The sequence below is a fragment of the Drosophila biarmipes genome, chromosome 3R (assembly GCF_025231255.1).
Source record: "Drosophila biarmipes strain raj3 chromosome 3R, RU_DBia_V1.1, whole genome shotgun sequence".
NCBI lineage: Eukaryota > Metazoa > Arthropoda > Insecta > Diptera > Drosophilidae > Drosophila > Drosophila biarmipes.
The window spans coordinates 832,962-1,121,319 of NC_066616.1; the positions used below are offsets into that span (position 1 = coordinate 832,962).

A 288,358-nucleotide genomic window follows, 5' to 3' on the forward strand; every position below is an offset into this window, starting at 1 on the left:
TTTCAATCAAACCAAACTGCTTGTTAACAATGTTGATTTAAGAATTTCAATATTGAAAAAACAGCGTTTTATTTAATGGAAACTAATACTGAATCAAATTTTAAGATACTTGAAGCACAACTTTTCATGAACCACATAACAGTTAACCCAAGCATTTTATTGGGTCATCATCATGTTTTACAAACAAAAAATGCTCTGTACCCTGTGAGGAGTTGAATAACTCCCCACAAATCCCAGCAGCAGATGCCTGGTCGCTGACCAGGTACGCGGCGAATTCGCGTAGTGGCGGCGCGGCGAAGAGCGAGGACGTAGAACGAGAGAGTTTGGAGATCGAGGACGGAGAACGAGAGAGTTTGGAGATCGAGGACGGAGAACGGGAAAGTTTGGAGAGGAAGAGAGTTTGGAGACAAGAGTTTGGAGAGCGAGAGAGTTTGGAGAGGAAGAGAGGTTGGAGACAAGAGTTTGGAGAGCGAGAGAATTTGGAGAGCAAGACCAAGAGAGTTTGGAGACCAACAATGGAGACGGAGAGAGCGGAGACTTGGCGGGCGGAGCGAGAGTGCCATGTGCAAAAAGGAGTAGCGGGACGCCGCCGGACTTTGGACTTTGAAAAGAAGGTGCCACATCTCAGCAGCGGTGCGGCACACAAACATGTCGCATGCGTCTCCGGGATCAGCGGGACGGCGGCATCAGGCTGGACGGCGGCGGGAGGCAGTGCGTCAAGGACAAGAAGGTCAAACAGAAACCATGGACTTTGGACCCGGTGTGGAGAGTTTTGGCGGGCCGTGTGCAAAAGGGAAATAACGGGTCCCAGAGGCCCTATATAAGCCCGCAGGGCGCTGGCAGCGAGATCAGTCAGTCAAGATCAGTCATCCAGTATCAGTCATTCGGTCGAGAGCATTGAGATCAGTGATCCAGTGGAGAGCATTCAGTCGAGATCAGTCAGTCAAGAGCGAGCAGTCAGTCGAGAGCAAGGAGTCGTCGGAAGCAGCGCCGTGGGAGCCTACGAGGAGCAAGATCGTCACGTCGAGACGTTCGGGATTGCAATTACTAGGAATCTCCGAACTGAGACACAGGTGGCTGAGGTCTAAGGAGGCGCCACACGGCTAAGTTCTGTTCTGTCCTGCCGACGAAGTCCTGGCGGTACGCCTGGAGGGTCTTCTAGACTGAGATTTGAAATCGAGAGTAGCAAGCCAGAAGGGAGAGAAGTCCCGGAGCGGCGTAACAGAACCCCTAGAGTAGCGAGCGAGAAGGGAGAAAAGTCCCGGAGCGGCGCAACGGAACCCCTAGAGTAGCGGGCCAGAAGGGAGAGAAGTCCCGGAACGGCGCAACAGGACCCTGAGAGTCACGAGCCAGAAGGGAGAGAAATCCCGGATCGGCGTATACCCTTGAACCACGCACAGAAATCAAGACCTACAGCCACCTGTCAGGAGTAGTTCGCAGGATATCGCCACCAGCAAGCAGGACGCCACCGCAACGGCCACGCAAGGAGGATCGAGCCCGCAGGAACGGCACGGACAGTACGCGGAAGGGTGAGGCTAGGGTGGAACGTTCGTTTACACGAGGCACAGAAGCGAAGTGAAAAGCGAGGCAGCTTCCTGGCGTTCTGCCTTGACTGTCCCCACGATCTGAGCGGAAGCCCGTGGGACCATCCGGGACAGAGCAAGGGACAGGCGGTCGGGTATCGAGAGGAGTGATCCTGGAGAGCTCGTCAGTCTGTTCACCCTAGTCTGAGAACGGTGACGCTTCCCTACGCCCGTACGGCTGACCCCATAGCGAGTCTGAATCGTGGCCGAGCAGTCACCGAGCCAGCTACGGCAGGAGCGATAAGCGGTCAAGGATCTTCGAGGAGCGACAAGACAACCAGCCACGTCAGGAGCAATCAGCGGTCAAGGATCATCGAGGAGCGACAAGACGATCCACACCGTCGGAGACAGCGAGACGAGCAAGTTATAAAGCCGACTGCAGTCATACCCGCAATAAACCAACTCCGAACCCGAGAATTCTGTGCTTTTTCACTGAACTACTGGGCGGTCACGTTTATATAAATTTGGTGGGACGAACACACACAATCTACTGAGCTAGCCGCACAAATACCGTAGCGAGCAGAAACCAAAGAAATCAGTTCGTTACATCTGGCGCCCAAAACGTGATTGTCCCAGCGGTGAAAGCAAAATAAACAGAATGGGAAAGAAGTGGATTTACCGCCTTAAGAAGGAGGACTTCGCCCATGTCGCACAAAGGCTTAATGTCGTCCTGGACGGCAGATTAGAGGACATGAGGAGGACATCGTCGGAGTATTACGAAACAGAGAACGATCCACAACTTGCCGACATCTGGGCTGAGCTGGAAGCCATGTATTACGACAGAACCGGCCCGAGTATCACGCTAACTAACGCTGAAGGGGATAACCTAGTAGCAAGCCTGAGCGTCGACAACATGCAAAGGGAGGCCCACAGGAGAGAGTCAAGCCAGGACAGGAAGACAACGGTGCTGACCTCTAGACACAGCCAGGAGGATTATGCAAGGGTCGCTAAACAAGTCCGCGAGTGGTCATTCAGGTTCGACGGGGCGGAGAAACCGTTCGAGTTCCTGGAACAAGTCGAATGGTCCGCCAACACCTACGGTTTAGACCTAGACATGATCCCCCGAGCAATGCCGGAGTTGCTGAAAGGAAGGCCGTTGAAGTGGTTTATCGCCAACTTAAATAAACAATGGAAAACCTGGGCCGAGTTCATTGAGAACTTCCATCTCTACTTTCTGCCAAGAGATATCTTTACAAGGCTGTCGGATCAGGTCAGGCAACGAAAGCAGGGTTTCAGTGAGTCATTTAAAGACTACATGATCGACATGCGGACGATGTATAGGCCACTAAACTATTCTGCGAAAGACACCTTAAAGATCATAAAGGAAAACTGCACCCCAAGCCTAAGGATCTTCTTAAGGGCGTACAAAGTGCCGGACCTGGACACGTTGATGCTATTAGCCGACGAATACGAAGAACTGGAAGGGGAGCGGGAAGCGTTCCCCCAAGAAAACAAGTTCTCAAAGGCAAAGTCGTCACCACCAACACAGGTCACGTGCAGAAGTTGCGAGGAGACAGATAGCCAGGAGACACGGAGAGATGACCAATTTTCACCGCCGCAACGAGTCCCACGACAGCAGGCAACAGGAGCACCACGAGGAGGCCAATGGACGCCACCACAGCAGCAACAGATACAACCAGCGAACACGGTGTGGAGACCGCCAAACACAACACAGAGGCCGCGGGGCACGACACACATTGCAGATCCCCATGAGGCCTGCCGAAGGTGCGGCGGCCACGGACACTGAGCACGAGGATGTCGACTCCAACGCCTGCTGTTCTGCTGGGTGTGCGGGAGAGTAGGTGTCAGGAGCGTCGAGTGCTGCCAGCAGGCGGGAAATGCCCAGCGCCCTCAGCCGCAGAGAGGCGAGCGGGGGTCGCAAGATGCTACCTCTCCAAACTAACGGGCAAGCTAATCGAGGAGGAGTAGCAGTTGTCCGCAGCGGTGACGATTGGGGGAGGCACGTACATGGCCACGATCGACACCGGGGCAACAGCGAGCTTTATAAGCAAGGAACTGGCGGACAACCTGGCTGCCCTCGGGAGGATTACGAGGACACGGCGGCAAGTTAGGTTGGCAGACGGAAGGTGCGGCGGAATCGATGAACAGCTGGAGGTGGAGATCGCATTCGGGAACAAGCGACTAACCATGAACCTGTTGATACTACCAGGGGTAGTGGATTCATTGGTGTTAGGATGGGACTTTCTTACCCAAGTCGGAACCGAGATTAGGTGCGCTGGACCGAGGTGAGAATACCGGCCCGGAAACGACACAATGGGTGGTTTGAGTAGAGGCTATCGGTAGCAGTCGTACAGCAGGAAGCAGAGTATGACGACACAGCGAAGTTCCTGGAGGCAGAGCTAGCCAGTTTTAAAACCATGACAGGAACGTCGAACATGGCAGAGCATCAAATAACGATGAAGGACGACAAGCCAATAAAACAGCGATACTACCCGAAGAATCCGAAAGTTCAAGGGGAGATCAATGCGAAGGTGGACGAGCTACTCCAAATGGGATGCATAGAGCACTCAACCAGCCCATACAGTTCTCCCATCGTGATGGTTAGGAAGAAGATGGGCAAGTGGAGACTGTGCGTCGACTTCAGGCAGATCAACGCCAAATCGATAGAGGATGCCTACCCGATGCCTCGAATAAATTATATCCTCGACCAGCTGAGAGAGGCACGGTACATAAGCAGCTTGGACCTGAAGGAGCGCTACTGGCAAATCCCGCTGAAAGAAAGCAGCAGGCAGTACACTGCATTAACAGTGCCGGGAAAGGGCTTATTCCAGTGGAGAGTAATGCCGTTTGGACTCCATTCGGCATCTGCGACCTTCGTGCGGGTGTTGGACCGGGTCCGGGACCAATCCCGAGACCAATCCCGAGATGTCGCCGCACGCATTTGCGTACCAGGACGATTTCATAATGATCGGACGCACACTAGAAGAGCACAAGGCAAGGTTGAAAGAGGTATTCCGGCGGCTGAAAGATGCTAATCTGAGATTGAACCCGGAAAAATGCCAGTTTTTCAAGAAGGAGCCGCTGCATTTGGGTCATAGAGTGACTAGCGACGGGATAGGCACGGATCCTGAAAACGAAGCGGCCATCGCAGAATTAGAGCCGCCGTCAACAGTAAGAGAGCTCCGACAGTACCTGGGAGTAGCTTCATGGTATCGGCGATTTGTACCTGACTTCGCCAAAATAGTCAAACCACTCAACGATCTGCTGCGCAAGGGCAACAAGTGGATGTGGACACAGGAACATCAGTCGGCATTCGAAGAGGTAAAGGCAAGGCTGGTGGCAGACCCTGTACTGGCGTGCCCGGATTTTGAAAAACCATTTGTGCTGCAGACGGACAATACAGTAATTACGGTATTGGGGCCATTTTGACCCAGGAAACCGAACGTTGCGAAAAGGTGATCTCTTACTCAAGCCGAACGCTTAACGGGGCTGAGAAAAACTACTCCACGACCGAGAAGGAGTGTTTGGCAATAGTCTGGGCGATCCGGAGACTGAAGCCGTATTTGGAACCACATGGCGCTGAAGTGCCTCAACAGCATCGAGAGCCCTTCAGGAAGGATCGCCAGATGGGCCCTGGAGTTGCAGCAGTATGACTTCGAAATAGCGTACAGGAAGGGACAACTCAATGTGGTGGCAGACGCATTATCAAGGCAGCCACTACCAGTAACACTGCGAGGGATCAAGGAGACATCGGCGACGGAAGCCTCCGCAGCATGCAGCTGGATTCAGGACATGCGCGGAAAGATTAGGACCCAGCCACAAAAGTACCCGGACTACGTAATGGAGGGAGACACCTTGTACAGGAACATTCCACACAGAGCAGGCAGTGAGGATGTCGCGACGTGGAAGATGTGCGTCCCGAAAGCTCTGCGAGAAGCGGTGCTGAAAGAGACTCACCGGCAGCTGGCCATGTAGGAAGCAGAAGGACAATAACTGGCCAGGCATGCACCGAGACGCTCGAGCCCACGTAAGAGGATCCCAGACATGAATTAGATTCAAGCCAAATCAGATGCAGGCAGCTGGGAAAATGCTAACGCAGGTGCCAGAGGAACCGTGGGCTATAGTGTGCGCAGACTTCGTCGGACCCCTGCCGCGTTCAAAACACGGCAACCAAATGCTGCTGGTGCTGATAGACAGGTTCTCCAAGTGGACTGAATTGGTGCCGCTGCGGAGCGCGACAGCCGAGTCCCTAAAGAAAGCGTTCAGGGAGCGCATCATCGCAAGGTTTGGGGTCCCTAAGGTAGTCATAACGGACAACGGAGTACAGTTTAACAGCAAAATCTTCAAGAGTTTTCTGGCCGAGATGGGAGCCAAGCAACAGTTCACGGCTCCTTATACCCCGCAAGAGAACCCGACAGAAAGAGCAAACAGGACCGTGAAGACGATGATAGCGCAGTTCACAGGGCAGGACCAGAGAAACTGGGACGAGAAATGGCCTGAGATCATGCTGGCCGTAAATACGAGTGTTTCGGAATCCACAGGATACACGCCAGCGTTTATTACTCAATTCAGAGAACCGAGACTGCCGAGCGCCCTATACGACAGAGAGACCTTGGGAACAGGACGACCCACTGAGATCCCAGGGGAGAAGGCAAACAAACTCGGGGAAATCTTCGAGATTGTAAGGCGGAATCTGGAGAGAGCCTCCCAGGATCAGGCTAGGCATTACAACCTGAGGAGGAGACAATGGACAACAGCGGTGGGAGATGTCGTGTGGGCCAAGGAACATCATTTGTCGAAGGCGGCCGAGGGGTTCGCAGCAAAGTTGGTCCCAAGATACGACGGACCTTACCAGGTCACGGTTTTTGCGTCACCAGTAATCTGCAAAATACGGCACGTGAACACAAAAAAAGAGAGGACCTTCCACGTGAGCGAGCTGAAACAACAACAAACACAGAACACCAGCGAGCAGCTACAAGCAGATACGGTAGACAAAAGGCAACAGTAAAGTTTTAAAGAGTCTCGACACGAGGAAAGGGGTCCAAGGATAGCTCCAAGGATACCCGAAGGACACGAGGGAAGGGGTCCAAGGATAGCTCCAAGGATACCCGGAGGACACAGGAAAGGGGTCCAAGGATAGCTCCAAGGACGAGAGGAGTAGGTCTACAAGGATCTGATTAGGACTGGCAGCAGCAGTCGGCACAGCTGAGAGAGCTGTACCGAAAGAGGCCAAGCATCACGGAGAAGGGCATCATGCCCAGACGAGGAGACGGGATCGCGGGCCGGATCGGGGTCCAAACCAGGAAGCACAGCTGCTGGAGTCTGAAAGGGCACTCGTGGTCAACAAAGGCAACCTGCCAAAAGAAAGGAAGCTGATGAGCACATACAAGGAGTCGGGTGTGTGATCACGTCCAGGCTGGACGGCGGCGGGAGGCAGTGCGTCAAGGACAAGAGGGTCAAACAGAAACCATGGACTTTGGACCCGGTGTGGAGAGTTTTGGCGGGCCGTGTGCAAAAGGGAAATAACGGGTCCCTATATAAACCCGCAGGGCGCTGGCAGCGAGATCAGTCAGTCAAGATCAGTCATCCAGTATCAGTCATTCGGTCGAGAGCATTGAGATCAGTGATCCAGTGGAGAGCATTCAGTCGAGATCAGTCAGTCAAGAGCGAGCAGTCAGTCGAGAGCAAGGAGTCGTCGGAAGCAGCGCCGTGGGAGCCTACGAGGAGCAAGATCGTCACGTCGAGACGTTCGGGATTGGAATTACTAGGAATCTCCGAACTGAGACACAGGTGGCTGAGGTCTAAGGAGGCGCCACACGGCTAAGTTCTGTTCTGTCCTGCCGACGAAGTCCTGGCGGTACGCCTGGAGGGTCTTCTAGACTGAGATTTGAAATCGAGAGTAGCAAGCCAGAAGGGAGAGAAGTCCCGGAGCGGCGTAACAGAACCCCTAGAGTAGCGAGCGAGAAGGGAGAAAAGTCCCGGAGCGGCGCAACGGAACCCCTAGAGTAGCGGGCCAGAAGGGAGAGAAGTCCCGGAACGGCGCAACAGGACCCTGAGAGTCACGAGCCAGAAGGGAGAGAAATCCCGGATCGGCGTATACCCTTGAACCACGCACAGAAATCAAGACCTACAGCCACCTGTCAGGAGTAGTTCGCAGGATATCGCCACCAGCAAGCAGGACGCCACCGCAACGGCCACGCAAGGAGGATCGAGCCCGCAGGAACGGCACGGACAGTACGCGGAAGGGTGAGGCTAGGGTGGAACGTTCGTTTACACGAGGCACAGAAGCGAAGTGAAAAGCGAGGCAGCTTCCTGGCGTTCTGCCTTGACTGTCCCCACGATCTGAGCGGAAGCCCGTGGGACCATCCGGGACAGAGCAAGGGACAGGCGGTCGGGTATCGAGAGGAGTGATCCTGGAGAGCTCGTCAGTCTGTTCACCCTAGTCTGAGAACGGTGACGCTTCCCTACGCCCGTACGGCTGACCCCATAGCGAGTCTGAATCGTGGCCGAGCAGTCACCGAGCCAGCTACGGCAGGAGCGATCAGCGGTCAAGGATCTTCGAGGAGCGACAAGACAACCAGCCACGTCAGGAGCAATCAGCGGTCAAGGATCATCGAGGAGCGACAAGACGATCCACACCGTCGGAGACAGCGAGACGAGCAAGTTATAAAGCCGACTGCAGTCATACCCGCAATAAACCAACTCCGAACCCGAGAATTCTGTGCTTTTTCACTGAACTACTGGGCGGTCACGTTTATATAAATTTGGTGGGACGAACACACACAATCTACTGAGCTAGTCGCACAAATACCGTAGCGAGCAGAAACCAAAGAAATCAGTTCGTTACAACCCATTCAGCAAGGTTGAAGTCAAATCATTTACAATATATATTTATTGGCTCATCATCATGTTTTACAAACAAAAAATGCTCTGTACCCATTCAGCAAGGTTGAAGTCAAATCATTTACAATATATCCGGGCAACAATACACTGTCGATAGACAACGCAGTTATTGGTCAAATACCAAATTTTCTGGCCTTTTGTATGGTTAAGAACCGCTCATACTCAGGAAACCGAGGCTTAGACCCATTTCAATTTGAACATTTTAAAATTCAACGCTTTAACGTATTGGTTAACGGAGTTCAAGTTCCTTCCTAGGCTCCGGAGTTCGATTACTCGAACGCTAAAAAGGTTCAGAGCTCAAGAGATTATAATATGCTTTTTAGATCATGTGGAATTAAACATTACGATCGTGGACTACAAATTACCAAGGAAATGTTTGACTCAAACAATTTTATATTAGCCTTTGACTTAACTGCTGATCAATCAAATTCAACTATATGTTCAAATTTAATCTCTCAAGGTACTATATGAATCGAAGGAAGATTTTCGGAACCACTTGCTGAAGTAGTTACTTGCTTGGTATACTGTGAATACGATTCAATGATTGATATTGATAAGCATAGAAATATTCGTACGCTCTTTTAAAATGAATACTTTGCAAATTGAACATTTTCTCTCTAAGCATTTAAAGACAAAATCTATTTTTAAAGGAGTTTTTCCTTCTGATAGGTTACCAAAAACTATTTTAAAGTATCCCGCACTAATAATTGCGAATACCGACACTTCATATCAACCTGGAAGTCATCGGATTGCATTTTATTTTGATAGTCGTAGGTCAGCAAAATTTTTAGATTCATATGGTCGATATCCCCAGAAAAAAGAATTTTTAAAATCTAACGCTTATAAATTTTGTTTTAATAAGCAACAACTGCAGGGATACTTTTCTAACACTTGCGGACTATATTGTATGCTGTTCGGTCTTTTTAAAAGTAAAAAGAAAACACTAAATTCTTTTTTAATAAAATTCAAGAAAAACGTCTATTCATTTAATGATAAATTAATAATAAAAATGTTTAAGAACCATTTTAAAAAATAAAAAACATATATATATATTTAAGTAAAATTAATTCGTTTTATTTATGGTTTTGGAGCAATACGTTTGTTTAACTTATAATATTTAATCATTAGACTAAGGGCTTCCTCTTTCAGTGCAGGCAGCATATGACACTGACATGTGTCTGGTCCAGATGAGGCATCATCGTCGCTCTAGGGACAAAGTTTATAATGGAATCCGAACTTCAAGTGGATCAACTCTTTTTCCTCTAAATCCTCCAAAGTAGCTTTTAGGAACACCATCCTTTGTAGGTGTTGCTCGAAAAGCATGCCTTCAAATTGCATCAAGAATAGTTATATCTGTTGAGCGTACATTTTTAAGAAAAACAATTTCTTTTTGAGACTGATTTAAGACTGTTGTTGGATTTAAAAGCCAATCACAGGCTTCACGTCATTTAAGGTCTCTAAGAAGTCCTATAAAATTCAACAAAATTAGGTCATAAAGTATTTACTTTTAATTTATAAGCGTACCATTTTTGATCAGAGTAAGATTGGATACGTCGTGCACTAGTACCTAACTGTTGTATTTTAATTCTTTAACCAGAAATTACATGGTCTTTTATACTTGCCAAAAACTATACACTTCTATCAATTCATGTGAAGTAAATGAGATAACAATATGTCTTCATTATATGCACCAAAATACTTATTGAAACTATGTAATACTTGAGAATAAAGTCAGAAATACATATCAGTATGTCTATCTCTTTTTATATTTATATAAATCTTTCAATAGCGTTAAAATAAAGTTAGTATATATAACGTAACAATTGTCCCTCAAATGCTATATAAGATACATTTTTTATAAAAAAGTCAGTTTATTTTTAAAAACATCGAAATGATGAAGTACCATTGCGAGTTGTGTTCAGAAACAAAATCCTTTACTACTCGCAGCAGTCGAAAAGCGCGTACATTAAAAATACACATCTTCGCCTATCAGAAATCTAACTCCTAAAGTACGGAAAATTTGGTTGCGATATGACTTTAATATGCATCGTCTATTGGTTCACAACGTAGAGCTAAAAAGTATTTGTAAGGCAAAGAAAAATTGTTCAATTAATAAAAAACAATTATAAGCCCTCAATTTTAAAATAGTTTTTACTTTATTTTTCTTTATGCATGGTGTATTTATAATTAAAAAGTTAAGAATCTAGGTCAAATAAAACATCTAGTAATGCGTCGTCATCTCCATCATCCAGCAAAGTTAAATAATGGTTAGTCGGTGGCGGTTGAGGTCCCATAAGTTCTTCAAAGATGTGGTCGTCGTTAGGAAAAATCTCATCTTCTGGCCTGGATAGGTCGTCGTCCAATTGAAATTCCTGTGCACACTTAAATACATCTTCACCTTCTTCGTGTGTGATAAGGGATTCCAAGAAAGCCTGTGTAGTAGTCCCCAATGGAAACTGGCTCCACTCAAGAGACTTCAATCCTGGGTCCCCTTTTTGGGTCGATAATGCAGCCGGTTGAAATACGCTTTGTAGAAGGCGATCAACCGAATCTTCTGCTTCGAAAACCTGCACAAGTTCCAGATCCGAGTTTTCGATTATTTCAAGATCAGAATCTGGCGTGGGTGGTAATTCCAGGTTGTCAATCTCAACCTCGTTTTCCGAATCGATAAATTCTACGGTTAGATCCATAGGTATGCAGTACTGAGGCATTTGAAGAACTGATCCTGAGCAATTTGAGTGGTGTCATTTTTATAGTCCAGAATGTTCACTTAACAGGTTGACATCTACAGGGAGTGCATACAGGCATGTTGTACTCCTAGAACCAATCCGATTGGTTCTCGAACATAAGGAGCAGCCCAATACCCCAGCAGAATGGTTATTAGAAGGAAAACGAACACAAGTATTGATAACAAGTTACCGGGGGTGAACGTGGTGTAGGAGGGGTCTGGATGTAGGTAAATATCGAAGGTGTGCAACTTCGACATAGGTTAAGTAAAGGCAATCTCTGTGTAAGCAAGATATGAATAAATGGTCAGTTAAAGTCGGGCCAGCATTGGCATAAGATGTCGCGATGCAACCATTCGAATGAGCCTTAGCTAAGAGTAGCTATTAAAAGCGGTTGCGGAGGTTTTTTAGGCGGTTTTAAATGTATTTTGTATGAGTGGTTTGTTCCCAATAAGAAATTTAAAACATAAACCTTAAAGTGATCCCACTAGCTAATTTTTCTATACAAACCCGTCTAACTTTATCGTAGACACAAACAATTTCGATATCCTCAGCCCTGAAAAGTGATCCTATAAGTCTTATACAACTTGAACATTAAAGTGATTCTTCAGCTCAGTTTTCCTAGACACACTCCTCAAAAGGAATCGTATAACATATAAAAAAAACTAGAGTATAAGACCGCAGCGGTGGTCATCGCAGCGGCAGTCTCGGCAGCGTCCAAACCTCCGCTGCGAAAACCGCCGCTCCCGTATATTCCCACTACTCGACCGAAAAGGCAATTAAAAACAACTCATACAAAATACATTTAAAACCGCCTAAAAAACCTCCGCAACCGCTTTTAATAGCTACTTATACTACCTGCAATAGAAAGATGACTTTTGGGAAAGTTTCAGCCCGATAGCTTTAAAACTGAGAGACTAGTTTGCGTAGAAACGGACGGACAGACGGACAAACAGACGGACATGGCTAGATCGATTCGTCTTTTAACGCTGATCAAGAATATATATATGGGGTCGGAAACGTCTCCTTCACTGCGTTGCAAACTTCTGACTTAAATCATTATACCCTCTTTAAGAGTATAAAAAGGAAGTAAAGAAAGAAAAAAAATCGAAACGCAATATAAATTGGTACAATAGGCGACACCAAGAATAATTGCATAAATGTATACCTAAATTATCCAGATTGGTTTCCAAAAATTTTTGAAGTAAATTCGAAGTATTTTTAAAGTTACGAAAGAAATAGTGCAAGAAGTTGTTTTATTATCACTGAAGCTAGCAACAATCCCTAAAAATTAAACATGGTGTTACTAACAGTGTTTATATTACGGAAACGTCTTTTTCACTGCGATGCAATCTTCTGCCTAAAATCATAATATCCTTTTCAAGGGTAGAAAAATCTTACTTTCTACAAAAACTTAGCCTTCGAAAGTAAGCTTGGCGACATGTCACCAATGACAATTAAGACAGCAGAAAACCAGAATAATATGGATATTCGGGTAAGGTAACAGCTGCCATTTTCCATTTATTAATCTCATTTCCTCCGTTTTATTTTTTTATTTTATATTCTAGTGTTAGGCCTCAAATCACTTATCAGGACCAATTTTTTTAATTTTATATCGAGGCTTCAATTCGAAAGAGACTGAAAGCTTAATTATAAAATTTAAGCTAACGAACTTTGGGAAGAAGCCTTTTTTATCTCCTACACCCTTAATTTTTGTTTATTTTAAACTCTCGTATCCTATATCCGCGTATCAATGCAATTTCATTGAAAAGTAGAATACAATATAGTACTTGATTGGAAAACGAACTAGACCGTACAAGCGACGCTACTCAACCACAGACAGTATTTGGTGGTGTTGGACTTATATATATGTCGACGCGATTAAGTTTTAAAGAGTAAAGTTCCATACTGACTTCGAACCTCGACAAGGTCCGTTGCAAGTAAAACGTGATAATCTTTAAGGCGTAGGTTAACTAAGCGAGACAATAAGTAATGGTTTCACTAGATGATACTGGCGAAGTCAAGGTATATCGATGTAAAAGTTTATAAAGAAGTTTTTTTTAACAATTCCACAAAATAGCTGCGCTCTTTCGAATTTTAATTAATTTTTTAATTAATTTTTTTTAATTTTTTAATTAGCAAAGCAACTAAAAATTTTTATAAAATGGTGATCCGACTTGCAGAAGTGACCTTTAACGTCTGGTTCTTCTAATGCCGTCATGTTCCATCAGTCGTGTTCCCCTAGGTGCCTTCGTTGTTGCCCTTGCCTGTCGTTGATTTTACAGCCGCTATGTGTTTTTCTTTAAAGGCTATACTTACGCTTTTTATGAACTTTCAAAATTTTGCAATCGATCAGCTGGTTAGGATTAAGAAATTCAGGCCACAATATTTACACCCCTTACTCTTAGTGTAAAAGGGTATACTAGATTCGTCATATAGTATGTAACAGGTAAAAAGAAGCGTTTACAACCCCATAAAGTATATATATTCTTGATCAGCATCACAAGCCGAGTCGATCTAGCCATGTTTGTCTGTCCACCTGTCCGTCCGTCCATATGAACGCTAAGATCTCGGAAACTATAAGAGCTAGAACAGTCAGACTTGGCATGTTTCATGGGCTTCCTTCGCAAAGCAAGTTTGCTTCAGCGGGGCGTTACGCCACTCTATCGCTCAAATCAGAAGCGCCTACAGTTTTTATGATAGAAAAAGAGTTTAACTGAAATGTATTTGTCTCATCACAATTTATCGATTGACCCAAAAAAAATTTTCACGCCCTCAAACCGCCCAAAACTGTGGTGGCCACAGTTGTCATGGTAAATATTTTTTTTGATAAAATGTATTTCTCCAATGTATTTGTCCCTATCAATTGACCTAAAAATTATGCTACACACCACAAACGGATATAACAAACGGACATAACATATACCGAAATAGCCGGTAGGTGGCTCTTTGCAATATTTCCTTGCTGCTTGTTTTTTTTTTTACTTTTGTCCAAAAAAAAGACTTCTGTTTCCGGACTTAGTTAAGTAAATTATGAAACACTACAAAGACGTGGAGGCCTAACCTTGTCTTATACAAACGCAGGGCACGATTGAAAAGAAAATTGGTATCTGAGATTGCGAATGTATTACGTGGCCTTGATCTTTAATGAAATGAATACAACACCTGAATACACCACGGAATTAAGAACATAAATTTAAAATGACTCACTTGAGAGAAACATCTGGGTAAACAGGCCACTGCGGTCCATTTGGGTTTGCAGGCTTCTAAAACTTCAATTTATAAAGAAAACTAATGATCATATTATTATGGAGAAAAATAGACTTTCAAGTAAATAATCTGAAAAAGTTTTCTTATAACCAGGCCTGACAACCTGGTAACTGGTACTAAGTCAACTCAACTGCTTTCCAATCTGTGGTGTCACTCCAACATAAATTCAGGAAACGAAAGATTTTTCTTTACCCACGCAGAAAGAATATTCAAAAAAGATTTGGAAGGATATGGGTCTTTAAATAAGCATGCCAAAGCAGAACGGCAGTGACAACAGAACTGATGGTAATATAGCCAGAAGAGCTTTTGCGAAAAGCAAGCCACTGCCATTCATTACCCGCTCTGACGAAACCCTTTTAAATCATTTTCACATTAAATTATTAGCAATTTCCTCTAACCATAACCTAAACTCAACCAAATTTCAGACTTTTTGCGAGCAAACGTTTAGTATATGAAGAAATAATAGTGGTACCCAATGTCACCTACTATTTAAAAAGTATTGGTCCACGGCTTTGAAATTAATAATTCGATTTTGGTATCACTAGAAAGCTTAGGCGAAAATGCTTCAGAAACAAGAAATAAAAGCTACCCAAGGAAAAATAGTCGAAACAAACTATGGATGACATTTTTAACAGGGCGCCAGATTTCTTGGATCCACTACTATCAAGTGCAAATTTAAAAGAAAGAGAAAGAAAAACACATACAAAACAAATCTCTTTCTAAAGAAGTGTCAAATCTTCTGGAGTTACCATAGACCAAAAAAAAAAAAACACATTTGAAAAAGAATCGGACGTGCAATCTGAATCTGATTCGAATGAGGACCTAAACGAAGAAGAAGATGATATTTAAAGCAAAAAACAATATTTTAATTATTGTGTATTTTGTATATTTAAGATATTTAAGTTCTTCCTAAAATAAATGTAACTAAATAGTTTAATTTCAGAGACATACTATAGAACTATTAATTTGCTTGTATGGAAGGGCGTGGTTGCACAGACTTAAAATATTATTGCACAGGGATAGGGCTTTTTGATTAGCAAAGCGGTTGTCTTGAGAACTCGTTGCCAGTTCACGAATGCCGGCAGAAGTAGCGGAAGTAACGGAGGTCACCAAAAGCAGAAGTTGCTGAGAAACATCATTGTTAAGAGCATCATTACAAGACAGCTACACTTTATAACTCAGGAGCGAGGGTAAACGAATTCTAAATTGTTACTGGTAACATTTACTATAAGGTGACATTTACTATAAACGATGAACGCACAAATCTAGCAAGCAAGCATAGAAAATAATATTATAATAAAATATTCAATAAAGATTGAGGACACACAGAAAAAACAATGTCCGCAAGGGTGGTCCGTTCCATTCGAATTCCTGGAAGACTTAGAGTGGTCCGCAAACACTAATGGATATCGATAAACTAAGGTCGCAATTAAAGCGCAAGTCATGTGTTCGTGGTGTGATGATAATGACAGCCAAATGAATTTGGACGCAATCCAACCCTGCCCAATAAACCCGCTTTGGAGAACACCGATCTCAAGGTTCCCCAACAGGGGTCCAAAGCCCAAACCCACATAACCGAGGCGCAGGAAGGTTTCCAAAAGCAGAGGCTTGGGGTGAGAAAGAATGCTCCCAAAGAGCGGTAAATGGCCAGCGATCCCAGCTGCAGAAAGAAGAGCGGTGGTCGGGATGTTTTACTCTTTAAACTAATGGGCAAAATAATGAAGAAGGCTCTGCAGTTTTCCGTAGCAGCTGATCATTTGAAATGGACGGAAAGTTAGAAAGGCATTATAAAAAAAATCGGAGTATCTGTTAGGAATAGACACAAGTAGATAGAAAACGTGGATTTTGGGACAATTTATATATTGATTGCAAGACAATTTCAGAAATCTCACAAATGTGTCTTTATAATTTCCGTAATGTTTTGTATTCAATATGAGAATATTCTTGCACAACTTATAAAGAATGTTTATATAGGTTTTCGTATTCTTCTTTTACCTCAAGATCTGCTTACTCTATCTTCAACAAATGAAGATCATTGATTTTTTCCCAAAGTCGAAATAATTTTTTCCAAACTGTCCCCTATTGGCTACCTGAATATAACTGTGTATAAAAACTGATCTTTTTTCCCACCTGCAAGCAAAGTATGTGTAACCTTTTCAAAACAACGTTCTTCTTTGTTGTATAATTTTGTGTCTCCTTTATCGATTAGATAGTGTCCTATTGTCGTATCAATCGAAACACTATCTTTTAACATTTTCTTACCGGTAAACGTCCACAATAAGAGGGACCTTCAATTTAATTTCAGTTGGGGTCAAAATGGGTGTTATTCTCGATTATAGTAACTAGATTGAAATCTTGTATACATTTTATATAGGTTGGGTACTTATTGATACTAAAATTGACATTCAAGTGAACTTTCAATTTTAATCAATTATTTTTAATAAGTTCTCCATATAGTGTACATTTAGTAATTGTGAATCCTGGTTTTTGCAGGTCGCCTTCAATTTCACATTCCAGCTGTTTTGGCTCCCCTTTGGGACTAACATATAAATCGCAACTCCGGAAAGCGATTGATAGGAATTTTTTAGGTGATACTATTATTCCAAATTTCCTTATTCAAACACATTGTCAAGAATTTTAGTACACATCAACACTAGTCTTTGATTGCACCCTGTCTCTCGGAAGACACTTCTAACTGACTTCTAGAAGATGAAAACTATCGTCCGCGATATCGCATTCGGATCGCGGAAATCACTCCCGTCGGGAAGAAATGTGTGTGGGTCAATCAATAGGTGTTGATAAGACAAATACGTTTAAGCAAAGAAAATGTTTCTAGCATGATAATTGTGGCCACCACAGTTTTGGGCGGTTAGCTGGCGATAGAATGGGCATGACACATTTTTTTGGGTCAATCGATAGGTACTAATGTGATCCTGATCAAGAATATATATACTTTATGGGGTCGGAAACGCTTCCTTCTACCTATTACATACTTTTTGACGAATCTAATAAGCCCCCAAGTACATGTCCACTAGACGACGTTCTATGTGAAGTATTGACTTCGATTGTGATTTTCAACGCGTGTGAGTCTTACACGCTGTTACACGTTGTATTTAACTATTAACTTGATTCTAAGCCATCAACTTGATTATAGGATAGTTACTGTGTTCCTCAGATGTCTTACCCGTTCCATTCCAGAATCATTGTCTATAAAATGAGATAAAATCACTTCTTTCCGCCATTGATCCATAAACATGTGAACATTAATGGCGGACGTAGAAGAGACCTACCCCTTAGCCGCACTTTTGAAAAATCGACCTGCTATCATTACCTGACCGTCATAAAAGTGATAGTAACGACACAAGAAGCAAGAAACTGATAAAAGAGACATGCGATGACCCAAGACGTAAGACACTGATAAAAGAGACATGCGTCGAGCGCAAGATCCTCCAGCGGATGTTTAGTCTTTTCTCGACTATGCTGTCTAGCTAGGATACATTTTACATTTGTCTCAAGCTTGGCTCGCCGTTTGTTTATTTGGTGCAAGTGTGGAAATGCTTGTATGATAAGAACTTGTGAGAACTCGGTAGCAAGCTTTGGCAAAATAGATTGTTTACAAAACTAATCAAAGGTACAGATAATTCTCCTTCCTAAGATCAATCGCCCCGGGAAGAAATTCTATTATTGAGTTCGGCAAATGTTATTTCAATATTATTTTGAGTCTCGTTTTCTTTAATGGTTTCAGTTGCAGTTTCACATTCTTGAATTTATATGTTTCTGTTTTGGTGCGGTATTTTTGTGTTTGCTGTTTTATGTTGTTTATGATTATGCGTGACTTATAAAATTTTAAAAGTGTAAATAATAATACTAACAATATAAATTCGAAAGATATTTTTGTATTTCCGATTTTTTTTCCATTCAATAAATTTTTAAAACAGGAGCTCTGGTTAGATAATTTATAATAATTGTTGAATATTTCTTTTTTTGAAATTAGTTAATTTAAAAAGTATTCCGCTACATAACGCTCTCTTTTCGTCTATTAAAAGTTTTCCATTATATTGGGCAATTGCCCTTGATGTACGCCAGCTGGCGGCCCTAAATTTATTTCTGACAGAGGAGCAGTTGGCCAAATTCGACGAAAGTGAGTTGCAGGTGAGGTTGGATTTATCGAGCGCATGTACTCTGACTTCGATAGCTCTCGACTTAGCCTCGAGCGGCTTGTGATTGAGGAGCTGGAGTCAGATGCGCGCTTAACCTATCGGAAGACACTTCTAACTGACTTCTAGAAGATGAAAACTATCGTCCGCGATATCGCATTCGGATCGCGGAAATCACTCCCGTCGGGAAGAAATGTGTGTGGGTCAATCAATAGGTGTTGATAAGACAAATACGTTTAAGCAAAGAAAATGTTTCTAGCATGATAATTGTGGCCACCACAGTTTTGGGCGGTTAGCTGGCGATAGAATGGGCATGACACATTTTTTTGGGTCAATCGATAGGTACTAATGTGATCCTGATCAAGAATATATATACTTTATGGGGTCGGAAACGCTTCCTTCTACCTATTACATACTTTTTGACGAATCTAATAAGCCCCCAAGTACATGTCCACTAGACGACGTTCTATGTGAAGTATTGACTTCGATTGTGATTTTCAACGCGTGTGAGTCTTACACGTGGTTACACGTTGTATTTAACTATTAACTTGATTCTAAGCCATCAACTTGATTATAGGATAGTTACTGTGTTCCTCAGATGTCTTACCCGTTCCATTTTAGAATCATTGTCTATAAAATGAGATAAAATCACTTCTTTCCGCCATTGATCCATAAACATGTGAACATTAATGGCGGACGTAGAAGAGACCTACCTCTAGCCGCACTTTTGAAAAATCGACCTGCTATCATTACCTGACCGTCATAAAAGTGATAGTAACGGCACAAGAAGCAAGAAACTGATAAAAGAGACATGCGATGACCCAAGACGTAAGACACTGATAAAAGAGACATGCGTCGAGCGCAAGATCCTCCAGCGAATATTTAGTCTTTTCTCGACTATGCTGTCTAGCTAGGGTACATTTTACATTTGTCTCAAGCTTGGCTCGCCGTTTGTTTATTTGGTGCAGGTGTGGAAATGCTTGTATGATAAGAACTTGTGAGAACTCGGTAGCAAGCTTTGGCAAAATAGATTGTTTACAAAACTAATCAAAGGTACAGATAATTCTCCTTCCTAAGATCAATCGCCACGGGAAGAAATTCTATTATTGAGTTCGGCAAATGTTATTTCAATATTATTTTGAGCCTCGTTTTCTTTAATGGTTTCAGTTGCAGTTTCACATTCTTGAATTTATATGTTTCTGTTTTGGTGCGGTATTTTTGTGTTTGCTGTTTTATGTTGTTTATGATTATGCGTGACTTATAAAATTTTAAAAGTGTAAATAATAATACTAACAATATAAATTCGAAAGATATTTTTGTACTTCCGATTTTTTTTCCATTCAATAAATTTTTAAAATAGGAGCTCTGGTTAGATAATTTATAATAATTGTTGAATATTTCTTTTTTTGAAATTAGTTAATTTGAAAAGTATTCCTCTACATAACGCTCTCTTTTCGTCTATTAAAAGTTTTCCATTATATTGGGCAATTGCCCTTGATGTACGCCAGCTGGCGGCCCTAAATTTATTTCTGACAGAGGAGCAGTTGGCCAAATTCGACGAAAGTGAGTTGCTCTGTCAGTTAGAAGTGTCTTCCGATAGGTTAAGCGCGCATATGACTCCAGCTCCTCAATCACAAGCCGCTCGAGGCTAAGTCCAGAGCTATCGAAGTCAGAGTACGTGCGCTCGATAAATCCAACCTCACCTGCAACTCACTTTCGTCGAATTTGGCCAACTGCTCCTCTGTCAGAAATAAATTTAGAGCCGCCAGCTGGCGTACATCAAGGGCAATTGCCCAATATAATGGAAAACCTTTAATAGACGAAAAGAGAGCGTTATGTAGCGGAATACTTTTTAAATTAACCAATTTCAAAAAAGAAATATTCAACAATTATTATAAATTATCTAACCAGAGCTCCTGTTTTAAAAATTTATTGAATGGAAAAAAGAAATCGGAAATTCCAAAATATCGTTCGAATTTATATTTAAAATTATATAAGTCACGCATAATCATAAGCAACATAAAACAGCAAATACAAAAATACCGCACCAAAACAGAATCGAAATTCCATCAAAGAAAACGAGACTCAAAATAATATTGAAATAACATTTGCCGAACTCAATAATAGAATCTCTTCCCAGGGCGATTGATCTTAGGAAGGAGAATTATCTGTTCCTTTGATTAGTTTTGTATACAATTTATTTTGCCAAAGCTTGCTACCGACAATGATTCTGGAGTGGAACGGGTAAAACATCTAAGGAACATAGTAACTATCCCATAATCAAGTTGAAGGTTTATAATCAAGTTAATAGTTAAATACAACGTGTAACCACGTGTAAGACTCACACGCGTTGAAAATCGCAGTCAAAGTCTTTACTTCACATCAAACGTCGTCAAGTAAACAAGTACTTTGATTATTTTTAATAATAGACTAGAAAATCTGGTAACAGTTAGTTACCAACTAAACAGTACAGAAACAGTACGGCAACAGTATAAAAACAGTTTATGTACAGTACAGGCCTTTACAGCTCATTACAATACCAACTCTAAGCCATCAAGGTAACAACATGTAGCAACCGTACCAAATCCAAAAAGCTCAATCACCATCATGAACCAGAAAGACGAGATAAATATTACAATCAAAGAGTTCAATAAATGTAATAAAAAGACGATTATATCTAAGACAAGGATGCCTGAAAATGTAGGATTCCCAATCCCCAAGGCGAAGCGCAAAACAACAAAGAATGGAGAATTTTTAAAGTAAAAATCTATTTAACTCTGGATGGAGCATTTGAGACAATCTTGAAATCTTGGGGGTAAATAAAAGTTTTAATAAATTGAAAGCAACTGTTTAATTAATTGTAATCAATTGAAGGTTCCCGTTATTGTGGACGTTTAACGTTAAGAAAATGTTGAATGAAATTGTTTTAATTGATACGATAATAGGACACAATCAAATCGGAATATTATACAACGAAGGAGAAGGTTGGTTAGAAAAGGATACACATACTTGGCTTGCAGGTGGGAAAAGAAAGATCAGTTTTTACACACAGAGTCATATCCAGGTAGCCAATAGGGGCAGTTTGGAAACAATTATTTACTTTAGGAAAAATTAAGGATTTTCATTTGTTGAAGTTCAAGTATGCAGATCTTGAGGTTAAAAAAAAATAACTTACTTACAACTTCCAAGTGTCTAAACTTGCTGACGAAGTAAACGAATATGGCTATGTAGCACTTCGTTTGAGGCCTGTTTCTGACCTCGAATAAAAGGGGCCATAAAAGTCCGCTCCATAGATGACGAATGGGCGATTCGGCTGCACTCGGTCCTCCGGAAGCGGCGCCTTGATGTGTTCGACTAGCTTGGTCTTTAATCTAAAACATTGAATGCACTTGTTGATGACAGCAGAAACCGTTTTTCGCCCTCCAATGGGCCAGAATCTTTGTCGTAAAGCGGCTAACAAGCTCTGTGCTCCTGCATGAAGGAACTTGCGATGAAAATGATCAATGATAGCTGAGGTTATATGATGAGACTTGGGAAGAATCATAGGGTGCTTGGCATCGAAATTCAGCTGCGAGTTATGAAGGAGTCCGCGACGCGCATTAGATCTCCTGCATCTATAAATGGGTTTAAGGATAGAAGTTTACTCCTCGACGACAGCTTTATCTTCAAGGTTAGTGCCTTTAATGAGTAGATGAGTACCACCTTTGATTTCCTCGACTGTAAGCTCTCTTTTATGCAGTACTCGATCCTTGCTGGCCCTTTGAAGGAACCGATATATATATCCCAAGACTCTTTGCATTCTCCCAAACGAATTTCCAAACTTGCAACTGTGTGAGATGTCCATTTCCTGCGACAGCACCAATGCGCTGCGTCGACGCTCAGGAAGTTCCTTGACAGGGGACGCGTCATCGGGCCATGTAGAAGAATCAGTGATTAAGAACTGCAGTCATTCACTTCAAAGTTTTGATCATACCTTGGTTCTCTGATCGAACATAAAAGCAAGCTTCGTAAAATGCCATGCTTGCATCGCAAAATCCATGTATTTCGCACGATGAGCAAGCAAGCAACTGTGGCGATCTGCGACATGTGCTCTAACCAAGCGGAATGTAAAGATTGCGTCAGGGATTCATCCCAGTCGAGTTTATCCTTCTATAAGACCTGCATGAAAATTTTAAGCTTGGTTATGATTGGGCCTATTTTTCCAAGGGAATCGTAAAACCTAGCGACAGGCGACAGAATGCTGCGCTTAGTTTCGGATTTTTCTGTCCATTCGTTTGAGAAACTGAAAAGCAAGCTATCCGATAGAGTGTCCCAAGATAAACCTAACGCTATTGTAACGTCGGTTCTCCCGATCCGAGTCATTCACTCCTTCTAGCGCCGCAGGTTCGTTGGAACACCATTTGCGAATTGGAAAATGTCCTCTTTCCAAGAGCGCGTTAATTTGTTAACGAATTTCAACGACCTCCTCAATGGTATCTCCTCCTGCGATTAGATTATCCACGTAGAAGTTTGTGCGTATGATTTTAGCTGCTACTGGAAATTCCGCTTCTTTATCGTAGGATAGCTGCTGCATTGCACGAATTGTCAGAAAAGCAACAAGCTTCGTGCCATAGGTTACGGTGTCAAGCGAGTAAACTTGAACCTCGTCTTCTGGCCGATTGCGCCATAAAATACATTGCAGGAACTGATGGGGATGCGTAACCCGAACGCAACCCTTCTTCCCACCTCTCCTGGGTCTGAATGTCCAGTTTTGAAACGATGAGATGGATTAAGAGGCCGTCATAGATTTCCTTCGTAGAGGCCATACTAGCCAGGGCTCGCGAATGAGAATTTGCCTTGTCGCTTAACTGCCGCAGACTACTTGCGGATCCCTTTTCCACCCCTGGTAGCTTGAATAAAGACCGGACATGTTCCTGAAAGTGCAATAATTTATTATCAAATCTCGACGTTAACAATTCCAAGGCCCTGTCGTAATTATTTTCCGTGGGCTCCAGCGAGCGAATTGCGTCCAAACATGCACGAAGGTGCTGGAATTTTTCCACCTTTGTTAGATCTTCGTTCTTTTCCCCTACCGTGTTGAACATGGCGTAGAAATCCGCCCAATCGATGTATGCTCCGCCAAATCGCGGAAGTTGAAATTCCGGTAGCCTGGTGGGCCTCGAATTGCACTTCAAGGCGGCTGTGTGTCCACCGAGGAACTGAGTTGGATTTGCCAACAACTTTCTGTTCTCACTATTAAGATGGCGGCAGATTCTTCCTTTGGTCTCACGCGGTAAAGGTTAAGCGCGCATCTGACTCCAGCTCCTCAATCACAAGCCGCTCGAGGCTAAGTCGAGAGCTATCGAAGTCAGAGTACATGCGCTCGATAAATCCAACTTCACCTGCAACTCACTTTCGTCGAATTTGGCCAACTGCTCCTCTGTCAGAAATAAATTTAGGGCCGCCAGCTGGCGTACATCAAGGGCAATTGCCCAATATAATGGAAAACTTTTAATAGACGAAAAGAGAGCGGTATGTAGCGGAATACTTTTTAAATTAACCAATTTCAAAAAAAAAAATATTCAACAATTATTATAAATTATCTAACCAGAGCTCCTGTTTTAAAAATTTATTGAATGGAAAAAAGAAATCGGAAATACCAAAATATCGTTCGAATTTATATTCAAAATTATATAAGTCACGCATAATCATAAGCAACATAAAACAACAAATACAAAAATACCGCACCAAAACAGAAACAAAATTCCATTAAAGAAAACGAGACTCAAAATAATATTGAAATAACATTTGCCGAACTCAATAATAGAATCTCTTCCCGGGGCGATTGATCTTAGGAAGGAGAATTATCTGTTCCTTTGATTAGTTTTGTATACAATTTATTTTGCCAAAGCTTGCTACCGACAATGATTCTGGAATGGAACGGGTAAAACATCTAATGAACATAGAACTATCCCATAATCAAGTTGAAGGTTTATAATCAAGTTAATAGTTAAATACAACGTGTAACCACGTGTAAGACTCACACGCGTTGAAAATCGCAGTCAAAGTCTTTACTTCACATCAAACGTCGTCAAGTAAACAAGTACTTTGATTATTTTTAATAATAGACTAGAAAATCTGGTAACAGTTGGTTACCAACTAAACAGTACAGAAACAGTACGGCAACAGTATAAAAACAGTTTATGTACAGTACAGGCCTTTACAGCTCATTACAATACCAACTCTAATCCATCAAGGTAACAACGTTTAGCAACCGTACCAAATCCAAAAAGCTCAATCACCATCATGAACCAGAAAGACGAGATAAATATTACAATCAAAGAGTTCAATAAATGTAATAAAAAGACGATTATATCTAAGACAAGGATGCCTGAAAATGTAGGATTCCCAATCCCCAAGGCGAAGCGCAAAACAACAAAGAATGGAGAATTTTTAAAGTAAAAATCTATTTAACTCTGGATGGAGCATTTGAGACAATCTTGAAATCTTGGGGGTAAATAAAAGTTTTAATAAATTGAAAGCAACTGTTTAATTAATTGTAATCAATTGAAGGTCCCCGTTATTGTGGACGTTTAACGTTAAGAAAATGTTGAATGAAATTGTTTTAATTGATACGATAATAGGACACAATCAAATCGGAATATTATACAACGAAGGAGAAGGTTGGTTAGAAAAGGATACACATACTTGGCTTGCAGGTGGGAAAAGAAAGATCAGTTTTTACACACAGAGTCATATTCAGGTAGCCAATAGGGGCAGTTTGGAAACAATTATTTACTTTAGGAAAAATTAAGGATTTTCATTTGTTGAAGTTCAAGTATGCAGATCTTGAGGTTAAAGAAAAATAACTTACTTACAACTTCCAAGTGTCTAAGCTTGCTGACGAAGTAAACGAATATGGCTATGTAGCACTTCGTTTGAGGCCTGTTTCTGACCTCGAATAAAAGGGGCCATAAAAGTCCGCTCCATAGATGACGAATGGGCGATTCGGCTGCACTCGGTCCTCCGGAAGCGGCGCCTTGATGTGTTCGACTAGCTTGGGCTTTAATCTAAAACATTGAATGCACTTGTTGATGACAGCAGAAACCGTTTTTCGCCCTCCAATGGGCCAGAATCTTTGTCGTAAAGCGGCTAACAAGCTCTGTGCTCCTGCATGAAGGAACTTGCGATGAAAATGATCAATGATAGCTGAGGTTATATGATGAGACTTGGGAAGAATCATAGGGTGCTTGGCATCGAAATTCAGCTGCGAGTTATGAAGGAGTCCGCGACGCGCATTAGATCTCCTGCATCTATAAATGGGTTTAAGGATAGAAGTTTACTCCTCGACGACAGCTTTATCTTCAAGGTTAGTGCCTTTAATGAGTAGATGAGTATCACCTTTGATTTCCTCGACTGTAAGCTCTCTTTTATGCAGTACTCCATCCTTGCTGGCCCTTTGAAGGAACCGATATATATATCCGAAGACTCTTTGCATTCTCCCAAACGAATTTCCAAATTTGCAACTGTGTGAGATGTCCATTTCCTGCTACAGCACCAATGCGCTGCGTCGACGCTCAGGAAGTTCCTTGACAGGGGGCGCGTCATCGGGCCATGTAGAAGAATCAGTGATTAAGAACTGCGGTCATTCACTCCAAAGTTTTGATCTTACCTTGGTTCTCTGATCGAACATAAAAGCAAGCTCCGTAAAAAGCCATGCTTGCATCGCAAAATCCATGTATTTCGCACGATGAGCAAGCAAGCAACTGTGGCGATCTGCGACATATGCTCTAACCAAGCGGAATGTAAAGATTGCGGCAGGGTTCATCCCAGTCGAGTTTATCCTTCTATAAGACCTGCATGAAAATTTTAAGCTTGGTTATGATTGGGGCTATTTTTCCAAAGGGATCGTAAAACCAACCTAGCGATAAACGACAGAATGCTGCGCTTAGTTGCGGATTTTCCACCCCTGATGGCTTGAATAAGGACCGGACATGTTCCTGAAATTGCAATAATTTATTATCAAATCTCGACGTTAACAATTTCGAAGCCCTGTCGTAATTATTTTCCGTGGGCTCCAGCGAGCGAATTGCGTCCAAACATGAACGAAGATGCTGGAATTTTTCCACCTTTGTTAGATCTTCGTTCTTTTCCCCTACCGTGTTGAACATGGCGTAGAAATCCGTCCAATCGATGTATGCTCCGCCAAATCGCGGAAGTTGAAATTCCGGTAGCCTGGTGGGCCTCGAATTGCACTTCAAGGCGGCTGTGTGTCCACCGAGGAACTGAGTTGAATTTGCCAACAATTTTCTGTTCTCCTATTGAGATGGCGGCAGATTCTTCCTTTGGTCTCACGCGGTAAAGGTTAAGCGCGCATCTGACTCCAGCTCCTCAATCACAAGCCGCTCGAGGCTAAGTCGAGAGCTATCGAAGTCAGAGTACATGCGCTCGATAAATCCAACTTCACCTGCAACTCACTTTCGTCGAATTTGGCCAACTGCTCCTCTGTCAGAAATAAATTTAGGGCCGCCAGCTGGCGTACATCAAGGGCAATTGCCCAATATAATGGAAAACTTTTAATAGACGAAAAGAGAGCGGTATGTAGCGGAATACTTTTTAAATTAACCAATTTCAAAAAAAAAATATTCAACAATTATTATAAATTATCTAACCAGAGCTCCTGTTTTAAAAATTTATTGAATGGAAAAAAGAAATCGGAAATTCCAAAATATCGTTCGAATTTATATTCAAAATTATATAAGTCACGCATAATCATAAACAACATAAAACAACAAATACAAAAATACCGCACCAAAACAAAAACGAAACGAACGAGACTCAAAATAATATTGAAATAACATTTGCCGAACTCAATAATAGAATCTCTTCCCAGGGCGATTGATCTTAGGAAGGAGAATTATCTGTACCTTTGATTAGTTTTGTATACAATTTATTTTGCCAAAGCTTGCTACCGACAATGATTCTGGAGTGGAACGGGTAAAACATCTAAGGAACATAGTAACTATCCCATAATCAAGTTGAAGGTTTATAATCAAGTTAATAGTTAAATACAACGTGTAACCACGTGTAAGACTCACACGCGTTGAAAATCGCAGTCAAAGTCTTTACTTCACATCAAACGTCGTCAAGTAAACAAGTACTTTGATTATTTTTAATAATAGACTAGAAAATCTGGTAACAGTTAGTTACCAACTAAACAGTACGGCAACAGTATAAAAACAGTTTATGTACAGTACAGGCCTTTACAGCTCATTACAATACCAACTCTAAGCCATCAAGGTAACAACGTGTAGCAACCGTACCAAATCCAAAAAGCTCAATCACCATCATGAACCAGAAAGACGAGATAAATATTACAATCAAAGAGTTCAATAAATGTAATAAAAAGACGATTATATCTAAGACAAGGATGCCTGAAAATGTAGGATTCCCAATCCCCAAGGCGAAGCGCAAAACAACAAAGAATGGAGAATTTTTAAGGTAAAAATCTATTTAACTCTGGATGGAGCATTTGAGACAATCTTGACATCTTGGGGGTAAATAAAAGTTTTAATAAATTGAATGCAACTGTTTAATTAATTGTAATCAATTGAAGGTCCCCGTTATTGTGGACGTTTAACGTTAAGAAATTGTTGAATGAAATTGTTTTAATTGATACGATAATAGGACACAATCAAATCGGAATATTATACAACGAAGGAGAAGGTTGGTTAGAAAAGGATACACATACTTGGCTTGCAGGTGGGAAAAGAAAGATCAGTTTTTACACACAGAGTCATATTCAGGTAGCCAATAGGGGCAGTTTGGAAACAATTATTTACTTTAGGAAAAATTAAGGATTTTCATTTGTTGAAGTTCAAGTATGCAGATCTTGAGGTTAAAGAAAAATAACTTACTTACAACTTCCAAGTGTCTAAGCTTGCTGACGAAGTAAACGAATATGGCTATGTAGCACTTCGTTTGAGGCCTGTTTCTGACCTCGAATAAAAGGGGCCATAAAAGTCCGCTCCATAGATGACGAATGGGCGATTCGGCTGCACTCGGTCCTCCGGAAGCGGCGCCTTGATGTGTTCGACTAGCTTGGGCTTTAATCTAAAACATTGAATGCACTTGTTGATGACAGCAGAAACCGTTTTTCGCCCTCCAATGAGCCAGAATCTTTGTCGTAAAGCGGCTAACAAGCTCTGTGCTCCTGCATGAAGGAACTTGCGATGAAAATGATCAATGATAGCTGAGGTTATATGATGAGACTTGGGAAGAATCATAGGGTGCTTGGCATCGAAATTCAGCTGCGAGTTATGAAGGAGTCCGCGACGCGCATTAGATCTCCTGCATCTATAAATGGGTTTAAGGATAGAAGTTTACTCCTCGACGACAGCTTTATCTTCAAGGTTAGTGCCTTTAATGAGTAGATGAGTATCACCTTTGATTTCCTCGACTGTAAGCTCTCTTTTATGCAGTACTCCATCCTTGCTGGCCCTTTGAAGGAACCGATATATATATCCGAAGACTCTTTGCATTCTCCCAAACGAATTTCCAAACTTGCAACTGTGTGAGATGTCCATTTCCTGCTACAGCACCAATGCGCTGCGTCGACGCTCAGGAAGTTCCTTGACAGGGGGCGCGTCATCGGGCCATGTAGAAGAATCAATGATTAAGAACTGCGGTCATTCACTCCAAAGTTTTGATCTTACCTTGGTTCTCTGATCGAACATAAAAGCAAGCTCCGTAAAAAGCCATGCTTGCATCGCAAAATCCATGTATTTCGAACGATGAGCAAGCAAGCAACTGTGGCGATCTGCGACATATGCTCTAACCAAGCGGAATGTAAAGATTGCGGCAGGGTTCATCCCAGTCGAGTTTATCCTTCTATAAGACCTGCATGAAAATTTTAATCTTGGTTATGATTGGTGCTATTTTTCCAAAGGGATCGTAAAACCAACCTAGCGATAAACGACAGAATGCTGCGCTTAGTTGCGGATTTTCCACCCCTGATGGTTTGAATAAAGACCGGACATGTTCCTGAAATTGCAATAATTTATTATCAAATCTCGACGTTAACAATTTCAAAGCCCTGTCGTAATTATTTTCCGTGGGCTCCAGCGAGCGAATTGCGTCCAAACATGCACGAAGATGCTGGAATTTTTCCACCTTTGTTAGATCTTCGTTCTTTTCCCCTACCGTGTTGAACATGGCGTAGAAATCCGTCCAATCGATGTATGCTCCGCCAAATCGCGGAAGTTGAAATTCCGGTAGCCTGGTGGGCCTCGAATTGCACTTCAAGGCGGCTGTGTGTCCACCGAGGAACTGAGTTGAATTTGCCAACAATTTTCTGTTCTCACTATTGAGATGGCGGCAGATTCTTCCTTTGGTCTCACGCGGTAAAGGTTAAGCGCGCATCTGACTCCAGCTCCTCAATCACAAGCCGCTCGAGGCTAAGTCGAGAGCTATCGAAGTCAGAGTACTTGCGCTCGATAAATCCAACCTCACCTGCAACTCACTTTCGTCGAATTTGGCCAACTGCTCCTCTGTCAGAAATAAATTTAGGGCCGCCAGCTGGCGTACATCAAGGGCAATTGCCCAATATAATGGAAAACTTTTAATAGACGAAAAGAGAGCGGTATGTAGCGGAATACTTTTTAAATTAACCAATTTCAAAAAAAAAATATTCAACAATTATTATAAATTATCTAACCAGAGCTCCTGTTTTAAAAATTTATTGAATGGAAAAAAGAAATCGGAAATTCCAAAATATCGTTCGAATTTATATTCAAAATTATATAAGTCACGCATAATCATAAACAACATAAAACAACAAATACAAAAATACCGCACCAAAACAAAAACGAAATTCCATCAAAGAAAACGAGACTCAAAATAATATTGAAATAACATTTGCCGAACTCAATAATAGAATCTCTTCCCAGGGCGATTGATCTTAGGAAGGAGAATTATCTGTACCTTTGATTAGTTTTGTATACAATTTATTTTGCCAAAGCTTGCTACCGACAATGATTCTGGAGTGGAACGGGTAAAACATCTAAGGAACATAGTAACTATCCCATAATCAAGTTGAAGGTTTATAATCAAGTTAATAGTTAAATACAACGTGTAACCACGTGTAAGACTCACACGCGTTGAAAATCGCAGTCAAAGTCTTTACTTCACATCAAACGTCGTCAAGTAAACAAGTACTTTGATTATTTTTAATAATAGACTAGAAAATCTGGTAACAGTTAGTTACCAACTAAACAGTACAGAAACAGTACGGCAACTGTATAAAAACAGTTTATGTACAGTACAGGCCTTTACAGCTCATTACAATACCAACTCTAAGCCATCAAGGTAACAACGTGTAGCAACCGTACCAAATCCAAAAAGCTCAATCACCATCATGAACCAGAAAGACGAGATAAATATTACAATCAAAGAGTTCAATAAATGTAATAAAAAGACGATTATATCTAAGACAAGGATGCCTGAAAATGTAGGATTCCCAATCCCCAAGGCGAAGCGCAAAACAACAAAGAATGGAGAATTTTTAAGGTAAAAATCTATTTAACTCTGGATGGAGCATTTGAGACAATCTTGAAATCTTGGGGGTAAATAAAAGTTTTAATAAATTGAATGCAACTGTTTAATTAATTGTAATCAATTGAAGGTCCCCGTTATTGTGGACGTTTAACGTTAAGAAATTGTTGAATGAAATTGTTTTAATTGATACGATAATAGGACACAATCAAATCGGAATATTATACAACGAAGGAGAAGGTTGGTTAGAAAAGGAAACACATACTTGGCTTGCAGGTGGGAAAAGAAAGATCAGTTTTTACACACAGAGTCATATTCAGGTAGCCAATAGGGGCAGTTTGGAAACAATTATTTACTTTAGGAAAAATTAAGGATTTTCATTTGTTGAAGTTCAAGTATGCAGATCTTGAGGTTAAAGAAAAATAACTTACTTACAACTTCCAAGTGTCTAAGCTTGCTGACGAAGTAAACGAATATGGCTATGTAGCACTTCGTTTGAGGCCTGTTTCTGACCTCGAATAAAAGGGGCCATAAAAGTCCGCTCCATAGATGACGAATGGGCGATTCGGCTGCACTCGGTCCTCCGGAAGCGGCGCCTTGATGTGTTCGACTAGCTTGGTCTTTAATCTAAAACATTGAATGCACTTGTTGATGACAGCAGAAACCGTTTTTCGCCCTCCAATGGGCCAGAATCTTTGTCGTAAAGCGGCTAACAAGCTCTGTGCTCCTGCATGAAGGAACTTGCGATGAAAATGATCAATGATAGCTGAGGTTATATGATGAGACTTGGGAAGAATCATAGGGTGCTTGGCATCGAAATTCAGCTGCGAGTTATGAAGGAGTCCGCGACGCGCATTAGATCTCCTGCATCTATAAATGGGTTTAAGGATAGAAGTTTACTCCTCGACGACAGCTTTATCTTCAAGGTTAGTGCCTTTAATGAGTAGATGAGTATCACCTTTGATTTCCTCGACTGTAAGCTCTCTTTTATGCAGTACTCCATCCTTGCTGGCCCTTTGAAGGAACCGATATATATATCCGAAGACTCTTTGCATTCTCCCAAACGAATTTCCAAATTTGCAACTGTGTGAGATGTCCATTTCCTGCTACAGCACCAATGCGCTGCGTCGACGCTCAGGAAGTTCCTTGACAGGGGGCGCGTCATCAGGCCATGTAGAAGAATCAGTGATTAAGAACTGCGGTCATTCACTCCAAAGTTTTGATCTTACCTTGGTTCTCTGATCGAACATAAAAGCAAGCTCCGTAAAAAGCCATGCTTGCATCGCAAAATCCATGTATTTCGAACGATGAGCAAGCAAGCAACTGTGTAGATCTGCGACATATGCTCTAACCAAGCGGAATGTAAAGATTGCGGCAGGGTTCATCCCAGTCGAGTTTATCCTTCTATAAGACCTGCATGAAAATTTTAAGCTTGGTTATGATTGGGGCTATTTTTCCAAAGGGATCGTAAAACCAACCTAGCGATAAACGACAGAATGCTGCGCTTAGTTGCGGATTTTCCACCCCTGATGGCTTGAATAAAGACCGGACATGTTCCTGAAATTGCAATAATTTATTATCAAATCTCGACGTTAACAATTTCAAAGCCCTGTCGTAATTATTTTCCGTGGGCTCCAGCGAGCGAATTGCGTCCAAACATGTACGAAGATGCTGGAATTTTTCCACCTTTGTTAGATCTTCGTTCTTTTCCCCTACCGTGTTGAACATGGCGTAGAAATCCGTCCAATCGATGTATGCTCCGCCAAATCGCGGAAGTTGAAATTCCGGTAGCCTGGTGGGCCTCGAATTGCACTTCAAGGCGGCTGTGTGTCCACCGAGGAACTGAGTTGAATTTGCCAACAATTTTCTGTTCTCACTATTGAGATGGCGGCAGATTCTTCCTTTGGTCTCACGCGGTAAAGGTTAAGCGCGCATCTGACTCCAGCTCCTCAATCACAAGCCGCTCGAGGCTAAGTCGAGAGCTATCGAAGTCAGAGTACTTGCGCTCGATAAATCCAACCTCACCTGCAACTCACTTTCGTCGAATTTGGCCAACTGCTCCTCTGTCAGAAATAAATTTAGGGCCGCCAGCTGGCGTACATCAAGGGCAATTGCCCAATATAATGGAAAACTTTTAATAGACGAAAAGAGAGCGGTATGTAGCGGAATACTTTTTAAATTAACCAATTTCAAAAAAAAAATATTCAACAATTATTATAAATTATCTAACCAGAGCTCCTGTTTTAAAAATTTATTGAATGGAAAAAAGAAATCGGAAATTCCAAAATATCGTTCGAATTTATATTCAAAATTATATAAGTCACGCATAATCATAAGCAACATAAAACAACAAATACAAAAATACCGCACCAAAACAGAAACAAAATTCCATTAAAGAAAACGAGACTCAAAATAATATTGAAATAACATTTGCCGAACTCAATAATAGAAACTCTTCCCGGGGCGATTGATCTTAGGAAGGAGAATTATCTGTTCCTTTGATTAGTTTTGTATACAATTTATTTTGCCAAAGCTTGCTACCGAGAATGATTCTGGAATGGAACGGGTAAAACATCTAATGAACATAGAACTATCCCATAATCAAGTTGAAGGTTTATAATCAAGTTAATAGTTAAATACAACGTGTAACCACGTGTAAGACTCACACGCGTTGAAAATCGCAGTCAAAGTCTTTACTTCACATCAAACGTCGTCAAGTAAACAAGTACTTTGATTATTTTTAATAATAGACTAGAAAATCTGGTAACAGTTAGTTACCAACTAAACAGTACAGAAACAGTACGGCAACAGTATAAAAACAGTTTATGTACAGTACAGGCCTTTACAGCTCATTACAATACCAACTCTAATCCATCAAGGTAACAACGTTTAGCAACCGTACCAAATCCAAAAAGCTCAATCACCATCATGAACCAGAAAGACGAGATAAATATTACAATCAAAGAGTTCAATAAATGTAATAAAAAGACGATTATATCTAAGACATGGATGCCTGAAAATGTAGGATTCCCAATCCCCAAGGCGAAGCGCAAAACAACAAAGAATGGAGAATTTTTAAGGTAAAAATCTATTTAACTCTGGATGGAGCATTTGAGACAATCTTGAAATCTTGGGGGTAAATAAAAGTTTTAATAAATTGAATGCAACTGTTTAATTAATTGTAATCAATAAAAACGTCCACAATAACGGACGTTTAACGTTAAAAAAAAGTTGAAAGAAATTGTTTTGATTAATACGATAATAGGACACCATCAAATCGGTAAAGGAGACACAATATTATACCACTTGGCTTTCATGTGGGAAAAGAAAGATCAGTTTTTACACACAGAGTCATACTCAGGTAGCCAATAGGGGGCAGTTTGGAAACAATTATTTCGACTTTGGGAAAAAATCAATGATTTTCATTTGCTGAAGTTCAAGTATACAAATCATGAGGTAAACAAAGAATAGAAACACCTATATAAAAAATCTATATAAGTTGTGTTAGAATATTCTGAATACGTAATACGATATTGTTGAGTTAGACATACAACAGAGATTCACTTAAAATAAGTAACACTCTGAGCGAATTAGATGGAATTCTGTTCAGTGCATATTTTGTATGTCTTCAGTTTATTCAATTAAAAGTTTTTCAATATTGTATCGAACACACTTGATGAGCGTAGTCCACCCTAACACTTCTGTCTACGTTTTGACCGGTTTGCTCAGGGAGATGGGTGTTTGATTGTGCTAAGATAGACAAAAAGTGTCACAGAACCAAAAGTAGTAGACAGAGAGACGATAACGATAAGAATTTCAACCCAACGGTTAAGATACGGACGAGAAAGTGTACCGACCTGTGAAGTCACATCAGACTCCAACCTTAAACAACCGGTGCACTCAAAAGATGACAACTTAATTCATAATAACCTCATATTTAATTCAGCAAAAACGATAAATAGGTTCATGGTTCTTAATACTAATAATCCTGACACTAGGTCTTAAGACTAAACGTTATTTACGGGTAGACTTGGCACTGAAGTGGGAATCCTTTAGGCCGATCGGCGTACCGTTGACGTGGATTGCAGTGCCGCTTGCGGGTTGGCGCTCTGCTGATGCGGGTTATGGCGTCATGATGGCGCGGGTTCTGGGCGTCGCGCTGATCCAGACTTGGCACCGATACAAAATGAATCCACTGAAAGCGGCACCAGCTCCTTGCTGTGCGCAGAGGGAGGGTTCGCAAAACTGTCGCAATTCTTGGAAATCGGTTGGATGGTTTTCTGTTTCTGGGGAATTCCTGTCAGATAATGACAATACTTCGGGGAAATTATCTTACCACCAAGATTGTGACTGATTTTGGATAGAATAAGCACAGACTAGCAAGATTACCACACGCGGGATGCAATCTGATGAAAACCTTTTTTTCCAGGAACAAACGAACCGATCTCGCTAGAAGCTTGAGTCAAAGAGGAGGAAATGATGGCGTCTAGAGTGGACGTATGCATAAAATCCCTAAATGTGGTATTTTCGGGTATTTTGTGTAAGAATCGGATCCTTGCTAATAGTAAGGTTGCATTTTGGGGCGAATGACTTAGCTAAAATATCTTAGCTAATAGTTAGGCAAAAATATACTGACTCTCACAATACAATGGAGATAATATGAAAACATCCTTGAAATCGTATAGACACATACATATGTGTTGAGTAATGATGGAGACACCGAGAGAGTCGATACTTGCGTATGCCATCGAATTTCGGACTACAAAAATTAACCACTTAATATTATGAAAATATATTGTGATTGAGGTGATTTCAACCCCTTAATGGTCAGGTCATGATAGCAAGTCGTCCTCCATTATTGGTCACATGTTTATGAATCAATGGCAGAAAAAAGTGATTCTTTCTCATTTTATAGATATTGGTTCTGAAACGGAACGGGTACTAAGGAAAATAGTAACTATCCCATAATCACGTCTAACCCATCAAGTTAATAGTTAAATACAACGTGTAGCCAAAACAGGCGGAATGTGAAATATTCGGCGATCCACATGAACCGCGATTCACAATAATAACATTTACTCTATATGGATAACTTATCACAAATAATTGATTAAAATTGTACGTTCACTTGAATGTCGGTCTTAGTAACAAAAAGTATGCCCGACCTTTATAAAATGTATACAAGTTTTCAATCTAGTTACTATAAACGAGAATAACACCCATTTTGACCCCAACTGAAATAAAATTTAAGGTCCCTGTTATTGTGGACGTTTAACGTTAAGAAAATGTTGAAAGAACGTGTTTTACCAGCACCATCAAATCGGTAAACGAGACACAATATTACACAACAAAAGAGAAGGTTGGTTAGAAAAGGATACACATAATGGCTTTCAGGTGGGAAAAGAAAGATCAGTTTTTATACACAGAGTCATACTCAGGTAGCCAATAGGGGGCAGTTTGGAAACAATTATTTCGACTTTGGGAAAAAATCAATGATTTTAATTTGCTGAAGTTCAAGTATACAGATCTTGAGGTAAACAAAAAATATAAACACCTATATAAAATATATATAAATCTATATAAGTTGTGTTATAATACTTGGAATGCGTAATATGATATTGTTTCTTTAGACATATATCACGGATTTACTTAAAGTAAATAACACTCTAAACGAATTTGATGGAATTCTGTTCATTGCATACTTGGACGTATTCAGTTTATTCAATTAAATTTCTTTGAACGTAATGGAGATAATATGAAAACATAAAGGAAATCATATAGACACATATGTGCCGTGTAATGGTCTCTGGCTCTGGCTAATACCTTGAGGATTCTTTTGTGGAAAGGGGACAATCTTTGCCAATTTACCAGTAAAACGTTCCATGAATGGAACTTCAAACCTAATCATCGTGAAAGCCGACAAAGGTATAAAGAAAATTTACCACCGCAAAGTTCAAAGGGGAGATGGGTTTCATCAAGCATTCGAATAACCCTTATAGCTCGCTTATGGTGATAGTAAAAAACCCGGCAAGTCGAGATGTGTGAAGATTTCACGTAGATCAACGCAAAATTCGCGAAGGACACGACTAACATCATGCTGGATCAACTACGATTAGCCAGGTTTATCAACAACTTGGACTTAAAGGAAAAGTACTGGAAAATTCCTGTGGAAGTGTAACAGTAACAGTGCCAGAAAAGGGGCCGTTCCAATGGAGGGTAATGCCATTCGGATTACAGTCAACATCCGCGCCATTTAAACATGCCTTGGACCAAGTAACTGGACCGGAAATGTCACCACATACGTTCTCAAATTAAGACGATATATTGTTTACGTTAAATTGTCCGAAAAGTATTTCGTTTAAGGAGGAAGTACAGAAAGTTCAAGCAGAAGTTTAAGTAGCCAATGGATTGGTATAGACCACAACAAAGGTGCAACCGCAACCCAGCACGAACAGTTAACAGTTGGCGAGCTTAGGCAGTACCTAGGAGTGGCATAATAGTACCAACGTTTCGTACCGGTCTTCACAAGCCATCGTCAAGCAACTCTATGACCTACTCCTCAACGACGTAAAATAGGTGGGTACGCAAAAACCCCAATAGGCGCTCGAGGACGTAAATGCAAAACTGGTGTCTGACCCAATATTAGCGTGTCCAGTTTTCGGAAAGATATTCATTCTACAAACAGTCTAACGCAGAATATGGAAAACGGCGAATAAGATGATTTCCCGCTGCAGGTAACTATACGACAACGAAAGAGTGCTTGCCCATTGTCTGGTGGCTACTATCGGGGATCGACATTTTATCTTTCTGCCAAAATAGGAGCTTAGTTGCAAAGACCAGAATTCTGTTCATCAAACATAAGTCAACGACGCCCAAGGTAGACTCAACGGATCTTAGGATATAGGCAAGCATTTTAAAGTCAAGGCCAGAGTCTTTGGAACTTGCACCAACAACTAGAACACCATCGAGTGAAGGACACTAAGAATCATACCGTAAAGCCTAAACACAGTTAAAATTCAACTGAAGTGACCAAACAATGAGAGGAGTTCGTGTAGGAGCCTAAGCAAAATAGCGGCGACCAAAACCAAAGCGCAGGTCACAGAGAAAGGTGCGGCTTCTAAACAAAACTCAAGGGAAAGGAAACCTTCAACACCAAGGGTATATGGCCAGAAGGGAAGCGAGGCCCGAGGTCGGAGTATAGACAAATGCCTATCAGCCGGCCTACCCGAATTTTGCGGCGACGTGCTAAGAATGATGTCAAGGAAAAATGGATGTGGCGGTTGAGAAAAGGCAGGCGCTCGTTGGTCTTAGCGAAGTTGCCTGGGTACGGCGAACGCTTGTAGGGTGCTGCGAAAGGGTCCCGCTGTAAAGAAAGCACTTTCCTTGCGATGGCAGAAGCAAAGCCTGGTGATAGAGCCCGTCGCCGCCGATGCGTATTGCTCCAGCAGAGGATGCATAAGGGTAAGAGTGGCGGCATCTAGGGTTCGGGTGTCTGCTAAGCATGAAATTTAAAAGAAAAAAATCGCCAAAAAGTAAAACACAAAACACTTTCACTGGGACAGGCAATCGTCATTAACGCGCACGAACAAAGAAAAAAACAAGACTACAAGAGTGAGATGTATTTTTGATGAAATCAACTTTAAAGAGCGCGGGTCAGATTTGAAGCAAGCAATGGGCAATTTATCGCGGCAGCGCACATTCCTGTCAGGCTTTCTTTCAGGACATCCCTTTGTATCTCCGCTACCCAGTTGGCGACCAGTCTTGGGGCAGAAAAGAGAAAAGCACTCAGGAACACGGAAAAAAAGGTGGAAATACAAGAGAAAACTTACCGTCGAAAAGTTTTGAGCGAAGGAAAAGCTAAGGATTGAATGTACCAGAAGGCCTATATAAGCGGAAACATCGCTGGAAGCTGGATCGCTCATAGAGAGTCAGAACGCGAGTAAAAAACGACAAACAAGTTATAGTTAAGGATATACAGAAAGTCACCAAGAAGCAAGATCGCTTCGTCAAGACTTTTCGGATAGAAAAGTCATCGAATTGAAACACAGATAGATGAGGTCCCAAAAGCTCCTAGTGTCCGGTTATCTAGAAAAAATTAGGCGATCCATCTGTTAGGCTCGGGAAAAGAAAACGCATGCAAAATTGGCGAGGACGCTAGGATCCACACAAGCGCCAGCTACTGGTGTGCTATGTGCTATATGTCGTTTGAAGGGTATAATACTATTTCCATCTTTCAAACATGATTTATCTTAATACCAACGTTTAAAAACTATAGGAAAAAGTTTTTCTATATCGACCTTTTTAAGGTTTTTTTATTGCTTGTTCAATTTTTAAGAAATATTGCCAGCTTTAGTGATTTAAAAAAAAATTATTTCATTATTTCTCCAATCGTTTCTTTGACAGCTATATGTTACAGTCGTCCGATATTTATTAATTTTAATTCGACATTCCAAAAAAAAAACAACGAAGGAAGGATCGGAAAATGTGACAGCTAAATGATGTAGTCGTTTGATTTTGATAAAATAAAAATCGAAATTCAGAATAACTTATGAAATTTTATTTTCAAGCTAAGAAGGTTATATATTTTGAAAAAAAATTTTAAATACAATTTTTAAAAATTTTTTGTCCGTTTATTCCAATGGGAGCTATAAGATATAGTTGCCCGATCCGGCTGGTTTCGATTTATATACTACCTGCAATAGAAAGAAGACTTTTAGGAAAGTTTCAGCCCCATAGATTTAAAACTGACAGACAAGTTGCGTAGAAACGGAAGGACATGGCTAGATCGACTCGTCTAGTGATGCTGATCAAGGATATGTATACTTTATGGTGTCGGAAACGTTTTCTTCACTGCTTTGCAAGCCTCTGACTACAATCATTATACTTTCTGCAAGGATATAAAAATGCGACAATGTTTACATGTTAAGGGTACAGTGCATGTGAAGATATTACAAAGTCGTATTTGGGTCGTGTGATCTTGGTAAGCCTCTTTTCTCTCCAACATAACGCGCCACAAGCTCATCTGTCGCATAATCGTAATACGATTGTGCTGAGTTTCGGTCCTATTCCCCCCTTTTCGACCATCTTGAGCCAAGTCCATCGATGCGATTATGGCTCTCTGAAGTTATGTCAATGTTCCGACGGCACAGCCTCTTTTAAAACGTCATGTGGTGAATTCATTTTCAATATGTAAGTAATGCTTTTGCATAAATAAAAATATTCTTTGTATAACTAAATGATTATCTATATAAAGTTTTAATCCTTAAATCCTTGAATTTAGCTAGGATCAATGTTCATTAAACATAGTAACATTACCCAATAATGCGTTTATCAAAGCGATAGAGATTGTATCTTGCTTAAATATACAAGTGGTATAGTCAGTCTCGGAATCGGTGGGACCAGGGAGTTCGTGGGCTGGCTCGCGTTCAAATAATAAGTTTTCCTTTGGTGGCTTATGTTTATTTACATTGAGTTTAAATTTATATTGTGATTGTATGGTCGTCAGCTGGTGTTACGGGTATCGATGTCGTGTTGAGAGCTGCGGCTTCGCGAACTCGTTTTGTATGGCCCATGGTTGGTATTACTTTTCTCTTGGTGGCGCCCGGCACGCTTTTAGGGGTGCGCGCGATCCTCTACTTGGCACCCCTAGGCCTTTGTCTGGGATTTGGTATTGCTGCCTTAATTGCCGAAGTCCATTGCGAGAGCAGTCTGGCCTGTGTTGGTAAACATCTGCCCGTTAAGCAGGGCGTTTTTAACAGCCCCAGCAAAAATTCTTTGCTTTTATGACCTATAAAGTTATTTCAACGGTGTTGGAAACTTATCCGGTGTTGTTTTACGCTTGTCGCTCATTTTAATAAAGGGTTTTCTATGTTAGATACCCGCTATTCTCCCGTTTGATCAGGATCACTAGCCGATGCGATCTAGACATGTCCGTCTGTCCGTCTGTCCGCATGTACGCTGATATTTGGAAACTATAAGAGCTAGAACAGTCAGACTTGGCATGCAGATTCCTGGGCTTCCTACGCAGCGCCACACCCACTCTTACGCCCATAATCTGCGAAAATCTGCAGCGCCTACAGGGTACCCAATCGCGCTTGTGGAGGTTATAAGCCCTGAATTGAACTTGACCGGCTTAATCCATGTGGTGGTGTGATAACTTATTATTCCCATATTTAGCGAAGGTAAAATTTATCTTTAATTTTTAATCCAGCACATTTTTCTAAATAAAATGAATTCGGTAATGTGTTGTAATTACTGTTTTTAAGGTGTTCTTTTCATTCCCTATTTTTTGACGAACGACACATTGCAGAAAAAGTCTCGCTACCGCACACTGTCTGAACACTTAACTTATTTTGTGCTTATTTGACAGTCCTGTAAATTTTAGATGTGATTCCTCAAATAACGTATGATATATTTTGGTAAAAAGTCTCGTTTGAAAATTATTATTGAAAATAAATGGCCACATTTACGAGTTCAGAACACTGCTTAAGCATTAAACTTTTTTTGGGCGTATCCAAACTCCATTTGGAAAAAACTTATAAATCTTACATGATGTAACAGCTTAATATTAGAAATTTTAGTTCTACTCATTTCGAAAAAATGTATAGTTTGGCGTGAAAACTTTTTTATCTACACCCTTAACTTTCGAATTACTTATGATTCAGGCCTGAGGTCTAGCCGTTTTAAAGGTATTTCGAAATACTACTATGCTATTCAAAAATTATTTGTCTAAATACCACCGCTTAAAAAAGTTGGCAAAATTTTATTCTGCGCCGATTTTTTAACATTTTCATTTTTTTCAAAAGCGGTATTACGGTACCGGGCAATTCTTTAAAGGTTATACCCATTGACATTTCTTTACGTTTTACATGAAACCTATTGTTGTACAAAGTAAAGTTGTCAAACTAGCTGTATCTCTCTTACCAGTAAATAATAATAAAGGGCGAAACTCATCTAAAGCGCTTCGAGCCACCGTAGCTGCTGAAAAAAATCCAAAGAAATTCCACGAAGGAAAAATCAATGAATTTTTAAATAAGCTGTAAAATTGTAACTGTAAATGTAATTGTATTCTTATTTTTTAATTGACTTACAAGAAATTGTCTTGCGCACTGTAACTCACACAAACGGACAAAAGCGCCGTTCGCTGTATTGCTTTGCTTGTACACCTCCATCTCGCTGGATTGTCTGATAGTTAAGGCAGACGACTTTACCTCTTTTCTTTATTTTTTCTTTATTTCATTATAGTTAAGATCCAAAGCAAGTAAAATAGGAGAATATCGTAGAAGTAAACTATACTTGCATGAAGGAAGTTCAGACTCTGATAATAAAGATCTAGATACACACCCCGTAATTAAACTTACTACAGAACTAATTGTTTTACTCACATTCAGATTAAATAGACTCTCAAGAAACTACCGGTTTGTACATAAGGTGCTTTCCGCTGAAAAAAAGACATTACAGGAAATAAGTACAGTGAATCGTTTTGGATTATCAAATACGGCAGCAATGTTTAAATTTTTAAACCAGTCTTTAAGAAAGTAAGTATATATACAAATAAGTTATTAAAACATTAAAATTACAATGAAAACAATAATAAGCAATCCAACAAGAGAATCTGGAATAAATTTAGCAGTACAAGATGATGAATTTACCAGTCTTGATCATAATGACTTCGTACAAATGTTGATTGCTTTATGGTATGCACTTATAGCTAATACAGAGGCAATATGCTATCTAGCAGTATTTCTGAATCAAGCAGCTAATTCCTCTATGATTTCATTGCCAATGCCCTTTTTAGTTCTCTGCTGGGGTGCTTTGACATTGCCAAGACCAACTAAAACTTTTTGGGTTTCTTTAATTACATATTCTTTGGGAATGATATTTGTAAAGTCCATTATGCACCAGAGAATATTACTTGATGAACAGTTCGTAAATAGATCAAATACATTGAGCTTTGAACTAATAATGAAGCATGGTAAAGCTGCTTATGATCTTTTCCTGCTCGTCGTATTATTTTGGCACAGGTATATGCTAAAAAAGCAAGGCATTTGGACAATTCAACGAACTAACTCAGAACTGCTATTACTGGAGAAAAATCGCAAGTGTTTGAATACATAGTTATTTAAAGTACAATTATTATATTTTAAACATTTCAGCGAGCAACTTACGACGCAGTGAGAGAAAAGATCGACCAGAGGATATACGTGAACTTCTTAGGTATGCAATTCCAATAAGGTAGAATTGAATTAGTTAGTGTAAAATGTATATAAAAATATATTACTATCGCGATATGTAAGCATTAGAATTAATAATGTAAAACCAATATATCATTACTATAAAAAAAATTATTTTGTGAAAGTAGAGCATATACCGAAATTTCCATACTCAACAAGGAAGAGCGCTATAGTCGAGTGCCTCGACTATCAGATACCCGTTACTCAGCTTAAGGGTGCAAATGAGAAATGGAGATAAAAATCGATATTTCAAGGCACCATCTACCGGCTATTTTAGTAGATGATATGTGGGCGGCAGACAGATTTTAGCGTTTAAGCCGTTTGTGGGCGTTAGAGTGGGCGTGGCCCATTTTTTTTTTGGGTCAATCGATATGTATTGATGAGACAAACACAATTCAGTTAAAATTTTGATCCTATCATAATGATTGTAGGCACTACAGATTTTTTTTGATTGTAGACGTTATAGTTTCTGAGATCTCAGCGTTCATACGGACCGTGATCCTAATCAAGAATATATGCATATACTTTATGGGGTCGGAAACGCTTCCTTCTACCTGTTACATACTTTCCGACGAATCTAGTATACCCTTTTACTCTACGAGTAAAGGGTATAATTATTGAGAATTAATTTATGTGAGATCACTTTAATACATATTTGGAAGGAGAAATCAAATCACATTTATTTGGTAAAATACCAATTTTTGTTAACAAATAAGGTTTATTTTACATACGAGGCTGTTACGAACGCCCTCCATAGAAAAGATTCACATAAAGAAATATCGGCGAATCTAGAGTCGGATAGAGGGGTGCTTTTAACTAGCCAGACTCAGGATAATAAAGTCAAAAAAATTTCAATTCGGCAACTTACTGGTGTCGCGTGTCCAGAACAACGGTCACAATCGACCTACTGGTAATCATACCCCGGTAGATGGCAAAGTGCAACAGCCGGCGGCTTACCCCAAAAGTCAAAGTCAAAGACGATGTGGCATTAATTGAGCTTCAAAGGCAAATTATTCATGGAAAACCCTCTACCTAGAATGTCTAGTTCAGATTAAAGCAATATCGCATAAATTACAAACAAATCTTTAGATCATCGGCAAAAAGGAGGAAATTAGAAACATCGATACAAGCATAATTGTAATTTATAAAAATAAAAAATGACCAAAAGAGCTACTCTGATATACTCCAGATGTCGCATAAGCATGGGCAATGCATCACTTTGCATGATTTTCTTAAGAGTGCCCGTTCTGTGATGGCTATTCAAAGAGCGCAGACGAAATTTTATCAAAAGGAAAAGGTGTACAGATATTTTCGATAAAGAGGGCAAACGGAGAATGCAGAATGATGAAAAGAGGCGCCAAACCACAGCGCAGTTCGGAAAAGTAACTATTGTAAATTGCGAGCATAAGCCACCCAAAAAAAAACAGCAGATTCTGTTTTTCTCAAGTCGAAACCGAGATTTATGAGACCAGGACCAGAAAATAAATGGTTAACGGAAAAGAAATCCGACCGGTCATAGCAGCACAGTGGACAGGAGGAGGAGCCGATAAAATGATAAATCATATATCACAGCCCTTGACGATCCACTAGGAACAAGTAGGTGGTAAAACACAGGCTGATCGTGTAATGATCAAGCGACAGCTTAGCTTGCGGGCAGAGGACCCGTAACTGTAAGTAATAAGGGGGACTTTTAAAAATGACAAAATTGTTCTGCTGAATTTAAAGCAGCCAAATTTTATAAACGTTAGTTTTACAGTTTTGAAGTTTTCTAGTTTGGCTAACAGCTACAATTACCTAAAATTCACCCTTAACACCAGAACTACTACCACCGTTTAAAAATTATGGGCAACATTTTGTTTTGTTGCGATGTTTTAAAGCTTTTTTTATTGTTAAATACGGCTCTAATTAAAAGCTGTATAGTTCTTGAGATTCTCAAACTTTTGACGCACGACACATTGCTGACAAAAGTTTCTTTTAAAAGTTATTAATAAAAAATTAATGTCCCCATTTACGAGTTCAGAACACTGCCTGAGCATTAAACCAAACTATCTTTGAAACATTATTGTTGAGAAATATTCATACATTCATCGTCAACTATTAAAGCAACAAGTTTACGTTGTTTATTCAAAAGGTGTTTTTAAATACTTTGTACGCTTTCCTAATATTATTTGACTTAATAAAACCATATAAACATTTTGATTAAAAGTGTTTTTGTTCCGATTTTTTAAACTTTTCTTGTATTTCTCAAAAGCTTGAATTACGATTTCCGGATGAACTTTAAAATGTATACCCATTGACTTTCCTTGACGATTTACATTGTTGTATAAAGTCACGTTGTCAAATTTGTATTCAACGAAAATGGTCACATGTACTAATTCAGAATGTATAACCTGAGCGTAAAACCTTTTTTTGTGGATCCATTCATTTAAGGGTCTTAAAAATATTTAAATTGTTATAAATAGTTCCACATAAAAACCTTAAATTTTATGATTTTTGTGAAAGTAGGAGTTAATAATTGATTCCAATTCCTCTTAACGAGGTAAAAATTTTCGGCAATTAAAAGTTCTGATATAAGCTTTTGTGACTAAAATGAATTATATTATCTACTAAATAAATACATTTTCTTTATTTTTATACGTAAGTTTTTCTTCATTTGGAAAAACTAACTAATTTGGCATAAAAACAGCTTTAAATAGCAACTATTGATATACGAGTAACCATAACTTGCAAATTACTAAAGCGACTTAATATTTGTCTTAATACCATCGTTTGATTTTTTCCGATTTTTTTTTCCTTTTTTCTTAAAAGCGGCAATTACAATTTCGAGCTCAACTTTAAAGTATATACCCATTGACATTGACAGAAAACACCGCCACTATAATTGTTTCATATTAATTCACCACCCATTTTTCGATCTTTCCTATGACAGCTAAGATAAAGTATACCGAATTTAATAAAATGAAATTCGAAATTCAGAAATAATAAAAAAATGTTCTTTCAAAGCGTATGAGGTTTTATATTAGAAAACACCAAATATAATTTTTTCATTTTATTTTCCCATTAATTTTTCGATCTTTCCTATGGCAGCGATATGATACAGTCGTCCGATTTTGATATAATTAATTTCTAATTCTAACTAATTAAAAAATGTTATTTCCAAGCGCAGGAGGTTATATCTTAAAAAGCACCAAAGATATAATTTTTATACCCTTGCAGAGGGTATAATGATTTCAGTCAAAAGTTTGCAACGCAAAGAAGGAGACGTATCCGACCCCATAAAAAATATATATAAAGTATATATTCTTGATCAGCGTCACAAGACGAGTCGATCTAGCCATGTCCGTCTATCCGTCCGTCTGTCCGTCCGTTTCTACACAAACTAGTCTCTCAGTTTTAAAGCTGAAACTTTCCCAAAAGTCTCCTTTCTATTGCAGGTAGTATATAAGTCAGAACCAGCTGGATTTGCCAAGAAACGGACGGACAGACGGGCATTTCTAGATAGACTCGTCAAGTGATGCTGATCAGGAATATATTAACTGTATGGAGTCGGATACGTCTCCTTCACTGCGTTGCAAATGGACTGACTGAAATCATTATTCCCTCTGCAGGGGCTTAAAAATAAATAGTCATATTTTCTAGTTCAAATCACTACCTGAGCATTAAACTGAGCATAACTTTTATAAAAACTGGCTACTTTGGCGTGAAAATAGCTATAAATAGCTAAAATGCATACATCCTTGTCTTACCAACTACTAAAGCTACAGGCTTCTTTCTGATTGCTTAAAGACGGCTCTAACGATTTCATACTAAATTTTAAGCTGTACAGTCCTTGGCATACCTCAACTTTCGACGCACGACATAGTGCTGTAAAAAGTCCCTATGAAAAATATTATTAACGAAAAGAAATGAACTTGTTTTGTGCATATGTAAACTCTATTTGACGGTCCTAGAAATATGGTATGATGTATGAAATACTACTTACGTATTTTAAACATTATTTATATTATGGAAACGCGGATTCCGTGAAAATATGCTTATAATGACCCTAGTACCCCTTGCCACCCACTCATTTGCATATGCGGGTTTTAAGACAATTAACATAATCCATAAATTAATTGATTTTAATTGATTTCGAGGTCATAAAAAAGTCACTATCATGTCCATAAAGAGTATATTTGTTTGCCCCCATTGCCTAACATCCCTATGTGACAATATTGATCCTGTTTCCTCCTCCTCATTATGAGCAAATAATAGGCAAGTGTGAAAGGTGTAAGATAAAAAGAACGCACACCTAAAGTGTCCGACGGTTTTTATGACGTAGCCTATTGCCTTATTATCACGGGATTTGCATTGCGTTTGAGAAAAGTCGCACATTCAAAGAATCCAAAGGTTGTAATCTCAGAGAAACATGACCAACCATATTTGGGAATAATGTTTTCTATGATTGCAGGACTAGTTTCTAAATCAAAAGAAACCCAATAAAAAAATTTCACAAATTATTGATTCTCAGATATGGGAAATATTTTCAAACCCAATTTTCTTGTTTTTGCCCCAGAACGCCTTGCCACTAAAACGAGATTCAAATTATCATATGGGTACGACTCAGAATTCAATTCAACTTTCAAGTTTGATAAGTTATTTGTGATAAGTTCTCCAATTAGTGTAAATCCAATTATTGCGAATCGAGGTTTTTCTCGAATCGCCGACAATTTCACAATCCATTTGTTTTGTCTGCCAAGCCCCAATTTGGGGTTAACATATAAATACCTTCATTTTCAGGCATCCTTGTCTTCAAAATCAGCGCCTTTTTATTAAATTTATTGAACTCTTTGCTTACTGTTTCTGTTACCTTGATGGTAGTTACTAACTGTATACATATGGACGTTGATGTACTTCGAACAGTACAAACAAGACACCAAGCACGTGCTTGTTACGCGCGGAGCGCTTTTATCAATTTGGGCAAAAAATGCGAGTGCAGACAAAAATTTGATTTACATCGTGGCAAATTTAGAGGATAATAATTTCGTGTAAGTCTAAAAGGAAAATTGAATGTTAGGCGGTTTAAAAGAATCAGATGTCTCCTCTTATAAGATTTTGTATAAAAAAAATACCAAGCATTGTTCTACGATTTACAAGTGTAGGTAAATTAAGCAATTGTAATCTACTCTGGTAGGAAGGTAGCCTTGAGTTTTGATCCCAGTTCAAACTACGCAGGGCAAATAAAAGACTTTTTTTGTACCTACCCAATACGGTCGATGTGCACTTAACAGATTTATGATATAGTCGTCCGATTTTGATAAAATGTAATCCGAAATGGGCTCGGAATTTCTTCCTTCTGCCTGTTACATACTTTCCGAGGGATCTAAACCCCTTTTTCTCTACGAGTAACGGGTATAATGACCATATTTACCAGTTCAGAACACACACATTGAACTTTTTTTGTGTGTATTCAAACTCTCTTTGACGAACGTGGAAATTTGAGATGATAGAAACAGCTTAATATAAGAAAGCTTAGTATAACTTCTTTTGGGAAAACTTTCTAGTTTGTCGGGAAAACAGCGATAAATAAAATAAATTCTTAAACCCCTAACTATTAAAGCTTTAGGCATGTGCTATATGGCATTAAAAAAGTTTTTCGTAATACTATTTAATTCCTTTAAAAATAATTTTTCTATATATCACCGTTTTTTATGGGTAAAAGCTTTTTTATTCCCACTTTTAAAAACTTTTTTTTCTGATTTCTTTAAAATGGCTTTAACAATTTGAAATTAATTTTAAGCTGTATAGTTCTTGAGATTCCTCAACCTTTGAAGCACGACACATTGCTGTAAAATGTCCTGTTTACCAGTTCAGAACACTGCTTGAAAATTTAACTTTTTTTGTGCGTATCCAAACTCTCTTTGACGAACCTGGAAATTTAAGATGATGTAAACCGCTTTATATAAGAAACATTAGTTCTGGACAGTTAACAGTTAAAAAAAAGCTTAAATTCATACACCCCTAACTACCGAACTACTAAAGCTTCAGTCATGTGCTGCATGTCGTTAGGGAGGTATTTTTTTAGACCATTTTTATACCCTTGCAGAGGGTATAATGATTTCAGTAAAAAGTTTGCAACGCAGTGAAGGACACGTTTCCGACCCCATAAAGTAAATATATAAAGTATATATTCTTGATCAGCGTCACAAGACGAGTCGATCTAGCCATGTCCGTCTGTCCGTCCGTTTCTACGCAAACTAGTCTCTCAGTTTTAAAGCTATCGGGCTGAAACTTTTTCAAAAGTCTTCTTTTTATTGCAGGTAGTATATAAGTCGGAACCAGCCGAATAGGACAACTATATCTTATAGCTCCCATTGGAACAATCGGAGAAAAAATTTGAAAAAAAATTATATCTTTGGTGTTTTTTAACATATAACCTTATAAGCTTGAATTTTTAATTAGTTCTGAATTTTGATTTAAATTTTATTAAAATAGGACGACTATATCATATAGCCATCGGATTATTGGTGGGAAATAATGTGAAACAAATTATAGCTTTGGGGCTTTTTGAATATAATATAATAATTGGGAATATAAATTTTTATATTTTTAAGAAATTCGAATTCAATTTAATAAAATCCGCTTTCGCATCTTTTTTACGGAGTGGAAAATCTGATTATGAAAAAGACAAATTAAAGAGTTTATAAATCGGTTTACAAATGGTTGACGCCAAAACTTAAGCACACATTCAGGAAGTCTATCAGGACCGGGAGAACAATTTGGCGTTGTTGTTGATAAATCTCTTAAGAGAGCTTTTGGTGATTACAGGGGAAAAAATACAATTGCCCTATTTAAGGGATTAGGGTAGTTAGAATTTGACCAAGCTGTCGAACTATAAGTAGTTTGGAAAAACTCAGCAAATAAATCATCAAAAAACAGAATTCGTCGATGCCTCTATTGAGTTTAGACGTACCGATGAAGGCAATGCCAATGACTTACGCTTGTCTTTAACAAAGTTGAAAAACTGTTTCGAATTGTTTGAAAATTCAAATTTACATCGATTTAGATACATAGAATAGTAATGACTGTTGAGAGCATTAAAATCCGTTCGAGCCACCACATATTTCGAAAAATCTGCTGGTCTACCCGATACTTTTTATAAGTGCTAGATTTAAGGTTTTTAAGTCTTTGAAGCGCATTGGTAAACCAAGGATGCCTGCTTAGGTTTGAAGGAAACATATCAGGAACGCACTAATTTAAAAAGTATTTAACACTATATAGAATAATTCAGTGGCACTTTCAATATCTGTACAATTGTACAAGTCTCTCCAATTATAATTAGAAATCATATCGTTAAGTTTATTATAGTCACATTTACGAAAACATCTCATTTTAATTGGAGAAACTCAGTTCCATAGTTGGATGATATCGGTCTTGAGGTACAACAAGAGCGTCAATTCTACATAATGTGATTTCAGACGGGTCTGAAACAAACACAAGGTCTAATTGTCTACTTAAGGAATTTTTAAAGCTTACTTGCTGTAACGATAATTCTAAAAGTTCATCCGCAAAATCATGGTCGGATAAAACCATAGCGAGTCAGTAGGAGGAGAAATATCAGTTAGATTAAAGTCACCTAAAACAATCATAAGGTCTCTGTTAGAAGAAAGGGATAGAATATATTTTATTGCAGACAGATGATGCTCATAAATTACTAGATCAGAGCCAGGTGGAATATAAGAACATGTAAATAAAAAACAGGTTAAGATTGCAAGAATACTTTCACACTGAGAAATTCTACTTCATTCGGGATATGTATGCAAATTTTTTCAGATATTAGGCTAGAGGTAACAGCAATCAGCACACCGCCCCCCTCCGTGAGTGGCGATCGGTCCTATACGTATTAAAGTTATTACCCAGAACTTCAGAGTCGGATATCTCTGGTTTCAGCCAAGTTTCCGCAAAAGCTACGAAGATATTGTACGAAGTAAATGCAGAAGAGTCAGCATCAAGCTTGGGTAGCTTCATATTTAGTCCTCTAACATTTTTATACGCCAAGTTTAAACTTTTTAGTTTTTTGGCACAGTGGAGGGCCTGTTATTTGTTCTCGGTTTATTTGGCACAAAATCTTTAATTACTAAACCATCATTAAGCCAAAAGCTTTCAGAAAGTAAAACATTAAAAACATCAGGCGGAGCAAATATTTTAACTGAAAATATCCCACGACCATATGAAAATCGAAATTGTTCAACTGCAATATCTTCGGATGGGAATTTTTCACGTACAAATTCCAAAACATCCTCAGATGCGATATTTGGGGTCAATCTAATAACAAATAATTGCTTCCTTTGTGGAACAACAGAAGATTTCTTAGACCTCCCAGCAGCAGTTTGAACCTCACTAGGCTGAGATCCAGGAACGGTGCCTATAGGTATGGTCTCAGCTTTTATTCTGGAAACATGGACTTCATTCGAGCTAGCTTTATCCATACGCACAGTTGGTTCGTTTACCCCTATGTCAACAGGAATTGCTGCTACCAAGTTCGAATTTGGGTTGGATTCCATAGTCGTATTAACGGCGTTTAAGCTGGCTTATTTGTGTTTAGGCGACTCGGTTAATCATTTTTATTATTAAACTGGGCACAGACGGTATTGAACCCTTCATTGAGTTGCTTAAAAGCTCCTGAGATATGCAATAGGCTGTCTCGAGCCTGCTTCATAAAGCCGCTTATCTCAACCGCTATTTCCTTGAAGGACCCACATGACCACATTAGACCAGAGTTAAGATCAATAAAATCTTTAACTCTGCCAGTAAATTCTGCACATTTGACGTGCATCATCGAATCGCAGAGCCAGCAAAAAATGAAGGGGACTTTCGTTGAAGACGCAAGTATACAGTTTTTCTTAGAACAGACAAGGGCCATTATAAGAAAACAAAAAGAAAAATGAAATTAAAGAAAATATCAAAAATACATCAAAGTAAAGTTCAAATTCAAAAATCACAAAACACAAAAAAATAAACGTAAGAGAGCACGAGAGAAAAAATATTCTATCGACTGAGCGTGGCTTTTGCGACACTAACAACTTTCAGTACGAACAAATACAATGTTAATCAAGCCAGATAGAGAGAGAAAGAGAAAGAGAGAGAGAGTTACAGAAATAGCACCGAAAAAGTCTACCAGAAATTCAGCAGCTTCATAGAGAGAAGGTTACAGTTATTAAATAGAGTGAGGGAGATTGAGAGGGAATAAAAGAGTTCAAGCAAGTTTTACACTAACAAAGCTAAAATTTTAAACAAATCTAATAGAAATGTTTAAATAACTATAAACACATACCAGTTTACTGGGTGATCTATTTAAAATTTTTAACACTATTGTTAGGCTAAGCTAAGGGTAAGTGGAAATTTGTCTGCCGCCGACATTACCATATATTGAAATAACGGGTAGGTGGCGCTATATAATATAGCTTTGCTGCTTATATATCTCAGTTTTTTTTTGCTTTTTTAAGCTGAGTAACGGGTATCTGAGAGTCGAGGCAATCGACTATAGCATTTTCAAAGACCAATTTTGTAGGATTATTAAGTATTCTTATACCCTTGCAGAGGGTATAATAATTTCAAACAGAAGTTTGCATACCCTTGCAGAAGGTATAATGATTTCAGTCAGAAGTTTGCAACGCAGTGAAGGAAACGTTTCCGACCCTATTAAGTATATATATTCTTTATCAGCGTCACTGGACGAGTCGATCTAGCCATGTCCCTCTGTCCGTAAGTTTCTAAGCAAACTAGTCTCTAAGTTTTAAAACTATCGGGCTGAAACATTACCGAAAGTCTTCTTTCTATTGCAGGTAGTATATATATCGGAACCAGCCAGATCGGACAGATATTTTTTATAGCTCCCATAAGAACTACCGGGGAAAAAATTAAAAAAAAATTATACTTTTGGTTTTTTAACATACGAGTATAACCTCCGCCTATTGGAAATAACATTTTTTAATTAAATTCATCAAAATCGGGCGACTGTATCATATAGCTGCCATAGAAACGATATGAAAGTAATTATAGCTTTGGAGCTTTTTGACATATTATCTTCCAATATTGGGAATATAATTTTTTATAGTCTTACGAATTTCGATATAGATGTCAAATAATGGTCTTAAAAAAGAATTAAATAAATACAAAATTTGATTATTTCTTAAAACTGCCAGGGTATACAACTTCGGCTTGCCGAATTTAACTACCTTTCTTGTTTTTTATAATATTCATATATTCATATATATTCAAGAAATATACCGGTCCTTCGTTTCGCATGCAGATTTTTTCTTGATTCCCGTAAACAGTTGTAAAATATTTCTCACAATTTTTTATGGTAAATCATATGGTGCATTTTTTTTTTTAATTGATTTGATCTATCCCACATTACCATTAGAACATGTTTCGAAAACATCATAGGCCTAATATGGGAACTTATTTAAATGTAATTTCTGATTCAAGTTTATGATAGACGTGTTGGGGCCTGGTGAAATCTGTTTCTAGTTGCTTACTATTTTCATTTTTCTAGTTTTCTACTTCTGTTCCGTAGTTTTATTCCACTGATAAACACTTTCGATTAATGCTATCAGGTTTTAAAATAACAAGAAAAATTCCTTCACTAATTCAAATTGTTTGTAAAACATTTCTTTCTCAAATGTTTATCTCATACAGGTGCTTTTTTAACTTTGGTAAAGTACACAGAGAGAAAAGTGTAACTTTTTCTTTAAAATATTATGATATTTTTAAAATATTTTTATTGTGCTTAAATAAAGTTGAAGTGGCGGTATTTACATTGATTATCTCAACAACTAAACTATTAGTCCAGTCAGTTAAATTGTGCTTTGCCTACCATTTCATTTTTATATTGAAAGCATTTATATCAGAATGTTCTTACAAGCTTTTTTAATAATGCATATTCTATATTCAAACAAAATATACTTGAAATTGCTCTGGCCAAGCCTAACAAAAAAAGTATTTTTGGCGAGTGTCTCCCTAAAACCTCTTCACTTTATTACATCCACGGACTTAGCGCTGGCGAAAGATAAATCGCTTCTCCGATCTTTCCTCTGAACTCCTGCTCCTGGCCACCCAAGCGCTGTGTAACTAAGAACTACAAAGCCTTACGTCTCAAGACTTAAGTCGCGCGCAAACGAACCTCAGGAGATTTAAAAAAGTAAAATGTAAATGGCGCTAACCCCTCTGGAGAGCCCAGATAGGAGGGACAATGCCCCACAATGAGGTTTACATTTCACCCTGTTACTCTCTTTCATTTTTTTCTATGCCCCTTCCTAGTTCTATCATTTACTCCTAGATGGCGCGCCTTTACCAAAACTCTTGTTCCTGCGGATACAAGCGTTACACCTGGTACAAGGTGGTATACCAGTCCTTCATCCTCTGTTGGGTCGGCATCCATGCTTCGTAATTAAGCATGTTTTGGTTCTGGTGCTCCACCGGCGCGAGGAGCCTATCCATGTTCACTGGAGGGTCCGCAAGAACGCTCTGGAGCTGCATCGCAATGATTTTCAGCGCATCCTTCCAATACATATGTTGTTTGCGTGCCCCTTCCTTGTTCGGACAAGGCTCTCCTCGCTCAGGCGAGCGGGCATTTCGCAGATGTCGCTGCTAAAGTTGTGAGCGCTCATCGATCGTTTGTGGTGTCTTTTGGTGTTGTGACTCGGTTATAAAGCATTAAATATGTCTTTAAATTAGGTTAGTGCTGACAAGAAGTTTATGGCTAACCCCTTGCATAAGTTTTTGAGTCAGTTATTCTATTTACATTTTCTATGACTTTTTATTTTCGGTCCAATGTAATTTTTCAAGATTTTGTTACGTACGCCTCCACATAGAAAGGTTCACATATAGAAACAAAGACGCGTCTAACACCTCAAACAAACATTTTTTGATCTTTTGGCTAACCTGTGTCCTGTAGCCTGTCATTAAACGGACACCCCAAAGTTAAACATATTTACATAATATACATCATTTATCACACCACAACCACCTGTTGACTGAACACTGGTTAGATTAAGGGATCTCGCCTACAACCCTATTTGTATCAATAAAAGGGACACGCATAATACCCCCTTAACTTGCGAACTACTAAAGCGAAAGGTTTTACTATATGTCATTCGAAAAGCACTCAAACATGGTTTGGCTATGTACCAATTTCATATTAAATTTTATGCTGTAAATTTATTGAAATACCTCAACGTTAGACGGACGTTACTGTATTCTTAAAATAAATGGCCACATTTACGAGTTTAGAGTTTTTAATAAAAACTCTCTAGTTCGGAGTAAAAACATTTGTAAATAGCTAAAATTCATACACCTTTAACTTGCAAACTACTAAAGCTGCAGCATTATGCTATGTGCAGTTAAAAAGTATTTTGAAATATGGTTTACGCCAATCAAACAATTTTATTCTAAATTACACCCTTTAAAAATGATGGGCCCTCCATACAGGAAAATTTTAACGAAGAATCCTAAGTCGGATAGACTAACTCAATAATACACAGGCTAATATCGTCAAAGAATTTTGCAATTCGGCAACTTACTGGTGTCGCAGGGCCAGAAATACGGCCACGATTAACTTTCTGGTACCTTCCGACCGTTGAATCCAAAGATATCCGATCCAAACTGGCAGCTAATTATAAGCTCAACTAGGGTATAAAAGTCCTTAGACGATGTCTTCCATCTTGCTGACGGAAGCCGGCGGCTTCGGAGAAAGGCCAGGGGCATTCGTCCTCTGCCTACAGAATCAGCCACCAGAATCCAGCAGCTCTTGAGAAGGTCACTAATAGCTCGAAAGATTTTCATGTGGCGGACCATCGACGCCATTATAATTAAAGATGGACAATATTCGAAATACTGGGATGCTTGTGGACGCAGTAGTCGAAATCTTCATGCTTCTGAAAATTGTTCAGCTGTAGGAGCCATTCGATCAGAGACTTAGTGACTAGTAGCATACTTCGAAAAAATAATGATGCAATGTAAATGTGTCCATCGAATCAATCTAAGCTGATTGGGGGCGTACCTTTTGAACTGGTCTCGGGGTGACCCCAATCTGTCCGGCGGTGAACATAATGGCCCCGCCTAGTGGAAAAGAGCTCGTCAAAAGGGCGGATATTACATTTTCGTAACAAAAGTTGATATCAGAACTTTGGTTTGTTAAAGTTAAGTTAAGTTCACAAGTTAATGGTGTACACAACTGTTGTACTACATATAGCACTTTTCTCGCCAAACTAGCTAAGTTTTCCAAAAGTAGTAAGAGTTTCTTCTATTAAGCTGTTTACCATTAACTCAAATTTCCAAATCTGTCAAACAAAGAGAGTGGATACGCACAAAAAAGGTATAACTCTGAGGCACTTTTCAAAACTGACAAACGGACATTAGATCATTTTACAGAAATGGGTGGAACTTGAAAAGTTGATGAGTCTCAAGAACTATACAGCTTAAAATTTAATTTTAAACCTTATAAACCGTTAAAGAAATCAGAAAAAAAAACGTTTTTAAAAATCGAAATAAAAAACTTTTACCCATAATTTTGAAGCGGTGATATTTATACGAAATACTTTTCTAACGACACATGGCACATGCCTAAAGCTTTAGTAATTCGGAAGTGAAGGATGTATGACTTTGAGCTTATTATCGTTGTATTCCCGCCAAACTACCTAGTTTCTTTTTCTTGTAAAAATAGCCGTTTTAAAGTTATTAGTCAACAAAAATGGCCACACTAGCAGTACAGAGCAGAATATTCTGCCTGAATCCAAACTCCATTCGAAGGTCTTGGAAATTTATAATGATGTTAAAAAGCTCAATATAAGAAAATTTTTGGAAAAACTGTCTAGTTTGGCGAGAAAAGAGCTATAAATAGCTATGTTTTGCACACCAGTATTTACTGAACTACTAAAGCTAAATATTTTTAGAAAGATACTTTAAAATGTGTACAGTGTACACCTTTGATTTGTTAAAATATGAAAAAAAAATGTAAAAACTTCAATCTAAAAAATATAGATAGTGTACTTATTTAATAGATCATATATTACACTTTCGTCACATATTGATATCATAACTTTTGATTTTAATGGTGTTAAGAGCTGTTTTTTATCTGATATACATTATACACCACCTTTTATGATTACGATTAACACCTGACTTGTTGACTGAAGACAGGTTAGATTAACAGATCTCGCCTACAACGTTATTTGAATCAACAAAACGGACCCGCAAAATAAAACAATTAAGATCAATTAAAATTCATACCCTTTTAACTTGCAAACTACTAAAGCCAAATGTCTTACTGTGTGTCGTTATTGTAAACACCACAGCCCCAAAAAGGGAGCCCCAAGACCGCTAACGTAAACATCGATTTCCGGTAGAATTTCAATTCAAATGTAATTGACCATTTTGACAATCATCATCTTATTTTTCGACTTTTTCAGATTTTTGAGATAAATCTCCGAGGTTTGATTATGGATTATTGAACGAAAGTCAGGCAGTCCGTTTTTGAATCCGAATTGATCGGTCTACAACTTGAATATCGCGAGCAGTAAAAGTTAATTTCGGTACTAATAACAATTGTGTAAACTAGTGAATAAGAATTAACAATAAAAAATATATATTTTTTTTTTAAATTCACTAAGCAATAATTTAATTTGCACGTCAAATGTGCAGGATTTACTGGCAGAGTTAAAGATTTTATTGATCTTAACTCTGGTCTTATGTGGTCATGTGGGTCCTGCAAGGAAATGGTGTTTGAGATGAAGGGCTTTATGAAGCAGTCTCGAGACAATGGGGGGTTCAATATCATCTGTGCCCAGCTTAATAATACAAATTTATTAACCGAGTCGCACAAACGCAAAAAAGCCAGCTTAAACGCTGTTAACACGATTTCGAAATTCACCCCAACTCCGAACTTTCTAGCAGCAGTTTCGGTAGACACAGGGTTAAACGAACCAACTGTGCGCCTATGGATACAGCTAGCTCACGTGATGTCCATGTTTCCGGAATAAAAGCTTCTGTGGCTAAGTCAAAGAAATCGGTGCCGACCGTACCTATAGGTAAGTAGGCACCGTTCCTGGCCCAAAATACCGCATCTGAGGAATTTTTTCGAATTTGTACATGAAAAATTCCCATACGAAGATATTGCAGATGAACAATTTCAATATTCATACGCTCGTAGGATATCGTCTTTTAAATTATTTGCTCCGTCTTATGCATTTAATGTTTTACTTTGCTTTTGGCTTAATGATGATTTAATAGAGAATTTGTTTCCAATAAACCGAGAACAAATAAAAGGGTTCCACTCTTCCAAAAAACTAAAAAGTTTAAAGTCAAAATGTTAGGGGACTAAACATAAAGTGAACCGAGCTTTATGCTGACTCCTGTGCATTTACTGAAGATATTTTGGCTTTTACGGAATTTAAAACATATATTCCACCTGGCTCTGATCTAGTAATTTATCTTGTGTTTTTTTCAGATCCGTCTGAAGTCCTTATAGGTTTACTAAACAGGCCTAATTGGTTAAAAAAAATTAAATCAAGCATTTATAGAAAGTATAAAAAATGGGGTAGGCCAGCAGGTTTTTCGAAATATGAGGTTTTAATATTCCCTACGGTCATTAATATTCTACGTATCTAAACCGACGTAAATTTGAATTTTCAAATGATCCGAAATAGTTTTACAACTTTGTTAATGCCATGCGTAAGTCATCGGCATTGCCTTCATCGGTACGTCTAAACTCAATGGAGCCTTTGACGGATGCTGAAATTGCTGATTTATTATCTGAGTTTTTCCAAACTACTTATAGTTCGACAGCTTGGTCAAATTATAACTACCCTAATCCCTTAGATAGGGCAATTGTATTTTTTCCCCTGTAATCACCGAAATCTCTCTCGTAAGAGATTTAGCAACAACAACGCCAACTTGTTCTCCAGGTCAGGATGGACTTCCTAGATGTGTGCTTAAGTTTTGTGCGTCAACCATTTGTTAACCGATTCTAAAATTTATTAATTTGTCATTTCATCATCAGTTTTTCGTAGTATATCTTTTATTATTCCTCTTCATTAAAAAGGGTGCAAAGGCGGATGCCCAAAATTATAGATATTTCTAAATTGTCGGCAATTCCTAAAGCATTTGAGTGTATTATCACTTCTCATTTGTCTTCCATGTTCCTCGCTTATATCACCGTGTCAGCATGGTTTTGTTAAGCGAAGATCGACCACCACCAACCTTCTTGAATTGTCATCTATTGTAATAAATGGGTTTAAGAAAAAAATGCAGACTGACATTGTATATACAGATTTTAGTAAGGCCTTTGACTCCGTTAACAACTCACTTCTTTTATTTAAATTAGATCAGCTTGGGTTTCCTGGTAATCTATTATCTTGGATTTCATGTTACTTGAATGGTAGGACTCAGAGGTTAAATACAAGAATGCTGTTTCAAAATTAATTTCTAGGTGACATCTGGAGGGCCTCAGGGTAGTCATTTGTTTACTTTGTTTATTAACGATCTTCATGTTTTCATGGATGGTGTGAGTACAATCTTTTAAATTTGAACTGCCTTAAATTCAATATTATGACTTTTTATGGGGTACTCCTACTATTGTAAGTTACTTTCTTAAAAACTACGCTATTCGACGGTAGACATTCAGTTAACGAGTATGGTGTTCTTCTGGCCCCTTACATAAATTTGACTGCCACGTGTTAGTCTTACAAGAACATTGAATATTAGGCGGCTTAAAAGTTCTGAAAAAGTTTATAAGTTCTACGATTTACATGTGTAGGTAAATTAAGCAATTGAAATCTACTCTGGTAGGAAAGTGGCCTTACGCTTTGATCCCAGTTCAAATTACGCAAGGGAAAAAAAAAGGGCAAGGGAGGTCAAAAATAATTTTGTCGTATTAATTTTTTGTCTGTCCTCTACTTGTACCTTCCTCGCGATCTCGTAATTGGTAACCTGAATCACTCGGGGAGCCGATTACACTGATTCACTAACTTTGTTACCTACCGACCGCATTTTCTATCTTACGTATTTCTTTGTTTTTCCTTTTGTCCGATTGGTACCAGAGTATAGAGAGCCTCCGGAAACCGCTGTGTCGGTTTGGCATTTTTATTTTTTTTATTTTTTAATATTTTTTCCTATGGTTGCCACCTCGGATGCACCATCCGCATCGATTGGACCGGAATGTCATCCTCCTCGGTCTCGTACATTGGGTCCGAGTCCGCCGTACTGGCCTTTGTTGCCTCCGGGTTCTGGAATACTCGACGGAGCAGTGTGCGACCCTCTACCCCATCAACGCCAGCTCACTCATGGTGAGTCCCAGGGTGCGAACTCACGCGGTAATGTCTGGGTGTCTGGGTTTCCTGGTCCTCTGCGAACTCTAATTTTTTGTCTGCCGATGCCTCTGAATCTCCTTCGCTGAACCCTTCCGCGAAAGCTCTCGGTATCGTCGGAACTATCCGACAACTCGATGACTTCTCCCATCTGAAAGCGGAGACACCAGACCCTTATTGTTCAAGCTCCCTAGCTATCGGTGCAGTGAAACCTCAAATTAGAATACTTAGATAATAACATTGTGTGTGTAAGTACAATTCAACTTAGAAATAACCGTGTTAACCTCTACCCTGCTTTACCTCTCGTGTCGCCTCCCATGGCGGTCCCGTCGTTAGTTGAAGGTTAGATCTGACAATATTGAGTCTGAGCTAGCGTCCTTGCGTCAGGGAGGTGGGTCTGTATCCCGTAGAGTTCGATACGCTTGCGCTGATGGCGAGCGCTATTTCCGGTAATAGCTCTTCTCAGGAACTTTGGTCTCCCTCGGTGAGTTGGGCTATCATCGTCTTGACAGTCCTTGATTTGCCCTCTCGGTAGCGTTCTCCTGTGGACAGTATGGAGCAGTATGTTGGACCTCTACCCCTATTGTGTGGAAGTACTCTTTCAAGACGCAACAGGTAAATTGAGAACCATTGTAGCAGACGAACTTTCGAGAGATGCCGACTCAACCCAGTATCCGTTCCAGGAATGCCTTCTGAACTTGGGCGGCGGTAGCTTTCCGTAACGGGACAAAGTCTGCCCAAAAAACGTCAAACAGTTTGCTTGTTAAGCGGGCTATCATTTTGCCGTCCGCTTTCGTCAGGACGGGTTTAAACTTCTGGCACGACTTGCAGCGCTGGACGTGACGCTTCGCGTCAAATACGACGAATCTCAGCGTCGTGGCATTCTTGGAGGACTCGGACTCTATTTGAACTAGGCATGCATAGTTTCAACGGGAAGTAGTCCTCGTCATCAGCTCTGTGTCCCAAATTCCGGTATATTTTTTCATTTTTTACGTCCCACTTCGCTAGCGTCAGTTTGCAACACAAACGTCTTGTCGAAGTCGGTACGCCCAAACACGGGGGCGGTGGTTAACCTTCATTCACCTCTTCCAGCGCGTTCTGTTGCTCGGGACCCCTTGCCCACTTCCGGCCTTTCCTCAACAGGGCAGTCATTGGTTGTACCACGAAGTTAGGGAAGTTAGGGACGAACCGACTACACCAAGATACCATGCCTAGCCACTTTCGGAGCTCCTTGAGGCAGGTAGGGGACTTAAGGTTGGTAATGGCCGTCACTTTCTCCGGGTCGGTCTGAAGTCCTTCGGCGCTATTCACATGGCCTAGATAAACTAACCGCCGTCTGAAGAACGCGCACTTCTTTGGGTTTGGCGCAGGTTTGCCAAATGTTGTTCTTCTGTGGCGCCTATAACGATGATATCGTCCAAATAGGCGAAGGCGAACAGCTCCACGTCCGCACCAATAACGCTATCCAAGGCGCGCTGGAAGGTTCCGCTGGCCGAGTGAAGTCCAAAGGGCATAACCTTCCACTGGTATACGCCTCTGCCCGGAGCAGTGAAGGCCGTGAATTGACGGCTATCCTTGGCCAGTGGTATTTGCCAATAACCGTGCCTTGTATTTGGCGCGATTCTTCGGGATAATGATTTTTATCTTATATGGTCTTTAGACCACTTCGGTGTTGCTTTAGTTAGCTTCAATGTCCCTGATAGGGCGCCACTTGTAAGGATGATCTCTGGCCAGGATATACCTCTCAGTTGGATCCAGAGGTCCGATGTATGGGGCTCGTGAGGCTAAGAATCCTACGGGCTGGACCTTAATTGTTCTTGGGTTTCACTGTGCCGATTACACTGATTCACTAACCTTATTTCCTACCGACCGCGTTTCCTTTCCCACGTGCTTAAATTTTTTTTGTCCGTGTTCCCTGACCCTTGGCCTCCAGGTACCAGAGCAGAGAGAGCCTCCGGAAATCGCAGTGGTGCCCTCTTATCCTTTTTAATTTGATTTGCCCTCTCGGTAGCGTTCTCCTGTGGACAGTATGGAGCAGTATGTTGGACCTCTACCCCTATTGTGTGGAAGTACTCTTTCAAGACGCAACAGGTAAATTGAGAACCATTGTAGCAGACGAACTTTCGAGAGATGCCGACTCAACCCAGTATCCGTTCCAGGAATGCCTTCTGAACTTGGGCGGCGGTAGCTTTCCGTAACGGGACAAAGTCTGCCCAAAAAACGTCAAACAGTTTGCTTGTTAAGCGGGCTATCATTTTGCCGTCCGCTTTCGTCAGGACGGGTTTAAACTTCTGGCACGACTTGCAGCGCTGGACGTGACGCTTCGCGTCAAATACGACGAATCTCAGCGTCGTGGCATTCTTGGAGGACTCGGACTCTATTTGAACTAGGCATGCATAGTTTCAACGGGAAGTAGTCCTCGTCATCAGCTCTGTGTCCCAAATTCCGGTATATTTTTTCATTTTTTACGTCCCACTTCGCTAGCGTCAGTTTGCAACACAAACGTCTTGTCGAAGTCGGTACGCCCAAACACGGGGGCGGTGGTTAACCTTCATTCACCTCTTCCAGCGCGTTCTGTTGCTCGGGACCCCTTGCCCACTTCCGGCCTTTCCTCAACAGGGCAGTCATTGGTTGTACCACGAAGTTAGGGAAGTTAGGGACGAACCGACTACACCAAGATACCATGCCTAGCCACTTTCGGAGCTCCTTGAGGCAGGTAGGGGACTTAAGGTTGGTAATGGCCGTCACTTTCTCCGGGTCGGTCTGAAGTCCTTCGGCGCTATTCACATGGCCTAGATAAACTAACCGCCGTCTGAAGAACGCGCACTTCTTTGGGTTTGGCGCAGGTTTGCCAAATGTTGTTCTTCTGTGGCGCCTATAACGATGATATCGTCCAAATAGGCGAAGGCGAACAGCTCCACGTCCGCACCAATAACGCTATCCAAGGCGCGCTGGAAGGTTCCGCTGGCCGAGTGAAGTCCAAAGGGCATAACCTTCCACTGGTATACGCCTCTGCCCGGAGAGTGAAGGCCGTGAATTGACGGCTATCCTTGGCCAGTGGTATTTGCCAATAACCGTGCCTTGTATTTGGCGCGATTCTTCGGGATAATGATTTTTATCTTATATGGTCTTTAGACCACTTCGGTGTTGCTTTAGTTAGCTTCAATGTCCCTGATAGGGCGCCACTTGTAAGGATGATCTCTGGCCAGGATATACCTCTCAGTTGGATCCAGAGGTCCGATGTATGGGGCTCGTGAGGCTAAGAATCCTACGGGCTGGACCTTAATTGTTCTTGGGTTTCACTGTGCCGATTACACTGATTCACTAACCTTATTTCCTACCGACTGCGTTTCCTTTCCCACGTGTTAAAATTTTTTTTTTCCGTGTTCCCTGACCCTTCGCCTCCAGGTACCAGAGCAGAGAGAGCCTCCGGAAATCGCAGTGGTGCCCTCTTATCCTTTTTACCTTTTCGTTCATTTAAATATCCCTTACGTACTTATGATAATAAGGCCATTCTTAATAACTACTGCTCATATATATATTGTGGCGGTCTAGCCGTCAGGCACGATCGTCACTTACTTTGTTTTGAATTGTATCTTCTTTTATCATCTGCGTTAAACAATCAAATATGTTCATTTAATTTTAAGTGTATTCTCTCTATATCTGAGATTCCTCTTTTTTATAGGGAGTCGTATAATGTATATTTATATTGTTGTCTAGCAGAAGCTGTTGTATACAGTATAATTTAAATTCATTGTCCGTTATAATCAGTTTGGGCTTACCTAAGTTTTGTATCCTAGTTTTTAATGCTTTAAAAAAAGATATCAACGATTTAACTTTAAGATAATGTGCAGTAGAATATTTTGTCAATTTATCGATAGTCATCAGATACATGATGTTTCGCATGGGAAACCAAGTATCCATGTGGAATATTTCATTGCGTTGGAAAGGATTAACGGCTATGTTTAGCTTGTATTTTTTGGGTTTCGATCGTACGTGGCTAAGTGGCATATTCTACAGTTATTGACTAATTTTGAATTTCTTTCTGAAGGTTACAATAATAATAAATCTTTTTTGTTGGTACCCCTATTGTTGTTTATAAATGTTCCTCTTTGATTATTTTTAGTATTTCCTTTTTCCCGGTAATATCTTTAGGAAGTGCAAATTATCTTATTAGATTTATATTAGCGTTGTAGGCAAACAATTTTTTGTAGCATTCCTGGAATTTTGAGTACGGGCTTATGTCTTCACAGAATATATATATTAAGTCCATCCGCTAACGCGTTTTCTCTTCCTTTAATAAATTCAATTTTGAAATTATATTCGTTTTATAGATTTTTCTACTTTTGTAGCTTTAAGTCGAATTATTGAGCCATACTAGAGGGCGGTGGTCAGTTTTAACTATAAATCTTCTTTCATACAAATAATAATGAAAATTTGTAATTCCCCAGAAAATAGTTAATAATTCTTTTTCTATCGTGCAAGAGTTAAACTCGTGGGTTTTTAAGTGCGACTAGCATAGCGTATACATTTTTTTTTCTGCGTGGGAGCCGCTTCCATACTGCTTCCATAAATTCTGAATCTTTTGTATTTACTTAAAAAAATTTTTTCAAGTATTTTTCAGAATAGTTTTTATGTATCTTCTTAAATAGCTCTTAATTCCCAAAAAACTTTAAATTCGTTTTTGTGTCGTTGGTAGTCTTGTTTTGTCGATCGCGTCGACTTTCTTTGAGCTTGGTTTTAGCCCGTCTTCATTAAGAAGGTATCCTAAAAACTCTATTTCACATTTGGCAAACTCACATTTGTCAATTTGAAGTTTTTTTTTTCATATTTTTTTAGCTGTTTAATATGTTCTCCAATTGATTTTGAAAAAAAATATGAACTTCGAACATGTATAGCAGAAATGGTCGAAGCAACTGGTTCATAAGTTTTAGGAATGCTGCCGGTGCATTTCGAAGACCAAAAGGTCGCAAAAACTCTTGATGTCCGTTGGAGGTAGAAAAAGCTGTCTTCGGAATATCGCGTTCGTTCTTTTCTATGTGGTAGAACCCTTATGCCAGATCGAGCGAAGAATAGATTTTGCATACGCCTATTTTGTGAAATATTTCATCAATGTTAGGGATAGGAAATCACTAATGATCGCTCTAATCAACGACCACCCGCCATTTCTGTTGATTAGAAAAATTTAATTTTGTTGACTGTTATATTCTTGCATTTCGTTTATTTGTTTATTTACCTCGTCCTTATGTGCTTCGGGGTACCTATAAGCTTTTGAATAGATAGTATCTTGTTTTTATACCTTTGATTTTACTCAGAAGTTTGCAACGTAGTGAAGAAGACGTTTTAAACCCCATGATGTATACATATTCTTGATAGGCGTTACTAGACAAGTCGATCTAGCCATGTTCGTCTGTCCGTCTCGCCGTTTGTCCGTCCGCAAACTAGTCTCTCAATTTTAAAGCTATCGGGCTGAAACTTTCCTAATAGTCTTCTTTCTATTACATGTAGAATATAAGTTGGAACCAGCCGGATCGAGCAACTATATCTTATAGCTCTATCTATATCGCGGAAAAAATTAAAAAAAATAAATATCTTCCGCGTTTTTTAACATATACCTTTCTAAGCTTGGATATAACATTTTTAAATTAGTTCTGAATTTCGAATTAAATTTAATCAAAATCGTACGACTACATCATATAGCTGTCATAGGAACAATCGGAAAATTAGTGGTAAATAATATTGAAAAAATTATATCTATTATATATATTACAACATTGAAATAAGTGGTATCAGTAAGAATGTTTAAGATATATCGGATTAATAATCTCTCCTACCAATGTCAGACGAACAAAATAAAGACAGTTCAGATATCATTTTAACAAAACCCTTTTGTATACCCTTGCAGAGGGTATAATGATTTAATGAATGAAGGAGTCGTTTCCGACCCCATAAAGTATATATATTCCTGATCAGCGTCATTGGACGAGTCGATCTAGCCATGTCCGTCTGTCCGTCAGTTTCTACGCAAACTAGTCTGCCAGCTCTAAAGCTATCGGGCTGAAACTTTCCCAAAAATCTTTTATCTGTTGCAGATAATGTTTGTTTTTTAACACATAATCTCCTACGCTCGGAAATAACAACATAATTGCACATGGTGTTACTAAAGTTGATTATTTCTTATAACTGCAAGGGTATAAAAACTTCGGCTTGATTTTATAGGGTAATCTTGATGGTCCTTTAATTGAAAATTTGTATTAATCTGGCCTACATCCATGGGAGCTGACGAAGTATCGTTGTTAGGGTTATATCGTTTATCTTTTTTTCCTTAAAATGCTTTATCAAAAGCATTTTTAATTGGTTCCAGGATATAATGTTTCCGTATCTATACAAACCAGTTCTTACTACCCCAATGCAATTGTTTTTTATGTAATTAAGTAAAAGGTTTTTTAATTGTTCATCAAAACTTTCAAGAGGTTGGAATAAATTAATTTTGTTTATGAAATCTGAAAGCTGATTTTTATCTTATACATCGAAACCTTTAATTTTAATTTTTTATACAGACGTAACTATATCGGTATTCATTTTTATGTGACTTTTGTATGTAGGTTAGCTATGAGTAAAGTTATTGGCTTACATTAGAATAGTGAGGGCTGCGGATAGTGTGAAGAGAGTAAAGAACGGTGCTTGCTTTTACTTTGTATGTTATTGTCCAACGGAGCAGTCTCTGAAGGTAGTAAAGCTCCAACGCAGCAGTCTTCGAGAATAGTACAGGTCCAACAAAAATATAATGAAGAACGATGATTGATTTTATTTTGTATATGTTGTCTAAGGCAGCAGCCTCTGTAGAGTAAGATTAACGACGGCGGTTATGATGATTGCCATAGCTTGGGCTCATAAGGCTGGCTTTTTTGATTCAGCTTAAGCTGCTACTTACGGACTTCTATGGTCCTATTAAAGATTATGTTTTTGAAATTTAATTCCGATCTTTTTCGATCTTCGTATCTGTTAGGACTTGGGGCTATTTCGGCCGGGTCCGAAGACGATTGTAAAAACGTTCATGTTTAGATGGCTAATTGAGTTTTACGTTTTTAGACAAAGAGAAGGTTGCTAGACTCTCGGTATGATGAAATTTAATTGGAGACCTTTTCTGTTCTTCATAAAAAAAATTTAAAACCAAATCAAAGGTTTTATAATATTTAGAGGCGTGTTCAAAATTGGAAGAAAAATTAAGAAAGTGATCAAAAATGGTTTTGATCGGACACACGGTTTATACTTTATAATTTTTTTGTGTATTTTCATAAAAAATAAGATTTTAACATTTTTGCCAAATCTAAAAATGGATTTTCGTTAACTAAATTTAAAAAAAAAAAGCCGCGATAACAGCGATAGCAGTTTAAAAGCTATGAGAAATTTGAAATCATTTAATTTGCTTCTTAAACATTTTACTGAGCTGTTTGGAGCCATTGGGAGTCGCACTTAGGCTCAAATGCGGAACAAAAATCATGCTGCTTCAACTCCTAAGTTAACGGCTGTAGACGTGTCTTCTTATTTATTGCTCCATCAAAATATATTTCTTTTGACTAATAAAAAAATACTATATTAATATTGATACATCTTTTTAAGGGAGGAGGCAGGTGCCGAACCAAGTTCAGGAGTTCGTAATAGTACAGGAAAATTTAGAAGAGACTTGGATGATATGCTCCGCCCAGGCTTGGAAAATAAATATGTGTATCAAAACATTGAATCGGAATATTATCGCAGAACAATGCAGCGCTTAGCGTATGTACTCCAATTATTTATATTGTACAGTTTTTTATTATCTTTCTAGGCATAACGGTGGAATATTGTCCGGGTTCTACAAATTTTTTCTAACTTTGAGGCACAAGGCACGGTTATCTACTGATGTTTATACATTATTATTTCTATGCGATTTTATAAACTTTTTCGTTTTACTCTTTGGATTTCCCAAATTTGTGGTAAGTGATTTATTTATGAAAGTACCATTGTATAAGGAAATAATACTGTTTTGGTTCTCTTATCGTGCCGAAATAGCATTTAAAATCTCATAAGGATCGGTGCAGTAGTTTTTAAATTATGATGGGCACCGACTTTGAAATCGTAAGTGGTGGGAAAAACTCTATTAAGTTTTTAACACACAAAAATCCAGTGTAAAATGGAAATGCTGCAAATATAAAAATATTCATCACTTCGACAGTTTTATTTTAATTCACTTTAGATATTATGCATTCAATTAACAAAAATTTGTTATACTTAACACACCTTTGATTGGAGTGCGAGAGTTTTGAGCGTTTAAAGGCATTAATGAGGAATACTCCTAACTTTTCAAGAAGAAAAACCTCAAAATCACAGAGACACACCAAATAGTAAAGTTTAAGCTCTTACAGTTTTTGAGATCTAAGCAATTTAGCAAAAGTCCCTGGCCCACACCAGCGGGACATTCCCAACTGTTTTTACTTGTCAAATTTACATTTCGTGCCTCACTCAACGTTCTTATTCGGTCTACAAGTTCTGTTTCCGAAAAGACCAATCAATACGAGCCAAAATAAAACTATTGAGTACCAAACCCATTCAAGGGGATAGCTGCTTCTAACCTAGAGTTGATGACAGTTCTGACAATTCTGAGCCTCTCTCAACAAAAATGGCCACACTTTCCAGTTCAGAACATCTAAGACTGCTTGAGCATTGATCTATTCTGCTTACCCAAAACTCTAATAGAAGGCGCTGGAAATTTTGGATGACGTAAGAAGTTAGAAAACGAGGATTCTGGGACAATTTGCATATTCTTCTTTGCATACGCGGATTCTGGGACAATTGCCATAATTCATAAGTTAACCAATTTTAATGGGTTTCGAGTTGGTAAAAATGTCACAATCATATCCATAAAGAGTATACTTGAGTGCCCCCTTCGGCACCACATCCCCATGTGACAATTTTGATCATGTATCCTCCTCATGTTGAGCAATTAATTGGAATTTGAGAAAAGTTGCACAGCCAAAGTATCCAAAGGTTGTTATCTCAAAGAAACATGAGCGATCATGTTTGGGATTAATGTTTTCTATAATTGACAGACAAGTTTGGAAATCAAAATAATCCCAATAAAATAAATCTCACACGTAAATGATTCTCAGATGTAGAAAAATTTTCAAACCCATATTTTTGTTTCTCCCATTCTAAAAAGGGGTATTAAATCTGTCAGAAGTTTATTTTGTAGCATAATAATAAATTTATTCATATATTTTGGTATTCGAACATAATTTGTTGTTATTTTTTTTTTCATTCTTTTTTATCACATTATAATTTATTTTCATAAAACTGAGTGCCTCATTTTTGTAATCCGAAATTCGATGGCATACACAAGTATTGACTCCCTCGGTAGTTGCATCATTGCTGCACACACAGGTGTCTATATAATTCCCATGTGTATATGTTTTCCTATTATCTCCAATGTATGTGCGACCTTTTCTAATCATCCTTCTCGTCTTTTCTATAATTTTGTGTCTCCCTTATCTCCTTGATCGATTGATGCAACGCAGTGAAGGAGACGTTTCCGACCCCATAAAGTATATATATTCTTGATCAGCGTCACAAAACGAGTCGATCTAGCCATGTCCGTCTGTCTTTCCGTCTGTCCGTCCGTTTCTACGCAAACTAGTCTCTCATTTTTAAAGCTATCGGGCTGAAACTTTCCCAAAAGTCTTCTTTCCATTGCAGGTGGAATATAAGTCGGAACCAGCCGGTTCTACAACTATATCTTATAGCTACCATAGGAACTATCGGGAAACAAATTTAAAAAAAATGATATCTTTGGTGTTTCTTAACATATAACTTTCTAAGCTAGGAAATTACATTTTTAAATTAGTTCAGAATTTCGAATTAAATTTTATCAAAATCGGACTATATCATACAGCTGCCATATGAACAATAGGAAAATTAGTGGTACAATAATATACAAAATTTATATCTTCGGTGTTTTTTAACATATAACCTTCAGAGCTTAGAAATAACATTTTTTAATTAGTTCTGATTTTCGAATTAAATTTTATCAAAATCGGACGACTATATCGTATAGCTGTTACAGGAACAAACGGGAAATTAGTGGGAAAATAATATGAAAAAATTATTTCTTATAACGTCAAGGGTATACAAGCTTCGGCTTACCGAAGTGAACTTCCTTTCTTGTTTTTATTTCATTTCAAAACCGAATGACTGCACAAAGAGAACATCTCAAGGGAGTGCCATTTTGCTGCATTGTGTTTTTAAATTTATTCGGAACTGAGAAAGCTGCATTGAAACACGAGACGCTATGCAGTAGGAAGGTCTCAAAAATGCCGCACTCTCAGAATAATACTCTGGAATTTACACAAGTTCAGCATAACCTTCAAGTTCCATTCATTGTCTACGCGGATTTTGAATGCATTATGGAACCAAATAACCTTGAAGTGACACCCAAATTATTTAATATTAATGAACATATTCCAATATCATACGCTTATTATATTAAGTGTACTTTTGATTTTAGACTAGATAAAATTTGTTTTACAAACAGTTATATTTTCAGGAACCAATTTTGTTAGATTTTCTCTTAATGAATTTACATTAATTTTTTAATATAAAATCCAACAAAAACATGTAATATTTCTTATTAGAATGACTTTAGATGACCAACAGAGATTTGATAATTCGTTGAATTGTTCTATTTGCCAGAAAGTTTTAGGGACTGATAAGTTAGTTTCACAGGTAGCTTTAGGGGTGCAGTCAGCTGCGTAATGTAAATCGGATTAAAAAGTAAACAAATTTATACCAGTATTTTTTGCATAATTTTTTGAAATACGACTGTCATTTATTTATTCAAGAATTTGGAGGGACTCGCGGTGCAATTTCCGTAATACCAATTAATAATAAGGAAAACTATATTTTTGTTTCGAAAAAAATAACACACTTTGGTGAAAGTAGTTTTGAAATTCGTTTTCTCGATACGTGCAGGTTCATGCCCTCACGTTTGGATACCCTAGCATCTAATTTTTTGACGATCAAATGAATACTGTGAAGTCATTTTTCAGTAATGATTAAGAATTTCAACTAATGCGTAAGAAGGGTATATTTACCTATGAATATTTGCATTCCGTTAATAGACTCGAAGCAACTTCTTTTCCAACAAGGGAAGCGTTCTATAGTAATTTAACGGAAAGGGAATGCTCTCAGGAAGATTATGATCATGCTCTTAAAGTTTGGTCACATTAATCATGAACAACTCTTAAATATTATTTAGAATTATATTTGAAAACTGATGTATTCCTTTTAACAGGTATTTTTGAAAATATTCGAAAAATTTGTATGCAAATTTATTCACTTGACCCAGCGCAGTATTTTACGACACCAGGTCTTTCTTGAGAGGCAATGTTGAAAACCAAAAATATTCAACTTGAATTGCTGACAGGTATAGATATGTATAAATTTATTCTAAAAAGCATTCGAGGTGGTTTAGTTCAATAGTTACAAAAAGCAAATAATAAATAATTGGCAGATTATGATTTCTCGGAGGAGTCTTAATGTTTAATGTATGTGGATGCGAATAGCTTGTATGATTGGTTTACCATATAGGTGCAGGTTCATGCCCTCACGTTTGGATACCCTAGCATCTAATTTTTTGACGATCAAATGAATACTGTGAAGTCATTTTTCAGTAATGATTAAGAATTTCAACTAATGCGTAAGAAGGGTATATTTACCTATGAATATTTGCATTCCGTTAATAGACTCGAAGCAACTTCTTTTCCAACAAGGGAAGCGTTCTATAGTAATTTAACGGAAAGGGAATGCTCTCAGGAAGATTATGATCATGCTCTTAAAGTTTGGTCACATTAATCATGAACAACTCTTAAATATTATTTAGAATTATATTTGAAAACTGATGTATTCCTTTTAACAGGTATTTTTGAAAATATTCGAAAAATTTGTATGCAAATTTATTCACTTGACCCAGCGCAGTATTTTACGACACCAGGTCTTTCTTGAGAGGCAATGTTGAAAACCAAAAATATTCAACTTGAATTGCTGACAGGTATAGATATGTATAAATTTATTCTAAAAAGCATTCGAGGTGGTTTAGTTCAATAGTTACAAAAAGCAAATAATAAATAATTGGCAGATTATGATTTCTCGGAGGAGTCTTAATGTTTAATGTATGTGGATGCGAATAGCTTGTATGATTGGTTTACCATATAGGTGCAGGTTCATGCCCTCACGTTTGGATACCCTAGCATCTAATTTTTTGACGATCAAATGAATACTGTGAAGTCATTTTTCAGTAATGATTAAGAATTTCAACTAATGCGTAAGAAGGGTATATTTACCTATGAATATTTGCATTCCGTTAATAGACTCGAAGCAACTTCTTTTCCAACAAGGGAAGCGTTCTATAGTAATTTAACGGAAAGGGAATGCTCTCAGGAAGATTATGATCATGCTCTTAAAGTTTGGTCACATTAATCATGAACAACTCTTAAATATTATTTAGAATTATATTTGAAAACTGATGTATTCCTTTTAACAGGTATTTTTGAAAATATTCGAAAAATTTGTATGCAAATTTATTCACTTGACCCAGCGCAGTATTTTACGACACCAGGTCTTTCTTGAGAGGCAATGTTGAAAACCAAAAATATTCAACTTGAATTGCTGACAGGTATAGATATGTATAAATTTATTCTAAAAAGCATTCGAGGTGGTTTAGTTCAATAGTTACAAAAAGCAAATAATAAATAATTGGCAGATTATGATTTCTCGGAGGAGTCTTAATGTTTAATGTATGTGGATGCGAATAGCTTGTATGATTGGTTTACCATATAGAGACTTTAAGTGGATGGCTACAACAGACATAGAAAGTTTTGATTTTCATTGGAAGTGGACTTAATATATCCGTACTGTTTTTCATTTTGTCCGTCAAATTGTCTGGCCTCAAAACAGGATAAGGTAACAAAAATTAATTGCTGACCTAGATATAAGAAAAATTATGTAATACATTATCGAAATTTGCAACAATGTATACGGAAGCCTTGGTTGAAGAATTATATTGATCTAAATACTTTACATAGGCAAAATGCAAAATTTAAACTTCAAAAAGATTTTTTTATGTTACTGAACAACGGCAAAAACAATGGAAAGCCTCGACCGCAGAGTCGATACTAAGATTTTTAGTACATGGGTAGCTCCGGATAGCAACAAGGCTGAACGAAAAGTACATTGTGCAAAAATTTTAATTTCAAAATAAAATTTTGGTAGTGCAACTAGAATTAATGATAATTTCTATGCAATTCAAATGAAAAGATTGTCCATTATATTTTAATTAGCCTATGTATTTAGGATTTTGAGTATAGGACTTATCGAAATGGAAAATGTACAATTTTCATTACCAATATATGAAGCCAAAGTTTCAGGAAATGTTACTCTTGAATTATATGGATACGGATTTATTTATCTATACGATAAAAACAGTGATTTTTTTCTAAACTTAATAGAAGGCGCTGGAAATTATGGATGACGTAAGTAGTTAGAAAACGAGGATTCTAGGACAATTTGCATATTCTTCTTTGCATACGCGGGTTCTGGGACAATTACCATAATTCATAAGTTTACCGATTTTTATGGGTTTCGAGTTGGTAAAAATGTCACAATCATATCCATAAAGAGTATACTTGAGTGCCCCCTTTGCACAACATCCCCATGTGACAATATTGATCATGTATCCTCCTGATGTTGAGCAATTAATTGGTATTTGAGAAAAGTTGCACAACCAAAGTGTCCAAACGTTGTTATCTCAAAGAAACATGAGCGATCATGTTTGGGATTAATGTTTTCTATAATTGCCAGACAAGTTTGGAAATAAAAAGAACACCAATAAAATAAATCTCACAAGTAAATGATTCTCAGATGTAGAAAATATTTTCAAACCCATATTTTTGTTTCCGTCCGAGAGCGTTTTATTTATAAATTGTCAAAGATTCTCTCCCATTCTAAAAAGGGGTATTAAATTTGTCAGAAGTTTATTTTGTAGCATAATAATAAATTTATTCATATATTTTGGTATTCGAACATAATTTGTTGTTATTTTTATTTTTCATTTTTGTAATTTGAAATTCGATGGCATACACAAGTATTGACTCCCTCGGTAGTTGCATCATTGCTGCACACACAGGTGTCTATATAATTCCCATGTATATATGTTTTCCTATTATCTCCATATCATTCAAAGAGTATTGATTGTATAAACTGAAGACGTACATAGTGCATTAAATAGAATTCCGTCGAATTCGTTCAGAAAGTTATTTATTTTAAGTGAAAGCATGATGTCTCTAACTCAACAATCTTATCTTGCCCTTTAAAATAATCTTACACAACTTATAAAAAAAAATGGAAAAAGTTTTTCTTCTTTTTCTTTTTAATCAAGCTGTGCCTAATGAAAATCTTCGATTTTTCCCTAAGTCGAAATGATTTTTTCCAAACTGTCCCCTATTGGCAACCTGAGTATGACGGTGTGAGTAAAAAACTGATCTTGCTTTCTCTACACTCAAACAATGTATGTGCGACCTTTTCTAATCATCCTTCTCGTCTTTTCTATAATTTTGTGTCTCCTTTATCTCCTTGATCGATTGATGCTGTCCTATTGGTAAAACTTGTATCAAATTTTTTTCAAAACGTATCATCTCTTCCAACTAATGAATAATCTATGTGCCCCCCTAGAATTACCTATATTATCTTCAAATTTACAAAATCTTAAATATGCTCCTCTTATGTTCAATATTTTCGTACACTTTAAATACTATAAATGATTGAGGACAATAGTTAGTCTTCCAAAAATAGTATTCAAGTAGGTGAGTCTGCTGCATCAAGCGCAAATCAAGGAAAAATAAAGAAGTGATCGTGAAAAAATAATTTTAAAAAAATCAAAATCAAATTAATAGCCAACATCAGTCTTGACAATCCTGAAAGTGTGCTGTGCAAAAAAATAATAATAAAATAAAAAATGGGCAAACCGTGTCCGCTCGGAGAAAATGAATTTACTCATTTTTAACACTTTTAAGCAATTAAATAATTTATTATACCCTTGCAGAGGGTATAGTGATTTCAGTCAGAAGTTTGCAACGCAGTGAAGGAGACGTTTCCGACCCCATAAAAACGTCACAAAACGAGTCGATCTAGCCATGTACGTCTGTCCGTCTGTCCGTCCGTTTCTACGCAAACTAGTCTGTCAGTTTTAAAGCTATCGGGCTTAAACTTTCCCAAAAGTCTTCTTTCCATTGCAGGTGGTATATAAGTCGGAACCAGCCGGTTCGACAGCTATATCTTATAGCTCCCATAGGAACTATCGGGAAACAAATTTAAAAAAATGATGTCTTTGATGTTTCTTAACATATAACTTTCTAAGCTAGGAAATTACATTTTTAAATTAGTTCAGAATTTCGAATTAAGTTTTCTCAAAATCGGACGACTATGTCATATAGCTGCCATATGAACAATAGGAAAATTAGTGGTAAAATAATATACAAAATTTATATATTCGGTGTTTTTTAACATATAACCTTCAGAGCTTAGAAATAACATTTTTTAATTAGTTCTGATTTTCAAATTAAATTTTATTAAAATCGGACGACTATATCGTATAGCTGTTACAGGAACAAACGGGAAATTAGTGGGAAAATAATATGAAAAAATTATTTCTTATAACGTCAAGGGTATACAAGCTTCGGCTTACCGAAGTGAACTTCCTTTCTTGTTTTTATTTCATTTCAAAACCGAATGACTGCACAAAGAGAACATCTCAAGGGAGTGCCATTTTGCTGCATTGTGTTTTTAAATTTATTCGGAACTGAGAAAGCTGCATTGAAACACGAGACGCTATGCAGTAGGAAGGTCTCAAAAATGCCGCACTCTCAGAATAATACTCTGGAATTTACACAAGTTCAGCATAACCTTCAAGTTCCATTCATTGTCTACGCGGATTTTGAATGCATTATGGAACCAAATAACCTTGAAGTGACACCCAAATTATTTAATATTAATGAACATATTCCAATATCATACGCTTATTATATTAAGTGTACTTTTGATTTTAGACTAGATAAAATTTGTTTTACAAACAGTTATATTTTCAGGAACCAATTTTGTTAGATTTTCTCTTAATGAATTTACATTAATTTTTTAATATAAAATCCAACAAAAACATGTAATATTTCTTATTAGAATGACTTTAGATGACCAACAGAGATTTGATAATTCGTTGAATTGTTCTATTTGCCAGAAAGTTTTAGGGACTGATAAGTTAGTTTCACAGGTAGCTTTAGGGGTGCAGTCAGCTGCGTAATGTAAATCGGATTAAAAAGTAAACAAATTTATACCAGTATTTTTTGCATAATTTTTTGAAATACGACTGTCATTTATTTATTCAAGAATTTGGAAGGACTCGCGGTGCAATTTCCGTAATACCAATTAATAATAAGGAAAACTATATTTTTGTTTCGAAAAAAATAACACACTTTGGTGAAAGTAGTTTTGAAATTCGTTTTCTCGATACGTGCAGGTTCATGCCCTCACGTTTGGATACCCTAGCATCTAATTTTTTGACGATCAAATGAATACTGTGAAGTCATTTTTCAGTAATGATTAAGAATTTCAACTAATGCGTAAGAAGGGTATATTTACCTATGAATATTTGCATTCCGTTAATAGACTCGAAGCAACTTCTTTTCCAACAAGGGAAGCGTTCTATAGTAATTTAACGGAAAGGGAATGCTCTCAGGAAGATTATGATCATGCTCTTAAAGTTTGGTCACATTAATCATGAACAACTCTTAAATATTATTTAGAATTATATTTGAAAACTGATGTATTCCTTTTAACAGGTATTTTTGAAAATATTCGAAAAATTTGTATGCAAATTTATTCACTTGACCCAGCGCAGTATTTTACGACACCAGGTCTTTCTTGAGAGGCAATGTTGAAAACCAAAAATATTCAACTTGAATTGCTGACAGGTATAGATATGTATAAATTTATTCTAAAAAGCATTCGAGGTGGTTTAGTTCAATAGTTACAAAAAGCAAATAATAAATAATTGGCAGATTATGATTTCTCGGAGGAGTCTTAATGTTTAATGTATGTGGATGCGAATAGCTTGTATGATTGGTTTACCATATAGAGACTTTAAGTGGATGGCTACAACAGACATAGAAAGTTTTGATTTTCATTGGAAGTGGACTTAATATATCCGTACTGTTTTTCATTTTGTCCGTCAAATTGTCTGGCCTCAAAACAGGATAAGGTAACAAAAATTAATTGCTGACCTAGATATAAGAAAAATTATGTAATACATTATCGAAATTTGCAACAATGTATACGGAAGCCTTGGTTGAAGAATTATATTGATCTAAATACTTTACATAGGCAAAATGCAAAATTTAAACTTCAAAAAGATTTTTTTATGTTACTGAACAACGGCAAAAACAATGGAAAGCCTCGACCGCAGAGTCGATACTAAGATTTTTAGTACATGGGTAGCTCCGGATAGCAACAAGGCTGAACGAAAAGTACATTGTGCAAAAATTTTAATTTCAAAATAAAATTTTGGTAGTGCAACTAGAATTAATGATAATTTCTATGCAATTCAAATGAAAAGATTGTCCATTATATTTTAATTAGCCTATGTATTTAGGATTTTGAGTATAGGACTTATCGAAATGGAAAATGTACAATTTTCATTACCAATATATGAAGCCAAAGTTTCAGGAAATGTTACTCTTGAATTATATGGATACGGATTTATTTATCTATACGATAAAAACAGTGATTTTTTTCTAAACTTAATAGAAGGCGCTGGAAATTATGGATGACGTAAGTAGTTAGAAAACGAGGATTCTAGGACAATTTGCATATTCTTCTTTGCATACGCGGGTTCTGGGACAATTACCATAATTCATAAGTTTACCGATTTTTATGGGTTTCGAGTTGGTAAAAATGTCACAATCATATCCATAAAGAGTATACTTGAGTGCCCCCTTTGCACAACATCCCCATGTGACAATATTGATCATGTATCCTCCTGATGTTGAGCAATTAATTGGTATTTGAGAAAAGTTGCACAACCAAAGTGTCCAAACGTTGTTATCTCAAAGAAACATGAGCGATCATGTTTGGGATTAATGTTTTCTATAATTGCCAGACAAGTTTGGAAATAAAAAGAACACCAATAAAATAAATCTCACAAGTAAATGATTCTCAGATGTAGAAAATATTTTCAAACCCATATTTTTGTTTCCGTCCGAGAGCGTTTTATTTATAAATTGTCAAAGATTCTCTCCCATTCTAAAAAGGGGTATTAAATTTGTCAGAAGTTTATTTTGTAGCATAATAATAAATTTATTCATATATTTTGGTATTCGAACATAATTTGTTGTTATTTTTATTTTTCATTTTTGTAATTTGAAATTCGATGGCATACACAAGTATTGACTCCCTCGGTAGTTGCATCATTGCTGCACACACAGGTGTCTATATAATTCCCATGTATATATGTTTTCCTATTATCTCCATATCATTCAAAGAGTATTGATTGTATAAACTGAAGACGTACATAGTGCATTAAATAGAATTCCGTCGAATTCGTTCAGAAAGTTATTTATTTTAAGTGAAAGCATGATGTCTCTAACTCAACAATCTTATCTTGCCCTTTAAAATAATCTTACACAACTTATAAAAAAAAATGGAAAAAGTTTTTCTTCTTTTTCTTTTTAATCAAGCTGTGCCTAATGAAAATCTTCGATTTTTCCCTAAGTCGAAATGATTTTTTCCAAACTGTCCCCTATTGGCAACCTGAGTATGACGGTGTGAGTAAAAAACTGATCTTGCTTTCTCTACACTCAAACAATGTATGTGCGACCTTTTCTAATCATCCTTCTCGTCTTTTCTATAATTTTGTGTCTCCTTTATCTCCTTGATCGATTGATGCTGTCCTATTGGTAAAACTTGTATCAAATTTTTTTCAAAACGTATCATCTCTTCCAACTAATGAATAATCTATGTGCCCCCCTAGAATTACCTATATTATCTTCAAATTTACAAAATCTTAAATATGCTCCTCTTATGTTCAATATTTTCGTACACTTTAAATACTATAAATGATTGAGGACAATAGTTAGTCTTCCAAAAATAGTATTCAAGTAGGTGAGTCTGCTGCATCAAGCGCAAATCAAGGAAAAATAAAGAAGTGATCGTGAAAAAATAATTTTAAAAAAATCAAAATCAAATTAATAGCCAACATCAGTCTTGACAATCCTGAAAGTGTGCTGTGCAAAAAAATAATAATAAAATAAAAAATGGGCAAACCGTGTCCGCTCGGAGAAAATGAATTTACTCATTTTTAACACTTTTAAGCAATTAAATAATTTATTATACCCTTGCAGAGGGTATAGTGATTTCAGTCAGAAGTTTGCAACGCAGTGAAGGAGACGTTTCCGACCCCATAAAAACGTCACAAAACGAGTCGATCTAGCCATGTACGTCTGTCCGTCTGTCCGTCCGTTTCTACGCAAACTAGTCTGTCAGTTTTAAAGCTATCGGGCTTAAACTTTCCCAAAAGTCTTCTTTCCATTGCAGGTGGTATATAAGTCGGAACCAGCCGGTTCGACAGCTATATCTTATAGCTCCCATAGGAACTATCGGGAAACAAATTTAAAAAAATGATGTCTTTGATGTTTCTTAACATATAACTTTCTAAGCTAGGAAATTACATTTTTAAATTAGTTCAGAATTTCGAATTAAGTTTTCTCAAAATCGGACGACTATGTCATATAGCTGCCATATGAACAATAGGAAAATTAGTGGTAAAATAATATACAAAATTTATATATTCGGTGTTTTTTAACATATAACCTTCAGAGCTTAGAAATAACATTTTTTAATTAGTTCTGATTTTCAAATTAAATTTTATTAAAATCGGACGACTATATCGTATAGCTGTTACAGGAACAAACGGGAAATTAGTGGGAAAATAATATGAAAAAATTATTTCTTATAACGTCAAGGGTATACAAGCTTCGGCTTACCGAAGTGAACTTCCTTTCTTGTTTTTATTTCATTTCAAAACCGAATGACTGCACAAAGAGAACATCTCAAGGGAGTGCCATTTTGCTGCATTGTGTTTTTAAATTTATTCGGAACTGAGAAAGCTGCATTGAAACACGAGACGCTATGCAGTAGGAAGGTCTCAAAAATGCCGCACTCTCAGAATAATACTCTGGAATTTACACAAGTTCAGCATAACCTTCAAGTTCCATTCATTGTCTACGCGGATTTTGAATGCATTATGGAACCAAATAACCTTGAAGTGACACCCAAATTATTTAATATTAATGAACATATTCCAATATCATACGCTTATTATATTAAGTGTACTTTTGATTTTAGACTAGATAAAATTTGTTTTACAAACAGTTATATTTTCAGGAACCAATTTTGTTAGATTTTCTCTTAATGAATTTACATTAATTTTTTAATATAAAATCCAACAAAAACATGTAATATTTCTTATTAGAATGACTTTAGATGACCAACAGAGATTTGATAATTCGTTGAATTGTTCTATTTGCCAGAAAGTTTTAGGGACTGATAAGTTAGTTTCACAGGTAGCTTTAGGGGTGCAGTCAGCTGCGTAATGTAAATCGGATTAAAAAGTAAACAAATTTATACCAGTATTTTTTGCATAATTTTTTGAAATACGACTGTCATTTATTTATTCAAGAATTTGGAAGGACTCGCGGTGCAATTTCCGTAATACCAATTAATAATAAGGAAAACTATATTTTTGTTTCGAAAAAAATAACACACTTTGGTGAAAGTAGTTTTGAAATTCGTTTTCTCGATACGTGCAGGTTCATGCCCTCACGTTTGGATACCCTAGCATCTAATTTTTTGACGATCAAATGAATACTGTGAAGTCATTTTTCAGTAATGATTAAGAATTTCAACTAATGCGTAAGAAGGGTATATTTACCTATGAATATTTGCATTCCGTTAATAGACTCGAAGCAACTTCTTTTCCAACAAGGGAAGCGTTCTATAGTAATTTAACGGAAAGGGAATGCTCTCAGGAAGATTATGATCATGCTCTTAAAGTTTGGTCACATTAATCATGAACAACTCTTAAATATTATTTAGAATTATATTTGAAAACTGATGTATTCCTTTTAACAGGTATTTTTGAAAATATTCGAAAAATTTGTATGCAAATTTATTCACTTGACCCAGCGCAGTATTTTACGACACCAGGTCTTTCTTGAGAGGCAATGTTGAAAACCAAAAATATTCAACTTGAATTGCTGACAGGTATAGATATGTATAAATTTATTCTAAAAAGCATTCGAGGTGGTTTAGTTCAATAGTTACAAAAAGCAAATAATAAATAATTGGCAGATTATGATTTCTCGGAGGAGTCTTAATGTTTAATGTATGTGGATGCGAATAGCTTGTATGATTGGTTTACCATATAGAGACTTTAAGTGGATGGCTACAACAGACATAGAAAGTTTTGATTTTCATTGGAAGTGGACTTAATATATCCGTACTGTTTTTCATTTTGTCCGTCAAATTGTCTGGCCTCAAAACAGGATAAGGTAACAAAAATTAATTGCTGACCTAGATATAAGAAAAATTATGTAATACATTATCGAAATTTGCAACAATGTATACGGAAGCCTTGGTTGAAGAATTATATTGATCTAAATACTTTACATAGGCAAAATGCAAAATTTAAACTTCAAAAAGATTTTTTTATGTTACTGAACAACGGCAAAAACAATGGAAAGCCTCGACCGCAGAGTCGATACTAAGATTTTTAGTACATGGGTAGCTCCGGATAGCAACAAGGCTGAACGAAAAGTACATTGTGCAAAAATTTTAATTTCAAAATAAAATTTTGGTAGTGCAACTAGAATTAATGATAATTTCTATGCAATTCAAATGAAAAGATTGTCCATTATATTTTAATTAGCCTATGTATTTAGGATTTTGAGTATAGGACTTATCGAAATGGAAAATGTACAATTTTCATTACCAATATATGAAGCCAAAGTTTCAGGAAATGTTACTCTTGAATTATATGGATACGGCATTATTTATCTATACCATAAAAACTGTGATTTTTTTAATGATATTCGTAATGACCTTGAAGCTAAATTTGATACAACGGACTATTCGGACGAAAAAATTAATCTCTATAACTTCAAAAGAGTTAATAAAAAAAGTAAATTACAATAAATACAAAAATTACAGAATAAATCAAGTTGAATCTTCACATAAATCAAAGGGAGTGAGTTCACGAAATCTTACAATTGAACACTGTAAAAACGTTTTATTAATTGGCACTCCACTTTATGACAATATAAGAAGATCGAAAGTTTACAAAATAATTACAGTAAAAGTTAATAAAAAAGTTATTTGTAGCACAGATAAAACACGAAAACGTAATTTTAGCCAAACACAATTTTTTAAGCTAAGTAATAAAGAGATCATGGTACGATATCAAGCAAGCAACAGACACCAACTGAAAAATATATTTTAGAAAATATTGAATGGTCTGAAACTAATTCATTTTGCTTAGGTGAGATGATACATAACAATTATGTAAATTATTTTATAAAACAGTTTAATTGGAGATGTTTTATTATGACTGAGACTTTGTAAAATACAAAAAAAAATATTTTGAGTTTGTGAAGAGTATAATTATTATTTCAAATTTTATTTAAGTAAACATTGTACAAAAATATTATTATTAAGCTAAGTATTCGATAAGTTACTATAAATCATTTGTTATACTGCAAAAAAACCCCAGCCACTTAACTAAAACTTTATTTCCCTTTCCCTTTACTTTTTCAACTATTATGTGTGCAGGAATCGTGTTTTTTTGAGTTCTGCTATATAGAATCTGCCCTGAACCGGGCTACCATCCAAATCTTCTAGTAGGTATGTTTTAGGGTGCTGTGACGATTAGCACCCGATCGTCAAAGTTGAGCAGAAGTTTACTCTGCGGGTCTTTCACACACTTTGTAATAAAAACTCGGAAACATGTTGAACTTCACCAGTTGTATTCATTTGTATACTTTCAATCTTTGACTTAATGCTAATTTTGATTTACAAATTATGAAATATGAAAGCTCGGTTATAAACGCGACCAGCTTCTCCTTATGTCTTCCTCGGTGTGTCGTGCTGCTAACATTAGCATCAGAAATCTAACATTCGCTGTTAAAACTGCTGTTGTCCACTGCTTCTTAGAGTCGCCAGAAAAACAGCTGTCCAGCTTCTCCTAATCGACAGAAACACCCGTTCATGCCGCCCCCAATACTGGACCCAGTATTCAAAGCCTTAGACCATGCTTAAACTCTGAAAAGGTTGAAGTGTGTTATGGAGTGAATGCGGGTATATTCAAAGGTGCATGGGTTGTGTACTTGGACTATGTGGAGAATTGAAATGCCACTGAATGTTTCGGCGAGTAAGTTCAGGAACTACTGTCTCTTCAATTCCTTTATAGAATTCATTGGTCCACAGCTTTGAAGACTTGTCAGATGAGATAAAGTTGGTTCCACAGTCGCTGTATAGATGTTGTTGCAGCGCCCACAGAAAATGCTGTGCCGACATTCCCGTGACTGCTTCCAAATGAATCGCTTTGCTCGCTAAACAAATGAAAACTGCAATGTATTCTTTATAGCAAGTTTGACCTCTGAATCTGGATGACTTTATCTCAATCGCACCAGTGTAATCAACTCAATTTGCTTCGAACGCCCGTGTGGGCGGATTGACACGGTGCGCTGGTAAATCTCCCATCAGTTGGCTTGATGGTGACGGCCGGTGTTTGAAACAGGTTGCGCACTGTCGCAGAATCCTTTTTACTGCCTGTTTACCGTTGACCATCCAGAAAACTTGATGAATTGTAGTTAGTTGCACACCGCGTTCCCTATAACCAAAATCGTCAGGTGGTTGGCCTTTGGAAGGATTATTGGTGTGCGTTGAGATATGGAGAGCTGCAAAGCATTTTTAAGTCTGCCTTTAACTCTCATGAGCCCCTCATCGTCGAGAAACGGTGATAGCTGGCTGAGTTTGTTGTGTTTGGATAGAAATTTATTGGATCGTAGTCTTGATAGTTCTTCCGAATAGACTTCTTGTTGAACCATCCGCACCAGTGCGAACAAAGCCTGTTGAAATTCAGATACCTGAATAGGACCGGTGAGTCTATCCGCTTTTTTGTGACGAGTATTATAAATGAGTCGTTTGACGTAGGCTGTAACGAATAAGAGTTTATTATAGGAGGAATATGATTCGATAAATGGTTGCACTTCTATACAAATGTGGGCTCCGATGTGCTTTAAGGATTGCTCTCCTGAAATAAGTTCTGATTTTGGGGACTGAACTGGATTGACTGGCCAATGCTCCTATGAAAGCTGCAGCCAATGTGGTCCGTTCCACCAAAGCGTGTGGTGTTTCAGCTGGGAAGGGGTGAGTCCGCGTGTAGTAAGTTAACCTGCACGGAACCATCCGTACAACTAGCTCGAAGATAAGCGCATGCTGTATACGCCATGGATGATCCATCACAAAACATGTGTAGTTGCAACGTCGAGACATGCCTTAAATCGAAGCCTAACCACCAAGGGATGTGGATCTCTTCAATGTCGGGGAGCTCTTGAATGAGCTGTCGCCACCGCTCGGCGAGTTGATCTGGCAATGGGTCGTCCCAATCTAATGATGCGGGGGGCTCATCCTTGCGCTCGATACGAAAACTCCAAACTTCCTTCAACAGGATTTTCGCATCGATGATCACTGGTGCCAGGTATCCTAACGGATCGAATAAGCGTGCTACTGTGGAAAGTATAGAACGTTTGGTGAATATAGGATTGAGAGAAAACTTAAGATTAAAACCAAAACCATCTTTGTTTGGATGCCAATACAACCCTAAAGTTTTAATGGAGTCCTTGTTGTCTATCTCAAAAATGCTTCTGTTAGAGAGATCTGTATTTGGGATGCTTTCTAAGATATCTGGATGGTTGGATGCCCACTTCTTGAGCTCCATGCCTGCTGATTGCAGAGCTGCGATGACATCATTGCGAATTTTTAGAGCTCCGTCGATGGTCTCGTGTCCGGTTTGAACATCGTCCACATAGATTTCCTTTTTAAGGACATGCTCGGCTAGAGGATAGCGTTCGCGCTTGTCGGACGCAATCTGATGTATGACTCGAATCGCCGTGAAGGGTGCCGAGGCAGTGCCAAACGTTACTGTAGTCAAAAAATATTCCTTGATGAGTCCCTTTTCATCGCGCCAGAAAATTCGCTGATACTGGGCATCTTCTTCATGCATATCTATGCAGCGATACATTTTCGTTATATCGGCCACGAAGACATACCGATGGAAACGCCAGTTGAGTATAACTCCTCCAAGATCGTTTTGTAGGGCGGGACAGGGCATAAAATATCATTCAAAGACCACCTGTTAGACGTTTTGCACGAAGCGTCGTATACACGCGCATCTTTGTAGTTAAACTGTCGTCTTTGATCACAGCATGATGTGGAACGCTGCACGCAGAGATTGAGAGTTGCCTTTGAGCTTTGATCCTAGTCTGTTCTTCCTCACCACCTTTTACCTCTTTGATCTGCTTGAGATCAAAGTACTCTTGAATAGTGCTGACATACTGTTGACTGAAATCTGGCCGATGATAAAGTTTCCTTTCCAGGGAGTGAAAACGGTTTAATGCGATTTGCCTTGATCGTCCGATCACCTGTGTGGGGTCAAACAACGTTTTTAAAGGCAAATGAGTTTGTTGAAAATGGTCTTCACACCATCTTTTCTCTGCGTTGAGTTGTCTTGTTGTGGAGACCTGCTCCAATTCGAAAAACCTCTGTACCATGTTGTTTAGGATTGCCAAATTACAACGGATGGAGATTGACGTCTGGGCTGCTTCAGCTGGTCCAAAAACTATCCAGCCCAGCTGTGTGTTTTGTGCAATTGGTTCTGCCACCGTCCCCTTGCGTATGTCCGGAAGCATTAATTGCGGGATAATGTCGACACCGATAAGTAGGTCAATGCGACCCGACTTGATGAAATTAGGATCTGCAAAGGATAACCCTTGGAGATGTTTACAGGACTTAATGTTTACATTTTGTTTTGGTAAATGACCTGTTAGTGACCGAAGGATGAAGGCTGAGGATACGTAGGCGTTAAAATCCGATCCTGAACATGAGATTATGGTGAAGTCGGTGCTGTGCTTGCACTGATTATGCGACGTATTACCAATTCCCGTGATCTCAGCTCGAACAGGATGCCGTTTGAGTCTAAGCGCTTGAACGAAGTTTTCCGTGATGAGGGTGCCTTCCGAGCCATGGTCGATGAGAGCTCGAACTAAAGCTGACTGTCCAGTGGAGTCATTTACGATCCGAACCAGTGCAGTAGCAGAAGGGGCGTTGAGTTCAGATCGGAGGCAACTGCGCTGAAGAGTTGCGTTGATGGTGCATTTTGTACCGCGTCTGCGCTCCGACCAGAGTCTGAAGTATGCTGTCGGGATACTCCAGGAGTCAATGAAGGACTTTGTTGGGCATTCGGGAAATGTAACAAAGTGTGGTGCCGTTAACCACATTGCGAGCAGTTTCGGTTGCTGCTGCATTGACTGAGAGAATGGGAAGCACTAAGGCAATTGATGCATGCTTTCGAGCGGTCGACAATAACCTTTCGCGCGAAACAATCCTTGGCAAGGAATCCGGGCACCGTCTTAGAACGTGATTCTGTTGGCAGGTGCTCACCTGATGGATCCAGACTCAAGAGTACTGTGGAAGCTGTGTCCCCTAACAATGGAGTTTCCCGATGGTCTGGTTGTCTGGCGATGGTTGGTCGATTGTATAGATGATCTAACTGGAACGGCTGGTTTCCTACTCTCAATTAGGTCGATGCTGACCAACCGATTGTGCAGAAACACCTCCAGCTTTGTGAAGGTGGGGATTTCCACGTTGTTGCCCAGGGAATGTTCCCATGCCTGTGTTGTGCTGATAGGCAGCTTTGTGAGTAACTGATGTACCATTCAATTTTAATGATTTTTTTAATTTCGGCACACCAACGTATTATCCAATTTGTTGTGACGATTCGCACCCGATCGTCAAAGTTGAGCAGAAGTCTACTCTGGGGGTCTTTCACACACTTTGTAATAAAAAATCGGAAATATGTTGAACTTCACCTGATGGATCCAGACTCAAGAGTACTGTGGAAGCTGTGTCCCCTAACAGTGGAGTTTCCCGATGGTCTGGTTGTCTGGCGATGGTTGGTCGATTGTATAGATGATCTAACTGGAGCGGCTGGTTTCCTACTCTCAATTAGGTCGATGCTGACCAATCGATTGTGCAGAAACACCTCCAGCTTTGTGAAGGTGGGGATTTCCACGTTGTTGCCCAGGGAATGTTCCCAGGCCTGTGTTGTGCTGATAGGCAGCTTTGTGAGTAAGTGATGTACCAACCAATGATCACAGGAATCAATGGCAATGTGTAGTCGTCGGAATTCACTTATACATACATTTGCCAAGTTTAACAAATTCCTAAGGTCCACCGCGATCTCCTTGGACAGTACCTCGATTCCGTACAGTGCATTCATATTGTACATGAACTGCAGTCGAGGGTTGTTGTATCGTTTTACCACAAGGTTCCATGCCACTGCATAGTTGGTTTCTGTTAATGCCATATGGTTTATATCCTGGTCTCGTCCGTGCGGTAGTGCTTTAGTGCTATTAGCTGCGTAAAGCTGTCATAAAAAGATGGCCAATCTGCAAAATTTCCTGAAAAGTGGGGTACGGGCAATTTGGGCAGCTGAATCGTGGAAACAGGACTGGGCACAAGGGTGTTGTTTATGGTTTGATCACCTGATACCTGTATTGGAACCGGAAACTTGGTTTCGTATTCATCGACGATAGAACAATAAATGTGGCTGTATGCTTGCTCAAAATTGTCTTCAACAGCATCCACAAAATATGGATGCGATCGTGGACATTGCTGTAAAATGAGTGATTGATGATTTGCGTAAAATTGTTTCAAAAGCTCGTTGAGCTTGTTGAGGCGAAACTCATAGTAGGATTTAGTTTCCTTATTAGCATTTTTAATTAGTTGGGTCAACCTGGAAGATAAGTCCATCTGCATTGCGCACATGTCTGCAAAAGGCTCGACCACAGCCAAAGGTGCCGAGCTCTGTTGTGCCTAATCACTACCATTACTTTCATTTTTACCCATTTTAATGTTTTCCTATTGCACTGCCTTTTTCAGTCGTTCCGCTCGTGTTGCGATCAAGCTTTGAAGGGGACGGCAAACTTCACGAGACTAGTGTGTCGCATGAGATGGCAATAGGCATGGGTTGAATCCGCTATTCTCCTCGACTTCTTGATTCCTCCGTTATTCGAGGCTCCGTTATGGGATGTACGTGGCAAAGGTTGCGTAACTTTGCTGGTTTAAATTAATAGTAGTGCAAATCTACAAGTAAGCACAAAGATTGAAGTATGTTTACAAATATTGGAAGCTGATGAAGTTATGAGTGTATGTTCCCCTCATGGGCCACCAAAATGTTGTGACGATTCGCACCCGATCGTCAAAGTTGAGCAGAAGTCTACTCTGGGGGTCTTTCACACACTCTCACTAACACACTAAAAACTCGGAAATATGTTGAACTTCACCAGTTGTATTCATTTGTATACTTTCAATCTTTGACTTAATGCTAATTTTGATTTAATTATGACATATAAAATTAAATTATGACATATAAAAGCTCGGTTATAAACGCGACCAGCTTCTCCTTATGTCTTCCTCGATGTGTCGTGCTGCTAACATTAGCATCAGAAATCTAACATTCGCTGTTAAAACTGCTGTTGTCCACTGCTTCTTAGAGTCGCCAGAAAACAGCTGTCCAGCTTCTCCTAATCGACAGAAACACCCGTTCATAGGGTATGTATTGTTCACCTTTATTATTTTAAAGATTTTAGTTGTATAGTTTGGAATATACCCTTTCTCAAAATCATGTTTATATTTACTAATACGAACGTGGTACCCTTACGGAATTTACATGAAACAAATATTTTCAGGTGATTATTGGACGTTTGTAATATTTGTTTTTCATTGGAAAAATTTCACATTACTTGGACTCATTTTATTTAAATTATGCGCTCAATTTTGTATTTTTTTAATTGCTTATACATATCTATCCACTTATATTTTCCATTGAAACTAAATTCACGCCACATTAGTTCTTTAAGAGTTATTTTGAAACCTTAACCTATAAATGCCTTTTGAATAAAAAATGCCTACTGAAGGTTGAATAATTATTTATTCTATAACTTAACATTAATATTTTAAATACCGAATTAAAGAATTTAGTACTATCATCCCTTGTAGGTTTTTTCATGACCTGATTTAAAAATTCTTTCCATGGCTTGATAAACATCATTAGCACTTTTTGACTTAATGCCTCACTCCAACAAAATTTCCAAAATGTGTCTATAACAGTCAACAAGTATCTGTACCCATCATTTGAAGGCTCCCATTTTAACTAAATCTACTTGCCACAGAAACCCCTTGTTATAACTCGCCTTTCTTAAAATATTAAAAAAGATCATACTTTTCTTTTATGTTAAAAAGAGACACCTTATAACTCAATTGTATTTTTTTCGGTATGATATCGGTTTTGTTACATATTAAAATATGTAATCCCCAATGCTTTTAATTTTTTCTACAATTTTTGCAAAAATTTGGTCAGCGCTGTCCGCGCTTAACCTTAACCTCGTCACCACGCTCTCACTGACCGCACGGATGGGAGTGCGTATGCGCACATTCGGCTTGATCTTGAAAACCACCTAGAACTTGATCGCCTCGTCGACTTTCGATTGAATTATCGCCGTACAGATCCTCTTCTCTTCCACGTTTGTCGTCGGCATGGACACATCGATTAAGCTCGTCGGTGTGCACGGATCGATGAGTGCGGCGGTGTCGAATGTCTTCTCCCTGGTCTCTACGGCCACCAGTGCAATGGCTTTGGAGGATAGCCGCTAGCGACGGAGCTGTTGCTGGATGAATTTCGTAGCAGACCCGGCTCGGTAGGATTGAATACCTGAGAGCCACGTAGACGGGGAACCATTTTTCTGGTCCTGGATAATGGTTATGGACTATGGTCTATGGGACATGCAGCTCCTTACAAAGTCGCTTTGGACGGCTCTCCTCGAAGAAGAACCGCCTTGGTCACTGGACGTTTAACAATGCCGCGTGCCGTACGGATGTCGACTACGCGGACCTTACTATCGGTTCCCGGAGGGCAAATAGCCATCCTTAATGACGAACATGACGAACGATGACGAATTTTCAGTGGGAACTAGCCAATTGTTGCGCTTGTGAAGCTCTCTGACGTACTCATCTTCCAACGAATGCGGAATTGTTGATAGAGAGACTTAAAGTGCTGCCACCGGTTGGACTTGCATATAATAAAAATAAAAACAAGGAAGGAAGTTAACTTCGGCAAGCCGAATGGACTTAGATTCGCCACATACCTCAGGTTCCACTATGGACAGAAGAGGTCCTTGGACATGAAAGTGCTCTGGTGTCACCGCTAAAAGATCAGTTGGATCCTCGGACATAGAAGATAGCGGTCTGTAATTCAGACAGGCTTCTATTTTCCCCCATAAGGTATATATATTCTTGATCAGCGTCACTAGACGAGTCGATCTAGCCATCTCCGTCTGTCCGTTAGTTTCTACGCAAACTAGTCTGTCAGTTTTGAAGCTATCGGGCTGAAATTTTCCCAAAAATCTTTTTTCTATTGCAGGTAGTATAAAAGTCGGAACCAGTCGGATCGGACAACTATATCCTATAGCTCCCATAGGAACTTTCGGGGAAAAAATTTTAAAACAATTATATCTTCGGTGTTTTTTAACATATAACCTTTTAAACTAGGTAATAACATTTTTTAATTAGTTCTGAATTTCAACTATCATATATCATATAGCTGTCATACAAACACTCGGGAAATTAGTGAGAAAATAATTTGAAAAAATTATTTACTAAAGTTGATTATTTCTTATAACTGCAAGGGTATACAAACTTTATACAAGTTAACTTCCTTTCTTGTTTTTATTTTAATTATATGCAACCAAATGTGAACCACTTGGTTGTGATTTCTCTAGGCTTACTAAGCCGCACTTCCGACTTCTTGTTGTTTCTGGGAGTAGGTCTCATAAATACACCTCCAAAAAGAGCGATATATGTCTTAGCAAAACGTATAATGCCGATATTTAATAGTGGTCTATTGGTTACCAGAGAACTTAGTTTATTCGTTTCTTAACTCCTTTTCCCTTAATAAAGGGCTTAGGGAAAGATACCATAACACTTTCTATAGGGTTTTAGGGATAATCCTTCTCCTACAGCAACACCTTCAATTTTCCTGCTGTGACGTTTCTTCTCCTTCATATGTTCTTTAGCCTTTTTTTCATTATTAATTGTCTTTGCAATTCCTGCATTAAGTCAATACATTGGTAGAAAACCTAAATTTTTTGGTACATTAATTACACGAGGTATTGTTACATTTTTCTTAGAACCCATTGATTAATAAATTTATTTACGTGAAAATTTAATCGCACTCATAATTTCTAATGGTTTTTGTTTTTTTAATGTCTTAGTAGCAGCATTAATAACACTCCAAAAGTTTGTTTTCTTTATGTTGTTCTTTCTTATCGTTTTCATCCCCATCTTTTCCGTTTTATTGAATCCCATAACACATTTTTTTGTGGCTTTCATTTTTTTTGTAACAAAGTATGCTGCTGCTTTTTCACCAAGAGTGCTATCTGGTGCCTTGACACGCGACCAGGCTTTGTGAATCAAAATGGAGTCGGCTCTATGTCGTTCACTCAATGCCTTGTTTTGAGAATATGCAATATCGTGCCCCTTGCAGGCTTTAACTAATGGGTTTATTCCTTGATCACCGCGTTCCAAACGTTTCTGAAACTTTATACCCGGCCCACAAAATTTGTATCCCGGAATATGGGCTTCAAACGGTGTTGTATTGATTAACCTATCGACAAGACCACCACCGTGTTTACAATCAAAAATACGACTGAAGCGATTATAAAAACGTTTCCCTATTTTATTCATGTTTAATCATCAAAGATTTCTCATTGAATGAGGTGGATTACATTGAAAGATGCGTTTAATAAGCCAAAAACCATTGAGGTAAAACTAAGATTGTGGTCAGCCTAATAGATAGAATTAAACTCGAAAATGTTTATATATTTTCAAACGTATGTATCAACCTAAACATGAGTAGATGGAGAAATTATTCAAACCGATAAAAGGAATGGGATATCATACATTTTTTTGCAACCAAATGTGAACCACTTGGTTGTGATTTCTCTAGGCTTACTAAGCCGCACTTCCGACTTCTTGTTGTTTCTGGGAGTAGGTCTCATAAATACACCTCCAAAAAGAGCGATATATGTCTTAGCAAAACGTATAATGCCGATATTTAATAGTGGTCTATTGGTTACCAGAGAACTTAGTTTATTCGTTTCTTAACTCCTTTTCCCTTAATAAAGGGCTTAGGGAAAGATACCATAACACTTTCTATAGGGTTTTAGGGATAATCCTTCTCCTACAGCAACACCTTCAATTTTCCTGCTGTGACGTTTCTTCTCCTTCATATGTTCTTTAGCCGTTTTTACATTATTAATTGTTTTTGCAATTCCTGCATTACGTTAATACATTGCTAGAAACCGTCAATTTTGTGGTACATTAATTACACGAGGTATTGTAACATTTTTCTTAGAACCCATTGATGAATAAATTGATTTACGTGAAACTTTAAATGCACTCATAATTTCTAATGGTTTTTGTTTTTTTTTTAATGTCTTAGTAGCAGCATTAATAACACTACAAAAGCTTGTTTTCTTTATGTTGTTCTTTCTTATCGTTTTCGTCCCCATCTTTTCCGTTTTATTGAATCCCATAACACATTTTTGTGTGCCTTTCATTTCATTTGTAACAAAGTATGCTGCTGCTTTTTCACCAAGAGTGCTATCTGGTGCCTTGACACGCGACCAGGCTTTGTGAATCAAAACGGAGTCGGCTCTATGTCGTTCACTCAATGCCTTGTTTTGAGAATATGCAATATCGTGCCCCTTGCAGGCTTTAACTAATGGGTTTATTCCTTGATCACCGCGTTCCAAACGTTTCTGAAACTTTATACCCGGCCCACAAAATTTGTATCCCGGAATATGTGCTTCAAACGGTGTTGTATTGATTAACCTATCGACAAGACCACCACCGTGTTTACAATCAAAAATACGACTGAAGCGATTATAAAAACGTTTCCCTATTTTATTCATGTTTAATCATCAAAGATTTCTCATTGAATGAGGTGGATTACATTGAAAGATGCGTTTAATAAGCCAAAAACCATTGTGGTAAAACTAAGATTGTGGTGAGCTTAATAGATAGACTTAAATTCGATAATGTTTATATATTTTCAAAAGTATATATCAACCTAAACATGAGTAGATGGAGAAATTATTCAAACCGATAAAAGGAATGGGATATCATACATTTTGCCATAGTGACAGTGTATTAGATCCCAGTGAAGCCAAAAACAATTCCATAAAAATATCGATTCTTTTTATTTATGTCAAACATATAGTAATATACCGAATCATTTGTTTCGTGACAATTCCAACTTTATTATAATGTTTAAACAAGATAATGCGGCATATAATCGTGATCATATGAAGACTGATGTTTATATCAACCTAAATATGAGTACTTGGAGAAATTAATCAAAGCGATAAAAGGAGTATGCTATCATATTCTCACACAATGACGGTGTACTGGACCCCAGTGAAGCCAAAAACAATTTCATTATGTTATTCGATAATGTAGCTTGTGAAAAACAAGACAACATAAAATTTTATATTTGTATTGGTTGACATTAAAATAATGACTCTTTTTATTTATGTCAAACAAATAGTCATATACCGAAAGATCTGATTCGTGACAATGACAACTTTATTATAATGTTTAAGCAAGATGATTTAAATATGCGGCATATATATCGGGATCTTATTAACACTGATATGAATTATGAAACATTTGTAAAAATGTTTAAAAGTATTGTGTAGAGACGCGCGGGTTCCTTTTAATTAACAAGAATGATGAAATGGATAACGGAAGGTACAGAAAAGGATTTGATCAATTTATTATGATTTAAGGGGTGATATCAATGAAAGCTGGTTGAGATACACACAATAACATAGCTTATCAATAGATTTCAATAAGTCTACATTATCTTAAGATTAAATAGTTCCATTATAAATACAAACTTTTTTCCACCTAGCGAATTGAATGGCAATATGAAAACGCTCTTGACTTTAATATGTATAATTCGATTCCAAATATTGACGAAATAAACAACAGTGATTATTTATAATAAAAGACGTAGCCTAAGTCTTCAGCCAAGCATAACTAATTGTAAAGGTATAGAAAGAAAACCATTCGTAAAAAGAAGCTCACTTACTTTTAAAATAAATTATTTTAAAAGTCGTTAGGATCGAGGTTTCGAGTATAATATAAAAAGTGGAAAGGAAAACAGTGAACGTGAAGGTGTACTCAAATGAGAGAATTTGAAGAAACAGTTTCATTCTTATTCTTCGTATAATCAAACATATAAACCAATCTATGAAATTCGAATTTCTATCAAAAGTCAAGACTTGTACGTACTTTTTCACGAAAGTTACCTTAATTTTTAAGGAGTTGATAGAACAGATTCACCGAATGGACGTACAACTGATAATGTTGGCTTACATTTTGGATAAAATTAAGTACGAAATAAATGGATGTGAAATTAATAGAACACGATTTGTAGGTATGGCGAACACCCTAAAAAATGTTATTTCTCTGGATAATCTTTAAGGTCAAAATGTATTATATTCTGAATGGAGCCGCGGAGATGTAATTGCTACGAGACCCCACTTAGACTTTAAAAAAATTATTGGGATTTGCTGAGGATTAAAAAAAGTTTTGTTAAATTGCAAACACGAACTAGTGTTGATGCTGACTAGGAATCTTGGCGAATAGCCATCCTTAATGACGAACATGTCGCTGACTCGCAAATTTTCGGTGGGAACTAGAAGTTCTCCGACGTACTCATCTTCCAACGAATGCGGAATTGTTGATGCAGAGACCTTAAGTGCTGCCACCAGTTATGAATGGACTTAGATTCGCCACAAAGTGCTCTGGTGTCACCGCTAAAAGATCAGTTGGATCCTGGGACAAAAAAGATAGCGGTCTGTAATTCAGACAAGCTTAGATTTTCGATAGAATAATGGACAACTCTCCTAAGGTGTACTTCCGTATAGCAATGGACTCGTAGATTTACAAAGCTATCGAAATAATGTATGACATTTTTATTTTTATTATATGCAATCCAATGTGTAAAACTTGATTGTTATTTATCTTGGTTAACTAAACCGCGCTCCACACTTTTTGTTGTTTCTGGGAGCTATCGAAATAATGCATGTTATTATACCCTTGCAGAAGGTATAATGATTTCAGTCAGACGTTTGCAACGCAGTGAAGGAGACATGTTCAACCCCATAAGGTATATATATTCTTGATCAGCGTCACTAGACGAGTCGATCTAGCCATGTCCGTCTGTCCGTCTGTCTGTCCGTCAGTTTCTACACAAACTAGTCTGTCAGCTTTGAAGCTATCGGGCTGAAATTTTCCCAAAAATCTTTTTTCTATTGCAGGTAGTATAAAAGTCGGAAACAGCCGGATCGGACAACTATATCCTATAGCTCCCATAGGAGTAATTTGCAAAAATTAAGATGTCTGTCTATAACATCCAACAAGTATCTGTACCCATCATTTGAAGGCTCCCATTTTAACTAAATCTACTTGCCACAGAAACCCCTTGTTATAACTCGCCTTTCTTAAAATATTAAAAAAGATCATACTTTTCTTTTATGTTAAAAAGAGACACCTTATAACTCAATTGTATTTTTTTCGGTATGATATCGGTTTTGTTACATATTAAAATATGTAATCCCCAATGCTTTTAATTTTTTCTACAATTTTTGCAAAAATTTGGTCAGCGCTGTCCGCGCTTAACCTTAACCTCGTCACCACGCTCTCACTGACCGCACGGATGGGAGTGCGTATGCGCACATTCGGCTTGATCTTGAAAACCACCTAGAACTTGATCGCCTCGTCGACTTTCGATTGAATTATCGCCGTACAGATCCTCTTCTCTTCCACGTTTGTCGTCGGCATGGACGCATCGATTTAGCTCGTCGGTGTGCACGGATCGATGAGTGCGGCGGTGTCGAATGTCTTCTCCCTGGTCTCTACGGCCACCAGTGCAATCGCTTTGGAGGATAGCCGCTAGCGACGGAGCTGTTGTCTCCTATGCTGAGGGGCAAGCGTTTTGCGAATTTGAGGATCTTGCCGACGCGAACGCTGCGGAGAAGCAGGCTGTGGCTGGGAGCTGGACTTCTTCCTGGGAGCGCGCTCTTTCATGTGGAACAGCGTGCGGTGGTTCCGGTCGCACGTTCTGCAGCTACCAGTGGAGCGCTCGTGTGCGAGACAGTTTGCGCAGTACTTGTTGATCAGGACTGCCCAAAGCCGTTTCTCTGCGCTCACCTTTAAAAATCTCTGACACTTTCGAAGAGGATGAATTTCGTAGCAGACTCGGCTCGGTAGGATTGAATACCTGAAAGCCACGTAGACGGGGAACCATTTTTCTGGTCCTGGATAATGGTTATGGACTATGGTCTATGGACTATGGTCTATGGCAGCTCCTTACAAAGTGGCTTTGGACGGCTCTCCTCGAAGAAGAACCACCTTGGTCACTGGACGTTTAACAATGCCGCGTGCCGTACGGATGTCGACTACGCGGACCTTGCTATCGGGTCCCGGAGGTCAAATAGCCATCCTTAATGACGAACATGACGAACAATGACGAACTTTCATTGGGAACTAGCCAATTGTTGCGCTTGTGAAGCTCTCTGACGTACTCATCTTCCAACGAATGCGGAATTGTTGATAGAGAGACTTAAAGTGCTGCCACCGGTTGGACTTGCATATAATAAAAATAAAAACAAGGAAGGAAGTTAACTTCGGCAAGCCGAATGGACTTAGATTCGCCACATACCTCAGGTTCCACTATGGACAGAAGAGGTCCTTGGACATGAAAGTGCTCTGGTGTCACCGCTAAAAGATCAGTTGGATCCTCGGACATAGAAGATAGCGGTCTGTAATTCAGACAGGCTTCTATTTTCCCCCATAAGGTATATATATTCTTGATCAGCGTCACTAGACGAGTCGATCTAGCCATCTCCGTCTGTCCGTTAGTTTCTACGCAAACTAGTCTGTCAGTTTTGAAGCTATCGGGCTGAAATTTTCCCAAAAATCTTTTTTCTATTGCAGGTAGTATAAAAGTCGGAACCAGCCGGATCGGACAACTATATCCTATAGCTCCCATAGGAACTTTCGGGGAAAAAATTTTAAAACAATTATATCTTCGGTGTTTTTTAACATATAACCTTTTAAGCTAGGAAATAACATTTTTTAATTAGTTCTGAATTTCAACTATATCATATAGCTGTCATACAAACACTCGGGAAATTAGTGGGAAAACAATTTGAAAAAATTATTTACTAAATTTGATTATTTCTTATAACTGCAAGGGTATACAAACTTTATACAAGTTAACTTCCTTTCTTGTTTTTATTTTAATTATATGCAACCAAATGTGAACCACTTGGTTGTGATTTCTCTAGGCTTACTAAGCCGCACTTCCGACTTCTTGTTGTTTCTGGGAGTAGGTCTCATAAATACACCTCCAAAAAGAGCGATATATGTCTTAGCAAAACGTATAATGCCGATATTTAATAGTGGTCTATTGGTTACCAGAGAACTTAGTTTATTCGTTTCTTAACTCCTTTTCCCTTAATAAAGGGCTTAGGGAAAGATACCATAACACTTTCTATAGGGTTTTAGGGATAATCCTTCTCCTACAGCAACACCTTCAATTTTCCTGCTGTGACGTTTCTTCTCCTTCATATGTTCTTTAGCCGTTTTTTCATTATTAATTGTCTTTGCAATTCCTGCATTAAGTCAATACATTGGTAGAAAACCTCAATTTTTTGGTACATTAATTACACGAGGTGTTGTAACATTTTTCTTAGAACCCATTGATGAATAAATTGATTTACGTGAAACTTTAATTGCACTCATAATTTCTAATGGTTTTTGTTTTTTTTAATGTCTTAGTAGCAGCATTAATAACACTACAAAAGCTTGTTTTCTTTATGTTGTTCTTTCTTATCGTTTTCGTCCCCATCTTTTCCGTTTTATTGAATCCCATAACACATTTTTGTGTGCCTTTCATTTCATTTGTAACAAAGTATGCTGCTGCTTTTTCACCAAGAGTGCTATCTGGTGCCTTGACACGCGACCAGGCTTTGTGAATCAAAACGGAGTCGGCTCTATGTCGTTCACTCAATGCCTTGTTTTGAGAATATGCAATATCGTGCCCCTTGCAGGCTTTAACTAATGGGTTTATTCCTTGATCACCGCGTTCCAAACGTTTCTGAAACTTTATACCCGGCCCACAAAATTTGTATCCCGGAATATGTGCTTCAAACGGTGTTGTATTGATTAACCTATCGACAAGACCACCACCGTGTTTACAATCAAAAATACGACTGAAGCGATTATAAAAACGTTTCCCTATTTTATTCATGTTTAATCATCAAAGATTTCTCATTGAATGAGGTGGATTACATTGAAAGATGCGTTTAATAAGCCAAAAACCATTGTGGTAAAACTAAGATTGTGGTGAGCTTAATAGATAGACTTAAATTCGATAATGTTTATATATTTTCAAAAGTATATATCAACCTAAACATGAGTAGATGGAGAAATTATTCAAACCGATAAAAGGAATGGGATATCATACATTTTGCCATAGTGACAGTGTATTAGATCCCAGTGAAGCCAAAAACAATTCCATAAAAATATCGATTCTTTTTATTTATGTCAAACATATAGTAATATACCGAATCATTTGTTTCGTGACAATTCCAACTTTATTATAATGTTTAAACAAGATAATGCGGCATATAATCGTGATCATATGAAGACTGATGTTTATATCAACCTAAATATGAGTACTTGGAGAAATTAATCAAAGCGATAAAAGGAGTATGCTATCATATTCTCACACAATGACGGTGTACTGGACCCCAGTGAAGCCAAAAACAATTTCATTATGTTATTCGATGATGTAGCTTGTGAAAAACAAGACAACATAAAATTTTATATTTGTATTGGTTGACATTAAAATAATGACTCTTTTTATTTATGTCAAACAAATAGTCATATACCGAAACATCTGATTCGTGACAATGACAACTTTATTATAATGTTTAAGCAAGATGATTTAAATATGCGGCATATATATCGGGATCTTATTAACACTGATATGAATTATGAAACATTTGTAAAAATGTTTAAAAGTATTGTGTAGAGACGCGCGGGTTCCTTTTAATTAACAAGAATGATGAAATGGATAACGGAAGGTACAGAAAAGGATTTGATCAATTTATTATGATTTAAGGGGTGATATCAATGAAAGCTGGTTGAGATACACACAATAACATAGCTTATCAATAGATTTCAATAAGTCTACATTATCTTAAGATTAAATAGTTCCATTATAAATACAAACTTTTTTCCACCTAGCGAATTGAATGGCAATATGAAAACGCTCTTGACTTTAATATGTATAATTCGATTCCAAATATTGACGAAATAAACAACAGTGATTATTTATAATAAAAGACGTAGCCTAAGTCTTCAGCCAAGCATAACTAATTGTAAAGGTATAGAAAGAAAACCATTCGTAAAAAGAAGCTCACTTACTTTTAAAATAAATTATTTTGAAAGTCGTTAGGATCGAGGTTTCGAGTATAATATAAAAAGTGGAAAGGAAAACAGTGAACGAATTTTTAAATGTTCGATAAAAGGTGTACTCAAATGAGAGAATTTGAAGAAACAGTTTCATTCTTATTCTTCGTATAATCAAACATATAAACCAATCTATGAAATTCGAATTTCTATCAAAAGTCAAGACTTGTACGTACTTTTTCACGAAAGTTACCTTAATTTTTAAGGAGTTGATAGAACAGATTCACCGAATGGACGTACAACTGATAATGTTGGCTTACATTTTGGATAAAATTAAGTACGAAATAAATGGATGTGAAATTAATAGAACACGATTTGTAGGTATGGCGAACACCCTAAAAAATGTTATTTCTCTGGATAATCTTTAAGGTCAAAATGTATTATATTCTGAATGGAGCCGCGGAGATGTAATTGCTACGAGACCCCACTTAGACTTTAAAAAAATTATTGGGATTTGCTGAGGATTAAAAAAAGTTTTGTTAAATTGCAAACACGAACTAGTGTTGATGCTGACTAGGAATCTTGGCGAATAGCCATCCTTAATGACGAACATGTCGCTGACTCGCAAATTTTCGGTGGGAACTAGAAGTTCTCCGACGTACTCATCTTCCAACGAATGCGGAATTGTTGATAGAGAGACTTAAAGTGCTGCCACCGGTTGGACTTTTCTACACAAACTTTGAAGCTATCGGGCTGAAATTTTCCCAAAAATCTTTTTTCTATTGCAGGTAGTATAAAAGTCGGAACCAGCCGGATCGGACAACTATATCCTATAGCTCCCATAGGAGTAATTTGCAAAAATTAAGATGTCTGTCTATAACATCCAACAAGTATCTGTACCCATCATTTGAAGGCTCCCATTTTAACTAAATCTACTTGCCACAGAAACCCCTTGTTATAACTCGCCTTTCTTAAAATATTAAAAAAGATCATACTTTTCTTTTATGTTAAAAAGAGACACCTTATAACTCAATTGTATTTTTTTCGGTATGATATCGGTTTTGTTACATATTAAAATATGTAATCCCCAATGCTTTTAATTTTTTCTACAATTTTTGCAAAAATTTGGTCAGCGCTGTCCGCGCTTAACCTTAACCTCGTCACCACGCTCTCACTGACCGCACGGATGGGAGTGCGTATGCGCACATTCGGCTTGATCTTGAAAACCACCTAGAACTTGATCGCCTCGTCGACTTTCGATTGAATTATCGCCGTACAGATCCTCTTCTCTTCCACGTTTGTCGTCGGCATGGACGCATCGATTTAGCTCGTCGGTGTGCACGGATCGATGAGTGCGGCGGTGTCGAATGTCTTCTCCCTGGTCTCTACGGCCACCAGTGCAATCGCTTTGGAGGATAGCCGCTAGCGACGGAGCTGTTGTCTCCTATGCTGAGGGGCAAGCGTTTTGCGAATTTGAGGATCTTGCCGACGCGAACGCTGCGGAGAAGCAGGCTGTGGCTGGGAGCTGGACTTCTTCCTGGGAGCGCGCTCTTTCATGTGGAACAGCGTGCGGTGGTTCCGGTCGCACGTTCTGCAGCTACCAGTGGAGCGCTCGTGTGCGAGACAGTTTGCGCAGTACTTGTTGATCAGGACTGCCCAAAGCCGTTTCTCTGCGCTCACCTTTAAAAATCTCTGACACTTTCGAAGAGGATGAATTTCGTAGCAGACTCGGCTCGGTAGGATTGAATACCTGAAAGCCACGTAGACGGGGAACCATTTTTCTGGTCCTGGATAATGGTTATGGACTATGGTCTATGGACTATGGTCTATGGCAGCTCCTTACAAAGTGGCTTTGGACGGCTCTCCTCGAAGAAGAACCACCTTGGTCACTGGACGTTTAACAATGCCGCGTGCCGTACGGATGTCGACTACGCGGACCTTGCTATCGGGTCCCGGAGGTCAAATAGCCATCCTTAATGACGAACATGACGAACAATGACGAACTTTCATTGGGAACTAGCCAATTGTTGCGCTTGTGAAGCTCTCTGACGTACTCATCTTCCAACGAATGCGGAATTGTTGATAGAGAGACTTAAAGTGCTGCCACCGGTTGGACTTGCATATAATAAAAATAAAAACAAGGAAGGAAGTTAACTTCGGCAAGCCGAATGGACTTAGATTCGCCACATACCTCAGGTTCCACTATGGACAGAAGAGGTCCTTGGACATGAAAGTGCTCTGGTGTCACCGCTAAAAGATCAGTTGGATCCTCGGACATAGAAGATAGTGGTCTGTAATTCAGACAGGCTTCTATTTTCCCCCATAAGGTATATATATTCTTGATCAGCGTCACTAGACGAGTCGATCTAGCCATCTCCGTCTGTCCGTTAGTTTCTACGCAAACTAGTCTGTCAGTTTTGAAGCTATCGGGCTGAAATTTTCCCAAAAATCTTTTTTCTATTGCAGGTAGTATAAAAGTCGGAACCAGCCGGATCGGACAACTATATCCTATAGCTCCCATAGGAACTTTCGGGGAAAAAATTTTAAAACAATTATATCTTCGGTGTTTTTTAACATATAACCTTTTAAGCTAGGAAATAACATTTTTTAATTAGTTCTGAATTTCAACTATATCATATAGCTGTCATACAAACACTCGGGAAATTAGTGGGAAAACAATTTGAAAAAATTATTTACTAAATTTGATTATTTCTTATAACTGCAAGGGTATACAAACTTTATACAAGTTAACTTCCTTTCTTGTTTTTATTTTAATTATATGCAACCAAATGTGAACCACTTGGTTGTGATTTCTCTAGGCTTACTAAGCCGCACTTCCGACTTCTTGTTGTTTCTGGGAGTAGGTCTCATAAATACACCTCCAAAAAGAGCGATATATGTCTTAGCAAAACGTATAATGCCGATATTTAATAGTGGTCTATTGGTTACCAGAGAACTTAGTTTATTCGTTTCTTAATTCCTTTTCCCTTAATAAAAGGGCTTAGGGAAAGATACCATAACACTTTCTATAGGGTTTTAGGGATAATCCTTCTCCTACAGCAACACCTTCAATTTTCCTGCTGTGACGTTTCTTCTCCTTCATATGTTCTTTAGCCGTTTTTTCATTATTAATTGTCTTTGCAATTCCTGCATTAAGTCAATACATTGGTAGAAAACCTCAATTTTTTGGTACATTAATTACACGAGGTGTTGTAACATTTTTCTTAGAACCCATTGATGAATAAATTGATTTACGTGAAACTTTAATTGCACTCATAATTTCTAATGGTTTTTGTTTTTTTTAATGTCTTAGTAGCAGCATTAATAACACTACAAAAGCTTGTTTTCTTTATGTTGTTCTTTCTTATCGTTTTCGTCCCCATCTTTTCCGTTTTATTGAATCCCATAACACATTTTTGTGTGCCTTTCATTTCATTTGTAACAAAGTATGCTGCTGCTTTTTCACCAAGAGTGCTATCTGGTGCCTTGACACGCGACCAGGCTTTGTGAATCAAAACGGAGTCGGCTCTATGTCGTTCACTCAATGCCTTGTTTTGAGAATATGCAATATCGTGCCCCTTGCAGGCTTTAACTAATGGGTTTATTCCTTGATCACCGCGTTCCAAACGTTTCTGAAACTTTATACCCGGCCCACAAAATTTGTATCCCGGAATATGTGCTTCAAACGGTGTTGTATTGATTAACCTATCGACAAGACCACCACCGTGTTTACAATCAAAAATACGACTGAAGCGATTATAAAAACGTTTCCCTATTTTATTCATGTTTAATCATCAAAGATTTCTCATTGAATGAGGTGGATTACATTGAAAGATGCGTTTAATAAGCCAAAAACCATTGTGGTAAAACTAAGATTGTGGTGAGCTTAATAGATAGACTTAAATTCGATAATGTTTATATATTTTCAAAAGTATATATCAACCTAAACATGAGTAGATGGAGAAATTATTCAAACCGATAAAAGGAATGGGATATCATACATTTTGCCATAGTGACAGTGTATTAGATCCCAGTGAAGCCAAAAACAATTCCATAAAAATATCGATTCTTTTTATTTATGTCAAACATATAGTAATATACCGAATCATTTGTTTCGTGACAATTCCAACTTTATTATAGTGTTTAAACAAGATAATACGGCATATAATCGTTATCATATGAAGACTGATGTTTATATCAACCTAAATATGAGTACTTGGAGAAATTAATCAACACGATAAAAGGAGTATGCTATCATATTCTCACACAATGACGGTGTACTGGACCCCAGTGAAGCCAAAAACAATTTCATTATGTTATTCGATGATGTAGTTTGTGAAAAACAAGACAACATAAAATTTTATATTTGTATTGGTTGACATTAAAATAATGACTCTTTTTATTTATGTCAAACAAATAGTCATATACCGAAACATCTGATTCGTGACAATGACAACTTTATTATAATGTTTAAGCAAGATGATTTAAATATGCGGCATATATATCGGGATCTTATTAACACTGATATGAATTATGAAACATTTGTAAAAATGTTTAAAAGTATTGTGTAGAGACGCGCGGGTTCCTTTTAATTAACAAGAATGATGAAATGGATAACGGAAGGTACAGAAAAGGATTTGATCAATTTATTATGATTTAAGGGGTGATATCAATGAAAGCTGGTTGAGATACACACAATAACATAGCTTATCAATAGATTTCAATAAGTCTACATTATCTTAAGATTAAATAGTTCCATTATAAATACAAACTTTTTTCCACCTAGCGAATTGAATGGCAATATGAAAACGCTCTTGACTTTAATATGTATAATTCGATTCCAAATATTGACGAAATAAACAACAGTGATTATTTATAATAAAAGACGTAGCCTAAGTCTTCAGCCAAGCATAACTAATTGTAAAGGTATAGAAAGAAAACCATTCGTAAAAAGAAGCTCACTTACTTTTAAAATAAATTATTTTGAAAGTCGTTAGGATCGAGGTTTCGAGTATAATATAAAAAGTGGAAAGGAAAACAGTGAACGAATTTTTAAATGTTCGATAAAAGGTGTACTCAAATGAGAGAATTTGAAGAAACAGTTTCATTCTTATTCTTCGTATAATCAAACATATAAACCAATCTATGAAATTCGAATTTCTATCAAAAGTCAAGACTTGTACGTACTTTTTCACGAAAGTTACCTTAATTTTTAAGGAGTTGATAGAACAGATTCACCGAATGGACGTACAACTGATAATGTTGGCTTACATTTTGGATAAAATTAAGTACGAAATAAATGGATGTGAAATTAATAGAACACGATTTGTAGGTATGGCGAACACCCTAAAAAATGTTATTTCTCTGGATAATCTTTAAGGTCAAAATGTATTATATTCTGAATGGAGCCGCGGAGATGTAATTGCTACGAGACCCCACTTAGACTTTAAAAAAATTATTGGGATTTGCTGAGGAATAAAAAAAGTTTTGTTAAATTGCAAACACGAACTAGTGTTGATGCTGACTAGGAATCTTGGCGAATAGCCATCCTTAATGACGAACATGTCGCTGACTCGCAAATTTTCGGTGGGAACTAGAAGTTCTCCGACGTACTCATCTTCCAACGAATGCGGAATTGTTGATGCAGAGACCTTAAGTGCTGCCACCAGTTATGAATGGACTTAGATTCGCCACAAAGTGCTCTGGTGTCACCGCTAAAAGATCAGTTGGATCCTGGGACAAAAAAGATAGCGGTCTGTAATTCAGACAAGCTTAGATTTTCGATAGAATAATAGACAACTCTCCTAAGGTGTACTTCCGTATAGCAATGGACTCGTAGATTTACAAAGCTATCGAAATAATGTATGACATTTTTATTTTTATTATATGCAATCCAATGTGTAAAACTTGATTGTTATTTATCTTGGTTAACTAAACCGCGCTCCACACTTTTTGTTGTTTCTGGGAGCTATCGAAATAATGCATGTTATTATACCCTTGCAGAAGGTATAATGATTTCAGTCAGACGTTTGCAACGCAGTGAAGGAGACATGTTCAACCCCATAAGGTATATATATTCTTGATCAGCGTCACTAGACGAGTCGATCTAGCCATGTCCGTCTGTCCGTCTGTCTGTCCGTCAGTTTCTACACAAACTAGTCTGTCAGCTTTGAAGCTATCGGGCTGAAATTTTCCCAAAAATCTTTTTTCTATTGCAGGTAGTATAAAAGTCGGAACCAGCCGGATCGGACAACTATATCCTATAGCTCCCATAGGAGTAATTTGCAAAAATTAAGATGTCTGTCTATAACATCCAACAAGTATCTGTACCCATCATTTGAAGGCTCCCATTTTAACTAAATCTACTTGCCACAGAAACCCCTTGTTATAACTCGCCTTTCTTAAAATATTAAAAAAGATCATACTTTTCTTTTATGTTAAAAAGAGACACCTTATAACTCAATTGTATTTTTTTCGGTATGATATCGGTTTTGTTACATATTAAAATATGTAATCCCCAATGCTTTTAATTTTTTCTACAATTTTTGCAAAAATTTGGTCAGCGCTGTCCGCGCTTAACCTTAACCTCGTCACCACGCTCTCACTGACCGCACGGATGGGAGTGCGTATGCGCACATTCGGCTTGATCTTGAAAACCACCTAGAACTTGATCGCCTCGTCGACTTTCGATTGAATTATCGCCGTACAGATCCTCTTCTCTTCCACGTTTGTCGTCGGCATGGACGCATCGATTTAGCTCGTCGGTGTGCACGGATCGATGAGTGCGGCGGTGTCGAATGTCTTCTCCCTGGTCTCTACGGCCACCAGTGCAATCGCTTTGGAGGATAGCCGCTAGCGACGGAGCTGTTGTCTCCTATGCTGAGGGGCAAGCGTTTTGCGAATTTGAGGATCTTGGCGACGCGAACGCTGCGGAGAAGCAGGCTGTGGCTGGGAGCTGGACTTCTTCCTGGGAGCGCGCTCTTTCATGTGGAACAGCGTGCGGTGGTTCCGGTCGCACGTTCTGCGGCTACCAGTGGAGCGCTCGTGTGCGAGACAGTTTGCGCAGTACTTGTTGATCAGGACTGCCCAAAGCCGTTTCTCTGCGCTCACCTTTAAAAATCTCTGACACTTTCGAAGAGGATGAATTTCGTAGCAGACTCGGCTCGGTAGGATTGAATACCTGAAAGCCACGTAGACGGGGAACCATTTTTCTGGTCCTGGATAATGGTTATGGACTATGGTCTATGGACTATGGTCTATGGCAGCTCCTTACAAAGTGGCTTTGGACGGCTCTCCTCGAAGAAGAACCACCTTGGTCACTGGACGTTTAACAATGCCGCGTGCCGTACGGATGTCGACTACGCGGACCTTGCTATCGGGTCCCGGAGGTCAAATAGCCATCCTTAATGACGAACATGACGAACAATGACGAACTTTCATTGGGAACTAGCCAATTGTTGCGCTTGTGAAGCTCTCTGACGTACTCATCTTCCAACGAATGCGGAATTGTTGATAGAGAGACTTAAAGTGCTGCCACCGGTTGGACTTGCATATAATAAAAATAAAAACAAGGAAGGAAGTTAACTTCGGCAAGCCGAATGGACTTAGATTCGCCACATACCTCAGGTTCCACTATGGACAGAAGAGGTCCTTGGACATGAAAGTGCTCTGGTGTCACCGCTAAAAGATCAGTTGGATCCTCGGACATAGAAGATAGCGGTCTGTAATTCAGACAGGCTTCTATTTTCCCCCATAAGGTATATATATTCTTGATCAGCGTCACTAGACGAGTCGATCTAGCCATCTCCGTCTGTCCGTTAGTTTCTACGCAAACTAGTCTGTCAGTTTTGAAGCTATCGGGCTGAAATTTTCCCAAAAATCTTTTTTCTATTGCAGGTAGTATAAAAGTCGGAACCAGCCGGATCGGACAACTATATCCTATAGCTCCCATAGGAACTTTCGGGGAAAAAATTTTAAAACAATTATATCTTCGGTGTTTTTTAACATATAACCTTTTAAGCTAGGAAATAACATTTTTTAATTAGTTCTGAATTTCAACTATATCATATAGCTGTCATACAAACACTCGGGAAATTAGTGGGAAAACAATTTGAAAAAATTATTTACTAAATTTGATTATTTCTTATAACTGCAAGGGTATACAAACTTTATACAAGTTAACTTCCTTTCTTGTTTTTATTTTAATTATATGCAACCAAATGTGAACCACTTGGTTGTGATTTCTCTAGGCTTACTAAGCCGCACTTCCGACTTCTTGTTGTTTCTGGGAGTAGGTCTCATAAATACACCTCCAAAAAGAGCGATATATGTCTTAGCAAAACGTATAATGCCGATATTTAATAGTGGTCTATTGGTTACCAGAGAACTTAGTTTATTCGTTTCTTAATTCCTTTTCCCTTAATAAAGGGCTTAGGGAAAGATACCATAACACTTTCTATAGGGTTTTAGGGATAATCCTTCTCCTACAGCAACACCTTCAATTTTCCTGCTGTGACGTTTCTTCTCCTTCATATGTTCTTTAGCCGTTTTTTCATTATTAATTGTTTTTGGAATTCCTGCATTACGTTAATACATTGCTAGAAACCGTCAATTTTGTGGTACATTAATTACACGAGGTATTGTAACATTTTTCTTAGAACCCATTGATGAATAAATTGATTTACGTGAAACTTTAAATGCACTCATAATTTCTAATGGTTTTTGTTTTTTTAATTTCTTAGTAGCAGCATTAATAACACTCCAAAAGTTTGTTTTCTTTATGTTGTTCTTTCTTATCGTTTTCATCCCCATCTTTTCCGTTTTATTGAATCCCATAACACATTTTTTTGTGGCTTTCATTTTTTTTGTAACAAAGTATGCTGCTGCTTTTTCACCAAGAGTGCTATCTGGTGCCTTGACACGCGACCAGGCTTTGTGAATCAAAATGGAGTCGGCTCTATGTCGTTCACTCAATGCCTTGTTTTGAGAATATGCAATATCGTGCCCCTTGCAGGCTTTAACTAATGGGTTTATTCCTTGATCACCGCGTTCCAAACGTTTCTGAAACTTTATACCCGGCCCACAAAATTTGTATCCCGGAATATGGGCTTCAAACGGTGTTGTATTGATTAACCTAACGACAAGACCACCACCGTGTTTACAATCAAAAATACGACTGAAGCGATTATAAAAACGTTTCCTGTTTTATTCATGTTTAATCATCAAAGATTTCTCATTGAATGAGGTGGATTACATTGAAAGATGCGTTTAATAAGCCAAAAACCATTGTGGTAAAACTAAGATTGTGGTAAGCTTAATAGATAGACTTAAACTCGAAAATGTTTATATATTTTCAAAAGTATATATCAACCTAAATATGAGTACATGGAGGAATTATTCAAACCGATAAAAGGAATGGGATATCATACATTTTTTTGCAACCAAATGTGTACCATTTGGTTGTGATTCCTCTAGGCTTACTAAGCCGCACTTCCGACTTCTTGTTGTTTCTGGGAGTAGGTAGGGAGTAGGTCTCATAAATACACCTCCAAAATGAGCGATATATGTCTTAGCAAAACGTAGAATGCCGATATTTAATAGCGGTCTATTGGTTAGCAGAGAAATTAGTTTATTCGTTTCTTAACTCCTTTTCCCTTAATAACACTTTCTATAGGGTTTTAGGGATAATCCTTCTACAGCAACACCTTCAATTTTCCTGCTGTGACGTTTCTTCTCCTTCATATGTTCTTTAGCCGTTTTTTCATTATTAATTGTCTTTGCAATTCCTGCATTAAGTCAATACATTGGTAGAAAACCTCAATTTTTTGGTACATTAATTACACGAGGTGTTGTAACATTTTTCTTAGAACCCATTGATGAATAAATTGATTTACGTGAAACTTTAATTGCACTCATAATTTCTAATGGTTTTTGTTTTTTTTAATGTCTTAGTAGCAGCATTAATAACACTACAAAAGCTTGTTTTCTTTATGTTGTTCTTTCTTATCGTTTTCGTCCCCATCTTTTCCGTTTTATTGAATCCCATAACACATTTTTTTGTGGCTTTCATTTTATTTGTAACAAAATATGCTGCTGCTTTTTCACCAAGAGTGCTATCTGGTGCCTTGACACACGACCAGGCTTTGTGAATCAAAACGGAATCGGTTCTATGTCGTTCACACAATGCCTTAATTTGAGAATATGCAATATCGTGCCCCTTGCATGCTTTAACCAATGGGTTCATTCCTTGATCACCGCTTCCAATTCCAAATGTTTCTGAAACTTTATACCCGGTCCACAAAATTTGTATCCCGGAATATGGGCTTCAAACGGTGTTGTATTGATTAACCTATCGACAAGACCACCACCGTGTTTACAATCAAAAATACGACTGAAGCGATTATAAAAACGTTTCCCTATTTTATTCATGTTTAATCATCAAAGATTTCTCATTGAATGAGGTGGATTACATTGAAAGATGCGTTTAATAAGCCAAAAACCATTGTGGTAAAACTAAGATTGTGGTGAGCTTAATAGATAGACTTAAATTCGAAAATGTTTATATATTTTCAAAAGTATATATCAACCTAAACATGAGTAGATGGAGAAATTATTCAAACCGATAAAAGGAATGGGATATCATACATTTTGCCATAGTGACAGTGTATTAGATCCCAGTGAAGCCAAAAACAATTCCATAAAAATATCGATTCTTTTTATTTATGTCAAACATATAGTAATATACCGAATCATTTGTTTCGTGACAATTCCAACTTTATTATAGTGTTTAAACAAGATAATACGGCATATAATCGTTATCATATGAAGACTGATGTTTATATCAACCTAAATATGAGTACTTGGAGAAATTAATCAACACGATAAAAGGAGTATGCTATCATATTCTCACACAATGACGGTGTACTGGACCCCAGTGAAGCCAAAAACAATTTCATTATGTTATTCGATGATGTAGTTTGTGAAAAACAAGACAACATAAAATTTTATATTTGTATTGGTTGACATTAAAATAATGACTCTTTTTATTTATGTCAAACAAATAGTCATATACCGAAACATCTGATTCGTGACAATGACAACTTTATTATAATGTTTAAGCAAGATGATTTAAATATGCGGCATATATATCGGGATCTTATTAACACTGATATGAATTATGAAACATTTGTAAAAATGTTTAAAAGTATTGTGTAGAGACGCGCGGGTTCCTTTTAATTAACAAGAATGATGAAATGGATAACGGAAGGTACAGAAAAGGATTTGATCAATTTATTATGATTTAAGGGGTGATATCAATGAAAGCTGGTTGAGATACACACAATAACATAGCTTATCAATAGATTTCAATAAGTCTACATTATCTTAAGATTAAATAGTTCCATTATAAATACAAACTTTTTTCCACCTACCGAATTGAATGGCAATATGAAAACGCTCTTGACTTTAATATGTATAATTCGATTCCAAATATTGACGAAATAAACAACAGTGATTATTTATAATAAAAGACGTAGCCTAAGTCTTCAGCCAAGCATAACTAATTGTAAAGGTATAGAAAGAAAACCATTCGTAAAAAGAAGCTCACTTACTTTTAAAATAAATTATTTTGAAAGTCGTTAGGATTGATGTTTCGAGTATAATATAAAAAGTGGAAAGGAAAACAATGAACGAATTTTTAAATGTTCGATAAAAGGTGTACTCAAATGAGAGAATTTGAAGAAACAGTTTCATTCTTATTCTTCGTATAATCAAACATATAAGCCAATCTATGAAATTCGAATTTCTATCCAAAGTCAAGACTTGTACGTACTTTTTCACGAAAGTTACCTTAATTTTTAAGGAGTTGATAGAACAGATTCACCGAATGGACGTACAACTGATAATGTTGGCTTACATTTTGGATGAAATTAAGTACTAAATAAATGGATGTGAAATTAATAGAACACGATTTGTAGGTATGGCGAACACCCTAAAAAATGTTATTTCTCTGGATAATCTTTAAGGTCAAAATGTATAATATTCTGAATGGAGCCGCGGAGATGTAATTGCTACAAGACCCCACTTAAACTTTTTTGTACCATTAAAAAAATTATTGGGATTTGCTGAGGATTAAAAAAAGTTTTGTTAAATTGCAAACACGAACTAGTGTTGATGCTGACTAAGAATCTTGGCCATTTGTTTGAGAGATTGACGAATATAACCAGGAAATCCCCCATGTAACTCCAAGTAATTTTGCAAAAATTAAGATGTACGAAATTTTTAAAATTGGTGTTAACCCAGCAATCGCATTCCGGAGTTGGGATTCATATGTTAACCCCCAACTGTCATGGTAGCCAACACAGCTGGAATGTGAAATTGTCGGCTTACCGCGAAAAACCACGATTTGCCAAAATTGGATTTATATTAAATGAAGAATTCATCATAAATAATTTATCAAACTTGAAAGTTCACTTGAATTTTGGCTCATATCCATATGATAATCTGAATGTCGATTTTAGTAAGAATCAGTGAGCCCACCTTTATGAAATGCATGCAAAATTTCAATCTAGTTACTAAACTCGAGACTCACAACCATTTTTGACCCCAAATGAATTTAAATTGAAGGCCCTCATTGTTGTGGTGTGATCTTCCATATCAAAACGAATCACTGAAAACTGTTCCTGTTGATGTGAGAAATTCAATGAACTCAGGACACCAAGTCATGAAAATACCCAAGCTTATTGTCTTCTTATACATGCTCCATTAGTTGAATATAACCCATTAAACGGACTACTACAACGAGTTGTTTAAAGTTAAGAAAATGAAGAAAGAAACTGTTTCGATTGAGGTTTAAGGTTTCTTTGATAATAATAATAATTTTATTCTAAGGGAAATTGAAATTGTACTCGAAAAAGATCCAAGCTTGAATAACAGTTTTTTTAATAAGACCACCATATGATTTTACTTTGCTAAATACAAAATCTAGAAAGACTGCCAATTGGTTAACCAATAAACATCACAACATTTTTTGGAACGATGATACATCACGATATACATCATTTTAAATTTGAGGCTAGATGTGAAGAGATAATTTGTCAGCACTTTCACTCCCTTCTACAAACAAAAACTATGTTTATGAATCAGGGTGGACAAATTATGGTGAACACTTTACATTTTTGTTATCCTGATTTAACATCGGCAACGTACGCATGCCTCTTCTATGCAAATCGCCGGAGCGGAGCCAGAAAATTAATTTTAATTTAATTTAACAAATATATTATTTTGCTACAAAATAAACTTCTGACTTTTTATTTCGAGTTAAAATTACGGGTTGTACCCATTTGACAACGTGTCAGAGATAGGTAGTCAGTGATAGTCAGTAATCTTCCCACGTGTCTCTTTCATTGCGTGCAGGTAAAAGACAAGGAAACATGTTCGGGTCTCTGGCTCCTGCTGATATCTTTATGACCCCTTTAAGAAAATTAGAGAATCTTTGATAATGTATCAGTAAAACGTTCTGAGGCGCAAAATATGGTTTAGAAAATATTTCCCACATCTGAAAATCACAAACTTGTGAGGTTTATTTTATTGGGGCTCCTTTGATTTCCAAACTTTTCTTGCAATCATAAAAACATTATTCCCAAACATGATCGGTTATGTTTCTCTGAGATAACAACCTTTGTGCAACCTTTTTCAAGTGCATAGCAATACCTGAGTTCCTGGGACCTTCGGATACTTTGGGCGTGCGCCTTTCTCACGTGACTATTAATTGCTCATAATGAGGAAGAGGATACATGATCAATAATGTCACACTTGGGGGCGAAGGGGGCAATCAGGTATACTCTTTATGGAAAAGATCGTGACATTTTTATCACCTCGAAACCCATTAAATTCGGTTAATTTATGGATTATAGTAATTAAAAAATGTTATTCCCAAGCTTACAAGGTTATAAGTTAAAAAACACGCAATTTTACCACCAATTTTCCGATCGTTCCTATCACAGCTACATGAGATAGTCGGCCGATTTTAATAAAATTTAATTCAAAATTCAGAACCAATGAAAAATTGTTATTTCTAAGCTTAAAAGGTTATATGTCAAAAAGCACCAAAGCTATAAAGTGTTTCATATTAATTACCCACCAATTTTCCGATCGTTCCTATCGCAGCTACATGAGATAGTCTTCCGATTTTAATCAAATTCCAACTAATTTCCGATCGTTTTATGGCAGGTATATGATATAGTCGTCCGATTTTGATAAAACGTAGTTCGAAATTCAAAACCAATTAAAAAGTGTTATTTCCAAGCGTAGGAGGTTATATGTTTAAAAAAAAACGATATAATTGTTTTATCGTCTTCTTTATTGCGCTGGAAACTTCTGACTGAATTCATTATACCCTTTGCAAGGGTATTACAATTATGGGTAAAACCTTTTTTATTTAGATTTTTAAAAGCTTTTTTCTGATTCTTTTTAAAACGGACTAAACGATCTAAAAATAAATTTACAGCCGTATAGTTCTTGAAATTCTTCAAATTTTGAAGCACGACACAATGCTGTAAAAAGACCTGTTTACCAGTTCAGAATGTTTGAACATTTAACTTTTTTGTGCGTATCCAAACTCTCTTTGACGGACCTGGAAATTTCACATGATAGTAAGAAGCTTTATATAAGAAACATTAGTTCTGCCTCTTTTGGAAAAACTAGCTAGTTTGACGGGAAAACAGCGATAAAGAGCTCAAATAAATACACCCCTAACTTCCGATCTACTAAAACTTCAGTCATGTGCTGCATGTCGTTAAGATGGTATTTTTTTTTAGACCATTTTTTTGACAGAGCAGTCCGATTTTTATTAAATTGAATTCGAAATTCTTAAAATATAAAACATTATATTCTCAAGCTTACAAGTTTGTAAGTTAACAAGAAAGGAAGTTAACTTCGGAAGTTAACAACTTGCAGTAATAAAAAAAAATCCATAATTTTATTAAATTGAATTCGAAATTCTTAAAAATAAAAAAATTATATTCCCAATATTATAAGATAATATGTCAAAAATCCCCAAAGCTATAATTTGTTTCATATTATTTCCCACAGATTATCCGATCGTTCCTATGACATCTATATGATAAATTCCTTCGATTTTGATCAATTTTAAAACGAAATTCAGAACTAACTTAAAAATGTTATTTCCAAGCTCAGAAGGCTATATGTTAAGAAGCACCAAAGATACAATTTTTTCAAAATGTTCGACTAATTTTCCGATTGTTCCTTTGGCAGCTATATGATATAGTCGTCAGATTTTGATAAAATTTAAATCGAAATTGAGAACTAATTTAAAAATGTTATATCGCAGCTAAGAAAGGTATATGTGAAAAAGCACCAAAGATATAATTTTTTTTAATTTTTTCCCCGATAGTTTCTATGGGAGCTATAAGATATAGTTGTCCGATCCGGCTGGTTCCGACTTATAAACTACCTGCAATAGAAAGAAGACTTTTGGGAAATTTAAAGGATTTTATAGAATTGTTTGATTGTCCTTGTTCACGGAATTTACGCTGATCAGGATAAACTAGTCGTATAGTATTATCCTTCTTTTGATCAGTACCGGTGACTTTTAAAGGATTTTTGGAGATCCTACCGACTGCGCCAATTAAATTTTTGCACCATAAGCTTAAGTTTAAAAAAATTTAAATTTCTAATTCTAAAACTGGTTACAATTTTTATATTTGAAGAACACCGACTTGCTTTTGACAAATCTCAAACTGAACTCGCTCTCTAACTCCTACTTCCTTTACGATCATACCTCGGTTTGAGCTTTAGAGGTTTTTGTGAGTGGGTTTTGTTGCTATTGAGTGACTCTCTAACTTGGACTTTAGACTCCAGACTTGGGTCACGGAAATCTGAGTATCCAGAATTGTGTGCACGTGTAGATAGTCTGAACAGCGGCTCGTTCTAATTGTTTAATCTACAAGGTGAGGTTTTTGTTTCATGGTAATTTTCCTATGGCTTGCTTATAGCTTGGTAACTTTCCATGAGCTTGTTTACTATTAAATTTGGATTCTTAGAGGCTGTCTAGAAGATGACTGTGTGGGTGTGTGGACATGTGCATTGGAGTGAGTGGATATGTCATATATATATATATATATATATACATTTTTTTATTTTTATTTTTTATTTTATTTTATATGTTTTTTTAGTTATTTTTTTTATTTATTAATTTTAAATTAAGCTTGTAATAATAATTAAGCTTTTCCATTAAATCCATTGTCTTTATTCAAGGTTTGGTGCCTGGTGACATTGGCACCATCGTCATCCGATACCCGCTCACCCACTTCCTCCATCCGTCAAATTTTACAGAAAATATTTTCCAGGGTCTACTGATGTTCCTCAAAAATTTGGTCTTCAAATTCTTCGAGGAATTCGGAAATTTGGTTGCAAACCTTGTTGTTTTTCGTAGACATTTTGATTGATTTCCTTACAACTTTAATTATACATTATATACCAATAGTCAAACCTCAAAGTTACATTAAAGTAGAATCTCGTTTAAATGAAATAGTCCACTCAAGTTTTTTGAAGTGTTTGTAGTTGTCGTTTGGAAAGCAGTAAAGTGTTTTGATCAACGTCTATATCTCAATTTGTGAAATGTATTGAAAATGCAATTGGCACCGTATTGATCTGCATTCACTTATCGTATACCAAAATAGCGATAGTAAAGTGTTCGTTTAATGTAACTTCTCTAACGATTGTCTTCATCTTTATCTGCCCATCGCTATCTGCAACGAATGTGTAAAACTTTATCTCTGTATAAATTATCTTAAATAAAACTATTATGCACTACTGAAGCTACATTTCAACAGGTTATGGGCCCAGCACGCTTCCAGAAAATATTTGGAAATAGTTGCTTGTGTAGCTTCGTGAAATAGTTAAAGATAAATAGATAAAGATTATAGCAAATTGCTATTATACGCATAGAGCCTTGTCGAAGATAATTTCGACACCTGGAAAGTACAAATGCAGGCCTTGTTAGTCAAGAACGACTCGTGGAAATATATGAACGGGACGCATTTAAACGAAGGCTAGGTGCATAGCACTTACCATTCTACAAGCCCAGTCCGTAAAACCGCACTGTTGAAATCCCTGATCCTACTAAAAGTAAATGCAGGCGTAGACATGAGAAGCCACATAGATATGTTTTCCGATTTAGTAGACAAAATAAATGAAGTTGATCTCATGAATATTGACGATTTGTTAACCATTTGCTATTGTACAGTACCCTGAGGAATATGAACAGTTTCGAATCGCGATTGAAGCGCAGGAAAACCTAATTTCAACTGCGGCACTTAAAATAAAGTTATTAGACGAATACGAGGCGAGAAGAAGAAATCAAAGCTAGTCGACGGCCGGAGCATTGTTGGCACCCAAGAAGTATAATAACAGCAAACAGAAATAATTAAGAACTAATCAAAAGTTTAAGTTTAAATGTTACAGCTGCGAAAAAGACGGTCACCGTGCAACTGAGTGCAGGTCGAAGCCAATAAAGAACCAGAATGATAGCATGTACATCAACGCAGTTTATCATACAAGCAGTGATTGCAGTAACTGGTGTCAAGACTCTGTCTGGACTCTCAACTTCTTACATGTGCTCACAACAAAATATGTTCGTGAACCTTGAGCCTGCAGAAAGCCCGAAGCTCAAACTGGCAAAGGATGAGGCTATAGACATAAAAGGATATGGATCCGTGCAGTTCTCGCCAAACAACAAGTTCACCGCCAGTCTGAAGAACACGCTCTATGTGCCGGATTTAAGGACCAAATCTTATCAGTCTCAAAAATATGTCATCATGGCCTCAATATTGTTTTTAAGAAGGAGAAAGCTGAAATAATTAGAGCTACAGGAGGAGAAATAGTGTTCACCGCTCATCGCAAATTGGATTTATACCAGATAGAAAAAAAACATGAATGCAGCCAGATCGCTGCAGGTAAGCAAAACAGCATCAAGGAAAGGCAGAAAAGTTTCGGCCATCCTAATGAGAGAACTAATAAGAAAAGGTAAAGTACAAGGAGCCAAAGTAAGCCTCAAGGAGACTCTTTCAATATGCGAAGTATGTTTCAAGGGGAAGTAGTCCCAAAAGCCGTTCCCAGTATCATATTCAAGGGAAAGAGACGTACTAGAACTAATCCAAAGCGACGTATGCGGTCCATTGCTTGTAAATAGCCACGGCGGCAGCCTCTATTTTTTGACATTCATCGATGATTTCTCAAAATGGTGCGAGCTCTACACTATAAAAAGCAAGTCTGAAGTGTTCCTGAAATTCAAGGAATTCAAAAACTATGTTGAACGGACAGATAACTGTACAGAATACAATAATAATGAGTTATCTTGCAGCCCAGGGAATAAAGCACGAGTATTCCGTAGAATATACTCCTCAACAAAATGTTACAGCCGAACGTAAGAACCACACCCTTGTTGAAATGCGTCGCTGCCTGATGTTGCAGGCCGCTCTTCCTGCGAGCTACTGGGCTGAAGCAGTAAACACACAAGCTACATAAGAAACATATGTCTTTCAAAAAGCCTATGTGGAGAAACTCCATTTAAGCAGTGGAACAAACGTATCGCAATTGTAAGGCTATGCAAAAATTCGGTCAAATTGCATAATCATTGGACAAACTATCGAAAAGTAAGTTCAGCCCAAAATTCAAGAAATGCATATTCGTTGGATACAGCACCGACGCCAAAGCTTATAGGCTGTACGATGTGAAAAACCAAACGTTAATTAGAAGCCGAGACGTCGTTTTCACAAATCTATTTGGGCACGAGTAAAAGTTCGAAGAGTTTATTGAACACCAGATCGATGTCAGCATTGAGCCGGTAGCAGATAAACAATCGGAAAATGACCTTGACAAACGCATCCAACCAGAAGATCCTGAGTCAGAGAACAATGAGCCAGACGATAGACAGCCAGTAAAACGTGGTCGTGAAAGGCCAAGGAAGCTGGTAACGGGTAAACCAGAAAGACCCAGATTAACTTACAATCAAATACTTGCAGACCTGATCGACACACCCAATCAGTAGTTTGAGTCAGACTCAGAAGATGTGCTCCACGAAGCCACTTCACTTGCAACGAACCCAAAGGAACTGACTGTGAGCGCAGCACTTAAATTTAAAAATGCCATCGAATGGAAGGAGGCGTTAATAAACGAGTATAGGTAATTGAAAATGAACAATACCTGGGAAGTTGTTGACCGGGAGAAGAAACACAGGGTTATCGAAACGAAATGGGTACTTCGAACAAAATACTTACCCGAAGGAAGGGTTGCTAAAGAATTTACTTAACGTGAAGCCATTGACTATGATAAGACCTTCTCCCCAGTGTCCAGAATGAGCTCGATTCATATTGTAATATCTCTAGCTCAGACTGCATCTTCAATAATTCGACTTCAATAACATCTATTTTAATGGAGATATTGAGGAAGAACTTTACATCAGCGTCCCACTTGAGTTCCAAGAAATCTTGACAGCTAAAAAAAAAGAGCTCTATATGGCCTAAAGCAGAGTGGACGACAGTGGTACAAAAAGGTAGATAGTACACTCAAAAAACTGATCCTTAAGCCACTCGCCGCCAACAAATGTGTACCTGAAAAATGAACAAAACGGAATCCTGATCGTATCGCTTTATGTAGACGACCTCATAATTGCGACCAATAACACCCAAACGCTCTTACAATTGAAGCGCGAATTGTCCAACAAGTTCCAGGTGAAAGATTTGCGTAAGCTATCGTATTGCTTGAGCATCGAGCTAAAACAATACAAAGACAAAACAGAGTTTACCATAAGTCTGCAAAAATATGTCGATTTTCTCAAACGTTTCAATATGGGAAGAATTTTAAGTCCGTGAATACATCAATCAACAAGAATGAGAAATTGTCAACTGAAATGTGTCAAAAAACCAAAAACGAGTAAGAAGATGTTTCCAACGTGCCGTATCAGAGTTTATTAGGAGCCCCTGTGTGGTTGGCAGTATCAACGCGCCCTGATATTGAATTTGCAGTGAGTGCACTAAGTCAATACAATACTAACTTTGAAAAACATAGATTGCTGCGAAGAGGGTATTACGTTACTTAAAAGGCATTCAGAACTGTTGCCCTGTTTACAAACGAAGTGGTAAAGACCTTGTAGGCTTTGCCGATGCTGACTGGGCCGCCAACATTGATGATCGCAGATCTTTTTCAAGTTTTGCTTTTAAGTTCGAATGTGCAGCAATATTCTGGGAATGCCGAAAGCAACGGACGGTTGCATTATCAATTACAGAAGCAGAGTATATGGCTCTGTCTGACTCCTCAAAGACTCCTCAACTTAAAAGCTTTCTACAAGAAGTTTTGGGCAAACTGAAGACAACCATCATTTAAAATTACAATCAAGAAGCTGGCCAACTTCCACGCAACCCCGTGTTCCACAAACGCTTTTTGATTGATTTTTTTGATTCTTTTTTTTAAGGTCTTTTTTTTACATCTACAAGTTAGAGTAGTCCTATTTTTATTAAAATGATTTTGAAATACTTTAAAATATAAAAAATTATATTCCCCATATTATAAGATAATATGTAAAACGCTATAATTGTTTTCATATTATTTTCCCACCAACTTTCCGATCGTTCCTATAACAGCTATATGATATAGTCGTCCGACTTTGATAACATTTAATTTGTAATTCAGAACTAATTAAAAAATGTTATTTCCAAGCCTAGAAGGTTATATGTTTAAAAACACCATAGATATAATTTTTTCATATTTTCCGGCTAATTTTCCGATCGCTACTATGGCCGCTTTATGGTATAAACTCTGATCAAATTTAATTCGAAAATCATAACTAAATAAAAAATGTTATTTCCAAGCTTAGAAGGTTATATGTTAAAAACACTAAAGATTTAATTTTTATACTTTTGCAGAAGGTATAATAATTTCAGTCAGAAGTTTGCAACTCAGTGAAGGAGACGTTTCCGACCCCATAAGGTATATAGTGACATATTTACATATTCAGTTATGTAAAAAAAAAAATGAGAATATGCAGCGTAGGCGATCCCACGCTGAATCAATGTAAACAATAAAGCGGCGACGCCGCTTTTCAATAATATAAACAATTCTTGCAATCAATAAGTGTCGCACCCTGAGTGGCTCTCTTACTGTCAAATTATTCTATACAATCAATATCCTAAACAGGCGACTTCGCTCCGAAACTTATGTACAATCCATATCCCAATCGCTCCCAAACTTTTGTAAACAAAGGGCAGCACAAGAAATTAGTTGTAAGCTGAGTTCATTTGAATAAAGACGTGAAACTAAATATTCGTTAATTTATTCTTCTTAGCGTTGTTCTTGGTCAACTGACTGGACATTAGTTCGACTCATTAAATTAATAAACAATTTTACTGGCGCAGTCGGTAGGATACAAAAAGTATCCGTAAAAAAGAACCTCGAGTGAAAAAAGAATTCAATTTTATAATTCAGTTCTCGATTTACAATTACGCGACCCTTAAACTTGGATTATAATTCCAATTCGGTTGTCCAACAAAAAGTGAAAGTAAAAAAATAAAAAACTCAATAAGTCCAAAGGCAACTAACAGTTAAAAAGAGAAATAAGTATAACATATAAAAATTAAAGAAAAATTAAGTCTAACAAACATAAAACTTAAATAACCACCAGTTATCGGCGCTAAACGACAACAACCTTGCTAAAGCTCTTCGGCAACTTAAAGACATCATGCCATTTAAGAGTGATCCAGAAACCCTGTACATCTTCATCAGTAGAGTGGATTATGTAATTTCACTCTACTAAACTAATGATGTGCGACAACAGAGGATTCTACTTGGAGCTATGGAAAGAAACTTAGACGGACACGAAACACGATCATTGGGCCTTCCGAACATCGAAGATTGGACGACCCTTAGATCGAGACTAATTGCAGAATTTAAGCCTCAGACACCGAAAAATACTAATTAGAAAATTACCAAAACAATTATTTACTATTTTGGCTCATCATGATATTGCAGACTTAAGATCATTAATTACTATTGCACAAAATGGGGGAATATATGAAGAACATATTAAATTTGAATTGAATAAAAATATAGAAAACCGTAATAAAATCGCAAGCCCTACTCAGAACTCGAAATCAAACAAATTAAATAAAAATACCACAATCCCATATCAACCAATTAACCCACAATGTTCCCAACCATTCCAACCTAATTATAATCAATACAAGCAATCATTTAGACCCACATATACACAACAGATTCCTTACGACCAAGTTATGTGGCACGTAACAAATCATTTCGGTCCCAACCATACAAACACACAACAAATAACTAATAAAAATCCTTTCCCACAACATTCCAATAAAATTCAAACACCTCAAACAGCACATTTTAAAGGAAATACATACCCTCAACAGCAACAACCCTCCACATCTAAAACCACTAACTTCTCGGTTACCAAACGACTAAGACCACCGGACAGAGAGCAAACTAAAATGTCTATTGACGAATTGAGATTTCAAGACGTGCACGATTACGAAGAATTACAACCCAATTATTATAAACAACATTATTACAATCAATACCATGGGTTGATTAATGAAGGGCAACAACAGGTGCAATCCATCCAAAATACAAATGATCAAAATCAAAATAGCTCAAAGCCAAACGAAAATTTTGGGTTAACAGCCCCGGACAACACCAGTACATATAAGTAGCATACAAAGGTTGCACATACAAATGCCTTATAGACACAGGATCCACAATAAATATGATCAATTAAAATATATTTCATCTTCCTATACAAAATACTAGATGGGAAGTTTTAACATCAAAAGGTCCTTTTACGTTTAACAACTTGATTATGTTACCCAGCAATAGTATTTTTGAAACAAATGAACCATTTTATGAACACAGTTTTTCTTATAATTAAGATATACTGATTGGCAGAAAATTGTTGAAAAATGCACAATCAATTATAAATTATAAAACTAGCACAGTTACCCCTTTTTGATAGAACATACAAATTAATTACTTCTAAATCAGATAAAAACCAAAATTTTATATTCAAAAGGCACCAGAAACAAATAAAAATTCAGCTCAGGAATAAAAAAAAAATAGATTTTGAATTATTTGGATTAGATCACCTAAATTAGAAGGAAACTACAAAGTTGAAAGGTTTATTAAATAAATTAAAAAATCTTCAATATGAAGATGGAGACATTTACAAACACCATTAAACACGTACTAAATACAACACATAATTCCCCAATTTATTCAAAACAGTACCCACTTGCTCAAGCACACGAAATTGAAGTCGAAAACCAAGTTCAAGAAATGCTTAATCAGGGATTAATTAGAGAAAGTAATTCACCCTACAACAGTCCTACCTGGGTAGTACCAAAAAAACTGATGCTTTTTGTTAAAATTAAATATAGAGTAGTAATTAATTATAGGAAACTCAATGAAATAACCATCCCCGACAGAAATCCAATACCGAATATGGACGAAATCCTCGGTAAACTAAGAAAATGCGAATATTTTACTACTATTAATATAGCAAAGGGATTTAATCAAATAGAAATGCACCCAGAATCTATATCTAAAACTGCATTCTCTTCCAAAAGCGGTCTTAGAAATTCACCCGCTACTTTTCAAAGGTGCATGAATAATATCCTTCGACCGTTGCCTAACAAACACTGTTTAGTGTATTTAGATGATATTATAATTTTTTTCACATCTGTTACCGAACATTTAAATTCATTACAACTAGTTTTTTCTTAACTTTCAGAAGCTAATTTAAAATTGCAGTTAGACAATTATGAATTCTTAAAAAAGAAGCTATCTTTCTTGGTCACATCATAACCCCTAATGGCATAAAGTCAAACCTCTTAAAGTTAAATCCATAGTTTCATATCCAATTCCAACAAAAGTATAAGAGATCCGAGCATTCCTTGGATTAACCGGCTATTTTCGTAAATTTGTCCTAAACTACGCAGACCTAGCCAAACCCATGATCAGATGTTAAAAAAAGGAGCAAAGATAGATACACGAAATCTCGACTACATAGAAGCATTTAAAAAACGTAAAGCTTTAATTATAAGAGATCCAATTCTTCACTTACCCGATTTCGAAAAAAAATTCACTTTAACCACAGATGCCAGTAATTTAGCCCTTGGCCATCCTATATCTTTATTGGCAGAACATTCATTGAACACGAATTAAATTACAGTGATATCAAAAAGGAGTTACTCGCCATAGTTTGGGCCACTAAAACTTTTCGACATTATTTACTAGGACGACATTTTTTCATTACTAGTGACCATCAACCTCTTAGATGGCTGCATACATTAAAAGAACCGAATACCAAGTTAGAGAGATGGAGAGCTACATTACACCAATACCAATTTAAAATCGACTATATTAAAGAGAAGGAAAATTCAGTTGCTGATGCTTTATCAAGAAATAAAATTGAAGAAAATCATCATAGCGAAGTTACTCAACATAGTGCAGACGAAGACAATAGCAATCTTATTCATTTAATAGAAAAACCAAAAATTTATTTCAAGAAACAAATAATTTTCATTAAATCTAATAAAAATAAAGTAGAGAATTCAACAATATTTGGTAACTCCATCACCACAATTCAATATAATGAAATGGCATTCGAAAAGGACAAGCAGATTTTACTTGATTATTTTATTCATATAAACATTACTATTTATATTGAGAGCGATGTAGATTTTGAACTTATTCAAAGTGCAATTATTAACACCACCTACACTAAAGTAGACCTTTACTTTTTGAAGAAAGTTTGTTCCTTTCAATCACATGAAAAACTCTTACATCCTGGTATACAGAAAATGACAAAATTATTTAAAGAAAATCACTTCTTTCCCAATAGCCAATTATTAATTCAGAACATAATAAATAAATGCAACATATGCAATCTGGCTAAAACAGAACACAGAAACACAAAAATGACTTTAAAAAAAAATGCTTTTTAAAATCACACCCAACCCCTGAACAATTTTGTAATAGATATTTATTCATCTGAGGGAAAACATTATATCAGTTGCATTGACATTTATTCTAAATTTGCTACACTTGAACAAATTAAAACGAAGGACTGGATAGAATGCAGGAACGCGCTAATGCGTATTTTTAATCAGTTAGGTAAACCCAAATTACTAAAGGCAGACAGAGACGGAGCTTTCTCCAGCTTGACTCTTAAGCGATGGCTTGAAGCAGAAGGAATTGAATTACTACTCAATACGGTAAAAAACGGCGTAGCAGACATCGAAAGACTTCATAAAACAATAAATGAAAAAATCCGAATAATCAATTCATCCGATGATGAAGAAGTAAAGTGAAGCAAGATAGGAACAATCCTTTACACATGCAACCATAAAATTAAACATGACACTACTGGACAAACACCTGCTCAAATATTCTTATACGATGGGCATCCAATATTAGACACTCAAAATATTGCTGAAATATTAAAGAAAGGAAAATAGATAAACTAAATGAAGATCGACAGGAATTTAACATTGACACTAGATACAGAAAAGGAACAATTTAAAAGGGTAAACTAGAAAATCCATTTTAAACAAATAAAAATATAGAAAAACTAGACGAAGACCATTAAATAATTACTAATCGAAATAGAGAAACCAAATACTACAAAAACACAATTTAAAAAACTAAAGATAACTAATGCCGTTAAACCACCACAGGAACCTTCTGCACAATGATGTTGTTTCTATGATTCACCACGGGCCACACTCAAAAAATTCAAATTACCAACCCAGAATCCGACCTTGGCTAATTACTCTTCTCAAGCATTTCAATTCAAAAACCGGTAGTGTATGAACATCACTGTCTAAGAATTAATTTAACGGAAATCAATATCATCACAAATTCTTTTGGTAACAAAATCACAGACTCGCCCAGAATGAAATACTTGTACAATAAATTACTAAAAGAATTCAATGATATAACTATTCATCATCAAAATAGGCAGAAACGTGGACTATTTGATATAGTAGGTTCATCCTTTAAATTTCTTTTTGGCACAACTGATGAAAATGATAGAATAAAAATTAACAAAAAAAATAGATCTAACTGCAGTAACTAACGAAAATAACCGCACGCTTGTTTATGAGCTCATGCAATTTACATTGAAAACATAGAAATGGGCATGCAACTTTCCCGTCTTGGACTTTTTAACCCAAAATTGCTCAATTACGATAAACTAAAAAGCATTGACAGTCAAAATATACTTTTAATTAAAACATCAACTTGGATTGACCATAAAAATAACGAATTACTACGTATTTCACATATCCCATATAACAACATTAAAATAATTCCCTATCCCGACCGTAATGGGTATCAGACCAACAATAATATTTTGAAGATGAGAATAAAATTAATAATCAAGACAATAAAGAAGTTAATAATGAATGTATTAAAAATATATTTAAGCGCAAGAACCCAACCTGTAATTTTAAACCAACTCTCTCAAAAGAAATAATTCTATACGTTGAGCCAAATATTATACTACATAGAATCTAACTCAAACTACAATCGCAAAAAATTGTCAAGAATTAAATAGCGATATAAAAATAAATGGAAACAAAATTTTTAGAATAAAAAAATGTAGAGTTAAAATTGAAAATGTTATTTTAAGCGAAAATTCGTCAAGTCCAGAATTTTTCTTAACACTGTCTGTACGAACGTCTGTCTGTGTGTCCGTCCGTTTCTACGAAAACTAGTCTCTCAGTTTTTAAGTTATCGGGATGAAACTTTCCTAAAAGTCTTCTTTATTTGCAGGTAGTATATAAGTGGGAACCAGCCGGATCGGACAACTATGTCTTATAGCTCCCATTGGAACTAACGGGGAAAAAATTTAAAAAATATATATCTTAGGTGCTTTTTAACATACTCGTATAAACTTATAAGCTTGGAAAGCATTCATTAGCAATAGACTATATCAAAAAATTGGTTTCAAAAATATGAAACAAAATATAGCTTCGGTGTGTTTTCTAAGCTTGGAAATAATATTTTTTTATTTCAATCAATATAAACCGCTTATCTTAACACCACGCAAGCTTATTTTGAAAAAGCAATATTTAATGTCCAAAATAACAGTGACATAAGCACTTTCATGCGAAAAAACGATGCATTGAGCATTAACACTTTGGGAAACGACGAAGAAAGTGATAGTATAATTTGTCCTCTTTATCAAAGTGAAGTTGAAAAGCCGACGCACATAAATATAACCTCCCTGGAAGAACACGGATTCGGTCTCTACATATGGATAAAAAATATTTCAAGGTATGTTTTTACTCCTTATAGACCTACATTGTTTGTTTTATTATTTTTTTATTTGATAGACTAATGACTTCACAAAAAAGTCAATATAATGGACGGCTATGGTTTTGTTATACCTGTCTAAATTTCAAGCTCCTTGTGCAAGTCGCGCAGCTCGGCACAAGGAGCTTTGCAGTGGAAAGGTTGCCACTCTCCCAAACTCTTATAAATTGACATTGAGGTATACGCAGTGTATGCAGGTTTCAAGTGCATACTTAGTACCAATATTATACGCTTACTGTATAAAGTGTGCATATGATTCTAGGTTAGATAAATTGTTTAAACAGGGGTAATGCAGGTATAAATTGGTACAGTGCACCCCTGTATCTACTTTTATTAAAAATTTAATTCAGAATTGAACTCGTCTATTTTTATCATAGTTTTCTTTCAAAATTTTCTTAAGTGTAAATTCTTTGACAAACAAGTGAAAAAAAACATTTAAAATGAATGCGGAAACAGTTTTGAGCTTAGGTTTCTAGACACATATAAATTTATGTCTTCTAGTCTAGATGACCTATCATGATTTACATAGCGATTTAAATCAGTAAGATCGCATTCTCAAGATTATTGTAATCCTGCTGTTAAAGTTTTGACACAATTTTCATGTAAATCTCTAAAGTATTATCTGGAGATTTATTAAAAACAAGTATGTGTTATTACTTACTAGCGCTTTTGAAAATGTCCGTTTAATTTGCATACAATTTATTCTCTTGACTCAGCTTATTTTTATACAACACTGTCTCTCTGTCTGTCCGTCTGTCTACGCAAACTAGTCTCAGTTTTGAAGCTATCAGGCTGAAACTATCCCAAAAGTCTTCCTTTTATTGCAGGTGGTATGTAGTTTTCTAGCGTATAACCTTCTAAGCTTGGAAAAAACATTATTTAATTAGTTCTTTTTTAAATTTTATCAAAATCGGACGACTATATCATATAGCTGTCATAGTAACGATCGGAAAATTAATTGTAAAATAATATGAAAAAAATTATAACTTTGGTGCTTTTTGACATATATCCTTCTCAGCTGGAAATAACTTTTTTTTAGTTAGTTCTGAATTTCGAATTAAATTTTATCAAAATCGGACAACTATATCATATAGCTGTCATAAGAACAATCAAGAAATTAGTGGGAAATTAATATGAAAAAATTATTTACTTAAGTTGATTATTTCTTATGTCTGCAAAGTTATACAAACTTCGGCTTGCCGAAGTTAACTTCCTTTCTTGTTTTTAATGTATTTAGATGAAAAAAATGTGTATGGTTGGCCAATTTTTCAACCTTTACCATATCAAGGGTTTGAGTGAATGACTCCCATAAACATAACAAATTTAAAGGTAGAAAATATTCCAAACGATGGTGGACTACCCATACAGTATCCATGATTAAAATAACGATTTACCGTTTTGTTCAACCACTATGTTAGCAACTTATATAATTCATTATAAAAATGTAAATGTAAATGTAAATGTAAAAAAGCTAAAAATTCATTTAAAAATTTTTTTTTTTAATTATTAAATAATGCAGTCTTCGTCAAAACCCTCGAAAATATCAGAAAACGGGTGGATAAGATAGTTTGTGGGTGGGGGACCTCCACAGAATAGTAATATTAATAAAAGTGGTCATACAAAATTATGTGCACGAGCATTAATTTCCAAATTTAATTTTCAAAGTGCCACAAAACTACAGAATGATCTTTATACAATTCAAATGAAAAGAATGTCATAAGTTTACGATTAACCCATGTATCTTGGGTTTACAGTATTACATTTATCAAAGTGGAACATGTATAATTTTCATTATCAGTATATGAAACCAATATTTCAAAATAATATAAGAATAAATACCATGGATACAGATTCCTTCACCTATACAATTAAAACTGACGACTTTTATAGAGATATTCGGGATGACATATAATTCAAATTTGATACATCTGGAAATTCCGAAGAAAAAGCTAAATTCTATGAATATACCCGTTAGTCGTAGAGTAAAAGGGTATACTAGATTCGTCAGAAAGTATGTAACAGGTTGCCAGAAAAACTATGCGTACAATCATGTTCGCTCACTTTGGCTTCAAAAAATAAGGGTTTATAATATACACAAAAAAATAATTATTTTATAAAAAGTAGTAAATTTTGCTTTTATTATTATTATCGTTTTTGCATTGATAACTGTAAACTAAAGCTTAGTTACTCTCTTCTTATTACTTTTTCTAAATTTGACTTTTGCTAACATGTGCATTTTGTGGTAGGAAAGAGTGCAAAGGAAATTGATCTAGATTTGAAGAAACTCATTGTAAATCTTCGCGATGGGGGAAAAACTCTTCGGAAAATCGGGGCTATCAGAACACACTTCTCTGTACAAAAAATTCTAGAAAATGCGCAAATATCAAGTTCCTGTGGGTCCAGGCCCCGATCCGGTAGGCCACCAAAGCTCACTACCCGGGAGAAGAGGAGCATTTTGAAAGCAATTAAGGTCAATCCAAGGACAACTGCCACTCAAATTACAAAGGACATTGAGGAGTTCAACAAGGATCTTCATGAGGAAAGCAGGCTATAATAGCCATACTGCCCGGAAGAAACCATTAATATCCGCTGTCAATAAAACCAAGCGAATGGAATTTACGAAACAATTTTAAAATAAGCCCACTGTGTTCTGGAAAAAGGTTATTTTCAGTGATGAAATCAAATTTTGTATCTTTGGAATAAAAGGACGTAAGCTGATATAATAAAAAAGGGTACAGCCCTAGATATCCAAAACCTCGTCCCAACCGTGAAACATGGTGGTAGTAGTGTACTAATTTGAGGATGTATGGGGGCTAGAGGAGTCGGTAACCTTGAATTCATTGAATCCACAATGGATCACAAGAAGTATATCGACATTTTAAAACAAAATTTATTCCAAAGCGCTGCAAAATTAGGGCTAGTGATTTTTGGTTTCAACAGGACAATGACCTAAACCTTTGTGCCCACAATACCGAGCTGTGGTTGCTATACAATGTGAAAAATCCACCTATTGGAGCGCAGAATTCTCCAACACACAATAACATTCAAGGATATGCTCAAAAGGGTCATGCAGGAATAATGGAAAAAAAAGCAGACGATATGTCGAAATAGGTCCACTCAATGCCAAATCGGTTTTCTGAAAAAATTAATCGAAAAGGATATCCAACTTCGTACTAATATATAAAAAAAAACGTGTTGTTTCTAAATTTTATGTTTTGTACGCATACTTTTTCTGAATGAAATTTGGACTATTTTTTAATTTAATTTTTTTAAATACAATCTAAAGTTAAAGAGCTAGGAACTAAGAAGTTGCATACCATAAAAGCTAATAAAATATAACACTTCTTATAAAAAAAGTGAATTTTCTGTGTATATTATTAACACTTTTTTTGAATGCAAAGTGTTTAGTTAGTTTAGTTTTTCTGGCAAGTGTATTTTTAATCATGGTCACTAGTCGAGTCGATCTAGCAATGTCCGTCTGTCTGTCCGTCCGTATGAACGCTGAGACCACGGAAACTACAAGAACTAGAACAGGCATGCGGATTCCTGGGCTTCCTACCCAGCGCAAGTGTGTTTCTGCACGCCCACTCTAACGCCCACAAACCGCCAAAAACTGTGGTAGCCACAGTTGTGATGCAAGAAATTTTTTTTTGCTAATTTTTATTTTTTTAATTTTTATTATTTACCACTAATTTTCCAATTGTTCCTATAAAGTCGTCCGATTTTGATAAAATTTATTTCGAAATTCAGAACTTATTTAAAAATGTTATATCGAAGCTTAAAAAAGTATATGTTAAAAAACACCAAAGATATAATTTTTTTTTAATTTTTTCCTCGATTGTTCCTATGGGAGCTATAGGATATAGTTGAGCGATTCGGCTGGTTCCTACTTATATACTACCTGCAATAGAAAGAAGACTTTGTCCAAACTTGTCGACAGACATTTTTTTCTAAGGTAATTTAACTTTTGTGCACCTTATTTATTTAGCCTCTCGCAGTTCTTCATTATAGACATGATATCGTGAGGCTATTAAAAGCTACAATCTTTCAACCAATTTATTGACATCATTCCAATAAATATAATTGGGTTTTGCTCGGTAAAGGGACATGTATCCAAAGCCCGTTTTATTTTATTTTTTTTTATTTTGATGGAATTGGAGTGGATAATGCCTCTAGTTCCTTTGATTCGCTTATTCGGATTAAAATCTATTCTATGTGCACTTGTCTCAATAATGGTTTCCTTATGTTTATTATCCAGAACTTATTTTCTCGATAGACTGTTATTATTAAAATCGGAGTCTGTATGACTCAGACTGCTACTTCTATTTCTAGGGGTGTTTCAAGCAGTGTTTCTAGCGGTGTTTCCGACTCTGAAACCAATTCATTATGTGTTTGGAAAAATATTTATCATTTGAGATATTAGTATCATCATAATTATACATTTTTTTTTCTTTTTTTTTTTTTTTGCATATGATTATCATCATAATCATAATCATGACCATCATCATTCCTAAATTGTTGTATCCTAACCTTTTTTTGGCTTCATTTTTTAATAATTCGCTATTTTGTTTTAGAACCGATGATTTATCTTTGTCTTTATTTATAAGTTTTTGTTTTTCATTTTTGATAACTAGCTCTGGGATCTATTATTGTTTTAACTTTTACATCTCGTAATCATTTTTGATATTATGTGTTTCCGAGCATAACATTTTTTGATCAATACATTTTTCGTTTTAGTTAGCTGACTTATATTGACTCATTTTGTTTACTCTTAAAACTTTTACCACCGTCAGCACAAAAGATGTATTACCGGTTTATGAACTTTAATTTACATGGATACATTTCATATACAAATTTCAGATGTAAGATATATATATTATTTATTTGTTTATATTTCTGACTGAAAAATAATAATTTTGTTGATGTTGACATTCCTTCTTAAAATAAAAGATTTTTTGTGAGTTATATTGAATATAATAAATGTTTGGGTACAAATGTTACAAATTAATATAAGTGATCTGCGCATTGATAATTGGGTAGCTGACGTGTATACCCATTTTCTTTTTTGATAGCAAGGGCTTTAATGCTCGCGTGTTGAAGTGCTTTTAAATCTTCCCACGAGCTGCCGTGAGATGGTTCTGGACGACGTCAATAGGATTAAAGTTAAACACTAAATCAATTGGGCTGAATCCTAATGTAAGAGTTAATTTAAGAGTTTACACTCCACTGAAGATTGTTTAAAGTCAGATCCCAATCCTTCGGTTTGTCATTCATGGCACGTATTGTTGAGAATAGTTTGGTTTGCTCGCTCGACTTGTGCATTTGCGCGAGGTGTTCGCACAGTGTTTTTAATGTGTTGAATATGGTTGTGCTTGCAGTACACTTCAAATTGTTTTGAGGTAAACGCTGTTCCACGATCGGATATTATTATCGTTGGCAGACCGAAGCTAGAAACTTTATTTAAAATGTTCAGCACTGGCAGGGTTTTTGTGTTTTTAGCTGCCTTCACAATCAGTTATTTACTGAAGGGATCGGATATGGCTAGTATCTGGGTATTTCCGCGTTTGCTTCGAACAAAAGGTCCCAATTGATCAATGTGTAGCCTTCGAAATGGTACAGGATCGGTGTCATAATAATGCATGCAACCTTCGGGCTTGCCTCCTTTGGATTTGTAGAAGCAGCATTGAATGCATGTTGAGATATATTCTTTCACGTATTTCCGCATTCTTGGGAACCAAAATTTTTGTTGAATTCGTCCGATTGTTTTGTCAAGACCGAAATGTCCAAAATCATCATGACACATCTTAACAATGCGCCACCTCACGTTCTTTGGTACAACGAAAGCTATTTCTTTTTCGACCTTGTAATATAGACGGTGATTTTTGATTACGTTATCAGCTTGAAGTTGCTTTAGCTGATTTCCGGTACGATGTCCTTTCAATACAGCAAATAATTGAACAAGGGACTCATCCTGAAGCTGCATAGTTAACAACCAGTAATCGACGTCTGTAATTATGGTGCGCACTACTTCTTGTAAGGATTTTCCAGTAGGCCAATTGGGAGCGCGGCTCATGGCATCCACATGGTCCATTTTACTACCACAAAATTCGCAGTCGTAGTCTAGTATTTTAATCTACCAACGTGCGACTTGCGGGATTAATTCCTTATTGAGTTTTATCTTAGCGATGGCGGAACAATCAGTAACGAGTCGGAAGGGTTTTCCTAGAATATACAACCTTAACCTTTGTAGTGTTTCTACGACGGCCAACGTTTCGAGTTCATAGCTATGGTACTACTTTCCGCGTCAGTACAGTGCCTACTAAAATAGCGGACAGATCGCCAATTTGTTTTGTCTTCAGATTGCAATAGGACATATGCTAGTCCGATCGCACAAGCATCTGTGTGTACCTCATGATGTGTTGCAAATCATACAGAACCAGAACAGGAACACAGCACAATTTGTCGATTAGCTCGTTAAAAGCCCGTTGCTGGTTATTTCCCCAATCAAAATTGTTTTGGTCTGATTTACGCAACAATCGTGTAAGGGGTCTTCTTATTAAGAAGTAGTTTTCAAAAAACTTTCGAAAAAATCCTGTTAGACCCAAAAATTGTCTGACATCCTTTACGTTATCGGGGACTTTGAAGTTTGTGATAGAGCTCACTTTGTTTTCTCCAGGAGTGATACCATCTTTGTTGACAATATGGCCCAAGGAAGTTATTTCTGATTGAAAAAACTTACATTTGTCATAGCGAAGTGTTAAGCCGCTCTCTTTAAGAATTCGAAAGAATTTTTCGAGTCTTTGGATATCCTCATCAAAAGTTTTGCTGGGAACTATGACGTCATCTAAATATGTGAATACTTCACATGGCTTCATGCTTTTAACTACTTTGTTCATGACCACTTGAAAAACTACTGGGGCATTGACGAGACCGAACGGCGTCCTTTTATATTCGTAGTGGCCGTCTGAAGTTACAAATGCTATGAATTGTTTGGATGACTCGCAAGCCTCGACTTGATGATATCCCATACGCAAGTCCAACTGAGAAAAATAGGTATTCCCGGCTAATTGGGCAAATCGTTCCTCCATATTTGGCATTGGAAACGGTATTTTGATTATACTGTTGAGACTTCGGTAGTCGACGCAAAGACGATGCTCACCATTCTGTTTTTTTTAACGACGACAGATGCATAAAGAGAGTCCGAAGGACAAATGATATCACTATCGAGTAACTCGGAGATAATATTACCGACGACAGGTCTAAGTGCAAAAAAGCGTACGGTAGGGCTTAGTGTAGCACAAAACGTTTGATGTTAAAGTTATTTCCATTTTGGTTAGAGATCATTTGCCGAGCTCGTTAGCTTTCTTTCGTTTATGAGTTCATTCTCAGTAAAGGAACGCTTTTAGCTCGTTTGAATTTTTTGAATGTCCTGATTGCCGTTACCTCTAGCCTAACATCTGAAAGAATTCTTATTCATATACCCAATGAAATTAAATTTCTAAGTGTAAAAGTTTCTTTGCAATCTTTATCTGTTTTTGTTACATGTTGTATTCCACCTGGCTCTGACCTAGTAATTTATGAGCACCATATGTCTGCAATAAAATCTGTTTTATCCCTTCTTTCTAAAAGGGACCTTTTGATTGTTTTAGGTGACTTTAATCTACCTGATATTTCTTGGTCTCCTCCTACTACTCATTTGTCGCTATGCCGTTATCCGCCCATGATTTTGTGGATGGCCTTTTAGAATAATCGTTACAGCAAGTAAGCTTTATAAAAAATTCCTTAAGAAGACAATTAGATCTTGTGTTTGCTTCAGACCCGTCTGAAATCACAGAATGTAGAATTGACGCTCTTGTTGTACCTGAAAACCGATATCATCCAATTATTAAACTGGCAATTTGCCTCCCCTGCTCTGATACCCTCTCTCCTTTAGATTCTCCAACTAAAATGAGATGTTTTCGTAAATGTGACTATATTTAACTTAACGATATGATTTCTCATTATAATTGGACAGACTTGTACAATTGTACAGACATTGAAAGTGCCACTGAACTATTCTATACAGTCTTAAATACGTTTTTTAATGAATGCGTACCTGATGGGTTTCTTTCAAACCTAAACAAGCCTCAATGCGCTTCAAAGACTTAACTTTAAATCTAATACTTATAAAAAGTATAAAAAATCGGGTAGACCAACAGATTTTTCAAAGTATGGTGGCTCGAACACATTTTAATGTTCTCAACAGTCATTGCTATTCTATGTATCTAAATCGATGTAAATTTGAATTTTCAATCGATCCGAAACAGTTTTACAACTTTGTTATTGCCAAGCGTAAGTCATCGGCATTGCTTTCATCGGTACGTCTAAACTCAATGGAGGCATCGACGGATTCTGAAATTGCTGATTTATTTGCTGAGTTTTTCCAAACTACTTATAGTTTGACAGCTTGGTCAAATTCTAACTAACCCTAATCCCTTAAATAGAACAAATTGTATTTTTTCCCCTGTAATCACTGAAAGCTCTCTCGTAAGAGATTTACTGGTCCAGATGGACTTCCTGGATGTGTGCTTAAGTTTTGTGCTTCAACCATTTGTAAACCGATTCTTAATCTTTTTAATTTGTCTATTTCTCTTTTATTATTCCACTCCATAAAAAAGGTGCGAAAGCGGATGCCCAAATTATAGAGGTATTTCTAAATTGTCGGCAATTCCTAAAGCATTTGAACGTATTATCACTTCTCATTTGAAAAATTTATGTTCGTCGCTTATATCACCGTGTCAGCATGGTTTTGTTAAGCGAAGATCGACCACCACCAACCTTCTTGAATTGTCATCTATTGTAATAAATGGGTTTAAGAAAAAAATGCAGACTGACATTGTATATACAGATTTTAGTAAGGCCTTTGACTCCGTTAACCACTCACTTCTTTCATTTAAATTAGATCAGCTTGGGTTTCCTGGTAATCTATTATCTTGGATTTCATGTTACTTGAATGGTAGGACTCAGAGGGTTATATTCAAGAATGCTGTTTTAAAATTGATCTACGTGACATCTGGAGTGCCTCAGGGTAGTCATTTGGGCCCTTTGCTGTTTACTTTGTTTATTAACGATCTTCCCTCAATCATAACACATTCCCTTGTACTAATGTATGCTGATGATGTTAAGCTTTGTTTATCATATAATGATATAGCGTCGGGATTTAACTTACAGTCAGATATTAATTGCTTTCATGGATGGTGTGAGTACAACCTTTTAAATTTGAACTGCCTAAAATATGACTTTTTATAGGCGTACTCCTACGCTTATCAGTTCCTTTCTTAAAAATACCCCACTTGACCGTATATATTCAGTTAACGATTTAGGTGTTCTTCTTGACCCTAAACTTAAATTTGACTGCCACATTATGTCCACTGCTAACAAAGCCATGAGTTTTCTTGGGTTTATAAAGCGTTTGTCAAAAGAATTTTATGACCCTTATACGACCAAATTATTATTTACCTCCCTTGTCCGTCCTATTTTGGAATATGGTTCGTCGCTTTGGAGTCCACAATATCAAGTGCACATTGACCGTATTGAGTCGGTAAGAAAAAAAATTTCTCTTATTTGCCCTGCGTAGTTTGAACTGGGATCAAAACGTACGTCTTCCTTCCTACGAGAGTAGATTACAATTGCTTAATTTACCTACACTTGTAAATCGTAGAACAATGATTGGTACTATTTTTATACAAAATCTCATAAGAGGTGATATTGATTCTGCAGATCTTTTACACCGCCTAACATTCAACGTTCCTGTTAGACTAACATGAAATTATTATCGTCTAAATTGGCCGCGACTTACATCAAATTTTTGTCTGCACGAGCCCTTCCGCCCTTTCTATGTAATAACTATAATAAACTTTATCATTTGATTTGCATTTCAACATCTATCCCGGTATTAAAAACTAATATTTTAACTCATTTGCTTAATTCTTAGTTGTTTCTTTTATTTACATTTGTGTCCCGTTTCTATTTGTTTTATGTATGTTTCTTCCTCGCGAACTCGCATTTTTTACCCAAATTGATAAAAAGGGCCCCGCGCGTAACAAGCACGTGCTTGGTGTCGTTGGGCCACTTTTTTGGACTGTTCGAAGTAATTAAAGGATATCCTTACCTAAAGTACATTTTCGGTTATGAATTTATATTCTACGACCAAAACTTCAACTTCGTAATCAGAATCGTCAATCACAATTTTCACGAAAAGTTTCTGTGTGCAAAGGAATTTCCAACCACCAAATCCGTTCAGACTAACAGCACATCGTTGTAGAACACCTACGTTTTCGGCAAATGATTTACGAATTAGCGTTCGCGTACTGCTTGGATCTACGAATGCGACGGCTTGATTGCCGTTTACCGATATCAATTTGGAGATTTCAGAATCAGAATCATGGTCAATTTAATTAATTTGTGGACCTGTTTTTGTGTTATTGGGGCATCTGGCAGAATCGTGTGAATAATGTCCAATTTCTGACAATTGTAGCAGTTAACCGAAACTTCGACTTTATCGTTAAAAGGACGTTTTGTAATCAAGGATGAATTCGGCTTGTGAAGGCTGACGTTAAGATCCCGTTTGTTTAACATTTGACTGGCAGAATGCTTTATGATATTATGCGCTGAGTATGCAAGATTGTCGTGTAGAAGTTCGTTACACGAGATATAACTGTTGGATACCTTTCTCTTTAAATCGTAGTCGTCAATCCCGTTGATAATGTGTGTGCAAATTGCAGAATCTGGTAGCTCACCCTTTTTAACTAAGGCAAGCATCTTGTAGAAATAATCTTACGGTGACTCGGTGGAATCTCTATGCGTTTTTGACATCTTAAGGTGAACGTCTGCCGGATTACCAAAATATGGAAAGTCATTTAAAAATCTTGTAGTTAACTGGGGCCACGTTTGAAATATTTGATCCGTAGAGTCTACCCAATAACGAGCAGCACCCAGCATCTTTTGTTGGACTGCAAATATTACCTTACAATCATCCCAACGATGAGCGTTACGAAGGGTGTTAACACGCTTTACAAATTGATGGGAGTTCAAGGATTTACCAGACGATGGTTTGAATTCCGGAAGCAGCGCGACAATATCACTGATGTTTCCATAGAAGGGATTAGCCAGCACGAGCATACCGATACTCGTTGTACTCGGTTGGTGTATTGGAAAAGTACTGTATTGATTAACATAGTTTCCCGAAGTTACAAAATTTCCAAAGTTTGACTAAGTGATGTTTACGTTTGGCTGTGATGTAGTACAGTCTGTAAATTTCTGTGACGTAGAAAAGTGCATGGTGTTTGGCTGAGTCGGGTGGATAACATTTCGCTGTGACGTAGCAAAGTGCATGTTGTGTAGTTAAGTCAGGTAGATATCGTTCTGCTGAGTTGAGTTGGGTAGTTATCGTTCTGCTGTGATTGAGACGTTGCCATGTTTACGTTTGGGACATTCGTTAATTTTTGCACATGCATCTCGCTGGATCGTATGTCGATTTATTGTTGTTGCCGTTTTTCATCATGCCTCTGACTCGTTGTATAGCTATCGTTGGCTGGCTGAACTTCGTTTACTGTTGCCGATTTTTCGATTGTTGATGATATTACGGAGGGGTGAAAAGATATCTCCTGAAGCTCTCGGACCGTTTTCTCTAGTTCCACAACCTTCTTTTGAAGTGTTTGGTTTTCTGCATTTATGTATTCATGGACAATTAATCATTACCAGTCTTCGCGGTTTCCCAATGTCAAGAGTCCCGCTTCTCTGCACTTATGTTGTAGGGATTTCTTAGTCAAATAGTTCTTTCCTGGCATAGTATATAAATTTCGCTTTACGTTGTGTCCATTAAATTTGGCTCGGTTTCACTTATTGCGCACTATCCCACTTCTGAGAATATCACATATATCCCAAAACTTAGGCGTTGTATAGAGGAATGTGTGAGTTGCTGTTGGTTTGTCAGGAATAAGGCAAATAAATAGCGCGACTTACGGTGACTAATTACACTAACTGGTGTTATTAGTAATAGTATTTTAATGACAAACAAATGGATTACAAAATATGAATAGATATATCGGCTTATGAAATTTGTACGTTGCGATGTTTCGTTCTCGCGGAGCTGACGTTGCTCGTGTCGATCGCCAACTGGCTTCGAACTTGCCACACAGTTGCTGTTAATGCTTCCCCATCGGAACTAGATCGTGACAAACGTCAAAACAGTAAGAAGCGAAAAAACTAATTCCTCTGCTAGCCAATAGACCACTATCAAATATCGACATTATACGTTTTGCTAAGAAATATATACCTCTTTTTAGAGGTGTATTTATGTGAGATTTACTCCCAGAAACACCAAAATGTAGGGAGTGTGGTATAGTAAAACTAGGTAAATCACAATCAAATGGTACACATTGGGTATTTAGTATTTAATTTATTTATTTACATTTGATGGTTAAAAATCAATGTATAGTTACGTAATTACAAATACACTGTATGGTATAAAAAGTGGACCCACCGCATTGAAATTCACAGACTAAGTCTTAACTTCACATTGAACGTCATTTAGTGAACAAGAACTTTGATCATTCTTAACAATAGACTAGAACGGGTGGTAAAAGTAAGTTACAAACTAAAGAGTACAGAAACAGTACAGAAAAAGTACAGAAACAGAAAAGACCTCTACATAACAATACCAAGTCTAAACCATCAGATAAACCCTGTTATCAAAGAGTTCAATTAATTTAATAAAAAGATGCTGCTATTGAAAACAAGGATGCCTGAAAATGTAAGATTCCCGATGCCGAAAAGGTACACATATAACATTTTCATTATAAGTTGTGTCAAATTATTTTAAATTACAAGACGAGATTGTTGAGTTAGAAAGATATCATACATTCACTTTATAATAATTTTCTGAACGAATTCGACAGATTTCTATGTACGTCTTTAGTTTATACAATTAAAACTCTTTCAATGTAATGGGGATAATATGAAAACATTTATTAATGGAAAACATTTATTAATAGACACATATGCGTGGTGCAATGATGCAGCCATCTCGGGAGTCGATGATTGTGTATGCCATCGATTTTCAGATTACAAAAACGAAGCCCTCAATATTATGAAAATATATTAAAATCTGCAAAAAAATAAAACAAAAAGCATAACAAATCATGTGCGCAATATTAAAATAATTAACTTGTAAGATTTATTTTATTGTGGTAATTTTGATTTCTAAACTTGACTTGCAATCAAAGAAAACATTGTTTCCAAACATGATCGGTTATGTTTCTCTGAGATAACAACAAATGAGATAACAACAAATAACAAATGTATAAAAGTTTTCAATCTAGTTCCTATAATCGAGAATCACAACCATTTTTGACCTCAAGTGAATTTAAATTTAAGGCCCCCATTATTGTGTTTAATCTGTCATATAAAACAAATCAGTGAAAACTGATCCTATTTTTTCTAAAGGAAATTGGAATTCTTTCGAAAAAGATCTTAGCTTAAATAATAGTTTTTTAATGACCACCATATGATTTTACTGTGCTAAATACAAAATATAGACTGCAGTTTGGTTGACCAATGAGCATCACAAATTTTTTGGAACGATGGAGAAAATAGTTTTCTACAAACTCAAAAGTTACGAATGGAAAACTGATTATTCGTCAGCTTATCAATATTGAGAAACCGGAGTTTGTGCTCTTAGCAATACATACAACTTTTGGACATATTTTATATTTAGCACCAAAACAAGAAAATAATTTTATATACATCAACTTAAAGTTGAGGCTAGATGTGAAGTCAGTGATCTTCTCAATGAGCGTGGCCCTCTGACTTGTGCTTATGTCTGTTTTATTGCGGTCAGGTAATAGGCAAGGGGCCATGTTCGGGTCTCAGGCTCTGGCTTAAATTATTATGACCGTTATGTGGAAAGGAAAGAATGTTTGACAATTTACCAGTAAAACGTTCTGGGGCGGAAATGAAAATATGGATTAGAAAATATTTCCCTTATATGAGGCTCATTAACTTGTGAGATTTATTTTGTTGAAGTTCTTTTAATTTCCAAACTTGTCTTGCAATTATAGAAAACGCTTTTCCCAAACTAGACCGGGCATGTTTCTCTGAGATAACAAACTTTGGATACTTTAGGTGTGCGACCTATCTCAAGTGCATAGCAATACCTGGGATAATGAAGCAAAAGGGTACGTGATAACGACCTAACGATACTTTGGGTGTGCGACCATTTTCACGAGCACCTTTCTCACGTGACTATTAATTGCTCATAATGGGGATGTGGGGGCGATGGGGACAATCAAGTATACTCTTTATGGACATGATATCGAAACCCGTTAAAATCAGACAATTTATCGTTTATGTTAATTGTACCGGAAGCTGCATAAGAAAATAAGTGGTGGCGGGGGACGGGGGCCATTAATATTCTAATTGTTCCAGAATGCGCGTTTTCTAAATACTGCCCATCTCACTTGATGTTGGAATTGGTTGATTCACGATGTTGTTGCAGTTGTTGGTTTCATGTCGTTTCTCAAGTCTCCTGTAAAGGTTTATTAATTTGCTTAAAGTTGATGTTCGTCTTCCAAGTAGGTGGTACAAGTGAGAAGCAAGCTGATCGACTGTTCAAGATAATAAGATTTCCGAGCCTTGCGCCTCCTCTTCCGGACACCCATTCCAAACTTTTTCTTTGCTTTCATAATCTTAGTTACAAAATATGCTGCTGCTCGCTCCTTAAAAAAACTATCCTTCGCCTTTACTCGCCCCCAAACCTTATTAATTAATAAAGAATCTGCGTTTTGGTGTGCGGCTAGCTCAGTAGGTTGTGTGTGTTCGTCCCACCAAATATAAATAAACGTAATCGTCCAGTAGTTTAGTGTGAAAGCACAGAATTCACGGGTTCGTAGTGGATTTATTGCGGGTATAACTACAGACGGCTTGGGAATTTGCTTATCCTTGGTGTCTCCGACTGTTCTTGTTGTCTCGATGTCCTCTCGCCTTGTTGACGCAGTGTTCCAGTTTTGTAGTTTTCTGAAGAGCTTGTTCGCTGCTTGTCCCTGACGCGTTGACTTGGCGACTGCTTGACAGACACTGTGAGGAGTTGAATAACTCCCCACAAATCCCAGCAGCAGATGGCCGGCCGCTCACCAGGTACGCGGCGAATTCGCGTAATGGCGGCGCGGCGGAGATCGAGGACGGAGAACGAGAGAGTTCGGAGATCGAGGACGGAGAACGAGAGAGTTTGGAGATCGAGGACGGAGAACGAGAGAGTTTGGAGATCGAGGACGGAGAACGTGAGAGTTTGGAGATCGAGGACGGAGAACGTGAGAGTTTGGAGAGGAAGAGAGTTTGGAGAGAAAAATAGTTTGGAGAGAAAGAGAGTTTGGAGACAAGGGAGTTTGGAGAGCGAGAGAGTTTGGAGAGCAAAAGGGTTCGGAGACCAAGAGAGTTTGGAGACCAACAATGGAGACGGAGAGAGCGGAGACTTGGCGGGCGGAGCGAGAGTGCCGTGTGCAAAAAGGAGTAACGGGACGCCGCCGGACTTTGGACTTTGGAAAGAGGGTGCCACATCTCAGCAGCGGTGCGGCACACAAACATGTCGCATGCGTCCCCAGGATCAGCGGGACGGCAGCATCAGGCTGGACGGCGGCGGGAAGCAGTGCGTCAAGGACAAGAGGGTCAAAAAGGGACCATGGACTTTGGACCCGATGTGGAGAGTTTTGGCGGGCCGTGTGCAAAAGGGAAATAACGGTTCCCAGAGGCCCTATATAAACCCGCAGGGCGCTGGCAGCGGGATCAATCGATCGGGATCGGTCGTTGAGATCAATCATTCGGGATCAGTCGTTGAGATCAGTCGGTCAAGAGCATTCATTGAGAAGAGTCAGTCAAGTGAAGAGCATTCAGTCGAGAGCAGTCAGTCGAGATCAGTCAGTCAAGATCAGTCAGTCAAGATCAATCGTTCGGGATCAGTCGTTGAGATCAGTCGGTCAAGAGCAGTAATTGAGAAGAGTCAGTCAAGTGAAGAGCATTCAGTCGAGAGCAGTCAGTCGAGATCAGTCAGTCAAGAGCGAGCAGTCAGTCGAGAGCAAGGAGTCGTCGGAAGCAGCGCCGTGGGAGCCTACGAGGAGCAAGATCGTCACGTCGAGACGTTCGGGATTGGGATTACTAGGAATCTCCGAACTGAGACACAGGTGGCTGAGGTCTAAGGAGGCGCCACACGGCCAAGTTCTGTTCTGTCCTGCCGACGAAGTCCTGGCGGTACGCCTGGAGGGTCTACTAGACTGAGATTTGAAATCGAGAGTGGCAAGCCAGAAGGGAGAGAAGTCCCGGAGCGGCGTAACAGAACCCTTAGAGTAGCGAGCCAGAAGGGAGAGAAGTCCCGGAGCGGCGCAACGGAACCCCTAGAGTAGCGGGCCAGAAGGGAGAGAAGTCCCGGAGCGGCGCAACAGAACCCCTAGAGTAGCGAGCCAGAAGGGAGAGAAGTCCCGGAGCGGCGCAACAGAACCCTAAGAGTCACGGGCCAGAAGGGAGAAAAGTGCCGGATCGGCGTATGCCCTCGAACACAGCACAGAAGTCAAGACCTACAGCCACCTGTCAGGAGTAGTTCGCAGGACATCGCCACCAGCAAGCAGGACACCACACCGCAACGGCCACGCAAGGAGGATCGAGCCCGAAGAAACGGCACGGACAGTACGCGGAAGGGTGAGGCTAGGGTGGAACGTTCGTTTACACGAGGTACGGAAGCGAAGTGAAAAGCGAGGCAGCTTCCTGGCGTTCTGCCTTGACTGTCCGCACGATCTGAGCGGAAGCCCGTGGGACCATCCGGGACAGAGCAAGGGACAGGCGGTCGGGTATCGAGAGGAGTGATCCTGGAGAGCTCGTCAGTCTGTTCACCCTAGTCTGAGAACGGTGACCCTTCCCTAAGCCCGCACGGCTGACCCCATAGCGAGTCTGAACCGTGGCCGAGCAGTCACCGAGCCAGCGACGTCAGGAGCAATCAGCGGTCGAGGATCTTCGAGGAGCGACAAGACAACCAGCCACGTCAGGAGCAATCAGCGGTCAAGGATCTTCGAGGAACGACGAGACGACCTACACCGTCGGAGACAGCGAGACGAGCAAGTTATAAAGCCGACTGCAGTTATTCCCGCAATAAACCCACTCCGAACCCGAGAATTCTGTGCCTTTTCACTGAACTACTGGGCGGTCACGTTTATATAAATTTGGTGGGACGAACACACATAATCTACTGAGCTAGCCGCACAAATACCGTAGCGAGCAGAAACCAAAGAAATCAGTTCGTTACATCTGGCGCCCAAAACGTGATTGTCCCAGCGGTGAAAGCAAAATAAACAGAATGGGAATGGATTTACCGCCTTAAGAAGGAGGACTTCGCCCATGTCGCACAAAGGCTTAATGTCGTCCTGGACGGCAGATTAGAGGACATGAGGATGACGTTGTCGGAGTATTACTCCGAAACAGAGAATGACCCACAACTTGCCGACATCTGGGCTGAGCTGGAAGCCATGTATTACGACAGAACCGGCCCGAGTATCACGCTAACTAACGCTGAAGGGGATAACCTAGTAGCAAGCCTGAGCGTCGACAACATGCAAAGGGAGGCCCACAGGAGAGAGTCAAGCCAGGGCAGGAAGACAACGGTGCTGACCTCTAGACACAGCCAGGAGGATTATGCAAGGGTCGCAAAACAAGTCCGCGAGTGGTCATTCAGGTTCGACGGGGCGGAGAAACCGTTCGAGTTCCTGGAACAAGTCGAATGGTCCGCCAACACCTACGGTTTAGACCTAGACATGATCCCCCGAGCAATGCCGGAGTTGCTGAAAGGAAGGGCGTTGAAGTGGTTTATCGCCAACAATAAACAATGCAAAACCTGGGCCGAGTTCATTGAGAGCTTCCATCTCTACTTTCTGCCGAGAGATTTCTTTACCAAGCCTAAGGATCTTATTAAGGGCGTACAAAGTGCCGGACCTGGACACGTTGATGCTATTAGCCGATGAATACGAAGAACTGGAAAAGGAGCGGGAAGCGTTCGCCCAAGAAAACAAGTTCTCAAAGGCAAAGTCGTCACCACCAACGCAGGTCACGTGCAGAAGATGCGAGGAGACAGATACTCAGGAGACACGGAGAAATGACCAATTTTCACCGCCGCAACGAATCCCACGACAGCAGGCAACAGGAGCACCACGAGGAGGCCAATGGACGCCACCACAGCAGCAACAGATACAACCAGCGAACACGGTGCGGAGACCGCCAAACACAACACATGGGCCGCGGGGCAAGACACACATTGCAGATCCCCATGAGGCCTGCCGAAGGTGCGGCGGCCACGGACACTGGGCACGAGGATGTCGACTCCAACGCCTGCTGTTCTGCTGGGTGTGCGGGAGAATAGGTGTCAGGAGCGTCGAGTGCTGCCAGCAGGTGGGAAATGCCCAGCGACCTCAGCCGCAGAGAGGCGAGCGGGGGTCGCAAGATGCTACCTCTCCAAACTAACGGGCAAGCTAATCGAGGAGGAGCAGCAGTTGTCCGCAGCGGTGACGATTGGGGGAGGCACGTACATGGCCACGATCGACACCGGGGCAACAGCGAGCTTTATAAGCAAGGAACTAGCGGACAACCTGGCTGCCCTCGGGAGGATTACGAGGACACGGCGGTAAGTTAGGTTGGCAGACGGAAGGTGCGGCGGAATCGATGAACAGCTGGAGGTGGAGATCGCATTCGGGAACAAGCGACTAACCATGAACCTGTTGATACTACCAGGGGTAGTGGATTCATTGGTGTTAGGATGGGACTTTCTAACCCAAGTCGGAACCGAGATAAGGTGCGCTGGACACGAGGTGAGAATACCGGCCAGGAACCGACACAATGGGTGGTTTGAGGAGAGGCTATCGGTAGCAGTCGTACAGCAGGAAGCAGAGTATGACGACACAGCGAAGTTCCTGGAGGCAGAGCTAGCCAGTTTTAAAACCATGACAGGAACGTCGAACATGGCAGAGCATCAAATAACGATGAAGGACGACAAGCCAATAAAACAGCGATACTACCCGAAGAATCCGAAAGTTCAAGGGGAGATCAATGCGAAGGTGGACGAACTACTCCAAATGGGATGCATAGAGCACTCAACCAGCCCATACAGTTCTCCCATCGTGATGGTTAGGAAGAAGACGGGCAAGTGGAGACTGTGCGTCGACTTCAGGCAGATCAACGCCAAATCAATAAAGGATGCCTACCCGATGCCTCGAATAAATTATATCCTCGACCAGCTGAGAGAGGCACGGTACATAAGCAGCTTGGACCTGAAGGATGGCTACTGGCAAATCCCGCTGAAAGAAAGCAGCAGGCAGTACACCGCATTTACAGTGCCGGGAAAGGGCTTATTCCAGTGGAGAGTAATGCCGTTCGGACTTCATTCGGCATCTGCGACCTTCCAGCGGGTGTTGGATCGGGTAATTGGTCCCGAGATGTCGCCGCACGCATTTGCGTACCAGGACGATATCATAGTGATCGGACGCACACTAGAAGAGCACAAGGCAAACTTGAAAGAGGTATTCCGGCGACTGAAAGAGGCTAATCTGAGGTTAAACCCGGAAAAATGCCAGTTTTTCAAGAAGGAGCTGCTGTATTTGGGTCATAGAGTGACTAGCGACGGGATAGGCACGGATCCGGAAAATGTAGCAGCCATTGCCGAATTAGAGCCGCCGTCAACAGTAAGAGAGCTCCGACAGTACCTGGGAGTAGCTTCATGGTATCGGCGATTTGTACCTGACTTCGCAAAAATAGTCAAACCACTCAACGATCTGCTGCGCAAGGGCAACAGGTGGGTGTGGACACAGGAACATCAGTCGGCATTCGAAGAGGTAAAGGCAAGGCTGGTGGCAGACCCTGTACTGGCGTGCCCGGATTTTGAAAAACCGTTTGTCCTGCAGACGGACGCAAGTGATTACGGTATTGGGGCCATTTTGACCCAGGAAACCGAACGTGGCGAAAAGGTGATCTCTTACTCAAGCCGAACGCTTAACGGGGCTGAGAAAAACTACTCCACGACCGAGAAAGAGTGTTTGGCAATAGTCTGGGCGATCCGGAAACTGAAGCCGTATTTGGAAGGGTACCACTTCAAGGTGGTAACCGACCACATGGCGCTGAAGTGGCTCAACAGCATCGAGAGCCCTTCAGGAAGGATCGCCAGATGGGCCCTGGAGTTGCAGCAGTATGACTTCGAAATAGCGTACAGGAAGGGACAACTCAATGTGGTGGCAGATGCATTATCAAGGCAGCCACTACCAGTAACACTGCGAGGGATCAAGGAGACATCGGCGACGGAAGCCTCCGCAGCATGCAGCTGGATTCGGGACATGCGCGAGAAGATAAGGACGCAGCCACAAAAGTACCCGGACTACGTAATGGAAGGAGACACTTTGTACAGAAACATTCCACACAGAGCAGGCAGTGAGGATGTCGCGACGTGGAAGATGTGCCCGAAAGCTCTGCGAGAAGCGGTGCTGAAAGAGAACCACGACTCACCGGCAGCTGGCCATGTAGGAAGCAGAAGGACAATAGCACGTCTGGCAGCCCGGTACTACTGGCCAGGCATGCACCGAGACGCTCGAGCCCACGTAAGAGGATGCGAGACATGTATCAGATTCAAGCCAAATCAGATGCAGGCAGCTGGGAAAATGCTAACGCAGGTGCCAGAGGAACCGTGGGCTACAGTGTGCGCAGAATTCGTCGGACCCCTGCCGCATTCAAAACACGGCAACCAAATGCTGCTGGTGCTGATAGACAGGTTCTCCAAGTGGACTGAATTGGTGCCGCTGCGGAGCGCGACAGCCGAGTCCCTAAAGAAAGCGTTCAGGGAGCGCATCATCGCAAGGTTTGGGGTCCCTAAGGTAGTCATAACGGACAACGGAGTGCAGTTTAACAGCAAAATCTTCAAGAGTTTCCTGGCCGAGATGGGAGCCAAGCAACAGTTCACGGCCCCATATACCCCGCAAGAGAACCCGACAGAAAGAGCAAACAGGACCGTGAAAACGATGATAGCGCAGTTCACAGGGCAGGATCAGAGAAACTGGGACGAGAAATGGCCCGAGATCATGCTGGCAGTAAATACGAGTGTTTCGGAATCCACAGGATACACGCCAGCGTTTGTTACTCAAGGCAGAGAACCGAGACTGCCAAGCGCCCTATACGACAGAGAGACCTTGGGAACAGGACGACCCACTGAGACCCCTGGGGAGAAGGCAAACAAACTCGTGGAAATCTTCGAGGTTGTAAGGCGGAATCTGGAGAGAGCCTCCCAGGATCAGGCTAGGCATTACAACCTGAGGAGGAGACATTGGACACCAGCGGTGGGAGACGTCGTGTGGGCCAAGGAACATCATTTGTCGAAGGCGGCCGAGGGGTTCGCGGCAAAGTTGGCCCCAAGATACGACGGACCTTACCAGGTCACGGATTTTGCGTCGCCAGTAATCTGCAAAATACGGCACGTGAACACAAAGAAGGAGAGGACCATCCACGTGAGCGAGCTGAAACAACAACAAACACAGAACACCATCGAGCAGCTACAAACAGATACGCTAGACAAAAGGCAAGGATAACTCCAAGGATACCCAGGGACACGAGAAAAAGGGTCCAAGGAGAGCTCCAAGGATACCCAAAGGACACGAGGAAAGGGGTCCAAGGATACCTCCAAGGATACCCGAAGGACACGAGGAAAGGGGTCCAAGGATACCTCCAAGGATACCCGAAGGACACGAGGAAAGGGGTCCAAGGATACCTGAAGGACACGAGGAAGAGGGTCCAAGGATACCTCCAAGGATACCCGAAGGACACAAGGAAAGGGGTCCAAGGATAGCTCCAAGGATACCCGGAGGACACAAGGAAAGGGGTCCAAGGATAGCTCCAAGGATACCCAAAGGACGCGAGGAAAGGGGTCCAAGGATAGCTCCAAGGATACCCAAAGGACGCGAGGAAAGGGGTCCAAGGATAGCTCCAAGGATACCCAAAGGACGCGAGGAAAGGGGTCCAAGGATAGCTCCAAGGATACCCAAAGGACGCGAGGAAAGGGGTCCAAGGATAGCTCCAAGGATACCCAAAGGACGCGAGGAAAGGGGTCCAAGGATAGCTCCAAGGACGCGAGGAGAAGGTCTACAAGGATCTGGTTAGGACTGGCAGCAGCAGTCTGCCGAAGGAAGGGGGAAGTCGGCACAGCTGAGAGAGCTGTACCGAAAGTGGCCAAGCATCACAGAGAAGGGCATCATGCCCAGACGAGGAGACGGGATCGCGGGCCGGATCGGGGTCCAAACCAGGAAGCACAGCTGCTGGAGTCTGAAAGGGCACTCGTGGTCAACAAAGGCAACCTGCCAAAAGAAAGGAAGCTGATGAGCACATACAAGGAGTCGGGTGGGTGATCAGAATACTTACGTAGCGGCAAGGACAAGTGGAAACGCCGGGCTGAGGGGTAGAAAAAAACTAAACTTCTGCCGACCGGTGCACGGGCATAAACAATTTGCAGAATCACCATTCAACATTGAAGGGGGCGCCTCGATAGGCGGTCGATTGGCACTGGACGATAGTGCGATCGATGGGCACAAGAAAATGGAAATATCGGTGATGATGAACATCGCGGCTCGCAAGTGGCAACGCCGCACCTGCGATATCGATATCGTGAGCAGGCCCTCTGGGTATCGATAGCTGATTAATATCGGTGCCCAGTGGGAACAGATGGAGGATCGGCGCGGGAGATTCGAAATTGCTATACGGAGGACGACCGGCGCTGTGGAAAGGAAATAAGATGGAAAGCGTCGAGGGAACGTCGAGGGAGCAACGAGGGAGCACCGAAGGAACCGGAACGAGATGCGCCCTGACTCAATGGCTAGGATATACAAGGGAACGCCGGAGAGTGGGAACGCTGAGTTTTCTTAACCTTTCCCGAAGTAAGGGGGGAATGTGAGGAGTTGAATAACTCCCCACAAATCCCAGCAGCAGATGGCCGGCCGCTCACCAGGTACGCGGCGAATTCACGTAGTGGCGGCGCGGCGGAGATCGAGGACGGAGAACGAGAGAGTTTGGAGATCGAGGACGGAGAACGAGAGAGTGTGGAGATCGAGGACGGAGAACGAGAGAGTTTGGAGATCGAGGACGGAGAACGTGAGAGTTTGGAGATCGAGGACGGAGAACGTGAGAGTTTGGAGAGGAAGAGAGTTTGGAGAGAAAAAGAGTTTGGAGAGAAAGAGAGTTTGGAGACAAGGGAGTTTGGAGAGCGAGAGAGTTAGGAGAGCAAAAGGGTTCGGAGACCAAGAGAGTTTGGAGACCAACAATGGAGACGGAGAGAGCGGAGACTTGGCGGGCGGAGCGAGAGTGCCGTGTGCAAAAAGGAGTAACGGGACGCCGCCGGACTTTGGACTTTGGAAAGAGGGTGCCACATCTCAGCAGCGGTGCGGCACACAAACATGTCGCATGCGTCCCCAGGATCAGCGGGACGGCAGCATCAGGCTGGACGGCGGCGGGAAGCAGTGCGTCAAGGACAAGAGGGTCAAAAAGGGACCATGGACTTTGGACCCGATGTGGAGAGTTTTGGCGGGCCGTGTGCAAAAGGGAAATAACGGTTCCCAGAGGCCCTATATAAACCCGCAGGGCGCTGGCAGTGGGATCAATCGATCGGGATCGGTCGTTGAGATCAATCATTCGGGATCAGTCGTTGAGATCAGTCGGTCAAGAGCATTCATTGAGAAGAGTCAGTCAAGTGAAGAGCATTCAGTCGAGAGCAGTCAGTCGAGATCAGTCAGTCAAGATCAGTCAGTCAAGATCAATCGTTCGGGATCAGTCGTTGAGATCAGTCGGTCAAGAGCAGTAATTGAGAAGAGTCAGTCAAGTGAAGAGCATTCAGTCGAGAGCAGTCAGTCGAGATCAGTCAGTCAAGAGCGAGCAGTCAGTCGAGAGCAAGGAGTCGTCGGAAGCAGCGCCGTGGGAGCCTACGAGGAGCAAGATCGTCACGTCGAGACGTTCGGGATTGGGATTACTAGGAATCTCCGAACTGAGACACAGGTGGCTGAGGTCTGAGGAGGCGCCACACGGCCAAGTTCTGTTCTGTCCTGCCGACGAAGTCCTGGCGGTACGCCTGGAGGGTCTACTAGACTGAGATTTGAAATCGAGAGTGGCAAGCCAGAAGGGAGAGAAGTCCCGGAGCGGCGTAACAGAACCCTTAGAGTAGCGAGCCAGAAGGGAGAGAAGTCCCGGAGCGGCGCAACGGAACCCCTAGAGTAGCGGGCCAGAAGGGAGAGAAGTCCCGGAGCGGCGCAACAGAACCCCTAGAGTAGCGAGCCAGAAGGGAGAGAAGTCCCGGAGCGGCGCAACAGAACCCTAAGAGTCACGGGCCAGAAGGGAGAAAAGTGCCGGATCGGCGTATGCCCTCGAACACAGCACAGAAGTCAAGACCTACAGCCACCTGTCAGGAGTAGTTCGCAGGACATCGCCACCAGCAAGCAGGACACCACACCGCAACGGCCACGCAAGGAGGATCGAGCCCGAAGAAACGGCACGGACAGTACGCGGAAGGGTGAGGCTAGGGTGGAACGTTCGTTTACACGAGGTACGGAAGCGAAGTGAAAAGCGAGGCAGCTTCCTGGCGTTCTGCCTTGACTGTCCGCACGATCTGAGCGGAAGCCCGTGGGACCATCCGGGACAGAGCAAGGGACAGGCGGTCGGGTATCGAGAGGAGTGATCCTGGAGAGCTCGTCAGTCTGTTCACCCTAGTCTGAGAACGGTGACCCTTCCCTAAGCCCGCACGGCTGACCCCATAGCGAGTCTGAACCGTGGCCGAGCAGTCACCGAGCCAGCGACGTCAGGAGCAATCAGCGGTCGAGGATCTTCGAGGAGCGACAAGACAACCAGCCACGTCAGGAGCAATCAGCGGTCAAGGATCTTCGAGGAACGACGAGACGACCTACACCGTCGGAGACAGCGAGACGAGCAAGTTATAAAGCCGACTGCAGTTATTCCCGCAATAAACCCACTCCGAACCCGAGAATTCTGTGCCTTTTCACTGAACTACTGGGCGGTCACGTTTATATAAATTTGGTGGGACGAACACACATAATCTACTGAGCTAGCCGCACAAATACCGTAGCGAGCAGAAACCAAAGAAATCAGTTCGTTACATCTGGCGCCCAAAACGTGATTGTCCCAGCGGTGAAAGCAAAATAAACAGAATGGGAATGGATTTACCGCCTTAAGAAGGAGGACTTCGCCCATGTCGCACAAAGGCTTAATGTCGTCCTGGACGGCAGATTAGAGGACATGAGGATGACGTTGTCGGAGTATTACTCCGAAACAGAGAATGACCCACAACTTGCCGACATCTGGGCTGAGCTGGAAGCCATGTATTACGACAGAACCGGCCCGAGTATCACGCTAACTAACGCTGAAGGGGATAACCTAGTAGCAAGCCTGAGCGTCGACAACATGCAAAGGGAGGCCCACAGGAGAGAGTCAAGCCAGGGCAGGAAGACAACGGTGCTGACCTCTAGACACAGCCAGGAGGATTATGCAAGGGTCGCAAAACAAGTCCGCGAGTGGTCATTCAGGTTCGACGGGGCGGAGAAACCGTTCGAGTTCCTGGAACAAGTCGAATGGTCCGCCAACACCTACGGTTTAGACCTAGACATGATCCCCCGAGCAATGCCGGAGTTGCTGAAAGGAAGGGCGTTGAAGTGGTTTATCGCCAACAATAAACAATGCAAAACCTGGGCCGAGTTCATTGAGAGCTTCCATCTCTACTTTCTGCCGAGAGATTTCTTTACCAAGCCTAAGGATCTTATTAAGGGCGTACAAAGTGCCGGACCTGGACACGTTGATGCTATTAGCCGATGAATACGAAGAACTGGAAAAGGAGCGGGAAGCGTTCGCCCAAGAAAACAAGTTCTCAAAGGCAAAGTCGTCACCACCAACGCAGGTCACGTGCAGAAGATGCGAGGAGACAGATACTCAGGAGACACGGAGAAATGACCAATTTTCACCGCCGCAACGAATCCCACGACAGCAGGCAACAGGAGCACCACGAGGAGGCCAATGGACGCCACCACAGCAGCAACAGATACAACCAGCGAACACGGTGCGGAGACCGCCAAACACAACACATGGGCCGCGGGGCAAGACACACATTGCAGATCCCCATGAGGCCTGCCGAAGGTGCGGCGGCCACGGACACTGGGCACGAGGATGTCGACTCCAACGCCTGCTGTTCTGCTGGGTGTGCGGGAGAATAGGTGTCAGGAGCGTCGAGTGCTGCCAGCAGGCGGGAAATGCCCAGCGACCTCAGCCGCAGAGAGGCGAGCGGGGGTCGCAAGATGCTACCTCTCCAAACTAACGGGCAAGCTAATCGAGGAGGAGCAGCAGTTGTCCGCAGCGGTGACGATTGGGGGAGGCACGTACATGGCCACGATCGACACCGGGGCAACAGCGAGCTTTATAAGCAAGGAACTAGCGGACAACCTGGCTGCCCTCGGGAGGATTACGAGGACACGGCGGTAAGTTAGGTTGGCAGACGGAAGGTGCGGCGGAATCGATGAACAGCTGGAGGTGGAGATCGCATTCGGGAACAAGCGACTAACCATGAACCTGTTGATACTACCAGGGGTAGTGGATTCATTGGTGTTAGGATGGGACTTTCTAACCCAAGTCGGAACCGAGATAAGGTGCGCTGGACACGAGGTGAGAATACCGGCCAGGAACCGACACAATGGGTGGTTTGAGGAGAGGCTATCGGTAGCAGTCGTACAGCAGGAAGCAGAGTATGACGACACAGCGAAGTTCCTGGAGGCAGAGCTAGCCAGTTTTAAAACCATGACAGGAACGTCGAACATGGCAGAGCATCAAATAACGATGAAGGACGACAAGCCAATAAAACAGCGATACTACCCGAAGAATCCGAAAGTTCAAGGGGAGATCAATGCGAAGGTGGACGAACTACTCCAAATGGGATGCATAGAGCACTCAACCAGCCCATACAGTTCTCCCATCGTGATGGTTAGGAAGAAGACGGGCAAGTGGAGACTGTGCGTCGACTTCAGGCAGATCAACGCCAAATCAATAAAGGATGCCTACCCGATGCCTCGAATAAATTATATCCTCGACCAGCTGAGAGAGGCACGGTACATAAGCAGCTTGGACCTGAAGGATGGCTACTGGCAAATCCCGCTGAAAGAAAGCAGCAGGCAGTACACCGCATTTACAGTGCCGGGAAAGGGCTTATTCCAGTGGAGAGTAATGCCGTTCGGACTTCATTCGGCATCTGCGACCTTCCAGCGGGTGTTGGATCGGGTAATTGGTCCCGAGATGTCGCCGCACGCATTTGCGTACCAGGACGATATCATAGTGATCGGACGCACACTAGAAGAGCACAAGGCAAACTTGAAAGAGGTATTCCGGCGACTGAAAGAGGCTAATCTGAGGTTAAACCCGGAAAAATGCCAGTTTTTCAAGAAGGAGCTGCTGTATTTGGGTCATAGAGTGACTAGCGACGGGATAGGCACGGATCCGGAAAATGTAGCAGCCATTGCCGAATTAGAGCCGCCGTCAACAGTAAGAGAGCTCCGACAGTACCTGGGAGTAGCTTCATGGTATCGGCGATTTGTACCTGACTTCGCAAAAATAGTCAAACCACTCAACGATCTGCTGCGCAAGGGCAACAGGTGGGTGTGGACACAGGAACATCAGTCGGCATTCGAAGAGGTAAAGGCAAGGCTGGTGGCAGACCCTGTACTGGCGTGCCCGGATTTTGAAAAACCGTTTGTCCTGCAGACGGACGCAAGTGATTACGGTATTGGGGCCATTTTGACCCAGGAAACCGAACGTGGCGAAAAGGTGATCTCTTACTCAAGCCGAACGCTTAACGGGGCTGAGAAAAACTACTCCACGACCGAGAAAGAGTGTTTGGCAATAGTCTGGGCGATCCGGAAACTGAAGCCGTATTTGGAAGGGTACCACTTCAAGGTGGTAACCGACCACATGGCGCTGAAGTGGCTCAACAGCATCGAGAGCCCTTCAGGAAGGATCGCCAGATGGGCCCTGGAGTTGCAGCAGTATGACTTCGAAATAGCGTACAGGAAGGGACAACTCAATGTGGTGGCAGATGCATTATCAAGGCAGCCACTACCAGTAACACTGCGAGGGATCAAGGAGACATCGGCGACGGAAGCCTCCGCAGCATGCAGCTGGATTCGGGACATGCGCGAGAAGATAAGGACGCAGCCACAAAAGTACCCGGACTACGTAATGGAAGGAGACACTTTGTACAGAAACATTCCACACAGAGCAGGCAGTGAGGATGTCGCGACGTGGAAGATGTGCCCGAAAGCTCTGCGAGAAGCGGTGCTGAAAGAGAACCACGACTCACCGGCAGCTGGCCATGTAGGAAGCAGAAGGACAATAGCACGTCTGGCAGCCCGGTACTACTGGCCAGGCATGCACCGAGACGCTCGAGCCCACGTAAGAGGATGCGAGACATGTATCAGATTCAAGCCAAATCAGATGCAGGCAGCTGGGAAAATGCTAACGCAGGTGCCAGAGGAACCGTGGGCTACAGTGTGCGCAGAATTCGTCGGACCCCTGCCGCGTTCAAAACACGGCAACCAAATGCTGCTGGTGCTGATAGACAGGTTCTCCAAGTGGACTGAATTGGTGCCGCTGCGGAGCGCGACAGCCGAGTCCCTAAAGAAAGCGTTCAGGGAGCGCATCATCGCAAGGTTTGGGGTCCCTAAGGTAGTCATAACGGACAACGGAGTGCAGTTTAACAGCAAAATCTTCAAGAGTTTCCTGGCCGAGATGGGAGCCAAGCAACAGTTCACGGCCCCATATACCCCGCAAGAGAACCCGACAGAAAGAGCAAACAGGACCGTGAAAACGATGATAGCGCAGTTCACAGGGCAGGATCAGAGAAACTGGGACGAGAAATGGCCCGAGATCATGCTGGCAGTAAATACGAGTGTTTCGGAATCCACAGGATACACGCCAGCGTTTGTTACTCAAGGCAGAGAACCGAGACTGCCAAGCGCCCTATACGACAGAGAGACCTTGGGAACAGGACGACCCACTGAGACCCCTGGGGAGAAGGCAAACAAACTCGTGGAAATCTTCGAGGTTGTAAGGCGGAATCTGGAGAGAGCCTCCCAGGATCAGGCTAGGCATTACAACCTGAGGAGGAGACATTGGACACCAGCGGTGGGAGACGTCGTGTGGGCCAAGGAACATCATTTGTCGAAGGCGGCCGAGGGGTTCGCGGCAAAGTTGGCCCCAAGATACGACGGACCTTACCAGGTCACGGATTTTGCGTCGCCAGTAATCTGCAAAATACGGCACGTGAACACAAAGAAGGAGAGGACCATCCACGTGAGCGAGCTGAAACAACAACAAACACAGAACACCATCGAGCAGCTACAAACAGATACGCTAGACAAAAGGCAAGGATAACTCCAAGGATACCCAGGGACACGAGAAAAAGGGTCCAAGGAGAGCTCCAAGGATACCCAAAGGACACGAGGAAAGGGGTCCAAGGATACCCGAAGGACACGAGGAAAGGGGTCCAAGGATACCTCCAAGGATACCCGAAGGACACGAGGAAAGGGGTCCAAGGATACCTGAAGGACACGAGGAAGAGGGTCCAAGGATACCTCCAAGGATACCCGAAGGACACAAGGAAAGGGGTCCAAGGATAGCTCCAAGGATACCCGGAGGACACAAGGAAAGGGGTCCAAGGATAGCTCCAAGGATACCCAAAGGACGCGAGGAAAGGGGTCCAAGGATAGCTCCAAGGATACCCAAAGGACGCGAGGAAAGGGGTCCAAGGATAGCTCCAAGGATACCCAAAGGACGCGAGGAAAGGGGTCCAAGGATAGCTCCAAGGATACCCAAAGGACGCGAGGAAAGGGGTCCAAGGATAGCTCCAAGGATACCCAAAGGACGCGAGGAAAGGGGTCCAAGGATAGCTCCAAGGACGCGAGGAGAAGGTCTACAAGGATCTGGTTAGGACTGGCAGCAGCAGTCTGCCGAAGGAAGGGGGAAGTCGGCACAGCTGAGAGAGCTGTACCGAAAGTGGCCAAGCATCACAGAGAAGGGCATCATGCCCAGACGAGGAGACGGGATCGCGGGCCGGATCGGGGTCCAAACCAGGAAGCACAGCTGCTGGAGTCTGAAAGGGCACTCGTGGTCAACAAAGGCAACCTGCCAAAAGAAAGGAAGCTGATGAGCACATACAAGGAGTCGGGTGGGTGATCAGAATACTTACGTAGCGGCAAGGACAAGTGGAAACGCCGGGCTGAGGGGTAGAAAAAAACTAAACTTCTGCCGACCGGTGCACGGGCATAAACAATTTGCAGAATCACCATTCAACATTGAAGGGGGCGCCTCGATAGGCGGTCGATTGGCACTGGACGATAGTGCGATCGATGGGCACAAGAAAATGGAAATATCGGTGATGATGAACATCGCGGCTCGCAAGTGGCAACGCCGCACCTGCGATATCGATATCGTGAGCAGGCCCTCTGGGTATCGATAGCTGATTAATATCGGTGCCCAGTGGGAACAGATGGAGGATCGGCGCGGGAGATTCGAAATTGCTATACGGAGGACGACCGGCGCTGTGGAAAGGAAATAAGATGGAAAGCGTCGAGGGAACGTCGAGGGAGCAACGAGGGAGCACCGAAGGAACCGGAACGAGATGCGCCCTGACTCAATGGCTAGGATATACAAGGGAACGCCGGAGAGTGGGAACGCTGAGTTTTCTTAACCTTTCCCGAAGTAAGGGGGGAATGTGAGGAGTTGAATAACTCCCCACAAATCCCAGCAGCAGATGGCCGGCCGCTCACCAGGTACGCGGCGAATTCACGTAGTGGCGGCGCGGCGGAGATCGAGGACGGAGAACGAGAGAGTTTGGAGATCGAGGACGGAGAACGAGAGAGTGTGGAGATCGAGGACGGAGAACGAGAGAGTTTGGAGATCGAGGACGGAGAACGTGAGAGTTTGGAGATCGAGGACGGAGAACGTGAGAGTTTGGAGAGGAAGAGAGTTTGGAGAGAAAAAGAGTTTGGAGAGAAAGAGAGTTTGGAGACAAGGGAGTTTGGAGAGCGAGAGAGTTAGGAGAGCAAAAGGGTTCGGAGACCAAGAGAGTTTGGAGACCAACAATGGAGACGGAGAGAGCGGAGACTTGGCGGGCGGAGCGAGAGTGCCGTGTGCAAAAAGGAGTAACGGGACGCCGCCGGACTTTGGACTTTGGAAAGAGGGTGCCACATCTCAGCAGCGGTGCGGCACACAAACATGTCGCATGCGTCCCCAGGATCAGCGGGACGGCAGCATCAGGCTGGACGGCGGCGGGAAGCAGTGCGTCAAGGACAAGAGGGTCAAAAAGGGACCATGGACTTTGGACCCGATGTGGAGAGTTTTGGCGGGCCGTGTGCAAAAGGGAAATAACGGTTCCCAGAGGCCCTATATAAACCCGCAGGGCGCTGGCAGTGGGATCAATCGATCGGGATCGGTCGTTGAGATCAATCATTCGGGATCAGTCGTTGAGATCAGTCGGTCAAGAGCATTCATTGAGAAGAGTCAGTCAAGTGAAGAGCATTCAGTCGAGAGCAGTCAGTCGAGATCAGTCAGTCAAGATCAGTCAGTCAAGATCAATCGTTCGGGATCAGTCGTTGAGATCAGTCGGTCAAGAGCAGTCATTGAGAAGAGTCAGTCAATTGAAGAGCATTCAGTCGAGAGCAGTCAGTCGAGATCAGTCAGTCAAGAGCGAGCAGTCAGTCGAGAGCAAGGAGTCGTCGGAAGCAGCGCCGTGGGAGCCTACGAGGAGCAAGATCGTCACGTCGAGACGTTCGGGATTGGGATTACTAGGAATCTCCGAACTGAGACACAGGTGGCTGAGGTCTGAGGAGGCGCCACACGGCCAAGTTCTGTTCTGTCCTGCCGACGAAGTCCTGGCGGTACGCCTGGAGGGTCTACTAGACTGAGATTTGAAATCGAGAGTGGCAAGCCAGAAGGGAGAGAAGTCCCGGAGCGGCGTAACAGAACCCTTAGAGTAGCGAGCCAGAAGGGAGAGAAGTCCCGGAGCGGCGCAACGGAACCCCTAGAGTAGCGGGCCAGAAGGGAGAGAAGTCCCGGAGCGGCGCAACAGAACCCCTAGAGTAGCGAGCCAGAAGGGAGAGAAGTCCCGGAGCGGCGCAACAGAACCCTAAGAGTCACGGGCCAGAAGGGAGAAAAGTCCCGGATCGGCGTATGCCCTCGAACACAGCACAGAAGTCAAGACCTACAGCCACCTGTCAGGAGTAGTTCGCAGGACATCGCCACCAGCAAGCAGGACACCACACCGCAACGGCCACGCAAGGAGGATCGAGCCCGAAGAAACGGCACGGACAGTACGCGGAAGGGTGAGGCTAGGGTGGAACGTTCGTTTACACGAGGTACGGAAGCGAAGTGAAAAGCGAGGCAGCTTCCTGGCGTTCTGCCTTGACTGTCCGCACGATCTGAGCGGAAGCCCGTGGGACCATCCGGGACAGAGCAAGGGACAGGCGGTCGGGTATCGAGAGGAGTGATCCTGGAGAGCTCGTCAGTCTGTTCACCCTAGTCTGAGAACGGTGACGCTTCCCTAAGCCCGCACGGCTGACCCCATAGCGAGTCTGAACCGTGGCCGAGCAGTCACCGAGCCAGCGACGTCAGGAGCAATCAGCGGTCGAGGATCTTCGAGGAGCGACAAGACAACCAGCCACGTCAGGAGCAATCAGCGGTCAAGGATCTTCGAGGAACGACGAGACGACCTACACCGTCGGAGACAGCGAGACGAGCAAGTTATAAAGCCGACTGCAGTTATTCCCGCAATAAACCCACTCCGAACCCGAGAATTCTGTGCCTTTTCACTGAACTACTGGGCGGTCACGTTTATATAAATTTGGTGGGACGAACACACACAATCTACTGAGCTAGCCGCACAAATACCGTAGCGAGCAGAAACCAAAGAAATCAGTTCGTTACAACACGTTATGGGGTCAGCCGTGCGGAATAAGGGAAGCGTCATCGTTCTCAGACTAGGATGAACGGACTAACGTGCTTTCCAGGATCACTCCTCTTGACACACGACCGCCTATCCCTTGCTCTGTTCCGGATAGTCCGACTGGGGTTTCCGCTCAGATCTTGCGAACAGTCAAGGCGAAACGCTGCTTCGCTTCTATGCCTTGTGTAAACGGACGTTCCACCCTAGCCTCACCCTTTCGCTTACTGTCCATGCCGATCCTACGGGCTCGATCCTCCTTGCGTGGTCGTAGCGTTGTAATGTCCTGCTTGTTGATGGCGGTGTCCTGCGAACTGCTCCTGACTAGTTGGCTGTGCGTAGCGTGATTTCTGGCCGAAACACGCCAAAGTAGTGCTTTGTGCGAAGTACACTGGGTTTAGACACGATTGCACGTCGCCGGCCTTCACTGCTGAAATTCCGATCCTCCACGAGTAACGCCAGGACTTCGTTGGCAGGAATAAGCAGATCGCCTTGACTTAGCCGTGTGAAGCACCCTGGACCTCAGCTACCTGTGTCTCAGTTCGAAGATTCCTTGTAATCCCAATCTCGAACGTCTCGACGTAGCGATTTTGCTCCTCGTAGGCTCCCACGGCGCTGCTTTCGACGACTCGACTTGTTGTGGCTCCCTTGTAGTTTACTTGCTTGGTTGTCTGTTCACTTGACATCGATCGACTACTTGTCTCGACTCTTCGACTCGACTCCTCGTGATCGACTGATCCTGCTGTCAGCGCCCTGCGGGCTTATATAGGGCCTCTAGGAACCGTTTTTTTTCCACGGCCCGTCGAAACTCTGTACACAGGGTCCAAAGTTCCCACTGACGTCCTACCTGATGTTGCCGTCCCACTGGTTCCCGTGATGCATATGGCATGCTTGTGTCCCGCTCCGCTGCCGAGATGTGGCACCTTCTCTCTTGGTCAAAAGTTCACAGCAGAGTATAAAGTCCGGCGCCCTCCCGTTACTTCCTTTTGCACACGGCACTTTCGCTCTGACCGCTAAGTCTCCGCCCTCTCTTTCTTCATCCTTGATCTCCAAACTCTCATGTTCTTCAACCGCTCTTCGCCGCGCCGACACTACGCGAATTCGCCGCGTACCTGGTGAACGGCCGGCCATCTGCTGCTGGGATTTGTGTGGAGTTATTCAACTCCTGACAGGTGATTGCTTAGATCCTTTTTTGTGAATAGTGTTATGTACGCCCACCGTATTAAAGATTTAACGACGAATCTTAAGTCAGAGGGAGGGGTGCATTTGACTAAACACACTTAGGCTAATAATGTCAAAAGAAATTGCAATTCAACAAATTACTGGTGTCGCGTGGCCAGAACAACGGCCACGATCGACCAACTGGTAAGCATATCCCGGTAGCTGGCAAAGTGCAACAGCCGGCCGCAAATAGCCGCATATAATACAGCCAAAACACAAGTAAAAATCAAAATCATTGGAAGCATTCAAAAAAGCATTAAAATACATTTAAATCAAGTGAATCAGTAGTGATAATCCTGATACACAATTAGCGAAGACGAGTCTCACCATCAGCGTTACGGACGACGCGTGCCTCAGGCATATATATATTTTTTTGTTTGAGTGAATTGACATTCTTAAGTGCAGCAATCTTTTCGTGCACGTATATTTACATATTTACATACATAGCGTCGAGATCTCATCGCACAGGATTTAAAAGGGGGTAAGTTTGTCGGAACCGTGTTCCTATCTTAAAGCATACATATATAAATATTCGTGCAGTCCAAACATATGCTTTAGCCAACTTTATATTGCTTATCCACAGAATATGCCGACATGCATTTATTAATCAATAAACTTATAATGTGGAAACGAATTTGAAACCATAATGAACTAGAATTTTAACATGGCGGGGTGTGCTGATGTAAGAAGAGGATTAGGTCAAGAACAATGACATAACTTTCGACGGACAACCTTGACAATAGCGTGGCCCGCTACGATCCATTGGCACACGAATGTGTAAAGGGGAGGGAACATGGCCGAAACACAGCCTGATCGTACGAACTTTACGCTCTAATATTATTTTTTCCAGGCACTTCAAATATTTATTCTTCTTATGTTGGAGAAAGGCTTAACAAGATCTCTCGACTCGAATACAACGTAGCTTATGCCGGCAAAAAGGGTGCCTGAATATCGGACGCCTCTCCCTTGGCCCAAGTCCTTTTCAGGACTCAGGCACTAATATGCCCACGTAACAATAGGCAATATCGTAAACCTTACACGCTTCGTCCAACTGATTAATTCCGTGATCTCCACGCTCTAATCGCTCTACAAGCTTTTCACTGGGCCCACAATAGTTATGTCCATTAATATGGAACTCAATCGGAAGAGAATCAATTAACTTACGTAGTTAAGACCACGTTTTCACGTTTACGATGCAAATAATGACTGATGTGATTATAAAAAACGTTTCCCCATTATTTATTGTTTTTAAACATTGAAGACTTATTACTGAATAAACATATTTATATTAGGATAGATTAATAAGCAATGTTAATCAACCACCAGTCACAGTGATTTGTGGCTAAACACAATTAGAGCCCTTGGGGTTGGTCCGTCCAACTGCGGGAAAAATAATGTTATGATTAGTATAATTGAGAGTCCAAATGGGTTGAGATTTAAAATTATATACTACTTTTTAAAGAGCCTATACCAATATGATTATTGGAACAGCTTATAAAACCGATTAAGAATATGGGGTATTATACCATCATAAAGTTTAGGACGATGGAAAAAACAACTTTAAGCAAAGACTTTATACAAGGGATTTGAAAAGAAACATTTTTAAGAAACCTTTTTCAGATCACCGCACATAAGAGATGTAGAAGAATTGGGCTGCCCACCATTGAGTACCGTAAATGTAAACGTATTTCCCTTTTGCTCAATACATATTAAAAGCGGCATTTGTGCTCTGATATCTCATTGATATAAGGGAAATGTTTATGGATAAAGGAGAAAACGATCCTAACAAAACACTAAATGGCGATCATTTTATGTTTTGTAATAATAAATTTGGAAAAGATGCGTGTCCATGATTTGTTCTATAAAAATTATATATATTTTATAAGAAAAGCCTGTCACAAAATTCCAAATAAACATGACCTAAATTTCAAATTTGTATATTATTTTTGTAATGAAAAACGAGTCTGGATCAATTTGATATGCGCGTGGTTATTTTTCTCAATTTTTTCTTTTTTTGAATATTTCTTGTCACCGAAAATGAGAAGATATAGCAAATTTTATTGTAATTTAAAATTTTTGTTTTATATTTAAATTATTGGAACAGCTTATAAAACCGATTAAGAATATGGGGTATTATACATTCTCTCAGAACGAAACTGTTTTAGCACTCGCCGAAGCTAAAAAGAATTACGTCATGATTTTCGATGATGTGGTTTATGAGAAACAGGATAATATTCGGACCTATTTCTGTATGCGACATTTACAAAAATTTGTCAAAAATGTTGGGAGGATAATTTGGATTTTTATTTATAAGCAAGGATGATAGTGTTGACAAGGGACGATACAGAAAATGATTTGTTCAATTTTTTATTCAATAATTTTTATATAAGTCAATCGGAGAATATGAGTCTGCCCTAATTGAATTTAATAAATACAATGTTGATGTTAATAACAATCTCTTTCAGATTGTTTATAAAGTTATTAATATTTCTAGCGGTCATAGGAGCCGATATTTCTTCATTTATTTACAACAAGTTAAAATCTTAAAATCTGGAAAATACAGTGAAAATATTAACAATAATAAAACACTTCAAGTGAAAATAGTTAGCAGTAAAGAAAATGTATAATTTGATAAGGAGAGGTCCATAGGTCAATTGTTTGGTTTCAAGCAAAGAGTTTTAAATACAAGCCAATAACACTTATCCGATAATTCTGTCAATATTTTAAAAATTATTTCGATTCATTTTAAATAAAAAATTGTTAGTGGCTCTTACGTTGATAATAAACATATCACGTATTACATGAGTTTGCAATTTCCGTTCCATCCAGCTATAAAATGACTGTGACACCACACAATCTCATCTATTTACCTATTAACTGCAGAGAAATAAGTACTATCTCAGTACTTATCGTTGATCAGAACGGAGATTTATTGAATTTGGGTTGTGAAAATTCGTCGATTCGCATACATATTCGCACAATAGAATGATAATTTACAATAAAAGCATCGGTATACTTCATTAACCGCGCACTTCATTAACCATTGTAAATCCTAAGGAAAATGATTCAGCCGAAAAGGTCTTACATTAAAAAACAATTGTTTCCAAAATCACTGGGCTTCAAAATTCAAAACTAGTAATAATAATAAGAAGCATCTCAAAATGAATAAATTTTTAAATGTTCGTAAGAAACCGTTCTCAGATGAAAAAATTTCGAAAAAATAAAAAAACACATATTCCTCATATAATTAAACATTTAAACCAAACGATGAAATACGTATATATATTCAAAATAAAGACTAGTAAGTACTCCCTGACGACAGTTATCTTAATTTTCGTGGAATTGATAAAAGTGTAACAGCCGATGGTACGGCAGTTCAACCCCTTTTATGGAAGCTGCTAGTTGCATGCGCGCCTACCGTCTGTTCCTTTATTGCGGCCAGGGGCACATATTTGACTACGAATTATGGTGAATTCTATGCATTTTGAAAACCTGGAGTATAATTGGGAAATGTGCAAAAGCTTGTTTACAATACAACTACTTGTGAGTAGCGGTCTCGATTTCTATACCTGTTATCATGTTAATGAGCGGGCGAGGAAACGGACCTTTTCTGGTCTCTTGCTGATATTTTTATGACCCTTTTGAGGAAAGGAGAGAATCTTTGACAATTTACCAGTAAAACGTTCTGGGGCAAGATAACAAATATTGGGGTTGAAAATATCTGAGAATCATAAACTTGTGAGATTTATTTTAATGGGCTTCTTTTGATTTTTAAACTAGTCTTACAATCTTAGAAAACATGAGTGAACATGTTTCTCTGTGCACCGCAAGATCCTTTGAATATTAATTACTCATAATAAGGATAAGGGACACATGCTTAAAAATGTCCCATTGGGGGTGTGGAGAAGTTTGCGACCTTTCTCACGTACACAACAACACCTGTTGAATATTAATTTCTCATAGTGACGGAAAAGATCACGAGATCAATAGTGGTAAATGGTGATGTCGGGGTGGGGGGCCATAAGGTATACTCGTAGTGAGCATGATCGTGACATTTTCATGAGCTAGAAACCCATTAAAATCAGTTATTTATGGATTATGGTAAATGTCCCAGAACCCGCATATGCTAATGATAGGGGGCGGGGTTGGGACGGGTGCCATTAATATGCAAATTGTCCCAGAATCCGCGTTTCCTATCTACTAATAGTTATGGACCTTAAAAAAGAGCAAACATTTCATTAACATTGGAGAATGAACCAAAAATTAAGGATAAAATAACTTTTTCTAGTGGAATGAGTTGTGATCTGATTCCTGGTCTGTGCTGTCTAATTTTTTTTAGTAAACTTAAAAACTATGATGATTAAGATCTTATTAGAAACAAATATACATACAGTAGGCTTTAATCCTAATAACAGAATCAAAGGTACACGAGCATACAAATATAGCCATATTATTAAGAAGTTGATAGACAATAATTTCAAGCCTACTACGTCTACACTTCGCACAAAAGCAGGTTTTGGTTACATGACCGTTTAGATGTCAAATCCAAACGATGTATACTTGAATATTGTTAATTGTTGTTAAGATTGGTAATTTTTGGTGACATCAAAAGCAGCGGGCAACACCAGTCACAATATTAAAGGAGTTGCGTGAGGAAAGGACTATATTTTAATGCTTTGAATACTTGTTGATTGTTATAGACACCTTTTCGAAATTTGGTTGGGGTGAAGCATTTAAGTTAAAAAGTGCTAATGATGTTCCTCAAGCTATGGAAAGAATATTTAAATCATGTCATGGAACACCAAAAAACCCTCAAACAGATGATAGTACTGAATTCCCTAATTCAAAATTTAAAGTATTAATGAAAGGTTATAGGATAAATTATTATTTAACCTTCAGTTCTCTGGTTGAACGTTTCAATAGAACTCTTAAAGAATTAATGTGGCGTGAATTTAGTTTCAATGGAAAAAATAAATACAAATAATAATAGAGTGCATAGAACAATTAACGTGAGTCGAAGTAATGCCGATTCTTCGAATGAAAATCAAATTTTACAAACGTCCAATAAACTTTTAGTTAAGTGACAGGGATTTTAAAGACTAGCTTGATAAATAACGAAGACATTTGATAGTATAACAAATGATTTATTGAATTACTTTTTTTTATTTGTTTAGCTTATCTTATATTTAGTTTATATTGTTTACATAATTGCTATGTACCCTCTCACCCATGCAAAATGACACAAAATTATAACAAAGGAGAAGGTTGATTAGAAGAGGGCGCACATATTTTGCTTGCAAGTGGGAAAGGAATGATTCGTTTTTTATGCACGCCGTTATAATGAGGTAGCCAATAGACGACAGTTTGGAAAAAATCATTTCGACCTTGGGAAAATCAAAATTCCATTTGAAGTTTGACTATGCACATCTTGAAGTTAAAGGAACCCTAATAAAATTTCTTTAAAGGTTTTGTGTAAGAATATTTTAAAGGGTAAGACGAGATTGTTGAGTTGATCAAAATAATAATATAAGCATATCTATTCATAAAAATCATATAGACACCTGTGTGTGAAGCAATTATGCAGGTATCGAGAGAGTCGAAACTTGTGTATCCATCGAATTTCGGATTACACAAATAAAGGACTCAATATTATCAATTCATGTTTCTTATGTCCAAATCTGTTTTTTTTTTTTTGGGATTGCCAGACTTTGCACGAAATATACTCCTGTTCACTGCTTTCATTGGATGGCGAAGGTAACGAAACCAATGCTGGAGTTGCAAGTTCTTCAACTTGTGTGTGTCTTTAATCTCGGTCGCTTTCTATAAAGTGAATTGCAGCGCAAAATGCTGATTTTAGAAGATCAACGGATATAAATTTTAGCCGTCCATCTATGTTTATGATGTAAAGCTTCTCATCTATATACCAACTATTTGGTAAGGTCCAGTCTATGGCTGTTGTGGTATAAGTGGTTTAAAGTAGGTTTTGACTTCAAAACGTGTGTACTAGTGCTGATATCCTTGAAGATGAAAATATATGACATATTGTCATAGACAAGAGAAGTAGATTTAACTGACCTATTATGTTAATGACAATGTTGTTTTCGGATCGAAGAGTTGTGAGTTGCGTCAAAAAACATTCCAGCAGCTTGAGCTAAAAGTCAAACGCATGTCCTACAGTACCGTGGATAAGAGATCCAATGGGTTTCCTCCGTATGTTACGCCTCATAGGGTTTGGACGCATTTTCTAAGAATATGCAACTATCTCCAACTGGGACAAGCTGTTTCAGAGCTCCAAAAATGATTATTTATTGCTCCCAAAATATACATTCTTACTTCTAAAAATTTAACAAAGTCTTTAATATAAATATCCAAGCATTTTTGATTCTTCCATTAATATCGCGTATATAATAATAATGTTGACTTGAAATGCAAATGTTTCATTTATTAAGAAGAAGAAAACATAGTGAAAGCAAAAGCGCCACCTACCCGCTCCTTCAATATATGGTAATGTGGGCAGCAGACAGATTTAAGCGTTTTGGCCGTTTATGGGTTAGAGACAAAAACATTTCTTTTAGATTTTTGCCACAGTTTTGTGCGGCTTATGTTTGTAAGAGTAGTCGTTGCACCTTGCTAAAACAAACAAGCGCTGCGTAGGAAGCCCAGTATGCACGCTAAATCTTTAGCTCTCAAAATTTCTGAGAAACAAAAGAAATGAAGTCAATCAAATACCAAAAGATGGATTTAAAAATATTTAAAAAACTCAACTTTTTGGCATTTTTTGCATATTTTTATATATTTATATTGAAATTTATTTCCATATTCCTATAAATTTGTTCTTTTATTAACCGAATGTTATATGTATAACAAGAAAGGAATTAAACTTCGGCTTGATTGTATACCCTTGTAGTTATAAAAAATAATCAACGTTAGTAACACAATGTAAAATTTTTAATGATTGTTGTGATACATATGTTCAGTGATATTAAAAAAAAAATATTTCATTATTTCGAAGGTGATTATATTCATATCAGTAAAGACAAATGTTGGTCTGAAAAAGGATGTAGAGATTCAGTCTCATTTAACAGGGTAACGGGGTAATGGGGTAGCAATTATGTGTGCTATAGTAAGCGCTCAGAAAACTCCAATTTCGTTTAACTATCCACATTTCCTATGTTTAAATCTGTTTTATTTGGGTTGCTAGACTTGTTGCAAAATCTACTCTCCTTCAGTGTTTTCCTCGGATGGCGAAGGTAATGAAACCAACGCTTGGGTTGCAAGTTCTTCAACTTGTGGGTGTCTTTAATCTCTCTCTCAACGGATACAATTTTCTGCCGTCCATGTATGTTTATTTGGTGAGGTCCAGTCTATGGCTTGGAGCTGAAAATATGTGGCATCGTGTCATAGGCAGCAGAAGTAGTTTTAACTGATAGTTTTAACTGATAGTTTTGACTGATAGTTTTAACTGATAGTTTTAACTGATAGTTTTAAATAATAGGTTAATGAGAATGTATTTTGTAATCGGATAGAAAATTTTTTTGGGAGCTTTGTCAAAAAGCTTTTTTGCAGCTTAATCTGGTAGGTATGCCTTAAAAGTCGAACGCCAGTCCTACAGTACCGTGGGAGATTAGTCAAAACTATATGAGAGTTACGCATCAGAGCCTCCCTGTTCTCCCCGGTTCATTTCATTGTGAGTGATAAGGTCTTGCTAAAATCTTTTCATATTCAATTTGGCAGGATTAGCAATCGGTGATTTATGATAAGTGGTCAGCCTAATAAACAAATCCAGTGGGTGTGAACGCTTTTCGTAGTCATGTTTGATAGAGGTATAGATAGAGGCCATCTTTTAAATCAGTCGATAATCGTAAGGCAGTGACGCGGGTTGCAGACTTTTGGAAGCGCCCTCAAATCGATGTGGATGTTCTTGAAGAATTTTGTCGGTCGTGTCCATTCGCAATATCACAGAAATATTATAACTCAGGAATTTCGTCAGCTTATTGTGCGTCAGAAACCGCTTGGGAACTACAATTTGTCGGCATGCTAATCTGTATCTGCGACTCCATTGCTTTTCTAGATTTTAAAATGTGTCTGTAGAAGATTGGCGATGAAGTCCGTCTGCTGAAGTTAACGCTGTAATGCTTTGCTGCCTCCTACACCAACGCACAACGTTATCCGCCTGTAAAAGAGATTAAAAGAGATAAGAACACAAGTCGGTGGTTTGGTACACTTGCAAACCTCACAATCACTTATGTAGGCCGGAATAGTGTCGCCTTATCCGCTTGATAATTTTATGTACCCCTCCATATAAGGCCGAGGAACTAAATATTTCCAAACAAGACTCACATGGTTACCTATTGTTAAATTTCCATTGATTTCCTTCCTTTCTTGTCCCTCTCTCTTGCAATCTCGCTTGAAACTCCGCGCTGTGAAACAGTCAATATGAAATTTTCGTCTCAATCGTCGATTCTTGAATTATGTTAACGAAGAGGAATATACCTCATGGGTAATGGATTTGAATTACATGTTCAAATCCACACTGAGGCTAAATTCAACATAATTTGTTTAGCTGTATTTTTGAATATTCCCTTTAATAATTCATAAGCTAAATTTCTTTTATTTACTTAAGTTTTTTTTTAAAGTTAAATAAAAACATGAAAACATGAATTCACTTTCAATCAAAGCGTAATGTGTATCGAGCCAATTTTTATACCCTTGCAGAGGGTGTAATGATTTCAGTCAGAAGTTTGCAATGCAGTGAAGCAGACGTTTCCGACCCCATGAAGTATATATATTCTTGATCAGCGTCACAAGGCGAGTCGATCTAGCTATGTCCATCTGTCTGTCCGTCCGTTTCTACGCAAACTAGTCTCTCAGATTTAAAGCTATCGGGCTGAAACTTTCCCAAAAGTCTTCTTTCTATTGCAGGTAGTATATAAGTCGGAACCAGCCGGATCGGACAACTATATCCTATGGCTCCCATAGGAGTAATTTGCAAAATTAAGATGTCTGTCTATAACAGTCAACAAGTATCTGTACCCATCATTTGGAGGCTCCCATTTTAACTAAATATACTTGCCACAGATACCCCTTGTAATAACTCGCCTTCCTTAAAATAATCTAAAAGATCATACTTTTCTATTATGTCAAAAAGAGACACCTTATAACTCAATTGTATTTTTTTCGGTATGATATCGGTTTTGTTACATATTAAAATATGTTTGTGTTGGTACGGTGCATTGTTTCACAACGTAATAACATTTATGAAAAATTGCCTTCTCAAACACATTATTGTTCCTAATTATTTATTTTTACTTTATGACAATGCCCTTCTAATTAATAATTCAACCCGTATTCTTTTTTTCAGTTCCGTTACAAAAATAGCACAAGTGAACTGGAAACATATATTCAGGGAAACAAAGTTTCACAACCTAATAACATTTATGAAAAATTGCCTTCTATAACACATTATTATTCCTATTTATTTATTTTTACTTTATGACAATGCCTTTATGATTAATAATTCAACCCGTATTTTTTTTTTCAGTTCCGTTACAAATATAGCACAAGTGTACTCGAAACTTATATTCAAGGAAATAAAGTTCCCTTCGGTTTTCTTCTTATGTTGATTGTACAGTTTATTACAATTGTAACAGAACGGGCCATTTACCTTCGAAAAGCACTTATATATAAAATAGTGTTTCACTTCGTCAGTTGTGTCGGAATTCATATTTGGATGTTCTTCTTCGTACCGTATGTGACCGGGCATAGTTTTGGTGAAACGGCTCCTGTCTTATTTTATTTAATAAAATGCCTTCATATGTTATTATCCGCTTACCAAATAAGATGTGGCTACCCAAAAAGAATATTAGGAAATGTATTCACAAAAGGATATTCATTAGTTAATTATATCGCTTTTAAAATGTAAACTCCTTAATTATACTAGATTATAAAAAAATGCTCCGCAGCAGTTATGGATTTATAATTCCAAATTGTATCCTTGGATTTCAATTTTTAGAAAATTTTACAATTTACAAATTTTTTTTTGGAGAACAAAAATAACTCTACTTTACATATATAAAATTACATTACAACGGGAAAGGAAATTCACGTAACTTTATATATATATATATATATATATATATATATTTATACCCTTGCAGAGGGTATAATGATTTCAGTCAGAAGTTTGCAATGCAGTGAAGGAGACGTTTCCGACCCCATGAGGTATATATATTCTTGATCAGCGTCACAAGACGAGTCGATCTAGCCATGTCCGTCCGTCCGTCCGTCCGTTTCTACGCAAGCTAGTCTCTCAGTTTTAAAGCTATCAGCTGAAACTTTCCCAAAAGTCTTATTTCTGTTGCAGATAGTATATAAGTCGGAACCAGCCGGATCGGAAAAATATATCTTATAGCTCCCATAGGAACTATCGGGGAAAAAATTAAAAAAAAAATTATATCTTTCGGGTTTTTTAACATATACCTTTCGAAGCTCGGATATAACATTTTTAAATTAATTCCGAATTTCGAATTAAATTTTATCAAAATCGGACGACTATATCACATAGCTGCCATAGGAACGATCGGAAAATTAGTCGGAAAACATGAAATAAAAATTTGATCTTTTGTGTTTTTTAACATATAACCTTGTAAGCTTAAAAATAACCTTTTTTAATTAGTTCTGAGTTTCGCATTAAATTTTATTAAAATCGGTCGACTATATCATAAAGCTGTCATAGGAACGATCGGATAATTGGTGGGAAATAATGTGAATTAAATTATAGCTTTGGGAATTTTTGACATATTATCTTATAATATATATAAGAACTTCGAATTCAATTTAATAAAACTATTGATTATTTTTTATAACTGCAAGGGTATACAAACTTCGGCTTGCCGAAGTTAACTTCCTTTCTTGTTTTTTTGTTGTATTTCTTTTATGTTATATTTATATGTTTTTTCCACTTTAAAAATTTTCCCTCTTGTGCACATGTTAATATTTTTGAGCGGCATTTATTACCATTTTGGTCTTTAGGAGCTCCAGCGGAGTAGGCCATCCTTAACCGGAATCGAAACTTGTGCACAGCGGGGCACAAGCCTTTATACTGCGCTTGGGGGTGCTTCCGGAATCGTCGGATCAGCTCCCAAAATGGGCTTAGGATTCCAGGATGCGATCACAGATCCACGTGGGGGAATTGCTCCCGAAGACGTCGCATCGGCATCAACTTTTTACTTAGAATTCCCGGAATGCCGGGCTGATCCATGTGATCAGTTTCAACTTTGGGCTTAAAATTTTCGGGATGCCGGGCAGATCTGTTCGCTCCACGATACGAGGCCTCGTGCCATGCCTTAAGGGAGATCATAGCGTTTCCTGTTTTCTTCGTTTTTCCCATACAACCGGGATAGACCGGAATAGTATCGCCTTATCCGCTTGATGATTTTGTGTACGCCTACATGTGAGGCCAATGAACTGTCATAAGCTATTGAAAATACTTGGGACACTAGTCGTGCATTTGTTCTCCAGTTAAGTGTTCCGCTTTACGATATAATTAACCCCTTTCCACATTTGGTTAGGTTGGGTAGGTGTGGTTTAAGATTAGATTATTAATCCCCCCCAGTGTGGCCCAACTGGGCACCTTGTGGGACCACTTAATCTTTGTGCAGATCCTTTTCCCTAGCTCATAGGTTATTGGTTTTCACGAAACAATTTGTGATTCTAAGGAAATTTAGGAGCTTGGGAATGCTTACGCCCTGAATGACCACAAGGTTCGGAAGTGTGTAGCTCCCTAGCGTTTAAAGCCCTTGAGGTTATGCGCTGGGCAGAAGCATAGGAGATGTTGAATGCTCTCCTCATCGTCTATCTGTTTGCAACTGCGGTAGTAGTTGAGATTACTGAGTCCTAGCCTGTTCGCTTGAGTCCCTAGAGGACAGTGGACCGTGAGGAGAGTGAAGATGTCTTAATGGGATATGGCTTCCTGGATTGCCGTAACTTCTGCTTGGAAAACACTACAGCGGTCTGGTAGGCGGAATAAGACTTTAATGTCTAGTTCGGCGGAGAAAACTCCCCCGCCGAAGTTGACTATGGGTGGAACGTAGTCTGTAATATGTGGTATGCTTATCTGATTTGTTTGGATACTCGAATGACTGTAGTTCGGAGCGCCCCACTAATGCAGAGCTCTGCACTTCTTTGGATCTTGTGAAGGATCCTAAGCTTACACTTCTTTTCTAAAGAAGACCACACAACGATGCTTTTGTATAGAAGAATGGGCCTGACTATTGCCAGTGAACTCTTACGGGGAAAAACCCCACTTTCTTCATATATTACTATATTCGCTGCCCTCTTAGAGAGGATGGATATGGATGTCTCCATCAGATTACAGAGAGTTCGAGGAAATTTACCCTGCAGTAGGATCCGTCATCCGTGTAGGCCCGATTCCTCTAGAAGCAGAAGTAGTTTTTGACCACTATAACCCGTAGAAGAGAGAGGTGAGAGTAAATACCCTTGCGGGGTTCCTCTGCTGATATTCCCGGTCGAGTGAATATATCTCATAGTGTAGTACAATATTCCGCTGGTAAGGATGCTCACTTGGAGCGCAAGTAATAGCCGTTGGGGGTTTAGGTGACGTTATTTATGTCAATTAGCCTTTCCAAGGTCTTCAATAAGAAGGAAGCGAGCCTTATCGAGCGGAAGTCCTTAGGGCCGGTGTAAAAATTACTGTTACGTCAAGCCAACTTTCTAAAATGTGTTTAAGTGCTAAGCAGCCGTCAGCCAAGGGAGGGATGTCTTTAGTTACCGTTGTAATTGGGCCGGAAAAAATCCGTCCGGGTCGGGCTTAAAAGAGTTAATAGCCCACTTGATGCGGTCAGGGAGATGTTAACTATGCTTTGGTCATCAACCTTCTTCTTTATGCAGAAGTCCTTCACTGCTTTGGTCTTTTAAGGAATATGAGTGTCACACATGAGTTCAACAGTTTCCTGACAGTTTTTCGTCCAGCTGTTGGCATTGGTTTTTAGGTAGCAAATGGCAGCATGAGATTTTGCTAAAATTTGTCTGAGTCTGGATACCTACGCAGAAGATTTTATGCTTCTACAGTAGTAAGCCCATGCTCTTTGCTTTGATATTCCTATTGCCTTTTGTATAGACTAAGATTCGTGTGGTATAAGTTCCAGGAAGATACGTTGTTGTTGTGTTTAGCTCTATTGAAGTAAGTTCTGCACTCGCTTTTAAGATTGGCCAGGGATGTGTTCCACCAGGGCGGTTTGTGCTTTAGTTCGGTTCTGCTTAGGCAAGCCCTTTTTATGGCCTTACCGCAGATGTCGATAAAAGTATAAACTAGATTTTCTAGTTCTTGAACGTTGAGTACGTGCCTCTGTGAAGCATGTTAGTTTCTCTTAAGAAGATTTTTTAGTATCCCCAGTTGGTCTTTCTATAATCTAAATTAATGTTCTCGGCTGGAGGACAGTCTACAGTTATTGTAAATTCTATGAACCGGTGATCTGAGAATAAGTGTTTGGCACCTACCTTTCACGCTTCAAGCTGGTTGAGCAGAGGATCAGATATAAGTATATAAGTGATAAACGTTGCAGATAAATAGATTAAATTGAAGCAGATAGTCATAGATTACCTCACCCCTTTCGTTAGTGTTTGTATATCCCGATTGCGTGTGATGTGAGTTAGCGTCCCCTGCCAAGATTACATCCTTATATGTGTGTGCATGTATAAGGTGTTGGGTTATAGTGTTCGGTAATGGCCCAACATAATCGTGAGCCAGATAGAATAATGCTATGGTGTGATGAGTATAGGTGGAGAAATATTGATGCCAACATCGATGTTTACCGGGACATCATCGATTCTTTTCCATCTTTTTCCGCATATTTGCGTGAGTCTGAAAAAGTTTTCAGTAAAGTAATAATAAATAATAATAATAAGTAATAAAAGTGGCACGCGGCTGTAATCGACCGTTGTCGTTAAGCGCTAATGAACAATAAATACGTTTAGTTTTTAATTACAAAGTAAGAATATTACAATATACTATCAAAGCGGGCCATGTATATAATAAACAATTTTATTTCAATTTGTTTTTTATTCGTCTTTATTTAAAAAGTTAATAGAAAAATGGAATAAAATAAAGTTGTAATACACTATACAAAAACAAGACAAAGACACGCATATACCCGTTAAGCAGCTTTAGGGAGCAAAAGGGAAATGGAAATATATAAGCAGCAAAGCGATATTTTAGGGCGATATTATGGGGTCGGAAAGGCTTCCTTTTACCTGTTACATACTTTCTGACGAATCTGCAATACGCTTTTACTCTTCGGGTAACATGTATAACTAGTTATTATTTTATTTAAATCATCGATGAAACATCGATATTTTTCGCTAAGAAACATCGATGAAGGCCCCGGGGTAGACCCTGAACACCTTGGTTATGGCAGCCTTGTAAGGCGGTGCCGATATTTCGTTCGCACAGGCGATAAACCTCACATTGCCCTGGTACCACCCCGCATCTGTGCAATCGGGGTGGCGAACGTGGGTTTTCATCCAACTGTTCCAATGCTACTGTCGCAAAGGCCCGTCTACCCAGACCCCTCTGGTTTCTAGGGATCCTACCTCCTTCATCGCATTGGTTGATGACACCAATGATCACTTCCCACATTACCACTTCAGCAAAGGAGGTCCACCACGTGCGGCGGTTGGTTGTCTTGGCCTTCTTACTCGCTGGGTGTGCTGCCTTGATGGAGCTCTCTTGCTTTTGCTATTACTGGTGGTCATAGCGATGTCGAAGTCTGCGATTACCGCCTTATCCCAGGTATATATCCTTGGTTTTTCTGGTTATCCTCTTTGTGTTCACGGACATCGATGTTTTCGATGTTCTTTGGGAAAAACATCGATGTTTCATAGACGAATAAAATAAAACAATAACCAGTTATTTTTACCTGATACTCGTAGAGAAAAGGGTATACTAGATTCGTCAGAAAGTATGTAACAGGTAAAAGGATATATCGCCCACAATGGCCAAAACGCTTAATTCTGCCGCCCACATAACATGGTCCGAAGAAAATAATTCTTTTTAAGGATGTTGTACTATCCCAACTATTCTGTCCTTACATTGCTACCCACACTATTTGTACGTGCTGACTCTCGAACTAGCTCCAGGCTCTCTTGAATTTTTGTTCTAGAGCCAGAGAGAGCATTCTAGGGCCAGTCGCTCTACACACACAGCGACAAAAAACCAATGTATGTGCACACTTATTCTCATGCATTAATATGCGAAAACTACGATTCTTGGGTGCTTTTCCACGCAACTCCTGCCTTAAGAACATTATTTTCTGATTGAACAAGTTTAATGTTTTAAATTTACTTTAATTCATATCCAGTTAACCAAGATTATTAATTACTTTTATTATAATATAAAGTCATTATTCGATATCTTTGGAATGGTTGAAGATATCTTCATGATGTCTTCACTAATCAACCAAGAATTAATTGTAACTATTTTTTAAAATAATTTTATACTTTTTTTTGACTTTTTTACAGGCTTTAGAGTTTAAAACCATTTAAAATTGAAGTCTGCTTCATTATAAGGAAGATCGAAACAAAGAGGAGCCCGGACAAAGGTTTTTCGCAATATCGATTTTACGGAGCGCATACAGCGGTTTTCCATACAAAAACCGAAAAATCTTTGTAATGAATCAGATTTCATTTTTAAATGATTTTAAACTTTATAGCTGGTTAAAAACTCTAACATAAAATAAAAAATTAAAAAATAACTAAATATATTTTTTAGAAAAATAAATAAAAAAATGTAAAACAAAAATTTAAAAGCCATATTAATTCTTAGTTGATTAGTGAAGACATAATTAAGATATCTTTAACCATTCCAAAGATATGGAATAATGACTGAGTGAAACTTATTGAAAAAGTTCCAAAAGTACCATATTCTGACCTCTAAAACTCCGTTAGAACTTAAAATTTTGCTAAACCGTTCAAATGAAGATTTTGTTTTGTGGTTGTGAACTGGAAAAGCAAAAAAGTTTGATGAAAATCGGACCTTCTAAAAAGGGGTGGCACGCTTTGTAGATTTTTACTCATATATTTTATTTCATGTTTTCCGACTAATTTTCCGATCATTCCTATGGCAGCTATATGATATAGTCGTCCGATTTTGATAAAATTTAATTCGAAATTATACCCTCTGCAAGGGTATAAAACAAGCAATTCCATCGAAATAGTCCCGAAGTGGCAGCCTCTACTGCAGAATTTGTGCAAAAAATTAATGATTGTGATGATTAATGATTGCCTTAATAGAGACAAAACCCCAAAGAAACGCGCAATTCAAGTAAACAATATTGTTCGGAATAAACTGAAGGTAAGGCAGGAATACCTAAGGAACGTTAAACACCTGGGAAATAATATATACGGCCTTGAAAGCTTGCTTCAAAATACAAAAGGACGAGTCCGAAGATACATGACGAGTCAAAGATATATTTAAAACCAAAGATACCATTTTTTCATTTATGACCTGTCGAGTAAACCAGGACGAGTCAAAGATATATTTAAAAACCAAAGATACCACTTTTTCATTTTTACCAGTCGAGTAAAGCAGGACCCCTAGAAAATATATTTCCTGCTGTAGAGACCTTTCCGTTAATGAGTTTAATGTAATAATTGCCAAACCAATATCTTTACACATTTTTAAATTTTCTCAAACTCGAATTGTTAATCAGATCATGATGTTAAGTTGCCAGTAGAGTTTGATTCAATTATATATCAGCCGTACATTGAAAAATAAATACAGAACAAAGAATATACTGTACCATTTTCGAAAATTGTACAAGACAATGAGAGGTACTTTGATCAAAATATGGATACTTTTTGTGCAACGACGTACACATTGCATTAACCTCGAGTAGATATTTTGTTGGTTACATTGCAAAAAGAGCCCGTTTCAATAAATGTAGATCGTTCCTTTTAAAAGAGACCGATCATTTGACAGCTCCATCAAAGCTTTTTATACATGAAAAAACTACTTCAGCGAATCGGACCTTGGAAAATTAAAAGCACCATCTTATATTATGGTTTGATATAAATAATGAATGTTATGTGCATAAAATGTAACTTTAAACAAAAGTATTAAGGTACTTTTTAAGCATTGCAAATGGACTATTATAGCTGATAGGCAAAAGAAGCAAGCAAAGCTTAGTACATAATCTCATAAGTGAAATGCGACGCCTGAAAACAACTACATACTCGTATGTATATAAATAATACAAAATAAAATATGAGAAATTAAGGTAGTGGGAATAAATAAAAAAAGCGACAGATAGAAATCTAGCTTTTTTGGGGAACTGGAAATGTTTTAATGTATTAAGGTTATATGAAAATATGACACCATTAGAATTGTAATGGCCTCCCCGTTGTGTTCCTTGGGTACCGTTTGTATATGTGCATACTATATGTAAACTTTATTACAAAGTATAAAAATATGATCATATGATTGTCATATATACATACATGTCAATGGTAATAAATATTGTTAGGAAAACTTGTTTAAAATAATGGTAACAGATACCAATTAGTTAAGAAAAGTGTACTGCGTAAAACAAAGATATCTTGTAAGTTGTTTATCTTGTAAGTTGTTTTTATAATTAAGCACACAATATAAATAGTATTATGTTTATTTAAAATAGTTAATATTAATATTAATAATATTTATTCTTTTTCCGCCTGCAAGTAAATCTGTTTCTTAGCTCAGAAATGATTTGGCACTGAAATTCGTCTTCTCGAAAAAGTACGCATACATAGGCACTTGCTTATTTCCCTTCCATTTCGAAGTCAGGTCGCCGGGACATGTTCGAGCGCAAAAAGCTTTTTTTTTTGTTCTGCCTAAAACTGTATGCTGCTGTCGACGTCATCAGGGAATTCAGAGCAGTGTAGAAGACTTCCGACGAAAGCAGTTCGGCAAAAAAAAGAAGCAGATCTTTGGATATTACCCTCTCTTTCTGTGTCTTATAATCTGCCTCCCCACGGCTCTCAGAGAGCAACCTTCGGCCAGTCAGAATGAAACCAAAAGAAGAAGAATACCTGGTGCATTCTGTTTAAGTTATGAAAAGAGAAACGGCGGATGTTTAAATTGTGCGCTGCGACTCATTTTGAAGTTGAAGTATTTTGCATCCACATTTAAGAAACGTCTCGTTTTCAAATTTTTTTTATAAATTTTATAATACAATACAATTTTAATAAAATACACTGAAAAGTAAATTAATATGTATGTATTTTAAATTCAATATTTGGAAAGGTGAAAACTCCATGGAAAAATAGCGAATTTCCGATGGGATTTCCCTGGTACGTGTCCCTTGCAGGTGAAAATCCATGGAAAAATCGCTAATTTTCGATGGGATTTCCCTGGTACGTGTCCCTTGCAGGTGAAAATCCATGGTAACGTCTCGTTTTCAGATTTTTTTTATAAATTTTATAATACAATACAATTTTAATAAAATACAGTGAAAAGTAAATTAATATGTATGTATTTTAAATTCAATAATTGGAAAGTTGAAAACTCCATGGAAAAATCGCCAATTTCCGATGGGATTTCCCTGGTACGTGTCCCTTGCAGGTGAAAATCCATGGGAAAATCGCGAATTTTCGATGTGATTTCCCTGTGACGTGTCCCTTGCAGGGGACAGGCCCTACAACAAATGAGTATAAGGAACAAACGGACATCCCATACAATTCTCCTGTGGTGCGTCCGGGAGATTTCCCGCGAGGACATATCCCCTCGGAATCTCGGGGGGATTCCCATGTGAAACCTTTATTTTGAAACTGAATTTTTGTTGTGTTTACTCACACAAGCAAGTGCATTATATTTTTAAACTCCAAGTTCTCATCGTTACGCGAGTGAAAAGAGCGTAAATTTCGGCACCACACAAAAATATAGCTGCATATTGCAAAACCATTGTATGGCCATTACGTATCTTAGTGGTGTTTTCGTTATTTTACTATCCTTACTGTACTATCACTTACTTTGCTATATATTTTTACATCTTATTTACATGTTTGTTTTTGTTTAAATAGAGAAGCTTAACGACAACGGCCGATAATAGCCGATTTTCCTGCCTTACTGAAAACTCTTTCAGACGCACACGAAGATGCGTGTATGTATTTAGAAGTACTTTGAAGTATTCTGATATTTAATACCTACTTTTCAAAAATCTGTCCTCGTTTAAATACCACCAAACTCGCACCAACACTGTCAACAAAAAAAGACTAAAAAAAAAAATTATGTTAATAATTTATAATGAAATTATATGATGTATGTACTTAAAATTCGTCAATATCCTCCATGTGCTATAGAGATGGAAAAACATCGATGTTGCCCCGGTAAACATCAATGTTGCCGATGTTTCGAAAGCATCGATGTTGGCATCGATGTTTCTCCACCTTTAACTCCTTGGCCCTGGTGCTTACCACAAGATCAGCCTTGGCACTCCCCTCAGGTTGGACTAGCATGATAGCTCCTACGTTGGCGGCTCAGCGGTAGCCGGTCCAGGCACAACTTCTACGCTTAATTTTAGCTACCCAGAGCTATTCGCATCCTGCAACTCATTCAGTAGATTTCCGCTCGGCGACCTTCAAGCAATACTACTAGCTCGCTGGCCGAGATCCACATTAAGATCCAGAAAGTTCTGTTTGTTTTCCATCACATTTCTGATCAATTTCATGTACCTTACCGATTTAAATGATCCCTAATTTAAGTAAGACTTTCTACCGAATCCACGGCGGCCACTTCCTCTTCATTCGAGCGGTGCAAAACGTCGAGGACTGCGTTAAGGGAAGCCACCGAGCTAATTGGGAACTTACATATGTCGTATCTTTACATCAACCATTGTGGATTGCATAATCGGTAATAATTTTGAATTTCAACCCTCCATATACGCCTTAAAATGTTGTAAAGGTACGATACCACCTAAACACCCTTGTTGTGTGACTGTAAAGTTTCGATGAGTTTTGCTCAATTTCTTTGAGACAAAAGCGATCAATCGCTCATCGCCTGGAACCGAGAAGGCTGCCTTATCGCGTGACTGAGAATTTAAAGGCACTTGCCAATAGACATCCTTAAGAGCTTAACTCGTTTTAAATTCTGCCTTTGGTAATCGGCTCAATATCTTGGCGAAGAGGATATACCTCATTCTCAGTAAAACTGTTTTCGACAGTCTAAGGATATTCTAACTTTTCCTGACTTAGTAACCATTAAAAATGGGGAGAACCACGTACTCTCTGTTTCTATTGCTTTCAGCATACATTGCCTTTTCGAATGCGGGAGATACATAAGAATGGTACTGTTTGACACGTTCTGCCACAACTTCCAAAAATCTATGCCAAGATATAGATAGCAAAAATACCACGTAAATTCCCAACGTTGATGTTAAGAAGTCAAACTTTGTTTTTTTGAAAATTTCTGTCTCCAGTTGCAGTTTTGCCTTTTATCGCTGTGTATTCCTTATCATTAACTTATTATTCTCCTCTGAAACTAATACAACTCGATTGAGTAATCGAACTGGTAGAAACTAATGTGTTTCAAGCTGTTTTTACATTTTTAACGTTTTTCCAAAACGCTTTTAACCTCCTTGAATTTCGTTTAGGTAAGTTTGATGTATTTTGGGTTTTTGGAACAGTTAAGTCCCCAACTTCGAAATTTTGTTGTGAAGCAGGGAACTATCAGAGTCTGTTTGTTCGTTTGGAAATGGGGAAGACCTAATGGTCAGTCATTGTGTCATTGTTGACTGGTCAGTCATTGTTGACATATGGCGCATTATAAGCCTTTCCTGTCGTTTTTTTTTTTTTTTGTTTTCGTTTTGATTTTCTCTCTCTATCGTTATCCATCCGTAAGTTGCTGTTTGTTCTAGTTATTTTCATTTGTCATTTGTAGATTTTCACTTTGTATACCTTTGCAGAGGGTATAATGATTTTGGTCAGTGAAGGAGAAGTTTCCGACGCGACAAAGTACATATATTTTTGACCAGCATCATTAGACGAGTAGATCTATATTGGAAGCACCCGAAATGAATGTATATGAATATCTAATCTCACGTACTTTTATAGCTGGTAACAGCGGGAGCGCGAGAGATATAATTGCTTACATACCATTTTTTTTAACTGATAATAACCTATGTCGTAAAATAAATAATAAAATCTGCAATATCTATATGCCTTGGGTTAGGCAATGCTCTCGCACAATCAGACAATGATCGACATGATACGGAGTTAAATTAAAGATCCGTCGGCTTTATGCACATGTGTGCCGACTTGGAAATTATCTACATACTTATTAAAGGTTAAATTAGTTTTCAGCAGCGACCGAATTTAACTCAGCAAAAATAAGGCGAAGGGTAACTGCGCAGAGGCCAGCCAGTTGCTGAGTACCCATTATATTCGCATAATATTAAGAATAATAAGAAAGTGCGGAAAAATATATTTTGGTGAATGTAGGTTAAGAGAGTATGAGGAAAAATACCTCTCAAAAGCAGGTCTAGCCGTGAAATGTGGATTATGCATCGAGAATCAGAACGCGAGTAATCAGCATTAAGTAAGGGAGAAATAGCATTAAAACTCAGCAAGCTGCAAGATCGCTACGCCTGACGTTCGAGAATGCATGTCCCCGCATTAAGTCTCAGGTAGCTGATAACGTCAGGGGAAAAACCCGGCAGAGTTGAATGGAGACTCGGTCGACTGTTGCAAGGTCTGCCTTATCTACTTCGGTTTAGTTGAGTATGAATTGAACAGACGGCGTATCCTGTCGATCCTGACGTGGTATTCATGGTCGGTGGCGTCCAACGGTTGTCTGGAAAGCACAGTCATTGACTACTTTAAGTCCGGTATCGGAGGCGATAAGTCTCAACAGTTAAATCGGGAAGATTTTATTTATCATTGAAGACTCATAGCGAGCGATGCACGCGGAGGCTATGCATCACCAGGATATCCATTGCATTCCGGTCGAAGAAGCGTAGCTGGTCATACCTTATTTAGTTCCACTTAACGAGCTAATAAAGGAGGCAGCAGAAGAAGAGGCTAGGATCTCCAGCAAGGGCCAACTATGCAGGGGCGAGGCGCGACAGTCTCTCTCGCTAACCGCAAGAATCTCCAGAATTCAATTTTTTATCAACTAGCTAGCATTCATTGTTTTTGAGATACCAGGGTTGATTGGGATGATAAAGAAAAGGATGAGACTGCTTGTGGGCGTTGGTACGAGCGTAGCAACATTTTTTTTAGGTTCATTGATATTAGAGCAACACATGAAACAATTTTAATGAACAAGATATTGGTTATTATTTTCAACCCTCCAACATTAATAGGAACTTTTCGACTGATTTTTGTACACTCGGAACTTCATTAAATAGAGTATATCGCAATGGACAACTTTTCGCGACTTTGGTTTCTTTCGTATCATCTGTTTCTTGTGTGTTGTGGGGTCTGCCAACATGATCCGAGCCCTCTTCCATACATTCAATAGGCTTATTTCCACAATTTCATATTGTCAGAGCTTGTTGTAATATTCGGCTCTTCTACTTAAGCAGCTTCGTACCGCAAGTTTCTTCCCAGCAACGAATTGGGTACGGTTTATTGCGACTAAATCGCCTTCTATGTAGGTGTTTTCTATCTTCCTGTTTTTATCATAGTTGGCTTTTTATTTTTCCTGTTGTTTCAGAACTGCTTAGAGATTATCGCTGGGTTTCCGAAAACAGCAGACCATTCCGTAAGACGTCTTAAGACTTCCTCGACAGACAGCCATGAATATTTGCTGAAAGCTCAACAACGGCGAAAATAATCTTGTACTTTTTGCAGGTTGTTCAAAAGTTCTAGACTAGATTTGAAGAATTCATGCCTTTGCTGAGCCTTTTCGATGCAAGCAGAAATCTCCGAGGTGATATTAAAGATGTCCTGAGAATAGCAGCTGAGGCTGTCAACATGCTTTATTGCTTTGAGGAAAACGACATTTTTCATATTTTTAATCTTTAAGTCGTATTTAACGGCTCCGTGTAGCACACACTGTTAACGAATCGATTGAACCCGGCCGGAGAGTTGCAGAAACCGAATGGCGCTCGGCAAAATTCAAACAGCCTCTCTCTGGTGATGATTGCGGGGAAACAACAGAAAAAAATTCTCTTAATACAATGATGTTTAGTTGGCGAAAGTCCACGCAAGTTCTGTATGTTCCATTCCTGTTCTTCACCAACACAACTCTGCTTGCATAGTTAGTGGTTTCGAATAAATCCCTTCAATAGACACCATCGATTTGCTTCCTGATTGCATCGCACTCCAGAGAGAATAACGACTTGGCTGGTGTCGGATGGACTTATCGATATCAGGTTTAGCGTCGACTATATTGTAAATACTCAGCTGTTTTTTTTGGCGCTAAATGAATTTCTAAAAACTAAATCCCCCTCGTTAGGAAAAACGCTGAATTTTCCATCGGGTACAACCAGGGAAAGCTACTTAGCTACGTGTCCCCATAAAAACGCCCAAAGGTTATATTGAATTGAAATTTTCCAAACGTTTGAAAATGGATTGGCAGACAATTGCAACATCCGAGCCAATTTCAACAAGACCGGCTACATTTATTCCAGTGAGAAATATTTTCTTACAGCGTTTGGTATCCTTAATAAGGCTTACTTTCTTGAGGCCTGCTGTTCAATTAGTGAATATATGCGTTACATCTTCGCATTTAAGACACTTTGCCTGCGTCTCGCAATCTTTTATGTGTTCAGTTGGTCTGGAAACATCTGCAAAACTTTGAAATATATTCATGGAAGTATTCATAGATCATCTTCTTTCTCTCTGCCAACTTTGAATGTATGTTTGCACTTCTTAGAATGCGTTTAAATTCAGCAGTGCTAGCTTTGAAGTTGAGAGTAATTGCTAATTCCTGAACGTATGTTTGTTTTTCGCTTAACTCATAGGCATACGAATTTTATTCAACTTCTGAGAGCCACTGCCGAACTGGATTTATTTCACCTTAAAAGTTTGGCACAATCTGAGAAAAATGTCCTGCAGTAATCTTCGGTTCATTTTTCGATCTACGATTTATTTCATCCGCTTTAATTTTAAGAGACGGCATCTCAATTATTTGTTTCACGCTTTGGTTTTTTATCTCTGACATTTTCGGCTTACTCGGAACTCGGATTGCGTTCAAAGACAAACCAGCAGTAGCCTCACACACACACACACAAGGAGAGCAACGAAATATTCACCACGATAAGTGCAGCGCCGCACAGGAGCAAGCAAACAACAACCCACGAAAATTGGCACGCGCCAAGGGAAGAACGAGAGAAAAGGAGTACCGAAACTTCGACAAGTGGAAAAAACCCAGAGCAGCCGAAAACTTGAACAAAACGCGGCGGCAAAGCTTGACTCTGTCTCTTTTGGAAAACGCGGTGCACCGGACCAGAAGTGCGAGGAGTCACTCTTAGACACGCGGTGCACGGGATCACGAGAAGCGGGACTCTTGCGAAGGCGGCGCACGGGATCAGAAGTGCGAGCAGAGCAAGTTCATGTGGACAACAGGAGTCGTTTTCCTTCGGAGTGCGAAAAGTGGTGCAGTCGAGTGACTGGTGCCAAGTGACCCAGGAAGGAGTTTACCTAGACGACCTCGAGGAGAGTGTGCCGGCCCAGGACCAGCGGCGGAGCACCCGGAGTCACGCGTGTGTGTGTGCGTGAGTGCGAGACGGGTGAGTGAGTGGAGTGAACCGCATTTTGGCCAGCGAGAACCACGTGCAATGAGAATTTTCTCGAAGGCCTCGATACGGCTTCGCCCAGAGTAGGCTAGAATTAATTTACAGAACCTTGACCTAACCTAACCCGTTAATCCGCGAGCACTGAGAGAAAAGAAAATATGAACCCATAATTAAATAAAGAATATTTTCTTACATATCTGAACACAAAATTTGCCGCTGCCATGTTGTTCTTTTTCCCTTTGACTTCTTTGGTTTCTGAGTTGATTTCCGAGCCCGACTACACCGAGAGAAAGGGGTGGACTTAACTTTAGGAAACCTGTTGCTCATTAATTTAATAAAAAAATATTTCTCAGATATTAAAAATACTACGCACTGCCACGCCCTCTTTCCAAAGGAACTTCGGGAAATATTTTTTAAATGGAAAAATTTATTCTTCTTCTTCCATCACTGCCGGCTGCATTTAGCCAACTCGCGCCCGGCTACACTGGGAAAACAAAATAAAGTAAACACTCGGGCTACAAATAAATCAATAAAAATACTCCAATAAATGTATTTCTCGCCTGATTTTAATGCAACTCGTAGGGAAAAATCAAGCTGGCCACGCATAAATATGAATATTTCCAGACAAATGCCTAGATTTTAGGCCATAAATTCTGCCCTAGGGAAAATTTGTCCCCATAATCGATCCCCTCCCTCTCGGCCTTCTCGTAGCAAATGCTATGAGCCAGGCCCAAATGCGCGTTTTCGCTGACTCTTTTCACTCTGCTACAGACACGGAATAAACTATTTCTCTCACTCCGTATACCGGTGGCTGGCACTCTACATCTCACGCCGGCCAACCAATTTTCGTCCTAGACCTTTTTGTCTTATATCTTTACAAATATACAGGAAAGGTTGGCTGTATTGGTTCCACACTAGCTCGTGAAGATTTTAGTCAGTACCCCGAATTTGAAAGCGTAAAGCTCACGTGAAGACCGCTCATAGAAAAGAATTCTAAAAGTAGTAATTACCTATAAAGGTATATATAAGTACATGAAGTTTTATATTATCCCCTCTTATAGTCAATGGAATATTTTAGGCATCGACTTTTGGAGAATTTTTTATTTAGCAACTGGAGCTATAAGCTCCCTCAATGTAGAACAAATATCGGCACAGTCGGGAAATGTTCCTTTAACCGAAATGGAAATTTAACAACTTGATACCGTTAAGAATTTATTTCCGGATTTTCAAAAACAAGGACTTGGTCATATACCCCTCATTCAGCATGAAATAGATATTGGTAAAGCTAAAGCAGTAAAACAGCGATATTATCCTGTAAGACAGCGATGGAGAAGCTTATGTTTGATGAAGTAGACCGTATGCTGAGATTGGGTGTTATAGAGTCTGCAGAAAGTGAATGGTGTTCCCCGATGAGATTAGTAGTGAAGCCCAACAAAGTTTGCCTCTGTGTCGACGATCGGAGGTCACTAAAATGATTGCTTATCCTCTACAAAGTATAGAAGGAATTTTTGCTCGTTTACCAAAACCGAATATAATATCCGAATTGGACTTAAAGGACGCTTACTTGCAAATTGGTTTAACACCAAAAGCAAAACCTTTACCTGCCTTTCTTGTTTTCGCCCGACCATTGTACCAATTCACAGTAATGCCATTTGGTTTGTGCAACGCAATGTGCAGGCTAATGAATTCTCTTATTCTTCCAGATTTTCGAAATTGCGTTTTCGGGTACTCGGACGACATGTGTATAGTCTCAGAGAACTTTTCTTCGCATCTGGCAATTCTGGGATATGTTATAGCTAGCAGTGGCACATCAACCGATCCCTCAAAAATATCGTGCATTTTAAACTGGCCAGTCCTAGAAACATTAAGCAAGTAAGAGACTTCTTAATCGTCTGTGGATGTTCTCGGAGGTTTATTTATAACTTTGCCGAAATAAGCTACCCTATAATCGAAACGTTGAAATATAAAATGTTTTTAAAGTGGATTGAGGAAGCTCTACAGTTCATGGAATCGTTAAAAAACTATTGACTTCCGCACCAGTCTGCAGAATCCCAAATTTGCTCAGAAATTTTTCTTACACTGCGACGCTAGTGATTACGGTGTTGGAGCAGTTCTGGTTCAGTTATCGGAGTTCCAAAGCTTGTTTTTCTAAGATACTGAATAGAAGTCAACAAAATTATAACGTAACTGAGAGAGAGTGTTTGGCGGTTATAATGGCAGTAGATAAATTTCGAAGAAGAAATTTATGCTATACTGGTATGTAGTCCCGAAATCGACTTAGATGAGAAGGAATTCCTACCACACATTTTACAAAAACAAAAAGGGTCGCGATCTCCAAAAAGTATCTTCTGAGAAACTTTTGGACGATAGCTAGATGATACAAAAACCAAATTAAAATGTCCAACTCAACAAAGAGTGCGAATTTACGTGAAGCTGTACGATTACTTCAAGATATTTTCACATTACCTGGCTCGATTGCAGTGAAATAGGCATTCAAAGATTCCCCACCAAATTATAAAAGGATTATAAGAGGTAAGTCCTCCAAATTTTTTTTATTTTAAATATTAAAGAAATTTTGCTTCTGTTCCTTTTAGAAATGGGTTTTATTAAATTTCTCATGTGAACGGAGCTGGACATAAATAAAATTAATAAGCAGCTTTTCCGATATGCCAAGGACCATGTCGACAAGCGCTCAAAGACCTAATGGAAAAAATAAAATCAAAATATTGCCTAACATGTAAAAACAAGTTTTTTATTTAAGATTTCTAATGGGAAAAGGCCCTTCTGGTATCTTCTAAAAGCGTCTGTTAAGTTACTTCTAAGACACTTACAGAAGTGATCGCGATCGGCGATATCGCATTAGGATCGCGGATGTCACTCCTGTCGGGAACAAATGTGCCTTTTCGACGGCACTTCTCGAAGTCACTTCGGCGACACTTTCAGAAGTATCGCCGAAGTCACTACTGGAAGTGTCGTCGAAGTGACTTATTATATATTTTCAGTTATAAAAAATAATCCAAAATTTTATTGAATTGAATTCGAAATTCTTAAAAATATAAAAATTTATATTCCCAATATTATAAGATAATATGTCAAAAAGCCTCAAAGCTATAATTTGTTTCACATTATTTCTCACCAATTATCCGATCGTTCCTATGACAGCTATATGATATAATCGTCCGATATTTATAATATTTCATTCGAAATTCAGAACTAATTAAAAAATGTTATTTTCAAGCTTAAAGGGTAATATGTTAAAAAACACAAAAGATATAATTTTTGTTTCATGCTTTCCTACTAATTTTCCGATTGTTCCTATGGCAGCTATATGATATAGTCCTCCGATTTTGATAAAATTTTATTCGAAATTCCAAATCAATTAAAAAATGTTATTTCCAAGCGTAGGAGGCTATAAATTAAAAAACACCGAAGATATAATTTTCAATATTATTTTAACACTAATTTTCCGATTGTTCCTATGGGAGCTATATAATATAGTCCTCCGATTTTGATAAAATTTAATTCGAAATTTAAAAAGTATATGTTAAAAAGGTATATGTTAAAAAACACGACCATTCCTATGACAGCTATATGATATAGTCGTCCGATTTGTATAAATTTTAATTCAGAACTAATTAAAAAATGTAATTTCCATGCGTAGTAGGTTATAAATTAAAAAACACCAAGTATATAATCTTTTTTAATTTTTTTTTTTATAAGACATAGTTGTCCGATCCGGCTGGTTCCGACTTATATACTGCAATAGAAAGAAGGCTTTTGGAAAGTTACATCCCGATAGCTTTAAAACTGAGAGACTAGTTTACGTAGAAACGGACGGACATGGCCCTCTGAGAGGGTATAAAAAACATTTATAAGCTTTTCATCGACTAAAACTTTTTAAAAATAAATTATTAGCAGCCCAAAAAATGTGGCAAAAAATTGCAAACCTCTTAGATAAGTACTATATTACGGCTAAAGCAAGTGGGATCCCATTTTAAATTAGATTTTGATAACAAGGAAGGAAAGTGTCTTCAGCCAGCTGACTTTACCCTTGCAGGGTGGAAGCATTGTAGGTCAAGAGCTTTCAGATTTATAAAAACTAACAACTTACTTCATAAATAGTAAAATTCCGTTTCATTTCAATTTACTACCGTATATATTTGCCGAAAACGAAACTTAACGGCATTTAAATTATTTTGACATTAACTATCCGTTCCATCTTATTGCAGCTGTAGGAATAGTCTCCTTTTTTTTTTAATTTGTATTCAAAGTTCTGAAAGAATACAAAAATAATGTTCCCAAGAGTAGATGTTCTAATCTAAAAAAAAAACCACCAACAATTTTTTTTAATTTCTTAAAACAGTTTTTTTTATTATTCTTATGTGAGCTGTAAGTTAGAGTTGTCCGATCCGGCTCGGTTATGTGTAACATAAGAACGATTATTGGGAAGGTTTCATCCTGACAGCTTCAAAACCGAGAGACTAGTTTGCATACATATTTTGTCATGGCGACGACTCAGTTTCTTTTTAAATTTTTATTTATTTTATGAATTGTACATAGTTTATTTAGTTACAATGTATTAAATTATATATAAAAATTTATCATATTTAACATTGATTTAGGTTTTTTATTTAATTAAAACTAAAAACAACGAAATTTTATGGGTGGCGAAAGTATTTTGAAATTTTTTTTGCTTTTTATATAACTATATTATATTAGGAATTTATTTTAAGCTGGAAATTAATAAAATATATACCTCCTTTGGTATCTGTTAACTTTTGGAGGCGATTTGGAACGGAATCGACCAAGGTATATATTTTTCCAGCTCATTGTGACCTCAGTAATGGTTTCTGCTTTGGATCTGATCAGATCAGTGCTTCTAATTCGCTTTATTAGCGACCAGACATTTTCAATAATGTTTAAAGAAGGACTTTGAGGTGGCCAATCGAGGGTTTCCAGCCCAACATCTCATAAGAACCTAGTAATCATTTTGGCCTTATGGCAAGGAGAGTTGTCCTGTTGGAAAATAAATTCCTTTTCTATTAATCTGTCGCCGGAGGGAAACTCATAATTGTTTAAGGTATCCAAAACCAGAACCAAGTTGTGGGAGACCACAACTGAAACTGATCCGCAGAACATAACGCTTCCACTCCCATGGCTTACTCTTTGACACACAGGACCAATTTTTTACGATAATTCTTGTTAATTCGTACAATAACTTTCTTTTGAGATGCATGGAATTCAAAACTACTCTCATCCGTCCACAGGACATTACGCCAAAATGGTGTGGGCTTGGTAATGTACCTTTTTGCAAACTTCAAATGCTTTAGTTTATTTTTTGGGGTGATAAAGGGTATTGGCCTTGCAATATATGTTTTTATATTTGCTTTAATTAAACGCCTGCGTATTGTTCTTTGGTGTTTTTAGAGGGTCCTTTTTAAAAGCACGAACAATAAGACGATCTGCCTCCGCTCCTGTCTTTCGATTTCTCCCTTTCCGACGAACATTGATCACATCATTACATTTTTTATATTTATTGATTTGTCTGACTAGACAAATTATATTTCTTAGCGATGTCTTATACGGAAACACCCAAGTTATATTTGGTCACAATTTCTAATCTTATTTTGGTGCTTAGCTCAAATGTTTTAACCAATTTAAATATTAAAAAATCGACTTAATTCAATATGTTGAAACTTGTATTAACAAATAAATCACGCGATGACAAAATATATATATGCGCTGCAAAAATCGTTGCTTGCTGGCATTCTTATCAGCAGAACGAGAAAACAAAAGACGACTGACGAAATATTTAGCATATTTACATATTTTAGCATCATCTTTGGTTCATACAACGCACCGGTATTTAGTTTAAGAGTCTAAGTTAAGTTAAGTTTTTATTATGAAATGGTTTTTATTATGAAATGGTATAACAAAAACTTCGGATATCAAACAAAAACACTTCTTAACGAAAGGTTCTGATATCGACCTTTGTGCCGAGTATGCTTGTTATTTCGACTAAGTAAATACACTTTTATAAATGTTCTCATTCGGCACGCTTTCCTTAAATGCGAGAACTTGAAATATTTGGCAGAATGAGAATATTTTAGAAAGTGTATTTACTTAGTCGAAATAACAAGCATTACTCGAACAAAAGTCGATATCAAAACTTTTTCACTTGCTTTTACCTAGTTAAAGGAGTTAGACCGAAACTTGCCAAACAAGTGTTTTTTACAATACAAGAAACAAGAAAGAAAGTTACCTTCGGCAAGCCGAAGTTTGTACACCCTTGCAGTTATAAGAAATAATCAATAATCAACAGAATTAGAAAAATAAATTTGTTTGCAAAATAGAATGAGACACGAATAAATTCGTATGTTTTATTTTTTAGTACAAGAAATGTAATTTAAAATCCCATAAGTCTATTAAAAATTTAACTTACAAATAATAGTTATTTTCAGGCCGTAACAAAAGCTTACTAAGTAAGGTCACGACAAAATTTGAGTAGGCTTTAAGCTTCTTTTTTTCATAGTTTAGTATTTATTGTTTTTTACTTTCAAAAAATAATATTATATAAATAATAGTAAAATAATATTTCTTCCGGCACTGTGTTTCTCAAGAAGCTTGTATTTTTACTAGTTTTATTTGTTAGCATAAATTACCTTGATGTTAGTTCCACTTTTATAAATAAATGGTGTAAGAGACTTACCTGTAATTGCTGTTTTGTTTTAATAATTAAAAAACACTTGTTCGGCAAGTTTCAGTCTAACTCCTTTATTTAGGTAAACGCAAGTGAAAAAGACGAAAAAAATTGCGTGCCTTCCAGAAAAACAACAGCAACGGTTCTGTTCTGTCCCGTTTGTCTATGCATGTTCCGCTGCACATGAAAGCAGGGTATTTATGGACATGATCGCTATGCCAATCGTTATATAAAAATATAATTTTGAAAACGATAAACTTATAAACAAAAATAAAAAAAACAAATATTTTAAATTCCCACAAAAATTATTTATATTATTTGTGTTTACATTTACCAAAAAAATTCTATCGCCTATCGTCCAGAAGATACTTCTAAGTCACTTCTGGAAGATAGAACGACGAGAGCACACATTTCGATCGCAAAGAAAAACTTCTTAGTCACTTCTGGACGATAGATAAACGATAGCACACAAATTACAAAAACCCTTCCCTGCAAGCAAAAGGGCGATAATTCTATTGCCTATCGTCCAGAAGTCACTTCTAAGTCACTTCTGGAAGATAGAAAGTCGATAGTACACATTTTACAAAAACAAAATATACATATATCGCGTAGAACTAACTTTTAAGTCACTTCTGAGCGATAGAAAGGCGATAGCAAAAATTTCGATCGCAAAGAAGTAACTTCTGAGACTCTTCTGGACGATAGTTAAAAGATAGCACACATTTTACAAAAACAAAAAGGATTGCAATCTCGAAGAAGTAACTTTTGAGACACTTCTGGACGATAGTTAGATGATACAAAAACCAAATTAAAATGTCCAACTCAACAAAGAGTGCGAATTTACGTGAAGCTGTACGATTACTTCAAGATATTTTCACATTACCTGGCTCGATTGCAGTGAAATAGGCATTCAAAGATTCCCCACCAAATTATAAAAGGATTATAAGAGGTAAGTCCTCCAAATTTTTTTTATTTTAAATATTAAAGAAATTTTGCTTCTGTTCATTTTAGAAATGGGTTTTATTAAATTTCTCATGTGAACGGAGCTGGACATAAATAAAATTAATAAGCAGCTTTTCCGATATGCCAAGGACCGTGTCGACAAGCGCTCAAAGACCTAATGGAAAAAATAAAATCAAAATATTGCCTAACATGTAAAAACAAGTTTTTTATTTAAGATTTCTAATGGGAAAAGGCCCTTCTGGTATCTTCTAAAAGCGTCTGTTAAGTTACTTCTAAGACACTTACAGAAGTGACATCGGCGATATCGCATTAGGATCGCGGATGTCACTCCTGTCGGGAACAAATGTGCCTTTTCGACGGCACTTCTCGAAGTCACTTCGGCGACACTTTCAGAAGTATCGCCGAAGTCACTACTGGAAGTGTCGTCGAAGTGACTTATTATATATTTTCAGTTATAAAAAATAATCCAAAATTTTATTGAATTGAATTCGAAATTCTTAAAAATATAAAAATTTATATTCCCAATATTATAAGATAATATGTCAAAAAGCCTCAAAGCTATAATTTGTTTCACATTATTTCTCACCAATTATCCGATCGTTCCTATGACAGCTATATGATATAATCGTCCGATATTTATAATATTTCATTCGAAATTCAGAACTAATTAAAAAATGTTATTTTCAAGCTTAAAGGGTAATATGTTAAAAAACACAAAAGATATAATTTTTGTTTCATGCTTTCCTACTAATTTTCCGATTGTTCCTATGGCAGCTATATGATATAGTCCTCCGATTTTGATAAAATTTTATTCGAAATTCCAAATCAATTAAAAAATGTTATTTCCAAGCGTAGGAGGCTATAAATTAAAAAACACCGAAGATATAATTTTCAATATTATTTTAACACTAATTTTCCGATTGTTCCTATGGGAGCTATATAATATAGTCCTCCGATTTTGATAAAATTTAATTCGAAATTTAAAAAGTATATGTTAAAAAGGTATATGTTAAAAAACACGACCATTCCTATGACAGCTATATGATATAGTCGTCCGATTTGTATAAATTTTAATTCAGAACTAATTAAAAAATGTAATTTTCATGCGTAGTAGGTTATAAATTAAAAAACACCAAGTATATAATCTTTTTTAATTTTTTTTTTTATAAGACATAGTTGTCCGATCCGGCTGGTTCCGACTTATATACTGCAATAGAAAGAAGGCTTTTGGAAAGTTACATCCCGATAGCTTTAAAACTGAGAGACTAGTTTACGTAGAAACGGACGGACATGGCCCTCTGAGAGGGTATAAAAAAACATTTATAAGCTTTTCATCGACTAAAACTTTTTAAAAATAAATTATTAGCAGCCCAAAAAATGTGGCAAAAAATTGCAAACCTCTTAGATAAGTACTATATTACGGCTAAAGCAAGTGGGATCCCATTTTAAATTAGATTTTGATAACAAGGAAGGAAAGTGTCTTCAGCCAGCTGACTTTACCCTTGCAGGGTGGAAGCATTGTAGGTCAAGAGCTTTCAGATTTATAAAAACTAACAACTTACTACATAAATAGTAAAATTCCGTTTCATTTCAATTTACTACCGTATATATTTGCCGAAAACGAAACTTAACGGCATTTAAATTATTTTGACATTAACTATCCGTTCCATCTTATTGCAGCTGTAGGAATAGTCTCCTTTTTTTTTAATTTGTATTCAAAGTTCTGAAAGAATACAAAAATAATGTTCCCAAGAGTAGATGTTCTAATCTAAAAAAAAAACCACCAACAATTTTTTTTAATTTCTTAAAACAGTTTTTTTTATTATTCTTATGTGAGCTGTAAGTTAGAGTTGTCCGATCCGGCTCGGTAATGTGTAACATAAGAACGATTATTGGGAAGGTTTCATCCTGACAGCTTCAAAACCGAGAGACTAGTTTGCATACATATTTTGTCATGGCGACGACTCAGTTTCTTTTTAAATTTTTATTTATTTTATGAATTGTACATAGTTTATTTAGTTACAATGTATTAAATTATATATATAAAAATTTATCATATTTAACATTGATTTAGGTTTTTTATTTAATTAAAACTAAAAACAACGAAATTTTATGGGTGGCGAAAGTATTTTGAAATTTTTTTTGCTTTTTATATAACTATATTATATTAGGAATTTATTTTAAGCTGGAAATTAATAAAATATATACCTCCTTTGGTATCTGTTAACTTTTGGAGGCGATTTGGAACGGAATCGACCAAGGTATATATTTTTCCAGCTCATTGTGACCTCAGTAATGGTTTCTGCTTTGGATCTGATCAGATCAGTGCTTCTAATTCGCTTTATTAGCGACCAGACATTTTCAATAATGTTTAAAGAAGGACTTTGAGGTGGCCAATCGAGGGTTTCCAGCCCAACATCTCATAAGAACCTAGTAATCATTTTGGCCTTATGGCAAGGAGAGTTGTCCTGTTGGAAAATAAATTCCTTTTCTATTAATCTGTCGCCGGAGGGAAACTCATAATTGTTTAAGGTATCCAAAACCAGAACCAAGTTGTGGGAGACCACAACTGAAACTGATCCGCAGAACATAACGCTTCCACTCCCATGGCTTACTCTTTGACACACAGGACCAATTTTTTACGATAATTCTTGTTAATTCGTACAATAACTTTCTTTTGAGATGCATGGAATTCAAAACTACTCTCATCCGTCCACAGGACATTACGCCAAAATGGTGTGGGCTTGGTAATGTACCTTTTTGCAAACTTCAAATGCTTTAGTTTATTTTTTGGGGTGATAAAGGGTATTGGCCTTGCAATATATGTTTTTATATTTGCTTTAATTAAACGCCTGCGTATTGTTCTTTGGTGTTTTTAGAGGGTCCTTTTTAAAAGCACGAACAATAAGACGATCTGCCTCCGCTCCTGTCTTTCGATTTCTCCCTTTCCGACGAACATTGATCACATCATTACATTTTTTATATTTATTGATTTGTCTGACTAGACAAATTATATTTCTTAGCGATGTCTTATACGGAAACACCCAAGTTATATTTGGTCACAATTTCTAATCTTATTTTGGTGCTTAGCTCAAATGTTTTAACCAATTTAAATATTAAAAAATCGACTTAATTCAATATGTTGAAACTTGTATTAACAAATAAATCACGCGATGACAAAATATATATATGCGCTGCAAAAATCGTTGCTTGCTGGCATTCTTATCAGCAGAACGAGAAAACAAAAGACGACTGACGAAATATTTAGCATATTTACATATTTTAGCATCATCTTTGGTTCATACAACGCACCGGTATTTAGTTTAAGAGTCTAAGTTAAGTTAAGTTTTTATTATGAAATGGTTTTTATTATGAAATGGTATAACAAAAACTTCGGATATCAAACAAAAACACTTCTTAACGAAAGGTTCTGATATCGACCTTTGTGCCGAGTATGCTTGTTATTTCGACTAAGTAAATACACTTTTATAAATGTTCTCATTCGGCACGCTTTCCTTAAATGCGAGAACTTGAAATATTTGGCAGAATGAGAATATTTTAGAAAGTGTATTTACTTAGTCGAAATAACAAGCATTACTCGAACAAAAGTCGATATCAAAACTTTTTCACTTGCTTTTACCTAGTTAAAGGAGTTAGACCGAAACTTGCCAAACAAGTGTTTTTTACAATACAAGAAACAAGAAAGAAAGTTACCTTCGGCAAGCCGAAGTTTGTACACCCTTGCAGTTATAAGAAATAATCAATAATCAACAGAATTAGAAAAATAAATTTGTTTGCAAAATAGAATGAGACACGAATAAATTCGTATGTTTTATTTTTTAGTACAAGAAATGTAATTTAAAATCCCATAAGTCTATTAAAAATTTAACTTACAAATAATAGTTATTTTCAGGCCGTAACAAAAGCTTACTAAGTAAGGTCACGACAAAATTTGAGTAGGCTTTAAGCTTCTTTTTTTCATAGTTTAGTATTTATTGTTTTTTACTTTCAAAAAATAATATTATATAAATAATAGTAAAATAATATTTCTTCCGGCACTGTGTTTCTCAAGAAGCTTGTATTTTTACTAGTTTTATTTGTTAGCATAAATTACCTTGATGTTAGTTCCACTTTTATAAATAAATGGTGTAAGAGACTTACCTGTAATTGCTGTTTTGTTTTAATAATTAAAAAACACTTGTTCGGCAAGTTTCAGTCTAACTCCTTTATTTAGGTAAACGCAAGTGAAAAAGACGAAAAAAATTGCGTGCCTTCCAGAAAAACAACAGCAACGGTTCTGTTCTGTCCCGTTTGTCTATGCATGTTCCGCTGCACATGAAAGCAGGGTATTTATGGACATGATCGCTATGCCAATCGTTATATAAAAATATAATTTTGAAAACGATAAACTTATAAACAAAAATAAAAAAAACAAATATTTTAAATTCCCACAAAAATTATTTATATTATTTGTGTTTACATTTACCAAAAAAATTCTATCGCCTATCGTCCAGAAGATACTTCTAAGTCACTTCTGGAAGATAGAACGACGAGAGCACACATTTCGATCGCAAAGAAAAACTTCTTAGTCACTTCTGGACGATAGATAAACGATAGCACACAAATTACAAAAACCCTTCCCTGCAAGCAAAAGGGCGATAATTCTATTGCCTATCGTCCAGAAGTCACTTCTAAGCCACTTCTGGAAGATAGAAAGTCGATAGTACACATTTTACAAAAACAAAATATACATATATCGCGTAGAACTAACTTTTAAGTCACTTCTGAGCGATAGAAAGGCGATAGCAAAAATTTCGATCGCAAAGAAGTAACTTCTGAGACTCTTCTGGACGATAGTTAAAAGATAGCACACATTTTACAAAAACAAAAAGGATTGCAATCTCGAAGAAGTAACTTTTGAGACACTTCTGGACGATAGTTAGATGATACAAAAACCAAATTAAAATGTCCAACTCAACAAAGAGTGCGAATTTACGTGAAGCTGTACGATTACTTCAAGATATTTTCACATTACCTGGCTCGATTGCAGTGAAATAGGCATTCAAAGATTCCCCACCAAATTATAAAAGGATTATAAGAGGTAAGTCCTCCAAATTTTTTTTATTTTAAATATTAAAGAAATTTTGCTTCTGTTCATTTTAGAAATGGGTTTTATTAAATTTCTCATGTGAACGGAGCTGGACATAAATAAAATTAATAAGCAGCTTTTCCGATATGCCAAGGACCGTGTCGACAAGCGCTCAAAGACCTAATGGAAAAAATAAAATCAAAATATTGCCTAACATGTAAAAACAAGTTTTTTATTTAAGATTTCTAATGGGAAAAGGCCCTTCTGGTATCTTCTAAAAGCGTCTGTTAAGTTACTTCTAAGACACTTACAGAAGTGACATCGGCGATATCGCATTAGGATCGCGGATGTCACTCCTGTCGGGAACAAATGTGCCTTTTCGACGGCACTTCTCGAAGTCACTTCGGCGACACTTTCAGAAGTATCGCCGAAGTCACTACTGGAAGTGTCGTCGAAGTGACTTATTATATATTTTCAGTTATAAAAAATAATCCAAAATTTTATTGAATTGAATTCGAAATTCTTAAAAATATAAAAATTTATATTCCCAATATTATAAGATAATATGTCAAAAAGCCTCAAAGCTATAATTTGTTTCACATTATTTCTCACCAATTATCCGATCGTTCCTATGACAGCTATATGATATAATCGTCCGATATTTATAATATTTCATTCGAAATTCAGAACTAATTAAAAAATGTTATTTTCAAGCTTAAAGGGTAATATGTTAAAAAACACAAAAGATATAATTTTTGTTTCATGCTTTCCTACTAATTTTCCGATTGTTCCTATGGCAGCTATATGATATAGTCCTCCGATTTTGATAAAATTTTATTCGAAATTCCAAATCAATTAAAAAATGTTATTTCCAAGCGTAGGAGGCTATAAATTAAAAAACACCGAAGATATAATTTTCAATATTATTTTAACACTAATTTTCCGATTGTTCCTATGGGAGCTATATAATATAGTCCTCCGATTTTGATAAAATTTAATTCGAAATTTAAAAAGTATATGTTAAAAAGGTATATGTTAAAAAACACGACCATTCCTATGACAGCTATATGATATAGTCGTCCGATTTGTATAAATTTTAATTCAGAACTAATTAAAAAATGTAATTTCCATGCGTAGTAGGTTATAAATTAAAAAACACCAAGTATATAATCTTTTTTAATTTTTTTTTTTATAAGACATAGTTGTCCGATCCGGCTGGTTCCGACTTATATACTGCAATAGAAAGAAGGCTTTTGGAAAGTTACATCCCGATAGCTTTAAAACTGAGAGACTAGTTTACGTAGAAACGGACGGACATGGCCCTCTGAGAGGGTATAAAAAAACATTTATAAGCTTTTCATCGACTAAAACTTTTTAAAAATAAATTATTAGCAGCCCAAAAAATGTGGCAAAAAATTGCAAACCTCTTAGATAAGTACTATATTACGGCTAAAGCAAGTGGGATCCCATTTTAAATTAGATTTTGATAACAAGGAAGGAAAGTGTCTTCAGCCAGCTGACTTTACCCTTGCAGGGTGGAAGCATTGTAGGTCAAGAGCTTTCAGATTTATAAAAACTAACAACTTACTACATAAATAGTAAAATTCCGTTTCATTTCAATTTACTACCGTATATATTTGCCGAAAACGAAACTTAACGGCATTTAAATTATTTTGACATTAACTATCCGTTCCATCTTATTGCAGCTGTAGGAATAGTCTCCTTTTTTTTTAATTTGTATTCAAAGTTCTGAAAGAATACAAAAATAATGTTCCCAAGAGTAGATGTTCTAATCTAAAAAAAAAACCACCAACAATTTTTTTTAATTTCTTAAAACAGTTTTTTTTATTATTCTTATGTGAGCTGTAAGTTAGAGTTGTCCGATCCGGCTCGGTAATGTGTAACATAAGAACGATTATTGGGAAGGTTTCATCCTGACAGCTTCAAAACCGAGAGACTAGTTTGCATACATATTTTGTCATGGCGACGACTCAGTTTCTTTTTAAATTTTTATTTATTTTATGAATTGTACATAGTTTATTTAGTTACAATGTATTAAATTATATATATAAAAATTTATCATATTTAACATTGATTTAGGTTTTTTATTTAATTAAAACTAAAAACAACGAAATTTTATGGGTGGCGAAAGTATTTTGAAATTTTTTTTGCTTTTTATATAACTATATTATATTAGGAATTTATTTTAAGCTGGAAATTAATAAAATATATACCTCCTTTGGTATCTGTTAACTTTTGGAGGCGATTTGGAACGGAATCGACCAAGGTATATATTTTTCCAGCTCATTGTGACCTCAGTAATGGTTTCTGCTTTGGATCTGATCAGATCAGTGCTTCTAATTCGCTTTATTAGCGACCAGACATTTTCAATAATGTTTAAAGAAGGACTTTGAGGTGGCCAATCGAGGGTTTCCAGCCCAACATCTCATAAGAACCTAGTAATCATTTTGGCCTTATGGCAAGGAGAGTTGTCCTGTTGGAAAATAAATTCCTTTTCTATTAATCTGTCGCCGGAGGGAAACTCATAATTGTTTAAGGTATCCAAAACCAGAACCAAGTTGTGGGAGACCACAACTGAAACTGATCCGCAGAACATAACGCTTCCACTCCCATGGCTTACTCTTTGACACACAGGACCAATTTTTTACGATAATTCTTGTTAATTCGTACAATAACTTTCTTTTGAGATGCATGGAATTCAAAACTACTCTCATCCGTCCACAGGACATTACGCCAAAATGGTGTGGGCTTGGTAATGTACCTTTTTGCAAACTTCAAATGCTTTAGTTTATTTTTTGGGGTGATAAAGGGTATTGGCCTTGCAATATATGTTTTTATATTTGCTTTAATTAAACGCCTGCGTATTGTTCTTTGGTGTTTTTAGAGGGTCCTTTTTAAAAGCACGAACAATAAGACGATCTGCCTCCGCTCCTGTCTTTCGATTTCTCCCTTTCCGACGAACATTGATCACATCATTACATTTTTTATATTTATTGATTTGTCTGACTAGACAAATTATATTTCTTAGCGATGTCTTATACGGAAACACCCAAGTTATATTTGGTCACAATTTCTAATCCTATTTTGGTGCTTAGCTCAAATGTTTTAACCAATTTAAATATTAAAAAATCGACTTAATTCAATATGTTGAAACTTGTATTAACAAATAAATCACGCGATGACAAAATATATATATGCGCTGCAAAAATCGTTGCTTGCTGGCATTCTTATCAGCAGAACGAGAAAACAAAAGACGACTGACGAAATATTTAGCATATTTACATATTTTAGCATCATCTTTGGTTCATACAACGCACCGGTATTTAGTTTAAGAGTCTAAGTTAAGTTAAGTTTTTATTATGAAATGGTTTTTATTATGAAATGGTATAACAAAAACTTCGGATATCAAACAAAAACACCTCTTAACGAAAGGTTCTGATATCGACCTTTGTGCCGAGTATACTTGTTATTTCGACTAAGTAAATACACTTTTATAAATGTTCTCATTCGGCACGCTTTCCTTAAATGCGAGAACTTGAAATATTTGGCAGAATGAGAATATTTTAGAAAGTGTATTTACTTAGTCGAAATAACAAGCATTACTCGAACAAAAGTCGATATCAAAACTTTTTCACTTGCTTTTACCTAGTTAAAGGAGTTAGACCGAAACTTGCCAAACAAGTGTTTTTTACAATACAAGAAACAAGAAAGAAAGTTACCTTCGGCAAGCCGAAGTTTGTACACCCTTGCAGTTATAAGAAATAATCAATAATCAACAGAATTAGAAAAATAAATTTGTTTGCAAAATAGAATGAGACACGAATAAATTCGTATGTTTTATTTTTTAGTACAAGAAATGTAATTTAAAATCCCATAAGTCTATTAAAAATTTAACTTACAAATAATAGTTATTTTCAGGCCGTAACAAAAGCTTACTAAGTAAGGTCACGACAAAATTTGAGTAGGCTTTAAGCTTCTTTTTTTCATAGTTTAGTATTTATTGTTTTTTACTTTCAAAAAATAATATTATATAAATAATAGTAAAATAATATTTCTTCCGGCACTGTGTTTCTCAAGAAGCTTGTATTTTTACTAGTTTTATTTGTTAGCATAAATTACCTTGATGTTAGTTCCACTTTTATAAATAAATGGTGTAAGAGACTTACCTGTAATTGCTGTTTTGTTTTAATAATTAAAAAACACTTGTTCGGCAAGTTTCAGTCTAACTCCTTTATTTAGGTAAACGCAAGTGAAAAAGACGAAAAAAATTGCGTGCCTTCCAGAAAAACAACAGCAACGGTTCTGTTCTGTCCCGTTTGTCTATGCATGTTCCGCTGCACATGAAAGCAGGGTATTTATGGACATGATCGCTATGCCAATCGTTATATAAAAATATAATTTTGAAAACGATAAACTTATAAACAAAAATAAAAAAAAACAAATATTTTAAATTCCTACAAAAATTATTTATATTATTTGTGTTTACATTTACCAAAAAAAATTCTATCGCCTATCGTCCAGAAGACACTTCTAAGTCACTTCTGGAAGATAGAACGACGAGAGTACACATTTCGATCGCAAAGAAAAAACTTCTTAGTCACTTCTGGACGATATATAAACGATAGCACACAAATTACAAAAACCCTTCCCTGCAAGCAAAAGGGCGATAATTCTATTGCCTATCGTCCAGAAGTCACTTCTAAGTCACTTCTGGAAGATAGAAAGTCGATAGTACACATTTTACAAAAACAAAATATACATATATCGCGTAGAACTAACTTTTAAGTCACTTCTGAGCGATAGAAAGGCGATAGCACAAATTTCGATCGCAAAGAAGTAACTTCTGAGACACTTCTGGACGATAGTTAAAAGATAGCACACATTTTACAAAAACAAAAAGGATTGCAATCTCGAAGAAGTAACTTTTGAGACACTTCTGGACGATAGTTAGACGATAGCACACATTTTACAAAAACAAAAAGGGTCGCGATCTCGAAGAAGTATCTTCTGAGAAACTTTTGGACGATAGCTAGATGATACAAAAACCAAATTAAAATGTCCAACTCAACAAAGAGTGCGAATTTACGTGAAGCTGTACGATTACTTCAAGATATTTTCACATTACCTGGCTCGATTGCAGTGAAATAGGCGTTCAAAGATTCCCCACCAAATTATAAAAGGATTATAAGAGGTAAGTCCTCCAAATTTTTTTTATTTTAAATATTAAAGAAATTTTGCTTCTGTTCATTTTAGAAATGGGTTTTATTAAATTTCTCATGTGAACGGAGCTGGACATAAATAAAATTAGTAAGCAGCATTTCCGATATGCCAAGGACCGTGTCTACAAGCGCTCAAAGATCTTGTGGAAAAAATAAAAGCAAAAGTAATGCCTAACATGTAAAACAAGTTTTTTATTCATGATTTTTAAGATTTCCAATTGGGAAAGGCCCTACTGGTATCTTGTACAATCGTCTGTTAACTCACTTCTAATTAGCTTCCAGAAGTGACTTCGGCGATATTGCATTCGCATCGCGGATGTCACTCCCGTCGGGAAGAAATGTGCCACTTCGGCGGCACTTCTCGGAGTCACTTCGGCGACACTTTCAAAAGTATCGCCGAAGTCACTCCTGGAAGTGTCGCCGAAGACACTTCAAGAAAAGTCGCTGAAGTGACTTTCAGAAGTATCGTCGAAGTCACTCCTGGAAGTGTCGCCGAAGACACTTCAAGAAGAGTCGCCGAAGTGACTTTCCGAAGATTTCCGAAGTAACTCCGAGAAGTGCCGCCGAAGTGGCAAATTTCTTCCCGACGGGAGTGACTTCCGCGATCCGAATGCGATATCGCGGGCGATAGTTTTTATCTTCTAGAAGTCACTTTGAAGTGTCTTCCGCGATAGAAAATGCTCGCAGGGTATGGTCCGATTGTAACAATCAAAAGGTATCACAAAAACTAAAAGGTTTGCATACCAAGACTTTAGAAATATCAATTTGTTTGGGAGAAAAATCAGTAGAAGTGAAAAAGTAAATGATGGATACGGTGGGTATGAATGCCTCCGGCTTTTAACCTCGTTTTATTGTTATTGAGAATACGCGACGAATGACACCTTATTTGTTAAGATCCAATGTACTGTTCAAAAGTAATTCCAGAAACAAGATTTTCTTCTTCTCAAAAAAAAAGCCCGAGATAAAAAACGTTTGTTCTACGATTTTTGAAAAATCCGCTAGCTTAGCGGAAAATAAAAAAAGGTATAAATAAAATGCTAATAATTTCTAAACAACTAATGCTACGGAGACATGCAATGTCTCTAAAAATATATAAATAATAAATAATTTAATTTGCTAAATACTCTTCCTATAGTGACTGTCTGACTTTCTGAATATAATAGATTTAGAGTTATGACAAAAAGTTCTTTTTTAAAACCACTTTTTGACTTTTTTCTCAAAATCGAATCAAACGATTTTTTTTCAAATAGCCCTTGAGATTACTTTTTGTAATAAAAATAGGCGATACAAAGAGCAACCCACTTCTATTCAGTATGAAAAGCATTTTATTGCTTACTCGCATGCCCAAAACTATGCAACAGTAATTTAATAAGAAACAATTCTTATTAGACATTTTGTAATTAAAAGAAGAAAGGAAGTTAACTTCGACAAGCCGAAGTTTGTATATCCTTGCAGTTATAAGAAATAATAAACTTTAGTAAATAATTTTTTCATATTATTTTAACACCAATTTTTCGATCGTTACTATGGCAGCTATAAAATATAATCGTCCGATTTCGATAAAATTTAATTTGAAATTCAGAACCTATTAAAAAATATTATTTTCAAGCTTAGAAGGTTATATGTTGAAAACACCGAAGATATAACTTTTTTTAAATTTTTTTCCCGATAGTTCCTATGGGAGTTATAAGATATAGTTTTCCAATCCTGCAATAGAAAGAAGACTTTTGGAAAAGTTTCAGCCCGATAGCCTTAAAACTGAGAGACTAGTTTGCGTAGAAACGGACGGACAGATGGACAGACGGACATGGCTAGATAGACTCGTCTAGTGACGCTGATCAAGAATATATATACTTTATGGAGTCGGAAACGTTTCCTTCACTGCGTTGCAAACTTCTGACTGAAGTCACTATACCCTCTGCAAGGGTATAAAAATGTTATATGAGCGCAAACTCCGCCCCTAAGATGTGTTTGACGATATGGAAACCGGTTTCTTGATATTGATGATCGTTTCTTTTGAGCACATTTACAGATAATAAGTTCTCCGTTTGTAATTGTCCTCTAAAACTTTCGAGATTGTGGAAAACTTATTGGTTAACCAAATGGCAGTCCCTCTAGATTTTGTATTTAGCACAATCAAATCATATGGTGGTTCCATTGAAAAACTATTTTTCATGCTGAAATCTTTTTCGAAAACAATTTCAATTTCCTTTATAATAAATTTATTATTATTATCAAAGAGACGTTGAACATCAATCGAAACAGTTTCTTTCTTAATTTTCTTAACTTTAATCCGTTTAAGGGGATATGTTAAACTAAACGACCATGTATAAGAAGACAATAAGCTTGGGTATTTCCATGACTTGGTGCCTATTGAAATTCTCACATCAATAGGACCAGTCTTCACTGATTCGTTTTGATATGTAAAATTAACCACAATATTTCGGGGCCTTAAATTTAAATTCACTTGAGGTCAATAATGGTTGTGATTCTCGATTATAGTAACTAGATTGAAATCTTGTATACATTTCATTAAGGTGGGCATACGGATTCTTACTAAAATCGACATTTAGATTATCATATGGATATGAGTCAGGTTCCAAATGAACTTTGATATATTATTTGTGATAAGTTTTCCATTTAGTGTAAACCCAATTATGGCAGATCGTGGTTTTTCGCGGTTAGCTGACAATTTTAGATTCCAGCTGTGTTTGCTGTCATGCCCCAATTTGGGGTTAACATATAAATCCCAACTCCGGATTGCGATTTGTAGGTCACTTGGAGTTACAAGGAGAATTTTTCATGTTATATACGTCATTTCTGGTTTGTTCAAACACAAGGCCAAGATTCTTAGTCGGCATCAACACTAGTTCGTGTTTACAATTTAACAAAACTTTTTATAATCCTCAGAAAATCCCAACAAAATTTGTAATTGTACAGAAAAGTTGAAGTGGGGTCCCGTAGAAATTTCGTCTCCACTGCTCCATCCAGAGATTTATAATTTTTTTCGTGTTCTATCAATCCCACATCGTACTTAATTTCATCAAAAAAGTAAGCCATACAATAATTTTTAAAAAAGTGGTAGCATTATCAGTTGTAGGTCCATTCGGTGAATCTTTTCGAATAACTCCTTGACAATAAAGGTTTGGTTTGAGTGTTTGATTGTACGATGAACAAGTATGAAACTCTTTCTTTCAAATACTTTCATTTGACATAAACCTTTTTTTGAGCATTTGAAGTTTTATCGAACATTTAAAAATTCGTTCATCAGAGTAGATCTGTAAATAAATTAGGTTATGTGGTTTCACTGTCATTTCATACCCAGGTGGAAGATTTATGCCAAACTCGTGTAACGTATGATTCGGTGTAATATCTACATATGAACCGCTGATTATATTACATTCCAAACGAATTGTATTCATTTTTAATATGGCCACAGTCTGATATGATTATTGGATATTGTAGGATGTGGTTCTAGTACTTTTTTACGGAAGCCAAACAGTTGTCCAACCGACTATTCCGTATTAAATTAAACTGGCTCGCGTAAGGTAGTTGGTTCCACTTGAAATGTATTATTATTACCTTGGAATTTAAATGTTTTTTTAGGGTAAATGGTCTTTCAGTTTATTGTAAATCAAATCTGTGATGTCATTCATTTCATATGATCCAGTAGGAATCGCAATAACATTGTCATCGATGTGAAATAGATTATTTTTTCGTCAATATTTGGAATCGAATTATACATTAAAGTCAATGAGAGCGCATTTATATTACCCATTCAATTCGATAGGTGGAAAAAAGTTTGTATCATGGAACTATTTCCATTCAAAGATAAATAATCTAGACATATTGAAATGTCATAATATACATATATCGAATATCATAATGGATTTGTTTTTGGCTTCACTGAATGCAGTACACCGTCATTATGGGAGAATATGATATCGCATTACTTTTATCGGCTTGGTTAATTTCTCCAAGTACTCATATTTAGGTTGATATAAACTTTTGAAAATATATAAATATTCTCCAATTTTACTTCATTGGGACTCTCTATTAAACTCAGCATAAAATTAGTTTTGCCACAATTGAAAGGACTGACAATTAGAGCTCTTATATAGCTATGTCGTGGCGGTAGATTTTTCTCGTTTCATCGTTAATATTTCTAACTACAATTTTTTGTTTTTGGCTTATTAAATGCATCTTTCAATCTAATCTACCTCATTCAATTAGAAATCTTTGATGATTAAACATCAATAAAATGAGAAAACATTTTAATAATCGCGGTTGTGGTCTTCTCGATAAGCTAATCAATAACCTAGTGTTTGAAGCCTATATTCCGGGATATTATTTTTGTGGACCGGATTCTTAGATACAGAAACGTTTGGAACGCGGTGATCAAGGAATAAAGAAAGAATAAAGAAATAGTTGGACAATTTATATTTTACAACTAATGAGAAAGACCCCCAATCTAATCGAAATATAAATTCACAAAGGTCTTCCGATGAAAAAAATTCCTTTAACGAATTCTTTTCACAAACGAATATAGAGGACAATTTAGAAAAAGAAAAAAGGAGACGGAAAAGAGTGAAGATGATGCGGCGACACTTTTACCAATGTATACAGAAGAGCTCGATATGTGTCTGGACGCAGATCTAGAATATAAAAACGCTAATAATAGTTATGATTTTAATATCAATAATTTGACTAGAGAAAATATGTTGGATAATAGATTCTGGAACAGTTTGCATATTAATGGACCCCGTCCCAACCCCGCCCCCTATCATTAGCATATGCTGGACAATTCCCATAATCCATTAATTAACTGATTTTAATGGGTTTCTAGCTCATAAATATGTCACGATCATGCTCATTAAGAGTCCCCCCACTCCGACATAACCATTTAACACTATTGATCTCGTGATCTTTTCCGTCACTATGAGCAATTAATATTCAACAGGTTTTGTTGTGGCACACCCCCAATGGGGGGTGTCCCTTTCCCTATTATGAGTAATTAATATTCAAAATGTGTTGCGGTGCACAGAGAAACATATTCACACATGTTTTGGAATAATGTTTTTTATGATTGAAATACTAGTTTAGAAATGAAAACAAGGCCATTAAAATAAATCTCACAAGTTTATGATTCTCAGATATTTTCAACCCCAATATTTTTGTTTCTGCCCAGAACGTTTTACTGGTAAATTGTCAAGGATTCCCTTCTTTCCACAAAATGTTCATAAAAATATCAGCCAGAGCCAGAGACAACGCACAGGTATACAAGTAATTTAAAATCGAAAAAAACCAGATGATTGTTTTGTAGCATAATAATACATTTATTCAATTATTTTGGTATTTTGAACGTGATTTGTTATGTTATCCCAGATTACAATATATTTTCATAATATAAAGTGGTTAATTTTTGTAGACCGAAATTCGTTGGCATACACAAGTATCGAGTCTCTCGGTGGCTCCATCATTACTCAATACATATATGTCTATACGATTTCAATGATGTTTTCATATTATCTCCATTACATTGAAAAACTTTTAATTGAATAAACTTAAGACATATAAAATATGCATTGAAAAGAAATCGGAAAAGAAGGGAAAGAAAAACGATAAGGAAGAATATAATTGTTTATGAATAGTGGACTGTATTATAGTTTTTATTATAGTTTTATGCATTTATTTTCACTATTTAGCGGGTTTACAATACTTTAAGCGGGGTTGCTATCAGCGAGCGGTTGCGGTTAATATCAACAAGCGAATGCAGCCGGCTTGCAAAACGTGCAGAAAAAGAACAGAAAAGCGATCGCGTGATGTTCTAATACTAACGCATTGCACTGCAATTTCGGCTATGCGTGTGAGCTTAAAGCTCCCAAATGGTTACAATACAATGATGTGCGCAAAAATAGGTACTATAGGTAATAGGTAAAAATAGGTTATAGGTAAATAGGCAAAAGTAAAGAAGCAAATGTAATACTATTTAAATTCAACATAAAGACGAACTATTTCCCAACATACCGGCCCCCCTGAACGACGGTTCAGTTCAAAGGAAGCACAGCAATTTTCGTAATAGGGCGCTTGTAGATTCCCTTGGCGGTTTTAACGGTGACCACCCGAACCCTCTGCTCCTGGCCAGGATGAACTTCGGTGACTCGTCCTAGCATCCACTTGCTTGGCGGTTGATTGGGCTCCTTCAGCACAACCAGTGTGTCCACGGCAACATTTGGAGCATCTTGATGCCATTTCGTGCGAGGTTGAAGCGTGCTGAGATACTCGAGATTCCAACGTTTCCAGAAACCTTGAACCTTGGCCTGTAGTTGTCTCCAGCGCTGCAGTCTGTTGATATTTACATCCAGGAAAGATGGTTCTGGTACCGAAGTGAGAGGCTGACCTGTTAGAAAATGAGAAGGAGTTAGCGGGTTAAGACTGTGATCGCTAGGTGCGCATAAAGGGCGAGAGTTCAGAAGCCCTTCAATCTGAATTAACAGGGTCGAATACTCCTCGAATGTCAAGGCACTGCTGCCAATGACTCGTTTTAAGTGCAGCTTTATGGATCTCACACCAGTCTCCCAAATGCCTCCGAAATGGGGAGCAGATGGCGGAATGAAATGCCAATTAATCTCGTGGCTGGCCATGAAGCTTGAAATTTCTTCATCTTGACTTTGAGCTATTGCCATTCGTTGCATTTCAGCTAAATCTCTTTTGGCTCCATGGAAAGTCGTTCCATTGTCCGAGTATAAATCTGATATAGGTCCACGTCGAGACCAAAAGCGTTTGAAAGCGGCTATAAAGGCGGATGTCGTCAAATCGCTGACCAATTCTATGTGAATCGCTTTTGTAGATAGGCAGACAAAGATCGCAAACCAAGCTTTGCCAAATCTTGGTGTCCGGCCTGTCGATGTTTTGATTGACACAGGTCCAGCATAATCCAATCCAGTGTGCAGAAAACAACGGGCGGGTTGAACTCGAAACTCCGGTAAATCAGCCATAAGCTGAGAACTCGTGTGTCTTCGCTGCAGAAAGCAAGTTCTGCAATTGAATACAGTTTTGCGGACGAGGTTCCGAGCTCCTAGAATCCAATACCTTTGGCGTAGACTATGAAACGTGTATTCGACTCCAGCGTGTAACAATGCAGCATGTTGATAGCGAACTAGCAGACCAGCTATTGGAGATTCCTTAGGAAGGAGAATGGGATGCTTTGCGTCATAAGTAGCTATAGAATTATCGATGCGACCACCAACACGCATTACTCTCTGCTCGTCTAAAAAGGGTGTGTAGCGGATCAACTTCGATTTCTTCGACAATGGCTGTCCGGTAGTTAACTGCTGGTACTCCACGTTGAAGAACTCCTTTTGAGCGTGCGTAAAGATCTTAGCTCGTGCATATTGTAGCTCCCACGCCGATAGGAATGGTGAAAGTCGATTCCTCTCACGAAGACGATGAACGAAGCGAAGGCAGTAGCTGACTATCCTTAATAAACGGGACCATGAGGAGGATTTGTTGATCATACAAGATAGCGAATTTCCGTCGTCGGAAATGTGTAGATTAACTTTCGTTTCAGCCTTCATCTCTAGGCAGGCCTCTCCTTCTGTCGACAGAACAAACTTAGCTTTAACAGGTGGCCAAGCTGAACGTGACTGAGATAGCCAAGGTGGTCCATTCCACCATATTTGATGATCCACGAGGTCCTTTGGCAGTACTCCTCGCGATGCGCAGTCTGCGGGATTATCACCACTTCGAATATGTTGCCAGCAGCTGCGTGGGCAAACCTCTAGAATTTCAGCAGTGCGGTTGCAAACATAGGTGTTCCAAGTCCTAGGCGGAGAAGATAGCCAATGCAGGACTATTTCAGAGTCTGACCAACAATTAATTCTGGAAATAGGAACAGTTAATGATTGCTTGACCAGATAAATCAGTTTAGAGAGTAAATGAGCTGCGTTTAACTCTAGTCGCGGAATGGAGATAGGCTTAATAGGGGCTACGCGAGTTTTAGCCATAATCAGTTTGACAGCATATCCATTGTTGACTTCGACGCGGCTATAGATGACGGCAGCATACGCTTGAGATGATGCATCAGCAAATCCGTGCAGTTCCATTTCTTGATGTGGTGCAGATATGTAGCGAGGAACTCGACAAGTTTCCAATAAATGCATTTCCGATGCAAACTGTTGCCATCGTGTACATATTTGCTGCGGTAGTACTTCATTCCAATCGACAGAACTTAGCCAACTATCTTGAAATAGGATCTTCAGAAAAACAACAGTTGGCGAAAGCAAACCCAGCGGGTCGTAGATCTTGGCTAGTTCTGAAAGCAATATGCGTTTAGTAAGAGCAGTCGTAAATGCGGGGGTTTCTAATTTGAAGAAAATATAGTCCGGTTTTGGTTCCCAACACAATCCCAGGACTTTAACAAATCGAATTGAGCGGTCTTCCTCTAAATCCTCTGGTGGATACTCACAAATCTCCTTTGGCAACGACTTTAAAAGGGCGTAACAGTTTGAGCTCCACTTTCGCAATTTGAATTGAGCTTCGCTAAGAAGCAGAATCAATTCATCTTTGAGTGCAATGAGATCCTTGATGTTGTCGCATCCAGTAGGAATATCATCAACGTACGCGTCTCTGTTGAGCACGACAGCAGCGGTGGGATACAATTCGGCATAGTTATTCGAGAGCTGTTTAAGAACTCGAACTGCAATAAACGGCGATGAAGCTAATCCATATGTTACTGTCAACAGTCGATAATGATCCATCGTAGCGTTTTCATCCTTCCTCCAAACTATGCGTTGGTACTGTGTATGTTCGTCCGACACCAAAATGCCTCTAAACATCTTCTCGATGTCTGCACAAAATACATAACGATGCTGACGAAATCGAAGGCATACTCCAATTAAGTCCCGTTGAATAGGCGGTCCTATATGCAGTCGCGAATTAAGAGAATGACCCGTGGAATCCTTTCCAGAGCCGTCAAATACCACTCGGCAACGTGTGGTAGTACTATCTGGCTTAAAAACTGCATGGTGTGCCAAATAGTTGTAAAGTGCGGGATCCTCACCGCCTGCAGCAGCCGGAATCAATTCCATATGTCCTCGATTTAAATAATCATCCATGAAATCCACATATTGTTGTTTGAGTGCGGGGAATCTTCTAAATTTCCTTTCCAAAGCGGCGAAGCGGTTTAAAGCCTGTGGCAAAGTGGAGCCAATTGGCGTGCGGGGCTCCTTGAATGGGTATTGAACAATATAAACACCATCTTCTCTACGAGCATGTGTTTTCAGAAAATGTTGTTCGGCGGGATCACTGGCGTCTATCGTTGTTTTACTCGGATGCACTTGTTCCATGTCCATAAATGAGCGAACTAAGGAATCCAAATCTTCATAAGCGTGATGAACTTGTGCTTGCGTAGATGCTTTGTTACCATCAGTGTAGCTGCCTGTAATAACCCAACCAAAATTAGTATGCAGTGCGATGGGGTATTCGATACCAAACTCTCGGCGATGTCCAGTATATAAGTTCCACAGCTGATCAGCGCCTAAGATAACGTCGATTTTGCCCGGAGATCCAAACGTCGGGTCAGCTAGCGGTAGGCTGCGAATCTTGGTCCAAATAGTTGCATTTGATTTGACCTGCTGAGCTGGAATCGTAGAAGTTAGAGAACTCATAATTAGACAAGAGACTTCCAATGATGCAGTCGTGGTTCTTGAGAGTAAGGTGAAGCTAGCGCGACCTCGGCTAACACCAGCCGGGTTAGCTCCTAAACCAACTACCGAAATGCGGGCATGCGTGCGAGGAATTCCGATCCTTTGGATAAACGACTCAGATACCATGGTTATTGTTGATCCAGTATCGAGCAATAACCTACACGAGGTCTCGTTTCCCCATGTGTCAATAACATTGGCGACAACAGTTGGCAGTAGGGCTGGATTGTTGGCCCTCTCCAAAATATGATGGCTAACAGCGGCAGTATTCGTATCAGCGGCAGTCGAGTGCGCAGGTGCCACAGGAACCGATCTTGCTTCAATCGGGTGTACTAACGTGTGATGCTTAGCGTTGCACTGACGGCAAGTGTTCGATGAATTACAATCCCTGACTTGATGCGATCGACTCAAGCAGTTGAAGCATAATTTTGTATCCTTGGCGAAGGTGCGGCGGCTGACTACATCCAGTGCCTTGAATTCATTGCATGAATATATAGAATGCTGTCCTTGGCAATATATACATTCGCGAGACGACTGAGTTGATCCACTGGCATGAAAAGCGGCTTGGCGGCGTCTACTCTGGGCTGGTCTTGAGGGTTGCATTGCGGGTAAATCCTGACAAGACTCCAAAGTAACACAATGAGCGAAAAGAAAGGCGAACAGCTCCTCTATGGTGACGTCTTCAGTGGCCGATAAACTGCAGTTGGCCCAAGCTTGTTTAATTTCTGAACCTAACTTTGACAGCAAAATATGAATGAGCCATACATCGCGGCTGTCACAGTTCAGCGCATGTAAGCCTCGAATGCATTCGTCGGCCGAGTCAATTACCTTGCGTAATTCTGCAATATTCGAATTGTTAGCGGTTGGCAACGATAAAAAATTCTGAACAAACGATCGAGCGATGAGCGACCTTTTATTATAACGATTTTCTAATTTTTCCCATGCGTCTTGGTAATTATCATTACAGACGGAAATATGTTTAATTAGGGACAGTGCTTCTCCCTCCAGATATGATTTGAGATAATGAAACTTTTGGCACTTGGAGAGCTTTTCGTTACTATTTACTGAGCTTAAGAACAGATCACTAAACTGGCTCCAATCCTCATATTTACCAGAAAATGTGGGAATCCGAATTTTCTCAAACCTTAAATCAGCAGTTCCCGATGAAGTATGAATTTTCTCCAAAAGGTTGTTTTGTCCCTCAAATAGGCGTTCCACTGTACTTGAAAGTAGAATGTTCGACTGGTCCTGTCCATGATCCTGACCTCCCATGTCCTTGATGGCGTTACTAAAAATAGCATGCGCGGCGTAGAACTTGTCTTCGTATTCGGGTATGTCCAATCCAGGGTCTTCATATCCCTCCTCCAAGTGAAATTCCACTAACTCATCTGAGAGCTCCATAAAGTGGTTGAAAGTGGCGACCAAGCGCTCCAGCTTGAATTGCAATGTTTCCACATTCTCACATCTTTGTGAAAACTCCACAGCACTGTTGAGGGTGCGCGTTATTTGCCCCTTGCAGGCACCACGTTGTTGAATCGTTCTATGCATTATCGCGTTCATGACGAAAAAACGGTAAATTTGTCTCTAATGTTCACAAAAGTAAATGCACAAATAAACGCGGGTATCCGGCTCGAAGGACCAAAATTTGTTATGTTTATGAATAGTGGACTGTATTATGGTTTTTATTATAGTTTTATGCATTTATTTTCACTATTTAGCGGGCTTACGATACTTTAAGCGGGGTTGCTATCAGCGAGCGGTTGCGGTTAATATCAACAAGCGAATGCAGCCGGCTTGCAAAACGTGCAGAAAAAGAACAGAAAAGCGATCGCGTGATGTTCTAATACTAACGCATTGCACTGCAATTTCGGCTATGCGTGTGAGCTTAAAGCTCCCAAATGGTTACAATACAATGATGTGCGCAAAAATAGGTACTATAGGTAATAGGTAAAAATAGGTTATAGGTAAATAGGCAAAAGTAAAGAAGCAAATGTAATACTATTTAAATTCAACATAAAGACGAACTATTTCCCAACAATAATATAGAAAAAAAGCTTTCGACTGTTAATAATGCAAGAATCTCTAAAGAAGATATGGAGAAAAAGAAACGTCACAATAGGAAAATTGAAGGAGTTGCGTTTGGAGAAGGATTCTATTTCAAATATTCAGGGAAAAGGAATTAAGAAGCGAAAAACGAAAAGTATCGACTCTCTCGGTGGCTCCATTATTACTTAACACATATATGTCTATAAAATTTCAATGATGTTTTCATATTATCTCCATTACATTGAAAAACTTTTTTCCAGAAATATATTTTTTAAAATTATTTTTATTATTATTTTTTTTTTTTAAATATTTCTTATATATACAATTTTTAAAAAGATTGATTCGATTCATCTGCCATTACCATTAGCCATTAACATATTATGAAAACATTGAGGGTCTAATATAGGAACGTATTTAAATTTAATTTCTGACTCAACTTTATGGTTCACGTTTTGGGCTTTGGTAATATCTATTTCTAATTGCTTTTTTTTTCTACTTCGAGTTTTCTTCTTCTATTGTGTAAAACTATTGGAGTCAAACATAATAACGGGCCTGGTGGGGTGTTGTTGGTAGTAATAGTAGTTTTATTCTACTAATAAACAATTTCGATTCATATTATCAGATTTTTCATTTTTTAAAATATACAACTCCTTTACTAAGTCAAGTCTTTTGTCCAGGATTTCCTTCTCTCTTTTTATCTTATACAGGCACAGCATCGACAGCTAGTGATTTTTAAAATTGATAAAGTACACGGAGAGAAAATTGTAACTTTCAGAGCTTAAAATATTAAAAAAAATACATATATACATATATATATAATAATAATTTGGAAAATTGAAAAAATTTTTAAGGTTCTTGAATTAAGTTAAAGTGGCGGTATTTACATTGAATATTTATTTGAATATTTATCTCTGTATAGTTGAAATCACTGTGGTGTAAGTACGTAAAAACAAAAGCAAATGTGCTTATCCTTTTTTTTATTACCAAATCAAATGTGTGTACCCACACCTAATAGTCAATTTCATCCTTTGTTGTCTGTTAATAATTTAGGTCCAATTAAGCAAATCACCCATTGACGCAGGTGCAAAGACCGTTTTTTCTAACCGTACCATTATCCTAGAATCAAAAAGAAAGAAGAAGATCGAGATATAAAGGATTGCCAAAATATCCTAACGCAGGCGCAAAGACCGTTGCAAATGAAAAAATTTTTAAAATGGTATCCCTTCATGAAAAAGTCATAAAAAATTTAAATATATTTATATATATTTATATATATATATATATATTTATGTCGGGGAAGACATTTTTTTCTTTGTACACACCAAATGTATGAACAGTCACCTAAATGACCAATTGTATCATTTGTTCGAAATGTGTCTGACTTTCACTTGTAACCATATCATAAGCCCAAGGTCAGAGTAAAGGAAAAAATTATTAATAATTAACCAGACATGATGCAGTTTTAAGCCAAATATAACCAAGCTGCCCGATGCTGCATCCAGATCGATGAGGGTTGTATCAAGCAATGCTAGGTATAGGTGTATGTCACCGAGGATGAGCAAACGGCACACACAGTATTTTATTTTTTATTATTTTCTTTTAACAGTATTCTAGTCTTTCCAGGTATAAATATGTATATGAATGTATGTATCAGTGCGAGGACAATATTTAGTTTTTAAGCCACAATAATAAAAGCAGATATGTTATTAAACCAGTATAAGTTACAGTTACATTCACCCTAATCATTCATTTATTAAAGTTTTGTAATGACAGAGATTTAAAGAAATGAGGTTAATAAAAATCTGTCAGAAGTTTTGTAAAAAATATATATATATGATATAATATAATTTATATAATAATAAAAATATAATATATAAATGAGAAATACAATTTAACCCCTTCCCCACCACTAACACCAGCAAACAGAATAGATAAGTTCCAGTATCCCATATTTAAGATATATTCATCCTTCTTTAGCCAATATCCTTCTTCCATTATTAAAAGTGATTAAAATTGTATTGAATACTTTGACCCCTAGCCACAACCACCACTGTGTTGTAAAAAATAAATATATATATAAGATATAATTTAATTATTGTAATTTAATAATAAAGAAATAATACAATTAAGTATTAACCAGACAACCACCAATGAATAAATAATAACGCCCAATTAGATTTTAGGTGTACCACACGCTCTCAATGCCAGAAAGGAAGTGAACGAGAATATCGATAGGTCAAGAGATCAACGAACAGGCGTGATAGATGTCAAGACAATAACGAACACATTTTGGTGTGCATAATTAATAATGTGACTTTTGCATATTTGAAGATGCAAATTTCAACATTAATTTATATAATAATAAAAATATAATATATAAATGAGAAATACAATTTTTAACATAAGTATAAAAGGTAACCCTTTCCCCTCCACTAATCCCAGCAAACAGAATAGATAAGTTCCAGTGTCCCATATTTAAGATATATCCTCCTTCTCTTGCCAAATCCTCCTTCCATCATTAAAAGTGACTTAAAAATGTATTGAATTCTTTAACCCCTAGCCACACCTACCACTGTGGTTTGAGGGAAATAATATTCAGTGTATTTCCATCTGTTTCCTTCTAATTAATAATAACAAAGATCAAAAACGATTCTAATTATATTTTATTTATTTATTCCTATTCTTACTCTATTTTTTTTAAAAACAATCTTTTGATAATTATTCACTAATCACATTCAGTTAATTTTGATAATATATCTTACTTTCTTTAGGATTTATTAAAAAACTATTAATATTAAAAGTTAATATATCATATTTTTTTAAGAATGATCAACAAACTGGGTTTATCCATAACCCGTGGGGGTTATGGGTATTTCACAGGCATTACGTAAACTCCTATCTGGTGGTGTTATGAAACCGCACTATTGTGGTTATGCAACCGCCCTGTATATGGCAAAAAAACGATTTTTCTGTACTTTTCGGAATTTTTCAACTTGGCAGAACTGCCAGCGAAATTCGAAGTTATTGTTAAGCGACTTTCCGAGTTGAAGAAGGAGAAGATTTTCCGACGAGTACTGCTTAACTGCTAAGAAACAAGATTTGTTGTTGGTATTGGCCCCTCTCCCTCTCTTTGCCCTCACAAGCTTTTAAACTTGCAAAAGCGAAATTCTGCGGCGAAGAGAATGTGAGATTTTTGATGATGGCCTGCAAACACAATTACCCCTTAATTACCTCGAATTCTACTCTCTGCCCATTGCAGGCTATTAGTTACCTTCCTTAAAACCAATAAAGGTTTAAATCCCTATTGCTGTTGTTGAGCCTTGCTAGGCTTGCCCAAGGGTGGTTAAAAAAATACTTTTTAAAATTGTCGATGTGATCTTCTTGGGGGTTCACCGGCGAACACGCCAAGCTCAGGGTTAAGATCTCCCTTATAGACCCTAATGCTGAACGCCATGATTGTTTCCAGTGTCACCGTGACACTGGAAAAAGGGTATCATCCCTGGAACTAGGAGCAAAACCCTAATACTTCCAAGCTAAAAATAGACCCCCCTCTTCCCCACCAAGTTCACGCTTAGGAGGGAAATAAAACCTAAAATGCGGGATCCTCGCTTGGAGCTGAGAGTTTTCTTAAATAAAATATTCTTAAATTAAATATTCTTCTTGATGGGCTTTAAAAACGGAAATTTTGAAAAATTATCAAACACTACGAAAACCTATATGACCAGATCGAGATCGTGGGTATGGTCCCAGAAAATCTACGTAAAGTGTTTGAAAATTTGAATTTGAATTTGAATTTACATATTTCACAGCCAATCACGTGCGCTTTTACGTCCGCTACATTGGACCAGAACAAGTGCTAACGAACTCGTTCCAACGTCTTATATATACCGCATTGAGACGCTAAGGGATGGTCATGGGACATTTGCAGTACCGTATAGACTAGTCCTTTGGGAATCCAAGTCGAATATTCTATCGCCAGTCGAAAATCATGCCATGCCTAAAAATCTGCGAAGCTGAAAATCTACTCTAGCCGAGAGCTTATCTGGGTCTGTGGCGATGGTTCCATTTCCTACAACATGACCAAGGTATTGCACCTTTTTCAAGCAAAACTTGTTTTTCTGAACATTGATCGTAAGTCCAGTTTTCGAGATCTGGTAAGCAAGGACTTTTAAAGTTCGAAGATTCTTATTGAAACTTGTCGGAAACTATTAATAGGTCGTCCAAATACACAAAAACTTCATTTTTTAAATCTGGGGGAACAATTTTGCTCATTAGTTTGGACATGGTTTGCGGTGCATTGCAGAGCTTGAATGGTATTGCCGTATGTTGAAATTTGCATCTTCAAATATGCAAAAGTCACGTTATTAATTATGCACACCAAAATGTGTTCGTTGTTGTCTTGACATCTTCACGCCTATTCGTTGATCTCTTGACCTATCGATATTCTCGTTCACATCCTTTCTGGCATTGAGAGCGTGTGGTACACCTAAAATCTAATTGGGCGTTATTATTTATTCATTGGTGGTTGTCTGGTTAATACTTAATTGTATTATTTCTTTATTATTAAATTACAATAATTAAATTATATCTTATATATATATATTTATTTTTTACAACACAGTGGTGGTTGTGGCTAGGGGTCAAAGTATTCAATACAATTTCAGTCACTTTTAATAATGGAAGAAGGATATTGGCTAAAGAAGGATGAATATATCTTAAATATGGGATACTGGAACTTATCTATTCTGTTTGCTGGTGTTAGTGGTGGGGAAGGGGTTAAATTGTATTTCTCATTTATATATTATATTTTTATTATTATATAGATTATATTATATCATATATATATATATTTTACAAAACTTCTGACAGATTTTTATTAACCTCATTTCTTTAAATCTCTGTCATTACAAAACTTTAATAAATGAATGATTAGGGTGAATGTAACTGTAACTTATACTGGTTTAATAACATATCTGCTTTTATTATATATATTTGTGGCTTAAAAACTAAATATTGTCCTCGCACTGATACATACATTCATATACATATTTATACCTGGAAAGACTAGAATACTGTTAAAAGAAAATAATAAAAAATAAAATACTGTGTGTGCCGTTTGCTCATCCTCGGTGACATACACCTATACCTAGCAGTGCTTGATACAACCCTCATCGATCTGGATGCTCCGAAGTCATCGGGCAGCTTGGTTATATTTGGCTTAAAACTGCATCATGTCTGGTTAATTATTAATAATTTTTTCCTTTACTCTGACCTTGGGCTTATGATATGGTTACAAGTGAAAGTCAGACACATTTCGAACAAATGATACAATTGGTCATTTAGGTGTCGGTTCATACATTTGGTGTGTACAAAGAAAGAAATGTCTTTCCCGACATAAATATTCATTTATATATATATATATATATAGTGACATATCCATAGTTCAACGTACTCCTATGCATATGTCCACACACCCACACATACACACAGTCACCCTCGAGAAAAGCCACAGGAAAATTACCATGAAACAAAAACCTCAGCGTGTAGACTAAACAATTAGAACGAGCCGCTGTTCAGACTATCGGCACGTTCCCACAATTCAGGATACTCAGATTTCCGGGACCCAAGTCTGGAGTCTAAAGTCCAAGGTTAGAGACTCACTCAATAGCAACAAAACCCACTCACAAAAACCTCTAAAGCTCAATCCGAGGTATGATCGTAAAGGAAGTAGGAGTTAGAGAGCGAGTTCAGTTTGAGATTTGTCAAAAGCATGTCGGTGTTCTTCAAATATAAAAATTATAACCAGTTTTAGAATTAGAAATTAAATAAAGTTTTTTTTTTTAAACTTAATTTTATGGTGCAAAAATTTAAATGGCGCAGTCGGTAGAATTTCCAAAAATCCTTTAAAAGTCACCGGTACTGATCAAAAGAAGGATAATACTATACGACTAGTTTATCCTGATTAGCGTAAATTCCGTGAACAAACAAGGACAATAAAACAATTCTACAAAATCCTTTAAATTTTCAGGCATTTGCACAGAATAGGATAGACGTAAATTTTCAGCAAACTGCCTCGGATACAGAAAGTGTTGCCCATATGTCAGAGTAATGATTAAGGGAAAACTACTTAGAGCTATGATAGATACAGGGTCAAAACTAAAAGGGTAAAAACTAAAAGTGTATACAATAAATGGATCAATGGAATTGAATAAAAATTTAACTTTAGATCCTTGCAAAATCTGTCCTACTAAACAGAAATTTTATTTACATAAATTTTCTGACAATTACGATATTTTGATAGGCAGAGATTATTTAAAAGAAAGTAAGGCAAAAATAAAATATGAGGAGAACACAGTGATGTTAGGAGAGACGTTACTTTATATAAAGTATGGAGAAAATTATATGGAAAAGGATAAGACCGCAGTAAAATGCCTTAATCCACCATCATTTGAAAAGGAAATTGAAAAGGATAAGACCGCATTAGAATGCCTTAATTAATAGTGACCAATCATTTAATTTAGCCATAAATAATGAAATAAAAGAATGTAATAAATACAGGTTAGAACACTTGAATGAGGAAGAAAAAGAAAATTAAAAAAGGTTTTATTTGAATTTAATGACATCCAGTACAAGGAAGGTGAAAATTAGACTTTTACAAGTACTATTAAACATTTAAATCAACCCAATCATGAAGATCCATTGTATAGGAAGACATATAAGTACCCTCAAACTTTTGTTTTCAACAAACAAATAAATGAATAAATGATTGAACAGGGAATAATTCGTAAATCTAAATCTCCCTATTGTTCACTAATCTGGATAGTTCCAAAAAAGAGCGATGCACCAGCAAAAATGAAATATATTTTATTATAATTTTTTCCACTTTATTGGAAGAACACATTCTATCATTGAAAAAAGTATACCAAAAATTACGAGATGCCAATTAAAAATTACAATTAGATAAATGTGAATTTATGAAAAAGGAAACCGAATTCCTAGGTCACGTAGTAACCACTATAAGTATAAAACCAAATCCAAAGAAAATAAGTGTCATTATAAATTTCCCCATACCAAAGACCCCAAAGGAAATTAAATAATTCCTAGGACTGTGTGGATTTTATCGGAAACTTATACCGAATTTCGCAAACATTGTTAAACCAATGACTATGAAATTAAAAAAGGGTGCAACAATTAATTAATGACAAACCTTATGGAAAAGCAGCAAAAATGAAAGTCTTCATTACATCCGACACGATTTTAATTTATCCCGACTTTAGCAAACTATTTTCTTTGACAACAGACGGAAGTAACATGGCGCTAGGAGCAGTACTATCACAGAATCATAAACCAGTTTGTTATGCCAGCAGAACCCTTAACGAACACGAGATAAATTATGCTACGATAGAAAAAGAACTTTTAGCAATCGTGTGGGCTACCAAATACTTTAGATCATATTTATTCGGCAGGTCTTTCGATATATTAAGTGACCACAAACCTTTAGTTTGGTTAAATAATATCAAGGAACCAAGTGTGAAATTACAAAGATGGAAAATAAAATTAAACGATTTTGACTTTCAGATAAAATATTTACCATGAAAAGAGAATTACGTAGCCGACGCATTATCTAGAACCAAGATAGAAGAAACCATGTTTACGGACAACGGGACATACAAGAAGAAAAAGATAGTAACGCAGACGCAACAGTGCACAAGAGGACAATCAAAACTATATTTTTATTACTGAGAAACCATTCAATTATTTTTCTCGACAGATTGAATTGATTAAAGGAAGTAACACACTTTTTTCATATATTGAAAATTAAAATTTTTTATTAAGAAATGACAGAAACTTCAGCGAAAGAAATAATTAAAGAATATTTATGTATTTATTTATTTATTTAAAGAGTGCAATTTATTTCACTTAACGAAATTAGTGAGATGTACAACAAGACTTGACGTTCATAGACTTCAAAGGAAAAATTCTAAAACGACATAAAGAACTTTTTTTTGTTTTTATAGGAATTGAAAAAACTTCCAAATGGTTCAGAGAAAGCTATTATTTTTCTGACTGTCGAAAATTAATTCAAAATATAATAAATGAATGTGAAATTTGTAGTATTACTAAAACAGAACATAGAAATATTAAAATGACATTTGAACTTACCCCAGAGATTCAGAATATAAGGGAACAATTTGTTATGGATTTTTATATGGTAGGCAACCAACAGTTTTTATCATGCATAGACGTATATTCCAATTTTTCTACTTTATTGGAAGTAACAGGTAGATATTGGTTAGAAGCCAAAAGAGCCATTATGAAAGTATTCAATGAAATGGAAAAACCTCAAGAAATTAAAGCTGAAAAAGATTCAGCATTTATGTGCGTAGCTTTACATAATTGGTTAAACTCAAAAGGAGTTCAAATTCGCATAATAACTAGTAAAAACGGTATTTCAGATATAGAAAGATTCCACAAAACAGTAAATGAAAAGTTAAGATATCTAGGTAGTGAATCAGATAATGAGAAAAATATACCTAATTTGAACTAATTATTTATATTACGACACACAAATGAAGAAAAGTAACATATTAAATGAAAAACGCCATGATTATGATATAGACCCGAAATATAAACAAGCACCGTTAGTAAAATCTAAAACTACAAACCCATTTAAAAAGACAGGAAAGTTGACGAAAAACATTTTGAAGAATCTAACAGGGAAAGGAAAATAGTACATTATAAAACAAAATTTAAAAAGAAAAAGAAAATAAATAAAAGCAAATATGATAATAATTTCAGGCCAACGGAAGGTAACGAACGGACCAATGAAGCCGAAGAATTCAATTATGTCATTCAAATCCGATATTTAGTAGAGAAACTTAGAAGAGAAATTTATGGAATTACAATAGTAATTACAATACAAAAAGCAGTAAAAGAGGTTTATTTAACATTGTAGAATCTGTTTACAAATATCTTTTCGGAAATTTAGATCAAGATGATAAGGATGAAATGAAACAGAAAATTAATAATTTAATAGACACTAGTGCCCAGAAAACTGATTTAAATATGATAATAGATGTTATAAACAATGGAATTGAAATAATTTACAACCTTAAAGAAAAAGGAGAAATTTAAAACATTTCACCGAATATGTAGAAGACATAGAACTAGGAATTAGGGTTATTCAATCCAAAATTGCTAAAACATGATTATTTGAAAAATATTAACCCTAAAAAATTGTTAAAAATCAAAACTTCTACTTGGCTCAAAACTGACACAAATGAAATTTTGATTATTTCCCATATCCCTTCAGAGATAATCAAATCTCCTGTTTTTAAAATTATTCCTTATCCTGACGAAAATAATAATATTCTAACAGAAAATATATTTGAAAAATATTTCCTTTATAAAGACAAAGTATTTTATAAAGAAACAGAGAAAATAGTAACTGAAGAATGCATAAACGGAATAATTAGACAAGAAAATACCGAATGTAAATTCACTAAAACTTATACAAATTTCCAAATTAATTATGTTGAACCCATTATTTTATTGAAATGGAACATCCTTAAAACATTGCTTAATCAAAATTGCATGAATAAAGAAATTTCTATCGTCGGAAGTAATATAGTTAAAATCCTTAATTGTTTAATACAATTAGATGAATACACTCTTTCAAACTCAATGGTAGATTACACACAGAGCGTTTATATAAGTAATAATATAACAGAATTGGAAACAAAAGAAATAATTGAATCACATACAAGATATTATAATGTATTTCAAACAATTACTTTAACAGCTTTTGTAATTATTATTATAAGCACTTTATTGTATTTATGGTATAAATTTAAGAGCATACCAAGAAAACTTATTGTAAAATATGTAAAACCAAAAGAAGAAACACCACAGAATACTGAAGTTGTAAACGATCTACCTAATCTATTATTATTTATAGTGATATATCCATAGTTCAGCGTACTTCTATGCACATGTCTGCACACCCACACATACACACAGTCACCTTCGAGACACCCTTTAAGAAATAATAATCAAGTCACCCTCTAAGAAATAAGAATCCAAATTTAATTGTAAACAAGCCAATGGAAAATTACCAAGCTATAAACAAGCCACAGGAATTACCATGAAACAAAAACCTCAGCTTGTAGACTAATCAAGCCAAGTCTGGAGTCTGAAGTCGTAAATGAAGTAGGAGTTAGGGAGCGAGTTCAGTTTGAGATTTGTTAAGAGCAAGTCGGTGTTCTTCAAATATAAAAATTGTAACCAGTTTAAGAATAAGAAAATAAATAAAGTTTTTTTTTAACTTAAACTTATGGTACATGAATTTAATTATATATATTCTTGATCAGGATTACTAGCCGAGTCGATCTAGCCATGTCCTTCTGTTCGGCCGTCGTATAAACGCTGAGATCTCGGAAACTATAAGAGCTAGAACTGTCAAACTTGGAATGCCAATTCCCCTGCTTTCTAGCGCAAGTTTGTTTCACGCTAGCTCAATCCTCAAATCTGTAGCGCCTACAGTTTTTATGAATAAAAAAAAAATTTTAAATGATATTTATTTTACTCATTAATACCTATCGATTGACCAAAAAAAAATTTTGCCACGCCCACAAACCGCCCAAAACTGTGGTGGCCATAATTGTCATGCTAGAAAATTTTTTTTTATTAAATCTATCAAAAAAAGTTATGCTATTGTGTTGAGAAATGATGAATCATGTTGCAGATCACACATTCTTCTGAAATCAAGTAACTAACTGACAGATTTTTTCTCCTGTCGCTAACCGCTTCTCCAACAAATCTTAACATTCAATAGTTTCTGGATGTCTGTGTTATGACTTTCAACATGACTGGAAGGCCGGCGTAATACATTTTCTGAGCAACATAAGTGCAAATATCACTTCAACTTCAATACGACGTGTATTGCTTAATATGTCATGTCAATGAAACGTTTTATGAGCTAAACAATATTTATATTTAATATTGATAAATCCATCAAACGATAAAATTTTACAAAAGTATTTGTACCGTTTGGTTAAAGGTCCCAAGTGGCATCGAACTTTTCTGTGGAAGGTGAGCGACAACTCTTTGCGCTTCACCTTTAAAGCGGACTTTAAATAATTCAATTTTTGACAGTACTTAGACTCTCCTTTGTATATATCAACATACAAATCCTGAAATAGGTACAACTCTTTAAAATGACCGCTAAGTGCGGGCAACTTAATATTAGGTATGCTTGGAAAATTTTTAATACTATATAAATTAATTATTTATTAATTATTAAAATCAATTTAAAACTAGAACTAACAATTTCCGGTTTTAAATCAGAGATATTTGGCCTTTTAAGCAATTTTTTTTAAATTGGCCGCTTCTTTTTCCGTATTGATAAATATCCTGCAGTACCATTCAGCACTGAATGAGCACCGAATCACTACAAAGCGCTCAACTGAGCCCTTATTCAGTGCTCAATTTGTTCGAAAATGATTGCTTAAATTAACAATTCTGAAGAATAAGCACAGATTTATTTTTCTTTAAAGCAACCTTTTGAGTGCTTTTTTAAGTAGAAAATTATGCACTGGTTCCGCACAGGTTAAGCGTTTCCTTAAGCAGAAAAAAAGCACAGGTTCAACAGAGCTAAACGCTTATTTAAGCAGAAGAACACAGGTTAAACTCAGAAGGAGTTCAAATTCAAATAACAACTAGTTAAAATGGTAATTCAGATATAGAAAGATTCCACAAACCAGTAAATGAAAGGTTAAGAATCATAGGAAGTGAATCAGATATTGAGAATAGATATACCAAATTCGAACTAACCCTTTATATTTACAATCATAAAACCAAACATAATGCTACAAATCAGACACCAGCTGATATTTTTATGTATGTAGGAACACCAGATTACGACACACAAATGAAGAAAAGTAACAGGATTGAAAAATTAAATGAAAAACGTCATGACTATGAAATAGACCTAAAATATAAACAAGCACCGTTAGTAAAATCTAAAAATACAAACCCATTTAAAAAGACAGGTACTTTAAAGAAAGTTAACGAAAAACATTTTGAAGAAACTAACAGGGAAAGGAAAATAGTACATTATAAAACAAAATGTAAAAAGAAAAAGAAAATAAATAAAAGCAAATATGATAATAATTCCAGGCCAACGAAAGGAAACGAACGGACCAATAAAAATCCTGTAAAAGCTCAGAATGGATACCTATTTGAAACAGGATCAGAAGAAATCCCAACTAAATACGAATATCATTATTTAAGGGAATATACAACGAAAACCGAACCAACAATTGAAAATCTTTTGAAACAAGCCGAAGAATTCAATGATGTCATTCAAATCCGATATTTAGTAGAAGAACTTAGAAGATAAATTAATGGAATTACAATAGCTAAACGCAGTAAAAGAGGTTTATTTAAGATTGTAGGATCAAATATCGGTTCGGAACTCTAGATCAAGATGCTAAAGATAAAATAAAACACAAAACTAATAATTAAATAGACACTAGTGCCCAGAATACTGATTTAAATATGATCATAGATGCTATAAACATCGTGATTGAAATAATTAACAACCTCGATGAAAATGGAGAAAGAGATCAACAGGTCAGCGTATTTATTTTTAATTTACAAAATTTCACCAAATATGTAGAAGGCAAAGAATTAGATATGCAAATTACTAGGTTACGGTTATTTAATCCAAAATTACTAAAACATGATTATTTGAAAAATATTAACCCAGAAAAATTGTTAAAAATCAAAACTTCTACTGACACAAACGAAATTTTGATTATTTCCCATATCCCTTCAGAGATAATCAAATCTCCTGTTTTCGAAATTATTCCTTATCCTGGCAAAAATAATAATATTCTAACAGAATAATAAAGAAACAGAGAAAATAGTAACTGACGAATCCATAAACGGAATAATTACACAGGAAAATACCGAATGTAAATTCACTAAAACTTATAAAAATTTCCAAATTAATTATGTTGAACGCAATCATTTATTGACATGGAACATCCCTAAAACATTGGTAAATAAGAATCCAAATTTAATTGTAAACAAGCCAATGGAAAATTACCAAGCGATAAACAAGCCACAGGAAAATTACCATGAAACAAAAACCTCAGCTTGTAGACTAAACAATTAGAACGAGCCGCTGTTCAGACTATCGGCGCGTTCCCACAATTCAGGATACGCAGATTTCGGAACCCAAGTCTGGAGTCTAAAGTCCAAAGCTAGAGAGTCACTCAATGGCAACAAAACCCTCTCACAAAAAGCTCTAAAGCTCCAAACCGAGGTATGATCGTAAATGATCAGTTTGAGATTTATCAATAGCAAGTCGGTGTTCTTCAAATATAAAAATTGTAACCAGTTTAAGAATAAGAAATTAAATAAAGTTTGTTTTTTAACCTAAACTTAAGAATTTAATTATATATATATGACCTTTTTATGACTTTTTTCATTTCATGAATTTTTTCATTTGCAACGGTCTTTGCACCTGCGTCAGGACATTTTAACAATCCTTTATGTCTCGCTCTTTTTTCTTTTTTTTTGGCTCTGTGATTATGGTACGGTCAGCAAAAACGGACTTTGCACCTCCGTCAGGACATTTTAGTAATGCTATATATATCACCCTTTTTTCTTTTTTGACTCTGGGATTATGGTACGGTTAGCAAAACGGTCTTTGCGCCTACGTCAGGACATTTTAGCAATCCTTTATATTTTACCCTTTTTTCGACTTAAGGATTAGCATTTAGAAATAGATATTGCCAAAGCCCAACACGTGTACCATAAAGATGAGTCAGAAATTAAATTTAAATACGTTCCTATTTTAGACCCTCAATGTTTTTAAAATATGTATATGGCTAATAGTAATGGCAGATGAATCAAATCAATGTTTTAAAAAATTGTATATATTAGAAACATTTACAAAAAAAAAAAAATAATATTATTTAAAAAAAAAACTTATCTTACCAGTGTCTTGCGTCTTGGGTCGTCGCATGTCTCTTTTATCAGTCCCTTGCGTCGACGCTATCGGAAAAAAGCGACTTTTCTCATTTTATAGATAATGAACAGAACGGGTAAGACAACTGAGGAACTTAGTAACTACCCCGTATTCAAGTCTAAACCATCAAGTTAATAGTTAAATACAACGTGTAGCCAAAACAGGAGGAATGTGAAATATTCGGCGAACCACAAGAACCGCGATTCACAATAATAAAATTTACACTATAGGGATAACTTATCACAAATAATAGATTTAAATTGAAAGTTCACTTGAATGTCAATCTTAGTAACAAAAAGTATGCCCAACCTATATAAAATGTATACAAGATTTCAATCTAGTTACTACATATAATCGAGAATAACACCCATTTTGACCCAAAATGAAATAAAATTTAAGGTCCCTGTTATTGTGGACGTTTAACGTTGAGAAAATGTTGAAAGAACGTGTTTTAATTGATACGATAATAGGACACCATCAAATTGGTAAAGGAGACACAATATTATACATACAACAAAAGAGATGGTTGGTTAGAAAAGGATACACATACTTGGCTTGCAGGTGGGAAAAGAAAGATCAGTTATTATACACAGAGTCATACTCAGGTAGCCAATAAGGGCCAGTTTGGAAACAATTATTTCGACTTCGAAAAAATCAATGATTTTCATTTGTTGAAGTTCAAGTTTGCAGATCTTGAGGTAAACAAAGAATAGAAACACCAAAATAGGAACATCATTTTATATACATAATTTTAAAGTTGAGACTAGATGTCTAAGGATGTTTTGACATTTTTTTAAATAAAGTTTTTTGGGTCATCATCTCGACAATATCGAGGAAATTTGGTGTCCAACTTTAAACTCATTTTAAGGGGGGGTTGTGGTCTATACAATTCATACAATATCTTAAGATTTTGTAAAGGCAGCACCAAAATAAGAACATCATTTTATATACATCATTTTAAAGTTGAGACTAGATGTCTAAGAATGAAGAAGAAAACACGCTTTAACAGAACAAATAAGTAAAATTTTAAATAAGTAGAAGTATTATTATGCTACAAAATAAACTTTGGACTTTTTATTTCGATTTTAAATTTTAGGTATACTTGTGAGTTCAACCCCCTTTATGAAAGTTTCTAAAGATCAATCTAAAGGTCAATCTAAAGGTCAATCTTCTCAATGAGCATACGCGCCAACAGACCTCCGTCTGTTCTTTTATTTGACTACGAATTATGGTGAATACTATCCATTTTGAAAACCTGAAGTATAATTGGGAAATGTGCTGAATGAACTTCCTCTTCTTGCAATTCGCTGGAGCGGATCCAAAAATTAATATCAATATATAGCAAAAGCTTGTTTACAATACCAAAATAGGTAATTAAATGTATTATTGCTCTACAGAATAATGTTTTTACTTTTTATATCGGATTAAAATGACTGGAAAATAATTTATTTACTGAGAAATGTCAGCTATTTGTGAGTAATGATCTCGATTTAAATACCTGTTATCATGTTAATGAGCGGGGGCGCCTACAGACTTGCAAGTGTCCCTTTTATTGCCCTTTTATCGCCCTTTCCTTTTGTGGAAAAGAGAGAATCTTTGACAATTTACCAGTAAAACATTCTGGGGCAGGATCACAAATATTGGGGTTGAAAATATCTGAGAATCATAAACTTGTGAGATTTATTTTAATTGGCTTTTTTTGATTTCTGAACTAGTCTTGCAATGCAACATGAGTGAACATGTTTCTCTGTGCACCGCAACACCTTTTGAATATTAATTACTCATAATAAGGATAAGGGACACATGATTAATAATGTCCCATTGGGGGTGTGGAGAAGTTTGCGACCTTTCTCACGTACACAAAAACACCTGTTGAATATTAATTTCTCATAATGACGGAAAATAGCACGGTATCTTTTCACCCCGATGTCGGGGTGGGGGGCCATAAGGTATACTCTTAATGAGCATGACATTTTTATGACCTAGAAACCCATTAAAACCAGTTAATTTATGGATTATGGTAAATGTCCCAGAACCATATGCTAATGAGAGGGCGGGGTTGGGACGGGTGCCATTAATATCCAAATTGTCACAGAATCCGCGTTTCCTATCTACTAATAGTTATGGAATGAACCAAAAGTTTAGGATATTAAAATAACATTTTCTAGTGGAATGAGTTGTAATTTGACTCCTGGTCTGTGCTCTTTATTTTTTCTTAGTAAACTTAAAAAGTATGATGATCAAGATTCAAAAATGTATAAAAAATTATATTTGAAACAAATATACATAGAGTAGGCTTTAATCCTAAGAACTGAATCAAAGGTACACGAGCATTTAAATATAGCCATATTATTAAGAAGTTGATAGACAATAATTTCAAGCTTACTACGTCTACACTTCGCACAAAAGCAGGTTTTGGTAACATGACCTTTTAGATGTCAAATCCAAACTATGTATTCTGGATTAATGTTAATGAGTTAGTCAAAAGATTGGAAATTTTTGGTGGCATCAAAAACAGCGAGCAACACCAGTCACAATAATAGAGGAGTTGCGCGAGGAAAGGATTATATTTTAATGCTTTGAATACTTGTTGATTGTTATAGACACCTTTTCGAAGTTTGGTTGGGGTGAAGCATTTAAGTTAACAAGTGCTAATAATGTTTCTCAAGCTATGAAAAGAATATTTAAATCATGGCATGGAACACCAAAAAACATGCAAACAGATGACAGTACTGAATTCCCTAATTCGAAATTTAAAGTATTAATGAAAAGTTATAGGATAAATTATTATTATTATTACCTTCAGTTCTATGGTTGAACGTATCAATAGAACTCTTAAAGAATTAATGTGGCATGAATTTAGTTTCAATGGAAAAAATAAGTGGATAGATATGTATGTATATAAACAAATACAAGTAATAATAGAGTGCATAGAACAATTAACGTGAGTCCAAGTAATGCCAGTTCTTCCAATGAAAATCAAATTTTACAAACGTTCAATAAACTTTTAGTTAAGTGGCTGGGGTTTTAAAGACTAGCTTAATAAATAACGAAGACATTTGATAGTATAACAGATCATTTATTAGATACATTTTTTTTTATTTATTTACCTCATCTTATATTTAGATTAAAATTAATATTTTTGTACAATGTTTAATTAAAAAAAATTAAAGAAAATATATATACATTTTACAACCTCAAAACAAATGTTTATTTTTACTTTTTAAAGTCTCGATCATAATAAAACATCTCCAACTCAACTGATTTGTAAAATAGCTTCTATTCAACTTGTAATTTCTTTAAAATTTAAGGTTTCTTTTCGAAATTTAAGGTTACCTAATGATTCTCCATTGTTTACATAATTCTTATGTACCCTCTCACCCATGCAAAATGACACCAAAATTTAACAAAGGAGAAAGTTGGTTAGAAGAGGTCGCACATATTTTGCTTGCAAGTGGGAAAGGAATGATTCGTTTTTTAAACACGCCGTTATAATGAGGTAGCCAATAGGCGACAGTTTGGAAAAAATCATTTCGACCTTGGGAAAATCAAAATTCCATTTGAAGTTTGACTATGCACATCTTGAAGTTAAAGGAACCCTAATAAAATTTCTTTAAAGGTTTTGTGTAAGAATATCTTAAAGGGTAAGACGAGATTGTTGAGTTGATCAAAATTGACGGAATTCAGTTCAATTAAAACTCTTTAAATGTGATGGTGATAATATAAGCACATCTATTCATGGAAATCATATAGACACCTGTGTGTGAAGCAATTATGCAGGTATCGAGAGAGTCGAAACTTGCGTATCCATCGAATTTCGGATTACACAAATAAAGGACTCGATATTATGCAATTATATTATAATCTAGGAAAAAAAGAATGATAAATAACAAAAAATACAACATATCATGTTTGCAAAATAATTGAATAAATGTGTTGTTATGCTACAAAATTAATAAGGTAATTCTGAATTTTTATTTAGAGTTCAAACTACAATTAAATACAGGAATAAATGTGCGTAGTCGCGCGGTGATTTCAACTCCTTTCTGGGACGTGCTAGAGATAGGCAGTCAGTGATGAGCGTGACATTCGGACTTGTCTGACCTATAAGGTTGCTGGCGTGGTTCATTAATATGCAAATTGTCCCAGAACCATCGTTTTTTAACTATTCTGCACTATAAAAGCCCACATAGTTTATGTTTTGATTGAATTATTTAAGTTTAGTTTCTAAGGATGATAAAAGTAAATTTATTTAAAAATTAAAATTAAAATGAGTCCGAGTAATGTCACCTCTTCTAATGAAAAACATAAATTACAAACTTCAAATATAGATGACTATTTGAAGTTTGTAATTTATGTTGTTCTAACTACATTTTATGAGTGGGATTACGTTCATAACAAAAAATACAAACGTTGGTCTGAAAAAAGGGGGGTGAAGATTCAGCCTTATTTAACAGGTTAAGGGGGTAGGTATTACGTGTGCTGTAGCTAGCGCGCAGAAAATGCAATTTCGTTCAACAATTCATATTTCTTATGTCCAAATTTGTTTTTTTTGGGATTGCCAGACTTTGCAGGAAATATACTCCTATTCACTGCTTTCATTGGATGGCGAAGGTAACGAAACCAATGCTGGAGTTGCAAGTTCTTCAACTTGTGAGTGTCTTTAATCTCGGTCGCTTTCTATAAAGTGAATTGCAGCGTAAAATGCTGATTTTAGAAGATCAACGGATACAAATTTTAGCCGTCCATCTATGTTTATGATGTAAACCTTGTCATCTATATACCAATTATTTGGTAAGGTCCAGTCTATGGCTGTTGTGGTATAAGTGGTTTAAGGTAGGTTTTGACTTCAAAACGTGTGTACAAGTGCTGATATCCTTGAAGATGAAAATATATGACATATTGTCATAGACAAGAGAAGTAGATTTAACTGACCTAATATGTTAATGAGAATGTTGTTTTCGGATATAAGAGTTGTGAGTTGCGTCAAAAAGCATTCCAGCAGCTTGAGCTAAAAGTCAAACGCATGTCCTACAGTACCGTGGATAAGAGATCCAATGGGTTTCCTCCGTATGTTACGCCTCATAGGGTTTGGTCGCATTTTCTAAGAATAATCAGCTATCTCCAACTGGGCTAAGCTGTTTCAGAGCTCAGAAAATTAATATATGGTAATGTGAGCAGCAGACAGATTTAAGCGTTTTGGCCGTTTATGGGTTAGAGACAAAAACATTTCTTTTAGATTTTTGCGTAGGAAGACCTGTATGCACGCCAAATCTCTAGCTCTTAAAATTTTTGAGAAACCAAAGATATAAAGTCAATCAAATACCAAAAGATGGATTTAAAAATATTTAAATAACTCAACTTTTTGGCATTTATATATTTATATTGAAATTTATTTCCATATTCCTATAAATTTGTTTTTTTATTACCCGAATATTATATGTATACCAAGAAAGGAATTTAACTTCGGCTTGCTTGTATACCCTTGTAGTTATAAGAAATAATCACCGTTAGTAACACAATGTAAAATTTTTAATGATTGTTGTGATACATATTTTACATTATATACATGATACATATATACATTATTTCTCTGACCGTATCTTTGACAGCTATATGTTAGAGCCGACAGATTTTTATTAATTTTAGTTCGATATGTAAAAAAACACCGAAGCTATAATGTTTTTCATATTATTTTCGCGCTAATTTTCCGACCATTCCTATGACAGCTATATGATATAGTCGTCCGATTTGGATAAAATTTAATTCGCAACTCAGAACTAATTAAAAAATGTAATTTCCATGCGTAGTAGTATTAAAAAACACCAAGTATATAATCTTTTTTACTTTTCTTTCCCCCGATAGTTCCGATGGGAGCTATAAGATATAGTTGTCCGATCCGGCTGGTTCCGGCTTATATACTGCAATAGAAAGAAGGCTTTTGGAAAGTTTCAGCCCGATAGCTTTAAAACTGAGAGACTAGTTTGCGTAGAAACGGACGAAAAGACGGAAGGACGGACAGACGGACATGGCTAGAACGACTCGTCTAGTGATGCTGATAAATATACTCGTACTTTCGGTCGGAAACGTCTCCTTCACTGCGTGGCAAACTTCTGCCTGACATCATTATCCCCTTTGCAAAAGTATAGAAATCCCTATCCCTATCCCTGTTTCTGTACGTTTGTTTGTCCCTTGCACAATTTTATGGCACACTTTTTTTAGAGTGAAATGGTGGATACTGTAACTTTGTTTTTAAATTTAAAAGCAAATTATCAGTTATTCTAGGTCGGGATAAGTAGTTATATTAGATTAGGTTTGAATGAATAATTGAACTGGACTGTATTATAATATTTATGTTAATGTGTACTCGAAGGCAAAGGCGCCACGTACCCGCTATTTTAATGTATGGTTATGTGGGTAGCAGACTGATTTAAGCGTTTTGTGCGTTTGAGACAAATACATTTCTATTAAAATTTTGCATCGCACGAAAACTGTGACCGCCAGAGGTTTGGGCGGTTTGTAGGCGTGGCACCTTGCTGTCCTGGAAAACAGAGCGCCCCGTCCCCGTCGTGCCCTAATTGCACAGGTGCTTCAGGCTTTGGGTGAGCTCTGAGTCAGTTGACACGTGCTCTGTACTCGTGTTCCATTTCGTCGTCACTTGGGGGTTTAAACGATCCGCAGGCAGCCAGGTTGTCTGCTGCCACCTTGTTCAGGTCATATATGCGAAGCTGCACCTTGTCGAACCCATAATTCAGCCAGTTCTGTTGCACTGAATGGGGTTACAAGCAAGCCTCGTCCAGGAGAATTACTACGTCGTGGCGAAAAGCTTGGTTTTATCCACCTTAAATATTTTCTAACCATCTTTCGGAAGCTTCGGGTTGATCAGTATGAGGATAGACCGTGGCTCCGACGGTTCAGGCGGCAGCTACACCGTCGCTTTCGGTCGAGACAGGATGTCGTCACCATCGAAAAATGCCAGCTTAGCCGTTGGGTAGTCCTCGCACACTCTTTTGATGGCAGCCTTGTAAAGCGGTGTTGATTCTTTCTTCCTCACAGGCGAGCAGCTTCCCATTGTCCTGGTACCACCCCGCATCTGTGCAATCGGGGAGGCGAACCTGGGTTTCCAAGGATGTGTAATTGTTTCTAGGGATCCTAAAGGCTTCATCGCATTGGACGATGATGCCAATGATCTTCCTATCCTTTACCACTTCCGCAAAGGAGATCGACCATCTGCGGTAGTTGGTTGTCTTTGCCTTTTTACTCGCTGGTTGCACTATATTCATCGGCCATTTGTCGCGCAGATACCCGCTGACTGTCCGAGGCTACTTATTTACGCTTAATGTTGGGGGCTATTTTTAGCTACTTTGGAGAGCCAGGGCGCACGCTATTCGCATCCTGAAACTTGTTCAGTAGCCTTACGCTCGGCGACCTCTAAGCCGTCCCACTAGTTCTTTGGCCGAGATTTACATTAAGATCTAGAAAATTCTGTATATTTTCCTTCACCTGTACTTGTACCTATCCGTTTCAAATGCTCCCAAATTTAGGTCAATAATAAGACTTTCCACCAAATCCAAGGTGCGAGGCAAAACGTCGGGGACTACGTTTAGAGAAACCTTGCGATTCTAGATTTCAAAAACGTATCTTTGCTGCGCGTAAGCCCACCGAGCTAATTGGGAACCTAAATCGTGGTTTGACATCAACCATTAGGGGGAGGCATGATCACTAATTATTTTGAATTTCAACCTTTCCATATACGCCTTAAAATTTTGTAAGGCTACTATACAAAATAAACACTCTTGTTTTGCTGCTGTAATGTTTTGATGAGTTTTGCTCAATTTCTTTGAGACAAAAGTGATCGGTCCTCATCGCCTTTGTCGATAACCTGTACCAATAAAGCATCATAATGTAAAGCTTTGTTTCTCAAGTGATCTGACATTTTTTTTGTACACTAACCGGGATATTTTGCTAGTAGCGTTACATAAAATAAGCGGCATGACCTTAAATTGGTCTAACGGTTTATTTATAACCGTGAACGCTGCCTTACCGCGAGACTGAGAATTTAAAGGCACATGCCAATAGGCATCTTAAAGCTCATTATAAATTCTGCATTTGGTAATCGTGTCAATATCCCTTTGACTTGGCGAAGAGGGTACACCTCATTTTCAGTGAAACTGTTTTCAACAATCTAAGCATATTCCGAACTTTCCTGACTTAGTAAGCATTACAATTGGGTAGGACCACACACTCTCTGAATCTTCTATCACTCTCAATTGCAACATTCTGTTTGCAACATTCTATTTCAGTAAACATTGCCTTTTCGTCTGCGGGAGATACATAAAAATGGTGCTGTTTGACGGGTTTTGCCATCAACAAGTGATTTATGAAATCGGTCCTGCCTAATCCTTCCTGAGTAAAAGAGGGAAAGTAATTTATGGCGTTAGTATATTGGCCTTTTTTCTTCTTGCACTTCGTTTTGAAGACTTACGTTTGTCGATTTAATTTCCAAAATTTGTAAATGTATAAGAAGGACAACTTCCAAAAATCTATGCCAAGGTATAGATAGCAAAAATACTACGTAAATTGTTAAGGCCGTTGCTGTATTTTTTATAAATGTTGAGAAGTCATACTTTTTTGGAAAACTGCCTTTTATCGGTTTTATTACCTCATTAACTAATTCTTCTCCTATGCAACTAATAGATATTCCCGCATCTAACTAACCGTATACAAGACGAGCGAGTAATCGAACTGGTTGAAACGAACGGGGATCTCTGGAACCTGCCGATATTGAGCCAATATTTTTCAAGCTGTCTTTTTATTTTTTTTTAAACGCCAATAACTTCCTTGTATTTTATTTGCTTCTTGATGGCCTGGACCTCGAAATGGTCCTTCGCCGGTATGTTTAATTTATATAGTTATTTAATATCACCAATGGATAAATTCTTATCTGACTACAACTAATCAACATAAATTTATATTCGTAAATGTGTTAAAAATTATTCCCTTAGGGTTTTCCTTAACATATCTTATGGTTGAGGGCAGGGAATTAAATATTTTCATAGTTAGTCCTGTTAGAATTTTCCTACTAGGAGATCATTTAGGAAGAGAAGGCCAGGAATTGTACGGCGATCTTTTAGGATACAAGTATGCAGCAGAAGGAACACTGACTAGCACAGGGTTTCGTTAAAGCGCAAAGATTACAATGCAAACTTAAAAAACTTTTTCTGCAACCTCTCAATCTATTGATCTGGACATTTCCCGCGGGACTCCAAATAAAGGAAGCATATTTAACCCTAGAACGGAATACGGATAATTCAAAAAGTTACGTGTTTCGCTAAAGAAAGCCCAACATTGCAAATGCTTTGGTTATTATAAAATTAAGGTTCATTAAACCAACATTTTTCATCAAATAATATCCCCAAATCAACTATTTCATTCAAAACATAAAGAGGGTGGTTATTGATGTGATAAGAGGTTGGAAGGTTATAATACGTTTCGCATACCATACGATGTGGTATTTTCTAAAGTTTAAAGCCATGTTCTTGGAAAACCACCTACCGATACTATCTAGGTCCGATTGAAGCAATATCGAATCATATAAGGCATTGATAGTCCTATAAATCTTCAGATCATCCGCATAAAGAAGCATGTTCGAGAAATCGAAGTCTCATTTATAAAAATAATAAAAAGTAGAGGGCCATGTGAGCTACCCTGAGGTAGTCCAGATGTCGCTTTTTACGGAGGGGATAGTGCACATCCTATTTCAACTTGATAACGTCGGTTATCCAAATACGATGCTATCCAATTAGGAAATGAGGAGTGAAAGCTAAGTTTGGAAAGCTTAGACTTTAGGGTAAAAGGACAAATCTTGCTTTGGCAAAATCTGCGTAAATCGTGTCCTTCAGCAAATGATCCTCAAATCCATGCATACACTGACTGGGAATAACAGCCAAATTGGTCGTCGTAGATCGTCCAGGCATAAAGCCAAGTTGATAAGGTGCGATATAACCCCAATTAAGAAAGATAATTTTTTAAAAAATAATTTTTTCGAACAATTTAGCTATATTGCTGATTTTATCAATTGGCATATAATTCGATATATCGAATTTACTTCTTCCTTTATGGACCGGCACGACTCTATAAAATTTTCATCTACCAGGCAATCTACCTTGAGACAACAATGAAGAGAACGTAATTTGCAGGTGTACGTAAAGGCTGGCAATACAATTCTTAAAGAAGAATGAAGAAATTCCATCAAAGTCTAACCTTGGGGAATCATAAAAATAACTAACTGCCTTCCAACGTTGCGAATTTTTGGAATTGAATTTAAAGTTTCCTGGTGATACCAAACCACAGAAGGTTCCATGTTCGAGGAAAAACAGGCAGCAAACAAATTAGCGATATCAGCCTAAGTGGTAGCAACAACCTCCCGTACGTCAATTTTGAAGGCATGGATGAATGTGATTTTTTACAGTTCCCAAAGCGCCAAAACGCCATAGGGTTGTACTTGTATTCGTAGAAGGAATGGTTTTATAATTAGTTTCAATGAAAAAGTTTGATAGCAGGGCACTCCAATTCAAGGATGGCAGGCAATCCCTTTGGGAAGTCAAACTAGAGGGATCATATATGTATCTTGGACAACTATCAATAAATGGCAATAAACTATAAATAAAAGCTAAAATTGGCCAGTCACCAATAACAATTATTTCCTGTGATTTATGCACATTTCCGGCACCATAGCAGATTCTTGTGGGTCATATGTCCAGTAAACAGATCTGATTCTCCTGCCACACATAAGCCATAAGAGACCTCCATGGATGTCGTGGATGTTGGAAATGTTGTTTAGGAGAGACTGATAAAGCCCGGAATCACTGCCAGGCGGCATATAGGAACCCACAATCGATATCTTCCCGAATGAGCCAGACACCGTCACCGCTAACTGGTCCAACAGCGAGTCATCATTAAGGAGTCGAGTTGAGGTGCAACCGAATTTACTGCTAACAGCCACAATGACATCGCCTCCTCTCTCACACTACATTCTGCCTTAATTTCAGATTGAAGAATTTAGGCCCCTCTTTCCTAAACGATGGCTGTATGAATTTACTGTTGACAAATTCCTAGCAGGTTGCCAGTCAGCGCATATTATCGATGAGAAATCCTCAACATCCAAATTAGATGTCGGCCACTATTAAGTACCTTAAGCAACGTATCCGTACAAATCTTTATGAGCAGGATCAGGTGAACTTTCTAGGAAATTAATGTGCAGTCGAATTGAGAATATGTAAATGATTTTCTTATGGCCTGATCTGTGAAGGCCATTCGAAAGGCGATGAAGAAATAGAATCAATCAACGCTCTGCGCTCACTAGTTTCAGCATCAGAAGATAGCAGCATTCGATGTTGATTTGACCTTAGCGGCGAATATAAAGAAAGCATATTTTCGATAAGCGCATTCCATACTAATGTAAGGGCATAATACGAAACGACCAAAATCGCCAGCCAGGCGGACGGCGAGTGTCGCACAAAGTGGACAACAAAAACTCCAACTGATGTTCTTGTTGGTGCGTCGGGAGAGCGATGGCTAGTGATGAGAGCGCAGCTCCGAGGAGCGCGCCTATATTAGAGCCAGGTGGACGGCGAATGTCGCCCGTAGTGGACGACAAAGGCTCGAGTTCATATTGTTGATGCGTTAAAAGAGATGATGAGCCCACGTTAAGAAAGGCAAGCTGCGGCCGATTTTGTACCGAAAACGGCTCCGACAAATGAAAAAAAACTGGGTGAAGATGTCCCACAAAAGTGTGGACGCCAGTAGCGTCGAACTTTAAGGGTTTTTGATGGATGGCTTGATGTTGAAGTTTTTCCAGGCTCCGGTATATTGGATAAGATTCCATCTTCCGCCACAATGGCCCGTTCTTAAGTGAGTTCGGCCAGAAATCGTTTTTGAACACTGAATCGAAAATCTGATCAGCTTGAAATTAACATACTTTAACGTTGTAACGTCGACATCTTTTTTTATAAGTTTTACATAAGTGAAAGAATTACCATCCATCTTAAGCTTGGTGGAAACATATTTTAAAACAGCATTCGGCTCTGTATCAGTTGCAAACTTTCCGACATGCAAGAATTTTTGGTCCGGAAAAACGTGAAGATCTTCAGCATCAGGAGCCACTCCAACAACATGGGGGCTTATGGCTTATGGGGCTTGTTGTCACTCCTTCTCTTCTTATTTCGAACTTGTATGAAATTGCTTCTTTATATCCAGAGCTAGACCTTTCGACCGCGGAAGATGTAGCAGCAGCAGTCGGATATGACTGGGGGGCTGTAGGTACGGTGGAAGGCCTTGGCCTTGTTCTTCCCGCACTTCTAGTGTTTTCCTAAACAGAGTTTAGAGTGACAGTCACTCTGTTCATGCCTTCTGAGATTGTAAAAGTTCATCCTTCGCTCCTTGGCTTATAATGTTATTACATTGGCCGTAATAATACTCGAAACTGAAATAGAAGGACCCTCATCTAATGGATATTTCTCGTCTGAGAAGCTTTGAATCTATTACTAGTTTTTCGAGCTACTCGTTTGGCAGGTTTAGCGGATCTCACTCTACATGCCGATTCGCACACAGGTCATTTCTCACTGTTCTTAAAATGAGCTTCAATACATTCTCTATGAAATTCGTGTTAACATGTTGTTGTATAAAAGTCTGATGGCTTGAGGAATTTAAGCACTTCCTACTCTTATTTTTCAGCGATCGATGTACACCATCATGCTCCAAATTTATTAAAATATTACACAGCACCAGCAATGTAAATTTAATATTTTATTTTCGAAATTCTCAAAAAATGTATATATATTTATATATATAAATATATATATATATATAGTTATTTATATATATAGCTTGAAACTTAGGTTAGGTAAGAACGGCTGCCAGAATATGTTCTGACACACATATTACACCTTTGTCAGTCCATTATGATACCGTATGATTTGGTTTTTCCCTTTTGGCATGTGGGCCAACGAGCCAGCTGCCTGTGAGAATTTTTATTAGCATACCGCACTCTGTGCGGCTGAGCTTGAGAAGTTCCGAGGTTTTTTACTGTTAGTCACTGGCCATGCCTGGTGAGATAAAGAGGAATGTGGTGCGTTCTGCCAATGAGGGTTGGCTTATTTGTTAAAGCAGTTTCTGATGTTCAGGTTGCCCCTTGCAACCGACATTCCCAGCGAAACCATATTGTGGAGCAGCTTGGCTATCACTATATATTTATATATATATATGTGTCCTCCTTGATTGTCTATATTCTCCTAAAAATAAAGTACTATCTTTATAGCCCCAAATGACTTCCTGATATAAAAACATTCGGAGTACGCGCATCCGCCAACGTGTCTATCTAATTTGTAGAAATCTGTAAAAAAAACAAATTGCTTCCGTCGAGTCATGTCGACCCTGTTCCCATTCCTCTCTATCTGGAATTAGGGCCTCAAAAGCCCTATCAGTATCGATTTGTCATTTTGAAGACTTTGAGCGTGACCATAGAACTTGGCTTTCCATTGCCTACTATCCCTCAGTCGATAGGTTGCTGAAAGGGCACTTCCATTCCCGCTGTACTTTAAAAAGGAAAATCAATACGCATTGTTTGTGTAGAGCGTTCCACCATAGAGCCACACAGCCATATAGTAGGTCTCTACTACTTGCGTCTCTACTTAAGTTTACCTAACTGGAAAAACTCCTGTATAGGACTCTCTTAATTCTCGCCCTCTCGCGGAAAAAATGTAAAATAATGTAAAAAACTGAATTCAAATTTAAAAAAAATATAATATAAGACTGCTGACCTTTTTTTAACTGCTAGTCCTTATAATATTTATTGTTGAATTGTAAATTGATATTTAAATAATTTTATTAGTACATTTGATTGATTTAATTTGAGTTTAATATATTTAGTCTAAATGTATAAAAGAAAATCTCCCTTCACTTTCTGTCTTTCAGCAATAGATAAAAATCATCTATTGGGACAACAGATAAAAATCTATTTTAAATCCTATTATGGTGTATGCATGGATATTTTTAGGTTAGCGAGTTGGCACATGTGTTTTTTATAGAAATCCGGAGTAGATACCCGATCTTTAGCGTGCACTGCGGAGAAACCCATAGAAGGCATGAATTGCCTGATAGAGCTATGAAACCAAAGTCAAAATACCTTTGTTGTAGCTACTTTAAGCTATAGATGTATGGGAGTGGGCGGATTTTGTAAATCCATTTAGTATTATTAGAAAATATTTCCAAGCTCCCTACAGCCAATATCATGTCTCTATTTGCTTTAGTCCAACCCAAATAAAAATAAGTACATGGATATTAGAGCTGTGTACAAATTTTGTGAGGTCCTACTTTTACCCGCCTTTACAGCACGCACGCATACACCACTGTTGGGCAGCCATCACACTTCCCTTCAGTTCCACAGTCCGGTCGCGAGGTCATGTCCAAGCGCAAAAAGATTTTTTTTTTTTTTCTGCCTCAAACTTTGTGCTGCCTTCGACGTCAGCAGAGAATTCGGATCAGCGTAGAAGACGTCCGACGAAAGCAGCTCGGCAAAAATGAGAGGCAGATCTTCGGATATTACCCTCTCGTTCTCTGTCTTATCAGCGTTGGCCAGGGATTCCGAGGACCCGGACTAATGTTTCAGAAAAGCTATGAAAAAAATTAAAAACAAATTATCTAAAAAACATAGATTTAAATGATACAATTTAAATAAAATACTGTGAAAAGTAAATAAATGCATATGTATGTATTTTAAATTCAATATTTGGAAAGGTTAAAGCGATTTCCCTTGCACGTGAAAACTCCATGGAAAAATCGCGAATTTTCGATGTGATTTCCCTGGGACGTGTACCTTGCATACAACCAATGATTATAAGGAACATGGGAAATCCGAAAGGACTTCAAAAAAATTTACTTTGCATTTTCCCCTCTGAAAAAAACGGACATCCCATATAATTCCCCTATGGGGCGTCCCGGGGAATTTCCCCGTGTGCGAGGACATGTCCCCTCGGTATCCCGGGGGATTCCTATGAGAAACTTATATTTTGGAAGTGAAGGGTTGTTTGTCAAGAGATCTTTTTCAGCCCCACACACACGCAGCTATATATGTGCAGGGTCGGCTTTTTAGAAAATATAACGCTGACTTAAATAGTATGATGATATGCACATTCGACTTACAAAATACACGTGTGCTATAGAACTGTCCTTTGCGCGATTCTGGCAGCCAGTGAGTACCGCGATGCGTTGCCACATTTCACTCACGTTGCAACTGGGTATCGAATACAACTTAGGAATATCGAGTACAGAAAGGGAAAGATATTAGATCAGTAGGTGAAACAGCTTCTAGTGGTCCTTGTCTCTCCAGTACCGCATCCCACAATCGGCCCTCCTGACGCAGGATTCGTCCCGAATGCCTTCATGTACTCTGCGACGGTTGAAGTCTTATACGGCCCATCACCTTCTCCTACCCTTTCAACTTCGTATCTTCCATGGTTTCCTACTTTGACTACTTTATACGGCCCTAGGTACTTTCCTTTCAATTTCAAAGCAGTACCATACTGTGTGCGTTTAATAGCCACCAAATCGTTTAACTGGAACTTCTTTTCGACCTTTTGTTTTGCATCAAAAGCTTTCTTGTTTTCAGCTTGGATACTCTGAATGTTCTCCCTTGCTTCCATCCTCAGTTTGTCGCGTTCCTCATCTAACTCTGCAATCAAACAATCCTGTATCAATGACCTGAGCTGGACATCTCCTGAGATACGCATATCTAATCCTGTTAGCAGTTTGAATGGTGAAACTTTCGTACTCCTTGGCTCAGTGTTGTTTATGATCTGCTGTTCCTTACCTACATTCTTATACCAGCACCCTGGGCTTTCAAGGCTTAGTTTTGAGAGCACCGGAACAACTATTTTATGCATGCGTTCTACTTGTCCGTTTCCCCTTGGTACGCCTGTTGCTATCAGCAAATGTTGGATCTTCTCCCTATCGCAGTACTCCTTGAACATTTGGGATGTGAATGCAGCTCCACGATCTGACACTATCCTATACGGATTTCCAAAGCAAACAGCCTGGCGCTCCAAGCAAGTCACTACTTCTTCAATCCCTGTACTTCGTGTAGGATACAACCATACGTACTTGGAAAAAGCGTCTACAATCACCAAAATGGGATTATATCGTTTTTGGTTAACTCCATCGGACCAACATGTTCTACAAGGTATGTGACGAGCGGCTTGTCTCCTTTGTCTATTGGTGTAAAAAACCCTTCTTGCCTACCAGCCTTCGCATTCACAAGGATGCACTCTACGCAGCTATCGACCACTCGCGCTACTTTATCTTTAAGCTTCGGAATATAATACGACTTCTCAATCAAATCCTGAGTTTTTTTGGATGAGAAATGTCCTTGCCTGTGACTGTTCTGGATGATTTCAGTTTCCATGAGTGAAGGAACTACTAGCAACTCTTTGTTAGGATCCTTGAACAGAACTTCGTTCACTACGTAGAAGTCTTCATAGCCTTTGGTCTCAACGACACTTTTGAGCACCTTCGTCCAATCATCTAAAAGCTGTGCTTCCCGCAAACGATGAAACAAACTGTTAGTCAACGTGTCAACGTACTCAACGCATCGACATGTCTCATCTTAGCACCTGACCTGTGTTCTATTTCGTAGTCGAAATCTTGTAGGTACATCGCCCATCTAGACACTCTGAGCGGAATCTCCTTCTTCTTCATGGTCATGGCAAAAGCATTACAATCTGTAATAATTTTCAACTTCTTCCCTAAAACGTCCACCCGCCACTTTACCAAGGCTCCAATAACCACAAGTACTTCCAGTTCATAGGAATGATACTTTTTCTCACATGGCTTGGTTTTACGGCTCATGTAGAAAACTGGATGCCACCGTAAAACGGCTTCGAACTTGGATGCATCGGTATGAATTTCTGTGTCAAGCGAATGATTATAGAGCTTCAGAACTGGTCCACTGATTAACGCTTCATTTAGCTTTTTAAATGCTGCTAATTGCTGGTCTTGAAACTTGAACCTCACCTCCTTGCGCAACATGTCGGACAACGGCTTGGCAATTACGGCGTATTCCTCCACAAACCTACGGAAATACGACGTCAAACCTAGGAATCTTTGGACTCCTTTCTTGTCGCGCGGAATCGGAAAATCAGCAACTGCTTGAGTTTTCTCATTACCTGGCTTGATAGTACCGTTTTCAACGACATAGCCTAAGAAGTTAACTTTGCGCTTCAACACCTGACATTTACTCCAAATTATGCGCAAGCCATTTCCTTGTGCCACTTCCAAAACTCGCTTCAACTTCTGCACACCCTCAACGATACTCTTGCTCGAAATTATCACATCGTCCATGTATACAACCGCATCCTCTTTCTTAATCGAATCCCGCCTAACCGCTATGATAAACCTGGTAAACACTGCTGGAGAGTCTGTTATACCGAAGGGTACAAACAGGATCTCATACTGACCACTCTGAGTTACAAACGATGTGTACTTTTGGGATTCTGGCGAAACAGGCACATGAAAGAAGCCATTAGTCAAATCTAGAGTTGTAAAAACTTGTCCCTGTAGCTTTTCGATTACACAGTCCAATTGAGCTGTTGGGAAGTTATCTCGGACAATCTTTTCATTTAATTTTCTATAATCGCAACACAAGCGCTTTTTCCCGTTCTTCTTATCTACAAGCACCACTGGCGAAGCAAATTCGGATGTACTATACTCATAGACAATTTTCTGATCGCATAAGCTAATCGTCTCGGATGTTGGAAAACAGGTAACTCGTCTGTCAACAAGATCTTCATCTCGAGATTTATTTCTGGCTTTTAATTTCGATCAATGACTCCACTTGAGAAGCTATTTCCTGACTCAAATGCTGTCTTAGAGTCTGTCTTGCTGTCTTAGAGTCTTTCATGTTGATCATGCACAGACTTTCGAATTCACTAATTAGCTGCATACAAGTATTTTGCCCTGCCTGGTTGGTCCTGTCGTTGGTCTTTGCTGAACATTTTGAACTGTTGGCGAAAATAAAGTGCCAGTCTTAGTTACCATCATGCCAACGCTGTTTAAGATTGTTGGGCCTAAGATTGCGTCAAACTTCATATCGTCATCTGGTATGACATGAAACTCACGATCACGACGTTTGTAATGAAGCTTCCGAATGTAAGCACCTGACTTTCACCGATACCTGTCAAAACTCTCTGACGACCCATCAGACTGCCTACTCCAACGCCTAGCTTCAAAAACACACGCCTACGCATCAAACACAGTTCAGCACCTGTGTCCACAAGTCCTTTGAATTCTGAATTCCTGCAAATCACATATTTCAATTCCAAGCTCGAAGAAAAGGACTCACGCGATGGTTGTGAAACGACTTTATCGTCCTGGACGACATTGGTTGCTCTCTCTGTTTTGACCTGTACTTCTGCTTTACACTGCTGCTCGATGTCCTGACTGATCACATTTGAAACATTTCTCCTTCACGGGACAGTCTTTCTTCATGTGCGACGAATCTCCGCACCGAAAACATTTCCTAACTGATCCAGCTACCGAATCTTGTTTTGTGACGTGCACAGCCTTGCTACCCTGCGAACCATACTTGTTTACTGGTTTGGATGATCCACTTGATTTTTGATACGCTTCGATTTGTAACTTAAGATCCTTTAGATTTCTGGCCTGGTAAAGCATTGCCTTATTTGATCTAGCATCTGGGATACCCTCAACGAAATCCTCGATCAAACTTTCTTCCTCCAAACAAATGGGCTTTGCAATTTCCATAAGTGCATAAAGGAACTCGTGTAAGGATTCACCCTTATGCTGCTGTCGTTTTCCCAACTTGCGATGAACTTCTGCTGAGGATAAATTGATTCCGAACTCCTCCACCAAAACCGATTTCAAACTTGGCCAGTCTTTGATATTCCTCTGGCTACGCACAAACATCTTTGCTGCTCCACTAAGCAACTGTTTTGCATACACAAACAACTGTAAAGGGTTCCACTCAACTGTAGCTGCACAATCTTCCAACTCTTCTATCCATTGGTATATATCTGGGGAACTCGACCCAGAAAACTGCGAAACACTGCCCTCTACATCTATCAACGTGAACCATGATCTACCCTGCCTTTCATTTCCTAGTCCTTGATGCCAACCTGCTGCGTTTGGCCAATTTATAGTGGTTTCTGCGGACGTCACTGATAGACCATTTTCACCATTATCCTACGTTTCCGACTCACCATCGTTATTTAGACCGTGGTAGGTAAACAACCTCTCATGCGATTCCGCTTTCAATCCAGTCGTATCCAATTGAAACTCCGACAACTTCCGACGCAACTCTTTAACTCGCAGTGCCAAGATCTCGCTTCTCTCCATTTTACAACTTGTCCTGTAGATTATTAAGATTAAACAATATTTTCTTAAATTTAGTATCGAAAGCAAATTGTAAATAGATTAACCACCCTGTCTCTGGAACTGCTTGATTCCAATGTTACCCCACTACTTTACAAAATACTTGAAATTAACTTTCCGGCAACACTCCGTTAAAAGTTCAGCCACTCGCTCAATGATGTCGCTTTTGTTCGTCGTTGTCTTTCCTTCTTACGCTTCCCGCTTTTGCAGCGTCACACATACAATGAAGACTTCCAAACTCAACTGGAACTTTCTGGATGCTTTCGTCTGCTGCCAAGATCTGTGCACCAGCCTTCCGCTTCCACAATCCTGCACCCACGCTCCGATAACCACACCAGATCCAATGTCTTGATCGCTTGTCTCCACTGCTTCCAGCCCATGTCTGATGCTTTTTCTATGACTCCAGCCACGATCCGCTGCCTCTTAATCCTTCCAGCACTTCGTCCGCTAGTTCTTGCCTTTGCAAAAGCCACCAACTGTGTCTGCTTCCTGCGCCAGCTTTCTTTGTCACATACCGGCCAAATTACTTATGACAATTTAAAGATATCTAGCCGATTTGCTCAATTTCACCAGCTCTCTGCTTACGCACTCCACGTGTTTTTGCCAAGGTGAAAGTTCTGTCGAATGGTAGGCTATATCTCGGTTGAGTCCCCAAAAATTGCAGGGTCCTCTTTTTAGAAAAGATAACGCTGACTTAAATAGTATGATAATATGCTTTATTCACATTCGACTTGTTAACTTAGGTTTTACAAAATACACGTGTGCTATAGAACTGTCCCTTGCTCGATTCTGGCAGCCAGTGAGTACCGCGGTGCGTTGCCACTTTTCACTCATGTTGCAACTGGGTATCGAATACAACTTAGGAATATCGAGTACAGAAAGGGAAAGATATTAGATCAGTAGGTGAGCCCGCTTCTAGTGGTCCTTGTCTCTCCAGTACCGCATCCCACATATGTATACAACCACAATATGTAAAAGCGCGGTTACTGAGGAACACATTGACATCTTCGGATTATTCACTAAATAAATTTTTAAAGTTTAACTCGGTTTGTTCGTTTGTTCAATTCAAAAAAAAATTATTTAAATTGTTTAACCAGGGTATCGGTGCAGAGCGATATTTGCAATAAAGTCTGAAACGCGTCTTATTTAATCTCTCATTATAAGGTGTGCTGTTCTCAGCTTGAAAATCCACCTGAAGAACAACAAATTACTTTTGATTTGTGTTATATGGATTTTGACAGCACTAAATTTGTATGTCATCACAACAAGTTTTTCAGGCCGAAGAAGAACGCCTTCGATTTGTTAATGACCGGTATAATCAACGACGACACCAACAAGTGAATGATAAGCCCTCAACATCGAGAGCTGCATTGAAAAGATTGAGAACTAAATCGGATATTTCAAACGAAGAAGAATTTTAAAAATTCTGAACATTTTTTGTAAGAATTATATTTCAATAATATTCAGCCTCAAAGTTTTTGGATTTTGTATAAAATTTACTGATGAAGAAAATTGTATTGAGACAATGAAACATTTTAATACCCCATTTACGAGTATATCTTTCATAATGGGTTTGAATTTTTATCAAACGCAAGCAGCGAGTTTCAGGAAAGAGACTCCGGATGGGCATCAAATCGTTTAAATATTTTGAATTATTAATTATAAAATTAGAACAAACTCTCGTCAAGGGATATATTAATGCACTGCCACATATAAAGGCAAGAAATGCGTTGATCAATGTGCAAAACAAAGATGTGCAAAACAAAAGTAGCGGCAGAAAGTAGCGGCTGAATACCTAAAACCTAATACAAACACAAAATTTAAATCGTTTTATAAGAAGCTATCTCCACCAGTGGTTATACATATATGCGGACATTAATGCTGTCATAAAAACATACCAAACCGTCAAAAACAACCAATCAGTGTCATCGACAATCAAGGGCCAAGAATATGTTGCCTGTGCTTTTTCATTTTATGTGGCACATAAATATACCATATCGGAAAATAAAACATATGAAGGTAAATATTAATATCGTAACCGAATGTAGATTGTTTAATATACGAGTATTATTGTTTACTTTTGTAAAGCATTCAAATGCACTACATTGGGACTTTAAAATCAATACTGGCGGAGTCATCCAGAACTAACCAGAGAATTTGACCTATGTGAGGAGTACTGCCACGAGAACGACAATTGCTGAGCCTGCGAACTTTCCATCCGAGGAGTAGCTGATAAATAGTTTAACCAATTATACATAATATACATAAAGATTGTAAACAGAGTGCTGTTGTATTTCATAATCTGCTGAGGTATTATATACTAGGAGAAAATTTTAAACGAATTCCTTGTAATAAGGAATTATATATAACATTATCACAAACTATTAGACTTAATGCAGCTAGTATAAAATACAATTTATAGATTATAGAATTGAGCCTAAAACAAAAATAAACCCATATATATTGGTTCAAGTGTTCTAGAACTTTCAAAGTGGTTGATGCATGATTATTTTTATACTTTCCTTGCGGTTAAGAAATAATTTGCAGGATTAAAATCCAAGGCATAGTCAATTTTAGTCGTGAACAAGGGTAATGAAAATCAAAATTCTTTTGATTGATAAGGGTGTTCAAAAATCTGTAGTTAATAAATTATCGCATTCTGATTAAATAAAATGTATAAAACATAAAAAAGAGCGCATAACCTATATACTGAAATTGTAAATAAAATAAGTCTTAATTATAAGGATGATAAAAGATTTGTATTACCTGATACTATTAACACCTCAGCTTATGGTCAAAAAGAGTTGATATGATATGATATATATAAATATATGATTGATATAATTATATATAATAATTAAATAAAATGTATAAAACATAAAAAAGAGCGCATAACCTATATACTGAAATTGTAAATAAAATAAGTCTTTATTATAAGGATGATAAAAGATTTGTATTACCTGATACTATTAACACCTCAGCTTATGGTCAAAAAGAGTTGATATGATATGATATATATAAATATATGATTGATATAATTTAATATAAACAAGAAAGGAAGATTATTTAGGCAAGCCGAAGTTTGTATACCCTTGCAGTTATAAAAAAAAACAACTTTAGTAACAACATCTGAAATTTTTAAGGATTGTTACTGAAAAAAATACTTTTTTCCATTTTTTGCCCGATTTTTATTAAATTAAATTCGAAATTCTTAAAAATATAACAAATTTTATTCCTATTATTATAAGATAATAGTCAAAAAGCCCGAAACCTATAATTTGTTTCATATTATCTTCCCACCAATTTTCCGATCTTTCCTATGACAGTTATATAACAAAATCCTCCAATTTTGATAAAATTTAAATCGAAATTCAGAATTAACTAAAAAATGTTATTTCCAAGCTTAGAAACTAATTAAAAAATGTTATTTCCAAGTTTAGTCTTCTATAAATAGATGGCAATCATGTCTCTTGAAATTGTGGGAGAAAACAGGAATAAATTTAGGAACTTTATATTTTAAATTGCACGCATTATGTGCTGCACCCCTACGTTTTCCTGTGAAGTGACAATAATCCCTAACTCTATCTAATAAGGGAAGAGTGTTGCATATATGACTATTAATAGATTTTTTTAAATTTTCTTCTTCAACATCAACCATTAGTATAGGTGTATTTTCAGAAATAAAATATATGAGAATCAATATATAAGTGTTAAATTTTCTATAAGAGATAGGAGGAAATTCATTCCTGAGTTTAATTTAGTTTCTAAAACACTCTTATCTAAACTATTATCATGTGCACATTTTATATAGTAAGTATATAATATGAATATGTAAGTAATATGAAATATGCCTATGAATATCTACTATATATTAATTTAATGTTTCATTTTTATTAATAGGTGGAAGGATGCATTCAAAATCAGCGTATTTTGTGAATGGTATTATCACTTCCTTTTGAAAATTCATATATTTTAAAGATGCATCCCTCGGGTTTGGTAGACGTGAAACCTTTTTACCACAGACTTCAGAGTGTCGGTTGGCAGCTTCTTCACTCAATGAATAATTTAAACAAATTTGGCACAGCCATTTCTTTGATTTATCTCTCGAAAATTGAGAGAAAACCAAACTAAAATAAAGATAAACAAAAACAAATTTGTTTAAAATATGTAAACATATAAATAACATGAAATTTATTACGTATTAATAATGATATTATAAAAGTACTTACTTTGATAGGTTTTTTATCCAAGTATAAGCTTTGCATCCTTCCTCTAGTAGAAATGGAATTTTTCCTCACTTCAGAGGAATAATATGTGGGTCCAAAAATAGCTCCATCGTCGAATCCGAAAAGTGTTACATTAATTTCTTTTTTTATTTGAATAAATTTATTAAAGTCCGACGGTTTAAGTGGGAATTCCAATCCACATAAGTTTAATGTGATCCCATTGACTTGAATGAGATCATAATTTATATTCACTTTGCATTTTTATTAAGATTGCTTAATGCAGCGATTAAGCTCCACTTAAAACAGTATTCATCACTCAGGTTTTTAACATTTATTATCGCTTTTTTATTTTCTAAGCAAGAGGGTAGTTTAATATACGATGATCCTCTTAAAGGTGAATATTGAATAATATTATTATTATTATTATTATTATTATTATTATTATTATTATTATTATTATTATTATTATTATTATTATTATTATTATTATTATTATTATTATTATTATTATTATTATTATTATTATTATTATTATTATTATTATTATTATTATTATTATTATTATTATTATTATTATTATTATTATTATTATTATTATTATTATTATTATTATTATTATTATTATTATTATTATTATTATTATTATTATTATTATTATTATTATTATTATTATTATTATTATTATTATTATTATTATTATTATTATTATTATTATTATTATTATTTCCAATCGAATGAGATGAATCAATGTCCATCCACTATCCTTTTCTTTGAATTCCTCCATCCTCACCAAAATTTTCTCCATGGGCTCCTTGTATTTGAATTCTATATTGGAGTAGGCGGTGATTATTGTCATTTTACTTTGAAATGACTTTATTTCGCATTCTCTTTCTTCCTTCAAGAGCGCGTATTTTTTACCGATGCATAACTCTCCAACAATGGATACAATTGAGGGAGAAAAGCTTCTCCTGCTTTCCTTAGATCGTGTTGGATAAATCACATCATTGTTGGTATTTTCTTATAGATACTGAATAATCCTTCCTTGGAATCCAGATCGGATTTTTTTAATTTTTGAATCCACAGGCTCGATGATATTTCTTTTATGCTGCTCCGTCCGCAGATGATGACTCCATGAAATGTTACTCGACAGGGTAATGTTGCACTTTTCACAAGACTTATTCATAATGATTTGTTTTGTTTTTTTTTTGTTTCTTAAGTATTGTTTTGTAATCTTATTTTTTTCACTTCTTCTTTTCACTTTATTATACTTTAATTTAAATGTAAGGTATTTTATTTTCCTTTTAAGTCTTTTTTTAAGATTTCAATTTGTTCACACACACACACAACTCAAATTTGGGTATTTCACAAGTTAGTACAACTTCAGTATTAATTGTGTATCCATATATATATTTGGGTTTTATACAATTATAATGAAAATCATTTTCCATTGTGATAAATCTAATAAAGGAAAACTGTAAAGTATTTTATTTTCTTTTTTAGTTAGTTTACACAAATGTATTTCAGTTTGTTCACACACACAACTCAAATTTGGGTATTTCACAAGTTAGTACAACTTAACTTAAACTGTAAAGTGTTTTGATTTTTAAAGTGAAGATAAGCTTACATAAATCGATTCCACTTGAAATAAAAATTAAGACGACTTTTCTTTAACTTAAAATTTCCGGAGGGTTCGCACGACTATTTTATATGATTCGCTGATTTCTCCTTAACACATAACTTTTTTGAAAACTTGTAAGGTAACCGATTTTCTTTCATAATATCGGGTGGTTTTTTTAGAGGTATAGAACTTTACGTTGCAATAAAACAATGATGAATTATTCGATTGACATGAATTTTTTTATTCGAAAGCTAATCTTTCAAATGGTCAAGCGTTTGTGGCTTATCCGCATAGACCAATGACTTTACATATCCCCACAGAAAGTAGTCAAGCGGTGTTAAATCACAAGACCTTGGAGGCCAATTTACAGGTCCAAAACGTAAAATAAGGCGGTCACCAAACGTGTCTTTCAATAAATCGGACTACATCCGAGCTAGCCGTGGCGGTCATATGCCAGAAATCATATATAAAATGTAATGCCACAAGATTATCTTCCGAAAAAAAAAACATTCATGCCAATCGAATAATCCATTATTGTTTTATTGCAACTTAAAGTTCTATACCTCTAAAAAAACCCGTTATAAATGTGTGAAAAAATGTTTTTGAATACTTATTTGACTAAATAAAAGATCTCATTTGTTTTTGTGTATTTTCTGTTAGCTTTTACGCATGAGAAAACACCCCTCACACACACACCTTTGGGGTGAGAAAAAAACAAGGCAAGACAAGACATGACAAGACACCCCACCCACTTTCACCATTTCTTTGGGGTGATCGTCACACCTCACACCCTTTTTAACTTAATTAAGTGACCTTTTTATGCTAATTAGGAAATAATGACACCTGTGTGCATCCTAACGGTTACCCCCACCCCCATTTTGTCCCCCTTTTTCCCACACTTTTATTACTTAATTATGCTAATTAGGTCATTATGACACCTTTGTGCAACCATGCGTGACTAATTAGGGTACCCCCACCCCCTTTTTTAACTTAATTTATTACCTAGTGAGCCAGGACCCGTATTATCCTACTACTAAAATCGGACGACTATATCTTATAGCTGTCAGAGGGCGTCGATACTTGTGTATGCCATCGAATTTCGATTTACAAATATGAAGGACTCAATATTATGAAAATTTATTATAATCTGGAAAAAATAATGAAAAATTAACAAAAAATATAACAAACGAAATGAAAAAATTCGCAATACCAAAATATATGAATAAATGTATTAGTATGCTTAATTAAAATTAAAACGCCTTTAATAATGTTAACACCTTTATGGGACGTGCATAGATAGGCAGTCAGTGATCTTCCAAATGAGCGAGAAATTCGGACTTAATGGACCTTTTTGGGTAGCTCTGGCTGATATCTCTATGACAGTTTTATGGAAAGGAAATAATCTTTGACAATTTGCCAGTAAAACGTATTTCGGGCGGAAAAAAATTGTTTGAAAACAATTCCACATCTAAGAATCATTAAAATGTGGAATTTATTTTATTGGGGTTCTTTTGATTTCTAAATTAGTCTTTCAATCAAAGACACATTATTCTCAAACATAATCAGACATGTTTCTCTGAGATAAAAACCTTTGGTTGCTTTGGGTGTGCTTCCTTTCTCAAGTGCATAGCAACACCTGTGAAAATGAGGGTGCGTAATAACAAACTTCGGATAGCTTGGGTGTGCTACCATTTTCACGTGCACCTTTCTAACGTGACTATTAATTGCTCATAATGAGGAGGAGGAAAAATTATCAATAATGTGACATGGGGATGTGGGGGTGAATGCGACAATAAAATATACGGACAATTAAGTATACGGACATGAGCGTGATATTTTTATGACCTCGAATTCCGTTAGAATTAGTTAATTTACGGATTATGGTACTTGTGCCAGGACCCGCATATTCAAGTTTACAAACTTCAAAGCCATTACGAATCTTTGAAGATGTATCCTCTCTCCATTGAATTCTGAAATGGCATTCGAAATTTCTTTTATGTATGCCTTTTGAGCAATTGTTTCTTCCGCCATTGTGACTGGTTTATCCTCAACAGTACTAAAACTAGATTCAGATTCTAATTAATTTTTTTCTTCTGCCACAGGTAATGATATTACGGCAGGCATTGTTACAACATTTATATTTTGTCGTCTTTATTTTCTTCTCCTTTTTGAATCTGTTTTTCAGTATTATCTGTATCGGACTCTAGTTGTTGGCTGTCTTCAGCTGTCATTATAGACATATTCAAATCGTGGACATCCAAATTTTGGGCATGAGAAATCTGTCGGCGCGATGGGTGCCTCGTTTGCTACTCCGTACAACAAACGCAACCGTAAGACCACTTCAGAGTAGAGTTTGACTCTGTTTAAGCGCAATCCGAAGAAGTTTCTGCGCAGTTTCGTGACCTTTGACGTAACATGGATCCACTGGACCACCCTGGTAGTTTCCAGAAATAGTGACAGTACAACCTTTGGCTTATCAGATGGCTTAAAGTTAAGTTGGAAAGTTAAGATTGTCGGGTTAAAATTGGAAGAAGATTAAAAAATGTTAAAAAAAGAGCATCTGGCGCACGGGCTTCGCTACAACGCTGTAAGGTTTTTGCCCGTCAAAATTACGGGTACGAACTGATCACAGCTGATCATAGCTAATAAATAAACCTCTTCAGGTCGGCAAGCAACGATCATAATAAAATTATAACGAAATACTAAATTACAAATAAAACGAAATTACCCTAAAATATTAACTGTTCAGAGTTAATAGAGAGTTGGTAACATTGTTGAATAGCAAAGCGCTTAGAATAAAACGCAAAATTTACACAGATGACGGCTAAGCAATGTTTTGAATAAAACCTCTTCCCTGAACAAACAATAGCGCCCCTGGGTGGAATTACTGGTTCATCGAATCTTCGGATTTGCGGATTGTTACAAATTTACAAAACGAATAGTTTTTTCGGCAAAATCAATTTATTTTATTCAAAATAGTCTCCTTCTGCTTTAATACAGTGTTTTGGACGGTCTAAAAGCATGTCGAAGGAGTGTTTTAGCTCGTTGCCCGGTATGCTCGCCAGTATGCCGGTGCAAGCCTTTTGAATGGCCTATACGTCTGCATAACGCTTTCCTTTCATCGGCAAATGCATTTTTCCGAAAAGGTAGAAATCGCACGGTGCCATATCAGGTGAATACAGGGAGTGGTTAATAATTAAAATGCGAATTTTGGTGAAATAGTCGGAGACAAGCGTCGATCGATGAGACGGCGCATTATCGTGCAAAAAACGCCAACTTCCATCATCGCGATATTTGAAACGAACACGTCGAATACGGCGCAACAAACGCTTCAAAACTCCAAGGTAGAATACCGCATTAACGTTTTGCAACAAATTCTTTGTGGACAATACCCTTGGAATCATAAAAACAAATCAGCATTGTCTTCACTTTTGACTTCTCCAGGCTCGATTTATTTGGTTTCGGCTTTTCCGGCGCCTTTCATTCAGCACTCTTGCGTTTCGTTTCGGGATCATATTGAAAACACCACGTTTCGTCACCTAACACAATCTTGTAAAGGAAGTTAGGTCTTTGTTCGCCTCTTTAATGATGTCCTTCGAATGTTGAATTCTGAGCAATTTTTGGACGTGAGTCAATTTGTGCGGAAAAAACCATGCACACACCTTTTGTAAGCCCAAATGTGCGGTCAAAATGCGATAAATCGATGTTTCGGATATGTTTAATTCTATTTCAATGAATTTCAATAATGATTTCGGCTTATTTCTTATGAATTCACGCCCAGTTTCGATGGAATTTTCGGTGATCACGGATTTTGGTTTGGCCCACATGTTTATCGACATTTATGTTCTCACGACCACTTTGAAAACGTTGAAACCACTCGTACACTCTGTGAGGAGTTGAATAACCCCCCACAAATCCCAGCAGCAGATGGCCGGCCGCTCACCAGGTACGCGGCGAATTCGCGTAGTGGCGGCGCGGCGGAGATCGAGGACGGAGAACGAGAGAGTTTGGAGATCGAGGACGGAGAACGTGAGAGTTTGGAGAGGAAGAGAGTTTGGAGACAAGAGTTTGGAGAGCGAGAGAGTTTGGAGAGGAAGAGAGGTTGGAGACAAGAGTTTGGAGAGCAAGAGGGTTCGGAGACCAAGAGAGTTTGGAGACCAACAATGGAGAAGGAGAGAGCGGAAACTTGGCGGGCGGAGCGAGAGTGCCGTGTGCAAAAAGGAGTAGCGGGACGCCGCCGGACTTTGGACTTTGGAAAGAAGGTGCCACATCTCAGCAGCGGTGCGGCACACAAACATGTCGCAGGCGTCTCCGGGATCAGGGGGACGGCAGCATCAGGCTGGACGGCGGCGGGAAGCAGTGCGTCAGGGACAAGAGGGTCAAACAGGAACCATGGACTTTGGACCCGATGTGGAGAGTTTTGGCGGGCCGTGTGCAAAAGGGAAATAACGGTTCCCAGAGGCCCTATATAAACCCGCAGGGCGCTGACAGCGGGATCAATCATTCAGTCGAGAGCATTCAGTCGAGATCAGTCAGTCAAGAGCGAGCAGTCAGTCGAGAGCAAGGAGTCGAACGAAATCCAACCAAGCAAGCTACGAGGGAGCCACACCAGGGCGAGTCGTCGGAAGCAGCGCCGTGGGAGCCTACGAGGAGCAAGATCGTCACGTCGAGACGTTCGGGATTGGGATTACTAGGAATCTCCGAACTGAGACACAGGTGGCTGAGGTCTAAGGAGGCACCACACGTCTAAGTTCTGTTCTGTACTGCCGACGAAGTCCTGGCGTTACGCCTGGAGGGTCTACTAGACTTAGACTTGAAATCGAGAGTAGCAAGCCAGAAGGGAGAGAAGTCCGGGAGCGGCGTAACAGAACCCCTAGAGTAGCGAGCCAGAAGGCAGAGAAGTTCGGAGCGGCGCAACGGAACGCCTAGAGTAGCGAGCCAGAAGGGAGAGAAGTCCCGGAGCAGCGCAACGGAACCCCTAGAGTAGCGAGCCAGAAGGGAGAGAAGTCCCGGAACGGCGCAACAGAACCCCTAGAGTAGCGAGCCAGAAGGCAGAGAAGTCCCGGAGCGGCGCAACGGAACGCCTAGAGTAGCGAGCCAGAAGGGAGAGAAGTCCCGGAGCAGCGCAACGGAACCCCTAGAGTAGCGAGCCAGAAGGGAGAGAAGTCCCGGAACGGCGCAACAGAACCCCTAGAGTAGCGAGCCAGAAGGGAGAGAAGTTCCGGAGCGGCGCAACAGAACCCTGAGAGTCACGAGCCAGAAGGGAGAGAAGTCCCGGATCGGCGTATGCCCTCGAACCCAGCACAGAAGTCAAGACCTACAGCCACCTGTCAGGAGCAGTTCGCAGGACATCGCCACCAGCAAGCAGGACACCACACCGCAACGGCCACGCAAGGAGGATCGAGCCCGCAGGAACGGCATGGACAGTACGCGGAAGGGTGAGGCTAGGGTGGAACGTTCGTTTACACGAGGCACAGAAGCGAAGTGAAAAGCGAGGCAAACTCCTGGCGTTCTGCCTTGACTGTCCCCACGATCTGAGCGGAAGCCCGTGGGACCATCCGGGACAGAGCAAGGGAGAGGAGGTCGGGTATCGAGAGGAGTGATCCTGGAGAGCTCGTCAGTCTGTTTACCCTAGTCTGAGAACGGTGACGCTTCCCTAAGCCCGCACGGCTGACCCCATAGGGAGTCTGAATCGTGGCCGAGCAGTCACCGAGCCAGCCACGTCAGGAGCAATCAGCGGTCAAGGATCTTCGAGGAGCGACAAGACAACCCACACCGTCGGAGCAGCGAGACGAGCAAGTTATAAAGCCGACTGCAGTTATACCTGCAATAAACCCACTCCGAACTCGAGAATTCTGTGCTTTTTTCACTGAACAACTGGGTGGTCACGTTTATATATATTTGGTGGGACGAACACACACAATCTACTGAGCTAGCCGCACAAATACCGTAGCGAGCAGAAACCAAAGAAAACAGTTCGTTACAACTCTCTAATGGATAGGCAACCATCGCCATATACTTGTTTCATCAATTGAAACGTTTCGGTAAAAATGTTGCTAATTTAATGTTGGCTCTTTGTTCGAAGCTCATTTTCGCATCGGTGCGAAACAAAAAAAGACTGACACTTAAAACGCAATAACCATACTTCCAATAGTTGAAATGTCATGAAATTTTTACTGGAAGTCGATAAACGATAGCAGATTCTAACGCACAAGTTGACATAAAGATGGCGTCACTGGAGGGCGCTAGATTAAAAAAGTCCTATTTACTTTGGAACTCACCTTGTATAACAGGTGCAAGCGGCCAAATTTGCATAGCCCCATACGCGCATCGGCATCTCACATTTGGTGCGTTGGGAGTCATTTGAAGACGAAATTTCGCGCCCGTGCAACTTAATTTTATTTTTTGTCGTTGTAGCGTCCACTCTCCTCGCCGGCACCCATAAAGCGGAGCAATTCCAACATCATCGCTGGAGTAACGGTCAGTGGTGAGCACCGTACATCACATCGCAGAGGGAGCGCATATCGGCTGCGTCCCTAACCTTAACCTCGTCATAGGAGAGCAACAGCGGGAGAGCACCTCGTCGGGGGAAACACCGATTAGTACATTCCCAATCGTCATCTCATCGCGTGAGCGCGTACATTTTATCTTCAGTGCGTTGGGACAGTGCAGACATTTTACCGCTTGCAGTAGCATTATATTGGCATTTACTTGTTAGAAATAAATGTCACAATGGGTAGAAGACGGAAACGTATTGATAGAAATCCTTCAGTGGAGGAAGAAACAAACGAATTGCTGGAACAGCTTCCCTTATCGACACCGTAACTGCTATATATGAATCTCTTCCTTCGCTTGGCAACGAGAAAATTCTGGGGTAGGCAGAAGAGCTCCGAAATAGGGGCATCTAGGGAACAAGCCCAGAGTTACAGCGGCAATAGCAGTTCCAGAAACAGCTATTCTGAGCCTTTTATGAAGGCTCATTACACAGTTCTGCATAGGTACACCTCAACCTCCAAAGTGCCGTCAGGCAATTAATTGCCATCGCCTATTGACAATCGGTACCCCAATAGTCACTAAGCGCTTCAGTTAATCAGCCTATGCCCCAAAGGGTCATAGGTTAATTTTGATACGAAGGAATTGGTAAATAAACTTCAACTAAAACGGTACCGACATTTTTTTCCGCGTGTTCAGCTAGTTTCACAGTCCAGACATAATTTGGTCGCGATTATACATCCGAAGCGGCAGTTTCCGATCTCAAGAATCAGTCTCCCTAGAGGACCCTTACTTTTTCGATTTGCTTAGGGAAGGCTGGGTAGAGTCATAAACTTACATAAAATCCGCTCTCCATCCATCTTATACTCCTCTCTAGTAGCTTCTGAGGACATAATGCACACTAAAAAAAAACTGATTTAACAAAATCGCAGCTCGTTTACCAGTGATCAAGTATTAAGTGAAAAATCGTTTGTTAGTACCGTCTGGCGTGACTCCTTTTGAAAGGGAAGCAAACAAATCGTTGTATACCCAGTTTATGAAGAAATATGTAGCTCACGGTGACGTGGAGGCTTCGGATAAAATGACACCCAACGAGCCTCATTATTTTATATCATATCAGTGCTTTCTCTGACCTGAAAGCACATTGAAGAAATTAAGAATCATATTTGACGCGTCGTGGAGAAGCACTTCTCAAATTTCGTTGAATGAAGGTAGGGCCAACGATACAGTCTTGCCTGTATGCCAGGCTGCTTAAATTCCGGTTCCATAAATTTGCTATGTCGGCATACATTATTAAAATGTGCAGACAAGTGGTATTAGATGAGTCACATAGAAAGTATCAATTATTTTTATGGCGTGAGACTCCGCAAGATCCTCTACAAATTTATTAGCTGAACACTCTTACGTATGGTATGGCAAGTGCCGTACCAACGCCCAGAATCAACAGCTCGAAGACACCCACTAAGCGATCCATATTTTCATTTACAGCGCGGCATTTCGCTCCGTTAGGACTCATTTGTCCTATCGTTACCCTTGCTAAGATAATAATTCAAAAACTCTGGTCGCTACAAATCGGATGGGACGATGAAATACCCGCCCACATACTGCATCGTTGGAAGGCGGTGTCATCAGCTTTAGAAACGTTGAACATCCCTCGGCATGTCGGAACTCAGTTAAGTGGCACTTATCAAATCCACGGATTTACGGACGCATCAAAGGATGCTTACTGTTATTTCCAGTACGTAAGGTCAGTGACCTCAGAGGGGTTTAAAGTTACGTTGCTAACAGGAACGACCACCTTCTATAAGCTGCCCAGCATAGTTTTTCGCAGGCTGTCTAGCTTGAATCGTTTTCAGACGAATTCAATAAATTAATGAAAAATTTGCCATTACCCTGTTCATATCAACGGAACTCGTACACGTCTGCTTAGGCAAATAATTTGATTGATCAATACACGACGCGATTGCAGTGCTGTTTTGCGCCGATGCACGCACTGTTTCCGATATAAGCCACTGTTAGTGTCGCAAATAATAGAAAATCTGCTTCTTGACCGTGTCAGAGTCAGTCGACCCGTTAGAATAAACAGAGTCGATCTCTTCGGTCCAATCCGAGTGTTACTAGAAGTGCATGGTAAGGCAGCTGTAAAAATGTATGTCGCAGTATTCATATATTTTTCAACGAAGGAGGTTTCACATTTTCTGGAAGGCACTACGATCGCTGCTTTACCTCCAGGATCGGCACCTCCTAATCCGGACGACGACCTAACTCACCTGCAACGCTGGCAGCTTATATCAGCCATCAAACAACAATTTTCGCGAGACTGACTATATAGCGGGGCTGGAGCAAAGGGTTGAGAGGACTAAGGAATCGGCAGAGTCACAGAAGTAACGCATGGATCGGATGGCAAGGTACTCGTTGCTCTAGTACAAACCAGTAAATCATATGGCACCTCTTACCATTAATTGAAAGCCTGTAGCGCTTCAATGCGGGCGATGTTTGGTCACTTCACTGTTTCTTAACCTGATACTCGTAGAGTAAAAGGGTATACTAGATTCGCCAGAAAGTATGTAACAGGTAAAAGAAAGCACAACAACTTTAGGAACGAAGAAGGAAAACGATTTCCTCAAACTAGAAAGTATCTTAGGACAATTACAAATGATAGGCAGGCTATTTGTAAAGATAAGGAAAAAATACGATTGCTTAAGAAGTTTTTTTGGGAATCGTCAGCTCATCTGGTTTAAGGGAAACCAGTTTCCATATTGTAAAACACATCTTAAAGGCGGGGTTTATGCTCCAAACAATGCAAACAATATTATATACAATACAAAATTATTTTATGTACATCATTTTAAAGTTGAGACTAGATGTGTAAAGCGCTACAAGAAAACAAAAATAAAATTGCATGAGGAAATTGACCAGTTTATCGAACAATTTAAGGGACAGATAATTGGTCAACACTTTCAACACCTTCTAATAACAAAAACTATTGTCATGAATCAAGATAAATTTTTTGTAACCCTAAACTAACATCGGAAACGTGTGCCCGCCTCTTCTTGCAATTCACTGGAACGAATACAGAAAATTAGTGTCAATATATAGCAAAAAACTTTTTCACAATATCAAAATAAATAATTAAATGTATTATTGTACTACAAAATCCAGTTCTGACTTCTTATTTCGGGTTAAAGCGATTGGAATGAAAAATGGAAAATATTTCGGTCACTGTGAAATGTCAGCTACTTGAGAGTAGCGGTCAAGATTTCAAGCACTACTATCTTGTTAATAGGCGTGCGCGCCTATATACTTACGTGTGTCCCTTTTATTGCAATCAGGTAGGGGAGCTCTGGCTGATATCTTTATAACCCTTTTTCACTTTTTTCCTGGGCTTCCTGCACAGCGCAAGTTTGTTTCAGATTTTATTCTTCTAAGATTTGATTTATTTATTTTTTCACGAGTACTTTTCTACCCACTTTGATACTCTTTTTGGAAGATTAACAATTGTCATCGATAATTAATAGGTAGCCCTTTTCGGGGAGCTCTGGCTGAAATCTATATGACCGTTTTGGGGAAGCGAGAGAATTTGACAATTTACAATGGTTTTGAAAATATTCCTGAATCTGAGAATCATCAGCTTGTGAGATTTATTTTATTGGGGTTTTTTTGATTTCTAAATTACTGATTGACCATGGTTGTAGACATGGGATAACAACCTTTGGATAGTTTGGGTGAGGGACCTTTCTCAAAAGCACGGCAAAACCTATATGCTTTCTTCTACCTTTTACACGCTCTTCGAATACGGATATAACATTAAAAAATAAAATATTTGTCAATTCTTAAGTTTATGGCACAAACACAGACCGTTCGTGTTACCAACAAAAATGTATAAATTATTATAATTTTCCATTTACTGTTGTTTAATTCATTAAGCAAGTATATTTGACTTTTTTTAGAACATCGACCTAAGTAGTTTGAAGTATAAGTACTTACATATTTATATATACATACATAAATATTTATATATATAAAATATATATTAGATTCACCGAAGAGTTCGTATCCGAATCTCCGCAGTATATATTAAATTCCAAGTCGATCTAGCCAGTCCATCGGTACTAATGTTTAATACTCGGAAATTATAAAAGCTGAGAATTTATATTATAAAACTTTCTGAGCAGCGCAAGATTTTTGGTTTTTTTTTTCCTATATTAACACATTTTTCAAAATAAGTATATTCCATGTCTAATTTGAAATCCAAAACCCCAAAACTTTCAAATGAAGCTTTAAAATCGTACAGAGCATTTTTTTATGTTATTATAAACTGATTAATTTATGATAAGGAATTTAAAAATTAACTTCATCCTAGCTATATGGAAATGCCATTTTTGTATATTCTCCGAACTATGTTAGACTGGGTATGCATTGACACTACACTAACCGTAATGGAATGGATAAAAATGGAAGACATTTTCCAGTCGGTTTTTATTGTACGTTGCTATAGACAAATGGATACAGATTTTCCTATTCTGCGGGGTGAACCGAGGGCGTTGTATGCGAAACTTTTAATTGGTGGTACAATAATATTGGTTCTTATTGCCCTTATTTGGAGTCCACTGTTCCTATTTGCACTGGTCGGAACAGTGGGTAAGCCTAATATACCTCGAAAAGCTGACATAATAGTTAAAATAAGTCATTATGAACCCTTTTACGTATCTCAAAGCTATTCTGGAATACATACATTTTCAGATGCTGATCTCCAAGAGTTAAATAACCGTATAATTATGGATAATAATATGATTGTCTATGATGCTGTTGATATTACCTCCATAAAGTTCTATGAAAACTCTATAACTTTATGGAATATGTCTCCACCTGATCAACTACGATTATTACAGGATTTAGAAAATGGTAAGTTTATATATATATTAGTAAACAAGAAAAGCTCAACCATTTTACATTAATATAATTTTTTTTAATATTTAGGTAAACCATTGGAATTCCATCTTACTCTATCATTAAAATGTAATCTGACACCAGAGGCTATTATATATGAAACTAAATATATACTAACAAAGAATAAAGTTAATACCAGAGAAAAGCTAATAAGAATTATGTCTTCCAGTTTAAGCAATGAAAAAGTTATTATACCGAACATTTTACCCAAGTTTTTAACAGTCCAAAAACAACAAGCGAATGCAAAATTTATTAAGGACTATGATGGTATGTATTTTTTAAACTTTTCTCAGGGAAGCCAGTTTTATCCTAATGGGTTGAATGTGACCAAGCAGAACATAATTGAAATTATAGCCGTTTTGGGTTTTTTTTTTTGTAAATGTTGATAGGTTATGCAGCTTACCAGCAGATAACAGAATAAAAAAGAGAACGACTAGTGATATATTAGAGTTGGTAATGAGCTGATATTAAGAATAAGAAAATAAATAATTTGAAAAATGTGGCAGACTACCTACCGAACTTTAGTCGTAGCCTTCTGATATGATCATCAAGCGCAAGAGTTGGATTCTGCTGCCATTTCGACAGCGGTAGTATATTTATATTCTCTATGAGTTTCACTAGGCGAGTCGATTTAGCCATTTTCATTGTGTGTCCGTCCGTCTTTCTGGCTGAAACTTTTCAAAAAGTCTTCTTTCTTTTGCAGCCGGATCGGACAACTATATTACATCGGATAAGTATAAATAACTATAAAATTAAATCTTTTGTGCTTTTACGTAATAGGAAATAACATTTTTAATTAGTTCTGAATTTCGAACTCAATTTGATCAAAATCGAACGATTGTAAAATATAGCTGTCATACAAACGATCAGAAAATTTGTAGGAAAATAATATGAAAATTATATCTATTTTGTTTTTTAACATATAAGCTTCACGCAAGGTGTGATTTCCAGTGCGTTATAGTCCCCTGCAGCTATAAAGTGATCTCCAAGTATGTTGTAAAACTCCATGAATTGTCCTTCTGAAAATGTAAAGCGAGGCGGACAGTAGACAGAGGCTATGGAGAGTTTTCCAATACCTAACTGAATACTTTGATAGAAGTGGCTTGCAAGTAATTAGTTGCAAGCGGTAGAAAGTGTAGCCCCTTTTTTTGATGGTTGTATTTGTTTTGTGAAGTGGGTCTACTAGTAGCAAAATATCAATATGATTTTCATTCAAGAACTGTGTAACTTTAAGTTTGTGCCTTGAAACGGCATTGATGTCTATATTGTTATTCGTAGATTTGCCATTGATTATTTTGACTGCTTAGCTGTGACAATATGTTCTGGCTTTCTACCAGTGTTTGCATTGTCGTTTTCACGAATAGCATGAACTCCATCATACTATGTTGCGTGTTACTCGGTACTAAAACCTAACCTGGGTGTATTCACCCAGTAGTGGGGGATACACCCAATATGGGCAATATTGACATAGTCCAGCGAGTACAATCAAGAATCTTGACACCAATCACCGGGCACTGTGATACATTCGCAACTAAAGCATATACCACGGTTTAAACAATTTACCAGGCAAAGTAATCGCAGAACAGAAGCAAAAGTACTTTACCAAGCTATTATTCCACCCTAACCACCTGACGAGAGATCTAACAAGGCTGAGCAACCATTCACGTCTTCGTCGCAACCACCGACCGACTTGCTTAACCATAATGCAGTCTTAATATACTGAATTTGAATTTTAAGGAAGCAATGTTAATAAAAGAAAAATTGTACCATAGTGGCCACCACAGCTATAAAAGTGCTTCCTATATTGGACTGCAGTGAAATTTCCCTCCCTTATCGAAAGGCATCGGCGTATAAGATGCCCAATCGGGTATTACATTTACCGTTTTTCTTGCTGCCGTGTCAAAAATACTTCCGGCATCGTACGCGAGTAAGTGTTCGCATTTTCAATAGTGTCATGACGCGTTGCTGTTCCTCGTGGCATGCGGTCCTTTGTCTTGGACGTTGCTGCTCTATGCAAGTGCTCGTTTCGTTTTAATACCATTTGAAAGAGCTTGCTGCCTTTTAGTTGGTAGGTGTAGTAGTTTTTCCTAGCTTCCTCGAAGTATTTTGATACAGCTCGGAAATTTTCTTCAGATTAGGTCTTTAGAAGCTTGGTTTCTGTTATCCCATGTTGTGAAGGGAACAAAATGACCGGACTAAGCTTATAATTTATAGGGATAAGCCGATCTAGTCAGGTCTGTATGGCCGTGACCGGTTGCTGAATTTTGTTTTGGTTTTCATTGGTTGTCCGAAATAAAAGCTATTCGTGTTTATTGATGGTTTTGTTGCTATTGTTGTTGCTGATAAATGAAGTGCGAATGTAAAACTGATAGTGGGGGATTTTTCACTGATAGGTCCTTGCCGTCTAAGTAAAAGTAAATAATCGTCTCCTCAGGTCGCGGAGCATAGTCGCTCATTACTTAGTTTCTAGCTCTGACTGCGATTTTAACCTAATTACCTTGTATTTTGGCGTCTTTCATTTATTTAAAAATCACCAGTTTAGTTTGGCTGATTTGTTTGCATTTAATTCGTCTGCTTTCTTGCATTTTTTCCGGAGCTCGCAAGGGACACGTCCGCCCTTTTGTAACAAATTGATTTTTGTGGTCTTCTCACTACGAGATGCTTGGCAGGCCTTGATATCGTCACCCGTAGACCTCGGTAACTCCGACGGTCGTGGACGCCTCGATAAGCTTCCTGAAAACGCTTTCTGAAGATGCGCGGCGCTGCTCTTCCCCGACTCGTCGACTCGGCGACTGCTTATAACGACTTGGATTAACGAGGGGGTCAGCAGTGCGGGATTAGGGAAGCGTCACCTTTCTCATACTAGGGTGAGCAGAATGCTGCGCTCTGCAGAATTACTCCTTTTGATACACAACCGCCTATCCCTTGCTCTGTCCCGGTGGTTCCACTGGGGTATCTGCTCAAATCGCGCAGGCTGTCAAGTCTTAATGCTAGGAACGTTCCACTTTACCCTCACCCTATTGCTAACTGTCCGTGACGTCTCCGCGTGGCTCGATCTGTCTTGCGTAGTTGTCGTGATGTGGTGGCTGGCTTGCTATTGACGATGTCCTCGCATAGCAACTGGATGTGCTGGCTGCGCGGCTGGACGCAGCGTGGTTTCTGGTACTCGGGGTTTTGGGAATATGCAGATCCGGGACTTCACGAGTCGAAACCGTAGGACTCTCCCGGACGCTCAAGTACGTACCGATCGACCCCTCCCTTCTCACTAGTTATACTCGCGGCTCAAGCACGCTGTTTCGGGACATCACTAGTCAAAATCGTAGGGTTCTCCAGGACTATTGAACTTGAAACCGCACAGAATCGGACGCTCTCTCATTCCGGCTGATCTCGCCAGGACCTGCTGAGTTTCCGCTTGGCGTACTGGGCGCTGGTACACGCCACTGGGTTTAGACAGCCTTTACCGAGCTCACGATAATTTGTAGCCGGCCTTTACTGCTCAAACTCCTAGGCGTAGCTCCAGGATTTAGTTGACATGAATAAACAGATCGCATTGACCTAGACGTGTAATGCCATCTTGACCTCAGCTACCTGTGATTTAATTCTGAGATTCCTGGAATCCCAATTCCAAACGTGTTGTTCGCAGCAGAACGCCTTAATTTCATTGCTTACTATCAGTTTGTAAATATAACGTATAAAGTTTGCTAACAGCTGTGCAGCATCTACGTTGCGCTAACAGCACCAGTTAATTCAACAGTACGTACGTAAAACCTCGAAAACAAACACTGTTCAATACGTATTATTCTCTTCTCTCGTCTTGCACTAAAACTTCGAAGTACACGATCTCTAAAACGAAATCAAGGTCTTTTTACTTTAGAAGTGGCCGTAGTGGGCTGCAAAACAGCATCTCCTCTAAACATTGGTGACCCCGACGTGATGCTATCCAGGTTTTTAGTGCAAATCGCAACTTCGGTTCTAACCTTTTGCTGTCTGACCAAACGCCGTCAAGCACATTTCTCACAAACACACACATACAATAGTCTCCAGAAAACGGTATTCGCATTTTCCTGTGCCCAAATTTTACTTTCGATTTGATCTGATTTCTTGTATATTACTCGTGCTACAGTAAAACACATCTAAGACGCCCAATGATGTTGACAACTAGCCACCGGCAGAAAAAAAAAATGATGGATCGGCTGATATTGACTTCTACAAGGCCAAGTGCGCATCCATTCAGTGCCAACTAAAGGCAATGGGCAACCATTTCAGCAGCGGCGACTTGAGCACCTACGATGAAGCCGACTTTATAGTTCGTAAAGACACATTTAATTAAATGAAGGACGACTTCAAAATGTGGCAAGATAAACTGGAAAGGGCGAACCTGCTCGAGCTCTCTTCAAATACACCCTCCGAGTTCGCAACTTCCTTTTAAAAAGCAAAGTCTTCGCTGACTCGCCACATGGATACCTTTATGAAGTCACACATCACAGATGCTAAATCAACAACACTTCCTGCCTGCCAGGGCAATATCAAAACCAACTAAACAAGCGCAAGTCTTGGCTAACAGAATTTCACTTTCCCAGGTTCAGCGGCAGCTACGAGGATTGGACAGATTTTATTGCCATGTTTAACAGTGTCGTCGGTAACAACGAGGATTTAAGCAATGTAAAGAAATAGACTGATATTTCAACCTTTCTTATCTCCGGAAAGGTCATGGCTTGCAGCAATGTCGCTCAGGGCATTGCAGGCACTGTCAACAGAAGTACCATTCTCTAATGCATATGGCCCCTATAGCGGCTCAATCACCTGTCTCACGTGCACCTGGCTCGCAGCTTGCAATCGCATCCCAGCCAAGGATACCAGATTTTTCGGCGCCCTTAGCTTCCACTCTCGTAGCCTCTTATCCTGAAGACTACGCTAGGAACGTGTTCAACAAGACTTCCGAGTACGTATTGCTTCCTACTGCAATTGGTTATACAAAAAGCCATTCAGGCGTGTATATACCATGCCAAGCTCTGTTAGATTCTGGATCCCAACTCAACTTTATCACCACGCGTCTGGCTAACCAGCTCCAGGTTCACCATGCAGCCGTATCGATATCAGGAACTGACGAGTCAACGATCGCATCTAACTTGTCAGCTGACATTGTAGCTCAGTCCTGTGACAAGAGATTCACCGCATTCTTCCCAGCAGTTATAACTCGATCGATAACAGATTATCAGCCAAACTTTGGCCTCGACATCTCCAGCTGGAGTATCCCTCCTTCGCAGACCCCATGCTTTTCAAATCTCAGAGAATAGAATTATTTCTTGGGGCCGGTCTATTTTTCGACCTAATCTATGTAGGCCAAATTTGAATGGCAGATAATTTACCAATTCTTCAAAAGACCAAGCTGGGTTGGGTGGCTTTAGGTGGAAACTATCTCGTTCGCAACAGCTATTCATCTCTCGCTGTCTTTTGTAAAGTCCCTAATTTTGAGGATGATTCCTTATTAGAGATCGTCAAAAGATTCTGGGAAATCGACAATTCCTGTGGCGAATCTCCCACAACATCCGCTGACAACGAAATGTGCGATCAGCAGTTTCTGCAGGGCTACTCTAGACTTGAGTTGGGTCAGTACTCTGTAAGGTTGCCGACTAAATTCAGTACTGACACGTTAGGAGATTCCTTTGAACGCCACGTGGACGCTTCAAGGCGCTCGAAGTCAAACTGGCAAAAAAAACTCTCAAACTAAACTGAATTACTATGCTTTTATGCACTGGCTTCCAAGCAGCATGTTTTCCCGCAATTTTATTTGCCGCATCATTGCGTTGAGAAACCGGATATCTCTACGCGTAGCTTGCGTGTGGTTTTTGACGGAACAGCCAAATCTACGTCAGCAGTATCTCTGAATGATCTGTTACCTACGGGCCCGTCGATACAACCCAAGCTCTTTAAAAATCTCATAAAATTTCGTCTTCTCAGATGTGCGGCGATATTTGCAAGATGTATCGCTGCGTGCCAGTAGCTCACCCATATCAATTTCTTCAGTCCATCCTATGGCGCAATCATCCCGATGAAGAAATAAGGACATACACGTTGGATACCGTAAAGTACGGAACAAAGCCCGCTGCCTTACTAGCAATTCGAGCAATGCAGCAGCTGGCTCTCGATGAAGAAAGAAACTTCCCTCTAGCTGCGAAAATCGTGTGAAAGGATTTTTATGTGCACGACTTAATTTCAGTAGGAGATTCTGTGGAGGAAGCATTCCACATCCGTCTACAAGTAAAGGAACTATTGGCAATGGGTAATTTTCCGATTCGAAAGTGGTGCTCAAACAAGCATGCCGTATTAGAAGAAGAAAGAGATTCAGATTGTGAAAAGCTTTAGGAATTTAAGGATGGCACCAACATCATAAAGTCTCTTGGCAGCACCGATTGCCTGCTCTTTAACTTCGCACATAATTTACCCGATAAACCGATCCCAAAACTAAGTATCTTATCCATGATAGCCAAGGTTTACGACCCACTCGGATTAATCTCACCCGTCGTTACCAAACTCAAAATATTTCTTCAAGCTCTATGGAAGGAAATTTTGGACTGGGACGAATGCTTGCCGCAAGCAATGCACTACGAATGGAATCTGTTCATTTCTCAGCTTTCAAGCGTTTGCCTAACATTTCGGCGATTCATTCTAACGCCAGTGTCCACAAATGAGTTACATGCGTTTTGCGACGCAAGCATGGCTGCTTATGGCGCTTGCGTATACGTCCAATCTGAGTTGCAGAGTGTGTATTCTTCACATTTGTTATCCTCGAAATACTTTGAAAACGCTGACAATCCCAATGCTCCAACTCTCAGCAGCGCTTTTTTTATCCGATCTTATGTCAAACATCGCCAAGGAATTCCAATTCATCCACAAATACCACTGCTGGAGCGACTCTACAGTAGCACTTGCTTGGATACGAGAAGCCCTTTCTAGCTTCTACGTCTTTGTTTCCAACAGGGTACCTCAAAGCCAGCGGCGGACAAAGGGAATGATCTGGCATCAAGTGACGTCGCAGCTAAGCCCGGCGGATATATTGTCAAGAGGATGCAAGCCACTTAAACTGTTAGAATCACCACTTTATAAAAACGGACCTACATTTTTACAAGCCGGCAGTGCAGGTTGGCCACAAACCGTGTATCATCCATCTGATCTTCCCGAGAGGCGCTCAAAAATACTTATTTCAACGCAACGGCTGGATTTTGAAAATTCAGCCATTCCTTCACAAAGTTTCAATGGATTTTTGCTTACGTAAACAAGTTTATCAAGCGCACAGCTTCATATTCAGCGAGTCCGAAGGCACTTCTCAATCCGGATGATCTTAAAGGCGGAACGCATCTTTTGCTGAAAAGCATTCACATTGTCCATTTCGGTGAGGAGTACAAGGCGCTAAATTTAAGGAATCCGCTGCCCCCTAGTAGCAAGCAGCGATCTTAATGCCCGTTTTTGGACGACGAAGGACTTCTGCGCATCGGAGGTCGTATTGAGAATTCAAACCTCGAGTACGAAGATACCGATGCAATAATCAATCGCGATCAGCCAAGCCCAGCATTTTATGTAACTGGCATTGACTTTTGCGGTCCATTGTACACAAAATTGGAAGTAATTCCTATATTTTGCACCAAAGGCAATTCATTTGATATTGGTGGAGGACTTATCGACATCATCATTTCTCGCAGCATTGAATCATTTCATTAGTCTTTGAGGGAAACCGCATTCAATATGGACTGATAACGCCACGAACTTTCTGGGTGCTCGGAACGAGCTGAAGGAATTATTTCTAAGCGATGCACAGTGAAGCGAGATTTTCAGCAGCTGTACAGCGTTGGGAGTCAATTGGCATTTCATTCCTCCACGTTCCCCACATTTCGGTGGATTATGGGAGGCAAAGTACCATATTAACCACTTCGTTGGAAACTCAACTCTTTCATTCAACGAGCTTCGAACCCTCATCTGACAAATCTCTGCAATGCTCAACTCTAAAACTCTTTATTCTATTTCATAAGACCCTAACGGTTTGGAATTTCTTACATCCGGCCATTTTATCTGGGGCAAGGCGAACGCAACAATCGACGAGCCTGAAACGTAGGTATATACGATAAACGTAGCAAGCGTTCTGGAGGACCACTCAAGTGGCCCCTTGGTAGAGGGGACAGCGTCATCGGAGGAGGGGACGGCATTTCAAGAGTTGTCATCATCCGCACCGCAAAGGGAATGGTCAGGAGAGCCATATCGAGGATCACCGTTCTGCCAATCGAAACCAAATTGGTCGCAAGCCATCATCTTCCAAAGTGGGTAGCATGTTCGCAGCACAACGCCTAAATTTCATTGTTTACTACCAGTTTGTAAATATAACGTTAAGTTTGCTAACAGCTGTGCAGCATCTGCACCAGTTAATTTAACAGTACGCATGTAAAACCTCGAAAACAAACACTGTTCAACACGTACTATTCCCTTCTCTCGTCTTGCACTAAAACTTCGAAGTACACGATCTCTAAAACGAAAGCTATGTCTTTTTTTTAATTTAATAGAAGAGACCGAAGTGGGCTGCAAAACAGCATCACCTCTTAACACGTATCGACGTAGCAATCTTGCTTTTTTTAGGCTTTCACGGCGCTGCTTCCGGCGACTTAACTTGTTGTGGCGCTCTTGTAGTTTACATGGTTAACTGACTGTTCGCTTTGATATCTTGACAAATCTTAATGGTTTGGCTCCTCGTGATTGACTGATACCGCCACCTTTTCCTTTTGTGCACGGCGCGTTGAATCTCTCTACTCCGGGATCAAAGTTCTAGGCTCCCGTTTGACCCACTTGTCCCTAATGCTGCCGTTCCCGTGATGAACTTGTGACCGAAACCTCTGGCGGAATAGGACTTACGGAATTTTCCACGCCTTGGCCTATAAAACCGACGTTCCATCCCTTTTATGACTTTCCAGGTTCCTTATCTCGATTTCGCCCTTGGTTAGAAAGTTCCATCCTAACACCAATGAATCCACTGGCCCTGGTAGTATCAGCAGGCTCATGGTCAGTCGTTTGTTCCCGAATGCGATCTCCACCTCCAGCTGTTCACCGATCCCGCCGCACCTTCCGTCTGCCAACCTTACTTGCCGCCGTGTCCTCGTAATCCTCACGAGGGCAGCCAGGTTGACCGCCAGTTCCTTGCTTATAAAGCCCGCTGTTGCCCCGATGTCGATCGTGGTACGTGCTCGACATTGTACGTGCCTTCCCCAATCGCTGGTTGGGAGGTGATGACTTGGCCTTCGAGAACTTGTTTTCTTGTGCGAACGCTTCCCGCTCCTTTTCCAGTTCTTCGTACTCACCGGCTAATAGCATCAACGTGTCCAGGTTCGGCACTTTGTACACCCTTAGGAAGATCCTTAAGCCTGGGGTGCAGTTTTCCTTGATGAAATGACTCACTGAAACCCTGCTTCCGTTGCCTAGCCTGATCCGACAGCCTTGTAAAGAAAGCAGAAAGTACAAATGGAAGCTTTTAGTGAACTCTGCCCAGGTTTTCCATTGCTTATTGTTAGCGATAAACCACTTCAACGCCCTTTTTTTGAGCAACTCCGGCATCGCTCGGGGGATCATGTCTAGGTCTAAGCCGTAGGTGTTGCCGGACCATTCTACTTGTTGCAAGAACTCGAACGGTTTTTCCGCCCCGTCGAACCTGAATGACCACTCGCGGACTTATTTAGCGACCGTTGCATAATCCGACTGGCTGGGTCTAGAGGTCAGCACTGTTGTCTTCCTGTCCTGGCTTGACTCTCTCCTGTGGGCCTCTCTTGCTAATTTTCGACGCTCAAGCTTGCTACTATGTTATCCCCTTCAGCGTTCGTTAGCGTGATGCTCGAACCGGCTCTGTCGTAATACATAGCTTCCAGCTCAGCCCAGATGTCGGCAAGATGTGGGTCGTTTTCTGTTTCGGGGTAATACTCCGATACTGTCTTCCTCATGTCTTCTAATCTACAGTCCAGGGCGATTTTAAGTTTTTGCGCGACCTGGGCGAAGTCCTCCTTCTTAAGGTGGAAGATCCACTTCTTTCCCATTCTGTTTATGTTGCTTTTGGCGCCAGATGTAACGAACTGATTTGTTTGCTTTCTGCTCGCTACGAGATTTGTGCGGCCAGCTCAGTAAATTGTGCGTGCTCGTCCCACGAAATTTATATAAACGTGACCGCCCAGTAGTTCAATGAGAAAGCATAGAACTCACGGTTTCGTAGTGGGTTTATTGTGGGTATAACAGCAGTCGGCTGTATAATTAGCTTGTTTCGCTGTCTCCGACGGTACGGGTTGTCTCGATTTTCGCTCGCCTCGTTGACACGGTGTTCCGGTTTTGTAGCTCCCTGAAGTCCGCTGCTTCTTCCTGACGCGTTGACTCGGCGACTGCTCGGCAACGATTCAGACTCGCTATGGGAGACGTTCCACCCTAGCCTCACCCTTTCGCTTACTGTCCGTGCCAAAAGCCGATCCAAGACTTCTCTCCCTTCTGGCTTGTTTCTCTTGGAGTTCGGTCGCGCCGCTCCGGGACTTCACCAGTCGGAACCGTAGGCTCTCCTGGACAATTTTACTCGAGACCGTACCGGTCGACCGCTCTCTCTTCTGGCTGATCGTGCCAGGACCTGCTCAACTCCACTTGGCGCACGGGGCTCAAGCCGGGACACGCCAAAGTAGTGCTTGGGGCAAAGTACACTGGGGTTCGACAGGCTTACCCCCGAGCTCACGATTTCTTGTCGCCGGCCTTCACTGCTCCATGTCTGATAGACCCTCCAGGCGTAACAATGCTCGCACAAATGTTGCAGCCAAGTCCACCAGCTCTTGAAAGGGAACTCCTCGACTAGCCAAATCAGCTGGATTTATTCGGATTGAACGTGTGAACAGTTGCCTCCGTTGACTCGGTGATCTTTGCTACCCTGTTAGCAACGAACGTTGTCCATTGACACGCTGGTTTGGCCAACCAAGCTAGCACGTTCGTAGAATCGGTCCAACAATGAAGTTTTGAAGTCAGCCTTGGCATGTTAGAAGGGATAGTTCCGGCCATCTCGGACAAAAGGAGAGCGTCAAATAATTCAAAACTCGAAAGAGACACTGTTTATGGCACATCTCTACGGGCACATAAATCGTAGATCCGTTTGCCTTTTGCGAGGCGTCACAAAATCCGTGATGCTCTACGCAGAGCTCTGGACGAAAGGAAACTCTTCTTGGTATTCTGATCTGGTCTAGGGCCGAATATCTCTGGAGGAAGCTGCTGCACCTTTGGCACAGCTCAGTTGGAAGTATATCGTCCCAGCCTAGATTTAAAGCCAAATCTCTTGCATAGAGATTTCGGCACACACAACAAATCGAACAGCTTGGCAATTTGAGAAAGGGCTTGGCGTTTCATGGGGGAATTTTCAGTTGCCAGATCTGGTGGGAAGAAGAAGAACTCATCAGACGTCGCTTTTCATCGTACGCCGAGAGTCTTGGCTGTGTTCTCAGTGTCGATCTCGAGGAAGTCCTATGTCCGAATCTGATCGCTTTGGATATGGGTTAATATTTCTTTGTGGTTGGATGTCCATTTTCTCAATGGAAGGCCCGCGGAATATAGAGCACTTTGTGGCTCGCAAAGAATGAGCTTAGCGTCCTCGGCGGAGTCAGCTCCCTAAAGGACATCCTCTACATACATATGGTTTCGAATGACGCTGCTCGCTCTTGGATGGCTGAGCTGCACGTCAGTTGCCAGATGTTGCAGGACTCGAATCGCCAGGAATGGTGCATAATTGACTCCAAAATTAACCGTGCTCGTTTCGGAATAAAATGCGTTGGAACGGGGAATGCTTCGGATCTACCCATATTTGTCGATACATTTTCCCGATATCGGACTGTAAAACTGGGCCAGCATGAAAGATTTCATTTAAAATGAACCCATTATCTAAAAGGCAAGAAGCTTTACTTTTTTTTACTTTTATTTCAGCAGAAAACGCTAAGAAACCGGTGGTTTTATTCATTTAAATAGGTTTTGGAAAACTTACACGGAACTTACGGGGAGGGGTATACAAGTTTTTAGATCAGTCTCAATTTTTTTTTCTCACTGACTTTCAAACATAATTCACTTTCAGTTTCAATGGGTTTACCTAGAACTTTTATATCACTCTCGATTTCAAGAGGTATACCTAAAATTTTTAGAACACTCTCGATTGTTGACTAGCAATGCCTTTTTTTCACTTTTATTTTACTAATCTTTAATTGCAATTTTATTATATTTATTTAAAATGCACCAAAACACGAAACTTTTGTTTTAGCCATTTTCTTCTCTTTTTTCTTTCGATTTTCAAATTTTTTCACATTTTAATATAGGTGTTTTTTTGTTTTTTTTTTCTACTACCGATTTTTTTAATCTTTTTTTTTCTCAATAAATTAACCAAAAAGAAAACAAAAAAAAATTAACACTAATTCCCGCCCATACCTTTTTGCACTGATTTTATATTAGCGCAAAAAGTTTATCTTGCCCGTGGGGGTTATGGGTATTTCACAGGCATTACGTAAACTCCTATCTGGTGGTGTTATGAAACCGCACTATTGCGGTTATGCAACCGCCCTGCATATGGCAAAAAAACGATTTTTCTGTAGTTTTCGGACTTTTTTTTCGGACTGGCAGAACTGCCAGCGAAATTCGAAGTTATTGTTAAGCGACTTTCCGAGTTGAAGAAGGAGAAGATTTTCCGACGAGTACTGCTTAACTGCTGAGAAACAAGATTTGTTGTTGGTATTGGCCCCTCTCCCTCTCTTTGCCCTCACAAGCTTTTAAACTTGCAAAAGCGAAATTCGTCGGCGAAAAGAATCTGAGATTTTTGATGATGGCCTGCAAACACAATTACCCCTTAATTACCTCGAATTCTACTCTCTGCCCATTGCAGGCTATTAGTTACCTTCCTTAAAACCAATAAAGGTTTAAATCCCTATTGCTGTTGTTGAGCCTTGCTAGGCTTGCCCAAGGGTGGTTAAAAAAATACTTTTTAAAATTGTCGATGTGATCTTCTTGGGGGTTCACCGGCGAACACGCCAAGCTCAGGGTTAAGATCTCCCTTATAGACCCTAATGCTGAACGCCATGATTGTTTCCAGTGTCACCGTGACACTGGAAAAAGGGTATCATCCCTGGAACTAGGAGCAAAACCCTAATACTTCCAAGCTAAAAATAGACCCCCCTCTTCCCCACCAAGTTCACGCTTAGGAGGGAAATAAAACCTAAAATGCGGGATCCTCGCTTGGAGCTGAGAGTTTTCTTAAATAAAATATTCTTAAATTAAATATTCTTCTTGATGGGCTTTAAAAACGGAAATTTTGAAAAATTATCAAACACTACGAAAACCTATATGACCAGATCGAGATCGTGGGTATGGTCCCAGAAAATCTACGTAAAGTGTTTGAAAATTTGAATTTGAATTTGAATTTACATATTTCACAGCCAATCACGTGCGCTTTTACGTCCGCTACATTGGACCAGAACAAGTGCTAACGAACTCGTTCCAACGTCTTATATATACCGCATTGAGACGCTAAGGGATGGTCATGGGACATTTGCAGTACCGTATAGACTAGTCCTTTGGGAATCCAAGTCGAATATTCTATCGCCAGTCGAAAATCATGCCATGCCTAAAAATCTGCGAAGCTGAAAATCTACTCTAGCCGAGAGCTTATCTGGGTCTGTGGCGATGGTTCCATTTCCTACAACATGACCAAGGTATTGCACCTTTTTCAAGCAAAACTTGTTTTTCTGAACATTGATCGTAAGTCCAGTTTTCGAGATCTGGTAAGCAAGGACTTTTAAAGTTCGAAGATTCTTATTGAAACTTGTCGGAAACTATTAATAGGTCGTCCAAATACACAAAAACTTCATTTTTTAAATCTGGGGGAACAATTTTGTTCATTAGTTTGGACATGGTTTGCGGTGCATTGCAGAGCTTGAATGGCATTGCCGTATGTTGAAATTTGCATCTTCAAATATGCAAACGTCACATTATTAATTATGCACACCAAAATGTGTTTGTTGTTGTCTTGACATCTATCACGCCTATTCGTTGATCTCTTGACCTATCGATATTCTCGTTCACTTCCTTTCTGGCATTGAGAGCGTGTGGTACACCTAAAATCTAATTGGGCGTTATTATTTATTCATTGGTGGTTGTCTGGTTAATACTTAATTGTATTACTTCTTTATTATTAAATTAGAATAGGTTATGGGCCCAGACACAGTTACAATGAATAAATGGTAACGCTTTGATTGTTACAATATAAAAGTGAAAAAAGTTTAAAAGTGTGTGTGTGCATACGAATATGCAATTCTGCAAATGTACATACGGAATGTACATGAACAACAAGGAGTGATCACTAAATAATAAAGGATTAAAGAAAGAATTAAAAAAATTTTTTTTATTTTATTATATATTTCCACAGCAAAAAGCACACATACATTTAACCAATTCGCCGAGATCGTTCTAGAGACGCTTCGACGAATTTGCCGCAAATCTCCGCGTGGTGGCAAGACGGAGTTACCAGACAGTGCTTCTGTTAAGAAAAATTGTGGCTGTGATAAAGTTGCTGGAAATTGTTGCTGTGAAAAGTTGCTGTAAGTTGTTGCTGTGAAAAGTTGCTTGAAATTGTTGCCTTAAAAGATTGCTGGAGACTGTTTCTGAGGAGTGTTGCTAGTTTTTTTTTGATTTGCTGTTGGGTTTTAGAATCACAATGGATAAAGGGAAAAGGAATATCAAAACGTTTGATGGTGATAAATATTCAATTTGGAAGTTTAGAATGAGAGCGTTGTTAGAAGAGCATGATCTTCTGAAGGTTAAAGATGAAACGCATGAAGAAATGACTGATGAGATAAAAAAGGCTGAACGAAATGCAAAAGGTTTAATAAAAGAATACTTAAGTGATGCGTTTCTATCTTTCACTAATAGTGGGAGCACTGCTGAACAGATTTTTGCAAACTTAGATGCAATTTACGGGAGAAGAAGCTTGGCATCACAACTATCTCTGCGAAAGAAACTTTTAGCCATGAAATTAAAATGTGACACTTCACTCCTCAATCATTTTAATTCCTTCGACGATCGCATTACTGAACTTATCGCATCAGGAGCAAAATTAGATGACATGGATAAAATATCCCATTTACTTCTAACTCTTCCACCTAGTTATGATGGAGTTATAACGGCAATAGAGACTCTATCGGAAGATAATTTGACATTAGCCTTTGTTAAAACACGACTTCTTGACCAAGAAATAAAGCTTAAGAATATTAGTAAGGATACTAGTACTAAAGTCTTGCAAGCAGTAGGTAAAAAGGAGTTCAAAGATATTAAATTTAATAATAATCCAATGCAGAAGTTGAAGAAAAAAGTGTTCAAGCCAAGTTTCAAAACGAAAAAGGATTGTTTCTTTTTGAAAAGGCAGCCAAATCAGAATCTGAATGAAAATAAAAGAAAGGAAGGGCAGGCTCAGATGGCAACAGCAGCAACAACCCAACCAGAGCATAGTTTTGCCTTTATGTTGAGAAGTGAAACTTCCAACTCAAAGACAAACGAGGCTGAGTTTATACTTGACTCAGGAGCATCAGACCAACTAATAAATGGCACTGCATTGTTCTCCGAATATGATCAATTGGAATCAAATGTGCCCATCGAAATTGCCAAACGCGGAGAGTTTATCCACCCTACAGCCAAAGGAGCTGTGAATATTACCAGCTGCGGAAACCAAATCACCTTGCAAAACGTTTTGTATTGCAAGGATATTCCACACAAGCTACTATCAGTAAAGAAAATGCAGGATGCAGGCATGACCATTGAATTTAATCCTGCAGGTGTAAAAGTAACAAAGGATGGTAAATTGGCCTTTAATGGAATCTGTGAGTACAATGTACCCATTATAAAATTTCGATTGAACAGTAAAGTATTTTCGACTAAAATTTCAAATAGTACTGAGTATCGATTATGGCATGAAAGATTAGGTCACATAAGCGTAGGAAAATTTTTGGAAATAAAGCGAAATAGTCTTTTTTAAGATACTAATATTTTAAGCAATATTGATTTAAACAATGAATTATGTGAGGCTTGTATAAATGGCAAGCAATCTAGATTCAAATTTCAAAAATTTAAAAGTAAGGAATATATTACACGACCTTTGTTTGTTGTCCATTCCGATGTTTGTGGCCCAATAACACCCTCCACCATTGATAATAAGTATCAGTATACACATTACTGTGTAACCTATTTAATAACTTATAAGTCGGATGTGTATTTCTGTTTTAAGGACTTTGTAGCGAAGAGCGAGGCTCATTTTAACTTATTTAATTAACAGGTCCCCAAGTAGAGCATTGCAAAAGATCAATAAAACACCATTTGAGATGTGGGATAACAAAAAGCCAACGTTAAAATATCTGAAGATTTTTGGTTCGACGGTATATGCATTGAATAAAGTACAAAAAAGAAAGTTTGACGAAAAGTCAATTAAAGCTATACTTGTTTCCAGTGTCACCGTGACACTGGAAAAAGGGTATCATCCCTGGAACTAGGAGCAAAACCCTAATACTTCCAAGCTAAAAATAGACCCCCCTCTTCCCCACCAAGTTCACGCTTAGGAGGGAAATAAAACCTAAAATGCGGGATCCTCGCTTGGAGCTGAGAGTTTTCTTAAATAAAATATTCTTAAATTAAATATTCTTCTTGATGGGCTTTAAAAACGGAAATTTTGAAAAATTATCAAACACTACGAAAACCTATATGACCAGATCGAGATCGTGGGTATGGTCCCAGAAAATCTACGTAAAGTGTTTGAAAATTTGAATTTGAATTTGAATTTACATATTTCACAGCCAATCACGTGCGCTTTTACGTCCGCTACATTGGACCAGAACAAGTGCTAACGAACTCGTTCCAACGTCTTATATATACCGCATTGAGACGCTAAGGGATGGTCATGGGACATTTGCAGTACCGTATAGACTAGTCCTTTGGGAATCCAAGTCGAATATTCTATCGCCAGTCGAAAATCATGCCATGCCTAAAAATCTGCGAAGCTGAAAATCTACTCTAGCCGAGAGCTTATCTGGGTCTGTGGCGATGGTTCCATTTCCTACAACATGACCAAGGTATTGCACCTTTTTCAAGCAAAACTTGTTTTTCTGAACATTGATCGTAAGTCCAGTTTTCGAGATCTGGTAAGCAAGGACTTTTAAAGTTCGAAGATTCTTATTGAAACTTGTCGGAAACTATTAATAGGTCGTCCAAATACACAAAAACTTCATTTTTTAAATCTGGGGGAACAATTTTGTTCATTAGTTTGGACATGGTTTGCGGTGCATTGCAGAGCTTGAATGGCATTGCCGTATGTTGAAATTTGCATCTTCAAATATGCAAACGTCACATTATTAATTATGCACACCAAAATGTGTTTGTTGTTGTCTTGACATCTATCACGCCTATTCGTTGATCTCTTGACCTATCGATATTCTCGTTCACTTCCTTTCTGGCATTGAGAGCGTGTGGTACACCTAAAATCTAATTGGGCGTTATTATTTATTCATTGGTGGTTGTCTGGTTAATACTTAATTGTATTACTTCTTTATTATTAAATTAGAATAGGTTATGGGCCCAGACACAGTTACAATGAATAAATGGTAACGCTTTGATTGTTACAATATAAAAGTGAAAAAAGTTTAAAAGTGTGTGTGTGCATACGAATATGCAATTCTGCAAATGTACATACGGAATGTACATGAACAACAAGGAGTGATCACTAAATAATAAAGGATTAAAGAAAGAATTAAAAAAATTTTTTTTATTTTATTATATATTTCCACAGCAAAAAGCACACATACATTTAACCAATTCGCCGAGATCGTTCTAGAGACGCTTCGACGAATTTGCCGCAAATCTCCGCGTGGTGGCAAGACGGAGTTACCAGACAGTGCTTCTGTTAAGAAAAATTGTGGCTGTGATAAAGTTGCTGGAAATTGTTGCTGTGAAAAGTTGCTGTAAGTTGTTGCTGTGAAAAGTTGCTTGAAATTGTTGCCTTAAAAGATTGCTGGAGACTGTTTCTGAGGAGTGTTGCTAGTTTTTTTTTGATTTGCTGTTGGGTTTTAGAATCACAATGGATAAAGGGAAAAGGAATATCAAAACGTTTGATGGTGATAAATATTCAATTTGGAAGTTTAGAATGAGAGCGTTGTTAGAAGAGCATGATCTTCTGAAGGTTAAAGATGAAACGCATGAAGAAATGACTGATGAGATAAAAAAGGCTGAACGAAATGCAAAAGGTTTAATAAAAGAATACTTAAGTGATGCGTTTCTATCTTTCACTAATAGTGGGAGCACTGCTGAACAGATTTTTGCAAACTTAGATGCAATTTACGGGAGAAGAAGCTTGGCATCACAACTATCTCTGCGAAAGAAACTTTTAGCCATGAAATTAAAATGTGACACTTCACTCCTCAATCATTTTAATTCCTTCGACGATCGCATTACTGAACTTATCGCATCAGGAGCAAAATTAGATGACATGGATAAAATATCCCATTTACTTCTAACTCTTCCACCTAGTTATGATGGAGTTATAACGGCAATAGAGACTCTATCGGAAGATAATTTGACATTAGCCTTTGTTAAAACACGACTTCTTGACCAAGAAATAAAGCTTAAGAATATTAGTAAGGATACTAGTACTAAAGTCTTGCAAGCAGTAGGTAAAAAGGAGTTCAAAGATATTAAATTTAATAATAATCCAATGCAGAAGTTGAAGAAAAAAGTGTTCAAGCCAAGTTTCAAAACGAAAAAGGATTGTTTCTTTTTGAAAAGGCAGCCAAATCAGAATCTGAATGAAAATAAAAGAAAGGAAGGGCAGGCTCAGATGGCAACAGCAGCAACAACCCAACCAGAGCATAGTTTTGCCTTTATGTTGAGAAGTGAAACTTCCAACTCAAAGACAAACGAGGCTGAGTTTATACTTGACTCAGGAGCATCAGACCAACTAATAAATGGCACTGCATTGTTCTCCGAATATGATCAATTGGAATCAAATGTGCCCATCGAAATTGCCAAACGCGGAGAGTTTATCCACCCTACAGCCAAAGGAGCTGTGAATATTACCAGCTGCGGAAACCAAATCACCTTGCAAAACGTTTTGTATTGCAAGGATATTCCACACAAGCTACTATCAGTAAAGAAAATGCAGGATGCAGGCATGACCATTGAATTTAATCCTGCAGGTGTAAAAGTAACAAAGGATGGTAAATTGGCCTTTAATGGAATCTGTGAGTACAATGTACCCATTATAAAATTTCGATTGAACAGTAAAGTATTTTCGACTAAAATTTCAAATAGTACTGAGTATCGATTATGGCATGAAAGATTAGGTCACATAAGCGTAGGAAAATTTTTGGAAATAAAGCGAAATAGTCTTTTTTAAGATACTAATATTTTAAGCAATATTGATTTAAACAATGAATTATGTGAGGCTTGTATAAATGGCAAGCAATCTAGATTCAAATTTCAAAAATTTAAAAGTAAGGAATATATTACACGACCTTTGTTTGTTGTCCATTCCGATGTTTGTGGCCCAATAACACCCTCCACCATTGATAATAAGTATCAGTATACACATTACTGTGTAACCTATTTAATAACTTATAAGTCGGATGTGTATTTCTGTTTTAAGGACTTTGTAGCGAAGAGCGAGGCTCATTTTAACTTATTTAATTAACAGGTCCCCAAGTAGAGCATTGCAAAAGATCAATAAAACACCATTTGAGATGTGGGATAACAAAAAGCCAACGTTAAAATATCTGAAGATTTTTGGTTCGACGGTATATGCATTGAATAAAGTACAAAAAAGAAAGTTTGACGAAAAGTCAATTAAAGCTATACTTGTTGGATATGAACCAAATGGTTATAAACTATGGAATGAGAAATCGACGAAATTTATGACAGCAAGAGATGTTGTGGTGGATGAAATAAACATGCTAAAACCAAGAGTTTTACATGAAAAAGATTCGGATGTTCAAAGTAATACTGTTGAACAAAATAATGAATCTTTAACTAAAGAAAATGAAGAGTTGGATTTTCCTTCAGAGGAAAATAATGAATCTGTTGATTCATAGTTGATTGCAAATGGGTATTTAAATCTTACCTTCATGATACGTTTCAAATAACCGATTTACGGTTTGGTTTTAACAAGTTCTTTATTTGATTATTATTATCTGGCGAGTTAGAGGCTTCTTTTTTCACACGTAGGGTCTCTATAAGATGGTCAAGATCAGTTTGTAACTTCTGGGCAGTAGACCATGCAGGCGGTGGGGATTGTTTGTATATTAGCCACTTTAGATTGGCTATTCTTTTATTTATTTTGTGGTTTATACCACCTCGCTGCTTGCCCATTACTCAACTCTACTCACTCAGATGTGGTTTTTCTATTGTTGTCCATCAGACCGCTGTCACGGTCGTCATGTGGTGATATTGCAATACCATAACATTAGATTAAGTTCTTTATTATGCAAAACACATTGGTTCAGTATTGTGATCTTTATTTTGTAGCAACATGTACGTGTCGCTTCAATTGTTGGACAATATCTGGCTTTATCGGCAGCGCAGCTACGCGGCTGCATTATGTATACGTATATATGTTGTTATATATTGGCGAAAGG

At 38.3% G+C, this 288,358-nt stretch overlaps 1 long non-coding RNA gene across 17 annotated transcripts; it reads right to left on the minus strand.

Moving 5' to 3' along the window:
* Nucleotides 1-39,692: 39,692 nt before the first annotated feature.
* Nucleotides 39,693-204,224, minus strand: LOC127011568 (uncharacterized). 17 transcript variants are annotated; one of them, XR_007764636.1, is made up of 6 exons: nucleotides 193,869-194,004; nucleotides 176,055-176,310; nucleotides 42,516-42,571; nucleotides 42,222-42,448; nucleotides 42,055-42,167; nucleotides 39,693-39,824 (listed from the first exon to the last, which is right to left on the minus strand). It is a non-coding gene; the product is annotated as an uncharacterized LOC127011568 (long non-coding RNA). The 17 variants fall into 17 exon arrangements; XR_007764634.1 differs by having other exon boundaries at nucleotides 42,222-42,462; nucleotides 193,869-194,003; XR_007764622.1 differs by lacking the exons at nucleotides 39,693-39,824; nucleotides 42,055-42,167; nucleotides 42,222-42,448; nucleotides 42,516-42,571; nucleotides 193,869-194,004 and adding exons at nucleotides 169,355-170,601; nucleotides 170,666-170,848; nucleotides 175,947-175,961; nucleotides 204,099-204,224 and having other exon boundaries at nucleotides 176,050-176,310.
* Nucleotides 204,225-288,358: the final 84,134 nt, after the last annotated feature.